Raw genomic sequence first — 288,358 nt, 5'->3', positions numbered from 1 at the left:
AATTGTTGGTAAATATGAATTCTTAATGTCTGACATCAGGGTTCTTTTATACCTCTATTTGGAAATGTGTATTAAAGAACTACACCACTAATAAATAACTTGATGCAGTACCCAGCAGGATGTTAGAATAATGTAGATTGAATTGATTAAGTAGAAAACAGAGTGGTTTATGAATTATAAGTAGAGCTCGGTCATAACTGAACTGCTGGTTTGTCTTGCCACATGCAACCCACAAACAAAGGAATGACCAGGAAGACAATAAATATTCTTGAAGTCAGTTCAGACCCCCAACAGCAGTGTGTTTCTCCACTCCACTGGAAGCATTGCTGGATGCATATGTACTGGATTTGTTAGATCTAGATTACTGTCTTTGGGCTGTATTCTTGGCTAGTGCAAGTCAGGTTTATTCCCTCTTCACTCTCCTCAAGGTCCATGGACATACCTTCTTATGCATTACTCTTTCTCTTTTTTTCTCATATTGTGACCTTTTTTCCAAGTTAGTAAAAGATTTGCCAGTATTTCTAGCAAAGTAGTGACTGCTTGAGTCACACTGGAGTATTGCTTGTTTCATCTCTAAAATGAATTGTTAAGAATGTTCTGGAAGATAAGAGGAAGGCAATGCTTGAGTTGCATTCTTGAAAAGTAGCAAGTGGCAAACAGCAAAGGACAAATTTAAGACAACTTAATGGGATGGTGGCAGCATGTGGAGATCTAAAACCAACGAAGTGTTGACTTTGATGTTTTGGAATGCAAAGAGAAATATCCAATAATGAAACCAGAGCAAAGGTGATCTATATCTCCCAACCAATAGTCAGCACTCACCTCTTATTGATCATCTCTGCTTGAGAGACTAAGGTGACCCATTTTTCTTCCCAGTAGTGATACAACATCTGATGCATCAGATACATGCAGTACTGACATATTTGTGGAGAACTATTTGTTACTTTTCAAAGTGTAATTATTGTAACATAATGGTTTGTTAAAACAATGTTGATTTACAGCCTCTGCCAGTTAGTTCAGTAATGCTCATACCTTTAACCATTGATTATAGAATTAATTTAGTCCAGATTATAGTCATTATTCTTCAAGTAAGAAATTAATTTTCAGAGACAACTGAAACAGTATGGAAAAAATAATATGTCTATTAAGGAATATTTTCTAATAGCACGAAATTTAAGTACTTTTTGGTAGTCTTCAAAGACATTTGTCATGTGGCAAATGAATGATAACCTTTTACTGAAATGATCTTACCACTTTTTAATTGGACTTACTCAAAAAACAGGTTGTAGAAAACACATCCAAATGAACAGCTCAGTCTTGGCACAACACACAAAATAGACCATGTGACCTAAAAGAACTTTGCTGAAATTACAGTTTAATTTGCCAATATTTTGCTTTTCAATTAATGAGAAAATCCAACAGTTCCTATTGCAGAAGCAATTTCAGCATATATTGCATTGCCATTTGCCTGCAGTTAACTACTTGCTAAAAAATAGTTCTTTTTCATATTTGCCTAAGCTAGAGAGCTTGAGGTCTTTACAAAGGCTTTCACAGGCCTTTGTAAAATATATTTTTTTGGAGTGGCTGATAAATGTGATAAAGTAGATTTTTGTTTTCTCTACTTCTTTTTTCCTCCTCCCAACTTTACAAATCTGAAGAAACTGAAGCCAGTCCTTAAACAAAGAAATGGAAGAAAGGAGTGAAGCAATTCAAACAGGAAACAGATTACCGAGCCAGACTTAAAAGATCAGATTTGTTTGTAAGGAAATCTGAAACTGGGGAAGGATTTGAGAGGAGGAGTGATGCTAATGAACATACTTGGATTGGTTTTGTAAAACACTAGAACAGAAAAACTTGTGAAGAAAAAATTGGGGCATAGCTGATGTCTTCTATCCCCAAATATCATTTGGTCCAGATTCTGTAGAGCACTTTGTTGGTGATGCTGTCAATGTCTTTCCTAGAGTCATGACATTGAATTCTATGGATAGAGGCTGAGTTTAGGAGCTTTTGGATAGGATTGCTCTTGAAATGTGGTCGCTGGCCCAGATTTTGCTGGCATACCTGGCTAGCAGTGTTGGTTCCATACTCCCATCTGTACTCTTGCAGTACACGTGTGCATCCTGTACAAATGGCCAACTAAGCAGAGTCAGTGTCAGGGAACGGAATGGGAGCTTCAGACAAAGTTTTTGGCTAAAAGATTGTAGAGGTGTAATTAAGCCTTTTTATGGCTTTGTCCTTCAGGATAAATGATGCCATTCAATATGAATAAACTGAGTGCTTTATTTAATTGTTAATGATTTGGTACGAAAGAAGAGAATAAAGGTAAAATTGCAAAACGGTAAAAAGCAAAAGGACAGAACATCAAAAGAACAAAAGGCTGCAATCAGAATTATTAACTACACAATAAAACTAATATAGAGCACTTTTTACTTATTCAGTATTATGAGAGCTAGCTTATCAAGTAGAGATTGATGTTGCTCACCCATACCAATGACTGTGGGCAAATCTCTTTGATCAGCCTGGAGAGTTAGCCTTGAGGGGTGTCCCCACCTAAGGAAAGGATCATCCCATACCTTAGGGAAGAATACAAGAAATCCCCACGGTGAAAAAGTGTGACTGGTCTTTTACAGTATAAAGCGATTGACTGTTAGTCATACACATCTTTAGATTATGTGTTGTCATGCCTGCTCAGCAAAATATGTTTTATTGCTGGAAGAGCTGTCACCATGTCTTTGGTTTCTTCTGCTTGACACTTCTGACTCTCTCATTCTGACTTCCATCTCAGTGCCTGCACATCCCTGCTGCTGTTTGCCTCAGTCCAGAAGTACCTTTCTTGGAATTGTGATGTTGTGATTTGTGATAGTTTGTTCAGGTTGGTCTCAGGACTCTTCAACACCAAACCAGCAGGCCCTCCTTGCTCAATCCATTACTATTAAATTGTAATTAATGATCATTTTTATTATGTTCCTGGACAACTCAGCAGCTAAACTACATGCAGCTAAAGAGGCTAAGCTGATATTTAAAATTGAGCTGTACTGTCTTCAGTCCAAATTGTGTGTTCTGGATGTTTAATGGTGCTCTGCAGCCATTTAGACTTGCTTTTTAGTGTCTTCCAGCTGCCAAAATGACTTGTGCTGCCTGTAGCTGTGGGGCAGTGAAAAAATGTGTGTGTTCCTGCCCCAGTGGAGGCCACTGTACCCACCTTAAATCCATCAATAGCTCTGGCAGTTTGTGTGGCACAAGTGACTGGAAATGGACTGTCCCTTCCGGCACACTTTTACAGTAAGAAAGCAGCAATGTCTTCTCAAGGTTACATTGTCTTACAGATGGTGACATTTTCAGTCACAGTGGGATTCTTCCTGGCCAGCTGTAATTTCTTCCTTCTAATCTTCAAAATGTTTTTACTGGGTGTTGGGATTTCCCAGGCCAGGTTGGAGGGGCTTTGAACAATCTGGTCTAGTGGAAGGTGTCCCTGCCCAAGGCATGAACAATATGATCTTTAAGGACTCTTTCAACCCAAACCATTCTATGACTTCATAAAGGAAAGTGAAGTGTATGCATCTCAAGGATTTATGTTTCTCTTCTAGATTGTTTGCTTGTAGGTCACTCTGAACTCTTTGTTTTCTCCAAAATAATCTTGGTCAAAGGTAATAAAGTTCATATTGTAACTTTAAATCCACATTTTAAAAAAATTAATTTTATACCTCCTTTCTGTGTGGGTTGATGCACCTTTTTTTACTTTGCTGAATGTTGTCTTTTGAATTCTGATCTCCTACCTCACAGTATCACTACATACAAATCATCACATTTCCAGATGCATCACAAATATTGGTTTATCATCTCCTTGCCTTTATGATATTGGAAAATATTTTTTATTTCATTCACTCTGATTCTCTGTTGAGGCTAGATTGTTTTCAGTACTTCTGAGAGGGAAAAAAGCAAATAGTTTTTTAGGAGTGTAGAACATGAAGAGGAGCAAGTCTGGAAAAAATAGTTGTACTTTCATTGGTGCTACATCCACTCTGGTGGAGCTGCATCAAAGGAATTGTAAATATGAGTCATTTCCCTCTGTCCTTCAAAGAAAGAGTCCAGATGGCCTGTCAGACTGCTGGAACTTCCAGCCTCCCAGAAATGACTTCTCCAGCACCTGAAGCAGGAGAAAGGGCTCACTGGATCCTGCTGGCATCTTGTCTACATTGCTTTGCATGTAAAAGTGCCAAGACCAAGGTGTCTGAGACTGACTTTCTTTGCACCATGTACCCTGATATCACTATTTTAGGCTTTGTGACTTGATTGAGAGAGGGAGAAAATACAGGATTTTTTTAGCTTTGCAGCTTGCTAGAGATAGGGACAAAATATAGTGTTGAAGGCAACTTTTAAGAGTTGCACGTTTGGCAGATACACTATGCATTTTTTTATTTTTCCTTTTTGAAGTGCCCATAAGTAGGTGGATGCTTGGAAAATAGGACAGCATGATGAGAATGGCTGTTAATATTCAACATGCTTTATATGCAATAGCTTTGCATATATTTGTTTTTTAAAAATTACTTTTTTGGCCTTCTATTTTGTAGAACTCTTGTGGTGTATTACCATAATCAGTCTTCCTTAAGTCCAGCTTGGAAACCCCTTATTGTTAAAAAATATCCTTCCATTTCGATAAACTTATTTTTCTCACATTATCTGCCCCTCTGTGTACTCTATGGGTAAATTAGCACTTATCCAAGAAGTGGCCTGATCATTTTAAAAAGCCCAGCAGAAGAGAGGGAGAGATGCTCAGTGAGTAATGCTTTTGCACCGTTAGCCTCTTGTAGCAAAGAGAACCCAGTGGAACCTGGCATTTTTGAGAGCTATAAAGCTCTGGGTAGCACTGTTCCATTTTGGAGGGTACATAGTAACATCTTACACTTTTTACTGGAAAATAAAAGCAAGATAATTTTCTGTCTGAATATATAATGTATGAATGACTGCTTTTGAGACACTGGTACATAAATTATAGATAGCCTTTCAGATTCTGCACTATGTATTATTAATTAAAAACTGAAGATCTTCATCTACACCCTGATATCTAGGCCACTGGAGAACATATTTTAGTGTTGAGAACTACAAAACCTGGGCAGATTGCAATAAATTGCTACCATTTTGTTGTTTATGGGTAGCATTTTGGTACACAAAATGGCCAGAACATTCTGCTATTAGAGTGGATAGGAGGTGTTCTGCTTTATGAAGAGGAGGCATGAACAAGAACTAAGGTGATGTTTTATTTTCCTTTGTACACACAAAAATAATATGCAGAAGCATTTGTCTCATGCTTATCCTAAATTATGTGATTTCCCACAAGACACAGTTTGTGCTAGGAAATCTGTCTTTCTGTCTTTCACTCTGTCTTCCCATCCCCTCTCCTTGCAATAGTTTTTAATGTTGTTTGATGGGTGTTGTAGTTGCCTGCTAGAGTCATTTTGAATAGCAGGTTTGGAGGGAAACTGATGAAGATGCTCCAAGTTGCCAGATATTCTTAATAGCTAAGCTTCTAAAATAAAATCAAAGAGATAGATAACAAAGCACATAATCACAGCAAGCCATAGTTAGCATCAATTCCTTTTAAATTAAACTGGAAACAGCCTATCATAGACTGGTGAGATGTTGGCTAGTGATGGTAGACCTACACTGAAGAGTGAACATGGAGAATGTCCATTGTTTGTTTCTTGTAATCTAAGCATGTGCTAGAGCCTTGAATTTGAACAAATACCCTTTCTTGTGTGAAGCAAAATTGAATAAAAGCTAATACCTGGCATATGTCTGCAGTCACAAATTTAACAGCAATCAGAATATGTCTGCCCAATTCTGTACTTTATTTTTTAACTAGTTTTACATGGAGAACTGCAGATGGTTTTGTGTTTGTTTACATTCTGTGAATCAGTTGTAACTGCTGCTGTAAATACATGTTCATGTAGCTCTTCATTTTTACTGACAGAATGCTTCATGCTGGGACTGTTGCACAGCTGGGCTATAAATCTCATGCAAAAGTCAGGCAATACAAATGAAGATAAATGCAAGATACAAAACCCAGACTAAAAAAAGAGCTTCATTCATCCTATAGCTTATGCACTGGGAACAGAGAAATCATTCTCTGAGGAACAGACCACCTTTAGAACCTGAACAGATCTGAGGTGTTGTCTCACAGGCCAGATCTTGTCATAGCTTCCTTAAGCAAAATTTCCAAAGATCTGGGGGAATTATCACAGCAAGACTCAACTTCCCGATGTGCATACATGATAAGGTAGAATAAAAATTGATGTCTAATTATTACTCATCTCAGGCAGTAAGAGTAACAACCATTTATTTTCTTTTAGTGATAAGAAGGTAAAATAGGTGCCATCTGCTGATGAACCAAACAATTTTTCCCCCACTGAATACTCCTGTGCTTGGAAGTAGCTGCCTTATTAGTGCCTTCCTTAAATGCAAACAGCTTGTTTATGAATCAGAGCCCAGCTACCAATGAGCCCTCATGTTGAATGAGTTATTTTCCAATGAATAATCTCCCTGCATTTCATTGTGGGCTAAATTAAAATGGAAGGAAGGAGTTGAGGAAGAAATCTTGTGTGACTCTCTTGGACTATAGTGGCATAGCTGCTGGGATTTATAGGTTTCTTAGCTTCATTTTCCTCAGAGAAGGAGCTGATTCAGCAGTGTCTGTTGTGGTTTATGCTGATGGCAGGCTGCCCTTGCAGTCAGCACAATCAGAGCAGTGTGATCACCTCGTAATGCTGCTTGGATGGACTTTTAGCTTTGACCCACAACCGACCCACATTTGGTTGCTTTGCAGTGGTTGACAACAGGGGTACCCCAACCAGGCAAAGCTTGCAGGATTTCCAGAGCTTCCAAAGATGAAGCACAATAGTTGTCTCCATCCCTCACTACTCTGCTCTCCTCTGCCTTCTTTACTCCTTCTTATTTGCTGCCTCCTTCTGACACCTTTTAGAGAAACTGGGAGGTCGCGGCTGTCAGTGTTGGCCTAGCCGGAGCATGGCAGGGCGTTGCTGCATGCAGGGTGAGAGCAAGCCCTGGTGCACCAGGGCATGAGTGTATGAGCTCAGGCAAGAGGGCAGGGGCTACGTCAGAGTGAAAATGGATGTGTCACTGTAGGGCAGAGGAAACATCTGAGGTTTTTCTGTTTCCAGGTTCTGGGAAGCCCATGTTGCCAGAAGCTATCCTTGTCATACCCTGTGAGTAACCCTCAGAGGCACAGTGATTCAGAGTTACCCCTCTGAGTCATAGGTCAGCAAAGTGACTTTCATTAAATCTCATGCAGCTTCTAGCTAGAGTGGCATCAAGGTCAAAAATTATGCAGATCTGAAAAGTCATGGAAACACATCAGAAGTTATAGTACTTAGAAATAAAAACTTTGGAAATGGTGTTGAATCTGGGATACTGAACTTAAGGACAAGACTTTAGATCTAGACAATGGATGGTATTGGTCACTTTTATTTCAAAATTCTGATTCCAACTACTGCCAGGGACAATGTTCTGGACTGGATGTACAAAAGTCAAATACAGGCTTATGATACCTTTCCTTCCTGCTTTTCTGTGCTTTAGAGGACAACAGACATTCATTCTTCTCCCTTATCAGTAATCCATCACACCTTATTTTATCATGGTCCTACATGCAGGGGTATATGCATGTATAATCTTTTAGTGGAGCCATATTTCTCACCCACCCATCCTACAAGCAGTTTATGCTGTTTTCTGTCATATGCACAGTTATATGGTGCATATGCAAGTACAAAATCAAAGGATTCAGGCAATGCTGAGTTTCCTGTCATGTTCCCTTGCTCCAGAATAAATTGTGCTGGTCTTTCTGTTAGCATGGAGCAGTTTTGTGGGCCTTGCCTTTTAAATAGACTCGTTTTTTGGAAATAACTATTGTGGCAGCAGGATGCTGAGTGGTGTGTAGGCTGTGTGAAAGTGGCTCAGGGATGTGAAACTCCAGCATCATGGCTCGTGGGGATTACTGAACACCAAGCAAGTAATGCAATAAAAGCTACACAATGAAAACAGTCAGTTGCTGACATTTATGATAGAGAAAAATAACAATTGTTCCTTTGAGCCCTTTCACCCATTATGTTGGGGCAGAATGTGGAAGATGAGACATAATGCTCAGCAACTGTATGCAATACGGTGTATTTGAAATCCTCAAAGCCAGGATTTTATCACCAGAATTAGAATTATGGTGCACACTGAGGAGCCATTTAGTCATATGGTTTTTGGCTATGGTTGTGGCCAGTGCTATTTTAAGAGAAAGAATAGTAGTTATTGTTGAGGTAGACAGCGGAGGTGGAAGCTATGATGCAACGTCTTTTTCCATGTGTTTGACTAAAGCAACTAGAAATGAAAGATTTAGCTTAAAAAGCCAGGCAGTAGTGAACCTTAAAACAGTGGCATACTTGTATTCCAGACAGCTGTTCTTTCTGGAACTTTGCTTTATTGATCATTCTATTTCTATACTTTCTCTTTTCTCTACTTTTGAAACCTATGTAGTTAACCAAGTCCACTGACAACATATACATATTCATATAGAAGGATGAAAAATTAAATTTCATAGTATACAAATGTATGTTTATGTATGTGTGTATAAAAAAGGGGTTATCCACATACATGTATACATATACATATATTTATTTGTATATACTTCTTTAAAACATTTTTGAAACAATTGTGTAGGATAAATGGTGTTTGTAGAATAATAGTTTTAGTGGCAGCCATTTATTATGCTTTAATTGCTATGCTGATTATGAATAATTTGGTGCATTTCTTGCCATCTAAACTCATGTCACACCACACGTCTTACCTATTTTGTATCTGAACCACTCATGATTGGACAATACCTGGAAAGTGTTGTAGATCCATGTAAGAGATTTTTTTCCTCCTATATCTTTGATTAAATAAAATCAGGGCTTAAAACTGAAATACATTATGGGTGCTTTTGTGTTTGAATTGAGCCCTTCTAAGTAGCTTTATGTACTTATTTTGTTTCTCATAAATTGTCAACACCATATACATAGATTTATATATATCTGTGGGTACTGCATAGATGTGCTGTACATTTATGCACACAGGATGTTTGGTTACACATAATGATTTTGTGTGCCTTTTCTGTTTATCCTCTAAAAACTGAAGAGGAAAATAAGCTTGGGTGAGGCAGTTAGAATTATGGATATGGTAGACAATTATGTTTAAGTAGAGACCTAAAAATGAGAAAATATGAATGCTATAAATATTGGCCATATTTTTAAATGAATAGACACATCACTCCTTCCCACATCCAAAGCTGTTACTTTATATTTGGAAAGAAAAGTGATACCTTTATGAAGCACACCATGCATCTCCTTTGCTGAGTTACCTCCTTGCTCAATGAAGACCATATTCTGCCCCCTTTCCATTTCAGTTCAACTGTAGGGAAAATCCTTTCTCTTTTAAGCACAGCAGACAGTTCCCATTATGAGTATGTTGTAATAGGTCCCAGCAGGTGTTTCTATCAACAAAACATTTCATCTCAGACAGACATTCTTGTATAAATATTAAAAAATACATGCAAATAAAATTTGATATCAAAACATACCAGCACCCTGAAATACTTAGGTCACAAGTGGTGTGAAATGTTTAAACTTGAAAGCTCTCTCAAACTTTGAGAGTTCCAAACTCCAACCTGAGTCCAGAGCCACCAATACAATTTGTAATGTGAAACTAGTGCAAGTCTTAGGAGATAATCTGATCATTTAAACAGTGCAGGAAACAAAATTTTTAAATTCAGGCTCCAAGGTTTCAAGAGTTTAAATTAACCTATTGCCATTTTTTTCCTGTTTGCAAATTTCTGCTCTTTATTTAAAAGGGTTGATGGCTGTAGCAAAGCAGGTGGTTACAGAGCATCACTTACATTGTGTTAGGTGGGGCACAGTGACACAACATTTCAGTGTCTTAGTGCAAGGAAGAGAACAGAAGGACCCTGTAAAACACACTAAATGTGTAAAGAAGCATCATCTGGGTGAAGAGATATGAATGTCTCACTGTAGTGGCCATGATGTCTGATCTCAAACACACAGGCTTGTGTTCACATGGCTTGGGGCCCTTAAAATACCTCCTTTACTGCCTTCAAAGTTATTTTATTGCTTGGATTAGGAGAGTAAGAACCAAATATACCACTCACTTGTCTGAGTCAAATCTTGATCTGAGCAATATAAGGTCTTCCAGTGCAGCAACTAAAATGCTCAGCAAAAAGCATTCTTTGTTTTCTGTAAAGTTTTTTAGTAACGTGGCCTCTTGAAATGTCCAACAGAAAAGTCAGATGAAAAAAATACAAGAAATCATTTGTGTGTGGTTTGCCACCCCTTGGAGGTTCCAAATCCTGGATTGCTTAGGGTAAAACATGTCAGTACAGCACCACCACCTCCAACAATGAAAAATGGAAATCATCAGAAAATCAAACAGGTGCAGAGGGAGCCCACACCTTGTGCCTGGCCCAGAAGAATCCCAGAAACTTAAAGTACACAAGATCTGTTTGAGTCTTTTTAATTCCTTTCTTCCCCAGTCCTGGATGCTCTTAGAAGTAAATCAGAACTGCACCATGCAAAAGCTTTGGTTTCTTGAGAAGTGAAAACTATGATTCTCCTGGACTTAATGGACTGCAATATTTGATCCATAAGAAAAATTTATTGAATACTAATAATATTTTCCAGTAATGCAACAAATTGGCAATGTTGCAGAAGCAATTAAACTCAGGCTGTTCTAGACATGGCAGAAGGGATGTTCTGTGGTCAAGATGAGACATTATTGGACCTTTTTTTTTTAATTGAAGTTTCTTAGCTCTTATTCTGCCAATCTTTGATGTTGTAGCTGGTGGGAAATGGAAGAAATATGCTTGAAATTGTAGTTTCCCAACAGATTGAAACTTTTAATTTGAAAAATGCCCCAATCATAATGAGTATTTCTTCAGAGGGGGAGAAGCCTTTTAACTTTTAACAGCTTGTAGCAATTTTTCCAATTATCTGAAGCATTTATAGCGTAGGAGGACATTGGGAAAGATACATAAAGGTCATGAAGATTTATAAAACAGAGTAAGCAAACACTTTTTATGGCAGCCTAGGAGTAGCTGGAGTAAAGAGTGAGTGAAGACACTTGACTGTAGGATAGCTCTTTTGTTCCCACTAGCTGTCAGACTCAAGACATTTATCTTTTGACTTTTTCCATACATCCAACAGTTACTGGTTTGAGAAGAACCAGTAGCCTGGATGTGGGCTTCTAATGAGCTCAGCTGGTCTCTGGCATGCAGGGAGGGAATACATGGCCGTCTATTTATACTGCTCTGTCACAGTCAATAAGAGTGGTTGTATTGGCTGTCAAGTCACAATTCAGGAAGGCTGCAGCCTCTCATCAGACGTTAGTGGCCACCAGTAGTTTCACAGATAGATGTTGTGTAATAGGTTGAATTCAAGAGAATTAAATTGCAGATATCTCACATACACATTGTCCTTTCTATTTCCTCTTTTACCACTGCACATGGTTTCCGGTCAGGGACTTTCTGCAGCCGTCATTTCCCTCCCATCCTTCATCTCTTGCTCCCTTTCGTCACTTCCCTTTTGATGTTTCTGCACTCCTGTGTTCTGCAGGAAAATACACAGTTACCATCATAACAACCATCAATACTATTAGAGAGATGTTTCTTTGATCTTTTTCCAATAAACTCATCACAGGAAATTTCTAATTTGTTCTGAAAGAGCACTCCATAAATCTTACCACTTTCATGAACATCAACCTGGCATTTCACAGGGCTGCTTGAAAAGAAATTACTGAATGCATTTAGAATCCTATGACTGTAAATGCAAGGTATCCAAAGGACAAATCTTCTTCAAAAAGGCATCCACTGATCAGTGGATGGTGAAAGTTGCTAATGTATTATTAAGCTGTGTTCAGTATTTTTAGAATAATTAAAAGTATTTTTTCATTCATAAAGACATTTTTGAAGCAATATCAAATATTTGGAGAATTACAAGTACCGAGTCCATCGCCTTATTATTTATTCATTTTACCCGTACTGTGCCGATAAAAAGTGAGAGAATTCCTTTTTTGAAGTCTCTTTCAGTGTAGACAGATAGGCCCTACACAGGCAGAACAGAAAGATAAATGGGATGGAATTAATACCATAAATTATCATTTTCCTGTTTTACTAATTTTATATACAGTTGAAATAGTTATTACTAATTTTATATACAGTTGAAATAGTTATTACTAATTTTATATACAGTTGAAATAGTTGTTTATGGTCCCCTTTTCTACATGATTACTGCAACCTTTTTCACTGTCTTCATTCACTTTGAACAGCTTCCTATCTTTTCCACATTGAAGCAGCAAAATAATGCCCCATGAAGGCCGGATTCTATGTAAAAGGTTTTAATGGAACCTGGGAAGACTTCAGTAGTCATCTTCAGGATCCACAGGAACAACCGAGCCGGTTTTCCTTTTGTCACTCTCCCTGTGCCTGAGCAGTTTGTGAAGTCGTGCAGGCTCCCTCTGGTGGCCCGCGGCCACTGGCCAGACGAGAAAGAGCGTCTGCGGGAGGGAGGTAGAACGTAGGAATTTGATAGAGGGGGTAGTTCCTAGATTTGGCTTTTTATTTGTGGGGGCTACCGCTGAAAATCTAAATTTATATAAGCATTTAAATACAAAAATATTACATATAATTAAACACAAATAAAATAAATATAAATTTGTGGTGATAGTCAGTCTCTAAGACTCCTATTTTCACTTAAAAATATTTTGGTATCTTAGTTGTAACCCAGCAAACCAAGCATGGTTACTTCTTTCCAAAGATTGCAAGACCAATGAAGTTCATTTTAGCAGTTTTTATCATCAGGTACTCACTTTCCATTCTGAAAAGGAAACAACTGTCTTGCTGCTGATTCACATTTCCATTGCTGGTGCTGTCCACATTTCTTTTACATTTGCTATTACGCTTAGCGGAGCTGGAGAGTTTAGTGAGTTTAGTCATTTAGATTCCATATCAGCACATTTGAGTGTCTGTCCTTTCCTTTGAATGGCAGCTGTGTGGACCACACACAACCCTTTTTCTTCTTTCCTGCTTGGGTAGATTGTGAGTGGGATCCAGGCTGAGTCCTCACTTGTTCACAGTTTGCAGTACAGATAAGACACGATTTATAAATCAGGTCATGGCAATATTAACCAGAGTAAAGCTCTCAGGGCATCTTGAATGCTTTCATTCCTACAGGACATTTTTCTAACATTTTGTTCTTTGCATCTTGTCTTATGTAAGTTTTAACAGCAGAGTTCAAAGTCGGAATCTAAATTATGAACCACCTCTTTTTTGTGTTTTTAGGCTAATTCAGTGCCTATAAACATCAGTGGTCTTCATCAAAAGTATAACATAATAACATAACATATATAACAGAATCTTATATAACATAATCAGAACAGAAAAGATGAAAGATCACCTCCATTCATATTTTCAGAACTACAGAATATCTTATTATTTTTCCTACAGTGATTTATTTTCACTCTTTGTATGTAATAGTGTAAAATGTTTCAGACCCTCTGCCACGCTGGGTAATATCAACAGATATTTTGTTAATTACTATAAATGCTGTATTGGCAATTGTAACAGAAAGGAAATTCAGTCTTAAGATCAAGAAGTACATGTTATTCCAAAATATATGTCAGGAGTCCAAGGTCCAAAAGAAGCAATTTAACCTAGTGAAAGGTATTTTGTAGTCGGGTTTTTATTGCTAATTTTTTAATTTCCCTAAAAATAATGATGTTAGTCCAGTGTCCTACTAAGCATAGACAGGTGTTGCCTTTCCTGTAGCCAGCCCAGCCAGTGGAACAAGTCTGCAGCAGTGCACTCCTGGGAGAGGATGCTCATCCTGCTGTGGGGGGAATGAGGGGAACAGACTCAAGGGCATGATGGAACTGTTGGGAGACTCCTGCACTCAGGCACTGAAGACTGCACTCAGGCACTGCACTGGCTGCAGCTCTTTCAGAGCAGCACAAAGTGTATGACTTTTGCCCTTATTCACTGGAATTCACCCCAGTGGTTGCCTACCACCCAGGATCAGCAGCCCTGAGCCTGCAAGTTGGCACAGCACTGCATGGAGTGACTGCACTTCTGTGAGTGTGACAACACAGCTACCTTTGCCATTATAACCATCATTTCCTCCTGTCTCTGTCATCTAGAAAAGCAAGAGCAAAAACACCAGACAAATACAAAACACCAAACAAATACAAAACCAAAGCAAGCAGCAATTGCCTCTTTTCACAATTATCTAGTACAGGGCATCCACTGTTAATTGGTTATTTTGTGTCACAAGTGATCTGAAAGCACATTTTACTTTGGTGTGCACTGGTACAACTCCAGAGAGTTCATTGGTGAAATGACACCAAAATTCTGATTGTGGTGAATCCATCAGGTATGAATTGACCATAAACCAGACTGAACAGTCCTGAGGGTTTCATGAAACATTCTTTAGAAGAAATTCTAAGGGAGAAAATAACAAAACTGAAAGAGTATATATGATATTTTGAGTCACTACATGCTGCAGCTGTGTTTCTGTAATGTGTCTAAGTGAGAATTTGGCTTTGCTCCTAAACCCTATTTTTAATGAACCACAAAGAATCATAAAAACAGACCTAGAACTATAGTGTTTTTCAAATTCTTGACTCAAGGATGGGAAATAACTCTGATGTACAAGGAATGAGTTCTTAACATTGCCAAGTTTTTAGTGTATGTTAGCTGAGAAATTTTGTTTTCCAAACATGCTAGAAGATCTGTGGTTGGTTCCTGGAATATTTTGGAAAAACGAATCCATAAAACCAGTAAGGCCCAGAGTGTCCAGGTGTGTTTAAAATAAAGGAGAATATTTTCTCTCCTCCTTTCCTTAAAACAAAGGAGACAGCAGCTCCATGTGGCAAAGGATCATCTCCTGTAACATCCATCAACATGTTTCTATACCCACATGATATCTGATCTGCATGTCAAAATAATGCAGATGATTTTCAGCAATTTCAGCAGCTTCTGGATAGATCCCAAATTTCCTGAGTGAAACTTACTTTTTCACAATAATAGAGTTCTCCTGGCATTTAAAAGCCTGTTGGGATAAGTAAAATCTAATATATTTACTTCTATATTCAAAACATTTAAAGAAACTGAGAGTGATCTCCAGAAAACCAGGAGCCAGGGTTCACCTGAGCTTCTGTTTGTAACTCCTAGGTTTATAAAAATCTCATCTCATAAAGTAATGAGCTGGTTTGCCACAACCTATAGGATCTGAATATGGTCTACAGATTTTATCAATTCACAAGGGAACATTTCCAATATGTCTGAAAGTCTCTTCCACATGCTAGTAGAGGAAGAGAGATTTCTGTGAAGGACTATATCTAATTCATACTTTTATGAGATTTTATGAGAGTGAATGCTATCAGTTCCAGCTCTGCTAGGTGCAGTAACCTAATTTACTACACTTGCAACACAAATCAAATTCAAATCAGAGTCCAGGTAGAGAGGGCATATCTTCTTTGATAATCTAATATAAAGGTAATTCTCAGTGGAGATTTAAAAAAAAACCTGTATGTAATTTATACAGAAGGAAAACTCTTATCTATACTATGTTGAAACCTTTCTTAAGAAAACACACCCTATGTGTGGCTGTAGTTTTTCATTCTGTGAACAGAGATGTATAAAGAAGAAAGCAGGGGAAGTCACATCAAAACTGCCAGGAACAGCAGGAGGACTGAGACAATTTTGAAGCTGGTTTCATACACTCATTTCTTTTTTAATTGCTTTGATCTTTTGAAAAGTCCACGTTATGCACTGCAAATCTGGAAAACAGAAAGTACCCTCACTACTGCACACATTTGTCAGCTATAGTAGAGCTGAAATGGATAAGCACTTTTGGGGGATGTGTGTGTGTGTGTGTGTGTATGTGTGTGTGTGTGTGTCTGTGTGTGCGTACTTTATTGACAGAAGAGCATGAAAAAATGAAGGTAAATGTACTTTTATTAGAAAGTTAGATTTTTGTGGTTTATGCTGCATTATGAAAAAATTATCTTCCTGACTGTGATGTTGTGTTTGGTTAGGAATGTGGGTTTTTTTATGGGATAGAAGAACAGGGATGAGAAGGGGATATAAATGCTATGGTGTGCTGCTCCAGTAGTATTTTCCCAGCAGCATAGCAGCACCAGTTGGTTGCTGTAACTGGCACGGGGAGAAGCATTTCTGATTCCTGCATGGCCTCTGGAGTGGCATGGGAAAGAGAATTCTTGGTTAAGCAGGAGGCTGAGGGTATTTCTGAGACTTTCTCTGTGGCAGCTCCAGACTTACATCCAAAAATAACTGCTGTCAGAGTGTTTTACTGCTTGTTTGCTCTGCCCTCTACTATATCCTCCACTGCATTAACATTGTATGACAGGAAGGAAAAGGTGCCGCAGAACAGGTAGATCACTGTTTATGAAAGGGAAAGGAGGGGCAGACATGCATTCTAGTCCTTCTACCCAGAATTCTGTATTGTTTCATAAGGTTTAATAAGAAAACTGCAGAATGGGGTATTTGGGTGGGTTCTGCGCTTGTAACTGCTGCAGGATTGTGTTTGTTCCATATTCTCTTTCTCTTGCTGCATTTTGAAGATGAGAGGCCCTGCAGAAAGCAGTCAGCTATCAATAGTTTAGTGATCAGCTCACTCTTAGGAGAGGGGGGCATCTGACAAGCTTTCCAGGTGTTCAAGAATGTAGGAGACCACCACCAAATTTCCAACACACAATGGGACCAAAGTGAGAAGGAAGGCTGAAAAAATATATACAAAGTATTTTATGAATTATGTGCCTTAGGAGTGTATTCTTTTAAGCAATGCACCTGCAGTAATGCTAATTAAAGACAAAAATTTGAGCAGAAATAAAAGGCAGATAACACTTTGCCAGGACTTGTCATGGCAGTCTTATAGTGCACAACTTACAGAAATGAATAATTACTATAAAAAATATTTTTCTGCACTGCACAGGTCTGAAGGCATTCTTGCATCACCTGAAAAAGCATTGCTTTCTAATGCCAAGCACTGACTGAAAGAATATATCCATTCAACATACTTTTAGGTCATTGTAGGGACCTATAAATCACAGCTGACAGGTCATGTGGAATTCTTGCTGGAATCACAACCTTTCCACTTCATATAAATCCTCCAACCACATGGTTCCTGGCCAAAGTCAGAGCACACATGAGCCAGGCTTAACAAGCAAGAGTTATGAGGGATCCTATTTCTTTCTTTAGGGAATAAATGAATAAGCCAAGAAAACAACTCAGCAGGTCGCAGGAGAGCAGATCCTGGAGGAGTTACCACCTGTCAGCAGATATATTGGCTCACAGTTAGAAGTTGTAGTGTATGTGCAGGATCAGCATTTGGTAAGTTAGCCAGGAGACCACCTCATTCTCTGTCAGCAATTGGATCACTGAATTAGCACAAGTAATTTATCAAGAGTACTTTGAGAAAACACTTAGAGGAGCTTTAAATCAGGAGAGAAAAAAGAAAAAAACAAGGTAAAATGGAGGTGTTGTGTATCTTTTAGGCAAGGTGCTTAAGGGGTGTTACCCTGCAAGGGGTATTCTATGGAGCATGCTCACCTTGCAGGCCAAATAAATTGCACAGAGAATTATCCCGCAGGGAGCAGATAGTTTCCTCCAGAGAAAAAATGAGAAAGTAAGGACAAAGCAGAGTTTCTGAAGTGGTATGAAACAGTTCTCTAATGAGGAAATAAAACCAAAGATCTGATACTTCATGTTATTGTATGAATCTTTAGGACTGCTCACAGCTTATGCAATAGACAGCAACATGAGCTAGCAAGAAAAAGAAGCCCTCTTGTAAAAGGATGCCTTCCTGGATATGCTCAACCACCTCATGAATCTGGGAGCACTATGATGAAATATTGCCAGCTAGTAATGCTGAGGCCTCCTGTGTGCAAAGAAGGGGCTTGTAAGCGTGGGTATCTAAGTGTTGTCTTGCAGTGACAGCTTTTTCTTATCTCTTCTCCATGGGCTCATGCTGGGAATGTTCTAGAGAAAGGAATGAGATGCTTTATTGGCTCAAGTTTTTGGAATGCTTTAGAGATTTTTGCTGAGGAATCCAAGCCCTGGCAAGGAGTTCTGTGTCAGCTGTGCTGAGGAGGTGATGATGCAAACTGGAATGTGGATTTTACAGAAGGTTGGGGAGAGGTACCATTTTTCTGATAGATGAAGTATGAAAGAGGACCACCCCTGCCCCACAGAGTCATGGAATGGAGGTCTTTATTCCTCATGGCTGTCATGAAGGTGTTCCTACAAGTTTCTCAAAAACATAAATGAAGAACAGCCTCTGAGATAGGCAGAAACATTGTGAAAGGTCTAGGTTATAGGAGAATAATCACATTCATTCAGTATAGTTCTTTGGTCAGAATTAGTGGTTACAGTTCCAGGTTTGTGCAGATAATTAAGACCTCAGCCTAGCTAGGTCTTGGTTGCCTTGTCTTCTTGCTCTGTTTGGCAAAATGAAATTTGCAAGATTAATTTGCCTCAAACATGCTAAATGTGCTTTGTTTTTTGCACAGCTGGGCAGTTCCTGAATGGCTGAAGGCACTGAGCCCTCACTGCAGCACACACAAAATGTGAAGAGACAGCTGGGTAGCAGGCAGCCCATTAGGCCTTGTTGCTGTGTTCTCTCCATGCACTGCAGTCATCCTACCTAAAAACCTTTGATCATGTTAGAGGGACCAGCATGCAGTGCACAATTTCATTTTGGATAGAACAGAAAGCAATCGTTCCTTGTATTTAACTTTAAATATCTTGGTTAATGTTTCACAAAAAGGAGTAAGACTATTAAGTAAGACTAAATTGAACTAGGAAGGACTTTTTTTTTATGTGTGTGTTCTTTTATTAAAGGAGAACAATTAAAAAGCATCCTTTCTGCAAACTGACTGGTAAAATTACATTGTAATTTACATTCATTATTAGGTTCATGCCAACTGATATCGTAACAAACCTCATAAGGTAGTCCTTTTGGAATTGTGTCACTGTTTTAATTACCAAACTCATAATGCACTTTGGTCATTTGTGTCTGTATTATATATCAGGAAAAACAGGCTTCATCTGAAGTTGCATAACTGATGATTGTTATCTACAGTGATTTGTAGTGAAAACAACTAGTGGGCAGCTCCAGTCTGTTATTACTGTAAATCTAATTACTTCAGCTTGCACTTCTCTTGTTCTTGATCTCTATATTTAGGATGAAGTTTTGGTATCCCTTTTTTTCCAGTATAATTTCCAAAATATACTGGAAAAATGGAATTTTCCTTTGGGGCAGGGCATGAAATGATAATCCCACTGTTTATAATAACAAAGAAGTAATGGTGTTAAACCTAACAGAGAAATTCATGCACATTTAAGCTGAGAAATAATTGCAGTTTGCAAAAATCAGGACAACAATTCTTAAGCATGTTTTTAAAAGTCTTCATTCCCTGCTAGATGGTTATAAATACTTCCTATTCTGATGTTGGGATGTTTTCTGACAGAAGTTGCTTAAAATCTGCAATATTAGAAAGAATTAGGAAGAGCTGTGGGTTTCAACAAGTTAGTAACAGCAGCTGTTGTAAATAAATACAGTAGTGCTTATGTAGTGTTAAAGAGTAAGAAATAAGTTGAAATATATACCTCAATTCTATTATAATACAAAGATAAAAGTTAAATTTATGGGAAGATACAGTTAAGCTCATAAAGTAAGGAGATCTGTGATCCTGCAGTGTATTCACTGAAGCTGAACAGTGTTGCAGACAAAAGCATTTGGAAGTTTCCAGAGGTATGATAGCTTCTTGCAGGCTTGAACCTGACCTATTTTGTTCACTGCAATTTAAAACACTAGAGATTGCAGAGGGTAGAGGAAAGGTTAGTGTTTTTTAAATGATAACATTCCAGAGTTGCTGAGACCAGCAGTATAAAGAAAACCTTTAAGACAGGGCCTATTGGGCTGTAAGAAGTTTTTTAGGGAGATTATTTCCAATTTTGTCTGTCAGATTGTTTCTGGTACTTCTACTTTCCTCACTCAGCTCACCAGTTCTTACAGGTACACAGACCTTTCTGGTGTAATAGTTAAAAATAAACTCCACACCTTGCCCTTCCTGAAGAAACTTGCATGGATGTGTGAACACATGGCATTAGTCTGTGTATGTTTGCTTTATGTCTGTGTTCAAAAGTAAGTGTGGGGATGAAATGGCAGACAGAAAATAGGCATATCAACCAGTGCAACCTGTGAGGAAAAAGCAGTTTCCTTGGAGGTGTAAGACAAGGAAACTAACGTTAATGCTATGAATGCTCCCAGGCAAAGTGATCATGGGTTTTTTGTTTGTTTGCTTATTTTATTGGACTGAAAGAGTTATTGACATACTGAATACAGAGAGTAGATGTTTTCCTCAGCAACTATGCCTCCAGAAAAAGGTTTTGGCTTGTTCTCTTGCTTGTTTTACAGCATAAAATCAAATTATATCACTGGTAGAAAGTAGACACCGAGCCTAGTGATCTCCAGCGGAGATCCTGTTGGCGATGGCAGCTGTGGTGGTTCTGGAGGCCAAACCAAAAACCCTGTTGGAGGCACAGCCCAGGTTGGTGCAATCTGATTGTCTAAGCCAAAGAGTTTGATCTGGGAGGTGCAATTTTCCATTTCCTTTAAACCTCAAAGAACACAACCCTTGGTGCTCAAAATGGCCCAGTGTTGCCTACCAAGAACCATGATCAGGGTTTAAGGGAAAGGAAATACAAGGCCTAATGCATTACTATTCCCATAGCAGTGTAAGTCAGTGTTGTTTTGTAATTAAGGAAAACTGTCTTACAGTAGCACTGTGACACAATCTGGGAGTAACTTTTGGAATACTTTAGGAATCCTAAAGTATTTGCATTTCAAGTTATGTATTTGGGTAAAGTGAAATATTAAATATTCATCCAAAAAGAGAGAGAATTTGGAATTATTTAAATAAGGGATTTATTACCTACTCTTAGTTTTTATTCATCTCAGCTACTGATTTAATAGCTCAGGCAGAATTCTCGAACTTTGAAGATTTAGTGAATTTATGGATTAAAATATTAAACTAGAATGAAACAATCTACACAGTCTCTAATTGCAAATTTTCTGAGGGCAGCCTATTGCAAACAGATTGGAGGTCTCTTGTGCTGCTTCACTCTTCAGGTGAGAGGCTGTGTTTTCAAAGTTTATGACTATGGATACACTTGATTGGTAGGGAGCCATTAGTAATAGTAAATAAAACCATTTTCTATCTGCTAAGCTAGCTCTTCCAAACACAGTACCAATCAATATACTTTTAATTCCTAGGCTGGGGCATTGATTATATGATTGTACTATCACAGCATTAAACTATGAAACCTCAATGACTCATGCCACATCCAGAAGATGGATTATTTATCAATAAGCAGATTCCCTGGCATGTTGATTTGGCTTTCTGGTTTCCTGTGTGCTCAAAGACAATAAAAATGAAAAGCTTAGTATTGGTCTTTAAGAAAAACCACCACCAAACCCAACAACAATAGCAAATCAACACCCCAAAACCTGCCCAGAGTGTTCCAAGCTGCCACAACACGAAGAGAATAGAAACCCATTGATGGAATGAAGTGGGAGTGTGTGGCTCAGGGTGTTTTCTGAAAAAGATATGACAGCCTTCTATAATATTTGGCCATTAAATATTTTGTAACAACCTTTTGTTGTTGTAAGAACAGGTTGTAAAGAAAAGAGAGGAAAAAGAATTCTTCTGGAGAACATTCTAGTTCAGCCACATTTTCATCACTGAAAAAGGAAAGAACACCTATGTGGTCCACCTAATTTGATATAAATCAAACAAATCTAGTTTGCCACCACAGAAAACCAGTTCAAAAACCTCAAGTTTAGGTAATTCATCTGTGTGCAGATATGAAACCAAGGCATCTTGTGCCATTTTGTATGTTTGGATGGATGCCCGTTATGTCACAAACCCTTCGAGGGTTCTGTACTTTTCTTGATTGACAGCTAGAGGCTAGAGGGGAAGAATGGATATCCAAACACATCTAATGTGTATCTTTATATTGATCCTTAAATCTTGCTCTAGTGTTTGGGAAACTTGACTTAATCAACCAAATAGATGAACACAAAACCTCTTTCCTTCTAGTACATACAAACAAAAAGCACCTGGGAAGTACTGGACCTCTGTGGGAAATGCACTCTGCTCCGCTTCCTTTGGAAAACACTTTCTTCTCTGCATAATCAAGAAGACATTAGGGCAGAAAGAAATAGTGGGATTAAATTCACTGGTATCCAGTGGTATTAGATGTATTCTATCAGTCAATGAAGTCAGAGTTGTCCTCTTTAAATATCAAGATACAGTTAATCCCTTGTCATAGTGTCCCTCGTGTCAAAGCAAATCAAAAGCTTTTGACAGGACAGAGGTCTAATTTCAAAACGTAAGCCTGTACCAAGGAGTAAAATACCTGGTAAAAGTGACATCTATTAATTTGTATTTAATTATCGCTTTTATTTGTTGCTTAATTGCCACTTTTTTTGAATAGGCAGGTCTGTCTCTTGAAAACCTTTACAGTATAGGTTTAATTGTATTAAGGAAATTGTATTATATTTTCTCTTCCCCCCCCCACCCCTTTCCATTAAGTACACATAATGTGTCATCCTTTGCACTTGCTGTTTTTGTTTGTCATAGACTCAGTATGATTATTGACATTTTAAGGCTCTGAATCTCAAACCATGGCTTTTGTTACTTGTGTAGGGCAGTTAATATCTAGATTTTGAGTTCTGTTGTTGATGTTTTAACAGGGTTAGTCATGTATGCATGACTGAATCCATCTCCCATCAGGTTAAATGCAACTAATATCACATCAAAGAACTGATTAACATCCCTAGTAGGGGGAAATTGTAGAATTCAGCTCTTTAATAGAACAACACTGGAATACACTGAAATTCAAGATAATCCCTTTCAATGAGTTACATTTTAACAGATCTTTTTCTCTAAATCAGTGCATGAGTTCATTATAAGAGCTGCATATTTACTTGTCCCTTTTAAAAAGACTAATTTTAACAATGTGTGTATTTATGCTTCACTGGCCTACTAAACATGATTATGTTGCAGTTCAGTGACTTTTAGATGTGCATTACTCTAAGACGCTTAATGGTAGAATTTGTTCAGTGAACTCTCAGTCCTTTATAAAACTTGGATATACATCCTGATAACTGCCCTAATATCTGCCTTACATCACACAGATCAAGGAAAGGTTGAACACTGCCGCCTGAAAGGGGTATTGTGTGCACCCATGGTGTTCTGCAGGAATGACTGAGAGAAATTAATACATCTGTAGGTAATGTCTGTGGCCCAATATATGATGGAATAGCCATTTTTTTGTTTGTGATGATGCCCTAATCTTTCTATGTCCTCTGCTAGCTGCCAGTTCCTGTAGTCTAAGAAGAGCTGTAAGGTGCGCTGTTGTGTATGCCTTATATAGATACCATATCTACAGCTGACATTCTGTCTAAATTGCTTCTGGAAGGATCTCGGGGGCCATGTTAACACCTTCAACATCCCTGAAAATGCTTAGGAGAGCACGAGTAACTAAAGAGAAAAACCATTCTTGGGGTAATTTTAGTTAATCATCTGTAGAGATGAGAAGGAGCCAGGCTTGAAAACATCCTCTGTCACTTCCTATTGTTCTTAGTATAGACTTAATTTTTAATGTTCTCATTGACCTGACAGGAAGATTGTGGAAATATTCTGCCCCAAAAGAAGTCCAGTCTTCTCCACCAGTTTATGTGTGACTTCAGAGAGTAGGGGAAAGACAGTTCCTGTATTTTTCTCATTCTTTCTTACATTTTTTCATTACCTCACTTCATGGACTTTTTTACTGGACTGCTTTAATGTGTGTAACATATACAGTCTAATTTGAAATTTCAAGGTTCAGCTGCAGTTCCAAGAGTTAGCTATAACTTCTAGTATTCAAGATATAAAATAGGGTTTATTTTTTGTGACTAGCCCAAGCCATGCTGATGGTAGAACTTAGTATATTTACAATTAAGTAGATACTGAGAAGAAGTGGAAGACTAAATAGCCAAGGTTTTCAATGGTCCCTTGGAATTTCTGCAAAGAGGGGAAGACTCCTTCTTCCTTGTAGTATAATCATTTTCAGCCTAACCTGTTCTTCCTCTCAAATTTTCTAATGGTGTTGTGCAGAGCTGACATGTCAAGCCCTAAGAATTTAGCCTTGTTGTTCCTCATCTTTATCAACATCTCAGTGTCTATCTTATCTCATACAGTCTTTTCTATTTTCTTCCCCATCTTGAAGAAGATGAAGATATGATAATGGGTTCCTTCCTTTACATTCTGAATTTATTTTTTCAGTCATCTTACAGGATAGACAGTCTAAGAGTGAAACCAAAAAGAAAAGGAAGGCAAAGTTTCTTTGAGCTGTTTATCAAACTTAGTTGTCCATAATGATAACAAAGTAAAGCAGGCGTTAAATTTAAGTGAAAGTCTAAGAGTAAGTTGATAAAATCATGAAATAGTAAATGTATTTAAGCATCAAAACCTTAAGGAACAAGCACAATTACTTGTTTACTATTTATTCACAAAGTGCATGCAGATAACTTCCCTTACAATTTTTACATCTGTGAAAATGTCATTATTTTCTTGTAATAGATTTAGAACTAGAGAAAGGATCTAATAGTAATAATTTAACTATTTACCTTCTGTAGTACTTTCCAAAATTCTGCTTGGTTTCTTCCCTGAACTTAAAATATTTTTCATGTCTTTTAGCTCACTCAGTATCTCTATTCCTACGCTTTCCTGAAACATCTTTTTCTTTTTTCAAATTTAGAAAAAGAACTGGAGTTTTAGGGACATATAGATATATTTACCTGGGTATCAATCCTGGGTCCCATTTTTTAAATAAGGGATTTATTGCCTATTCTTAGTTTTTATTCATCTCAGCTACTGATTTAATAGCTCAGGCAGAATTCCTGAGCTATTCCTTGTTCATCGGTTCTTTTGTCTTTAGTTTGGTACAGTTTCTTCCACAATTTTTAGTAAAACTGGATGTTTGATATGATCACCAGGACCTTGGGAGTTCTCTCCCTTCTTTTTTCTGAAAGATTTAGAGGGAGGAATAATGAATCAAATCTAGGGCTTACAGTTCAGAAGCAAAGCTGTGCAGTAGCATAAGCCTGATCCCTGGTAACAGCTAGCAGGCTTGAAGGGCTGCAGGTACACAGGCAGTCAGGAGCAGTCAGGTACAGCCAGGCTCTTTCCAGAGGTCTGTGGCTCTGCAGAGTTGTAAGTGAAGACTCTGTCTCCTTCCTGTTTCTCCTCTCTGCCCTCTACAGTGGTTAATTGCCCACTGCTCATAGGACTGGCACTGAAAGCTGAAGCACTGTTTCAGTGTTAGGTTTATGACTTGTTTGGTTTTCACAGGGGTGTGATAACCTGTACAGAGGTTGTTTCCTGGGTGTTTGGTTTTTTTTTTTCCTCTGACAATCAGTAGAGGTCTGAAGGAACATGTTGTTGAATCTTGCATTACTTCTGCACATCAGGAAGCGAAATGCAGTTGGGGACCCCATGACTGTGTTGCATGAAGCATGCAAGTGACCCCCTTGCAGGTTTCAGAACAGTTGTAAAAAATACAGACACATACTCCTCATCCATTTTCTTATCCACAGACCAACTCAGAAAACAGTCTTCTTCAGAGAACAGCAACTGGTCTAGTCAAGTCAAGAGATCACCTCTTGGGAATTTAGGATAAAAGATTCTCTTTGTTTAGATTCTTTGGCAACATGTGAACATAAACTTCCTCAATACACAAATTAAAAGTTATTGGAATAAATGGCTTCTAGTTGAGGTAACATTTCTTAAGATATTTAGAGGGGAAATGAAAGCATAAATTAGTCATATTGCCAGTAAAGTTATTCCCTGTCACAGCCTTTCCATTTCTCCTCTAAACCACTAATGAACACTCTAGCTGTAGAAAAAGCACAAACATTGTGCTCCCTAGTTTGTACTTTTGGCAATTCATAATATGTCAGTGTCTGCACTGTCAAATTCTGCTTCAGATCAGTTGGCCACAGATCTGGCACTAAGACAAATATGTTTAAATTGCCCACAGTCCAAAGAAGTGGAGAAGTCTCATCAGGCTTAGGCATGAATACGGCCTTTCTTCTGTCAGGTGTTTTGAAATTAGAAGTTTTCACTAAAATTACTGGTATAATCCCTGCTACAAATAGTCTCTGTTTCCTCTCTGTACTGGTGAGGTGCTACTCCCAGTGTATAAACAAACGGTGATTCATTAGCACAATGACCCAGAACAACAGATGACCTTGCATTTGAATAGGTTATTCTTTTGCTTCAGTTACAGCAATGAATCATTTCCCTCTTGTGCTCCTCTTTCCCTTCTACTTGAGTGCATTTCTTATTATTCAGAATTCTCATCTTGAAAGATGGTTTGTCCCTGGAGGTCGAGAGGGGAAAGACCCTCACTCGCACAAAGCGCAGAGGAACACAACTCTGCTGAGCCGTCAGGAAGCCTCCTGGTTTATCAGGCAGTTCTCTGGTTATCAGTGCTTATCTTTGCTGCTTTACATTGGACCATACTTTCCTCTCAACTGTTTGTGTCCTCCTGACACAAGGTATGTTTCACGAGTGAAAGCATAAATTGTCCACCAAAATTCTTTTTTCTTCTGGGGAGAGCTCATTGAGTTTTGGAGACTGTGTGAATGTAAATTAAACATCAAGATTGTTCATTGGAAAATCCATTAACGTGAATGTCTTTTGTCAGTATTTAGAAAGCAGTTAGCATGTTTCAGTTTTCTTGTTCTCCACCCTACTTGAACACATGGAAGCCTTGTTCTCAATTTGCTATCCCCACAAGCCCTTATTTTTCTTAAAATACCTCAATATGTAGATTTCCTGAAGGACTTCCAGAAAATGGTACTTAGTAGTATCTGGATAATTTTTCTGGAACATTTTTGCTTAGGTAAATGTTAAAAACATAATCTCACATTTATATAGTAATTTGGCACCTGGCCATTTGTCCCTGTTTCATATCAGTGGTAAACAGCTGAGTTGGCTGACTTTTAAATACAAAAAGATCCTGTTCTAGCTGAAGCTGTTAATGAAAAGACTACTGAAAAGTCTGTTGGTGAAAGTTGGCAATTGCAACAATCCTGTTCCTAGAAATACAATGGCTGATATTTACAATGGCTTGGTAGGGCTGAGCACTCCCTTTGCCAAGGGGATATAAGCCATGTGCCAACCAGATAAGCAGTTTCTGAAGCATGGGTTTACACACCTGGACTGTTTAAATGATGCTCAGGCTTGAGGTGAGAAGAGCAGAGAATCACTGACATTCTTCAAATGCCTAGTGACTTGCTGCAAAAGAAGGACAATATTTCACAGTCCATGATGGATAAGACAAAAGGCTTCGGTTTTAGTGAGCAAGGATGAGACATCAGGAGAAAAAGCATCTTCCTAAACATTTTCCTAAACATAAGGATGAATTAATCATAGGAACCCAAGGGTACATGAAGCCCTTGGGACCTGATGAAGTACTAAGCCCTCATACTAGAGAAGTTGTTTCAATCTGGTGAAGTTCCCACCAACTGAAGAAGGGGAAACATAACCCTCATTTTGAATAAGGCAAAAACAAAAGGCCTGGGGAGCCACAGCCAGTCAGTCTCACCTGGGGCCTAGAAAGATCAGGGAGCAAATCCTTCTGGAATCTGTCCTAAGATACATGGAAGATAAGGAGGTGGTTGGTGACAGCCAGCATGGTTTCATTAATGGCAAATCAAAGTAGTACCTCAGAGGCAAAGAGCTTTCCTTACTTTCCATATACAAGTTGCAAGCTGCAATAGAAATGGGCAGAAAAAAAGTTGTCATCTCTGCTTCTGCCAAGGAATTCCTTCAAGTTCTTCACTGAGCCTCATTAATATTTTTTCATTTCTTTTTATTTCACATTGATTATTCTGATACTGCAATTACAAGTCTGTAGACCCTGAGAAGAATGAATTGCATCTGAAATTAAATACATGACTGTCATATTTTAATTTCTGGTAATTAGAATTATAATGATTTGTTGTAACTGTGGGTATCTATCTATAAAAATTGTATTTACTGTCTAAAACACAAATATTAAAAGGAAAAATGTAGTTTCTTGTCTACATTTCATAAATGAGGCACAGGTTATGGATTTATGTTGTACATATTGAAAACATTTTCAAAAGTACAAGGATATAATTCTAAGCAGTTTAAACATGTGGCTACATAAATCTGTTAAATTCTTCTGAGTAAAGGTTAGGTGACACCATTTTTTATTTTCAAATCTCATGTGCAGCCATTCCAAGAAAAAGAGTGTATTTAAATCAATTGCAGGATTAATCTGAAGAGAAGTCCATTAAGAATCTGAGAAGAACAGACTAAACAAATGCTACTTTGACTGCCAGCATCCGGTAGCATTGACTGCCAGCATCAAACTCTCTTTGCAAATTTTTTGTCATCACTTAGAGGTTTCTATGGTCATATGGAGAGCCTCTAGGCAGCTGCAGATCCTGACACGTGACAAGGAGTTAGACCAGTGGGTGGACTCAGTCACAGGAATTTTTTTTTCTGGTGATATATATAGTGTCCTAAAGCATCACAGCTTAGAGTCAACAGATCCTTAAGAGAGACAAATTTGAAGGGGTTCAGGTAAACAGACAAGAAAGCAGACACTATGTCCAAACAACATCTCAGAATGATCAATAACAGCCAACCTATGACCCTGCTTTTCATTTGTCTATTTTTCTTATAAAGAGAGATTAATGGAAGAAGTTACTGACTGGACTGAAAGTATTGATACCCCTCTATTTTTTCTGTAAGGTCATATGTATCTGACGGAAGCAAAAATTAATTTAAAGTTAAGTATTAGAAAAGTTCTGAAGATGAAGCTAGGAAAATCATTGAGGAATATAATGTGAAATTATAAAAAGAACACAGAAATATCCCAAATTCTGCTTTGACTTGCCCCCCAGAAAAGCCAAATTGTTTAGTGAAACATGCATGGCAGGTTTGCCCTAGAAGTAAAGTTTGTTTCAATTCAGAAAAACATGTTTAAAATATTATTTAAGCATTCAAGAAAAAATGGGGAATTGTTCTGATGGGTTTTTTCCTTTTTTCTTAAGCAGGCATTTTGTTCTGTGTAGCAAAGGAATAGTGCCTTCAAAAGAGAAACATGCTCTAACAAGCAGAGTCCATTTAAAAATTAACTTGAGTCATATCTGCAGTTTTAGTAGGGTCCTGATTTAAAGTAATTTGACACTTGCCATATTTCAAGATCAAATATAAATATGAAATGGTATGAGATGCAAAAGAAGATTGTCCAGATATGTGTCAGCCAGATCTGCTACATTTTGGAGGTTTCACAGTGCTCACCCAACTCCTGCTTACAGATAAGGAACATTTGACATGCGTATTCCTTAAAGTCAACTTTTTCAATATTGAAACAATATTGCTAAAATATTGGTTTTCAAATGTTCTGCACTTCCTCCAACTTCTGTGACCCACTCCATCAGTTACCAAACACATGTTTTTATCCCTTTTGTACTTCCACTTTCACTGGTCCTTTTTGTAGATTAAATATTCACCAAGGAACCTGACTCCCATCAGATGAGGAGTTCATTACTTGCAGGCTAGTAAATTAGGCAAACAGTAATGAGCAGAGTAGGCAAACTCCAAATGCTGATCATGGTACAGGTAGATTGAAAAAGTTCAGGAGATGTGCTGGTAGATGACAAGTGGGGACGTTGCTGGGTTAGAAAAAGAGCATGGCTAAGCAATGGACAGCAGATCCATCCTCTTACCATTCTCCTATGATGGAATGCAAGACACTACAGCTCAGAAGAGGTTCATGTGGAGTATTTGGTCATAGAGAGTGTTTCTGGCTCTACCAAAACTCTAGGAAGTTAATGCCTGAAGATTATTCTGCATACCAAGTGTTAATGTAAGAACATGAAATGCATGGGGGGGAAAAAAGCACATTATCGTGACAAAAGAATTGGAAAAATCTGACATAGGTAAATATAGAATCAGTGCTGCAGTGGAATAATAGGTGACATTCTAGGATGATGAACAGCTACTTGGGCTGCTGCTTAAGCTCAGAAAAATGAGAAGAAACTTGCACTGTGTTTGTCACATTCAAGAGGAGATCAAAGTATATGCTTGGATGTAATCCAATCAGCAATAAAATCATTATGGTTCTTTTTCTTGCAAATCCAGTCATGATGTCGATCATACAGATTAACACTCCTACGACAGCAGATGACAAAGATGCAGTTGATGAATTCTATCAACAGCTTGAAGAGACATTAATTAAAAATGAAGCAATGCTATCACCCTTGCAACTGGGGACCTAACTGTGGAAGTTTGGCTGTCAGATGCTTGGCTTGCCAAAAGAAGTAATGGAAAATGACTATTCATCTTTGTTTACTGAATGAAAGGGGCATCTGTTTGAACTTTTTTGCCTGCATGTTAATTCCTTCTTCATTTAACACCTAAGCTGAAGGTCCAAGATACTTGTATAGATGGTAATGGCACAATGAGTAAGAGCCAAGCAATACTGAAGGATCAATTGCAACAAAGAGCACCCTGAGTCAGAGGAGCAGTTCTTGGCTTCTAGAATGTCAAAACATGGATTTTCAGCAGCCCATTGCTTCTTGTCCAGACACAGAAAAATCTATGTGATGTCTGTCCAAAAGAGGTTGGTTGCATTGGCATGAAGGAGCAGTCAGTTAACCCAAATGGGCTATGAAATAAAACTGCCAAGAACAAGCTACCAGTAAACACATCCTGGTAAGTCAGGGCTGCGCTCTGAACATCTGTGAACAGCAGCAAGCAACCATTTCATAAGACAGCATGTGAATAGTAACATATGCTGCCCAGACTTTATCAAAGTGTATAGAGGATTATCTCTGAGACAAGCTCTGAAAAAATTTGCAAACTAAAAAGGAACGTCATGTCCCACTCCCTGCCACCCCCTGCCCCGTCCCAGTCCAGGAAACAAGTTAGATGTGCTGATGAGATAACAAGGCAAGCTCCAGTCCTAGGTAATCAGCAGCAAATGCTGGAATTACTGAAACCCACGAGTCGAAACCACATTAAGGACATTAATGTGGGAGGGAAGGAAATATTTCTATACTGACCAGAGAGAGGATGCAAGCAAATCTTACCCAGTGATTACCTTCAGAAGAAATAGATTAGGTTCAGTTATCTGGAAACTGTTACACCCAACCACAAAGGTGTTCAAAAGGAAGTGGAGGCAGAATTCCAATTCAGCTGTATCTTCTCACAGAAAAAAAGCATGAGAAATCTTAGAAACACTTATTAAAGTACAAGTTTCAACTGGTGAATATAGGAATGGCTGAGGGAACTGGGATCATTTAGCCTCAAGAAAAGGAGGCTTGGGGGGATCACATTGCTCTGTACAACAACCTAAAAGGAGGTTTTGGCCATGTAGGGTCAATCTCTTCTGCTGTGTCTCAAGTGAAAGGATGAAACAGTCTCATTGTGCCAGAGGAGGTTCAGATTGGATACTAGAAAAATTTTTCCACTGAAAGAGTGGTTAGGCATTGGAATAAGTTTCCTAAGGAGGTGGTGGAGCCACCATCCTTGAAAGTGTTACGAGATGTGTGGATGTCGCACTTGGGGATGTAGGTTAAGGGTGATTATATGGGTGCTGGGTTGATGGTTGGGCAAATGATCTTGAAGCTCTCTTCCAAAAAAGCTTATTTTTAAGTCCAAGACAGTGAAGGAAAGAAAGCAGATAAAAGCTTATTCTTCACCTAATTTTCTTCCCATTGTCCATGGATCAATACTTTGATAGCTTAGCCTGTGTTCCAGGTCTATCTTCTAAAACATCAGCTAAAGCACTGCCACAAGCAGTGTCTGCATATAATTTATATAGATCTTCTTCCAAGTTACTTAAGTTGGTACTAGAAGGAAGTATTAATGTCATCAGGTGCAGTTTCCACCTTTTGGCAACTGTCCTCCCTGAGATCAGGTTTAGTTATGTGCTACACGACTCTAATGGAGTAGTACTAGGATGCAAACAGTAGTTGGCCTTAACATGGATAAATCTTATGTACTTTTAGATCTCTGAAATCCAGTTATTCTGTTCTTTTTACCTCACTGCTTTCACAGCCTTTTTTTGTTGTCCACTTGTATTTTTCTGAGCCATGCCTACAGCAATTTAAAAACCCCCAAACAACCCAACCAACTAGTTTTAAAAAACCCCCTAGTTTTGCTTTTGGTGGAAAATCTAGGATTGAAATATAGTACATCTCTGTGCTCTGCTGCTCTTATATCCAAACTTTGAGTTACAGTCACACAGTTTATCATGCTCATTACTTTTTTTTTTTTGTGTCTACTACTATGTATTTAATTTCTTTCTTAATTTCTTAATTTTAATACTGTACATAAGTTCACAAAGATATCTGAACTCACAGATTCAATAGGATAAACTGGCTCTTGTAGTACTTTTTACCCTGCTCAGACTCCCCCTCAAAGTAAAACCCCCCAAACCATCTATTCTATTCATCTATCAACTTCTGAGTCCTTCAATATCTTCATCCATCATTTCTTTTATGCATTTAATTTTGCTCTTTCTCTTCTTTTGGTGCAGAGAGAGATCAAATTAAACTGAGCAGTATGTAGTCAAGGCAGTATTGGACTTGGTTCTACATGTTTCAGTTGCAGCTGATCCCATATTCACAGAGTCACAGAATTTTTACACAGAATAGTTGAAAGGGAGCCACAAGGATCATCAAATCCAACCAACTCTTGAGTGAATAACCCATATGGGGATGGAACCCGTCACCTTGGCACTATTAGCACCCTGCTCTAACCAACTGAGCCCATCTCAGGGCTGATGTTTATTGCTTATGATTCAATTTAGATAATTTTTTTTTTAAATCAAACTGTTTTCATACTGTGAGAAAGAAATCTGGAGATGGGAATTCTCCCTTCCAGTCCTTGTTTTCTACATCCTAAATTGCAGGTTTCATGCACATATTTACAGAATTAGTCGAGGAAGGCTTCATGGTCTCCAGAATGTAATGCAGGACATTAATTCTCTGCCCTTTCCTCTCCCATTTATGATTTTTCAGTCTTTGAAATACAATGCAGCAGTCATGTTGATGCTGTTCAGACTCCTCTCTTGTGTATTTTATAGGTGAAAAAACTACCAACAACTGCTTTTTCTGGATTTATTCCTGAAAAATTAAAACAGCACAATACCACAAATGGGAAAAAAAGACAATGTTTGATGAGCAGATCAAATGCACAAAATGATAACTTGGGATTTTTCCAAAGGACATTTTCCTTTACCCAGACATGCTTTTTCTCCTTGTTGCTGTCATGATTGATTAGTGAAGCACCAAACAATCCATGTAATTATTCACCAACTGCAGACCATCTGGAGTTAGGAATTTGCAGTCTCTTTCTAGAAATGTATCTGCACTGGGTTTGCTGCACGCTTTTGAGCCTCTTTTGAGCCTCGTACTTAATCACTACATGTGGGAGGTGTTAACTAGGGAATTGCCTTTCCAGTCGAACTACATTATCATTTATATTGTGCTGTAAATGTCTGTAATATTTAAGATGCTGTTCAAAGGGTTAGAAGTGCAACACATATAACAGATTATACCCCAAAGAGCATGAAGTTGAAGTGCACAAGTGGATCCCATAAAATAAAAGGCGAATGATGAGGGAACAGTGGCTGTGAGAGAGGTAAAGGAACAGATGTCAGAAATTTTTTTGGAGGAGGAGGTGGGTGAGGAGGAGGGAAGCTGTTCCCATGTGAAAGATGATCTAAAATGGGGAGTGGGCGAAGGAAATGATTTGGAGTTTCTTACAAGTGTGTCTACTGTCCTATCAAGAAGTGTTTGCGCTTTTGAAAGGATAGCTAAATTTGACAGGAAAAAAACCCTTTTAAACATTCTAGCGTAAAAAGAAATGTAAACTATTGCCCATTGCATGGTTTAGACATCCTATGCATTACAAAAGTAGCTAGCATCAAAATAATGCATGTCTCACAACCAGAAACTTGTAAACTCAACCTGAGCTTTGTCTCTCATCTTTCAGAGACCAGGCAAAACAGCAGAGCCTTAAGAAGGACCTGAAGGTCAACAGCTTGGACAGCGAGGTAAATATTCTGGCTTTGTGGAGATGAGGCAGGAAGGAGGGAGGCCTGCTCCTTCACTGGGAACAGCACAGTGGACACCAGACTCTGGCCATTTACAGCTAAACCAGGGACTGCCCACGTTTTTCACTGTGGTGCTTCACATATGCCCAGTCATGACTGGGAATGACACACCTTAGTGATATTGTCTTTTTGGCTGAGGGTTTAGAAACAGCTCTATCATTAGTGTTGAAGTTACAAATATATGTTCGGAAGGAATCATTAAATGTGAAAAGACATCTACATCTGGGATAATGTCTCCTGGCTGAGGAAACATCCACCCTGCTTTATGCACTAATATGCTTCTTCAGAGCTGGTTTCTGCAGCTCTTATGACACATATAGTGAGGCTATTGTCTGTATGCTCTGACGTATTTTGTCAGTATTTTGGTACAATATCTGTTCCTCCTTCCAAGACACAACAGCTTCCTTTTACAAAGAGGGGATATGGATAGATTTGTTACATACACAGTTTGCTTCCAAAGGCATGCCACAATGCCAGCATATGGGCTGCATTTCTTTATGCTAGTAAATGTTAAAAAGCCATGCCCTGGGCTCTGGCAGATCTTATAACTATATAACTAAGGTCTGCTCCTGGTATAATCTGTCCTTGCTACTTACAGAAAATGGACCTTGTCCTAGTGCTGAGCCAGGCTGTGTAATTGTCTAGGGAAGCACTAATTCCTGTGGACCAAATTCAAACCAGTCAGCATGCTAACCATTCAACAGTAGAAACAGTAATGTGCTGAAATTCATTCCCTCTTTAGACACTTGGTCCGCTGATGCAGGCATAACAATAGCAAAAATCTAATTCAGAATCATTTTTAGGCAGCAGACAATGACCATGAACACCCCTGGCTTTTTCCTGTCTTCTTACAAACCATACCTGAAGAACAGGAGTCACCAAGTAGGCTGGAATACTTCACCTCCTCTTGGGATGTCAGGTACTACCCATATTTTGCCCCACTGATTGTGTCTGGTTCTCTCATTCATTCACTGTGACACGCTTTAATCTTAAATAATTTGCCAACCCTTCCCTGCTCAGAGCATCTGGAATTTCTTCTCAACAATTTCCATCCCATATCAAATGAATTAAAAATAGTCATTACTATTAGTCTAAGATCCCTGTGGAATCAGTCTTGATGCTGGGCCACAGTTAATGAGCAGATTTTTGTAACTAGTTGCATATGGCAAAAGAAGGGGCAGGAAAATTAGGTGAGGAATGATTCTTTCTACTAATCCTGTCATTAAGAAAAGGTGAGAACCAGTAAATATCACCTAAGTTGTCATATAAGCCTTAGCAATGTTTTACATTCTATCACACTTATTCTGTCTCTCTGAGCAGGCAGCTGCTAGACTTAACTACAGTAAGATAATGTCAGAAAACAGAAGCAAAATATTTTGATCTGGGGACTGCAGAGCTGTGGGTGGTGTTAACTGGGGCCTCCATGTAGATCAGAGACAAACCAGGAAGAACTTCTAGAAGAGTGAGAAGATAAACTATGCCATTACCAAATTAATGTGCTACTCTTGCTTAAGTCAATGGAAGGTTCATCATAGTCTCTAGTGGAGTCAGAATTTCCTCCCCAGTGCTTAAAACTCTACCAAGTTACCAGAAAAAGGCACAAAAAAATTACTTGCTGTTCATTTTTGGAGACTATATACATACATACATACATACTTACATATATATATATATATATATATATATATATATATATGTATATATGTAGTTGGTGAACTCCACTTAGCCATATCCCAGCTCCATGTTGGGGAAGACTCAACATGCTTTAAGTTTTCCACTCCTTGGTGCCTTGATTTCTACTAGGTGGGAATCTTGGCATATGTAATGGATAGAAATCCTGGTCTGTCTTAGCTTGCCTCTAGTCTGGATGATCACAGGATACCTGAGAACATTATGGCACATATCCAGACATCTCTTCAGATACAGCCCAAGAAAAAAGTCTCTGTCTTCAAAATGAAAGATGTAGGTACCAACAGATGGACAAGTCTATTTACTCCCAGTCAAAGTTCGGTCTTTTTACCTGGAGATACTGCTGTTTCATTAAATAATGCTCATTGTCTTGGATGTCACAAGAATATATTCACTCAACACAGCAGGAAAAGGCTTTAACCAGGCCAAAGGGTGAACAGTAGAATGATCTGCATTAGAAGGACAGTCAGAATAATTTGGTATTACCTTGTCTGATTTAGCCTATTCTTCCTATGTAATTCATGTTACTTTTTTGTTTAATTAACACGGGTCCAGCATGAAAAGAAAAGAGGAGAAAGAGAAGGATAAACAGAGTCTTTGCATTGGCCTGTCAGGTGAGTCCCACCTCTGTTACACCTCCAGGATGTTTCATCCCTAATACATATAAAAGTCCCATATGCCAAGGAAAGAGACCACTGTGGGGGCCCTGTCTGGACTGTGCCTCTGCCAAATTGTAAAAAAAGGGATTTTATAACCAGCTCTACCAAAACCTTTGTTTTAGAGGAAAACTTCACCACAAGCAAGTTGGGTAGTGAAGTGAAAATGCCTTTGTGTTTTTCAGAAGCACCCTTCTGGAAGCACAGCCTTTACAGCAAATCCTGTAACTTGGTGTTACTCATTCCTAAAGGAGAATTTTTCTTCACAGCACTCAGGAGTGTCTTCAGGAAGAAGGGAGAGTTTCTGACCTGACTTGTAGTCAGTAATAATGTGCAGTTCTGAATTGCACCTTTTGTGTACCCAGTGAGTGACATATTCACTTTGTCACCTTGGCAAGCTGTGAAAAAGCTGCAGGGCCACTGGCATTTTGTCTGTCCAGTCTCTTGGAGGAGTCTGTAGTTTTCTGTGCCGTGCTGATCCAGACACATCAGAGATGATTTTATGAGTAAGGAACAGGGAAGGTAAGCAAAGATTTTTTAAATTGGGTTGTTTTCCTGCTTCCATCTAAACTAAGACTAGCTATCAAATTAATTCATAAACATCATCAGCCACTGACAGTTATTTGCTGCTTCCAGATTAAACAGAATTCAGACCAGTGATCAAGAGGCGATGGGTTTCTCACTCATTAACAAGCCTGTGAGCCATCAGTTTCCCAAGAGCACCAGGTTTTATAGGAATGTCAAGAAGTACGCAGTAGTCATGGTGTAGTGTATGCTTGAATATTAATGAACTTTCTAGCTTAAACATACTTGATTTACTGTAATTAGACAGCAGAAGACTTCTTAAAGATGCATTCCTAAAGCAAGTTAAACACTGTTTCTGTTACATGTCATTCTTCTAAGACAGCATCTGAAATAGGTATCTGAAGTGTAGCATTTGAACAGTGTTTCATTTACCCCAGACTTCACTGTAGCAGCCTTTCCTGAATTTAATAAGGCTGCATTAGAATGAGCAGTGCCCAGAGAAACCTGAGTCAATGAAAAGCAATTTAATTCACTGTATGGAGAGGCACATGGTGTCTCTCTCTCCCCCTGCCCCCAAAGTAGATTAAATGAAAAGCTTTCTTATGCATTGAATGAATGCTTTCAGGATTGTGTATCATACTCTGATCTCTATAAAATCTTGTCTAAATGTGTATATTTGGGTCACTGTGTATTTCTTCAAAGAAGAGAGGTGAGCAGAACATAAATGAATACACTGCTCTAACCATACAGAAAAGCCACTATTTAATTCACTGATATTTAATAAAAATAAAAGGAACAAAATAGCTGAAACACAAGTAGTACAAACAGGATGGCTGTGATAATCTATGTGTATGTGCTTTTATTCTTTGCAGTTCAGTACCACATTCACTGCCAGTCATACAGGGCATGCACTAGGAAATCATGCCACTATTACACCGAGTTGTGCTTTTTGGTGACATGGCACAGTAAAATATCCTGGGCTAGTGTGAATACATGAGGCATACTATTTACCATGACAGTAGTACTGTCTCTGCCGACTGTACATTATTTGAGACCATGAAGGCCTGTACCTCACCATTCAGGCACAGCACGAGTTGGTGTTCTTAGCAGAGGCCACCAACAGAACCATTCTTCTGCAGGTTCTGTTCACCAACTGAACCATCCTTCTACAACCCAAGCTGTGGGTTTGTAAAAGTGTTTTCATCTTCTTTGAGAAGATCATCTTCTACAAATACTCAGAAAATGCATTAGGTTGTAAGTTGTGCTTTTATTTCATGTTGGTATTTGATCTCATCTTTCCTGTCTATTTCATATATTCTGGTTTTCATGGTAAGGTTTCTGCTACCAGTTTGCATCTTCTTGAGGTGTAGATATTACATTCAAATGCCTGAGTGTGGTGGTCAGCCTTTGTTATTATCTGATTTGGACTGTACGTGTTAACATGTAAATGCAAAACTGAAGTACACAGGATGCAGCCATAAGTGCTTTAGTTCTGGCCTAGAGGGCATCTGTACTTCATCTTTTGCACCAAGGCAACAGTTTAGCTTCAGGCTTAACTCATGAAGTTACTGTACATGCTAATAGGAGATCAAACTTCTTGAGAAAAATCAAACTATGTCACCATGTGATTAGTTTTTAAGAATGAATTATTACAAGAATTGCAAAGCTAAACATAATCTCTGTAACACTAAATTTACTTCTGTTCCTAAGTTCATATTTGAGAGAAATTTGTTCATATTTGATAAGTTCATATTTGAGAAATTAAAAACCAACAAGCTTAACTTCTCTAACAGTAGAAAAAAAAAGTTAGGGGGAAAGTGAGATTTATTCAAACAAATGTCCATACTTTTCTTATAAGTAGATTTAGAGGGACAATATATCACATCTGTATTCAGTGTTTGTTCATCAGAAACTACCTCACAATTCAGAGTACATAATTCCAGGTATTCTTAACATCTGTACCTACTATAAACAACTAATGTATGGTTTAATGATACCTTCTGCTCTTTGAAATTGTTATGGATCAAGTTTGACCAGCCATTTTGGAAGATATAAAAGGTTTGTGCATTAGATATGGCTGCCCTTATTCTCCAATCTGCTGTGAAATTCATGGATAGAAAATGAAAACAAGATTGGCTATGTGCTGGGAATAGGTAAATGATTTAAATAAGAAATAATGGGCTGGAATATTGCACTGTGTATGTGCAATGAAAATGATAGCAGTACTTATCTGTGGAAAGAACTCCCAGCAGCTATTTACTGATTAAATTGGTTTGTGAGTCAGTCAGAACTTTTATTGCTAGTGTGCCATACAACTACAGTGCTTGCAAATCTCTATAATTTTTTGTTTGTTTATTTTGTTTGTGAAGATGAGCTTCCAAACCAGTCCTGTGTATGCTGTGCAGGACTTGAGCAATGTTTGGGCAATGTGTGGGCAGCCCTTAGGGGAGGCTGAGTACTGGGCAGGGCACAAGAGTGCTGGTGCTCTGTAGTGGTGGTTGTGTGGGGCTGGTTGCTGTGGCATGTGGAAGGAGCCACATCCTTTTGCAACAAGAAAACTGCAGGCAATGTGCTGGGGGGAACCCTGAGCTCCTGCTTCCTTTTGCATACTTCTGCTTGCATATTTCATTGGAAAAGTATCTTTGTGACTTATGTTTTTCACATGTTGTTTCAGGTAGAGCTAAAGTAAAGACAGCAGGTAGAATATTATAGTATATATGTGCATACATACACACACATATATAATATTTTCTTTTATACACTCTGTACTGAACTACTGTTATCTAGAACTAGAATTCAGTTTAATGGCTCCCATCCTCTCTTGCTTAGCCTCATGTCTTCTGTGATGAAAGAGAAAATTCTTTCAGAGACAAGAAGCATTCACATCCATAAACATTTGGGATGACTTTCAGGAGAGCCAATTCTTACCCTGGCTTTCTAGACAGCCAAAAAAAAAAAAAATATCACCAGAAAGACAACTCAGTGTCATCCCTGTCATTCCTTTTGTACCTTTTTTCCCCATCCAGTTTTATATAAGAGACCTAAGTAGAACTTTGTAGGAGCAGGTAGACAAATATAATAAAAGATTATAGCACAGAGACAACAGGGACAGATGATGGAAAGTGTTCATTCTCCCTTTTGTCTTTGTGAGATAATCCCTAACAGTACCCAAATACTAAGAAAGTTCCCAAATACTAAGAAAGGGAAGTACTAAGAAAGTTCAACAGCAAAAGGGAGGCAGTCAACTTCTGAAAACAAACTTGAAATTTATGATTATGTTGAACCAGCATCTTAATGTACATATGCACCCACTACCAGATTACTTTTGAAATAATCATCCCTCTCAGCCTGGCCTCTTCAGTAGAATTTAAACCCTGAATAATTCACCCCTCCTCCGGATCAGAATCTGTACTAAAGTTTTCATAATGATATTTATATGAGAACATATATGAGCAGATCCACTGCTCTCATCACCTGGGATCTCCCATGCAGAACCTTCTTCAACCAATTCAGCTTCCAAAAATATTTTGCATCTCAGTATCAGAAGCCTATCCTTATCTGATTTGTACTCCCTTCTGATCAAAGAGCAGTTCTAGGAGAGATATTGATTGAAGATTTTTTACACCAGATTCTCTCTCCATTCTATTACATACAACTCTGTGAACCTGTGCAATACAGGTGCAAAAAATTTTTTTCAGATGAGGCTGTCCTTCCAGCCTCTCCTTCTTGGAATGCAGTTTAAGCCTCACCTTTCATAAGTACTCCATGAAGTCCCAGACACTCTTAGTGTGCAGTGATAAACAGAAAGTCTCCCACTTGCCCTGAAATGAATTCAAGATTCTTAGGTTTGATTCTTCTAAAAATTTTCATAGTCACTGAGTCCTACACCATTTTAACAGGAAGCCAGAGTATAATTTGTGATGCCCCTTAGTCCTTGACAAAACATGACTACAGCAGAGATCATCAAACATTTGCCTGTGTTTTCTTCTGGTTTACCCACAGTAACTAGATTAGAGGAATTTGTCTCCCTTGTTAGATCTATCTCTCTAACAAAATCTCTTCTTGCAGATACAAACTCTCTGAGGATCTTAAGCAATGACTCAATTAACCTTCCTCTGAAACATTTGTTGGTAGCATTTACAATTAACCTACCACATCTAAATTAGGATTTCTCTTCATCCTATTATACTTTTGACTTTTAATGAGTCAAAAGTTGCTCTCTTAAGATAATTTTATGGATTCTATCATTCTAATAAAACACTAGAGTATCTATTTTTTCTCTTTGGTGTAAACAGATATTTCCCCTAGCTCTTAGCACAAATCCTTTGCTAAAGAAGGTAATGCTTAAAATCCAGTAGAAAAATAAGAGCATAGCTTCAAATAGGAGACATGAAAATGAGTACCAGAAGAAAGCTTATTACTGAAATAATAATAAAAACAAGGTCCTCCTTGAGAAGCCAAAGTTTCTTAGATTATCTTCTGTTGACTAGGCTTATTTGGGGAGTTTTTGCTTGCTTACTCTGTCTTGATTCCCAGACTGGACAATTTGTGTATGTTATATAGAATGTATTTATACCTCATTTTTAAAATGAAGGGAAATGATCTTCCTTGTTTAATTCTTTATGTATATATTCTTCATAATATGTGATAAGATGCCTTAGATTTTTTTGTGGGGGTTAGATTTTTTCTGTGGGGGTTGTTGGGGTTTTTTTCCTCCCAAAATTAAAATTCCTCATGATACTAAGCAAGAGTCCTATTTTTATCATCATTGTCTGGTTCAGAATTGGACCAGGTCTGAGAAGTCCTGCTTAATGATGAAAAGAGTGTTGAATTTTGGACATGAAAGTTTTAGTAATTTCAGTTGCTACTGATTTGTATGCAGGGAAAAGACTACTAGAGAAATGAAAATTTGACATTTATCTCCTCATATAAATGGAATGATTTATTCTTTAAATCAAACTAACCTACTTTGGTTCTTTTGAAAGCCTTTCTTCATTCTTTTTCAGCATCTGATTAGGTACATTTTTCTTTAGCAAAGAATTTTATGTTCAGTGATTTCAAGTTTACTCAGTCCTGACCTTAGAAAATTATTTGTGCCTAGAAAGTTATTATTTCGTAAAATAAAGGTTGGCTGCCAGTAGAAACCATGGATAAATCTTAACAGATGGCAGTACAAGCTGCAATTTTATGAAATTCCTGCACAGGAGTGTACATACAACTTATTATGCATAGTTTTTGGGATCTGTGCAATTGAGTATGAATATATAATGTGTGGGATTCATTTTGTGTAGAAAGAAGAGCTTGTGTGGACTGACATGGTGACACAATTGCATGTGGTTTTCACATGTGCCTGAACTTTGTAAAAAATTCCATGAAGCCTGCAAGGCAATCCAAGGAGTATAAGTGTACAGTGTTTCCTGCCATGGCCCTGTGATGTATTTCTGAGATGGTTCATGTGCCCATACTCATGAGCTGAGCCTGTTTCAAAGGTCATTTATACTGAGATAAGTGTACAGGTGTATAGAAACATCTGTAGAAAATTTGGCCAAAAAAAGAGCAAGGAAAGAGAAATAGGTAATTTTGTACTGAGGTATTTGTTCTTTTTAAGGAATTTGACTTGTTCTGTTCTGCTAGGGCTCTGTTGCGTTTTGTGTCCCCAAGACAAAGTTCAAGTAGTATAAAATTACTTTATGTTCCCTCTGATAAAATTCTTTTACAAGAGCTCTGCTACTTGATTCATTGCCAAGAACCTCTTCTACCAGGTATTGTGGCAGCTGGACCAGAAGGACCGTGTCTCGCTCACTTTATATCCTTGGAAAATAATTTCTGTCTGGCTAGGGAGAGAGCTGGATGTGACTTGCCATGATAAAATAGAATCAATCTTGAACTCCAGAGGAAGCTTGAGTAGATTTTCAGAAGCTTAGGTGGATCCAATCAGCACATCCAAGTGTGTAAAACTTTTTTGTTTGGTGAAATATGAGGGAACACTCAATACAGAAAAACAGATATTAGCTGAAAATAGCATTAACATTTTAATGTATACTGAGGACAAAAGGTTTAAAGTGTTTAAACAATCTCTCCACAAACTAAATAGTTGCTAGCTAGCATAAAAGAGTTAATTACAGCTCACTTTCCAGTAAGTAAGAACTTTCTAATACCTGCAGGTGTCCAGTAGATTCTTTTATATCAGCTAGCCGTAAGGGGTAACATGATCCTCCACTATATGCTTTTGAGTGGAAGTAGACACATTTTGTAAGGTAATAGAGAAGATTAATAACTACATTATTATTGAAAAGAAAATGAACACCACACTGAAATGTCTTTCAACTCTTTGGAATTTCAAACTGGGCTCCAGCAGGGCTCTAATCTGCCTTTTAGCTTAAACTGAAACACTCAAATTGGAGCTGCTTTGTATGTTTGGATCACTGCTATACAGCTGAGCTTCAGCCCCATCCTGTTGGAATTCCCCATGCCCTGTTGGTCTCTGCCTGCTGTATCCTCATTGTTGGATATGGCAATCAACCTTGGCAGCTCTCAGTAAAAGCCAGCTACCAGCTGTTTCCTGTGACAGAATGAAGCCAGTGCTCACTGCTGCTGCTTTCTTTAGGGCTTTAATGCCTTTTATCGAGAGTTTTCTTTTTATTAAGAAGGCTACTATGGCAGTGCGCATACAAAATTCAAATCGCTTTAAGTAAGGAACAGACTTCCGATGCTCAGTGTCTTGGTGTCAAAATGAGGACAGCAATGGCAAGTGCATTCAAAAGCTATTCTGAGGTAATGCTTTTGCTGTTCTGCTTGTGAGCCCATTAAATCATTTGCAGAGGACTGCATTCCCTCTGCTGTATCTTCACACTTTTGGAGAAAGAAGGGCTTGAGTGAAAAACCTTTTTCCTCCTCTGTTACACATCTTATGCTGAGATACTTCTTTCTCTTGTAGGCGTTTCTGACCACAAGAAAAGCTTCTTTACTTTTCAGATGTCCAACGTCCTTAGAAAATGGGTAAATAGCACCAACCAAAATACTGCCAGTACATTTTGTTTTGAAGATATATTCAGATACAGCATTGCTAAATTGGACTATAAACTCACTTTGAGAACCTTCTATCAATAAATGGCTTGATGCAATAATCATGGAACTAAAAGCTATAAAAAGTAATTTTATCAGTCATTAAGCAGTTCTATGAAGGCATCACATAGCAAAAACCTCAGCAATGCTAGGATAGCCATCCTACATAACCGTGCAGAAATTACTAAATTTCTCCTTTATGAAAAGTGCAAACTGAAAGACAAAACCAGAGGTGCTCTTCTACTTCAGGGACCTGCTGTTCTTCTGCTTTCTCTTTTTGACAATGATGATGATACTGTTAATTATCTTGTCTCATATGTAAAGTATATACTGAAATACAGATGCTTCCAGAAGCACTTCTTAAAATTTGGGATTTTATTTAATTACTGAGACAGACTTAGACATGCTAATGCTGTATGCATACATACAGCCATTGGAAAACATTTCAATAAAAATGGGACCTATGATCAATACCCCAGGTATGTTGTCTTTATTGACCTAAATAAATAATGTGAAAAATCTTCAGACAGCTCTACTGCAATGCTCCCTTTTCTTAAATATTGGAACATCATCTAAAGGCGGGAAACCAGTGGGTTACCAGAACCTGACTCACAGAAGGCATGTAAACAAAAAGTCATACAAAGGTCTAGTTGATTCTTTAGAGTAAATATAACATTCTGTAGATTACAGCATTTTTATAAGCTGTCACAGAGATTCCAGCTCATCTTCCCTCCAAAACACTTCTCTTCAGCTCCTTCCTCAAAAACTACCAGCCATGGAGAATTCACTACAGCCCTTGACAATTTGTTCCAGTGCTTAGCTATCATCACCTGCAGAAAGACAACTTTATTCCCCATCTAGACCAGTGCATCTGCCCCTTTTCTGCAGTTACATTTGTGTCTACTAATCCAAATGGCCTTTTACTCCTCATGTTATTACTCACAGAAAGAGGTTAAATTGCTTCTTAACCTTTTCCACTGTAAGCTAAATAGACCAAGCTTTTAGTTCTTCACTGATGCAGGACATTTTGTAATACTTTAAGAATTCTCATGGCTCTTCTCTAAATTTTTTTGCATCATTTGCATTATCCTCCTTAAATTGTCAGTATCACAAGTGGAGATAGTCAGCCCGTAACTGCAGCAGGAATGCTAAATGAAGGAGTTATACAGCTTTCTGCTCCTACTACGTTCTCCTCATTGTACACCCATTATGTTGCACATATTGATGTTTTTTGACAAAGGGAAGTTAGAAATCTATCTATCCTGAAAGCTCTCAGTGAGCCTGAACCATTGCTACTCAGTGCTAGGTGCTTTGCACATAAAATGAGGGAGGGAATCACAGGCTTTTGCAAATGAAAGCCAGCCACCAACACAGAAGAACCAAGTTTGGACATGTTTTAAAGAAACAGTTGTTTTAGGGTCTGATGATTCATCTTTTCCTATTAAAAAGCCTGATGACAAATACACATTAGGTGCCCAAGGATATGGTCTCAACATCAAGCAATGAATTGCAATAATGTGAAAGGTCGATCTTGGAAGCAGACAGTGAGGAACACATGCTGGAGCTTTGTTCATCCCACCACAGAGGGGGCAGCTGACCAGGTGTGCCAGAGGTGAACATTCCATGGGCCTCCCGTGCAGGGATCATGCTGCTGGATGCATCGTGTGGCTGTGGGGGGGGGGCCTTTCAGTCCCAGCTGAGTGTCTGTCTCTCAAGGTTTTGAGTCACACATCCATTCCTCCACATGCATCTCATATGCACAAGCTTGCAGGGCAGTAATGCTGATGCAAAGTCAATAGCTGTTAACAGGTAAACCTGGCACACACTTAGAGCCAAGGATAACAAAGCCATACTGTGCACCACTGTGTTCTGCTGGTTTGCCTTGGAGACGGGCTGTGCGATTACCCCCGCCTACCCGTCCGTTTCAAATAGCGCTCATGCTTTGAGAATTCAGAGTTTTGGAAACATTCTCGGAGCTGGAGCACAGCCTGTGGTTTGAAAGGAGGCAGTGGGAAAGTAAACAAAGATGGAATAAAGTAGATTTTTGGTTCAGTTGGCTGGTTTATTTTTGTTTGTTGGTTGATTCACCATTTTTTTGGAGCCCTTTTTGCCTTAGTTGCTTTTTTACACCTCCTACAATGTGGCATCTTCACTAACATAAGATAAATTGTGAAGTATAACACAGCAAAATTATGAGGCATGTGACATCAGACAAGACATATAAATGAAAAACACTGAAATTACTCATTTTGTAGTGCATACACACATATGTCATCAAGGGATATATGAGTGTATGTTTATGTATGTGGTTTTAAACAAGTTCCAGAATCTTAATTTTAACTTTGCTTCTGTTGTTTTCTGTAGAGGCATTCTAGCTTTGGTAATATTTGTGAAATGTTAACCTTGTGTTATCTGGGAAGTACCCACAAAATTAATCTGATGCATCTAGAGTATAAGTAGAAAGTACTCCACTGCACTTAAACTAGGCTAGGGTGATGGTCTAAGAAAAAGAGTCCAAAAATACCATGGAGACATATTAGGACATCTAATCCCTGCAGCAAAATGACTAACACTAAGTTTGGAGCCTTAGGCTGAAATGAAAATCAAGAGAACAGGTTGAGTTTCCTAAATGGATAATATTCAGGAGTTGAAATTAATTCAAATAAATGGATCGGGTGGGAAATAATTAAAAAGATAAAGAGATATAGATCATAATCATAGAGGGTTGTGGCTGTATAAGCAATTTTAAATTTCTCTTTCTCTTTCTAATAGTAAGAGAGGCAATGGGTGAAGCTGGTAAGAGAATTTCTGGAATGAAGCCCTTTGGAGAAGAAGAGAGATGCAAAAATGGTTCTTTAGTCTTTATCACAGAAACTGGCAAAAATTCTGGGAAAATGTCATTGTAAATAACCTGAAAGCTCCAGAGTAAGTTGTATTTCCCATGGACTTAGGGATTTTAGAATTTCATTTCATCCTTTCATAAGGATAAAAACCATAAGCATTTTGGTTTCTAGTTTCCATATGATAACATTCTCACCACATCCAAGAGATTTAAATATTGAGTTTACTCTTGACTTTTGCAAAGATGGTCTTTGAGTAAATATTTTAAAAAGCCAGTGTAGCTGTTGTTTTTCAATAAATGAGAGAAATGATGATATGATAGAGGCACATGCAGACTGAGGAAGCATGAGGAGCAACCACCCTCCTTTTCTATGTTCAATTTGTCATTCTGATACCAGATGTCTTTTAAGAAAGATGTTCATTGACAATGAATCTCATTCTCCCTTTCCACATCCACAGCAATACCAGTGTGCTTACATTTTTCTTCTTGCACATGTGAGCTGAATGTGCCTGGATGAGCATTTCTGAGCTAGTGTATAGTCTTTGTGACCTCTTGCTATAAATAAAGCTAGGCTTTTAAATTCTACATTGGGAAGGAAACCTGAGTATAATTTTAGGAGAAGTTCATCAGGTGACTTTTGCCTGCACAAAGCAGAAGAAGGCTCTGCAAAGGTCATTGTGGGGAAAAGCCAAAGCAGGTACTGCTGCTGCTGCAGAAATCTTGAGGTGATTCTTGTGCATTGAATTCAATCTGTCATGGAAGCTCACCCCACTCCCTCTCTGTGGAGGAGGGCTCCTCTAACTTTCTTGCCATGTGGAAATTATGCTGGGTTTACCATTGAGGACTCTGCAGTCAGCCTTTTAAAGAAGTCTGAGCAAAATGCACACAGTGGGAGTAATGATCAGGAGACTGGGAACAAAATTCCAGAAACTCGCTCCAGGTATTAATTTGTTTTGGCTTTTTAGAACATGTTAGAAAATGAGCAAACTTCCACAGAAAACTGTCTGCAGACATAAAACCCATTAACACTGCTAATGTGCGTGCCTTATTGACAGCCTCTGCAAGAGGGTCTGATGGCAAACTTTCAGTCTTAGTCTTCCACATGGATCTTCCACAGATGTTGTCTGTGCAGCTGGTGTTGTGCTCACCAGACAATGTTATTCTCCAGTACAAACCAACCTCTTCTAAAATCTCTATGTTTAGCTCTAAAAATTACATGGAATTAAATACAACCCAATTCCAGCACTATACAAAGTATATGTCCTTAGAGATATAACCCAAACTGCTACATGTGTACATGAAGTTTAGTTTTAATTGAGTTCAAGGAAGTTGATATGGTCTTGTTTGTTATGGTATTTTAGTAAAGAAATGCAAAATGTTTATTTAACTTTAGGCAGCTCTGAAACTTGCCTACTGTAACCCATAATCCTCTGATATTTATAGATGAATGCTTTTAGCCCAGACACCATGAATGCAACAGATTCTACATAGCCTTCTGTGGTTTCCTAGCATAAAAATAATCTAGGACTAAACAAACAGTAGGGGAAAAAAATAAAACCCAAAACCACAGAACAGAACTATTTCTACAACTTGAAGAATTGCGTCATGTTGTTAAAAAAAGTTCATGGTTTCATTTTTGTCATATGGAACTTTTCTTAGCATGGATCATCTAACACTACTAGAACTAATGTGCCATCTTGCCTGTATGGTATCAAAATACTCCAGAGTAGCTAAGTACAGCTGCTTCTCACAGAGAATCACAAAAAACCCCAAGTGAGTCCTTTATCCAGCTTACATTTTAAAAAGGCTGGACTTGCTCACTTGAATAACAAGAATAATATCTAGCAAAATAGGATAAAAATTCAGGAAAACATTCTCACTGCCAATAGTGCCAAAAATCTGGAGGTGCCATCAATAACTCTGTCATCACTGAAATTTATCAACAACTCAAAATATGAAAACAGATATATATTTCTATTCATTAGTCTTCAATGCCCTGTTATGAGTTTTCCCTTTCTTATTTCTTCTTCCCCTATCCCCCCTCCTTGTCTCTCCCCTTTCCCTGGTTTGCAGCTCTCAGAAATGATCCAGTCATCATAACACACACCTTTTTTTTAATTTTCTTTCCCCAAAGCCTTCATTTCACCTACAAGTCTGTTGCATCTGTGTAGCTGTATAATTAACTGGAAGTCTCATTTTTTATTTATGAAAATGAAGTCGTGTTTCTGCTCCTTATGGCTGCGAAAAAAATATAAACCTCAAAGGTTTTAGGTCCAAAACAAATATTAAAAAACCAAAGTTCAAGAATTGTCATGTTTTTAAGCCAACCTTTGTATGTTGGACACCTTTTACTTATGTTTGCAATGTTCATATTTAGAGGTACTGCAATCAGAAAAATTAAACATTGTCAGAGGAGCAAATCTATGAGTGAATGTTAAAAAATAATGGAATGCAGGATTATATCAGTGCTGTGACATGGAAAGGTTTCTTTCTCTCCCCATAAGTTTCTATTTGAAAATCCCCATCCTCTGGTGGTGGTGGTGGGGGGGTGCTGGGGGGAACCCCAGAAAAACCAAAACAAAACCAAAAACCTGAAAACAAAAATCACAGGTTTGGAAACAGAAGGCTCTCTATGCAGAAATAAAAAAAAAAAAAAAAAAAAAAAAGAGGTTTCTAATCTAATTAAACTCTATTTTTGTACATTTAAAAGCAACTGAAGATGTAGATCAGTAGTACATACTAATACAGAAGAAAATACAGTAAAGAAATGCTCCAAAGAGGGAGTGGAAAGTTTTCCATTGAAAATAGAGAGTATAAACAATTTTATCAAATCTGTTGAACTGAGAATTTGTTCTATTACTGTCTCATCACAGCCGATCTACATATCACAACATCCATCTATAAATAACCTCACTTATACTGCTATTGTGTATTGTCTATTTATGTTGAAATTTCCCTAGAATAGTCACACAGTTTTTCTGCTTCATTGTTCAAATAATGCATGGCTTAATCTTTCAGTAACATTCAGAGGAAGCACACTTTTTCAGTACAAAATTGGCTTAATGCACCTCTTACAAGCATAGAAGAAAAATCTGCTTACAGACTTCAGGCCTATCATACAAAATACAATGAAACCTTTTGGCTTCAATGAAAATAGGAATGCAGTTTTAAATTAGGCATAAAGGTGATTATAAGAAATCTCCTACATAGTATGATCCAGTGTTTTTATGGGCATGTTTTCATGACAGACAGCAAAGGTCTGTAACATGCATCCCAAAGAACTGTAAGGTACTTCACAAGCTACTAAAATTCAAAAACCTAATGAAATGTACTTGCCCCATCAATACAAGAGGCAGTGAGTGCCCATGCACAGGCACAACCCTTATTCCAAGACTTACAATGGTGTGCACAATGTCAAAAAGCTTTAATTTTGATTTCCCTGGCAGAATTATTTTTTTCTCATAATTAACCAACTGGATGTTTTAAAGTGTAGCCTGATTTGTTCTGGCACAGAACCAGATTCAGCAGAGATTTGATTGAAAAATTACTCCCCTAGCTACCTATCTGGATTACAACACTGTAAGCCATCAGAAAAATATGGATCAATACTACACTCAAGTCTATTCTGATGCCCAGCCTGATGATGCAATGCATTGATTGAGCAGAAAACATTGATAAAATGAAGCAAGTAGTTCAAATCTTCAAATAAAATTTCCAATGTTTTTCTTCTCATCAGTCTCAACAACTCACTTTTTTGTGTATTCTCTGGAAAAGTGTCACATTCTTCTAAGTATTTACGTCCTAAACCTATTGTGAAAAAATGCAGTGGGGCTCTGTTCCCTGGAGCTCTTTGCTGAGCTCTTCCTATCCATAACAAGTTTTTACACAGAAAACATTAGAAACCCAGGTAAAATACTTCCAGTATTCATATTTTGAGAATGCCTGACTGAAAATGTACCACTTTAAGTCTGATCTGCAGAACCGAAGTTCCATTCTTGTCAGGTCAACATTTGGTTTACTAATTATTGTTTTCAACAAAATGTTCACATCAAGGTCTTAAAATGGTTTTAGGAAGTAGAACAGGAATTCCAGTGTACTCTGGAATACTGGCAAGGCATGAAAACACCATTAATACTGCTCTTAGGTTTATGCAATGCAGAAACTTAAATTCCAAAGAATATAAAAATAAATCGTTTGTTTCTTATGAAATTACTTGTTAACAAAGCAGAGAAAAATGTAATTTTTTATGTAACTTTTTCTCAGCTGATCATGTAATCTGAGTCTATAGCATTGCAAGAAATTGCCCCAAAAGATTTAAAATTTTTTATAAGACAAGGAAAAGAACAAAAATGAGAATATGCATTGCTATTCAATGCCTTTATTTGTGTATCTTCCAAGAAAAAAAAGAAAATAATTATTCACAATTTGGACAGGTCAATGGCAAGATCCAACTCAGTATCTGTCAAAGACACTGAAAGGACCACATCCTTTCAGTTCTGCTAGCACTGCCTGTCTTTGGCTGTGTTGGAGCAGGGCAGCTTCCATGACGCACCTTGCAGTCCTGCCTCTGTCACCAAGCTCCTTTCAGCTCCTGCCTGCCAACTGTGCTAGGTTTGCTCTGCAGGGAGTCAGGGTGCAAAGGGCTGGGAAGAGGGTGTGAGTCTCAACATGCACTCTTTGCCCTTGTGCACCTGGAGGCCAGGAAATACTTTGGTTCCAATAGGAGAGAGGGAGATTTTAGTCTGTTTATACAAAGGATGACATTTTTGGGACACGGTAGCATCAAATTAGAAAGAACAGGGAAGCAGAGATGTTAAGAATCAGGGACTGAGTGAAGTTCCAGAATGTAATTAAGAAATTATGACAATTATTATCTCCTATTACTGAGAAGTTATAATGGCCTGAAGACAAAGACTTTAAAAGTGTTCATGTACAGCTTTTCTTGCTGTGATGGTGCTTTTGCTGCATAGATCTTGCTGGCTCTAGTAGGAGTTAGGCAACTCTAGGGTGTGGAGCTCTTTGGAGCAGTATTTTACAATCTCTCTTAGAAACATATATGGAAACATAAACTACAATTGCTTTAGTTATATAAATTTAGTGTTAAAATTTAGCAGTCATCCTTCTCCCAAATGCAATGACTGACTGCTATTTGATGCCTGCAGAACATGAGAGAGACCAGTGCACTCAGATGCTTTGCAAGACAAATTCCTTGATCACAGATTCTTCTGTAATTACTGCCCTGCTGTAAAATGGGATTGTGCACAGCTGGCTCACACAGGAATCACACACAATCTTCTTTGACTTTTCTAGGCCTTGATGAAAAGGAAGACACATCTTGCTACAGTTGCCATATCTAAAGGATTAATGAGGTTATTTAGGGAGTGTTATGGAAGTAATGATTTATCTGGAAGATAGCATAGAAGTATGTTATTTTACAAGGAGCAGAGTAGGGCAGAAGCCTGGCTTGCATTTACAAACATTATCTCTATTCTGTTGAAAATTTTCTTTCAGTTGGAAATATATTGATGTGACAGGGGGAAAAGGGGAAAACTAACCTCATTAACAGTTATGGCATGGTTGCCTTTATTATGAAAAAGAGGTGACTAAGGGAGGTATGACACAGGCCTGTAAAATGATAGATAGTTCAGAGAAAGCATGTAGGCAGTGATTACTCACTATTTCTTACAGTATAAGGGTTCATCAACGCTCACGCTATGACGTGACTTCAAAATAAACAAAAAGGAGGGAGTTGTGCAGGCCACAGTGTTAATCCATGCAGCCTGATAATCCATGGTGTTATGAAGACAAAGAACTGAGAATGCCAAAGTAAGAACTTGAATTTCTGTGTGAGACAGGTCAGTCAGTGGCTATTAAAAGGTTTTTCCAGGTGCAGTTTTCAGCTTGGGAAGGTGGTTAGGAATATGGTTAGGAAGGTGGTTGAATATTTAAAAGAATTGCTGTTTGTCTCACATGTCTTCCCTAGCTAAGTGCTAATGGCCACTGGCAAAGAGTGAATAGTGGAGCAGCCTTTATATCCCTTTTTCCTGAACTTTGTGGTTTTCCATAATGTAAGCTGTTCATAACATTTGAAACCTGTTAATTTTTCATGGCATTTTCTTGGCTTTTACCATTTGATGGGACTCTTATTCATGCCAGCACCTGGATTCTCATTTCGCCTCCACACTGGCATTTGTGAGGAGCTGGAGGGACTGTCCTCTTTCCTTAAGCAACAGTCAGATACTTGCAGTTCTAAAGGAAGTTTTCTCATAAATTGAGACCTGTGTGAGCAACCCTGACTCAGATTTCAAATGCTCCCCTAAATTAGGATTAAATACCAGTTTTTCTGTGGACACCATGATAATTAAAGTTGTACTATAAACTGGAGTAGTTTTGTCATCACGTCTAATCCGGGAAGAACTTCAGAATTCCTTCCTGTGATGGCAAACCACTAGGAATGGATACATTTTCTAGTGCTGCAACAATGTTGCTAGAGTGGATGCAATATATTTCCCCCCAGTTTTAAGGTCAAGTCCATTTGCTGCTCAGCAAACTCTTTAAAAATGAACAGAAGTAGGTATTTAATGAGTTGGCAGTAGGTAGTGGTAGGTAGTGGGCTCTAGAATGAGCAATGGTAGAAACTGAAGGGAAACATTTTTTTTCATTTTTAGGGCTTCTGCTTCCTGCTCCTTAATTTAGGTACAGAAAATTAAATGCTAACCAACTATAAAAATGTATGCTACAAGCTAAATGTTGGGTGCTGGATGTACAGTAGATATTTAGGTAATTACTTCCTGGAAGGTCAATTTTTAGTAAGCGTACATGCTTAAATGTGGAAGTTAATTCCTCAGCATTGTACATTTTAATGACCTTCCTTGAAACTCCAAAAGCAGCTCTGGACAACTTTATTAGGTACGCATTCCCCCAGCTTCAAGATTTAACATGGACCCAGAAAATTATGAATATATGAATGTATGTATTGATGTATATAAATTTTTCATGGCCATTAAGAATTAAATGGATACAAGTGACTATAACTCATTTGATGCCCAATTTATATATCCTGTATATAAAGGGGTTTTTTGTATACAAGGTTTTTTTACTGCATTTATGTCACCCTTGTTTTTCTTCAAGCTTAGGCTTATATTTCTTGATTTCAACAGCACGCCAATGAACAGACCAGAGTGGAATTCTATCTGACACTGTGTCTGAGAGTCTGAAGAAACATTATACTAGAAATCCATGGGAGAAAATCAATGCTGTGATTGGTAACTATACACTATAGATTAATTAAGGCCAGAGGTGAAGGATTAAGCCCAGCACAATTCTTTATTTGGTTTGATTGCAAACACAGTTGTAAGCAAACTTCTCTAAGACTGTGCAAAGTTGAAGGTCATGTTGCACAGCACTGACAAATCTTTTTGTCCACCAGAATTTCAGAGCAGTCTCTCTATGTAACAAGGTACTGTGATGCTGTAGCTGTGTGAATAAACCACCAGTGCACCCTGTGCTGCTCTGATGTGGAACAGCATGCCATTTGTTTGGTGATTTTCTCCAGATTGGCAATTACATTTTAGATTTATAAATCCCTAGATTTATATCATGGTAAATCATTGTTATCAGGGCACAGATTCCCTACGAGGGAACCTTTCCCTGCTGGACTGAGAATTCTACATTATTACTTGTCTGAATGGCTTCTTGTGGTAACTAGAACAGTGCTAAGTAAGTAGTACCAAAAGTGACAGAAGGATTGATTTGGTTCTTCCTCAGACTGTAATTAACATAATCCCTCCTGCACCCTGCAGAGAGTGTCCGGCTGTCACCTCATTGCTCAGATGTGGCAAAATTTCCAGCATTTAACCCAATGATCAGTAATATTTTTAATTAATGCAGCAAAATTTTGAGGTTAGAAGCTTGTTTTTTTAAAAATTAAAGCCAAAAAAGAGTTGAAGTCTTCTCCCAACTTCAATCCATTTGAAGCAATGCTCAGTTGGCAGAGTGGCCAGAGTCACCAGAGTTAGGGAAATCACATATGGTGCGAGCATGAATGTTCTGATAAAGCAAATAAAATCCCAGCTGCAAACACATGGCAAACCCTTCATTACTGACCTGATCATCTTCATTTCATGGAAAACACTAACTGCTACAAATCTAGTTAATGATTGTTGTGGCTGATTAAAGTGCACAAAGTCATCTATTGTTATCCAATGCAATTAGGAGTAGCTCTGGTGATGTAACGTTTTCAATGTCTCATTGAAAATGAAACATCTCAAAGCAAGGGCTGTTCTCTGATGCTTAAAATGCACCTTTCCAGAACTATGTTCTTTGCTGTTTTTGATAATAATGAAACAAAGGTCTTCGATTTAAAGAACCTTATCAGCACATCCCTGTGCAATTTTAGTGCATTGCTCATCCTCCATATAATGTAGAAGCACTTCTATCTTTACACATCCCACACCTACTATAACTCCAAAATATCCTCCAGTTTACAGAGCTTCTGTAGCAATTACTCTCTGCATAGTCTTTTCCAGGTCAACCAGTTCTTTTAAATTAATTAATTAGATCTGTTTTGGTTAAACAATTATTCATGACCTAGTCTTAATTTCCCCTGATTGTTTTCCATTAATTGTAATGCTTACCCAGGTAGTCCCACTAAAAAACTATGGTTTGCTTGGGAATCCCTCACCTTCACTGTGCTCTTATTTTTGTTACCAGTGCTAGTCACCTCAATTATCATGGGACGGTTTTTATTTTCTGATTATGAAGTTGACATTTTTTTATGCAAGGCTTTCACAAATGAGCACTGCTGTGAGAGATGGGGATATAATTATGTTGCTGAAACTATGGGAGGTTAATGGGGACAAGCATTTAATTAGCAACTAAAAGTAGTTTGAATACTTTAAACTAAGAAATTTTTGCATGGTTTATTCCAAATGAAATATGTTCTTTTGTTTAAAGTGTATTATTGAATTGAGGATTAGACTTGTGCTTTTATGGGGAGGTTGGGATTGTTAGTCGTGCCTGTGACACATTCAGGCATCACAGCATTACTGTGTTGCTCAGTGATGTCTCAGGACAACACAGTACTGAACAAATTGTACCTGCAGCACAGAAGGTGCCAGAAACCACTGTCAGCTAAACTGAGTGCATAAAACCAGAAATTCTTGAATATATGGGAAAGGAACAGCATAAATAAAATGTTATTTCCTAGGAGAGAAAGTAGAATATATCAAACAGACTTTGAGTGAGAACGAAACAATCATACCGTGGAGTCTCCCAGGAAAAGAAAGGGAATTTAGCTTCCCAAGATTGTTCCAGTTGCTGTTAAACTCTTATTACAGCACATAGTTTTACCCAGCTCTCTTCACAAGTAAATCAGCATTGTAGCTTCTTGGAATCCAGTCTGTCTGGTCTAGAAATACCTGTCTCTGGTGCTCTGCCTTTTTTAATAGGACATTGTGCTTGGCAGTCATCATTTACAATAGCTCACTGGGGACCAAGCATCATTAACACCACCCTGCAGTTTGATTCCCAGAGCTTGTGTCTGTCGGTTCAGTTCCAGAGACTTTGCTGTCACTTTTGCAGTTTTGTCAGGTGTGGCTCCAGAAGTCTCTCCACCTCTCTGCCCCTTTGCCTTTCCAGTCTCCAGTTAATAAGGAGCCTCTGGACTTAAGAATTAACTTTGCCATGCCCCATTAAACACAGTTATTTTATCAGTCTTGTAGTGTTTCTACTGAGTCTGTTTGCAGATGATGCATAAAGATCTCTTCAGATACTTGCTGATTGTGTCCCAGTAGCTTTTGCTCGTTTAAGTCTTAATAGTAAAATCCATCTTGGCCATGCAAATACTGCAGGGCAGCTCAGGACTGCATCAGGACTGTGGGGCTGCAGAGCCTGTGCCCAGCTAGGGTAGGGAGCACAGCTTTCTCCTGGGTCTGTCCCCTGCCACAGAAACCCTGGCAGGTGTGCCCCTGGCTATCTCTGTTTAAGGCATAAAGGGCATATGCTGTTCCTAATAGAATGAGGAGCTTTTTTATGTTAAGAAAAACACAGATTTTGCAACATTAGGGACTTGTTGAAAGTGTGAGGAAGAGCCATAATTTGCACATTCATCCACATAAATCTGCAAACATTTTCTACCTGCATGTACAATAATGGATACAGTAAAATTAAAGCTATTTAATGGCTTCTTCTGTAAGGTACCATCTGCTTCGTTGCAGTATTTAACATTCAGGACTCTATTTATAAACAGGAAGAGGTGTAGACTTCAAAGCTGGATTTGCACATCCCAGCACTATGGCCACCTCACAATCTATATATATATATTAAACATGATACAGATCTACAGACCAAGCCTTGTATGTTTAGCTGAAGGAACAGAATGTGAAAGTGAAGGCTTATACACCCTCCTCCCCAAGCTTAAACTGGAAGCAATCAGTGGGCGATAATTCTTCTTATCATCCTATTTTCATTAAATAGTCACCAGCATGTGAACAGAAATTGGAGAAACAGAAATTGCATAACTGCTTTGCTGTGATATGGATGTATTTATAAAAAGACACCACAAAAGAATTCCTATTTTATTGATCCAACAGTTCAGCTTTATTCTTGCCACTAAAAATTGTTCTTTACTGGTCAAAATTTAAAATCAGTTGTCCAGGACATGTTTGCACGTATGGTATTGGATTTTATCCATTTTCTGCCTAAACCAAATAGTTGAAAGAGTGAAGGAACAGCCCAGAGAGATTTGTGGCTATCTCTGGATAACCATGAAGCAAAGCAAGCCAAGGTTTGCCTGTTTTCTACATGAAGGCAAGAGAGGAGGCTAATATTTATCAGCTGAGTAGATCTGGGGTTGTGTTATGTCTTTGTATTTTAATGATACAATTTTTCTGTGAAAAAAGGACCTTTAAAGAACACAGTCATGGTGTTTGCATCCCTACTTCATGAAACAGCCTGTCAGGCATGTCAACATATTCACTGAAATTATTAACAATTTCTTTAATTTTTTTCGTAAAAATGATTTCTCAGAATCTCCCTTTTTCTAGAATAGCTTTGAATTGGGAAACACAGCTATGAATTTTTGTTTCAGATATGACCCAGGGAAAAATGAGTAACTTATACAGGTTTACAAAAACGTTGAATTCTTTATAAGTATGCTCTCATGGTTGCCAGGAGTATCAACTGCTAGCAGCAGTTTTGGTTTCAACTTCTTTAGTTAGACAGAACTCCTGGGTCACTGAAAGAGTGGTAAGCGTTGGAACAGGCTCCTCAGGGAAGTTGTGGATTTACCATCCCTGGAAGTGTTCAAAAAATGAGTAAATATGGCACTTTGCAATATGGTTTAGTGGTCATGGTGGTAGTCAGGCAAAGGTAGGATTTGATAATCTTGAAGGTCTTTTCCAACCTTAATGACTCTGTGATTAATTTAAAAAAATGTAAGCTGTCTTTTATTATAAATTCAAATGGGTTGCAGATGTGAAAAATCCCACTTTTTTGATACACCCACAAATAAACTTAAGACGAAATCTAAGTACAAACAAATGCAATACTTTTTGTGATAGAGAATAGGAAAGCAAAACTGCCTGAATTGTAAATGTATTTATTTTCAGAACTTATGTTTGACATTCTTGGCTGAAAATGAGAAGTAATTTTGACATTCACGTTGAAAAGGTACATTTGCTTCCTGCCATGGTTGGCTTACACTGCCGTCAACGTGAACTGCATTTTCCCTCAGGAGGCAAGGGACAGTGCAGACCTTCTGCTACAAAACTCCCTCTCAGCAGACCCATGAATCTGGGCCTTTATGTAGATTTGGGGAAGGAAATTATGTAGAACTGCTTTGTTAAAATATTATATTTTGACGTGTCTCTCATCAAAAACATCACATGGATATTTAATCAAAAGTTTGAAGGGGAAGGAGGAGGTGACAATAAACTTACTTGTGTATATGTTTGCTTTGAATGCCTTTGGATTGCAAACCAGAGAAGAACAAATCTGTATTCCTAGGAGTTCAAATGTTAAGTAATGATGAATTTAATTGTTTAGATTATATAATCTCTTCACACTGTGTATATTCTGTCTGTCCCAACTGAATCATGATATTTGACCAGTAAAACATTGATCTGTAAAAGTGATTTCCTTTGAAATAAGCTACTAATCTCCAAGACAATTGTGGCATGATTAAAAACTATTAAACTGTTGCTAAATGCAAAGAAAATTCCTACCAAGCTAGGAAAATAGAAATACCTGAAACACTTCAGACTTACTTCCCTTACATTTGACAGCACAGGTTATTTATTTATCTGCTATTTTATATACCAGAATTGTGTGTGTGCATATGTTTATAGGTATGTACTAATCTGTTTATAAAGAATGAAAGTTATTTTTTTGCCACTGAGATGAACTTAAAAATGAGATCCTGTTAAGTGACTCATAGGTCTTATGCTGCAAGGTTTGGAATGCACAGAAGAGATGGGGAGTGTCTCCAAGTCCCTCCCATTAAATCAGTGGGATCAATAAATCAATAATAATAAATAAATCAATAAATTAAATTTATTGTCTTGGAATCTGCTCAGGTTGTTGCAGATCCTACTAGGAAAGACATTAACATATATTCAATTCCACAGGTGTACTAAGTCTGTAGACACACTGGCTGAGGAATAAACCTTTCCACAGGTTTGGGGGTTCCTATGTCTGGTAATAGACATCAGTGAGCCAAGGTAGGTGGTTGATTGGATTATTACAAGTAATTTCTGAAGGAGATTTGAGTCTGATGAGTAAGAAGTGGGTACAGAAGCATTTTCTGGAAAACATTCTGCATACTATACAGAACATGGGGGGAGGGTTAGAAATGCACTTTTACTGGAAAAAAAAAATAAAAATCACAAAGAAATGTTAATTGCATTCAGATAAGGCATTTGGCCAAGGGATGAGCAAGATTCATTGCAACTGAACAACTGTAAATGCAGAGCTGATGGAAAGATTGCTCTTTCCTGTCAAATATTTAGATGATTGGTTTCAACAGTGGAAGCTACATTCAGGGTCAGTCTCTTTATCTGGGTACAAAAGAGAATATTTTAAAATACTTCAAAGCCAAATATATTCAGAGTTATAATATTAAAAGCATGGGAAGTACATAATCAACTCAAGTTTTAGAGAACAAATAAATTTCAAATAACTAAATTTTGGGAGGAATTTTTTTCTGGAGATATATCTCAGAAATTTACCATTGTGTAATTTTTTTGTCTGTATTAATAGCAAAATTCTAGATTAGACAAACAACAATATGTCTTGATTACTCAAATGGCTCAAAGCTTTGGAGTAGATGGCATGCCTTAATTTTTTTAAGTACTTGAGAGTCTAAGACTCTAGTGAAATTCTCTAAACTACTGGAACATCCAGTGAATAAAAAATGGTCAAAAATAAAGGGATTGTTTTCTGCAATGTTACGCTTCTGGGATACCTAACACAAGATTGAAAGCTGATGCAAATTACAAAATTACTACAAATTGTCCACAATTCCTGCTAAAGCTTATGAATTATTTTTTGGTCATGGTCCTGTTGTATTTAGATCTAAGCCTAAATCATCCACATGCAAGCATGTATCATGAATCATTTTGCATGATTCAGCTCCTTTCAAATGCTGGATGAAATCCTTTCCCCTTTCAGGAAAAACCTCTGACATCAGTAGGCAAGGAATTCACCCACCTCATTAGTGCAGAATTGCTACTGAATGTGTAAATTCTAATTAAAAAAAAAAAAAGCAACTGAGTTAATTTTACCATGAAGAGCACTTCATTCATCTCAGCTGCAACAGGCATATACATGCAGGCATAAGTGTCACACACTGGTACATGAGATATATGAGAAAAGTTTTGTCCGATTTGTTTTTATACCCAGTCTTTTCAAACTGGTTCTTGATCATGAGGCAGATATTACAAAAGTTGTATGGTTGTTTATAATGATCAACTCAGTTCCACAATGATGACACTTCAAGCATCTATATACAGAAAGCATGTATAATTTCTCTCCATCATCACTTCTCCTTGCATCCATAGCTATCTTTTTTTCAAGTTTTAGCACCTGGATAGCTGGTAGTAATTTGAAATGAAGACTAAAAAGAAAGACTCCCATGTACAAATAGATGTTGAGTAAAAATCTAAATGTCAAACACAGGTGGAACAATGATAATTCTGGCCATCTAAAATTTCTTGTTTTAAAATGAAATCACTTACTAATTCAGTCTGACATTATAGGCCAAATTTTGCCTTTCTTATTTATCCTATATATGTGGAATGTGAAGATTGAGCAGCAATGAATGGAGAAAGGATAAATCATAGGTGAGATATTGTGCAGTCTTTGTCTTAAAGAGATGGTTATGGGCCTTCTGTAGAATAACATGGATTTATGAGCCCTCAGTTGTTGTATTTCTAAACTTAATCATTTATTTAGTGACTATATTCCTAAATACCCAATTAGAATATTTAAGAACCATATTAATTGATAAAAATGTGTCCTTGGGACATTATTTGCTTTACGTTGCAATACGTCCAGGTCCTGCTCATGGTTTGTTTCATCTCTTGACTGTCACTGTCCTGGGAGGGGACTGTAGCAGGCTCACATTTGCTCTCTACAACTCCCTGACAGGAGGCTGTAGCCAGGTGGGGGTCAGCATCTTCTCCCAGGCAACCTGTGACAGGATGAGAGGAAGTGGCCTCAAGCTGCACTAAGGGAGGTTCAGGTTGGACATCAGGAATAAATTTTTTCACTGAAAGGGTGCTCAGGCATTGGAACAGGCTGTCTGGGGAAGTGGTGGAGTCACCATTCCTGAAAGTGCTGAAGACAGTTGGACATGGAACTTAGTTCCCTGGTTCAGTTGGGATGGTGGTGTTGGTCAAAGGTTGGGCTCCATGATTTTGGATGTATTTCCCAACCTTAATAGTTCTATGATTAGTTTTTAGTGTGATAGCTGCACACTCTTTGATTTACAATGGTGAATCTCCTTTGAAACCTCCTGATCATTAAATTTATAAAACCATCTGATCCTGACAATTATTTTTGCAAACACTGGCCCTCAAAGCCAGTCAGCCTCCTCTGTCCTGCCCTTTCTGGCTGCCAAGTCCCCATTTTTTACTAAATGTTGACAAAACACTGGTGCTACTGAGTGTCTGTTTAATTTTTGACTGATTTTCCTGCTTCATGAGATCACTGGCAACTGCTAGAACACATTCTTGCTTTTCCAAACTTTGTGTTTATTTCCCTGAAGATCTTGCCATCTGCTGTGCTCAGCTGCCCAAATAAGTAAAATTTTCCATGTCTTGTAATTTTTTCCTGAAAATATTGTCTGTTCTCTCAATATTTCCAGTTTTCATCAGGTTCTTTATGATCAGTTCACCTCTAAATAACATGTATCACAACAGGCTGTGTTACCAAAACCAGGAATATTGGTTTTGGCAGCAAGACAGTGGTTACTGAAGCAACATTCAGTATGTGGCATTCCAGATATTATCTAGAGGTCAGCCAATAGAACTGTGGACAAGAGATTCATATATGATGCTGTTCATGTGTGTATATTTCTTTGGCCTTACTTAGCATTTACACCTCATTTATTTCAACTTGCTTACTGTTGCCAACCCTGAGTTCTCAAAATCATGAAATTGGCTTGAAAATTATAATGCTTTAAGCAGTAATACATTTAGAAGTTCTTAACCCAGAGTGCTTGCACTTTCAAGCATGCTTCTATAGCCAGCAGGAAATGTGCTTTCTTGGGGGGAGGGCAGAAGTGACAGGAGATATTCACACAAAATATTGTGACCCCCTCTGAGCTGAGAAAACACAAAGTATCTCACTTTTGAGAACTCCATGCTGGCTGAGTGGCTGAGTTACTCATGATTTATACCACCCTAAGTAAATCAGAATACTGCATAAATGTGTAACAAAACAATGCATTTCACCTGTTTGAACTTATATGATCACTGCCCCTTCCTACTGGTTCCATATTATTTTACTTTAAGAATCAGGTGAGCAAAAGCTTTTGGAGATGGAAAGGTGCAAATACATAGAGAGCTGAGGCAGTGAAGACATCTGTGCTGCCTGCCAGACTGGTTAGTTCTCATGTTAATCTGTTCATGCCCATCATCTCTATTGCTTAATGACATAACAAGATTAGTCTGAGCATACCTTGGGTCAGCCTGAGCCACACTTTAAGTCTTTGCACTATCAAAATGGGAATTGGCTTTGACTGAGTGAAAGTACTGTGTTCTTTTGCCTTGCTATGTGTTCAGAAATAGAAGTGTGGCAAGGCGAGGCAAGAGAAACGAACAACAAGCAAACAAACACTCCAAATCTTGCATACCTTACAGTCAATTCTTTGAAAACTAGAACTGGGACACAGAGCAGAGATTTCTTGTGAATTTTAACTCTAAAACTATTTTGTCTATAGCTTCACCAAGCAAGCTTTTCACATTCTTATACCCAGGTCCTGATGTTTTTTTCTCTCTTCAGTGATTAGTGGGATGAGAGTGGGAGGTTAAGGGAAAGAGCAGTATGAAGAATGAATGAGTGTTGCTCCGTGTGGATCCTGGGGACTCCCATAAAATCTAAAAAAAAAAAGGTGGAGGAGGATGTGGCTGGCTGCTGAAATGCTCTGTGGGCTCCATCCTGTCTGTGGCCATGGCAGAACTTGCACACCTTTTGGCTGGTGTGTGTGTGTGTGTGTGTGTGTGTGTGTGTGTGCTGGGTGCTGAGCAGCGTGTGCAGCTCATACAGAGGCTGTGCCTTACCACTGCACCCTCCTGTCCATGTGCACATGCTGAGCATGCCTGCTTTGGGAATCAACTGCTTTATACAAATGGAAAGCTCATGTGAATCAGCACAATGTTACAAGGATGAACTTTCCCATGTGAAGGCTTTTCCTCCAAGACAATCTTGAATTTTCATCCTACAGTGCTATTTCTCCAGCTCTGTGAAAGTTTTCTGAAATGTCTTTATATCACTTTGTGTAGCTCAGCAGAGTGCAAAATAACCTCTTGGTGTTTGCTTTAGTTCTGTCATATTCTGTTTACAAATTCAAAAGGACCTAACATAAATAGCTGTCAACACTTACATATTACTGTGATTCACTGACTTCACTACAAGAATTTTCGTATAGCAGCAGAAAGAGCATCAATATAAAAATCTTGTCTTGAAAGCCACTGCAGTTGTTCATCTCTCTTTCAGTGAGTGTGTGCACAGTGAATCTAATTATGCTACTTGAGATATAATTACACAGCTGCCAGAACAGGACATCAGAATGGTACCTCAGCAGTAGTGTGTGGGCCTGAACAACTGAGAGTGAAGGGCTTTCTTTTTCCTGAACTGCTACTATACATATTGTTTTGATCATCTAGATTTAAAAACTCATATAAATGGGGGACAAGAGAGTAAAAAACAAAAAGGAAATCTGTAAAACCAAAGTATGTATGTATCTTCTTCCCCTTTTTTTATTGATAGGTCAATAATTCCTAAAATTCTGCTGAATTTTTTTGGTGGGGGGATCAGTTCTGACCAAATCCTACCCTGCAGTTTTCAGGATGGAGGAGTTACGCTTTAAGGAAAGACGGTTTGGAGTCTGTTGTTTGTTACAGCTATTTAATATCTAACCATAGACTAGGAAATCTTGCAGCACTGATTGCTAGCTGCCTATCTGTGGTCCTGTGGCCTATGACATCTCAAACCTCTCATGTGGAAAGACATCAGCAGGCAGCAAACATTGCAGACTGGGATTTAAATCATGTCTGCTGTGCCGTGGGAAGGGAGAAGCAGAGAGACTTGCTGAGCTGCTCTTACATAACCATGCAGTGGACAAATATGCATCTGGCATGTATTACATTTTGAAAAAGCACTGAGCTCCAGGCTTCTCAATTCTCAAAATCAAAAATGTAGAAACACTAGAGCAGAGTTTGTATTGCAAAATGATGAACAGCTATCTCACTGTTACAGGAGGACTGTGCAGCGCGGACTGTGGTATCCCCAGCTAGTTCTGTTTAGTCTTACTGTCTGGAAATGCAATTCTGGGGACCTCAGTTTGACATCTCACCTAAGAGGTCTGGTTTCTCAGAGATCACCATGGTACCTTCCTTCAGTGGCAGCCCAGGGCACTCTGAATTGCACAAGGACTATTCCTGGCAGTAAAAATATACTGGGAGACATATTTAGCTCTTGTGGAAGATTGTGGAGCTTCACTGAAATAAATGGACTAATTGAGGAGTAAGGTAAAACCACTGGCTTTAATGGCTTGAATGTTTCCTTCCTTTTTTTTCCTCCTGATAAAATTGTAAACAAGGTGCAATTTAGGGCAAAGTTCTGACTAAAATATTCCATCTAGACAGTCTGATTGGCGAAATTCATCTGACGAATGACAATAATCAAATGAATAGCTGGATAAAGTTAAGCAAAGTCATGATGGACTGTGACCAATAACTTGTATAGTACCGCTAGAAAGATGTCCTAAGTGTCAGTGCCATGAAGCAGCTGAGAAAGAGACTTTGTCACTGAGCTTCTAAGAAAAAGTCCTGTGCTTTCATGCATGGCATCTTTTACTTGCCTACAGATATTCAGTGCAGAGTATTTAGAAAAAAAGACTCGCATAGTCAGCAGGCTGAATTGATAAATTTGCTGGCATAAAATGCCATAAAGAACTTTCTGAATTAATTGGAGGTGGCAGGGCATTCAGCATTCAAATATATGATTCCTAGGATTGAGAAGCTGCCATGGATTCTAGCTCTTTGGATAAAAGCCAAACTTTTATGCAAACCAACAAGGCATGAGCTGTACAAACTGCTTCACTGCATTCCTGCTGCCTGGTCTTGGTGACCAGTGCTCCAAGGGAAAGCTCCATCAGTGGGGGTTGAATAAAGTGGAGTTTTTCTCTTTACACTCTGGGACAAGGATTTTGCTTTGCAGGGCACTAAGACTGATAGAACTGTAATTATACTCAGGTTTACTGTGGATGATGCAAATTAAACTATGACGACACATTGGTGTCTCAGAAGAAATGCAGACTATGGTGCTTGAGAGTCTCAACAGCTTGGTGTGGGTGAATGCAGGGTTAAGCAGTGCTTTTCTGAGCTGATACCCTTTCATTCTCTAGCTGTAGCTGGTCACTGTGTTATTTTTACTGGAATACAGTTCTTCATTTTCAGGCTATTAAAAAGAAGTGATTTTAAAAAATGAATACATAAACAAAAATGTGCAAATGCAGGATTCACATTTAATTGGAATTTTGGTTTGGTTGCACTTGAAGCCACACTTTCTTCCTTTTGCATACCTTCTGTCCTACAGTATGACTAGTGCAACCATAGACAGCTAACTCTGAATTTGAATGCCTGACCTTCTCAGCAAAAGTGAATTCATAAATTGTGTGCATTACCAGTATTTTTGCAAATTGGGTATTACACTTGGATGTATTCCTGAGTGTATTTCCTATTCACCAAAGCGCTTGGGACCATCTAGTCCAACCTTCTTCACAGCAGGGCCAATTTCTACGCTGAGTTCAGTGTCTTGCGACTGAAGCAGACAGCATCTTTTTATAGACACCCTGACGTGATTTAAAAGCTCCAAATGTCCCAGCATATTCCAGGGCAAGAAGTCCCACTGGTTAATTACTCATAGTGTTAAAAATGTGTGTCTTGTTTCCAGAGTGAATTTTGCTGAGTTCAGCTTCCAAGATCTGCATCTTTGAATGTGAAATGTGAAACTTCTTGTTGTTTATTTCTGATATAGCTTGTCTGCACAAGGAAAGGAAATTATTCTCTGCAATTGGCAAGTAGGATGGACAGAAAGGTATTAGTATTCTTTCTTCTCCTTCCTCCATTTGGAAAATCAGCATACTCTTAGGAGAAATTTAATGTTATGTTTTTAGCATTACTTCATACAAGTTTTCCTATATGGTCTTCCTAGAATGGGAATATTGTATATGAATGATATGCAGAATATGAAGAACTGAGGTGAAAGGCCAGTGTCTGCTCCTAGTATGTTTCTTCTGCTTCTAGCAGTTTCTTCTTCCTCAGTTTTGTGCTAGTATTTATTTCATTGGCCTCCCTGATTAACTTCATCCATTGTTTCTGGATTGTCTCACCACCACCAGTCTTCTGATTATTGCCAAGGCTTAGTAGTTTCTGGAGTGATATTATACAGCTTGTCTGGGAAATCTCAATGCAGATAGAAGCTGGCTGCTATGTGTGTTACTGTTGGCAGTGACTATATATTTAGAGCAGTATTAGCAATTTTTTAAAATAGGAAAAACCCAGATTTACTAAGCTCATCTCTGTGAGTGACATAGTCAGAATTTACCCTAATTTATTTTGGCAGACTGTTCAAAGACAGTGATCAGAGAAAGCTTGAGGACATTCAAGTACATGCTCTGATTGGGAGAAATTGGTGACCACTTAAAATAATGGAGTTTAAAATTAAGAATCACCAGAATACTTTGGAAGGCACTTCTGGACATTATGAGGGTATATGTTGGAAGTCTCTGAAATGGTTCCTTCCTGGGAAAGAATCACTGGAAAATGTCACAGTAATGTCTTCATCATCCCTCCCTATCACTGCCCACTATGACTACAACAAAGCTAAGAAGATGGGGGAGGAAACAAGAAGAGGGAGGAGGGAAGGGAAGGCAGGAACAGCAGCTTTAATGCAAAGGTTCTTCTAGAATAATGTGTATGGTAACTGCAAGGTGCAATCTACATCCTTAAAGGAAAGCATGCTGTTGTAAAAATTTTCTGAAACACTGTTCAAAGCACTTCCAAAATGAAGAAGGAGGGGGAATTAAAAAACACAAACTAAAAAGAGAGAAAAGAAGGGAAAACAAAAGAAGAAGATTCTGAGGACACAAAAATGGAAGGAGATGAACCAATCATTCCCCACTGCATATTCTCCATCTGAGCCCATGAATATGCAAGTGAATATCTGAACAAACATTATCACTGACACAGATTTCCTTCCACAGCATATTTGTGTTGCCATGCATATGAATAATTGCATTAGTAAGGCAGAAGGTCTGGTTCCCATATTTTACATGCACCTATATTTTATCTGTGGCTATGCTTTGCACTCTAATTATCTGGTGTTGGAAGCATCCATTTGTCTTCTTTCTTCCCAGTGAACACTTTTTTTTCCCAGCTGACCCAATGACTGAAAAAAATTGGCACAAGAATAGAAAGTGACAGCTCAAGCTAAGTCTGGACAGGAAGGAGGCACAAGGAAAGCATTTTAGTGAAGAGACAGAGTTCAGGTCATCTGCCATCTGCTAGACCTCATTTAATTGTATATCTGCATAGCAGCAATCATTTTCCTCTGTCTCATTTCCCTTCCCTTTCTCTTCCTGTATGTTCCATGACTAAAATAGGTAGATTCAGAGATGAAATGACATGACACTCTTTTCCAGCTGGGGGGAACATGGCACAAGCACATGGTTCCAGCACTCTCTGTGACTTTTGTGTTTGGCACCAGTCATGGTGCCAGGGCTGCTCCCAACCACTAAGTATCCAGGGACCAATGTATTGTAGCAGCATCCAGATCCTTCACTGGTGCAGTTGTCATCAGCCCTATCTCAGCTGATATATTTAAGTGGAAAACTTCTGAGAATCTGGCAGAGCATGCATGTCCTGGGCTACTCAATTTTGCAATCTCACCAATCCCACTTTGAGGTCAGGATAAGCACTTGTCAATTTTTTAACTCAGAGCAGACCCATTTTTGCAGATATTCGACTAATTCACTGCTGAGCAGAAGGTCAGCACTGTAGTACTTAAATGTCATTTATGCCTTATCTGAAGATTTTAATGGGACTTATTTGGTATATAATCTTGGCCTGGCCTTGGCACAAGGGTTATTTTCACCCGAAATGAACTACTGAGGAGCTGACAACATCCTTTGGAAGACAACCAGCAAGAAGTCATTACTCTTGGGATAGCTGTGAACTCCAGGAGAGTTAGAGAAATATTTCCTTCTTAGGCAGAAAGCAGTGTCATATAAAGGAACGAATGCAAGTGCTGGGTTTATTGGCAATGTTAAGATAGCAAGAGTAACTGAAAAATGTTTGCTTCCACTCAATAAGAAACATCCTAATGGTTTTGAAGAGTGTTAATGTCTGCTCCTTGCCTTAAGTTTAAATTATTTTCACAAACTGTTAAAGTCAAGATTAGGAAATTGTCCCATCCTATAGAGCACATCTATTTACAGAATGGATGTGTTCTGTACCAATAAGAATTACAGAATCATTTAGGTTGTAAAAGACCTTTAAGGTCATCAAATCCAGCTGATAACCCAGAACCACCAAGACCATCACTAAACCACTAATCCCTAATGCCCCATTTACAAGTCTTCTAAATTCCTCCAGGGATGGTAATTCCACCACTTCTCTGGACAGCTTGTTCCAATGTTTGACAGCCCCAGCTCTTCACCTTGTTGATCCTCATTGAACTGGCCTCAGCCATTGAGCCAACCTGTCCTGATCCCTCTGCAGAGGCTTCCTACCTCCAGCAGATCCACATTCCCACCATCATTAAGCTCTAGACCATCCAAGCACTCTCTCACATACATGGCTACCCCACCACCTCTCCTTCTTGCCTGTCCCTACACCCACTGCACTATCCATTACAACACTCCAGCTGTGTGAGCCAACCCACACTGTTGCCATGATGGCAACTTGTGTCATACTTTTCCTGCTGCACCTCGGTTTCCAGCTCCTCCTTTTGCTTGTCTATGCCACATACACTGGTGTAGATGCACTTCAGCTGAGCTATTGATCCTGCCACCTTTTTAGGGGTGAAGCCTTAATTCCTGATCATTCCCAGGCACTTCCATTGTTTCTAACACATCAGTAACACATCACGTCTAACACATCACGTCTCTGCTGCTAAGGATATTTTAAAAGGAAAATTTATTATCCGAGTATTTTAAAATGGTGTTCTCCAGTCCTGTGCATTCAATTGTCACCATCTAGAGCCAAAACAGCCTCTGGGTACCACTTTCTAGCAATTTGGAGATAAAAACTTATGCTTCTCTTGCTGTGCTAAATGCCATTTTTTGAGTAAGCGCAGAGCACTGAAACTTTTTTTTAAGAAGTGAGGGAAGAGGAGGAAAGATTAAAGGGGCTCATGTACTTCTTACATAAAATTGGAGGAGATGATGAAAAGAAATTTGATCAAAATATGATTGAAAGGATGTTCTGTGGCATGCCTTAGGCTGATATTTTTTCGATGACATAGCTGCAAGGGGGAGAAGGGGAGAGATTGGTTGTCAATATTTCTGGGTTTTTTTTCATGAGATTAATACCTAGTCTTGCAAGCTGCCATGCAGGCAAGCCTTGTGGGACTAGCAGGGCACTGCTAGAGTGAAAGAGTTCCTTTTCCTTTGCTGCAGTTGGTTAAGACAGCAGCACTGAACTTGCATCCCTGGTTGAGAAGGTTTGTAGTCAATTAGAAACCCAGTTTCCCTTAATTTAGGGCTGCTCTGCATCACCCTGGGAATATAAAATGTATTTTAAGTGAGTGTAAGTGTAACTTATAACCATTAAAAACCAGCTTTGCATTGTACAGCAGTTTAAAGCCTCAGGGATAGTGAGAATCTGATTTCCAATGCTTAAATTATGGTCAGTCTGAAAATTAAATTAAGATTTTTATGTTTTGTAGTGCTACCGCTAAGCCAACCTAAGTTATTTACATCTAATTCATTATTATAGTTATATTAATTAGAGCTCCTTAAACTGTATGGTAATCTCTAGCTTTCAGTATTTTGCTTTGAAAATATTTGGGAATTTTACAAACAAACATTCAGAGATCAGATTGTTCTGTCCTTTTTTATCCATTCTCAAGTTCTTCAGAAAAGACATGGCACAGGAGGTCAGTTTGAAAAACACTTTCTAGTCTGTTGTTCCTTTTCATATTCACTATGCTTCTTTAAATAACACATCACAAGACACTTTACATTCTGAGAGTTTTGGCAACTAAATCAAAGTTTTCAGTGTTTGTTCCTTGAGTATCACTTATTGTGATGAATTATCTCACTCTTAGCACCAGTTATGGTGTGCTGCCACCCAGCCTTCAGCTGGCACTGATGGCACTTGAATAAATAAATTACTCCAGGATGTGTTCCATGCATGTTACTTTAAAGTGGCAGGGATTTAATCTGTACTGTTTTCAGGCCATAAAGGTAGCAAAACTAAATAATAAATCATGGCATCTCTATGAAAGCAAATAAGGCTTACTCTTGCAAAAGTAATTACACACATTCCTCTTTGTTCTTGTGTCTCTGTCATCAGTATTACTCCTGAAAAAGGAGGCAGAAAACCATCCTGGGTATTAAACACCCTGGGTATCATGTCTTACTTCAGGATCTGTTCAGCTGCTTCTGTCACTAGTAGTTTTCAATAACACACCAGAGGTAAATCAGATATATATATATATATATAGATACTTATAATACAAAATGAATATATATCTTGTTATTTTGCTGTTCCCATTTCCTTCAAATATTGTTCATTTCTCTCAACAGGCATTGGTCTGTCATGATGTTTTTAATGCAAGACCATCTTTAAAATGCAGTGAGCATTCCTTCTATTCCTTTCTTATATTCTTATATTTTCTGGAATATTTTAATATTCACTGGGATAACATCTTAAAGCCCCTTGCAAAATCTGTATTCTGTAGACTCCCATTAAAACCGGTGCCTAATTAACAACCAAAGCCGGCAGGATGAACTCCCTGGGAGCAAATGACTAATTCTTGATAGCAGGACTGTGTTTTTAAGCTGTTGCCAACATCTCGAGAACAGTTCGATGCTGGAAGCTGCTCCCAAGGGTCCTTTCTTTCAGTTTCACAACGAATTGGCAGAGGCAGAGGCTCGGGGACGGGCACACCAGTAGGGGGAGATGAGGGGATGTCTTTCCACTTCTGGGAACCTGGGCACTGTTGCCTGCCTTCAGACACATCTTTTTGGTTTTTTCTACAGTAACACATTTTCACTGCACAAACTTGCAGTGCTTAATTAAAGCAATAATTTTAAACACATTTAGACAAATCAGTGCAGTGTTCTGATGGATACATAAACTGAGTGAGACCTGCTGCTTGCACCAGTAAATTTATAGGGACATGCTACTCCTGCAGATCAAGTTTTAAGTCAATGAATGTTTAACCACACTGTTGGGTTTTGCCTGGGCTACTGGCCCTGCAGCTGGATGCAATAGGGCAACTGGGACTGTGGCCCAGCTGTGCAGGAGCTAAAGCTTGGCTAAGTTCCTCTAATAGCAGATGTGTCAGGCAACTCCACCAGTTGTTCTTGGCAGCCTGCAGTGCCATTTGGCTGTAGTTTTGCTTCTGACTCTTTTGCCTTTCATTCTTGTTTGCTTAGTCTTGATTCCTGGTTCCTGCTTCCTTTGTGTTATGCTCCTGTTCCTCACCTTGTCCCAGTCCTGACTTGACTTAGAATAGGGACTCTGGTTTTCAAACACCTGGCTCTGTGACTTTCTGACTATGCTTTTCAATTTGAGATGATTCTTTCCATCTCTGGTGTTTTGATTTGTTCTTGAGCTGGCTTCACTCCTATCCAAACTCAATTCTTATCTGGTCTTCACCTTTGGGCTTAGTGGGGTTGTCTGATGAAAGTACGTGCCTCCTAGGAAATCTGAAACTGCAATGGAGGAAACTTGTGTCAGGCTGCTTCTCAGCAGTATTGGAATGGAGACAGATATGGAAGTCCTTTGCATGATTTCTCTTGAGTCTGCATGCTGTGAGGGATTACAGGCATGACTTGTGGATCAGTTTTACACCAGGGGCTTAATCTGAATGCAAATATTAATTTGCAGCTTTAGATGACCACAGTTATGCTTCTGTTATATTGAAACCTGTTGTAAGCAGGCCAGTTTTGGCATGGGGTAAACAATTTCCAGGCCTCAAGGTTATTTTCTCTCACTTGTGTTCTTCTCTTTCATGATTTGTTGACTTTTCAAATGTCACTCAAGCTCTGAATACTGCTCATGGCACCAGTTGTTACTGTTTTCCATGTTGATTCAGCATCTTGGAATTTGTAGCTAACCTTTCTCTGTTCTGTATTCCAGATGCCATTGCTTGCATTTTATTGCAACACAATTCATTTTGGTATCATCCGTTCCATGGCTCTCTATAGAATTATCTATTTAGCTTTGCTTTCTCAACCAGGCACAGTATCATTAACAGTGCATATAAATTCTTCTAAAAACTTCAGGACAAAATCCAGAACCTGCATAATTAGCCAAGCCAAAAGCTCAACAGATGAATGCTGGGAAAAACATGCAAAGCTCCAGAGAGACTGGTGATCAACAGGTGAAGTGCCCACAGTGGATCCATGAAGACCATGTGTGAAGAAAGGAGAGGATACATTTAGTGATGGGTTATGTGCCTGTCTTTTGCCATCTGAACTTTCCATCTCCTTGCCGACATAACCAGAAAGCATTTCAATGATACAAAGAATTTACTTGCTACAGGCCCTTTATCTGTCTTCTTTTGTACTGAGGTAGAACAAGAGGAGGAAAACTCTTGTCCAAAAAATCTTCAGACAGTGCTCCTTGATGGAGATCTAAATTGCTATGTGGTCCTTTGTGTAGGCTCTCTACCACTGGGGTGAATTTCCTCTCTTGAGGATATGATGGAACCAAATGACATGTGGAGTGCTGATAAATGATATTGCATATCCAAGGCTAGTATATGACAATTGGTATCAAATTTATTTTAGTTAAATGCAGATGAATCTAGTTCTTTTGAAAGTTTTAGGTGCTTGTTGTCACTGTTGTGACTGTGAGCTGTAACACAACGTTGAGTTCACTACTGAGCATCTCCTCAAGACACAGTATCAACATAGACTGGTATGAAGTGGTTTTAATCTTGTAGACAGTGCTGCTTTAGAGGCTATGGCCTAGGAAATAGACGTAGATACAAAGATGTTGGGAATCTCCAGTAATTTTTATATTGAAGGGAAGTAAAGCAAAAGAATTGCACATCTCTCTTGAAAGAAAAATCAAGAAAATCATTATTTAAGGCAGCACCAATATCCAGACTAACCTTGTCGCACATATTTTCCATTCAGCCATCACAGTATTTAAGGGCCCTTGTTAATTCCCCTTTACTTCCAAGATATTGTCAAACTTACATTTATTACATGTGAAGCCAGAACTTCCAGAGGCTAATAATAATGCAGAAAGGACAGACTCCTGTAGCTAGAACAGTCTTTCTCTAATAATAATAATGATCAAAATTTTAAATACTATCTCTTGCAATCAATACTTTAAAACAGTATCTTAATTGGTTGAGTCAGTGGGCAAAAGTATTGCTACATGTCTATAAAATAATCCTCACCTTGTTGCTGAAGTAGAGTCAAGACAACTTGACTGCTAGTTTTTCATAGGATCTATGATACAGTTTGAAATCCCTCAGTCTGTGTGTCTTTATGAAAGTCCGGCTTAAAATTACTGTCATCTTATTGTATGGGCATTTATTCCTCCTTCCACTTCAGCTGGATGCTGCTACTTTTCAGAGCTGCTGTGTGCTTAAAAGAATTGTCATGTCTCAGCTAAAATGGAACAGAATTATTCATCTGAGGCAAAGAGGTGGGTACTAACTTACTCCAGACTTGGAAAAAATCTCTCCCCCAGATCTCACAGAGCTTGTCCTCAAAATCAGTAATCAGGAGTGACTGCTCTTTGGAAGATCAGAGTTTCCAATCTATCATGCTGGGCTTTTATTCTACTAGGGGATGAAATGACTAACAATGCTACTAGGGATTACTGATGCAAGAGGTCAAATGTGTTAGAATTTTCCCAGAATCCACTGACTGTGTTCACTCAAAGATGTGATCTTCATATTCTCCTCTGCTGTTAAATGAGAAAAAGGAATCTAATAGGACTCAGATCCCATGAAAAAGAAATCCTTCTGTGACCAAGGAGTGTGAGGAAAACCTGAAGGACCACCTGTGTGGATGGATTTGAAGGACAGATTTAAGTCATAAGGAATGCCTATATAACCTTTACTACTAACACAAATCTGAAACAGGGTATCTCTAGTTTGCTACTATTATCAGAGAACAAAGACAATGTTTGGGGATTTCTCTCTCTTCCTTTCCCTCCATCACAGCAAGGATAAGGATAAGGATTTCCTTTTGCTACAGAAACAAGTTATGAGGCTAAAATTTCACCACACTTTGACAGAGTAGTTATGAGGTCTTACACCTGTGATCTGAATCTTGGCTGTATCGTACCTTGCAGAAGTGGCATGATTCGTGGTATTTGGCTGTGGTACTGACCTTTGTCTTATGAAAGCTCATCTGAATGCTCCTAAAGAAGACATGACCTGAAATGGGGATTCTGCCTTGGCGAGGAAGACTGAACACATTCAACAGATGAATAATCAAGACCCTCCACAAGATAAAATGAAAGAGCTTTGTGTAGCCTGGATGTTATCTTATAATTGAAAACCAGAAGGGAAGGAAAACTGTTAAAAAGGAAGAACTCCTATATAGTGACTCATGCAAACTGCCTGCAGTCCCAGAAGAACGGATCCAAACTGGTCCTCCACACCTCATGAAGCTGGGGCCCACGACATGTAGGCAATACTGGCCATACTGCATTCCTCACATGCTGCCTCTCCTTCCGTGTCTGAGCACCAAGTGCCGCTGGGCAGTGTTTCCCGGCAGTGGGGATGAAGATGTAGGGGTTTTTCTGTCCAGATTCTTCTGTGCCCTTCATGCTTCATGAAGTATGCCTACCATATGGGGAGATGTCTGCTTACTTGTCATGGGCTTCAGGATTTTTCTGGGCATATATAAAACACCCTGGCTTGAGCCTTAGCTCTGTTTCACATTCTCATGTTACTGCTGCAATAGGAATCTCAGATGGCAACTTTATTACCCAGCTAGTCTGTGCTCCTGGGACAAGAGGATGGTCACAGCACATGGAGCTCACCACAGTTATTGGAACAAGCTGAGAACTCATGCTGTTCTACTAAATGTCACTCACATACAATGTCTTCCCATGCTCAGAGAAAATACCACAAGGACAGCCAACAAAATGTCCCCTAAAAATGTCAGGCAAATCAAAGCAGGGAGTATGTGTCACAACTGCCATCTTATATCCTTGGTGGCTTTCTAAAGCTATAGTATCTGCTAAGCAAGCAACTTGTGCACCACCCCAGAGGGAAGTGAAAAGCCAGGTTAGGTGTTTGTTGATTCTTGGCTCATCTACACAGAAATTATTCAACAACAATTCTGTGAACATCTCTCTCCAGAACAGGTATGCCCTATTTTCCTCTTTAATTAAAACTCACGGTGTTAAACTAAACCGGAACAGCCCAGCCTTATTCTGGAAATTAGTCATGAAATTAGTCAGAAATAGCTCCTCCTGAACAACATGTATAAACAAGCCCATAACAATATTTATGTTGTCTGGAATGGTGGAGGACACCTTCACAGATGTAAAGTACTTTCCAATCCTCTAAGAAACATGAAGCAAGAGTTGTTGTCTTTCTTCCAGCTGGGGGCGGCGAACACTTCTCACCCATGTTTGGCCATTCCGCCTGTCCTCGCAGGCCCATTTGAGGGGACAGTGATGCCCCAGCATTGAGGCCGAACTCTGCAGGCTGCGCCAGCCCATGCCCGACGTTGGCGTGTGCCAGATGCGCTGGGCAAGACACACAGCTGGGGGCGATGGATGTATTTTTCCTTTATCCGAGGGGATGGATCAGCAACCCCCCGGCTCAAGGATGCTATTTAAGAAGATGTCCCTTTCCCCCAGGCCATCCCCGGCTGCTCGCGTGCCGGTACCTGCGTGTCACCTTTCCGGGGACGCCGCACCTCGGGGCGGGCACCCCGCGGGGCAGGCACTTGGAGCGCTCCGCGCCCGTCCGCACTCGCACGGGCCGGCCGGACACGCAGGCGCGGCCAACCGGGCGCGGTTCCCGGCGCGCAGCCGCCACCCCCGCGAGCGGCAGGTAGTAGGCTCCTTCCCGCGGCCACACGCAGGCCGGGCCGTGCCGGTCCGTACCGGGCCGTGCTGTGCCGTGCCGGGCCGTGCGGTGCGGTGCCGTGCGGACGCTCGGCGGGGGATGCGCGGTCCCGGCGGGCGGGCGCACCTGGGCGGCGCGGCGCGCGCGGGGTGGGGCGGGGCCCTGGCAGTGAGTGGCAGCGCGGCGCGGGCCAATGGCGGCGCCCGGGAGCGGGAGCCGGGCGGGCGGGGCCGGGCGGCGCGCGGGGGCTGCGCGGCGGAGCGTGTGCAGCGGCGCGCGGGGCCGCGGCCGGTGTCGGTGCGAGGCGGGGAGAGACCCTGCGGGGGGCGGCGGGGAAGACACGGATCCGGATCCCGATCCCGTGCGGCGGCGGCGGCCGTGGTGGTGGTGGTGGTGGCGGCGGCGGCGGGAGGAGCCGGAGCGGCGCGCCGTGGAGGAAGGAAGCGCAGGGCTGGCCGCTGCGTGTGCAACCTGGCTGTTCCTGCTGCCCGCGTCCACTCGCGGCTTTTCCTGCCGGCGCTGCCTGACAGCCGCCCGCCGCGGGTGTTGTCGCCGGGGTCTTTGGCGGGGGGGGGAAGAGCGAGCCGTCCTGCACAGCCCGGAGGCGTGATTGAAAGCGAGCAATAATTAACTGGAGGAGGAAGAGGAGGACGGGGGTGGAGGAAAACGAAGGAGGAAGGCACCGCGCGGCAGAGCCCAGCCGAGCCAGCGAGCGGCGGCGGGACGCGGCAACTTCGGCCGCAGCGGAGGAGCCGGAGCCGTGACCGCAGCGGCCGCCGCCGCCTCAGCCCGCGCCTGCCCTGCTCGAGGGGGGAGAGCCTCGCTGCCTCCCCGGCCGCCGGACATGTCGGAGCATAAGGCCGTTGATCCCAAGTTATCGACGACGGACAGGGTGGTGAAAGGTGGGTGCTGCGCCCCCGCCGCCCTTTCGGCCGGGTCCTCCCGCCGGGCCCCCTGCAGGGGTCGCGTCCGTCCCCCTTTCCCCGCCAGCCCCGGGCAGGTACCGCGGGGCTGCCGGCGGCGCGGCAGCTGGGAGGGGTGGGCTCGGCCCGGGGGCTTGCGCCGGGCCCCAGTGGAGGGTTTGCGGCTTCCCTCTCCTGCCTGCCCGGCGCTACATTGCAGCATTTCCCCCCCTTCCTCCCCCCGCCGCCTCCCCCCCTCCGCCTTGAAGGCGCTGCACAGGGCTGGCGTGAGAGAGAGGGGGAGCCCCAGCTTCCTCCCCCGCCCCGGTGCCTGGGGGAGAGGAGGGCAGGGCTCGGCTCCCTCCCCCAGCCCGCCCGCTCCTCTGGGCATCCCCCATTCCTCCTTCTCCACCGGACCGCGCTCCCCGGAGCCCCCCACCCTTCCCCCTCCCCGCAGGCTGCGCTGCCGCCGCTTGTCACTGCCGTTCTGCTCCCCGCATGCAGCAAGGATGCCTGGAAGCCTCCCCGCGCCAGCAGTCGGGGCTGCGCTCCCACACCGAGCGCCGCTGCTGGGGACCGGTTGCGCCGCTCGGCTCCCCCGTGCCCCGCTCCCGCAGGGCCGCCCCCGCGGCACCCGCGGCGGGGATGCCGGGCGAGGGGGAGCGGGCCGCGGGCGTTGTGGGAGGCGGCGAAGGCTGTTTCCTCCTCCTCCGCCTTCTCCTCCTCCTTCTCCTCCTCTTCTCTCCTCTCCTCCTCCTCCATCGCCGTTTCTTGCTGACGGCCCGGCCTGCTAGGATGTGAAGTTATCCGGCGGGCGTACCGTGTCCGTGCTCCCGCGTGTGCGTGCAGATTGCCGTGAGGGTGCTCGGCACAAACACGTATGGGCTCCATGATCTTTTCTCTTTTTCGCGTGTGCTGCCAGCCTCGGCCGTGTAAACAAATGAGAGTTTGGGTTGACGACACGTTGTGCCCCGCAGTACAGACCAAGGTTTTATTTACTGGGTTGATGCTGATGTAAAATGCACATGTGCGTTTCTCGGTGTGTAGGAAGTGCACGTGTATTTAGTGGTCTGGGGTTTTTGTTTGTTTGTTTTTTGTTTGTTTCTTTCCTTCCGCACTGGGCACACAGCCAAGTGTTCCCAGCTCTAGTGTATTTCACTCAGGTTATAACGCGTATGCTACGGTGGACAGCACACATCCTAGGTGCAGCTTGCATGTGTCCAGATCCTGGGAAGCTGGAAATGGCCTTGAAATACGTACACTTCTGTATTTACATGAGTGTATGCCAGAATGAAAGACTCAGTGTAAATATTATTTGGGAAGATGTGTTATTTGTGGTTTTGTGTTTATATTTATCTTGCCCATCTTATGCCTTTTCCCCTCTTACTTCATTTTATGCCCCTCCAAAGGAAAGTGTAGGTATAGATATTGTAAGAAACATAATTGCAAGAACTTTAAGAAAATCACTAGTAAATTCACATTTAACTTGTAATATTGGGAATGTTTACAATTTAAGTTTCGGTCTGTTATATCACCCTAAGGGTAGGCTTTAAAGCCTGCGTTTAGCTGATACTTGTCTCATGTAGAAACAACAAATGGCTATCCTGTTAGGAGATTATGGGGTATCTTTTTTTTTTTTTTTTTTTTTAATTTCCTTAACCTGCGTGGTCCTAGTACATGACCAAACGTCCTGATCTTTGCTGTGGTCAGCTTCCTTTGGTTTAAGACAATGTTTGTAATGAATAGGAATTATTTCAGTATTTACAAAACCTTTAGTGCTTTCAGCTCATCTAAATGTGTTTTGTCAGCAATTGCTCTTTATATTTTTCCCACGTCTAAATGTCTCAAACATCTAAAACGACTATTTCTAAGAAAACTTAGCAGTGTGTTTAGTTAAATACTTTTATAATGCAGCTCAGAGATAAATCAGCTTGGTTAAACTGAGTTCAAGTCTTGAACAAAAACAGCATAGATGCTGCTTGGGTGTCCATTGCCCCTGCTGTTTGTCTTGTAATGTCAGTGTTTCAGTGTAGAAGTGAAGATCTGCTTAACTGGTTCAGGCCTCTATTAAATATTGAAATCCTTTTAAGGTCTTAAAATAGCATCTAAAGAGTGTAGTACACAGCCAAGTGATTGTTCATGGGATTAATCTTTGCTGCATCATAGGCACTTCACACAGCCTTCATATGGACATTAAGGAAATCAAGAAACTGGTGGTAATAAAGAAAAGATCACTTGGTTGTTTCTGTCATATAGGACGTGATTTGTATCATCTTGAGATGAACAACTGAAATGGGCTTGCAATGTTAAATTAATGCAGAATAATTAAATTAAAAGTTACATTGTGAGTACCTATATAAGTAGTTGAAGTCTTGTTATTTTAGAGAGAAAAAACGGATATTCTAACACTGGTAAGGTGTAACCTGAGAAAGCAAGTTAGTTAAGTTCTTCTAAGTTAGAATATCATATATAAATCTTCTTTAAAGGAAATGCCTTTAACATGCATGTAGTCTCTGGATTAAATTTTCCATTTGCTTGCCTGTGTGGGATTTTTTTGGTTTGATTTTGTTATGTTTTGTTGATTTTTTTTTTTTTTTTTTTAAGTCCTGTTGATTGCTGGTGTGTGAGAGGAGATGTTTCCTACTAACAGTGACTCTGAGCTGGCTGGTGAAAAATCCTGGCTTGGCACTGTTACGTAACAGTGGGACGGGCTTGGGGGGATTACAGTTCCAGCAGCTTTGTGCAAATTGCTTGTGGCTGAGAGCTGCTTCTTCAGGGGGTTGCTGAGGGTTTGATTTTGTTTTTTGCTTCTAGTGCTTAAAAAGCTCGAATATAGGGAGAAGTGGAGTATTTCCATAGGCGAGGATTTAATCTCATACTTATTTTTCTTTGCTTTTTGAATTGTCTGAGCTGTACTTGAACTGATTTGACTCAAAAATAAAACATGCTTTTGGGATGAGGGGAGAAAGGCTTGGGAGTCCCTAATGTTTTTAACATCTTGGCCTTCTGGCTTTGTTATGCATATCTTACGCTGTCATATGATGAGGAGTGTAAAGATGAAATTCAGGTTTGTGTGTAATGGTAAGTTTCCAGAAGCAAATTAACTGCAGTTAAAATTGACAAAACTGTTTTGTTGAGCTAAAAAAAACCGTATAATTAATCCAGAGAACCCAGCTATGGTTTGAGGGGTACTTTCATTTTACTCTGCTGCTCTCCTGAAGATGCTGTGTATGTTGTGATGCAAATTACACAGTTCATCTTTAGTCTGGATTTTGCCATGCTGTAGAGGAGCAACACTTTGGTCTGTTGACTGCAAATACAATAAACTGTATATTCAGGTGCATTCAGAAGTTCCTGGGATCAAGGCTCAGGAACAACATACCGTTGCAGGGGGTGCTGACTTGTTGTGCTTATTATTAATTGAAATTCCTTGCCTTTTTGTTAGTGGTACGGTGCAGCTTTCACTTGAACAGAGCTGTGTCAAAAGTTACTGTCTTTCTTCAGGACTGAGGAAGCTATTCCTTATCCATGCTGCTTCTAACTCCTGAGACTTGCCAGCCAGAGTGTGGGCTTGGTTGTTTTTGTGAAGGTAGTAATACCTGTCCAGGAAAAATTGGACTGAGGATAGTAGCTCATTTCACATGGCTCAGCTGCCTGATGTCAACACTACTGACATTAGCAAGATTTGAACCCCACCCATGGGGAAGGAAAAGCCATGTATCATGTTGCTTGACCTCCTCAATGTGTTTGGTGTTGCGCTAGTGCCTCTGAGGAATACTGCCCTAAAGCAGAGTGAGTAATCCTGAGTAAAAACTTTGAAAGTCAGCTGGAGTAGTCGAACAAAAAAAAAGGTGAAGTCAGTATTTCTTGGAAATCTTGCAGTTCGTTAGGTTCACTAATTGTTTAGATTTTTTTCTGGGCAGGTCAGATGGTTGTACGCTTTTGTGTGGGTTTTTTTGTTTGGTGGTTTTTTATTGGAAGTGGAGTTTTAATGAAGTAATTTTGTCTCAGCTGTTTAGAAGGGCTGTAGCCACAGCCTGTGAATCCTTGGTGTTGTCCTTTCCTCTTGTGCGTTGCATGGGGAGGTGTATGTGGTTATATTAGCAATTGACAACACACAATAAAACCAGACACTGCTGTCTCTGAATTTCAAACTGTGTCATTGTTAACACTCTCCTAAAGTGCAGGCTGACAGTTGTTTGTAATATAATATGAACACCAGCTCAGGATCGATATCTCACCATCGGTGTTAATTTCAGATTTGTGAGAGGTAAAATTGCTGTCAATGGAAACTCTAAACTTCATTGGTAATTTCCATTAGTCCAGGGACACTTGTGTGTATTCACCAAAGGCTTGTGCTTCAGGCTGGAATCCAGCACTGGTGAATTGCAGAAGCTTGCTTCTGTCTCCCTGTGAATTGAGTTCAATTTTTCCAGCATAGATGTGTCCTGCAAGTGCTTCAGTGGTTTTTGAGCGATTGTGTTGACCTGAATGTCTGTAATGTTAGTGGATTTGGTATATATTTTGGTGTAAATTTGAGTATTGCTTGTTTATGGCAAGGACCATGATTACTTAAATAGTTCCAACTGATACGGTAAAGGATGATATGCCTTGCTTTTGAGGATGCTGAAGATCGTGTCTGATTCTCATGAAGAAGGAATTGCTTTGTAGCTGTTCAGGTTGGCATAAGAAAGCTGACTTTACTTTTAATGAATTTATTGTTTTAGTACTTGGGAATATACTGCCTCTCCTTAGGAAGACTGTATCAGGGTTCAAGGTGTACTATTAACTAGAGAATCCACCCACAGCTATGCCATAAAGGTGGCTCTGGAACAGCTGGGACTGATTCTCCTCCTGTCCACTATTACCTTCATTTGAAGGAGCAGGTGTACATCCACCTCAGTTTTAGTAACTCCATAGTTGCAAATCTCCTGGTACCTTTATGAAACAAGTTGTGTGAGAGGCACCTAGGAGCAAAAAACAGTTGAATATACTTGGAGAGATATAATGGTTGTTTAGGAAAGAAAACAGGTCGTGGTTTTTTATGTATGTAACTGATTTGTTCTTACCTCATGTCAAAACTAAGTTTATACTTGTAAGACCAATAGGTTTTATCAACTGGATGACACTTAGGTGTTGCAGTCTTTGTATGTTTGACATTGTGCAGACCTATGTGTGTGTGTGCTATGTGTGTAACGCTAGTGAGGGATTATGAGTGTGGTGCTGAGAAACTGAAACAAAACCAAAGTACAGTCTTTGATGACTATGTGTAATAAAGCTGGTGATTTGTTTTGATTTATGAAGTCACTGAGCCTCTTAGTCATTAAGATCATTTTGTAAATAAGCCCTTTGGTGAAACAAGTCTTTTGCTGTATAGGCATAGGGGAGAATTGTGCACTTGCTGAAGGGTGCCTTTCTTACAGAGTTACTCCTGCACTGCATAGGTGGGAGGCTTTTCTCATGCTCTGTATGATGAGAGTGACTTGCTGAGTGTGCTGAGTCGTAGGACTGATATGAAGTGAGGCACAAAATTGCCTTGTTTGTGTGTTAAAAACCTTTTGTATGCTTCTGAATTCCACATTGGCTGAAGCTGCCTTCTGCTGCCTGCTCTTTTTGACTGAGCCTCGGTAGGGAGCTGGTGCTTTTAATACTACTGTTTGTAATCTTGAAAGAGGAGTACCTACTGGATGATATCACCATTTAACTTAATTGGAAAATATGAGCCAGTTGAGGTCATTTTCTATAGGGGGATGTAGAAGAGAACAGTTGTTTTCTCTCTGTTATCCATACCCAAATTGAATGGTATTTACTTCCATCACATGTATCCCATTTAGAGATGATAGTTGTTGAGTGGATATGCTTGCATTTCAGTGCAGGTTGTGGCAGGAAGATCACATGCAAAATATATTTACCTTGTTTATATAACTTGAGATTTTAAATTATCTTTTTTGTAATTCTAGGCTTCTAGAACTCAGCACAGTGTTTTCTGTCTGGTATTTCTAAAGGGATTTTCTATCAAAAGTAATTTTGGGTAATGTCAATAAATAAGTACCTGTAGCCTGGATACTGCCAACTCTTCTTCCCTGTTTTTTTTTTTTTTTCAGTTTCTTATGTTTTGCTGAGTGGCTCCTACTTACAGTACAAAAGCAGGACTATAAGTTAAATTTGGTACTCCATTTAAGTGTGAATATTAACTTATTTTAGGCTTCTAAGTGATGTTGAAGTAGTTTATAGTGGGGATTAGTTTCTTCTTCATAGCTTCAAGGAATGTGGAAAAAAGTACTTCCTTAAAAGTATTTTAAGATGGGGAGATACTGCTTAACACTTACTGTAAGCCTGCCATAAAAGAAGCCACAAGTTTCTGAAGTAAAAGCCACTTCAAATCACCTTCATGAAAAGGTACCTTCTTATATTCTTTTGTATGTGGTTTCATGAATCAAATATAGGCTGTGATTTCACAATCGTTCTTCAGCTGAACACTCAAATAATTTCCTTTTCTGATAATCAGTCATTTACCTTGACTTCCCCCATAAAAGATCATTTTATGTCTACTCAGTAATGGTGGAAAGTATCACCCCAGTTTTGAAAACCATTATAGTGCATGTGCAGCCTAAGTGTGCACGTTCATCTAAGTGTGTGGCTCACATAGTGGTCTGCCACTTGGGTTGTAGATTGAGGTGTGTAATTGCTGGAGGTGCTACTCCAGGTACATACTTAATAGTTTCCCATAACTGCTGCATGAAGGAAGAGACCAGAGATCATAAGTAGAAAACTGGGAAGACAATAATTGCTATTATGATGGTAAATCATTCTTTTAAAGGTAAAAATCTGAACTAATTCCCACCCTATTTACTCTTCCCCCAGAAAGCTGCCACTGTTGCAATAACACCTCCAGAGTTAGTACCTCCTTGACAGTCATCTATGTGTGTTTTAATCTCTATTTATAAGAGAGCTTAGGCATCATAATGTTGATACATTCATTAGGACTGCTGTATGAGGAGAACATGATTGTCTTATTTAAGATTGATTTAGGATGCCAGCATCATCTCCAGCTAATTGTCACCTAACACCATTGGTGTTTGGAGCTGGAGAGGAAAAGAAGCAGAGTGGAAAGACATCACACATTTAAAAACGTTGATTTTAATTAGAAGTTAGTTCTTGTGTGTCTTGGGGTGCTTGTGTCTAAGGCGTAGATAGCATCCTTTAGGGTGTATTTAACCAGTTTTCAAAAACATTTAATTTGAAAACTGACTATCAATCAAACTTCTTTCTACTTGTAATTAAAAGCTGTGCTGAACTTCTGTTGCAGCTCCTTTTACTTGTCAGCAAGTTGGGTTTTTAATGCTTTCCCCCTCTCATGTTTCAAAATGCCCTTTTCCTGTCTATTCCTGTCCTGCATTTCTAAAAACTCTTCTTTCCTCATTGCTCTTATGCTTATTTGATTATTGTTAAATAGGATGAGCAGCCTAAGTGCTGCTTGGTAGATTTGAGTGATTTGGGTGCATGTATTGAATGGAAGAGGTTCATGGAACACTGTCGTTCCTTTTGGTGCATCTGTAGGTGCCTGGGGAAGCCTGTGAGAACAGGGGAAGTATATTCTACCTCTTCTCAGACTTCTGTTGTAACTCTGCAGCCAGCTGCTGACTGTAGCTTTCTTTTCAGTGAATAGCTCCACTGTCAGTGTGCTGCTCAAGCTCTACCCAGCTTGTCACAGAAGGATGTCTCTATTCTGCAGCTCAGCTGCTGCTTGCAGGTTTCTTGCAATCTATGTTGAACACTCATAGTGTGACTGTTAGTTTCAACTTGTGTGGTTTGCAAAGCCAGCATGAACAGAGTGTTCTCAGTTAACTTGGAAGAGAGGTGGTATGGGTCCTCCTGCTCTGGTGCTTTTATAATCAGACATGGAAGTTAGTTAGCAATGAAGGGTAAGACTTGGTGAAGTTAGTAATACTTGAGAAGAATCCTGAGGTTCACCACAGATGAGTAAATTATAAAACCCCCACCTTAAACTTTAGGATTAGAAGGTGCAGAACCTAATCTGTATGGAGACTGTAGGAAACATTTGTGGAAAAGAAAGGGAAAAACCATGCTAAAAAGGGTTGTATAAAATCTATGAGAAAAGCAGCAGCAATTTTTTCATCTGTGAGAAAGGCATATGTGGGTTAATAAAATCAAGCTTTCAAAATAAAAAGTGCTGTAATGTGATGGAACGTGTACTGATGGAGACAGATATTGGTATTACAGTATTCCATCCCATATTCTTTTTCTCCATCCCGTAGTTTAAAAGCATTCAGCTTAGGCATTTTATTGCATCAGATTGCTGTTGGCCAAAATACTTTGAATTATCTTGACTTTTGCACAATACAGAGCTGAATGAAAAAAACCCCCAAAATTGCTATGGAGCAAATTCTGCTACAATGTTTGTCTAATATTTCCTAATTGTGCAGACTTGATCTTTTTGTACAATGTTGCTATAAGAAAGGAAGTGCACTTTGAACTTCTGATTGAAATGGTGAAAATAACATGTGTTAATAATGGCTTATGCAGATGTGATGCTGCAGAGAGTCTTATAACAGTCACTCTGGGCATTGTTCAATAGGCTTAATTACTAGAATTCAGACTATCCAAAACTAGAGTTTTGGCCTCATGCAGTGTGTGATTAGATTATTTTTTTTTTTAATTTAGACTTTTGTCTTTGAAGGTAGGGTTTACACTTCTACTTTTTAATTATTTTTTTTTAATTTGCTGTTAGTGACAGATATGTAACAGATAGGTGTGGCTGCATAAAGTTTCAAGGTTGTTTGTGTTTTGAAGTAACCATCATTTGGAAAGAAATTCTTTGCAATCTAGATAGATGTCCCAAAGTGAGGAAGAGAGGCTCAGCTTCTAACTTATCTGTTGCTAAGTTTGGCTATAAGTACATGTTTAGCAATTATTTCTTCCTTTGGATCAGGAAGTTTCATTGTCATAGGATTTTTGTTGCAGCAGTGTTTGTTACTTGTTACAGAGTCCCCAGCCGCTGCCACAAGAATGGGTCAAAGCAGTGTATGTCTAGGTCATCATCTTTCCAAAGTATTTGGAATTTCTCTGCCAATGTTTTTGTCTTAAAGTCGAGAAAGTGGTAAAATTACTTTTAATTTTCTTCATGAATTATTGATTTTCTTGGTAACTATAGTGAAGATAAAAAGCACTGCAGGATTATGATTTCTTTCTCATCTGTAGCTCTATATGGATGGTTTTGGAGGGCACATTGCTAGAGAGGAACCTATATTCTCTTATTTTCTTGAGAAATTAATGAAATTACTAGAAGTAGTATGTTTCAAGTTCTGTGGAGATTTTTTGTGGGAACACATGCTTTCCTCTAGCTTTTTCTCCATATGTCAAGGAGTAATGCTCCATTGGAGAGAGCTGTGTCTGAAAATTCTTTCTGCATCTTTATATGTGTGTGTATATATATATATATATATATATATATATGAATTTTTCTATTTTAACCTTTTCTCTTTGCATTTGTGTACTTAAATCTTTATGAAAAGGTCTGATTTCGTTCATGTATAGTTCAGTTAACAAAGCAATTAAAAGCTTCTAGATGGTGATGCCTACCCTGTTCTTGACTCCAGAGAAAAGATGTTTCATCATCATCTTTGAACGTGAGACTTCTTTTAGTCAGCACACCTCTTTTCGAAAAAACAAAAAACAAACAAAAAAACCCCCCACTAAACAAAACAAACAAACAAAAAAACCCCCAAAAACAAACAAAAAAAAAAACCCACCCCAAAAAACAACACAAAACCCCCCCAACCAAACACAAATCAAACCAGGATGTATTAGTTGAATTATCTTTTTATTAGTGGAAAAGACAATTTTGATAATTTAATACCTGTTATTTACCATGATTTTGTAAGTAATTTAACATAATTGACAATTTGAATAAAGAACCATTCATACAAAATCCCTTCCTGCCCCCCAAAACACTTAAAACCAACCCATGAACAGAAATTAAAAAATGAAATCAAACAGGATTTAAATGATTTCTTAGTCTTTTTTCCATGATGCTTGCCAAGTTTCAGTTTGATGTAGATTACAATGGTCATACTGTGTTACAATCTTTAAAAAAGTGCAACTGGTCATTAGCTGCAATGACATGAACAGCTGTAGTATTTTATGACAACAGCTGGGAACAATCTAGTTCTCTTCAATAACTTTCTTTTGTTGTTTCTTTCATGCCATTTTAAAAATGAGAATGTAAGATTACTGTATTTGTTCTCTATTTTACACCAGGGATTTCTTCATAGGCAGTGGTGGCAATTACGTATCAAAATACGGCATTGCTGTTTGTGACTTGGAACATTTCCCTCTGCAGGACCTGTTTCATAACCCGCTGAAATCTGTGGGAGTTGGAGTCTTTCATTAACTTGGGTAAACTGTGAATCAAGTTGTCATCCTAGGATTTCTTATTTTGGCCTTCCTTTTTCAGTGCATGGTTTCTCTTTGGTTTAAACTACTTTGTTCTATTTGATCTTTTACAGCATTAGCACTTACTTAAAGAGTGAGCTAAGTGCCTTTCTACTTTGCAATGCTCATTTACCAAGTGAGGATGAACTTGTCTGTTTGTAGGTGGCTGGTTTGCCAAGAAAGTTTGCATCACTGTTACTCTCTCTTTAGAAGTGTAGTCTAAAATATTTTCTGTGTACGTGCATATGGTTGTTCTTTATTGTTGGAAAAACAAGCAGAAGACTATGCATATATGTTCTTTCTGTGTCCCTTTACAAAGAAGTTTTCTTTAGTTATGAACACATTTGGGTCACCTTAAATAAAATCTGTTTAACTTATTTTTCAGCTCTAAGAGTGTAACTCTTAAAATCACACGGGTAGTACCAAAGATGTACATAGCCGACAGGTAGGGGAGTGTTATTTACTTCCCTGAGAAACCTGCTGTTGTGTGCCACACAAGTGGTGGTGTCTGTGATTACTAGAGAGGAGCCTAATGGCATAACATTGGGACCACAGATGGAGAGTTTGGGAGGAAGAAATGAAGAGCACAGTGGGCAAGGGGGTGTGTGTTCAGTGCAGTGAAGTGTTACTAAGGGAATTTGTAACTAAGGTAGTTTAGAAATCCAGAGAGAGCTGTTGTGGTACTGCATTGCCTCATGAGCTCTCTTGGCTCAGGTGAGTATCCTGGAGGTGCCTGTGGAGCAGGGCAGGAAGCTGAGTGGTAGCTTCTGGGGAGCTTGACTCTCAACAAGCAGAGAACTGGCAAAGGCAGTTGGTGAAGTTTTTAGTTAGTCATATACTCTGTGTGTATACCCCTAAGGTTGGTTTAGATTATCAGAGAATGAACTTGCTGCATATTTAAAAAAAAAGTTCACTGAGATAAAGTGCTTATAGTTTTTGTTAAGGATAACAACTTTTAATCTGTAGTTATGTTATCAGTAAGAAGGATGGGAAAATGACTTTGGGGGGCTGTGTTTGGAGCATCCTGAGATAACGTTACTTTTGATAGTTGGAGGAAAGAAGTGAACTCAAAAAAAATCCCATACTTGTACTACAAAAGGGGAAGAACCTGCACTCATTTCAGTTGAGAGATCAGTTTTAGCTTCTGGCCTGTTGACTACCTCATCAGGTATGGTTTGATTTGGTTTTTTGGTTTTTTTCCCCCCCTGCTTTATCACTTAATCTTCTGCTTTCCACTTCACTGGAGAAGTAGTGTATCCTTAATTTTTATGAATTACGTGTCAAAGTACCTTTCTCAGTCACTCTCAATGAAAAAGCACAAGCTCTGACAGCTTCACAGAAGCCCAGAATAGTTAAGGCTGGGAGGGACCTCTGGAGATATCTGGGCCAGTCCCAGCTCTCTCAGCCTTTCATCACAGGAGAGATGCCTTGGTCCCATAAGTCATAGTCTTTGTGGCACTTTGCTGGGCTCTTGGTAGTTGGTCCATATCTCACAATTTGTGGGACACGTGAAAGTACATGGAAGTTAATTTATGCATATAGAGAGCTTGTACATTAGGGAATAGCATACTTTAATCCTTTTAACAAGGTTCTGCTCCTTCCCTGGAGCTCTTACTCTCAGGTGACACTTACCTCACATGTAAATACTGTTTGTTTACCACAGAGAAGATGAGGGATATTGCTGTCATTAACAGAAGTTTTAAATGCCTGTGAATTTTCTGTACACTTAACCTCACATCTTGTATCCTATTGTAACAGGCAATATTTTGCTGTAGGTTATTTGTATAACCATGCCTAATCTCATAAGTACTGCTCATCAGCAAGATATCTTGTTGGTTATAATCCAGTTGTTCTGGCTTCTGAAAGTGTGTTAGACTCTTTGCCTTCACCCCTGCATTTATGGAGACAGAGGTTTTTATGGGTTGTCTAAGAGTTTGCCAAGAGCCTTCAGGGCTGCATAAAGACAATTGTTGCCAGCAGGTTGATAGAGGTGAATCCTCTGCTCAGCACTGGTGAGGCCATACCTGAAGTGCTGGATTCAGTTCTGGTCTTCCCAGTATGAGAAAAACATGGACATACTTGAACAAGTTCAGTGCTGGTGCACAGAGATGGCCCTGGGACTGGGGAAATCTGAGAGAGCTGGGGCCACTGAGTGTGGAGAACACAGGGCTCAGAGGGGCCTTATCTGGCTACATGAAAGCTCCTTGTAGGAAATGGAGAAGGGGCAGCCAAGCACTTTTCAGCAGTGCCCAGTGACAGGGCAAGAGGTAATGGGCACTAATTGGCAGCTCTCACAGTAAGTAACTTTCTGCTTTTCAAGCACTAGCACAGGTTGCTCAGAGGTTGTGGAGTTCCATCCTTGGAGTCATTCAAAAGCCATCTTGATGGGGCCCTGTGCAGCTGGCTCTAGCTGGCCCTGCTTGAGGACAGGTGTTGGTTGGAGCAGCTGACCAACAGAGTTCCCTTTTCAACCTCAACCCTTCTGTGATCACCTTTTACTCAACTCTCTTAAGTGAATAATTAAAACACTTGATCAATTCAGAGACCTTTCAACCGAACGTGAAATAGAAAATTCTCCCTTAATAATGCAAAGTTATGTTTGCAAATGAGCTGTTCTACAGGAAGAATGCTTTGTGGGATTGAGGGTCCACCATGTAAATAATTATCTTGGCATAGCAGCAAGATATGTTGCATTGGGAAGACATATACATATATATTTATGAGTTAATGCATCCATATGTAGCTAGTAGTGTTGATGGCAAAATATTTGCACAGATCACTCTTGAGAATTTTCAAAATGTCCTGAGCATGTGCGGCTCTGGAGTTTGGTGTAGTTTGGAAGTAGGACAGATAGTATGACTCCTGTACTTTGCTTTGGACAACTGTAAGAAAAAGGGAAAGAAAGCTTTTATATAAATCTTCCTTAGTTACTGCCAGTGCTTCTAATTTGACTATCAGAAAGGTCCATTTTCTAATTACTGGAAGGAAGTAGTTATCTTTCACTAGTCCTTGGTTCATCTGATTTTTTCATAGTGGCATGACAATTGAAATTGAGAGGGTTGGCAATTGTCTTTCACTGCTGACACTCTCTGGCATATTTTTTCTTTGCTGCTTTCTCATGTTTATTTGTTTCCTTATGAGGGTGAATTTTGCCCTTTAAACCTGACTAAGTTGCCCTTTGAACTGAATCTTTTGTGTGTCAATCTAAAATCAAACCTGAGATAAGGGAACCTCTTGATGTGGGTAACAGAAAAATGAAAATAAGCACCTGGAAAAGTTCAGAGTATGACAGAATTATGCTGATTGTTTCAGAAAAGTTAGTAGAGCAACCATACTAGAGGTTTTGAGCAAGTTCTGTAGGTGGCATAACCTTCATGGATAAGTAATCTGGATAATGGAGGTAATATTTTGTTTTGGAAGTGTGGCTTCCAGAGTTGCTCAGTTGACTTCATACATTTGAGGAAAAAGATAGGTAGTGTAATTTAAAGCATCAATTGTCTTGTTGTAGTATAAATCATTACATGAATGAAAATCTAGGGCAAACATACATCCCCATGAAAGAAGTTCTGAAATATTCTGTGTTGTAGGAAGCTGGGAAAGCAACAGGCTGAATTTATTACTGGTTCAGTATACAACAACGATCAGAAAGGATGCTGCTTGAAGTCAGGGAAAACTCACAAGAGGAGTTTGAATTACCTTTTGTTTTCTGCTTCAGCAGCTTACACATTTAAGTAATTCAAAGAAAAGAGGAGTATTAACCTTCAGTAGTGAGAACTGCTGAGTATGATAAATGACTCAGAGAGGATAGTTAGTTATTTATTCATGTTTGTGTATCTGCAGTGCTGTAGAAGTGTCTGTCAAAGGTCTAATTTCTCTTCAAAGAAACCACCAGAAAAATGGTCCATATAGGCAATGTGTTTGTACACAGTAGGACTGCAATATCCTACAAACATCTTCCTGAGATCAGCAGGTGCTCCTGAACTGTACTGTAGAACTGGAAATAGAGAAATCCTGGGTGTTTGTGATTGGATTGTAAATAGAAGGCATGGTGCTAGTTAGTTTCTGACCGAGTAGCATCCCCTGCTTGTGTAAGTGTGCCTGTTTCTGGTTCAGTGGCACCGCAGCTGGAGAGGAGTATGTGAACCAGAACCATTCTGTAAGGGAAAGGTGAGTGTTAAAAACTTTTTTCTTGAAACCCCACCAATTTCCTCTGTAGCATTTAACTTCCCATTCAGATAGGGAAGTAGCTGTGGGTAGTTGTGTCACTAGGCAGGTGCTGCAGAGGCAAAAGCATTAATACTTTGTGCTATGTACTGAAAAGATTCTGAAGCTTTAGAAGACTTTTTGTCTGTTTTCAGGCCTGTAAGAGCATTAGGTAACAGGTACTAACTCTAATTCCTGAGTTAACTGAAATGAATGCCTTTTGCTTATTAAAGAAAAAAAAATAGCCAAACCTAAGATATACAAACCCTTCTCCCCAAATCAACAAACATCTTAGAAAAAATATGCATCTGTATGTGCATAATTATTCAAAAAATTATGCATATGTATGCATTTTTCTTCTTTCCCTTTATAAGCAAATTTGGAGTCTCCATTAAAAAAAAAGTATGCTTTCCTGCATTGATGGTCTAACTGCTATAAAGCCTGTGTTAATATGGACTGTTTAATGTCATGCCTTTTTCCTGTACCAAGAAAATGGTGATGACTGGAATGCATGTCATCAACTTCTGTAATCAGGGTACTTGAAATATTTACAATACCGTGATTACAGTAAAGCTTCTTATGTACACATACACACACACTGTAGCTGCCTTATATATTTTGGCCTTTCAAGTTTACATCCTCATTTGTCTGCTAATCTTATGTGGGGTTTGTTTTTTTATCTGAGGTTCTTGGCAAAAATGAATAAAATATGAACTTCTTTATCTGCTATGTGAGGTTCGCCATATGGACACTTACAAAATATCCTAGTGAAATGAACCAGGAGGAAAGAGCAAAGTTTGAAGATTTTCACAGGCCAAAACCAAACACTCTGAAATCTACTGAAACTACCAAATTCTGTTTTAGGGGCTTGTCTGTCAAGAGTCTAAAACCTTTTCCTGGATCCGGTGAATGGAATTGAGCAGCAGGAAATCCTGGAACAGATTTGCTGGAAAGGCCTCTGTTTGGAAGAACAGAAATTCCTGTAGATGTGAGATGCAGAGGAGTTTCAGGACAAGACCCGTTAGTCTGATCTGTTTTGTTTCTGTTGTGTGCAAGGGCTGTGACCATTTGGTGCCGTGCTTGGCTAAAAAAGCCAATTCTTTGTAGACACTACTCCTATCTTGTTTCAGATCCCGATGGTCAGTCCAGTGGGAAATAATAAGGTATCCCAGAATAATTTCAACTGTAGTATTTCTGTCTGATGGGCAAAGTTCATAGAAAGCCTTCTAAAGCTTGACTACAGACTCATTTAATTGAATCCATATTCTAAACTGGGCATACCTGGATTGAGTCCAGGGCATGAAACTGGAGAGGACTGGGTGGCACTAATAGCTGGTGTTCTCCTGTAACTGGATTGCCAGGCATCTGTTGCTGGAGGCATTAGAGAATGTGCCCACTCAGTGGTAGTCAAAGAAACTTCGATTACTCCTTGCTGGGGGTCTTGTAGAATCTTTTATGCTGGTGCCTGGAGGTCTAAAATGAGGCTGTTGTAGTGGTTTTGCTTTCCTGGCATGAGGGCAATAGCCACAGCAAAAGGATATGGATTTTTCCTTTATAGCTAGACTGAAATTGTGGAATAAAGTCCTCCTTTTCCCTGCTGGGATGAAGGGTGATCCTAGATCTTATGCTCTGCACACCTGTGTAAAACATTTATGTTTGACTTTTCCTTTTCTCATGCAGTCTATAGTCTGCTTAAACCTGGATGGTTTCATGTAACTTGTACCAAAAGTGAAGTGCCCTTTTTTTTCCCTTTTTTTTTTTTCTTTTTTTTTTTTTTTTTTGTTTAATTCAGTTCATGTTCTTTGCTAAAGAGGATAATGTAAGAACAAGAAGTAAAAACAAATACTGTTAGAAAATCATGCCCTCATGTGTTGATGTGTGGCTGTGTAGTTTTTTGTCTTCCTTGAGAACTGAGGGTTTCTCTTTCATGCCTGGCTGACTGATGTGCCCTGCCCTGTTGGGCTGTGCAGTCTGTCTTCCCTAACAGGCTGTAACAGGTTTTTTAAATCTCTTTTTGAGAATTTCCGATTTTGCTGGCTTTTTTTTTTTTCTTTTTAGGTGTACAGTCCCCTCCCCTAAAGGTTACCTTTTGTATGCTGATGTACATAAACTACCTCAAGGTTTTCCTAAAGAATAGTGGAAGCAGGCCCACTAGTTCTCCCAGGAGAAAAGTGCAGTGAGGTCAGTGGTATTCCTTTTACTTCCCTTTTGGTTTTTTTCACTCCTGTGCCTTGTAAAACAGCCAGGAAGATTTGTCACAAATCATGTTTCTTTCTTCTTGTGCAGAATATAATCCAATGTTGACTTTTATTTTCCTTACAATAAGTCTTCTGAAATCCCAGCAGCAGAGTCACAAATGCCATTTTATTCTTCTTATTTGGAATCTAGTACCCCAATTTGTTACAGCAATATTGCTCTCAGAATAGTGCCACTTGTTATTACCTGTCTGGTGAAGGCATTGGATTTGGCATGCATATATGTGTGCTCTCCTTGTACAGTTTTGTTTTTTTCTTAACTTAGAGTATATGTATTCCCTGCCACCTCCCCTCAGGTGTAGGAAATAGGATCTCTACAAACTAGTATTCTGGAACAAAAGCAAGGTTTAATCTTCAAATGAATTTTTTCTGTAAAGCCTTGACTCCAAATATAGTCAGTTGTTGTGTTTTCAGTAGCAAATCTCTTCATCTTCTCTGGAGGAGTCACAGCTTCCCTTTTTTGTCTCTTTTTAAACTGCAATTCCTATTACCATTTATTAACTTTACTTGAATTGTTATGGATGGAAAGTAGTGGAGCTACCTGCAGAATAATATTAAAAGTTTACAGTGAGAAAAGTTTAAGAACCTGTTGCTTTTGCAGCACCTTTTGGTTTTGATTCGTCTTCTCTCTGCTATAACTTCACTGAAATGCAGAGTCCCTGGCACTAGGAAGTGTGTGAAAGGCCAAAATGTCTCATTCAGACAGTGACTCAGATGTGCAGTCACTTAACTCTCCAAAGGCTTTGTTGTATCTTAGAACCAAAAGTACACTGCTTTGGTATATCCTCAGACCTGGAGGATGTTCATGGGCACTCAGCCAAGTACAGATTATCCCAACCCTTGAAAACCACTTGGATCCCAGTACAGTTGGCAGTAATTTGTTTTTATATAGTAGTGATTAATTAAGACAAATACTCTCTGAAAAGCTTCTTAAAATTTTAGAAAGAAGAGGTTTTATTTTCTTTAATACATACCTTCCTAAGGCAAAGTGATTATTCTTTAAGATCTGAATCTTCTGTGGTGATTTTTCTCCCCCAAGAAAATATATGTGGAATTAATAGAAGAGCTGTATATAGAGAATAAATTGCTTGCAACTTCTCAGAGAAAGTGTTAAAAATTGAAAGCATCCTAAGTTTACAGCATTAGGGAGAACTACTGAGAAATAATTGTTCATGTTTTTACCTTGATCACATAGCAACAATTAAAATGGTTTTGCATTTCAAGTAGAAGTTGACATTTCTATTCATAAAGGCTTATGACTTGTGCATTTAATGAAAAGAAGGACCAAGATTTGTCCTGTCTGTTTGCAGAACACCTTGTTCTGTGAGTTACAGATGATGGCTTTCAGAGGGAGTGGTGATGGTGTCTGGAGAGGAGACCCTGTGCTCCTTCATCTTTCCTTCCACTTTTATCCCTTGCCTCTTCCTGTTCTCCCCCCACTTTTTTTGTTTTACTGAACTGTGTCAATTTGTGACATGATCCCAAGGACAGTGAAAACAAAGTGCGTTGAAAGGTTGGTGTTCTTTGAGATCTGGTGCCAGAAAGCTTTTGGAAAAATACCCAATTCTAGCAAGTACAGAAAATCAGATTAAACATTATGTGACAGACTACCTCCATTTTGGTCACTGCAAAAGAGGAGCAAATGATTTTCTTATAGCACTTTTCTAGCTGCGGTGCGCTGTCAGGAGAATTATCCTTGTGGGATTATTTGCATACAGAAGTAAAAAAGGTTGTGTAGGTCTAAGTTGGAATTCCTTTTATATATATATATATATATGTCACTTTTAAATTATTATTGCTTTTTTACAAAAAACAATTTTCCATCTAAATTCAATTAGCTGAAAAGAAGCTGAAGGGGATATTTGTGGGTGTTTATGAAACTTTTTCAGTATTTCATACTGGAGCAGTATTCCTAAGCCTCCCTATACTGGACTGGACTGGACATGAGCAGAAATGGACCAGTCTGTTTAATCTTGTCCAATAGAGTACTTGCTTCAGCTGTACAGGACTGTTTTACTTTTAATTCAACTAATGTAAGAGCCAGGGAAGGCTGTCAGGTGGTTGCCCTTCTGCAAGAGGCAGTGGTTTGGCTGCTGAGCGTGCAGAGCAGTTGCTAGGATGGGTGCTTTAGCACAGCCTCCATGGCTTACCTGGATTTTGTGCAAGAAAACCTCTCTGGGGAAGAGTGACAAGCTTATGCTTGAGTTTGTGCCTGAGCCAGCCAACTGAAGTGACAAGTGCAGCCATTTCTCTCTTTCCCCCTCTCCCTTTTAAAATTTTTTTAATTTTAATTTGCTGATGCAGGTTTGCGGTATCACTGAGGAACCAGCGACTCCACACATTGGCTGTGGTTCACTCTGTACCAGCAGCCAGTCCTTTCTAAATGTATCACATAAGCAAAACAGTTTATAGAGGGCTGAGTAAATTCACTTAAAGACTGGTAAATACCGTTTGCCTTATCTCTGTTAACCTAAACAGTTTATGTAAATGGCTGCTGGTAATTGATCTTCACTAAGTTCTATGAAAAGAAAGTATTTAGTCTTAGATTAGTTCAAGAGGGCAAAGGAGTTTACTTGTCTGTGATGGTAATTTCTCAAATAAATCACAAAATCATATATGGGTGGTCTTGAGAAAAGCAAATTAAATGTAGTAGGAATCTTAAATTCAAAGACCAAGTTTTCTCTTTTAGTTTTTCTGTTCTTAAAAGGTTAGTTATTTTTTCCAGAATGATGTAATGTTGGTGTTTTACAGAAGTTATTACCAGTACCTGAAAAACTTGTATGCACTCAGAATGATTAGAAGAGGAATTAGTGTAGTGCTTTTGTAAACATCTGCAAGAGGCTGGAGTTTGATACTTTGTTGTTTTGTAGAAGTGGAGTTGGACTAAAAAGCTTTTTCCTGCTGATATCTCATCTTCTGTTCCGTGGTCAGCTGAAAGATAATTAAGAGGCATAGTATCCTGTCTGTAAGGGAGGTACAACCCTTGAAATTTTCTTGCAAAGCCTAGAAGATTACCTGTTTTCTCAGAGTCTTGCCTAAAGCCAAGTCCAAAATGCTGATTTAGTAACTTAATGATGTATTTTTGGTACTGGTGCCAGGTCTCATTCGTCTTACAGTGTTTTGCTGATTAATATAAAAATTGCAGTTCTTTTTAAACTTTGTCATCCTCTTGCTTTAACTTGGTGATATAAAGTACTTGGAACGTCTCCGACATCTGTTTTCTTTTGATCTGTGAAATGCTTTTTGTTTTATAATTTATAAAAAAAGTATGTGTTAAATTAATTTTACTTCCACCTATCCTTCTGGGGGGGATGGAGGGTGACTGTCCAGGTTTTCCTAACTACTGAATACCAGTAACCTCTGCTTGCCAAGGGTGTCTTGATTGTTGTTCCCTTCCATGTGAAAGCAGGACTTTCTGCTCATGGCCTGGTTCCTTCTGTAGTCTCCCACCTTCCAGACAGAGCAGCTTCAGCATTTCTGGTGCTATTGCCATGATTCCTGTAACATAATACAGGTCAGGAGACTCTCACCTCGTGTTAGGAAGGACCTGTGATCCTCTGCATGGTGTAGGATTAAGAGCCTCTATGCCACTTCAATATGTTTTTCTTTCTGTAGAAGGAGGAAAGAGAGAAGCTGAAGGTCTTCTACCTTTTTGCTTCCCAATGTGAGGCTCATTAGCTAATTGCTAAAACTTAGGATGATTTCATTTGTGATGCAAGGCACAAGTCTAACTGCTTAATCTACTAAATAACTAACTGGAATAACTAACTAAAGCCACTATTAAATATATATTATAAAATGAAAAATCATAAGACCATTTTCTACAGCATTTGATAGCACATCTGAAAATTGTAAAGTACAGGTATGGATGTGCTTGTCCCTTTTTGTTGACTTGTGTATATTTGAGAAACTAAAGTAACTTCTTTAAAAAGGTTTAATTGGGTTGAGCATTTCAGCTTTTTAAATGACTACGTGCAATAATTTATGAACCATTATACTTTCCAAAGATGAAGTTGACATTTCTATTCATAAAGGCTTATGACTTGTGCATTTAATGAAAAGAAGGACCAAGATTTGTCCTGTCTGTTTGCAGAAGTCATGTGCATTTTTTTAAAATCAACAAAGGAGGAAGTAGAATTGCTATATTGTCTTGTAAATAGAATAATCTGTACATTTTGGTTTCATACAGAAATCTTTTCCTATACTGGAAACTCCTGAATGGATGCAGAGCTGCCCTTACCCTGGAACATTTGTCCATGTGTAGGAACATTTCCTCGTAAATCCCATTACCAGTGTTGCAGCAGAACTTTGTTCTAGCTGTGTTCAGAGCATAGGCTCTTGTGACTTTAAAATCTAATCCTTACTGTTTATGAGTGCAACACTGAGAATGAGGCCTCTGTAAATAGATCCAAATCCATATCTGTGTGTGGGAACATGTGAGGTTTTATGGTGGTTTTTTAATCCGATATCTTGAGACAAGCAGCTGCCTCTAACATCACTCAAAAGGCTGCAAAATTGAATTAATCAGACACGCTTCTTTGGCTGATACTTGGAAACTAATAGCAACCCTGTCACTGTCCGTGGTCAGCTGAATTTCACCCAGCTGGAAATCCCAGTGATGTTCTCTGTTCATAGTGGAGAAAGCTGAGCCACTGGCCAGACCTTTGCCTGTTGACTTTCTGCAGTGATTTCCACCTCCCCTGGGGAAGTCTCCTGTTCACTGAGGGGGGAATTATTTGGGCTCTGTGTTTGTAGGAATCGTCTGTAATCCTGGACATACTTAGTAGTTAGAGCATGGAAGATTATAGACCTGGGCTTCCAGGTTGATCTTTTTTGTGTCCATCTTTCTTTCTTGGGACAAAATAATCCAGGCTGAACAGAAGTTACATTTGGCCTGATGATCTGTGTCTCATTAGGATCGTCTTTTTTTTTTTTTTTTAAATACAGAATGTGCATGTCATTGATATGTTGGAAATACACCAAGGGAACTCCAAAGCAGAAGAACCAAAAATGAAACTAGCTAATCACAAAAGACCAATGATGTTTTCTGCTGGGATAATGATGCTGGGGAAACTTCTCATAGTCCCTGCAGATGAGTCAGCAGTGCTCTGCCAGCCAGGAGGGCCACCCATGTGCTGGGGTGCATCAGGTGCAGCATTGCTGGCCAGGCCAGGGAGGGGATTGTCCCACTTTGCTGTGCACTGGGGTGGCCTCACCTCAAGTCCTGGGGGCAGTTTTGGGCACCACAATATACGAAAGACATTAAGGTGTTAGAGAGCATCCATAGGAGGATAAAGAGGCTGGTGAATGTCTGGAGGGGAAACCTTACGAGGAGCAGCTGAGGTCACTTGGTTTTGTTCAGCCTGGAGGAGGCTGAGGGGAGACCTCATTGCTGTCTTGAGCATTCTCACAAGGGAAAGCAGAGAGGCAGGTACTGATCTCTTCACTCTTGTGACCAGTGGCCAAGGAGCCTCTTGCTGGATATTTTGTTGAGGATATTCAGCTACCTGACCTGTTGAACGTTTTGTCTGTCAGCCTTTCAGATTAATGCAGATGCTAACATGCTCTCAGAGGAGTTTTGGATATTATTAGTTGCACATTTGTGAAAACCTTCTCCTTGAAAATTTTTTACTGCGTGTGTTTAACAACTTGGGTGTCAAGTCCTGGCTCTCCCTCAAGCCTGAGGGAGCCTTGGCATGGAAGCATGTAACAAATGAAAAACTTGGCTTGATCTAAAAAATGGGGTTTCATTTCTTTACAGATGGCTATCTTGCTGCTTACTCTGTATAAATGTTATCTCTCACCTTAAAAGTAAAATAAATAAAATCTGAATAATTAATGCAATTAGTGATTGACAAGAAGCAGCAGCACTCTTGGAATTTTTGTGATTGCTGAGATGTCTGCTTGTTGACAGTTAAAATGGAGTTTGTAGAAACTGAGAATAGAAAATTTATTTAAACTCTAAGCATGCTTTTGTTAGATTTTTTTTTTTCTTCTTTTTTTGGACTTCCAGACCCTGTTAAACAGAAGCATAATGATATGAAATAGAAACCATTGAAAAGGAAGACCAGTGTTCATGTGTTTCCTGTTTTATCATTACTTTGTGTTTAACTTGTCAGTGGCGAGATTCACATGACCTAAAGCATCCTTTTGAAGCAAATTTGCCAGCTTGTATGACTGTGCTTATTTGTTCTGCATTTTGAAGAACTCCCTAATGGGTACATGAAAAGGCTTACTTTCATTATGATATGTGATATTGTGAATTATCAAATACTGCTTTATTTTACCTCACTGAAAGGAAATGAAGTATGGATGACCTTAATTTAGTTAGTTAGTAGTAGGTGATCCTTGTACTTTTCAGTATTTAACTTAGAGAAAAAACATGTATGATTGAAGTGTGAGAAATGTGCATTTCTCTTTTTGTATGAATAAATAAGGATTAAATTGCTCCCCTAAGGAGCAGGGTTTAGTTGATACATGTGGGCCTCCTTTTAGAATGTAACAGATACATTGCTGTTCTCCCTTGGTCAGTCTTGCATGAAACAGGAAAAAGAAATGCAAAGCTTTTGCTTTTCTTCAAACTACAAAATTACAACACTGTATAAAAACTGTTAAAAACACTGAAGTGACTTATAAATTAGGTTTTCAAGTTTGGAGACTTCTTTGGGCAGTTTCCAAAACTGCAGAGAAGGTGTAGTGGTAAGGTGGAAGAATGAGGAGATGAATTGTGCCTGGGGTCACCCAAAGTGGTGGGATCAAGGTAGTTTCCCAGATCCATGTATGTGTTTCAGTTACACCAGGACTCCATCTCGGGATGAGAAATTGTGGCTAGTGTATTTTTCCCTCTGCCAGGCTCTCCTCTGTTGTGTTTTCCCACAAGAGGAAGCTTGTGCATGATGTCTGGCAGGGTGCCTGGGTGCTGGGCAGCCTTGCCCTGGCCAGAGCTGCTGGATCCTGGGTGGGCTGCAGAAGGCACCTGCAGCTGGGCTCCTCACAAGCTCTCCTGATTCAAGCTCTCCTGATTCAAGAAGAGTTGCTTAAGTGTGTTTCATGTATGAAATTCAGGATGTGAGGGAATTCACAGATTGGGTTTTGAGCTATGAGAAGGGGTATTATTCATTATCTTCTTGTTTTAAACCCAGAAGCAAATCTAAGGGTTGTAGTGTCAAGAAGTGGTGCCAATAATGGGCATTGGAAGGAGGAACTGAGCATTTGTGTGCCAGACGCAGCAACAGGAAGATAAGCATAGCTCCTGAAAAGCCTGGCACTTCTCCTGCTGAAGGGATCTGTATAGTGTTACAGTTGACTGCTGATGCTACAGAATTTTGATAGATTAAACTGTAGTTTGTTTATATGGGTTTTTCTCCAAGGTTCTGTGATTTAAATTGAAGATGTAGGTCTTTAATTAAATAGAATTATTTTGATCTCTGTTGACAAAGCCGAGGCTTGCATAGCTTTCTGGCTGCAGAATAGTTGCTCTTTTGGGACTTAAACAGTAAGAGGCTTTTTTTGTGTACCTCTGCAAACATGAAATAGTTCCTCAGCCAAGAGAATTGTCTTGTAATCTACATAGGTGTGTTTCTGCTTTATTTAAAGCACATGGATCATTTTGTATACTTTTATTATCTGTGTCTTTTGTGTGCTTGGGGAGGGTGGGTGGTTTTTGTTTTTTTCCTGCTTAGGGGAGCACATAGTTTTGGAATCGTTGTCTTACATCTGAAAACTTGGTAAGGGATCTCCAGCTTGTGTAGCTAGATTCATTCCTTAAACAGTGATTTCTTTTTTGAGGTATTTTTTTGGCTCCTCCTTAATTCCATACTTTTGGCAATGATAATGTTCTTTAAGACAGTAAATAGGTATATGGTTGTAAAAATAGGCCCTGTTCAAACTCTGGGCACCAAAATAAATGTTAGCATTTAAAACTCCAGCTACAGGATAGAGGAGAGGAAAGAAGCATTTACAGAAATGAGATGACATTAATTTGGTTAAAGCAGATGCCAGAGAAATTATTTCTTTTGAATGCCTGGATGATGCCAAGCAATGCTTCAGTCCACTGAGAAATCAGTCTGAAACGTTGAGCTAGGCTCAGTTGTTTGCTCAGACTATTAAGTTAATTCCTGCAGGAGGCTGGCTTAAGTTGTTTACTAGTCGATATTCTCAGTATTCATCATCCATTTATCGCTGTCAAAGAGGATAATTTGAGTATTTTTGGAAGATGAAGCGGGAAGGGATTATAAACAGTTAGGAGAACAGATTTAGAATTTCATATGATGAATTGGAAAAATGGTTTGAAATCAATGAGGTGAAATTTAATAAAGACAACTGTAAAGTGTTATGCTTAGGAGAAATCAAATGTACAGATATAAATGGGCTAGGCAGCATGCTGGCCAGGAAGGATCCAGGAATCACAGTGGCTTTGCAAACTGAACTTGTAAGGGGTGGTGTGCATTACACTGAGATTTCATTAGGGCTGTGTAAGTGATGAAACATGTCAGATAAATGGCAGAGGAGATAATTATTCTTCTGTGCTCAGCACTGTGCTTTTAGCCTCTGTTTTAGACTTATAATTAAAGGAGGATGTGGGAGATAAAGGCACAGGGTCTCAATGGCACCAAAAAGGCTTGGCCACAAGGTTTGAAAAACTCAGCCTACAGGGAATATGTAAAGGCTTTGAGGTTTTTTAGCCTAGAAAACAAAAAGGTTTGAGAATGTCTGAATCTAACATGATTTAAAAAGATGGTATAAGAAAGATACAGATCAACTCTTCTGTATTCTTCATTTCTACTGAAGCTAAAACAAATTATTTTACCTTGCTTTGGTGGAGCTTTAGATTAACAAGATTGAAATTTTCCAATTACAAATATCTTTCACAGTCTGAAAAAAAAATAGTCCAGAGACTTACAAGAGCTGGATGAAACACTGATGCCATTGCAAAGATGCACAAATAAAAGCTGCCCTAAGAAGGGAATCCTCTTTGTCCCCTAGCCATGGTGTACAGTATGGAAATGGATGTCATAGCTGGACTCTGAAAGCAACAGAGCAGCAAGTTAACCCTGCTGAGAGCCTGTCAGCTCAGCCTTAGAGCTACACTGATGTAGCCAGGGATATCTGCTGCTGTAGCTGCTTGCAATGCTTCTGCAGAGAAATTACGCTGTGCGTGGTAGAGATGGTCTAAAGATGGCAGAGTGTGCAGGGGCTGGTATTAGTCAGGATTTCTCAGCTTTTTCTAGTCCTTATCTAATTTTTACTATTGAAAATTCTTGGCTTATTATAGTATGTGGTTCTTGGAGTGGGAAGGTTCTTCGTGTCTCACTTGTTCTCTGCAGCATTTCAAGGGTGAGTTACACCTCTCAAGTTGGGAAGAGCAGGCTGGGATGATTGCCAGGGGCTGTCACTAGCCGGCTCAGAAGCAGGTAAACTAACAAAGCAGGCTGTAGTGTACACATCTGAGGCAGCACAGGGTTAGCTGCTCAGCTGGGTGCATTTGCCTGTGCTACAAGAGTTATATTGGTTCTGGTACCTGAGCCTAATGCACTGAGAAGTGGCCTGGGAGTCTCTGCAGCAGTCACCTACCTGACTCCTGGGCTTGTTCCCCAGCCCTGTGGTACAGGGAAAGGCAGTCTTTCCTCTGCCCTATATTTGGCAGGACTACTCATTTTGAGCCAGCCTGACAATGTTAACTACTGTGTTTGGAGTGTTAGGTTGTAGCTAGAGTCAGAATGTTTTTTCCTGTCCTTTTTTCCTGATCTATCCAACTGCACAGAGCACTGGACCTGGATAAATGGTTTACTTGCCTTTTGATGTGACTTGTAGTAGGTGCTGCTAGCACTGATGAGTGAGATATTCTACAGATCCTAGTGACTTTTTGCCTTTTAAATATGATATTTTGAAATGGATATCTTGACACTTGCACAAAAATGGAGGAATGAGACATTTTTGAGGAAAAGGAAATTAATAGTTCTTATAGAAGGTATGGAGCTTCTAGTTTGAGGCATGCTTGAGATTGGCTTTTGAGCTCAGTGAAGTTGCTTTTGATTTAGGTGCTATTGAAAATGAGAAGAATGCTTATTTTGGTAAATTGAGAGGGGAAGATTATTATGAGCCTTCTGTGAAATTAATTTATTCTTGGGGGGAAGGAAGTGCGTAAAAGTAAAATTATGTTTATACTCAATCATTATACTCTGATCATGTAATTTGCAGGAGCTAAAATTTTAAAACTCTAATGTTTGTGTAATTTTGTCACTTTGTAAGTGATTGCCCTAGTGCTACAAACATGAAATTTCTACTTCTGTTATTTTATTTTTGTCAAATGAAAGCATACAAACCCAAAACATTGACTTTCAACATTGAGGCCATTTGCCATTTCATTCTCAGGGAAGTCAGATCAAAATGTCAGGTGTGGAAGGGATATGTTAGTTCTAGATAATTTACAGGAGATTATTTTTTTTTTTTAGCACAGCATAATTTCCATGCTGTTGCTGCTAATTCCTAACTCAGTTGCTTTTTGTGGAGAAAGGAGCATTTACTTTGGAAAACCTTGTTCATTTGGCAGCTGGACCTGGTGGTATTCAGACTGCATGACTTGAGGCATGAAATGAAGACTAGTCTTAATGCCCACATTTTCTCTTTATTGGGGTGTCTGTATCTCAGCTTCAGATCTGGGATACAACACTTGATGTACCTACGTCTTGTCTTCAGTGTATTCCAGGATTTCAGTGAAATTCCATTTCATTGCTCAGAGTAAAATTAATAATGTAAAGATTTTCCCAGGTAGGCTTAGATCTGTTTTGTGGCAGTCATTGAGATGCAGATTAAACGATGGCAGCCCTCTCCTAATGAGCTCTTTCAGTGCACTTTGTCAGCAGAGAGGCTGGTTTCACTTGAACTGACGCCTTCATTTAGCACCTTGCATTAGCCTAGTCTGTTTTAATTTCATTTCCTGCCTTGACAGAATACCTACAGAAGTTTCTCATGCAGTTTTTCTCCAGTGAAAATAGCTTTGTTAATTAGCTAACATCACTGTGAGGGTTCCCTTTGCTTCTGGTCACTTTTTTTTTCTTCACTGTGTGAAAGTATTAGCTTCACTGTTTGCCATAGTATAGTAATGTTTTTTCAGAAAAACTCAAATATTTAGACAGCTGTTTCCTTTAGTCAGTACATCACTGAAGAGGATATTTTTACTACCCTGACACTGTTCTCTTAAGCTAACTCATTAATTCATTTGGCTTGTTTTGCCAGTTCTTTGCTAAGACAATTAGTTTATGGTAGTCTGCTCTCTTACTTCTTTCTGACACTTTCTGCTCTCACAAGGTGCAGCAGGTATTTTGTCAAGGAATTGGGCAGGTATAATATCAAATGGTGTCAGAGATGAACTTGACTTCCCTGAAAACCTGAAGTAATAATTTTCAGTGTTGTAAATTCAGGCTTCAATAACATTTTATATGCATCTGACATAGGCTTGTTTCACTAAAATGAGACCACTTTTCTCTTGCCAGCCTAGGCAGAGCTCTGCATGGGTTTCTGCACACCAGCACTTGTGAAAATCCCCCTAAACCACTCTGAACACTTCTCACCTTAGGTGAAAGGCATGTGTTACTTATCATCTGATAGGCTTGTATGTACCAGCAGTGCCTGCCACTTTTGCAGGATGTAAATATACTACTTAAATGTCATATGCTGTGATACACTGATTTTTAAACTAATGCTTGAGACACTCTGTTGTCAGTGTATATCTTTGTATGTCTTGGAGTCTTACAAATATGAGCCCCTGCATGGTAGAAATTTGCTGAAATTCTTTGTGAATGGGGTTTACTTTCAGTCCCTCTTTGAATATTATGTACTTAACAACCATTTGTAATCACCAGAACAGTTGCATAGGAGGGCTTTTAAAACTGTAATTCTATATAGTTCTCTGCAGAATATCTTCCAGGCTTTCTGAATGACTAAAACTTGATGTATTTTGAGAGAAATTTTCCCATTTTTGCAGTTCTATAGAACTTTTGAAATACTCTTTAAGACATGCAGAGGTAGTGTTTGAAATTTATGCCATGCTGGGAAAACAGTACAGCACTCGCCTAAATGAGGCTTTTCAGTCTACAGCTTTGTGTTTCAAGGTTGTGGAACATGGAGTGATTTTTCTCAGAGTGCAATATCCCTGTTTGTTAGAGGTGGTTCTGAATAGCAGATTTGTATGCCAGAAGTACATTTATGTGAATATAATCTTGTGTGCATTCATATTGCTTCTATTTCTGGGATCATTTTAGCAACAGTGGCAAATTTAGATGATGGATTTTGTAGAGATATCACATGGCAAAGGTGTTCTCTCAAAGGTTCTTTTCTTTTCATAAGATTTTTAAAGATTGATATTCAGAGGTGAAGAGCAGTATCTTTTAAAATGTCGGTTTGTTGGTTTTGGGTTTTTTTTTTTTTTTTTTTTGGTCTTCGTCATTTCTTGTTTTCCTCAGAATTCCCTAGCTAACCTTGTTTTCACCAGATAACTATTTATAGACAGTATCTCTGTTACTGGGAAGGCTGAGCTGGCAGGGCTTGAGGGGGATTCCAGGAGGTGACATCATCTCATCTGCACAGCAGTCTCCTGCTGGCATGGCAAGAAGGGAAAACCCCATTACTACAGATGAGATGAGAGAGCTTGTAAAATGCCTTATAGAGTATATCTGCAAAGATGTAGTATCTTACCTGCTTCTTACTGCCTGAAGAAATAATGTCTCAAAACTCTTGTTGCAGGCTTGGTCTTGAATTTTTAAACTGTCCACCCACTCTTTTCTGTCCTGAAGACTCTTTTGTATTTCTTTTCAAGTGGAACTTAAAAGCTTTTCGAAGTAAACAGAAGAGAGAAGATATTTTAATTTCCTTGTTTTCCAAGTGGATGGCACTTGAGAAGTTTCATTCTGACAATAAATGTGCATTCAGTTGCAAGTATGGCAGAGGGGGGGATATATATTTTATTGGTACTCTTGGATACTCAGCATCTCTCCTTTTGCATATCCAATGATTAGGCAGTATCATTCGGGGAAGTGAGTTGTACATGAAGCCCATATGTAGCTGTTTGCCACCTTTATTTTTTTTATATGAGGAAGAAAAAGGCTTTCTATAAGAGGAAAAGGGAAATCAACATTTTTTTTCCTATTCATGGTATGTAATAAAATATTTTGGAAATTAACATATTTTTCCTTTCATGGTATGTAAAACATTTGCCCTGTTTTGCAGATAAGGATTTGGAGTGGAAAATCCATGGACATTTTATTTTTTCAAAGAATGATTCTATCCCCTTAAATGGTATGGGATACAAATTCCTGCATTTGATGTTTGCCTTTGTTGCAGCCCTGAGCCCAGGTAGCAGAGCTGAGCAGTGAGACAGTGGCCACTCAGCAAAAGCAGCACTCGGGCACCCCAGAATGATTTTTGATTTGCAGCGTGGCAGGGCTGGAGCAGCAGCTGGGGAGTTACTGAACTTTACCAGCTGTATCCTCAGTTCACTTGCCTGAGTGTCAGAACTCTTAAATTCCAACCCATCTTCCTGTTTGTTGTCCCACAGTGGTCCAGCAATCTCAAGTTTAGCGCTTGCTCTAGAGAGACTGGTTATGATAAATTGGGTTTGGGATAAAACTGTAGCTGAAACATGGAAACAAGAAGTTGTTTTTTTTTTATTTTTTTAATAATATACCTACAGTGATCTGTGCATTTCAGAAATGCAGGTGAGAAAAAAGTAGTTTGGGAGAGGTGCTTTTAAAAAAAAAAACAACTATTCATTGTTCTGATTGGTGTTATAACATTTATTGTTGCTGGCAGGATCAGAAGAGTGTAGATATTTATCAAATGGAGAAGTATTTAGGCAGTTGCTTGAAATAGCAAGTATGACTTCCCTCCCCAGTTAGGTTCTGTTTTGAGGCACAAAGTGATCTAGAGGAAAAAAAAAGTTTTCTGTTAGGATGTGTTTTCAAAGTTGAAAATACTGGGTGTATTAGTTTTTGTGTGCTTTGAAATGATGCATGCTTGTATCTCGATTCTCGTGCAAAGCAGATGGCTGGAGGTGCGTAGGGGGAGAGGTGGTCAGCGCTGCACCTGGAGCACGCCTCCAGCTGCTGTCAAAACCAAGGGGGGAAGAAAGCAGATTTCTTGGCTGAAAAATACACAGGGGTTTTCTAAAGGCAAAAAGATTTCAGTCTCAGCTGTCGAAAACTGATCCTGAGATAGGACTGATAATATACTCTTGTGTGAGAAGCTTGAACCCCGGCGCAGGTGACAGCTGACCTACTTAGTGCAGCCGTGTGGCGAACCAGTGGCCAGCCCTGGTGCCGACAGGGACACAGAGCCGCCCCGTGGGGACCCTGCCCTGGCTCTCTGCCCTGCAAGAAATCATCTGTCTCCAGTGTAATTAGTGGCGGTGTTTAAACCAGCACGCTGGCAACAGTTCGGGGCTTTTAATAAAAGCCTGTACCCAAGGGAGGAGAGATAAAAGGGACACGGTTTGCAAAATGCCTGTGTGGTTTAAGCTTGGGTGAAAGAAAGGTGTCTGCTGACTGAAAGGTGGTAGAATCTGCTGTGTAGATTATACCACTTAACACAGTGATTTGCCTATCCTGTAAAAAAAAATATTTAAAAAATGTTAGAATAAAACAGCCTCCGTTTTAAACTCTTCAAAATAAGATTTACTTGTGTAAGATAAAGTCTGTATTCAGGCTCTTTAAGTTCCAATCATGATTACCTCTTGTCTCTTAACTTGCTAATTGCTTCAATGAATGTATTAATTCCTGTCAATATTACCAGAGCTCTATCGCTCTTGGACTCTAATTTACTTGTTTTCAGAATTGCAGGGGGAGGGAGAAGGACCAAGTAAGCACATCAGTAGGAGTTTCATTTATTGCTACTTGTATGCTGGTTTTTCAAGTCAAGTGAAATTGTAAATGTGTTGCATGCCTTTCACTCTCTCTGGCAGCCATCCCGAGGAGGGAAAACAATTAATTCCTCTTCATCTCACTGGGCCATGATGTGTGCTTGAAGCTGAGTGGATTCTTCAGCCAGTCATACTGTGCAGTGCAGTCCTTTGCTCTGTGAGGAAGCTGATGTTTTTATGAACCTTAAAGGGAATAATGGGCCATGTACAGTGCAGCTTCTTAGAATTTTTTATTAGGCTTTTATCCTATATCTTCAAGAAGAAGTAAAGGATGGAAGAGAGAAGAGACAAATGTAACTGCCCAAAGCACAGCTTTTACTGGTGTGAGGGCCAGCATTCCCCTGCTGGGACCTGAAAATGTGTGGAAACCAGGTAATTATTCTTTCTGACAAAACACAGGTGTCTCCTTATACATCTGTGTCTCTTTTAAAAATAGACTCTTAATGTATATGTTCTGTTAGATCTGGAATATTTATTTGTTAAAAAAACTTATGCTAGTGGCCCTTTTGTCCTTGATGACAATTTCTTGGAGTCAAAATTTTGTGGGTTTGACCAACATGAAAACAATGTAAGGCAGAAGACAGACTTTTGTCAGTTGGGAGAGGAAAAGCAAGAGGGCCAAGTATTTTCACCATGCTTTAAAGGCAGCTCTTTGTTGTAGCTGCTTTGGTTAATGAAAGCATAGTGTCATGTAAAGCAGCTCATGTTGGTGTTGAGATGGAAGCTGCTGGTCTGGACTCTGGAATTCATGGTACAACATGACTGTTCAAAGGGTAGATGCCAGGTAGTTTGGGAATAATATGTAGGAGGACTTAAAGTTTCCACTTATTGAAGCAATGGTATTTTGTTGTTGTTGATATGGTTTGGGTTTTTCTGTGTATTTTGTTTTCTGGTTGCTTGGTTTCTTTGAGTGAAGTTAAAAACGAGAATAAAAACAGATCTAAGGGTCACTTCACCTTTAGAATTAAGGTCCCACTTTCAGTGACTTATCAGTTTCGGTGTGAAAGTTCGTACTTTTCTTTTAATTTAAAACAAACCTCTCCATGTTGTATCAAGATATCAGGTTCTGATTTTGTGGAAGTCACCCAGAAGCTGCCATTTTTTCCCATGGAAGCTGAATACCATGTGTAAAATCCAGTGTATATATCTGTGGTGGAATCCTGAAATGACCAAGGCTGTCACACTCTCATCATTCACATCTCCAATACCCCAGTTCACAGTGACATTATGTAGTGAGGTCTCTGCAGCTCTGAATTCAGTGTTTGCCTTCTCCAAATTCCTTGTACACGGTGCAGCATTGAAAACCTGTTAGCTGTCAAATTGTTATATCTTGAAATAATTTTTCAACCTCCTTCCCATCTATTTCTTGGAAAAGCAAGAGGTATTTTTTCTGCAGAGCTATTGGTTTTGATTATGAAGTTGTATAATGTGAACACATTTAACAGTACTAAGCAAGCTTTTAGCTATTGTTACTAATGTATCATCTTCAATCTGAAATGCAGTAGTTAACTCCTGATGTATTTGTAGAGTTGAAATTTTTTTGTGTGAGTCAAGCCTACTTTTAGCCAAATAGCTGTATTTGAAGCCATGTAGTCGATATCAAGGACTGGCTTCCAGTTTTCCGCATCCTGTAATATTACATTAACCTTTCAGTTTGTGCTGGAGGTTGAAAAACCTGCATAGAATTACTGATAATTGTTAACCCACACACTTTGGACCATCAGGAGTGGCCTTACCACTTTACAGTGAGTTATCTTACTGCACTTCTGTGTATATTACTGAAAATAAGCGAACTTGTATAAACATTGCTCTCATAAATAATTTTTTAAAGCCTTCTAATTGCAACTAAGTTACCTCTATTTAAGAATTATCACAGAATCATAAAATGATTTAAGTTGGAAGGGACCTTAAAGATCATCTTGTTTCAACCCTTGTGCTGTGGGCAGGGACACCTTCCATTAGACTACATTGCTCAAAGGCCCATCCAATCTGGCCTTGAACACTGCCAGGGATGGGGCATTCACAGCTTTTCTGGGCAGCCTGTGACAGCATCTTAAAGAGCAGAGCAATAAAAAATACTTTTGAAGAGTTTTCTCTGGTTGGGCAAAACTGAACTTTGGAGTGCAGGCAGAATAAGACTGGGGGCATCTCTAACAGTACTAGTGCATGTAGCCCTTCAGACACCAGCTTTTGAGAGTGTTGAGACACTTGAGTTTATTGACAAAACAATTACGGGGAATAATGTTAGAACTTCAGAACAACTGTTTTGTATTTGAGGACTTGGAAATATAACACTCTACACCTACATTATTGAAAGTGGAAAAAAGCAAAACTGCTTTCTAGAATTTTTTCAAAGCACGGGGTTTCATTTCCTCGATGAGCAAGTGCTGGTTTTTCCCAAGTGTGTAATAGGAGTAGGGATGTCGGAGAGCAGCGCTGCTGCTGCCGTTTGCAACAGCATCCTTGGAAAACCTGCACAGCTGCACTGCCAGCTGCTAAAAATTGGCAAGGTGGGGAGAGAGGATATTCCTTACCTTGACAGGGACACAAACACTGTCTAACAGTGCCACCCAGTGATGTCTGCCATAACAGCACGGCAGAGCGAGGCGCTCCGTGTGCCCCTGGTGGGGGGGCCGGGGGTCCGAGCCCCACGGACCCGCAGCGCTCGGCCACACACCGTCACCTCTGCCCACGCTCAAGCGACCTTCTGGGCTGCGTGTTTGGAGTGAGGGGCAAGACACATCTCCTTCCAGCTTGAGAGAGGCATCTTGCCTAAGTGCAAACGAATGGGGTGAAGTGCTGGGCCGCAGGAGAGCTGCTTTGTGGGGTGTACAAAGTGTGTTTGGTTTAGCACGCCTCGTTCACGCGCGGCGGTGTTAAATGCACAGCGCAGTTCTGTCGCTGCGAGTGCCGTGGGAGCTCAGTGTAGCTCTTTGGCCTGTTTCTAGTCTCTGTGTACTAAAAACACTGGTGGGGAACAGCAAAATACAGAAAGTTGTAAATGAACTTTGAAGTGCCGAGTCCAGGGCTGGAATTAGGCAGAATTGTAATTTTCAGCCTCTGGAAGGCATGTGGAGAGGTGGGGAAGGGGCTAAGCTCTGTACAGGCGGGCTTAGCATTTTAAAGCTGTAACTGCAGCAAACATATTTTCAGGAGGGTAGTACAGACAAATCAAACTTCTCACAATCAAGCCATTTGTATTCAAAACTGTAAGGAGAGATATTGCATAAACATCCCCCCCTCGTCTGTTTAAAAGAAAAAAACCTCACTTAATAGTGTGGTAGGAGTCTGAAACAAAAAATAATGGCTTTTATTATTATTCAGCACTTCTTTAATATCAAGCCAGATGGAGTCAATAAAAGCTACTTCAAGGCCACAGAAGATGATCTGCCTTTTATGGCATACGCTTTTTAATTGTATCTGGCCTCAAAACATTCTGGAAAAAAATTGAAGCGTTCTGATGATGATAATGACTTACTATTTTGTATTCTTTAAATGTGAAATTATTGTGTTATTGCATCAAATTTAAAGGGCTTAAATGCATTTTGAAATCACAAGTAGTAGGGGGTTGAATGTTTGTACATCATACATCCTAGAAATAATTTGAGGAAAAGTGGCATAAAGCAGTTATTTACCTTTTTTTCTGAAGTCGGCAATGAAGGTGCCACCTCATTTTTTTTTAATATGAAATGTGCAGGATGGTAAAAATATTTGTAAAAATATTTCTCCAGCTGGAATGAAAAAAGATACAAGTGATCTCTTGATAATGTGTGTTTTTTTCAGAATAGTCTTTTACAGGATCAAATACTTGGAATTTACTTGGTCTCACTGTCTGAGTGCTGGTGTTTGGCTTTCTTTTGGCATTTGTTATAATATTTTCTATCACTAAAGTTAACCAAATTTTTCCCCCTTGGTTTCTTAATGTCACATTTGCAGTAACATGCTGTGCATGTACCAGGACATGAATGTGTGGGTGTTATGATCTGTATTCATTCTTTCCTCAGATAATTGTTAGCACTGTTTAAGTATTTGCTTTCCTAGCTTAGATTTGCTTGTTCCTGTTGAGTTTGAAAAAAGTAGACTGATGCCATCTGTTAGTTTCAGACTTCTGTGTAGTTTGACCTTTGTAATCCTTGTCATATGTAGCACAGAGCTGCCCTTGCTGGAAAATATTTCACAAGAGAGGCCCCTTCTTCTCCTTATCCATTTAAAAACAAACCTGGATGATCTCATTATTTTGTGGAGTTTTGTTGTTATTGTATGTTTTTTGAAAACTTTTCCTACAAGAAGAGATTTGATCAGTGTATAGGCTTCAAAACTGTGTCTGCTTCCTGTTTGTGGCTGCATGCAGACCATCATTTTGGTTTGCCTTTTCTTTTAGTCCATGGAACTGTGCAGAATATGAGAATATACAGGAAGCTTGTTCAGTTCATTCTGCAGACATATGCTTTATTTTCCTTTCTTAAACTGGTAAACCATTATTCTTCTAACCCTTAACCCAAAACATAGAAAATATTTTATTATAACTCTGTGTGCAGTGTTTCTAGTGAAAAGGGAAGGGAAAAAAAGGAACTAAAGGGGAACTAGAGGAAATACGTGAATTGTAAACACAGAAATGCTAAATTCTGAGCAATTTTCATTTTCTCTCTTGCCATTTTATTAAGGAACTCACCTCAGTTTTACTGAAAAGTTCATCAACATTTCAGATCAGAAAGTGATCTCTCAAATCACTGTGATGCAGTTTCAAGAATATGCCACTGTTAAAAATTTAGTTAGAATTAATTCAGGTATTTATAGTGATGATTCATTGCTAAGAAAAGGAAAACAATAGAAAAGTCTAGCAAAAGAAAAGTCTTAAGATGTCTGCATTTTCTAACAGGATGTATTAGGGAACTTGAAATGCTTCCACATGGGGAAAAATCTACTGCCATAAATAGTCTTTAAATACTTAATATTGGTGTTTCCTAAACCCAAGGTGTTGAGTGTGCTTCAAGCTGTTGTATGACTTAGTGATAAAAAACTACAAAACAAAGCAGAAAACCCACAGCCCCAACCCTAAATTAGCTACTCTCAGAGAAACACAGCAGTATGTTTTCTATGCAGTGCAAAGCTTTTTATCCTCCCATTATAAATAGTAGAACATTGGACTTCGGTTTTGTTTATTAAGATTTTTAAGCTCACATCTGTTGAAATGTTCTTTTTTTTCATAGTTAAGTGTGACAAAATGTATAGTGGTGGAAGATGTTCCAAAATGTTAGACTTAAATACAAGTTGGAAGCAATCAGTTTTATAAACAAATACCTGCTGGCCTTAAGATCATTAGTTCTCCCTGCATCTGTGTGTTAAATTGCAGAAATAACACATGTGATAAAATGAAAGTAGGAATAATTGTCCTCTTACATCTGATGAGTTTTCTGAAGTGGCAGTACCTAACACATAGCAGGATTTCATAATGGAAACAGTAGAAAGAGTATATCTGAGGGTAATAAATTATAAATAGGAAAAAGAAAAGACAGTGGTTAGAAATATTTTTCTGGGTTTTTGAGCTAGAAGAAACTTACTGGCTCAAAAAGCAATTGTCTCACTCAACAAAATGGATTCTTTTATAGAAAGCACTCTAAGGAAAGACACAGGGGGGCTAATATTATAGAAACCACATTGTAAAACTATCTATAGTTTATTCATACTTTTATACCTAATATAAGAATTCTTCTTTCGGTAAAACTGTACGTGAACAGTCTTCAGCCTTATATTTAGTAGAGAGATTACTGTACACTGGTACTTTCCTAAATATTTATTAGCTTTTGGATAAGAAAGTTTTATACATATAAATACATAAAGTCATTGCATATGTATCCACACTATGAAATTATTAAAATTACATATAGGAAATACTTATAAAATTAAAGGTAGTGACTATCAAGTAAAGCTGTTAGAGTGACAGCTGCCTAAGGATTGCTTGTGCTGGGCAGTATTGCTGCAGCCAGACTGTATCTGTAAGTGTTGATTTCCAAAGAAATTCCTGCCTCTAAATCTGGAGCCTTTGTCCTCTCCTTTCTGTTGTAGCAGTGCTGCCTTTAAATTTATTTTAAAAAAACATTTAAATAGCTTGGGTTGGAAGGAATATTGAAGATCATCTGGTTCCAACTCCCCAGCTGGGGGCACCTTCAACTACACCAGGTTGCTCAAAGCCTTGTCCAGCCTGGCCTTGACCACCTCCAGGGATGGGACATCCACAACTTCCCTGAGTTACCTGTTCTGTGTCTTGCCAGCTTTACAGCTTGTGGCTGTTGGGGCTCTTCTCTGTGTTTCTGCATTTGTAAATCCTTGGTTGATAATGAACAAGCCGGTGCTAGTCCTCTGGGAAGCTGCTTATGTGAGCTCTGGGCTTGTTTGCAAAATCAGAGCGCTGTATGCATGACACCAGGGATGAAATTAACAGAGCAGTTAATGGCAGCTGATGGGGAGTCTGGAGGGATTGTTTTAAAATTGCAGAAAGGAGAAACTATAAGACTGGGAAGGACCTTTCCTGGAGCACTGAATCCACTCATCTTTCACTCTAGCATTCTTGCAGCCCTCTCCAAAAATGGTTCAAGCTCCACTTTAACACTGTTGAGATTTATTTCTCAGTCTACCTGGATTCAAAGACTGTGTGAGACCTCTTTAGTGCTCATGTCTGGCAAGCTTCTTACTGATGACCCAATTAATACCCATTTGTAATCTGGTCACCACTGTCCACCCGGATATTCCTGTATTTATCTCCAGCCCATATTTCTTCCCCTCCTGTTGCCTCTTGTAGGGACAACAGAGCCATCTTCTCCCTATCTTCCCCCCACCTTCTTTTTTGCCTAGCTGAAGGAGGCAAACTCTTTTAGCTTCCCATAAAACAGACCCAGGGTTGCTGCTATCATTGTCACAGCCCTGCTCTGCGCCTGCTAGGTATGAGTTTATTTCTTGATTGCAGGTCACCAGGGCTGTGGATGGTGTTCCCACTGACTGCTCACCTCAGCCTTCCCAATATTATATCATAAATGTGCCTCATAAAAGTTGGACTTGATCTTGGAGGTCTGTCCTCTTCTGTTCCAGGGTTGTACACATTAAATAATTTGTGCTGTTTACTACCTGTCTTTCCTCTCTCTTAAATGTATTTAGAAACTGAATGGCTGAATGACTGTAGCTAACTTAATGAGGAATAACATGATGATGAGTGTCTGGAACCAACAAATGTTTTGAAATTAGAAAGTTTAAGAAATAGAAATATAAAACTTTGACTAATTAAATGAATAATTTTACTGAATTCTGTAAAGAAGAAAGCAGATAACCCTCGAACCTCTCTTGATAAATTGATATCAGTGACAAGAATAATCTTAAAAGTTACTGCCTGATAGTTTAAATTCAGCTGTGCAAAACAGCTGAAATCATGCCCTGTCAGGAGAATGTTTTGAGTGATGCAATCAGCATTTCCTTTTTTAACCTCAGTATTTCTGTAATATATCATTGATATTAACTTCAGGAAATCTTCTACAGAGACAGCATGAGCTAAATAGACTGCAGTGGAAACACAGCTTAAAAAAGTTGTCTTAGATGTGATACGCCGCCAAGTCTCTAAGTGCAGTAACCAACTTGAGGGGAATGTCCAACTGATTTTTACTGGGATAGAATTAATTTTCTTCAGAGTAACTGATAAGAAGCTGGTTTTGGGATTTGTGCTGGAAACTGTTGATAAAACAGGGATGTTTACATTACTGCTGAGCAGCACTTGCCCAGAGTCTAAAGACCTTTGCTGTGCCTCATCCCACCCCACCAGCAAGGCTGGGGGTGCACAGATAGTGGGACACAGCTGGGATAGGTGACCCAAGGAATATCCCACATCAAATGGCATCTTGCTTGGCTGTGCAGTGGAGGAAGAAGGAGGAAGGGGCAGACATTTGTAGTGATGGTGTTTGCATTCCCAAGTCAGCCTTAGGTGTGATAGAGCCATGCTTTCCTGCAAGAGGCTGAATAGCTGCCTGCCTGTGGGAATGGTAAATGAATTCCCTGTTTTGCTTTGCTTGTGTGCATGGCTTTTGCTTTAGCTATTAAGTTCCTCTTGTCTTAATCTCAGTTTTCTCACTATACTCTTCTGATTCTCTCCCCTATCCTGACATGGGGGGACTGAGTAAGCCCCAGCTGTGTGGGGCAACTTCTTACAGAGAGATATTTTAAAAGTTGGGGAGAATTTAATGGTGGCATTTAGAAGCTAAATATTTTGTTTCAACTTTTCTTAGTTGAAACAAAAGGGTATTTAACCCAAATCAAGCTCCATAAAGTCCTATTTGCCCTGTTTCCTGCGTAACAGTCTCATAGGAGGTGGGCTTCAGTGAAGTGCTGGTGAACCAAAGTTTGATTGCTGCCATGTGCTTGCACAACCAGTTCTGAAAATTTTACTGCTGCAAAAATGAGGGGGAAAAAGCAAGGAGGCTGATGTTTGACATTTAATTAAAAAAAAAATTATTTGCAATCTACAGAAGTAGTCTGTTTCTAGTATAATCTCTCTTCAGTAATTATCTCTCAATCCATCACCAGCTTCTGATTTTTGGGGAGAGGACAGAGTTTGCCATTTTTTTAGCTCATGTTCCTGCTCTGTCCCCCAACATTGTTCAAGCTGGCTCCCCATCTTTGAGTCTCTTCCATACCCCTGCACCCTGGCAGTTGTGGTGTTTCCATGGCTCACTCTCCAGCTGGCTGAGGAGCGCTGAGCAGCAGGCAGGGGCAGCTGGCAGCCGGCGTCCCAGGGAGCTCAGCTCCACCAGCGCTGCTCTCTCTCCCTGGCAGCCAGCCACAGTGAGCTGCTGTGCAGCAGCCTGGTGAGCTTTTGGACTTGGCACAGCTCAGCTGCAGGCTCAGGTAGCAGTGGAAACAGCGCAGAGCTTTCTGACCCATTCTGAAACACCAAGCTCAGGTTACTGCTCTTAAGAATTGAGCAGGAACCTTTGCTTGATACACCTGAGCCAGCATCTTGGGGGGGACTTGTTGCACCCTTTCCAGTTTTGTATCTTTTTGTTGTTCTTTCCCAGCTCCGTCAGACAAGTTCAGTAAGTGAGGGGGGCAGCTGAGGTAAGGCTGTAGAGAAGAGGGGCTGGGAGCCCTGAGGAGGGAGGGTGGTATTCTGACAGGAGCTGGTTCCTGCAGAAGCACCGTAGGAGATGTAGAATGGATAACAGGAAGGTAGCCTGCTATCAATGTAGTAAAGTAAGGGATCCACCAGTGTCACCGACATGTTTTATGAAAAATCCTTTCCTTAGGATTTTTCCCCTCCTGAGAAACTGAGAGGCCTCAGGAACAAACTGTAAACAATTCTTATCTGCTGCTGTGGAATGCAACAGGGGAATCTGTGATTGGCCTCATCAGGCTGTTTCCAATTAAGAGCCAATGACAGTTCACCTGTCCGGCCGGTCTTGGTCTGAGAGAAGACCTTTGTTATTCATTCCTATTCTATTCTTAGCTTAGCTGCTAGTGAAATCCTTTCTTCTATTCTTTTAGTATAGTTTTAATATATTATCTATCATATAATAATAAATCAAGCTTCTGATACATGGAGTCAACTTTCTCGTCTCTTCCCTCATACTGGAACCCCTGTGAACAAGACCACACACCAGGATCGTCTTATTCCTCATTCACCCTTAATTAAATATTACTTGCTTCAATATGTATGTAATAAAAGGTAAAAGATGTTACAAGCTGACTTAATTTTTTTCCTCTGTCTAATGTTTTCTGTAGCCCTTTCTACAAGAGTCTTTCGGTTATAATTTATGTTTCTTACTAATAGACTTTTTCCTGAATAGGGCTTTATATAGCCTCCTGTGATTGTGGCATTCTAAAAAAGCTGACATGATTTTAATATCTTTTTTTTAATTAAAATAGAAGATATGCAGGTATTTTATGAGTGCAATTTGTGTTGCCCTTGTGGTATTGCAGATTTATGATTCTGTTGGAGTGAGTGGGAACAACCTACCCAAGTTATTTATTTACAGTCATGCCAGGAAAGAAGATGGCTCTTTGCTTCAAAAGTATCGGTCCCTCTTTTTAATCTTTAATTAACTCTGAATTTGACTAGATCTGCAAATAGCAGATGGTGAAGTGTTGCCAAATTGCTGCTCATCATCTGCTTCTCACATACATAATTTGTAAGAATGTAAGTATAAAGGAAATATATGAAAAGTCCTCAGCACAGTGTTCCCCAGTAGCAGGAAATTGCATTTGTTTTTCTTTTGGCATTCAAGTTTAACAATGAGCAAGAGATTAAATAAAGCATTTGCATAAAAGAAGACTTTCATAATAGATTTTTGAGAAACAAGTAAATGGGACAGCTACTTGAGAACTTTGCATTGTGCTAAACCAAATGAATAGATTAACTTTAACTTCATGATGTTCAAATGAAATGGAGAGTTGCCTACATGTGAAGTATTTTGCTTGTTTCAAGTGCTGATAATTGATGCCTTTAGTTACTTGCACTGGTGCTTCTGAACTCTGACTGGGCTGTAGTAATTGAACACAAAAAGGGGAAGAAGGGCTCATTAAGTGCAAGAACTCCTATGGGAGGCAGGGGTGACTCTAATCTTACCTAGTAGAAACACACAAGATTTCTTGTCGGCTCTGAGGAAAGCTGGAAATGCAGACTGTTGTATTGACAGCCTGTATAAAAACTCTCCCTTGTTGCCCAATATCTGTTGTTACCTTTAAAGGAAAAAAATAACAACACAGGTTTGAAAGTAAAGCTGAAATACTGAGAAAACTTGCTGCTTGTCTAGTCATGCATCTCCTGATTTAAAAATATTTCATATGCAAGGCTAGTTTTGTTTTGTTATGTTTTCAAGGCATTAGCCTGTAAATTGTACAGTTCTCAGCTTTAACACTACACTTGGTATAATTCAAATGTAGGGTTACATCAGCAGGTCTTTTTAAAGCAGTGGTTGAAGGCTAAGTGTAGGCATGACTGTACTGCTCCTACAGTTCTTCACCATCCTCTTTCTGAGGGGTCATTTAGAGTCCCACAGCTGGGAGGTGTCTATGTGAAAATCCATGAGGAGGGGTAGAAAGCTGCTTCTGCCCTCTTAGAATTTATTTTGATGTAGAGGCTTTCTATACCAGAGCAAAAAATCAGCTCAGTTTTTTAACCTAGGAGCAAAGCCTTACATCGCTCAGCATTTAGCAAATGCATGATGGAGCAAGACATGCCTGTAACAAAAAAAAGCAACAGACTTTAAAGGAAGGCGTAGAGAGAAAAAGAGTAGTTTTTTGGGGTTTTTTAATCCATTATCTGTACCTTTGGACAATATTTTATTCGTGGTTTTTTTTATGGCTTCTTAACTTTTCAATTCTGTTCTAATTAAGTTTGTATTTAGCGTATGCCTATTACCTCGAGAGGATATTTATCATACTGCCAGGGTCTTATACTTACTTTTGCTGTCTGGTAGAAGATGTGGAAAACTACATCTTGAGTATATGGGTTGAAAATGAGGGCATTAATTTTGCCTTCCTCACAAATCAGTCTGTCATATCATTTGCAAAAATCTGTTTTCAAAAGAGCTAGTTACTCTGAGCGGTGTTCTAAAGCCTTGGGAGGGGAGAAGGGATTCCTGAAAGGGAAAAAGTAAAATATATTTTGCTGAGTGTGGTTCAGGAGGTTGGTTAACTTGAATCGGATTAAACCTCAGAGCTCAGATGGTGTCAGTTGTGCTGGTGGGAGGCTGGTGGAAATTGACACTTTCTTCAGCTTGTAGGCATTGTGCATGTGGGTAGTGTGGTTGCCATCTTCAAAAGAAATTCACAGAAAGATCCATAGATAGGAGGAAAAAAGGCTTCTCATTTCTCCTTATTGTCATGCAAGTGTTCAAACCAAATGGATGGACAGCCCAGCTTTTGCAGTTAGAGTTGTACATGTACTGCTGTCACATTGTATATAGCCAGAGGATGGACTGTGACGGGTGGGGTTTTGTGTTTCTTTGGTTTGCTCTGCTGACTCAGATCTTTCAACTGGCTTGACTGTGGGAAATGTATAATGGTAGTAGCTCCTTGGCTGAGAGGAGAGGTGATTTTATGGGGGATGTGTAGAGACCAGGGTCTGGATTCATTTTACTTTTTGTCTCTACCTTAGTTAATTGCCTTCATCTCCTGTGAGCTGTGGAGAGCAACACGCTCATGGGGAGCAAATTTAACCTATTTAAGATTCATACTGTGGAAAGAGCTCACTTGTGCTGTCAAAATTCTGGTAGAGGGAGTCTAAAGATACTGGGTTAGTCATGCACATTTGTTGGCAGTTGTATGTTAGGAATGAGATTTGCCTGGATGGTCTTGCAGTTGAAGTCTCTGCTCCGGAACATGTTTCACTTTAGGACCAGTGTTTCAGCGTTTATTACGTCAATGGAAAATTCAAAAAGACTTGAAAAGATCTTTAACATAGTTCTGTCTGTCACGGCCACCCAGATGGTTTTGTGATCTGGGTTATGGTTTTCTTGGGTTCTCACACAAAATGCAGAGTAGGCAAAGAAAGAGTGTATGGCCAAGTGGTGAAATTTGTTTGCTGTCATGCAGCAGCTTCATCTGCAGCTTCATGCAGAGTCAGAAATGTTTAGAGCATATGACAGCCAGTCCTCTGACTGAACAAACTTCTAGGTTCATCCAACAAAGCATAAAGAAACAGACTGGTCTAGCTTTGATGTTCGGTATATTAGGTCATCTCTGAACATGGCAATATGGCCTAACTATAATTTCATATCTGTGTCCAGCAGAGCTAGATGAGTTCATTTTTCATCCTAGTTTTAGTATACTGAATATAAAGAGGCCTTTAATAAAATAAGGGAGGTCCAACATTTTGAGAAAAATCCCTGAGTGCATCCCCCTACTCCTATTTTCTATGTGAAAGAGCTCAGACCAAACCCTTACTTCCTCTGCATTTTACTTGGAAATGAACATATCTTGTATGTTCATCTCAGTCTCAGCTGCTTTCTCCTGAGTGCTGTGAAAAGATGGTTATGCTGCTTATGCTAATCTGTAGATTAGATGCATAATTTCCTGTATTTTGTCTCCAAACACAGAAAACAGACAGCTTTTGCTACTGTTAGACATAAACCCAAACTGGAAACCTGCATTTGCGAGAAAGTGATGGGCACAGCAACAAGCTAAACGGATTTACAGTGACGAAAGCATGTTGAAACCAGTGTACAACTGTAATTTTAAAAACCTGACATTTAATTTCTGCTTTGTAAATCCCTGGCCTTAATGGGGGATAACAAGAGATTTAACGGATAGGAAGACATCTTGCTGGTAGATTCAGGCATAGTTGGGGTTTGGGCTAAAACCTCATTTTCTGTTAGCTTGCCTTTTATCCTAGTCCCAAAAAATCTGACAAGAAAAAAGAAAAGTGTTGAAAAACTATGACTGGAATGAGCACTATGTTAGATGAAATATTTTTGTTTGTGCCTTTGAGTTGTTGCGTGATCTAAACCTAATTTTCAAATGCTAATATTTGCAAGAACTGTTGGTGGAAGTGGGTTGTCTTAATCCCTTGTGTGTGGGAATGTTAAAAAAGTACATGAGAGTGGAAGGGAACCCTTGGCAAAATCAAACCCTCGAGTCAGGGTACAGAAGGTAGCAAACATTTCTGTCTGAACAGCAGAATTGCGTAAAGACCTGAAGATTATCCACTTTTTCTCTTTATCCCTTGGCTGGAAACCAACGACTCTGACTCCAGTAGAGTCTGACAGTGGCAGGAGAGGATGGGTAGTGGTAGGTTATTGCTTTTCCTATTACCTTTTAAATTTACCATTGTGTGTCTGTAACCCCGCTGGGTTGCAAAGTGGCTTTATCTTGGCAACTGCTTTGTTTGCTGTAAAGCAGATAAAAAGCTGTGTAATCTATGCAGTTGGCACTTGCAGGAGATTTTGAAAGTAGATGCGAAGTAGCTGCCAGGGGTCCCCCAGACAGCTTGTTCTTCCCTTCCCTGGCTGCAGCGTTGGGAGGGGCAGGTGAGCACACCATTCCTCATTCCTCTCAGTATTGATTTCTGATGGTGGCCAAGCGAAGGGCATGTGCAGGGATTTGTTTTATTGATTGTTAATGAGGGACAGTAATGCCAGTGCTCAAAGAAATTAAGTTTCTCCTGGCTTCTTGCAGCTGACTGTTCAGTTTAAAGAGAATTTTATAGTATATGGGTAGTAATATTAAATATGATTGGGAAGGCCAGTGATGGTGGTCACTGAAGAACAAGGATTTTGGAGGGACTGACTGTGTAAAGGCTAAGTATTCAAGTGATAAAAGCTATTCTGTCTTGTGTATGCATCTTTGTCTCCCAGTTTTGTGATTACTAGTCAACAGTGTTGAAGAGGGAGGTTTTGGAAGACCACATTTTACTCTCTTGATAATTCCTAGGAAGTGGGGCAGTAGTGAATACAGCTCTATGAAATGGTCTGATACATCTTTTCCTTCTCACTGTAACTGACTGCAAGGTTATGTTAAAACAGAGAATGAGAAATACTGACTGGCCTCTTTCTTCTGGAGGCAGCAGTATCACACCTGAAACCTGTCATTACCTAATTTTAATTTCCAAGAACATGCTAGTTCATTTTTTATTTCAGAAATAATACTCCCCTCACTTCATTCTTCGGTAGGTATATTTAAATTCAAGTATCTCTCTCTTTGAATTGATTCCTCCCTCAGTCATGCTGATTGTGCCCTGTGTAGTTGGGCTTTTGATACCAGTCTAGGGCTTTTGGTCCCCTTGGAATGAGAGCATGGTAAAGAGAGGTTGTAGAGTCTCCATCCTTAGAGTTGCTCAGCACCCATCTGTCCTTAGCTTCAGAACTTTACCCACCTGTGAGACTCTGAAGATATAAATGATGAATAAGGCAAGATCAATGAAAATGTTAGAGACTAAGGTTCAAATTAGAGTAGTATAGGTTTCTGCTTTAGGTTAGGTTGTTTAGTCACATTTATCAATTAATGCTGTTGTGCAAGCTTTTCTGCAGTCACTTTGTTTGGAGTTATAGAAGAGACTGGAGTACAGGCTGCTGCCTCTTCTAGTTTTCTTTGCTCCTGTTGGACTTCCTTGTGTCTTCCACTGCAGTCTCCCTTAGCTGATGTTCCCTCACTACTGGGCTGAAGTGATGGATTGGTGTTGCTAGGGCTGTCTCAATGCATGTGCAAGCAAACAGTCATCACTGGGTGACTGTCAGAAGCCTTATACTTTGGGTGAACAGGGAGAGAACTGTGCAGACACTGCACCTCTGACAGGCTGGGATCTGGATGCCCTGTGCTGCCTGTGTTCTTTGTACCGTGTGCTTGCAGTTCTCAGATTTCTTCTCCTTTCCTCTCAGTACTGATGTGCTGAAAATATTCTGCCTATGAGGATGCATTGCCAGTGAAAGGCTGCAAAAGTGTGATGTGTGAAGAGATTTTTAATGATACCGTGATGATAAGTACGTTTCAGTGGGTTGAAAAATCATTAAAGTAAGGATTTTGGCAGCCAACTGTTTTATGCAGGCCTCTGAAATGCTTCTGAGTATGACTCTGAAATGCAATTAGTTAAATGAAAAAAGGGCACACAGTGGTGTAGGACCACTTCTGTCTTTTGTAATTAAGGAGGGGGGGGAAGGGAAAGATAAGTTACCTGAGTGAAGAAGTTAGACAAAACCAATGTAGAGTTCAGAGTTAGAAGAGAAAAAACAATCTTCCTCAAAGCCGTTTTTGAATTTCTAATTGAGGTCTTGCACTGTCTCTCTTGCATTCTAGTCCAAACAGCAATGTCTGTTAAAATCTGAAAAGATGAAACTGGAAAACCACTAAGAAAATCACAGAAAGAAGAGATTTTTTCTTAGGAAATAATTTATTAACTTGGAACTCAGTGATTGCTCGTATTTGTCTGTGATTTCTGTCCCATATTACCATTATCTTCCTCTTTAAATATTTCAGAAAATCTCTGCTAATTAATTATGCTAAATGGCTACAGTGATTTTATGGGGGAGATGGTATTATGGACCTTAATCTCTAACAGTACAGGGAGATGGTGTTATGAATAGAGATTAATTTCATGTTTTGGTCTTCAAAACAGTTTCTAGCCATGAGACATGGTAAGCTGTAGTGAGTTGGACCTCAGCCCGCCTATGCTGGCCCCTCATGTTTTCTTCTGAAATGTTTGTGTAGTGTGAAAAGATGACAAGAACTGTTGTGGTTCTTCACTGTACAGGAGAATAATCACTCCCTTGATTTCCCCCTCACACCCCTGACTTACGCAGATACTTAACAAGGTATTTACTTATTTACTTATGTGCTCAAAATTTGCCTTTTCTCAGTTCATCTGAGACCTGTTTTCCTCCTGGCTTGGCTGCTATAGCATGTAATATGCACCTTTTGCTGTTGGGCTTCAGGTAAACCTTTTACTGCTCTGCAGATTGTCACTTCCCATATTGTTTGTACAGTTAGACCCAGCTTTTAGTTTCTACCTGCTCTTTACTGTCTTAAAAGTTATCAGTTGCTGAAGCTGGTGGGCATGGAGGTTAATCCATTAATATCTTTAACTAGGGTGTTGTATGAAACCAAGATACGCTGACTGGAAGTCTTATTCCTGAATTTGGTGGCTGTTAATTTCATCTTCCATCTGTTAGGTCTTGGGCATGAATCTAAGCTTTGGCTTAGATGAGAAATTCCTCCTGTATTTATCTTCAGTAACTGAATTACAGGGCTCTTACTGTCTCCTTACTAGGCATAAGGTGCTAAGTTAGATTTCTTTACAAGTGTAAGCACTCAACTGTTTCACTACTTTTCCTCTCTCCTCTTACCTACTACCTTACTTAAATGTGTGAAGTCTCCCCAGGTCTGCATTCTGTATTCCGTGAACTTGTGTTAGCTCTTGACAATAAATCCCTGTGCTTCAGCGGTCATCAGGACAGGAGGCCCACCAGATTGTTAGTTCATCTTGCAGTGAAGCTGCTGTAGCAGGTTGACTTGAAATTCTTTAAAATGGGATGTTAGCAAAAGCCAAAATGGGTGTTGTAAACATGGAAAAAGCTTTTTGTGTACTGAAATGACATTTAAACGAGCTTACTCTGGTTTTCTAAGTAGCATGGTGCAGTACTTATGCTGAAGTTGGAGTTCCCTATTTTACATTCCCTTTGAGCCAAGTCCCTGATAATATATCAAACTGTCATTCTTAATGGACTCAAGAGCAATAAAATAAGGACAAAGTGTGACGTGTTGTAACAGTGTGAAACTGGAATCAGGTCTGTTACTGCAAGAGTCATAATGGCACATAGCTCATTCTTGCACACAGGCTGCATCATTTCAGGATAATGATCTCTGCCACGAGACAAAGTGTTTCTGAGAGAGACTGCCAAAAATGACGAGTATGAGTAAGACAGTGGGGTGTTTTTCCCCTGCAGAAAAGCACTGTGTTCTGTAGCCCGAAATGTCAAATTAAACAGTAACTTTCAAGTATAAATAAATTTTGAAATACGCAGTATCAACTGTGGAAAGCTGGAAACGTTGTAATAACTGGAAAAAATGAGATTTCTACTCCCTGTTGTGTTGGCTGTATAAATGATTTGGAAGAGCAGGTGAACAGTGAGGTAATGAAGTACCAATTTATTCAGGATAGTTAAAAGCCAGCTCTAAAGAATTGCACAACACTCTTACAGTCCTGCTTAACTAAGCCACAACATTGGAAATGAAGTTTGATGTAGATAAATGTGAGTGCGCCCATGGGAGTGGAAAACTTGAGAAAATTACAGCTCTGCCATGCTAAGTTTGGACCTTGCTCTTGTCCCTTTTATTTCCAGGATCATCTTCCCATGGGTGACTCTGGGAAGGCAGGAGCCTGATGCTCAGTAGGCCTAAGTAGTGCCCAGCAGATGGAGTGGCTGATGTCACTAGGGGAAGGACAAAGGACAAGTCCCAAGACATGGCTGTGCAGTGTGTGCCTGCAGCTGGTGTGTTTGGAGCAGCTCTGGATTACCAAACAGCATAGTTAAACTAAAAGACTGTTCTGAATGCTGGGGTAAACCATGAGGAAAATGGGAGAATTCAAAACATTAATCTGGGAGAAATCTATTGATTAGAAAGTTCCTCAACTCCAGATTTTTCTATTCCTCTGTTTTTAAAAGTAGGAATTAATCCTAATCTACCAAAAAGCTTGGCTGTATTATGATGATGATTCTTGTTTATATAAAAGTAATGAGATATTAGATGTTTGTTTTGAAATGTTAGAATACAAAAAACATACCCCCCTCAAAAAAAATCCAAACAAACCTCATCCAAACCCCAGCTATTCTCATACCATGAGAGCTATAAAGTCCTGCAGGCTGACATGCAATATTACAAGTATTTGTTCATAAGAATAAAAGTATTCCAATTGCAATCCTTATATTAAGGGGGAACAAATAATTGAAAACTTTCTTGGTGGAGCCTGTGAGGGCAAATGTTGCCTGGCTCTGTGGCAAACCTTGAAGGGCTGAGCTAATGCAATCTACCAGATGTTGGGGTTATTTTCAATTCTGTAAATGAGTAAGCCTTTCCTTGGGCCCAAGCCTTCACGAAAAGGAATTAAGGGAAGGAAAGAAACATAAATAGTAAAAAGGCAAAGGCAGGCAATAAAGCCTCCTCTTTAAATGTTAACCTTGTCTGTGCATCATGGATAAATTTATCTTTATAGACCTCCTCAGTATTTGTTTGGAAATAGTGTGTTACTGCTTCAGGAGAGGTTATTTGTTGTTTCTGGATGTGGTTTTAGTCTGTCCTTTTCTATTATTAATTGATTGTACCAGCCTGTTATTCAGAGAAACATGCACATCCCTGTTCTGTCCTTGCCTCATAGATGCATTTACTCTGTGCTTGTGTTTTGCTATTAGGGTTTTCCAAATATAAGCTTCTGAACACTGGAAGGTGAAGCCAAGACTGTCTTTGAAATGCTGTATTTGAAATGTCATTTCTCAGGTAACCAGGTAGAGTTAAATGATGCAAATGGCAGACTTCAGAGTGATGGAAAAATAAAATGGAATGCAGTGTGGTTTTAGGTTCATTTTGAGTTCCAGAGGAGAGGGTTTTAAGCTGTTTCCATTAACATATGTATATCTGAGTATATATATTGCTTTCTGACAGTTATTATTTTCCCTGTGGCAAGATTTTTGCAATAAATAAATCTTCAGTGTGCTTCTGACTTGGAAAATGTAAGAACTTTTTTAGCTAAGTGAATTGTTAAGTATTTCATGCAATGCAGTTCTTCCACACCCATTGAAAAGTGATTATTTAGTCCTTGCTTATAGACCTGGTTCCTTGCACAGAGAAGCAGCCTTTCTATGCTAAAATGTCTACAAGTTACAACTAACTCATTTTGAGGTTGCTGTATTTAAGTGTTGCTGGAGTTGTGATTTCACAATGTTCATCTCATTATTGAGTCTGAAATTCCAAAGAGAAGAGCAAATTGGGAAGCAGTCCAACGTGCATCCGAAAAATTTCAGGGTGAAGCTTGAGGTAAGAGGGACTGCTATGGAAACTAGATCAGTTCTTTTTTGCAGGATCTCTGCCAAGGCCCTTCATTTGTAGAGGAAGGCATAATATGTTTTATCTATGTTGTCTCAATATAAAAAAATCACAGTCCCTCATATGGAAAAGATGGATATGCAATATTTTCTTTCCATTCTCTGGGACGTTGTGAACCTCAGAAAACCCATTCATCATCCCCTGCCTTGCATTTTCTGTGAGGAATAGTGTTTTCTTCTTGCTTGCTGGATTAGCCCAAACAATTTTTACTTTTTTTTTTCCTCTTGAAAACATAGCTTCATACATAACTTCTAGCCAGGAAACATTCTGGGATTCCATTTGGAAGGTTTTAAGCTTGGGATGGATGGGGAATAGACAAACAAGTTAACTCACTTGACATCTGCTGCTAAAGTTGATGTACATAAATGTGTCAAAATTATTTTGGCTGCCTGCAGAAGAGAGAAATACTATCATAAATTCAGTAGTGTTTTGTTTGTCCTGTCAGCCAGAGTTGCTGATTCAACTGGTGGTTGCTGGTTAAGAGTGTGAATTTGGATTAATGAATTTCCTGTGTATCTGCCCCTGACTATAAGCAGGGTAGATTCTGACAGTGATATCACCAACATACAAAGTATGAACATAGGACTTGAGTAATTCAGAAAGCACTTTTTTGTAAGACTGGGATTCTAGTAAGTAGGTGGGTTTTTTTCCCCCAAAGGAGTTAAATCAGAAGCAAATAAGTTTGATTGTAAAGCTTTAAATGTAGAACTTATCCTTCCGAGTCTGCATATTCATTTAGTATTTACATATTCATTTTAGTATTTAAGTATCTTTAAATTATTATGGCAGGAGCATGGGTTTTAAGATCTTCAGATAATGAAAAAAGACTGGATATCTGTGTACTGTGTTTTTTTAATGTATCCCACAGAACACAACCATTAAATAAGTTTGAGTAACACTTTTAATTAGTTTGTGGTAACAATTTTAAGCCTTTGTGCAGTCGATTCTCTTGGTTTTGAGATGTTTGCCACAGGCTTTCAGAAAGATTAGACCTGTACCAGATAATATCAGGCAGGGCTCTTGAGATGATGCAGAGTTTGCCAAAGCACATGTCTGATGGTACCTCAGGTAGAAAATAGTAAGAATGCAAGAGCAAGGATAAATATTACTAAAAATTAATGTGTTTAACTTTTAAGGTTTAATTAGGACATGCTATGCTGAACTAGCATGAGGAAGTTTGAAAAGTCTAACCTCATGTGCATCTAGGGCAGCAGGGGGATAGATCTTCTAAACCCACATTTCTCCTTTATAGATGATGTTGCAATTAAACCAGCAATCTTTGAAGTTATTGTTAGTCTAATCTTTAAACCAGGAGAAATGTGGAAGTTGTTCTGTGGCAACATGATGGACAGTGATAAAACTTGAGAAACTGGAGTTAGAGCTGTCTGACTTGCTTGATTCTGGCTAAGGCATGGATTCTTGGGTGCTTTGGGAAATTCCCAGCGGCAGTCTTAGACTTTACTTTGTTAATACACATTCAAGAAATTAAGCACAAAGGATTTTGTTTCTTGTGTGATAAATCCTACTTAGTACACATTAGTATCTTTATGTTCTTTATGTTAAGATTAATATTATCTTAGAAAAGCCTTTGTGTCATACGAATATAATATATAATGCATTTGTACTTCTTTTCACTTACATGCAGAATTTTCTATTCCTTATCAAGTTGCAGAGCAATTTGAGACTGCTTGATTCTGTAGAAAATGATTCAGTTGAAGTGCACTTAATTTAATCTCCTCTGTTTCCTTGAGTATTTGATAAAAGATAATTGAAAATGCTTCAACTTGTGCTCAGAAAGTTGTAGTTAAATCAGACTTTGGTTTGCTCTTTTTTCCTGCACCCTCTTAAAGGTCAGTGGATCTTATTTGTAATCTGAATTATGCAGGAAAGTAAGCCATTTATGGACTCAATTCAGAACTGATGGTGCACTCAGGTAAATGTGCATCTAAAATGTATTTGTTGCATTAATCTCTGTCTTACAGTGTGAACACTGAATTGGTAATACAAGGAAGGTATTGCTGGCTGCCAGGTGGTTAATAATTGATTCAATATCTGATGAATTCTTGATTTTCCTAACAAGTGTCTTTTAATTCATTTGTAGAAGTAACTCAGAGAGGTTGGGAAGAGCACATGAAAAGTTGGGATTAGTTTTGCTGCAAATTCAATAGACAGTAGTTTGCTGGGAGGCAAACTGGTGCTGGTTCTGACTTCACAGTTATCATCCCAGTCATTATCATCCTCTTAGCAGCAGAAAGAGTGAAAAAGGTAAAAACTCTTGCATTACTTGCATGTCTACAATTTTTTTTGTTTTTCCTCGGGGCTTCTTTAGTGACTAATTCAGTGTAGGTTGTTCAGTGTTTTTTCCCCAGAAGACAACACTAGAAATATTAACCTACCTTCAACAGAGCAAATTTCTTCCCTTTTGTTCGTTGCTATTTTTGTTAGGATGTAGTCTCACCCTTGTCTAATAAAATGGTGATAATTTTATTAAAGACTGTTCTTTAAAGCCATTCGAGAAAACAGAACAGTCAAAGATGAACAAAGTTTGAAGGAGCTAGATAGGGGAAAGAAAAAACTTTAAAATAAATAATGAGTGTAATTAAATGCATCATTTTGTAGTTTAAATGAAATCTCTTTTTTTTTGGCAGTTGAGGTGAAATATATTCTTCCCCCACACAGGAGAAAAAAAAAAGCCCAAAACAACAACAGCAAAACCATCCCACCAACAGCTTTTTTTTCACAGACTCCAACAGATTAGGTGGCCACCAGTGGGTGGTAAGTGGAATGCATGGAACTAGTTATACTTGGTGGGCTGGCTGGGTTTTGGGTAGTAATGTGGTAGTAAACACACACACACCCAGGTCACAGCAGTTTATTGCATTGCAATAAAAAGACGTAAATCAGATTTCAGTTTTCAGAAGATACACAATAGTACATTTTCAAAACCAAATTTGATGAAAATCACTTAGGCCTTTGCAGCTCCCATTGAGATCCTCTGTGATAGGTGACAGGAATCAGTCCTGTTAAGTCAGTCTGCTGCAATGCAGTATAAGCATTGTGAAATATACAACTTTATTTTATAGTAATTTTGATGGTTTAGTATGTGGGGAAAGGAGGAAGCCGAGTCAGAGATGCAGATTTTGCAAAGTTTTTAGATGAATATTACTAGAAAAGTGTGAAGTTAATGGCAAAAGAAAGGCTTTGCTCTGTATTAGAACTAGAACCTGATTAATGGGCTGGGGACATTTTGGTCTCTTAAAGTTGTTTTTGTTCTCACATCTTCTGCATAGTCTGCAAAGAGCTAGTTTTAACAAGTATAGAAAAATAGTTTTGTGTATCTGGTCATAACAAGCTTTAGGGAAAAATACTATTTTTGAGTGCAGAGGAGATTATTGATATCTGTTGACTAATTATAAATTTATTTATCCTTAAGGTTTTTTTGTACTAGAATACCTAATCTTTTTTGTGATGTTCATACAATAGATTAATAATGCAACTCTTCAGCTGCATTTACAAGGAAGTACTGTAGGCCATTCTGGAAAGCTGCAGCTAAGTCAGGAAAGGCAGGCATTTCACTCTACTTACTATTTGTTTTGTCACAAATATTAAAAAAGCTATTAAAACGTGTGAAAGCAAGTTGAAATATTGCTTTGGCTCTCCAGTGGTATTCCTGAGGAGCAATTAGCAGAATAGGAGGGCTGGGAACTGCCACCATCTCAAAATTTATTCTGTGCTGGAAATCTTATTCAAACACTAGATTATTAAGTTGGAAACAAAAGCATTCTGTCCTTTTTTGATTGTGTTTTGAAGACCTTCATAACAGGGCAAATATTTTATACCTGATAACCAATTAGTCCTTAGGGTGGGGAGGAGGCAGGCATCTGTCCCTCAGAGGGCCCTTGCCTGCAATGTCTGCCTGGGTTTAATTTGTTTGTAAGCAATTTTTTGTGGAATTCGGAGGGCTTTTGCAAGACCCATCTTCTCCCTCAAGTTCTCCTCTATAAAATGCTATAAAAGATAGCATTTCAGTACTTCAAGCTTGGAGCTGGCCACTGGCTGCCCATAAAACACAGAGATTCCTGTGTTCTCCTCTCAGAGCAATATTACTTTGGGAGATAATGGCTGTGCTGGAGATAACTGTGAACAGAGGCAAGGCTGGTGTAGTGATTTGGGTCCAGGTGAATGTAGCCTGTACTGAGGAGCTTCTTCTGGTATACACTTGGGGTATAATGCATTATATAGGAAGATTCTGAGGATCCAAATTGTCTGGGGTACTCACAACCCTGAGATGCGTTTCTTTTTAGCTATTCCCTCAAAAACATCTCATGTGGAATAGATGTTTCTGGTGGTTGTGTGCCTTTGGGGGTTTGTGCTTGTATTTGTATTGATCAGGAATTAGTATAGTTTAGAAGCCTTGCAGCCATTCAGTGTTTGCTAAATATGATTCTTGAGGCTTTTGGGAGCATGTGGATTAGTGTCCATTGCCTTTTGAATTCAGATGGAATTTTGTGTGAAGTGAGACTTTTAAGACACATACCACCCAAACTTCTACAAAGCTAGCTCAGTTTCTTAGGGCAGCAGTGTCAGAAGTGACCAGTTGTTCACATCAATGCAGTGTAACGTTACCTGTCAGCAAACCTGGAAAAACATTTTAACTTCTTCAGCTGTGTGCAATGTGGATTGTTTTTGTGTGAAAAGGAAATACAGGTCAGTGTATCCTTTGGTGCTTCTTCTTAGTTCTGTATAGCTTTAAGAGATAAAGTCTGTAATCTGTAGACTTTTCACTTGTGTGCATGCAAAGACAGGCTGGTGAGTATTTAAGTTCATTTCAATTTCTGTAATCATAATTCACTCCTTTATTATTAAACATGTAAGAGTGTGTAACAAGGCCATCAGCAGTCTGTCTTGATACCACCATGGTGTGTATTATTTCCTTGATAGATTGTCTGTTAAACACAAAACATATCAGAGAGTTTTGTTTAGAATAATTGTGTGTAGATGAGTGTTACAAATACTTCATGTCTGTGTGCTGTCTCTGTCCTCCACACCAGTACTAATGCTTTTGCTGCAAATGGGGCAGGGTAACAAGTTAGGAATCACTTCAGGAAGTGTAATCACTGTAATTTTTGCAATTATTTTTAATGATGCAGAGCTGAATGTATTTGAAAAAAAACCCTCCACAAAAAAACCTCTTGATATGGGAAATGTGTAAGGCCCATTGCTCAGTTTGGGATACCTCTGCAGATTGTAAAGGCTCTTCCTTTTGTTATGCTGGTCCCCAGAGTAACTGTTGCCTTGGTCACAACATATGAGACAAAAAGAAGTGGTACTGGCTGTGCAAATTGCCACGTACCTTTCAGCTCACTAAGGCATAGATTCTGACTCTGTCTTCCACAAGCTGAGCTTACAACCCAGTGAGGCCCTGCCAGGGGTTTTAAATGTGTGCTGCATTAGAAATTTGCCTTTAAAACAGAATGCAAGAGAAGACAGTTTCAAACCCCTAAATATTCCTAAATTTTGGATGCCTTTGGAATTATCCATCTTTGCATTGATATTGTTACTCCACTTGATTTGGAGGCCAGCAGTATCAGAGGTCTTGGAGATGGTTTTGTGTAGAAGCCTCTGAGAAGTAATTTTATTGATCCTTGTTTCCTTAGGCTTTATTCAAATTGTTACATGAAACTGCAGAAGAGTTGAGCAAACAGGAGAAAGTCTTGTGTGTGTGGGGCTACAAATCTGTTTTGGGTAGTGTTGTGCACCTGAAATATTTTTTCTTTCCCACTGCTTGTTTAGACTAAAAAGTGTTCTGTTCCCTGAGCATCTCTGACCTTCCTGCAGCCTCTCTGGTAACAGTGGGACATCTGCATGAAGCAAGAACAGTGAATTCTCTGTCCCTGTACTCCATCATTTGGTTCATGAAATGTGCCTTTCATCTGCAGGTCTTTATTAGATGCTTAGTGCAAGCCCATTGCTCAGCATGAGAAGTGACCGTGCTCTTGGAAAGGGGCTGCTTTGATTTGCAAGTAGCAGGAACTACATCTTTGAGTCTATTTGAAGGAAACAACCCCATGTTCCACTTAAGTCAGATCTGTTTTCCTTGGGTCAGGATGATGCACTGAAATGAAGCAATGCATCTAACAAAACAGAACAGTGCAGCACTCTGAGTGAGAAAAGCCAAGCGGCACATCACGGATTGTAGATGCCAGATGGCTTTTTGTGCTAGGCTGTGATTACAGCATGTTTCTCCAGGTCCTGCTTTCCTTATTATAATAATATATAATAATGGAGTAGGTCAGCTATATTAGATCAGTAATGTTGATGTAGTGATATATGACGCAGGTGAAGTTCTGTTTCTTGCTAAGCTAATTTAATAAAAAATTCTGATGCACCTTACAGGTAAGCTCATCTCTTGATAATGCAGTGAGTTAATGGACTTGAGAGATTAAGAAGCAGTGAAACGTGTAGGCTGTGTCTTGTAATTTGCAATCCATTAGTGAATGGACCTAGTTAGATATTTCCATGATAAATACCATCTGAGACTTCTCCTCTGGCTCATGGTCCTTACTTTCATGTATATGCAGAAATATGAGAAACTTGAGTTATTTTTTAGAGCACTTGAATCCTGTTTTCTGTTTTTTCTTTTTATGGTTCTTTATGTGAAAAATATCTTAATTTTATTTGTCCAAATATTCATTATTAATACTAATCTCTATTGATATTAATACTGCCATATTGCAGCAAAAACCTTCACAGTTGTCCCTCTGTTCTTGTCCCCCTTAATCTTGTAGCCATACTTTCATCTCAGGCTAGAAAAAACTTGAATTCAAGGAGGGGTAAAGGTTCTTACCTCTGCGAAGTTGCACTAATACTCTGTTACTTCTTCCTGGAGGAAAAAAGAGTGTCCTCAGATTGTCTCTAAAAGTTAACTGCTTAGTGTAAAGGAAGAATTTGGATTCCTTAGGACCAGAAAAAAAATATTTGTGCAGTAGGGGAATGGTGACATCAAAATTCCTGCCCCCGCAACAGATGAGGCCATTTTTACTGGTTCTAGGGAACCAGTGAATGTCAAATGTGGAAGTGGCCTTGGTAGCCAAAGGCATGAGTTTAGTTTCCCTGATGCCTGCACCGCTGCCTAGGCTGCAGCATCACATTTCCTTTCTTGCTGTCTGATCCATGGCTTTTGAATCATCTGTAGAAAAATATTTTGGTCTTGGTCAAGGTTGGGGAAGATGATATTTTGACCTAAGGTCTCTCAGCCAGCACTTCACTGGATAAGTGGCTGATTGAAATTTCTTTTGATCTTGGTTTGAAATAATAGTGACCTGTTCTGCATTAAAGGATTTGAGACCCAAGATGTGACCGAAAGTGCCTGATGCCACCTCACCATTAGCAAATGAGAGAGTCCCATTTTCCTGGTCTCTCCCTGGTAACTGTGCTCCTTCTGTGACTTTTTTTTTTATTATTTTTGTGGGGGGGGAGGTGTGCTGGGAGTCCTGTTGTGCTGTGCTGGTCTCATAGAGGCGTCACACAGAGTCACCATGACCAGCCCACGACGGTGCATGACAGACCTGAGCACCCCAGTGCTGAGCTCTTTCTGTGTGTTCTGTATGTTTGGTTACTGGCAAAAAAATTAATTGCTTTTACACAACAGATCTGGGAATAAAGCACAGGTGTCTGGTTCTCTCACTGCTTCATTAAGCTGTTTTTTTTAAACTCCAATGTTCTGCTTAAGAACAGGATGTTTCAGAGAGTAGGAGCAAAATGGTAAATTTAGACAGATTTATTTTTATCTAACATTTTTTAAGCAGCAATTGAGATTTGAGGGAAGATAGGTTTACAAAAGCTATAAAAGCATCTATAATAAATAAAAGGAGGATTTGAGTTAAATATCCCTTTAGATACAGGACTGGAAGCTTTTAGTGAGAGGTTTGAAACTATTGCTGCTATGTGTACTGAGAAAAAAAAAATGAAAAAGAGTTTTAAAAAAGTGCCTATCAAACCACATAATGTTCCAATCAACAAAAACTTGCTTTTTAGAAATGTTATTTTTTTTTCTTACAAATTCTGCTTGTGTTACTTTTAAAATCAATACAACTTTTTCCACAAGTGCAGGTTAGTTGATGGAAATAAATGTGCTTTGATGATGAGTCCAAGGCAGAAGTTCCGTGCGGATGTTCCGTGATACAAGTGCTGGTAGAGGCAAGCCATGAAAACCAAACAAAAATACCAGGGCTGATTCACTGCCACGTTGCTTGAGATTAATGTCAGTGTCACTGGGTTTGGTTTGGTAGGTTTTATTTAGACTCTGTGAGCAGGCTGAACCCAGTTTCAAAGCTCAGTGTGATCTGTTAATGCTGGATTAGAAAGGGTATTTGTTTATTGGCATTACAGCATAGCACAGTGGTGAATGTGGTCCATAATCTTTAGTATTGATCTATATGAACTCTAATAACATCACAGGGAAATTAGTCCTTTGAGCATGTTGGAAGAAGAGCAAGTTGTATATGAAACTATTTCTAAGAGTCCCATGGAAGAGTTTGAATTCTTTTCATCAGGAGAGAAAGGCACCATTGCTTACAGGGCCTGTGGAGGGCTGAGTTTGCCTTCTGCTTGTGCCCCTTCTGTGAACCAGAGGGTTGAATTCCCCTGTTAAATGTTCTAGTTTGAGCTGGGGTATTAGTTTGGAGTGGTAAGCTGTATCTCTATCAGGCAACAAGAAACAAATTGTACTAAGCCTTTGCTGAGTTCCAGGAGAAACCAACCATTTCAACTCAGTGAGTACAATGAAGACTGAGATGGGGCTGTTCATTTAAAATATGGCTCTGTGTAACATGAAGTGTGTGTCCCTAAATCTGAATGTAGACAAAGCCAAACCGTGCTGTGAGAACTAGTTGGTATCTAGACATTAAACTGCATGGGGGAAAAAAAATTATTAGTACCTCTTTATGTTGCTGTTTCTCCAGGTGTATGACCTGACCCCTAAATAAGAAGGGGCTGTTACTGGATCAATAATACATGTAACCTAGTACAAATTAGTTTCATTATATAATCAGGTGCAGATTTTTTTAATGTGTGTGTGTTTCCTGTCTATTGATTATGGCTGATCAAACAGAATTCAGTTTCAGTGGAATTCTGAATTGTTTTTCACACTAGTATGTGCAGAGCTTGGCCAGTTCCTTGTACACCTTAAACCAGCCTGAGTCAGTATAGATTCACTCATCCAGAAGTATGCTGATTTAAAACTTCTGTCAAGGGCTAGAATGCTACTAAATAAGCAAAACTCTTTGGGATTAAAAAAACAAATCCCAAAATTCAAACAAAACCTGAAACAAACAAAACACCCACACATCAACTGCTTTTTCCAACTTCTTAAGGTCAATTTGGTTCCAGCTGCACTTGGTCCTTACACATACTTATATGTGTAGGGCTTATTCCTTAGACTTGTCTGACTGATTTATGAGGTGCTGGTGTATATCTGCTACTTACTTCATGCCTCATGATCAGCAAAATAATAAACTAGGTTAACCTTTACAGATCAGCATATCTTTTTGATTTAGTTCATAGGGCATGGTTCAGACATTAACGTTTTAAATGTTTTTCCCATCCTGATATTTATTGACTTAGGTAAGGTGTTTGCGTTTTTTATTTGTTTCCCCAAAACTTAGCTTTTTTAAAAATTTTCAAATAAAATAAAACTTACATGATTCGAAGATGCTACTTGCAAGTCCTTTGGTCAACATGGCAGTAAAGTACCTTGATCTGTTAGCATCCCTACCCCCTTGTCTTTGTCCTTTGTCCTTAGGCTGCACAGATAGTTATCAATTGCTGGGTGCTAAGTAGCCTTAAATTTGAAATGTGAGATGTATTTTTTGAACAATTACTTAGTAGTGCTAGTAGGAATCTTCATTTCCTCTGCCCAGTGAACTTTCCTGTAGGAGCCAGAGATGTGCTGGTGTTTCTTGTTCCAGGAATCAATCTCAGCAAGCTGACATTTAAGCAGAGCAGGCATTTGAGGAGTGTTAGGAAACAGAATTATTCCAAATAAAGACTGCCTTACTTGCACTTACTCATCTCTCCTTTTAGGAGTGAGGGGCCAAGCTGGATGGAGCTCTGAGCAACCTGGTTTAGTGGAAGGTGTCCCTGCCCATGGCAGAGGGGTTGGAACTTGATGCTGTTTAAGGTCCTTTCCAAACCAAACCATTCTAGGAGTCTATGACTTCTTTTAACAAATTTGTCTGACAAGTGCCAGGCTGTGTACTGTGGTCAGTTGTTGGCAGGTAAATCTTGGTTGTATTTAAACCTTGCCCTGATAGAGCAGCTTTGGAAAGGAAGTGGTGTTTTCTTTCTGCCCTTTTGCATGTCACTAGAAACTTTTGAGTCGGTCCTCAAAGCCAGGCTTATTTCTGACGAAATTTGGTAAAGGTACCTCATTATGCTCAGGAGGTTGGAGAGGGAATTCTGTTTTGTAGGTGAGGATTTATTTGCAGTCCCTCTTTTAGCTACCTTTGCTATATAAGAGACTGAAATTTGGTAGTGTCAACTGACTGAAATTGAACCAAAAAACAGAAGAAAATGGTGCCATAAATTTGTATTGATACCTGAAGGTTTTCCAGGTCCTAGAATTGATTTTTTGGGTTTTTTTTCCCCTGTAGATTGAAATAATTTCAAGTGCAATCTCTTCCTAATTGGCTTCAGTTAGGGACAATAGTGAAAATTTACCACAGAAAATAAATTATCCATCACTCAAGTGTTTTGGGGGATGGAGGACTGTGCCTCATTCCTTATCTGAGTCTTGGAAGACCTTTGGTATTTTCCATTGTTACAGGGTTCTTTTTCCCCTGACTATTTTCTTCAAATGAATTGTTCTCATAAAGGAATTTAAACTCTGGGTAATTATTGTTCTCTGATCCAAAAGCTAATAAAAACAAATCTTGACAGTATTCAGTTCAAGGCCTATGGAAAAACTTGGGTGTAACAAAGTCGAAAAACAAATTTTTCTGATGAGGCCAGGAAGCTACGATCACATTTTCCAGTTTTTACTGTATGTGTTGGTCCTAACTGGGAATGTTTCCTGTAGAACTGAATTTTTCCTCTTCACTTTATTTTGTAGTTGCTTTTTTATCCATGAACTGTGGACAAGAGTGGATCGTAAATGTCAAAGATACTTGCATATGATCTCAAACACAAGGAAAGAACACTCTTTTGCAATATTTTATAGGGATGTGTGTTGTTTTGTGCTCTTTGACTGATTGGATTTGTTTGTTTGTTTATTACAATAGCTGGCCAGAAGATACTCTGGGAATGCTGCCAGTGTATAACCACGTACACTACAATTTGATATTTCATACAGACCCATTTCTTTGAATTAGGAGGCTTTTCTTTCTTGCAATTTTTGTAAGTGTACCTCTTTCCCTTCCAATTTCCAGCCTGTACCCTCCTCCAAGGTTCTCAGGGCTCCTATGCTCTCTGATGTGTCTGTTGCCTGTAAATGTTCTGATGTATTTTTTTCTCTGACTTTTTCTGAAAAACTGAAACCAGTTTTATTGCTAATTGCTTGATAATGATTAAAAATTAGATTAGTTTTGTTACAGAGTTGTTACATTTATCTGTGTTGCTGATATCAATGCTACAATTTATTACAAAAGTGTTCAGAGTGGTTGAGATGGGTCCATGTCAATCAACTCACCAGTCAAGGGTCAAACCACCGAGGGAATCTTGTGTGTTTATCCAGGCCTTGGTGGTTTTTATAACTATTCTTCATTTGAGCCCAGAGTAAGAATAATGGGCCACTGCTCTAACCTCTTGGAAGAACCTCTTTGTGTAAATTCTTCTTCAGGGTTTTAAAGCTTCCTGAGGTGAATATAAAGAAAATCAAATCCTAAAACAGACAGTGTTGTTTTTAATGGATTTTTTAAAGTGACTGAAGGTGACTTATAGTGGTTCTTTCCAAGTATAATTTGACCTGAGTTTATGAGGAGATTGGTGATGCTCTTTTAAAGAATTGAAGAAAAGCATTGCTATATACTTTTCTTATTGTTAGGTACTGTGTATTCTGGAGGAGGCCAGTGATGCCATAGCAATTCCCAAAGTGGTGGCAAGTGGTAGTACTCTAGCCTTTCATCCCCTAAGAACAGGGCATCCACCCTGGCATCCACCCAGGGGCAACCCATCATACTTCAGCTTGGTAATTAGACAGAAATGACAGGATTTCATCCTCCTTCTGTTGGTCCAAGGTAATGTGGCTTTTATTGTGCTTCCTTTCTGCTGTGCCACTTGTGCTAAAAGATCCCTGTATGTTCATTAAAATGGCAGAGGTGGTTGAGAGATCACCCTGTCAAAAGCTGCTCCATATGGTTGAGATGTACTGACATAGCTCGTGGCACAGTGTGCAAATAAGTCGCAGCTCTGCGGCTGGTCAGAGGCATTGCCCTCCTGTGAAGTAACAGGGGGTGAGACTTCATCCTTCCCTTTTGAGTCTGAGGCTCAAGTCCTGTAAAGGTGTTGTGCTTCCTGAGCTATCATGGAGTTATGCTGCATGAGGACTGATGGTAGTGTGCTGGGATGGGTTGTCTTAGAGTGGGACATTTCACTGGAGGAGTGAAGCCTACTGATGAGAACGCCACAGCCTTAGAGTCTGGAAACAACCTGGCAGTGTGCATGGTTGACACAGCTCTTCCTTTTACTGACACTGTCCTGTCACAGCTTTTGTCCAAAGTTAGGCACGCTTCTCTGAGGCAGCTCTGTCTTTGCTGTTATGTTTCCCAGCTATGACTGAAGTGTCAGAATATATTAAAAATAGTCATCGGAACTGGCGTATTTGATGAAGCATCTTTTGTTACTTTTTAAAATTTTTAGAGTTTGAGCTTTTGTTCATCAAAAAATAATGCTATCATGGCTCATCTCAATCTTGTGAGAAGCAGTTTCTTTGCCAACCTGTAGTACCTTCTGTTTTTTCTAGGCCACAGGTGTTATTGCCTCATGTCAATGGCCTGTTTTCTGTGTTGTCAGCTGCGGTATCGGTGAAAGGCGCTCCTCTTGCTTTTCTCTCTACATTTGGGATATGTGGGCTTTGTTGAGGTATGACTCTCTTGCCTGCTCCCAATTTGGTTCACATACAGGTGCTGTAACTCAAAGGTGTCTTCATGTAACATTCTTTTTGATGGACTCTTTCTTTCTGTTTGCAGTATTGACGGGCTTGCCTAGTGAAAACCTCAGCTTCCTGTGAAGCAAAGTGCTTTGCTCATGAGTGATGTTAATTTAGTTATGTCTTTTAGCAAATAGGGTTGTGAGCTCTTCTGATTACGCTGCAAGAACTTGTTGGCAATGAAGAAAAATTCATGCTAAATTTCTATAGGAATCCTCATAGCTGCTTCTTATTTTATACTGTAGATTTATTTTCCAGATTCTAATTTCCAACACTTTCACCATCTGGTGAGCAGATTTAGTAAAAACAGTCCTCAAATACGTCATGTCTTAAAATAGCAGGTGAAAGCTTGATCTTTTAGAGAGAGATTGCCAATTCCAGTGCCTACTCTAATGACAGTAGCTAATGTAAAATGAAACCTGATAGTTTTTGTTAGAAAACATCAGAACATGTGTTCCTCTTTTAGCTCCACTGAGATGGTTTTGGTTTGGCTCTTTTGCTGTCATATAAATAGTTGGGTTTTTTTTTAATCAGGTATAGACATATTTCCTTGCCAAGTACACAAAAAACTAATAAGAACTTGCATATGGTTTGCATGCTATAGTACAAAATTTTATATTGAAAAGAAATTTTGTCTTCTGAATAACTCAACTTTCTGTATGGTACTCCTAAAAATATACCTGCTAAGGAAGTAATATGCAGGTTAAAAAAGAGATATCAGTGATTCAGTGTGTTGGAATGGTTGAATCTGTCTCCAGAAAACTTGGGTATGGAGATGAAAGCATTATCCATGTGGTGCCTGAGGAAATCTGTTGAGAGGGGATGTTTGTCACATGAAAATTCCATGTCTTGCATGGCTGAGCATCTTTGGCAGTTCCCTTTCCTTTTTCCACTGCTTTGGTGAGCCCTGCACTGCCTGGGGGTTTCACTCTGTTCCCCTTTAGCAGCCGTGGATGCTGGTGACTCATCTTCTTGTGTCAGTCTGTCACCTGAATTAAGTAGTGTTCTTGAAAAAAAAAAAGTCATCTTTCCTTCCCCTTAGGTTCATAGAAACCATGTAAAGCAGAAGTTCATAGGCAACTGTACAGGAATTAGGTAATGTTAAATTCATGTCTTTGGGTTGAAAAGTTGATCTTGAGCTGCGTCTTTGTGTGTCTTTCAGCTGCTGTGTTGCTGCATAGGTTTTGTCAGACCCAAATGGTGCAGAAATGCAGAACTCTGATTAAATAGTAAAAATTCCAGTATGGGTGTTATTGGTCAGCAAGAATGCTCAAGGTTATGCTGTATGTTCAAACAGATTATAAAATGGGTGTAGGTTTTCCAAGTCAGATTGCAAAACCTGTTAGTTAACTATTAAAAATGTTCCTGTCTTTAAACAATACAGTTTTGTTTTGGAGGCATTTCGGAGATGATTTTTATCATAGTTTTAGGAAAGTTTTATGCATACTGAGTCTGAAGGTTATGGAAGAAGTAGATGTAGAAAACCCAAAGCTGCAGAGTGACCTTTTAACTTTTTTTGCACCTGTGGCATAATGTCAAGTGTGTTTAATAACTTGTGCTGTAGGCATGGCTGTAGTGCAAATGTTTCTCAAAATGGAGAATTGCAAATTGCTGTCAGACAAATGTGGTGCATTGGGTTGTTGAGATGTTATTGGTGTGTTTTCCTTACAAGAAAAAAAGCAAACCTATATTTGTCATAAAAGTACGGTATGCTATAGCTATGTACAGCCATGCAGCATAAGTTGCATAAAATTACAGGACAAGCATTACAGGGGGAGATAATTTGGGAACTTGAACATTGATGAAAGAGTTTTTCTTATGGGCAGCCTCCTCTGAGAGTATTAATTTAGTGTACAGCTTCATTTTAAAATGAATAATATATAAACAAAATAATGCTTGCTTTGCCACATGCTTCTATTTTATTTATGCGTGCACACATGGGCCACTCTAATTAAGCAGAGCTCTTTATGATTTATTTATTTGTTCCAGAGTGGCTGCTTAATATTTGAGAGAAACAGTAACGATGTCTGACCTTTGCAGTGGCTGTTAGCGATGAGATGGGTTTTGTAGGAGCCTGCAAGAACAGTAAAAGAACTGGTTGATCTTTTCCTCCATATGCTGGAACATGCTCAAGAGACCTGAAAGCCCAAGTGGAAAAATCCCCATTAGTAAATGGTTAAAGAGAATTTTCTTGTGCTTTTGAATCTCAGGAGAATGTTACGGACAGGCTGAGGTCAAGGGTTTTAAAGTTTGTTTCTTTGCATTTGGTTGTGGCCTATGTTTAATGACCAAACCACCAGGGTAGTATTTCACTTGGCAAATAGTTGTTTGTTTGTTTTTTATGCCAATATAAAGAAAGTAATGTAGATGAGATGGACACCAGTCCGGGTTTTAAGTTTTACAGAGTATGATTAGGCATGCATGAGTCTTGTGTGGTGGTCTTGTAGTGAGATTTGTCACTAAACTTCTAAAAATATGTCTTATATGTAGATGCACATTTTATTGCCCCTCCCCTGTTCATGGCCTTTGCTCAATAGATTTCTGCCTGTTTTTGCAAAAACGTCCCCTGGGCCTGTGCCATGGTGAGGAGCTCAATGTTGGCAGCTCAGTACCCCACTCTTTCCTCTTCCTGCTTTTCCCTGGTGGCCTCCTCTCCCAGTTCTGTGCTCTTCCTCATTGTGTATTCTGTGCACAATTGGTGTGTGATGAGATTCTAGGGTTTATTTCTGATAAGAGTCAAATTTATTGCATTTGTTATTATTTACTTATATATGCTAATATGATAGGTTTAAAAAAGCAGAAAAAGAAAAAAGGAATGGAGAAACAGGTGGATACCTATGTATTCAGATGGTAACATCGGTCTCTATAAAGCAATGGAAGTTAAATGTTTGTTGTATTTATAAAAGGATTTTGGTTGATACAGGCATTTGTGGGTGTTATTAGTAAAAATGATGTTTAATGGACTTCTGCATGAATGTGACCATTTCTTACATTGTTCTTCTGTGGAAGTTCTGTGTATGTGTACATTCAAAGTTAATATTCTCATAATGGAAGATGCAATTTGTGGTCTATTCAGTCACTCATGGTTTTGCTAATTAATCATGAATCATCTGCTGTTGAAACAGTATCTTTTTTTCTTTAATTAGGTACGGGTACATCTTTGTTAGAGCTCTGCCTGCAGAACTCTTACAGTCATGCAGCATATGTAATTTTCTCTATATCAGTAGGCTTTATGTCATAGCTTCTGTTTGCTATTGTCATTGCATCTTGTGTTTTGCTCTGTCTTGATAAATGTAAAAATCTCCTTTCAGCATACAAGCACATATGGTAGTTACCTCTAAGTACTGGTGCACTGCATAGGTTTGTGTGTTATCATGCCTTTGAGGAGGAGCAGTGGCCATTATCTTGCTAAGGAATGCAAGCTAATGGTATGTGCTTATTCCAGCCAAAGTGATTGCAGATATCTACCAACTTTTCCCCTTCCTCCTTTCTCCGTGCTGGAAGTGTAGGATCATTAGGACTAGTTAGTCTTATGGAGTTTTGTTTTTGTAGAAAGAGGATCGAGGCTTAGAGAACTGCTCAGCTATCACTTACTTTCTGTTTTTTAGAAAAGATTATTCTTTTTCTGTGTTGCATAATAAATTGTTTATTTCATAAATTTTCACTTTTGCCCTGTGTTTAAGTCTGAGAGCAGTCAGACTTCAGTGTATTTCAGACACATTCATAAGTCCCCACTAGATTATTTCAGTGGATGGACTGCTGAAGCAGCAAAAAGGGATGAAAACAAGATTGAGGTGGGGGAAAAGGCATTTTCTGAAGCTGTTTGTGTCAAAAATATCAGTGGAAAATAACTGTGTAAAGCATAATTTTTTATTTTCTGCTCTCTTACTTCTGGTAGTGGAAGAGAAGAGTGTTGGGTTTGAACTTGAAATAATGAGTGTGAGTTACAGGTTTTTGCAGTCCACTGCTGGTGAAATTAGAAGAAAACTGAAGCTTATGGATATATTGATCTGCTGTGTTAGGGTCTCATGTCTTGTGATGGGGTGTAGCTGCCAGTAGGACATTCCACAGGGGACAAGACCCTTTGGCAGGGACAGGGTTGCACTGCAGCCGGCTGAAACCAGCCCTGTGGCCACCTCCTGTTCCTGCTTGGAGCTCTGTAACTACCTGACCCTCTTGCATCTCTGGCAGGGATCAGAATAATTACCCTATGGCTGGTGAGGTGGGCGCTGCCTGATGCCACTCTGACTGACCTGGGAGGGAAAGGGGGTTAAGCTGGGATAATGTTCCAGCCTCATCCTGGCAACTGACAGTGTCACCTCCGAGCCTTCTTGCTCCAGCTGGCCCCAGGAGAGCAGGAACATACAAGTTTATGTCTCTGACCTTACTTGAGGACAGTATGCAGGTTGCTGCCATGTTGCCAGGACAAGCTTCCTATTTATCCATTTATTTCCAACTTTGGTCTGATGCATCCTCTGCCCTGTCCGTGCTGCAATGATCCCTTCAGCACTGATGGGTTTCAGATGTATCCTGTGCAGCAAGCTATTACTTACACAGGGAAAACCTCTTGCATCCCTCTACCCAAAGTCATTAGAGAGAGCTCTGTCTTGGTTTTAGAATTTTAATTGGAGTGCAATGTCCACGGACAGATATTAAATACTGCGCTTGTTTGTGCATTTTATGCCGTTAATGAAAGGGATGTCAGTGTTCTCTGTTTCTACCAGAGCAGTTTAAACTCTGTTCCCTCTTTTCCCTGGTATTCCCATGCCTTTTTGGAGATTTACTTGAATGTATCTACCTGTAATAATGGCCTAAATACTCCTCTCAATTTTTTATAAGCATGAATTATTTCTTGCATGTGTTTATAATATGTCTTGTAGAATACATGCACTTTAATGGTATCTTTGGGAGTCTGTGTACAATTTAAACCACATATTGTAAGAGGCACTTGAAAATCTTTGCTAACATTGTTCTGCAGCAAAGATGTGTTTTGAATGTGTCAGTAATAGAAGCTTTTCTGTAAAGAATGACTTTTTTTTTTTTTTTTTGTTTTTTTCATCTAGCTGTCCCATTTCCTCCAAGTCACCGTCTCACAGCTAAGGAAGTGTTTGATAATGATGGAAAACCTCGTGTGGATATCTTAAAGGCACACCTTATGAAAGAAGGGAGACTGGAAGAGAGCGTCGCTTTGAGAATAATAACAGAGGGAGCTTCAATTCTCCGCCAGGAAAAGAATTTGCTGGACATAGATGCACCTGTCACAGGTTAGTGTGGAGTTATGGGGATAGAGAGGAATGGGTGCTGGCTGGGACATGTTTGGTAATGCATTAGTGTGTGGCTTCCTAAGGCACTGAAAGGCAGCTTGAAAATCAGTTGTTCTCGCCAGTACTTGATTCACTCTTTGTCTGCTGCCACTGGGTAATGGAGGCCATCCAGCAGCTTGTAATTTAAAGGAAAGGATTTCATCTGCTGAGACCTGTCTGTTTCTAAGGCAGGAAATGTTTTTAGTCTTTAGGAGAAAATTAGAACTACTTTCTGAAACGTGAAATGTTACCTGGCCTTTTGCACCAGCTATAATTCCGTAATTGAATAGATGTTATTTGTCATAGTAGGATTGTTCAGACATACAGACAGCATTGGGCTCTGGATGGCCTGAAGTTCAACAAGGCCAAGTGTAAGAACCTGTACATGGCTTGGGGCAATCCCAAGCACCAATAATGGCTGGGCAGAAAATGAACTGAGAGCAGAGGTGATGAGCAGGACTTAAAAATGTTGGTGGATGAGAAGCTCAGCATGTCTTGGCAATGTGCACTTGCGGCCCAGAAAGCCAGCTGTGTCCAGGGCTGAATCAAAAGCAGCATGGGCAGCAGAGCAAGGGAAGGGATTCTCTTCCAGCCCCTCTGCACTGGTGAGGAAACCCCACCTGGACTGCTGCACCCAGGTCTGGGGCTCCTGACATAAGGAGCCCATGAACCTGTTGCAGCAAGTCTAGAGGAGGTCCACTAAGATGCTCAGGGTGCTGGAGCACCTCTCCTCTGCAGAGAGGCTGAGAGGTCTGGGGCTCTTCAGCCTGGAGAAGAAAAGGCCTTAGCAAGACCATATAGCACCTTCCAGTAGTACCTGAAGGGGGCCTACAAGAAAGTGAAAGAGGGAATTCTTACAGAAGCATGCAGTGACAAGGCAAGGGGGAATGTCCTCAAACTGATAGATGGTGGGTTTAGATGAGCTATTAGGGAGAAATTCTTTACTGTGAGGATAGTGAGGCACAAGCCCAGAGAAGTTGTGGATGCTCCATCCCTGGAAGCATTCAAAGCCAGGCTGGATGGGGCTTTGAGCAACATGGTCCAGTGGGACTTACCCAGCCCATGATGGAGGGGTTGGAACTAGATGATATTTAAGGTCTCTTCCAACCCAGACCATTCTGTGATTCTGTGAGGGAATTATGGTGTCAAATTTAGTGGAAATTTAAATTAGATGTTAAGGAAAATAAGAAGTGCAGAAAAAAATTAGCAGTTTGTGTTGCCTGGGGGATTAATGAATTGTGCTGGTTGCAGAGCCCATCCTGCCCTTGACTATCAAACACTACCACACTACCACCCACTCATTAATCCTCAGGAAATGCTTTATTTTTGAATTTCCTTCTCTAATTGTCTCCTGCCTCTGCCTGCATTCTGAATGTATGAATGCATTTGCTTGCTCTAATGTGTGTCCTCCCATATTTTGTTGTTGCTACTAGATATGAATGCATTTTTGACAACTAATTGATCTGTGGCATAGAAAGTTAGCTAGGGGAAGAAAGATACCTAATTCCAGCCAGTTTAAACTGTGAAGCCAAGTTATAAAACCTGGTTTAAGAAGTCAGGTCCCTTCATCACTTTTGCTTCTCAAGAGCCCTGATAAAGGTACTAGAAAAAGTCATTTACTGCAGAGGAAGGGTAACCAGTTTTATTAGCAATATTGGTAGCAAAAACTGCATAGAAATAATAAAACCTTCATTTTCATGAAACCTTCTCTGAAACTGAGTGTAGTGTCTGGACTAGAATGATGCACAATTTATTAAAGCTTGTAATTTTCAAAATGACATCCAACTAGAGGATTGTAGCTTGACCTGGAGAGGTAATGTGTATCATTTTTTATGTAATAATTAGCTTGTCATGCTGCTGTACAGTTCTGATGGAAAAGATGTCAATCATGTTGCAGCTCATGGATGAATAAAGAAAACAGAATGAATAAAAGGACCCTTAGTTGACTGAAAATAAAGTTCTGCAGATAAATTTTTTTTTGACACTTCAGAATAAATCAAAGAAGTTGTAGAGGTGCAGTACCCTTGTCCGTAACTGAGTGTCAGACACACAGAAAATCCTACCTCTTTATGGATTTTTTTGGAATCATTTTACTTTTTTTTTTTTTTTTAATCCATTGAGAGATGTAAACTGTAGGAGGACAGCTCTGGTGTGTTGTGTCCCAGCTGATCTCTATAAGCCTATGTTTAATGTTCTTTCTCTCTCTCTCTCTTTAATTTTTCTCTTCAAAGTTTTTCTTAAATGCATTTGAAGGTGTTGGAATTGTTCTGAATTATATTTTGGGGATTAATCTCCTGAAGTTTACCCCATTGTATAATGCTGGTATAATATAAGTCTTTGATTCTTTTTTCAGTTAAGCCTACACCTTGCTTTGTTCCTGCCTTTGAAATTATTCTCATGCAGTGATTGTGATACTGCAGCATTCTTCAGGATGGCTGGTAGCTACTCTGTTTTAAGCCAGCATAGGAAAGCTGAGCTCCCCATGGGTGTTAGCAGGGTAGCTGAGAAAGTGCTAATCTTCTGTGTGAACAAACATGAAAGCTGTAGGTATGAAAGTGATCATCAAAAGAAGGAAGAACTTAAATTGTGAGGGGGAGGTTAAGAAAGCTTGTGAGGCATGGTTGTTGTGGGCCTGACAATTTTCTTTGTATGAGTAGTATGACAGCAGGTGACTGGATAAAGAGAATATCAATTGACTGATGATGTAGTGGAAGTGCCAGGTATACAGGCAGTAAGGAAATAGCTATGCAGTAGAGGAAAGCTTTTTTCAGACATTGGGAAGAACAAACAAAACCACTGATAGCATGGATAAGAAAATAAATTTTAGGATTCAATACAAGAGAAGCAATGTTTTTGAAGAATGACAGTCATAAACCACTAATACGCCCCCCCCCCCCCAAATATGGGATTCTTTGTGGGAGAGGCATTCATCTTTTAGAAATATATTCCTGTCTTTGGCTTCTAAGATGGTGATCATCAAAAAGAAGAAGAATTGAAGAGTGTAACTATAGAAGTAATAGCATTGTGTATTATTAGAATGATATACTTGATAAGTGTTAAAGAATATGAAAAGTTCTTTCTTAAAGCCTTGTGCAACCATCCAGAGATTTGAAATTTCACTTTTATTTTAAGGGGTGATAAAATTGTCCTCAGAAGAAGTATCAGAGTTCTGTTTATAAGTCATGTGCAATGAAGTGGGTACATACAAGGCTTGAATTTGAGTGAGGAAATGATAATTGGGTGTGAGTCATGCAAAGAGCCTTAATGTGACATGCACAATAAGTTATTTTGCAATTGTGTATAAAACTTACTTTGTATCTGTGGTTAGCTGGAACCATCAATGTGATTGCCATTTGAATGAATACATTTTATTTTCAAATTTGGCAAGGTTATAAGCCTTTTGAAGTACTGCTGGTGAACCCGTTTGTGAGCGTAGCTCAAATTGTCATGGTTTGCTCCACGTATGCACTGCAGGTCTGGCTTACAGACACAGAGAGCTGTTCCTGCAGTTACACTGGGCTGCTGCTCACTGGTAGGGGTGTGAACTGAGCCTGAAATGAGAAACTCCAAGTGCCCTCCTGTCAGGACTTTTCTTGCATCTGGGAAGTCAAGAGGCAATGTTGTCTTGACTGACTTTATCTGTAACCTCTTCACTTGAAATGCAGACTTCATTTGAAGCTTGTGTGTTTAATGAGGTTGGTCTACCACTAGACTACAGGTGTTCAGTGGACAGATGTCTTTATGGCAGCCTTAGGATTTCCAGTCCTGTATTATGTTCATAACGGTATAATGACACATGGAGAAATTGGCTCATTTTTAATGTTTGGGTGTTTTGGTTTTTTTTCTAGAAGGCTAAGGAACTATATCTCTGAGTCACTCTGATGGCAATATTTACTGAAGTCACACTCCAAAGTACACTTGGGATTGCCAGATTGATGATTGACTAGGTAGCCTTATTGCAGAGGTTCATTACTATACCGAGTGATTTTGGGCGAGTGATATACACTGCCCTTCCTTTGCACGATGACTGACTGCATGGTTTGATGGGCTCTCCCAAATCTGAAATGTGCTGCTTGGTTACTGACCATTCTTAACTGCATGCCAAGCATGTGTCCCTTTGACTTCAGTGCATGGGTGACTTTCTCTTTATGCTTCAATGTATACCTCCTTAAATGACATACATAACTACAGGATAGACCTAGAACTGTAAAATGATATATTTATCTAATATCATTGCACATCTTTGCTTGTACTTTTTAGATTATTTTCCGTGAGGATATTGTTAGATTTACAGATAGTGAATGAAAATAGCATGATACCTCTTGCACATATGACTGGACAAGTGAATAAGCTTGTAAGATATGTATTGGTGCTTTAAGTCTTTTTTCCCCTGTTGATATTACTGTTGAATTACTTTTTAAAGTAATTTATCATGTGCTCTTTTTTCTTGTTACACTTGATATATCTCATTTTTTGTGCTCAGTGTGCAGTCTTTTGGCTAGTTCTGCCCATCAGTACTAAAGTGTCCTCCAGTAAATTAAGAACACTAAAACCTAAGTCATATACATCTTTACAAAACTGTGCTTTTTAGTCTGTGTACTGAAATATAATGTATGAGTATTACTGAGGCAGCTGTCTGTGTACAGATGTTCTCCACTCTGTGTGGCTGTGTCCGTGACAGTGGTTTCTGGCTTGGTGGCTGTAGCCAGGCTATGCACAGGCACAGGGCCCAGCATCTGTTACTCCTTCACTTAGAAAACAATTGAAAATAGGTAAAACCAGCATATACTTTCATTCTAAACATGTTTAATTGAGGAAGTTCTGACACTGTGTTAGCCTGTGTGCAAAGCTTTCTGAACTGCCAGGTACATGCAGCTTGGTAGATAAAGAGAGGAGAGCATTGGGGAAGACAGACTGAAAGTTATTCTCGTAGTGTAGAAAGTGTCTCAGTCTCTGCAGAACTCCTTGGCCATATTTTCCTCTCCTAGTCCTGTTTTTTGCAGTTCCAATGTTTATGGCTGTGGTAGGTGCAAGGAAACCACTGCAGTTTGCAGAGCCTTCCTTGCTACTCCCTTTGCATCACATAATGTAAGGTAGGGTGTTTGTATCCTGTAGGTTTGGAAGTACTAACCTTGTGCATGCTAAGGGGGCACACACACTTGCACTGTTATTGCAAGTTATTATCTTTGGGTGAAAAATTCCATTGGCTTGGTCGATGCCACAGCATTATGGAGATCCAACTTAAATACTTGAGTTGCTTGTGATGTTTGTGTCTTTGTGAACTCACAGAGGTTTTGTAATTCAAAATCTAAATTGATGAGGGAAGGAAAAGATTGTAGGCATTTATGGACAAGCCTGTGTGGGAACAGCTGGGACAGCTTGGGTGACCTTTGGGAACTTTTGTGCATTACAGGTCCATAAAAACTAGAGGGAAAGCCCTTTCCTGTCAGCATGTGCCTTTGTGATCTGTGAGGCTTCCAGATATTCTCTGGATACATTATTCAGTGGAATGGCAGGGTGTCCTGGACCTGAATTTTTCTTCATGTACCACATATATTTTTCCTTTGCCCAGTTGCTCTCATTTGGTAGCATGAAATAATGTTAGTAGGTTGCTAGTGCTGTGCAAGCTAAAATTTTGTAGACAGAAAGAATTTCTACCTGAAGTGAGCAATGTTAAGATGAGCTAATAGAAGTATTTATGCCCGCATTGTAGTAAATTTGAATTTAGTATGTATGTGAATGATCTGATCCAATCTGAGAGTCAAACTAAACCAGTTCTTTTTGAATTTTACCTTTGAAGCAGTTCAAGATAAAATTTCAGCATGGAAAATAAGCAAGGTTGCTTATTAGAGACCTACAAATGCTGTTAGATCTATCCATATTTGCACAGCAGAGTTTGTTTGAAATTAACAGTTCCATAAAAGTAATTATAGTTAAAATTTCTGTATTTCACACTTAGGGTTAAACCCCATGTACTGTGATCACTGTTTAAGAACTAAAATTTTTACATATGTGCCATGAAAAAAAAAAATCACATACACGATCCAATTGTAAAGTGTTATAAGGCTGGTGTCTTCAGACACACAAGTATTAAAGCTTAATTGCTGGTTTGAAGCCTAGATACCTGCAACTTTTGAGGATAAGAATTGGACTTTTCCCTTCTTTGCCATAGGACATTCAGTACAGTTATCTTGAAAAAGCGTTTTTAATTTTGTTTGTGGCACTAAGAGTGAGGGTGTGGGTCTGCCCTCAGAACAGGACAGGTTACAGTACAACTCTTTTTTCTGTATCTTGGAAATGCATGAGAGTTCCAAATGCTCCTGGTATAACTATATCAGTTTGAGTTGCTGTGTTACCAGTAACACCTGAGACCTGGACACATTTCTGCAAATTAGTCTCACCCTCAGATTTAGTAGCCTGCAGTTAATTCTCCTTCATCATAGGAAAGTTAACTTTGCCTGGAGTGAGGTAATGTCTGAAGTGAATTTTTGCTTGTTTCTTTCTTAATATCCATTCACAATCTCATTTGCATAGATGAGATTTCAGCAGAGCAGGTTGGAACTGGGAAGTGGAGGAAAGGGAAGGTATTAATAGCACCACTACTCTTGTATCCATTTTGAAAACAAATGATAACCCAGTTGTTTTTACATATTTTTATAATACAAGAGCAGATAGAAGAAGAAAGCAGAAGCAGCAAGAAGAAAGCAGATATGCTTTCTCAAATTAATTAGACTTTGTGAAATGAGTGCCATGATTTTTTAAAATGTGTTAGATATCCTCTTTTCTCAATGTAGCATAAACACAGTTTGCTGTTGCACAATTATTTTCCATTACGTTATCACTGTTGAATGCCATTAAACTACAGAAAACCTGCATTTAAACTTATGTTTAAAGTAATTTACCATATAAACATACTGTTGAACAGCTAAAGTGAACTTGATTGGATCCTTTATTTGGGTTGCTGATTAAAACTGACACAACTCCAGCTATTTTGCATGCTTTGAGAACTCATAATGCATCAAATCACTTGTGGCTTAAAATCTGATTCTTCTGTAAGAAGGTGAAGATGTAAGGCTGTATATAATCAGATTTTTTTAATCTGGTTCTTCCCAAAGTGCTTCTGCTGGTTCCAGATATAGATTGAAATGTGTGTGCTTGCATCCCTGGTAGAACAAAGCAATTGTGTCTTGTAGCTTAATTGAACTGCTTCAGCCATTAGCATCTGACATTTTGGCAGAGCTGATGTTTTCTAGTAGCAGCTGCTTAAATCTATCATTATTGCCAAGACAGTGGATACTACTGATGGTATTCTTTACAACTACCTCAGTTGTTCTTATAAATGATCTATCTATGGTTCACTTTATTTGGTGCAAAAACTGTAGTCAAATAAACGAAACTGAAATTGTGGAATCTGAGATTCCCTTCAGATACAGAGCTTAATTTGATGCTGTGAAATGGAAGATCAAATATATTTTGGGCTTCAAGTCAGCACAGAAATTGCATTGATTAAAAAAATAACCACCAGCAAAAATACAAAAACAACTGCTTGCAAACACCTAAGCCTTCAGGACTTTGTTCTTGCCATCTTTTATTTAGTGTGTGGGTGGTTCATCATGTAAATACTGACAGCACAGTATAGCACATTAACATTTCTTCTAGGACTATTCCAAGCAGACAGAGTACATCATAGCAGTGCTATTTATTTTAGATTCTCAAATATTTTTTCTGAAACTTGTAAATCAGGGTTTTTACTTGCTTTGCAGTTTTGTAGCCAGTGGCACAGCTTGAGTTAGACCTGGGTCTTTGACACTTGAGTTCTTTTTTGAAAATAACCATGATGCTTATACTGTGTAATCCTCATTAAGAAGAGTGAACCTTTGTTCTTGCCTTTTGTGTTCTCTTAGCTTTGCCCAGTTACTCCTCCTTTTGATTCTCACCTCGGTTAATTTAACTCAGTCTTAGGTCGTAGTCTATGTTAGTAAGGGATGTGGGAATGCAGTGGGATCACTGCTGAAATCCCAGCCACCCATGTTCCTCCTTCCATCCATTTTGAAGGGAGGAGCTACTGAAATGAGTAAGAACTAGAAGGAGGCAGAGGGAAATTCCAGCCTATGTTTGCCTTCCCCCTTGGAAAATAAAATATTTACCAGTCGCAGGTGAACAAAACAGAGTTCCCCATTTTGTTTGAATGTGAAATAATTATAGGGTTATGATTTATATATGTGTGAGGCTGAAAGGGGGATTGATTTGGTCTTAATCACACTGTACCTGCAACAGCTGTAGATCGGCTGCAGTACAGAAATCAAGAAAAGGAGTCAGAGGAGTGTGAGGGGGTGGACTAATAGCAAGTCAGTGACAAACAGCATTTTATGTTAGCTGATTGTTGCCATTGGAGGTACCACTGTGTTCATCTGATTTGGGAATCGCTGTGCAGAGGTGTGCCTCTGTTGTTCAGAGTCTGGTTGTGCATTTGGAGCTAACACCAGCTGTCTCTTGCCTTCATCTGTGCCCTATTTTTGTGTGTCTAACCTTTCACCAAAACCTGCTGAGAAGCACTGGCAAGTGCAAAGGAGATAACTAATAGGTTCCTTCTTAAAGAGATACTATAAACATACCTGTCATCACTTAGAGCATAAATCAGAGAACATTAGAAGTTGGAAATGATACTTATAGAAGGACATTATTCTGGGGTGGGTGGTTCTTCTACTTCTTCCTGCCTTTACATGCTTTTGCATTAGCATTTTAATTATTGTAAGAAATACTACCAGAGCTGAGACAGATGCTTTCTTTATTTGGTTTTCTGTATTTATCTAGAGAAAACATTTATAGAATAGTTTCCAGGTGTATATAATATCCTCTGAAGATACTGCCTTTTTAAATGAAAAAGAAAGCTGCTGTAGTTCAAAACATTTAAATTTGTTTTTTAAAAATAATATTTTAAAATGTTCTTTACAGTCTGAAAAAATCCATGATCTCCAAATAAGTGTACCAGTTAGGAAGATCAGTTTGGCTGAACAGGAACGCCTTTTCAATCTGCAGTTGATTTCAGAAAGTCTTGGGAAGCGTCACAGGGGATTCTGGCAGTAATGTGCATGATTTCTACTGGTAGTGTGTCAAGCCATAACATTTTCTTTTGATGTGGGGGTCATTATGTGCATCTTGTAAGGCATTAAAACATTAAATGGTGAGTTTCACATTATTCCTTGGTGTTCTCTCTGCATTGACTGTGTTTGTTCCTGCTTCTCTCTTCTCAGCTTTAGGCATCTAAATCTGGTTGAAATTCATGTATAGATACGCTTGGGGTGCTGATTTCTTCCAGATAAAATGTTTTTGATAAATGAAGAGGATCTTATTTTTCATCCACTAAAGAAGATTCAGCATTGATTGAATTTTCAAGAGGAGTCTATGTCCTATGACATTTTGTCTTTCCCTTTCTTTATTGCATACTGAACTTAGCTGTTGTGTTGATCCTGTGGATAGTTTGGCTTAAGTCAATGTTGTTCCTTCCTGTGAGATTTTTATAGATCCAGCTATGTCATCTTTAAAGCAGGCAACCCAAGGGCGAATGGCAAAGGACTAAGCTCCAGTTTCAGAACCTTTGTGAGAGTCAAAACCAGCCATGGTGCTCAGCACAAGGGAAGGTGCTGTGGAGAATCCTTCTTGCTCATTAAGTGTCCCAGCATTGCTGCTTTCAGATGGTACTTCTGAGAGTTGCCATGTTGAATTTTTGACAGTCATTCTTACACCTCTTCTCACTTCTAATTTACTTCTGAAAAAAAATTTACCTTTACAAATGGAAAGCACTACAAAAGTATTGCTTCAGTCAGAATAGGTTGAATTTAGATGTCAAAATGAATGGCTTGTGAGAGTTCATTACAAGAGCTTATACATACAAACAAAAAAAATTCTTCTGAATAATCAAGGAGATAAAATTCAGTGAACTTCCAGATTTATTTTATGCTAACCTGTATTAAGAGCACTTAGGTGTATCATTTAAAAAAAACCTGAAGAAAACAACCCAGCACATTCCAGTTCATTTTTCATGCATGTTTTCCATTGTATTTGGTGCCCCCTGCACATACAGGTCCAGAGCTTAGTGTGGCAACGGGGTTGGGGACATTGCTGGTGGCCATAGAGATGAATCCTGTGGCTTCAGCTGTTGACAAAGTGGCAGAGCACTTTCATTTGCTTTCTGCTTGGCTTGATTCCTGTCACAGGCAATAGTTGGAGTTGTCTAAAGCAATAAATTATGAAAGCTAATGTAGCTTCTTTGTTCCACTTCATTTCCTTTGGTACTCATCAGACTTTAATAGGGGGAAAAAAACTAGTCTCAGTGCAGGGTACACAACTGAAAGTGTAGAGAGGATGACCTAAGAGCTGTTTGTGACATCAGCCTGCATACATAAATCTAGGTTATATTTTTTTTCCCAAACAATCTAAAAAACTCCTGTTGAAAGGGTAAAACTCCATTGAAGAGAAAATATTTCAATTCTAGACAAATAAGAAAATATTTGTCTCTAAAAGGCAGTTAATTTGCAGTGCCTGTGGCAGGAAATAACCAAAAATTGTAATTGAAAGGTGAAGAGTATGGTAAGAGTGTTGAGGTAAGACTTGGTTGGTCTCTAAGTACAATAAAGCAAGCATTGTTAGAGATTTGGGTGTGGTTTGTGTGCTACATTTGTTACTGTAATGATTGATAGCAGCAGATTAGGGATAGGCTTGTAGTCTACAGTTTCTTGTAGAATTACTTGGAGTTAGGGGTGCTTTTTTGTTAGTCTATTTCCCTTAGCAGACATCTTAATGAAAACAAGACATTCTCATTATAGGGAAAAAACTAAAATTTTCAAATACATGTAGAGGTTAGTTACGGCCAAAACCACCTCTAAACAGGGGACCAGTATCAGATGTTATAAAATCCTGTGTAAATCAGTAGTCCCTCTTTGAAAATCCAGTGCGTTGCCCCGAGATTTTATTGTAAAATCAGAGGCACATCATTAAGGAGATGTGGAGAGAAGACATCAGACGTGGTGCAGAAGACTGCTATGGCTCCCAGAATCCTTGTTGTGGGAGCAAATGTATCCTCAATATAATGATGATTTTAGCAATGAAAAAGTGGCTTTCAGATCATTGACGCCAATCTAGGTCTTCACTAGTGCTTCTGCTTTTTCTAGTCTAGAAGATTGAGGCTTCAGAATATCAAGGCTCTTCTCAAATGCAGGATCTCCTCTTGAAAGCATGATCTTAAGATGTAGCTGGTTGAAGATGCCATCTGGTGGCATGTGTTTGGTGTATCTGGCTGCTCCCTGATGTACCTGCCATCAAGGCCATATATTCTTAATATGCACGAGAGGAAGAGTAAGCACAGTGATAAGGCCAGAACACAGAGGTCTCCAGCTGTTGCTAGGGGAACAGGCTGGAAGATGACCACAACTGTGGGAGAGCAGGTAAGGATAAGCAATTAATGCAAGTCAGCCTTTTACTTTGGAGTCTCATTTTCTAAATAAGCATTTGGGAAGAATTTCAGGTTATCTTACTTGGGGTGGCAGTGAAGAATAAACTGGATTTCTGTTGGGTTGAGGCAGCAATGAACTGATGAAGATCTGAAGCCTTTGCTTGCTGCAGATTTTTATGGTAGAAGGAAATGTGTTTCAACTGCATAAACAAAGCTTGGGTGTGTGTGGGTGTGTGTGTCTGTGTTCTAAATCTCAAGGTCTGTATATTCTTTTATCTTTAAGAATATCTGGAATATGAATATCACCCTTCCTAGTTCTTCAGTGAAGCTTTTTGCTTTGAGGAGAGTTTTTCAGGTCTAGCAGTAATTGAATGGGTAAAGGTTAAAACTTTATAGCAGTAGCAGTTATTCACTGTGCTGTTGAAGCTAAGTTACTCAGTTTAGGTAGTTTAAACAAAATCAAGGCATTAGTCTGCCAAAAGACATCTATCTTCTCATAACATTTGCAGGTTCTTTGGCATTTAATTTATCACACTTTTTCCCTAGGCACCAGTGACCTACTCTCCAGACTGCAGCTTTTTTCAGCATAGGTTTCATTCAGTAATGAAGACAATGCTATTTTTGTTTTGTTTTTCCCACATTAAGCCCGTTTCTTAAAATAATTTAGGTTGACCAGTATCTTTGAAAAATCACATTGTGCTGCCTCTTGTACAAAACAGGGCCAGATTCAAAGGTAGATGAGAGTAAATTCTGCCACTTCTTCTCTTAATTAATCCATCTCCTTCTTTCCGACTTATATTCGTCCTTCCCTCCTAACATGTTGTTTCTGAACAGACCTCCTACCAGTCCAGCTGTGTTCTGAGGGAGGTTAACTCCTCACAAAAGCAATCATATTCTTCAAGCATCATGACTGTCCCTCATGACTATGCTTCTTACTGTCTGTGCCTGTTTTATCAATTATCCATATTGTCTGTTTTGCTCCAAGATCCCCAGTGACTCATCTGAGCTCAGACGGTTTCATTCTAAGCCTCTGAACCATTTCTTTGATTCTTCATAGAAGAAGGACCATATGCAGCTCCTTTTATTTTTTGTTCTTTTCTGTTGGTGATTTTGTATTCAAAAAATCTGGCCTTGGAAGAGTAGTTGTCTGAGCACTGAGATGTCTCTTCTCCCAAGACCCAGTCCTTTCATGCTTCGTGGGAAAGGCGGTGCTAACGTTGAAGCTGTCCCAAAAGCTCTTGCTCTGCAATGTGCGACTGATGATTCTTCCCCGTTACCAGAGTGTACGGAGGAGAGCCTGGTGTTCAGAGGCTGTTCTGGGTGCCAGCAGCTGTTTCATCTGCACCTTCCTTGAGTACCTACCCTCTGTCTGCCTTTGGACTCACAGACCATTGCTGATGCAAGCACGACTTTGAAGAAAGAGTAATAATGTGTTCAGCTGATGTGTCCCTGTCCCAACTGAATCTATCTCAGGGATAGATATTATTTAAAATATTTATTCTGTGTCTTCAGGAAGACCTAGGCATTGCATCTGTCTTGCAAAAGATCTGACTGGTTCCTTAATTCCATCCTACTGTGGCAGAAATCTCGTAAAACTTTTGGAAGTGAAGTATTTGGTTCAATTCCTGTTAGTATATTGGGATATGGGGGTATAAAAAAAGGACTTCCCCAAAGTATCTTATTCACAGAAAAGCATGTAGAAAGGTATTTCAGTAGGAAGAGTATGTTTTTAGTTGCAGCAATTGAATTCATATTGACAAGAATTTTATGGTAAATGCAGATGCAAATGGTTAGAATTTTTTATTTGGTGTCTGTTATGCTGCATTTTACATCTTTTCTTGTGAACTAGAAGCATTTTCCAGTAAACAAGTGTTTATATCCAGAGTGTCTATCATATGTGATCTCAAAACACAGTTGCTACAGCTGATAAATGTGTTCTGTGGGTGCTGTATCAGTTGAGGCTCTGCTGTATTTGCATGCATAGGGGGCATAGTGTAATTAACCACACTAAACTGAATAACATACAGCCTCCCCATTGTTTTTCTTTATGGATGTAATTAGATGCTGAGAGAACTATAGCAGGAAATAGGAACAGTTTCCTCCTGCCACCCCTCAAACAGGTTTTGAGTTCCAGTTAAAATAAATTACATTTTCAACCAGAAGAGATTACTGACATGATATCTATGTAATTTATAAACAGGCACAGAAAGCCTGTTGTAGAAGTAAATGTTAAAAAGGAGAAAGAAAAGGAGAATAATTCAGAAAACCTAACCAATGGGAATTAAAAAGCTGATTCTTTGAATTGCTCTCTTTGAATTGTTAGTTTTCACTGAGAAATCTACCAGAGGTTGAGTAATGGGGCTTGAAAGACTCATCACAAAATTTTGGGTCTTAGAGATTTATATAGTTAAACTATATGATGTGCTTTGACACTTTGATGAAAGAGCAAATTTCATAGTTTTATGGTTTTTTTTAAAAAAAACTTATGAGACTTCTTACAGAAGAATTACTTTCTGCCCAACTTCTTCAAATTTTGATCCATCAGATATTCCTAGTGTGCATTCCTCACTGCTGTGACAACAGAACTTATAAAACAAACAGAACAAAACTCTTAATTATGATGCAATTAGGTGGAAGGATAGGATTTTTTAATCATCATTTTTGCTGAAATCTCATGTGTTTTATGTCAAAATAAAACAGTTGCTTGGTTTTTAAAGAATCAGTAAGAAATGACAAGAAAAACCACATAGTGAAAATCGTGATAAAGGAAAACCCTAGTCTTTTCAGCTATGAAATTGTTTTAAAACTGAGGCTATATTTTCATTCTTAATAAACTATGTAAGGGAAACCAGCAATTCACTTACTAAATGTTGTCTAGTACATGAGCCTTTTATCCTTTCTCTGAGGCTAAAAGGATGGGTAAGGTGGTCCAAGAAAGATTATTTGAGAAATGAGGAATTTCTAATTTTCTATTATCATCATACAATTCCAGTGACTTGGAAATCTTTTGATAGACATTATGATAAAGAACAGCTGTCTTTTTAGCTTAATCATGCAGAAAAGGTTAATACAATCACAGGAAAAAATGTTGTTTCCTCTCCTTTCCTTAATTATTCTGACTGTTTAGGAAGGCTTAAATATAATTGTGAAAAAATAATTAGTATATTAATAACAATGTTTTCCACATGTGAAAAGTCTTTATTTCCATGGCTCCTTTATCTGGGTCTCCATGTTACCTGCTGTGTACATTATGTCAATGCATTAATCAAACTGAGGAGAATGTGGTGTGGGGAAGAGTCTTGGATCAAGTGTATTATTAAATACCATGCAGGTGTATATTTTTCAGCAGTTTCTTATTCTGCAGATGCAGTCAAGCTGTGCAAGTGTGTCTAGTGGAGGAGGATTTTGATAATGCTAATCTTGATGGTCTTTTACTGTTATCCCTCCATGCTTTCTTATCCATTGCATAAATTCACTTTTGATGCACTTTGTGCAATGCATTTTTGAGTCCAAATTCAGTAGCCTTTGATACTTTTTGCAGGAGAGAGAACTCTGTCCTCCAAAACATGATGTGATCTACAGCCTGTCAAGTACAGTAATTCGATGGTTATGGCTAGTAGACTTGATTTTTCATATAGAAAAGCAAAAAAAAAAAAAAAAAAAACCAAAACAAAACCAAACTTCAGTTTTTGGGTAGAAAAAGCAGAGAGAGAAAGTAGCTGATCAGTACATGCTTGTTAGATTGGGGTTTGGAGCAACCTCACCTTTCTGTGAGTTTTCAGAATGGCTTATTTTGTGATGTTTAAAGATAATAATGAGTTTTGGACTGAAAATATGAGCTATCAAATTTGGAAGATTTGATAGCAGTTCATGTCTCTGCAATTGTGTGGTAAACTTTTAAGTTAAAGCATCGCAATGACAATTCAATTGGAAAATTAACGGCGCAATGTGGAAAATAGCTCATTCTCCTCCCACTTCTTCCCCATCCTTTCATCTAGCAGAGTAGTCTAATTCCTGGCAATCTTCTTATTTTCTCTGCAATTTTCCAGTGTCCTTGATAATATCGGAAAAAGTACAAGTCTTAATTGCTTCCTTTTTTGAGATGTATGAAGAGATTGCTCTTCATACTTTTTTGTGTGTTACATGCTGATGCTTTTTTGGGGTTTAAAGTTAAAATGCTGAGACGTTTTTGTAAAACTGGCTGTAGTAGTAAATTCAGCTCATTACATAAGGAGTTTAGGGCATGTTCTTGTACTGTCACTGCTGTTAGTTTGCCAGCCACATAACTGCAAATATCTTTTTTGGTCTGATGCAATCACTGAGTTATTATAATACCATTATAAATATTGTTGGTTGAAAAGAGCAAACTAAGACCTGCAGAAGATGTTTCCTCAGCTGAGCAGAACCAGGCATGTAGATCCCCCATTTTCCTTTCACCTGCTGAAATGGTGAGCCAGTGTGCGTGACCCTTTCCTCTAGCATGGCTGTTGACCTCTTAAGTGGCATTTGTGGCCATCTGGGCTAGCTGGGCTGTTCTGTGGCAGCAGCCTGAACTGCCCACTGTCTCTCCTGGACCCCTGGGCTGGGGGGCTCCCCTGGACCCACTCTTCCAGCTTGCTAAGCCCACTGAAGTCTAAATTGGCAGTAGTCCTGTAATTCAGTGTAGTAATTCAGTGTACTAAACCAGCCTGGCTTTTTGCTGGTATAGTATGCTTAAGCAGTTCATTTCACTCAAGGATGTCTGAGACCAGGAGCTGGAGTAAGGGAAACTGCAGTGGCCAGGAGTATGATGGGCTGCTGCTGCTGCTGCTGCAGACCCATAGGCTGAAATGACATTTTCTTATTAGGGAAGTTGAAGGTATTCTGTCATTTTTTTGAAATAAAGTATTTTTCTCAGTGCTTGAGAAAGAATACCTGGTAATCAATATCAGTACCTGGTAAAGTAAAATGTATGGTCTAAGAATGTTCAATACACTTTGGCTGTGCATGTAATGCTTTTAAAATTTTCCTATGTTATGATAGAGAAATTATAGAAGTAATGTATCATTTCTTGAAAATAAATTAGCTATCATCCTTAAATTGCTACTAAATGGAAAATCTGCTGATGTTTTTTGAATATTTGCAGAATAATAGTAAACTCAATATTTGAGTCATCCTGTGTGGAATGAAGTGTGATGCTTTTGTCATCAAGAAATTCAGTACAGCATGATGCTACTTCACTGTGATTTCTCTCTGGGAAATATACCAAAATTGTACTTGTGAAATCTGTTCAAAACATGAAATGATTGAATATGATTTCATGAGAATAATTCTCTGTGGAACCAGTATAAGGGAGGAACTGTTCACTTCAGGGCTCAAAGAAAATCACATTGGGGTGTGTGTATGAAATGCACAGGATACAAAGCTTACACACTTGGAGCTGGCTTTCAGGCCCTTGTCTGTATACATGCACACTTACTGCACTCTATCATGGTGAACCATCAGACAGGGTATCCATTTGGCACTTGGAAGTTATTTTAAATGGATCTGTTAGAAGGGGTCCAGGGGAGGCCATGAAGATGCTCAGAGTGCTGGAGCACCTCTCCTAGGAGCACACAGGCTGGGAGAGCTGGGGCTCTTCAGCCTGGAGAAGAGAAGGCTCTGGGGAGACCTTACAGCACCTTCCAGTACCTAAAGGGAGCTTATAAAAAGGAAGGAGAAGGAGATGTTATATATTATATTGGCATGTTGGGACAATGAACAAGGATTTAAAAACTGAAAGAGGGCAGGTTTAGATATTAGGAAGAAATTCTTTGCTCAGATGATGGTGAGGACATACACCAGTTTGCCCAGAGAAGTTGTGAATGTCCCATCTAGTGGGGGCTGTCCCTCCCCATGGTAGGGAGACTGGAACCACGTGATTCTTAAGGTCTCTTCCAACTTTAGCCATTCTGTGAGTTTGTGATTCTGTATTTGTGAGGTTTATAGAAAATAAGGTAATGTTTTTCTTCAGAAGAAACAGCATTGCATGTGCCAGTGCTCGGAATTATGGTGGGGATTGCAATTGTGTTTGTTACTTGTATACTAAATACTAGCTGATTATTTATTGGACGCATCTCTTGATTGAGGCATGTCCATATTTTGCTGCAGTTTTTTCCAGCATTTTGAATAGCATCCTTGCAAAAGTCTTTTTGTGATACTCCAAGGAGTATCAATTTAAAAAATAATTTTTGGTGTCTTAGCATCCATTTACTCCCTTTTCTCCTTTTCAAAGATTATGAAGACTTTTTGTCTCTGGTGATAAAGGTTATGTTTGCTCTAGGTTGTATCATCTTTATCATAGAATTAGGGAATTGTTACCTCTAAGATCATGGAGGTAACCCATGATCTTAGAGGTTCAAGCAGTAACCCAGCAATACTGTGTTCTAATGCTAAACCATGTCTTCAAGTGCCACATCCACAGGTTTTTGAACATTTCAAGGGATGGTGATTTCACAAACCTGGCAACCTATTCTAATGCTTGACCACCCTTTCAGTGAAGAAATGTTTCCTAATATCTAATCTAAACCTCTCCTGGCACAACCTGCTTTCAGACATTCATAGAGAGGGACAAGGTCTCCTCTGAGCCTCCTTTTCTCCAGGTTAAACCATCTCAGCTCCCCCAGCTGCTTCTCATCAGATTTACTCTCTAGACCATTCACCAGCTCTGTTGCCTTCCTCTGGATACACTCCAGCACCTCAATGTCTTTCTTGTAGGTTCAGCCCCAAAACTGAACACAGTATTTGAGGGGTGGCCTCCCCTATGCCAAGAACAGGGGATGATCCCTTCCCTAGCCCTGCTGGCCACACTATTGCTCATACAGGTCAGGATGCCCTTAACTTGCCAGCTAACCTCATCCTCAAGGAATGCAAACATGTATTTAACTTGTATTCAGTTCTGGTGGGAAGCCTTATGCTGTATTTCTGATCTAGGCTGTGGAGACTTGAAGTCATTTTTTTTTATGTTGCCTCCTCCTCTCTCTGTCATCTTCTTTTGCAGAATCTTAAGCAGTTTTTGTGGCATTCTCAGCCTTCCTGGTACAGGCACTCAGCATTGTCTGTTTCTATTTCATGTCTGGGTGAAGACTGTTTAAATACCTAGACTGAGAACTACTTAAGTCTGTTTAAATTTGTTTATTAAATCCCATTTTCTTTCACCAGAACCTCTTGCTGACAGTATGGGGAGGGGGAAGAAACTTCTCTTTCTGGGGAGAACTTGATGCACATTCTCTCAGGTGCTCTCTTAGGTTAGAAAACAGTGTCTCTCAGACAGGTAAATCTAAATCATTCTGAAATATCTCTCTTAAACATCATGCAACACGTTTTTGGAGCAATCTGTGTTGGACTAAGTCATCTCATGTTGAAACCAGAACAGCACCTTTGCCTGGTCAAAAGCCCCATGCAAATTCTCATCCAGCTGTCTTCCTCCACATCTCCCTCCTGCTTCACCTTTCAGAGCTTAAAGCAACCAACCTTCTGGTCACTCATCTCTGCTTCCTCAGTGCCTCTGGACTTGGGTCTTCCCACTGTTCTCTTTGATCTCCCTGGAGCTCCCTTCCTCTCTTGGTCACTTCCTCTCCTCAAAAATATAGTGCAATCCATGCAAGTTTTCACTTTATCTCAGCTACCCCTTAAATGCTTTGTCTAAGGACTGATATATAGATAATGGAGAACTTCCTCTGAAAGTTTTTTAGATTTGTGAAACTGAGTTGCAGATTTTTGATACCAGTGTGCCAGATCTTTATCAGCTGTTTTGGTCCATATGTGAGGTTTAAAACATCAGAGGCCCCATAGAGAAGGTGAGGATCTTTTATGTATTAATCTCAGTAGTGTAAAATTTAGGAGCAAGGCAGTAACTTGTGCCCTGCCTCAGAAGGTCAGATCTGCCCTTTAAAGTCTGGAAAATGTCTTTGGGGGCAAGGTGCTCCAAAGACAAATGGAGACACCCTTTCCCTGGATGTAGGCAGGTGCCTTGTGAAGCCTCAAGGCACACAACACCTCTCAGCCGCTGGAGAAAAGTTCCAGTCCCTAACTATGGTAGCAGCTAATTATATCTGCAGCAATGCAAATGCATTTTTTACTTTTTATTTTAATAGATTTTATGAAGGTTCATTATAAGCAGAGTTGAAAGGACTTGCACTTTAAAAAGAAAAGAAATCTCTTTTTAGTTCTGCCTTTAATCCAGGTCACTTCAATAGGCTCAGTAAATCTCATAGAGCTTCCTTAGTACCTGTTGAATATTCATCTGCATGAAAGTAACACAAAGTTTCAGTTTAACAGCCTGTTTGAATTGACTCCCAGGGTGTGAGGAAATGGAGGATGCATTTCTGAATCTCAAGTATGTTTGTTAAAAAATTTTAGTAAATTCTTTAGAAAGATGTAACATTAAAAAAAAAAAAGAAAAAGAACCTGGCAAAATCATAGTGTAAAGATGTAAAGGAGACTGCCTGTCTCTTCCCTCCAGGAAAATGGAGCCTGCTTTAGACATCTCTGAATTAGGGATGATTAGATAATTAAACTTTGTGAGTTTGGGGGGGGGGGGTTTAAGTTCAATTAAAATACTTCTTTTTACAAAGGAGCTTAAATTTACTACAGTTTTCATCTCAGACTTTTTTTACAACTCATGCAGTTTTGGAATTAAACAGGTAAACTGCATTAGCTCCTCACTGGACTTTTGAAGCTTTTAGGCCTTTTTTTGCATCTTATGTCCCATAGTCTGGATTAAGGTTTTCTGCACTAGTAGTAGCACTGGAGCAAATGATGGAATAATGCTAGGTAGTGATTTTAGACACTACATCCAGGATAGACTTCAGTAACAGATGTGACACCACAGAATCACCTAGTATCATATCTCATTTAAAAGGATGTTTAATGTCTTTTCTCCTCTGGAATTAGAAGTCAAAAGGCCTTTTTTCCCTCTTGGAAATTGGGCTTTTGTGCTCTCTTCTTCCATCTGAGGAAGAATAAACTTCTACTTCATTTAGTGAGGTTGATTTTTCAGGTAAGAATGACAGCAAGTGCTGTTTTCTGTGCTTCTCAAAGGAAACATAAAGCTTGGCCCCCTGCTTAATGGATGGCTGCTGTTAGTCCTGAGCAATGAGTTTTGCTGTAGTTAATATTTCATAACTAGGCAGAGTGTTTGCTGGAGAGTTTTCATGGAGTGGGCTCTGGTTTTGGGAGCAGCTGAAGGGCTCAGTACCCATGTGAACTCTGACAGAGGGAGCACTAATCACTCTGTGTCATTGCTGATGTTTGCAGAGCTTTCAGCTGTGCTTTTCTTTGCTTATTAACATTTTATTCCAAGTATTTTTCCATCAAACATCTTTTAGGTGTCTCCTAATTTTGTAATAGCATACACACTAATAAACTTGAAGTAAGTGTTGTTTAAGTTATTTCTGCCCCAAGGTACAGGATAGCAGTACAACTGTCCTGCTTGGTGTTTCTAGAAATCAGAGAAAGCTATACTGAGTTCTCTTAATTCTTTTATTCCACAAGGTGGCTGTGGTATGTAGCAGGAAGTATCACAGAGACCTTAGTCTTTGGTTCCTACATTAGTAGCAACTTTTTCTGGAATGTAATGTGCCTTTTCCAGTCCCTATTTTGTTTGTTAGCTCTATATATACTGCCTGGGCAGACTGATAGTTCTTGGCAGTTGTTTGCTGTTCTTAGTAGAAGCAGCCACTAATTTTTTTGCTTTGCCACAGTGTCCTCTGTGGAAGCGACTGCTTGTATTGGTTCCTAACAGTTTTGGATGGCTGTATTATTGAACATCTTTCCTGTAATGGTGTTTTTGTCCCTGGATTGTCTCTCAAAGGGGAAGAAAAGAGTTATTTCTTATAGGCTGAGTTAAGTCTGTGGTAGCCGTGAGTTCCAGAGGTTGTAGGGGGAGCAGTGGCTGAACACTGTAGTGGTTGTGTCAGTGACACTGCATATTAATGCAGCCATTTCTGGGGAAGGGCAGAAATATGGGTGCATAGTAATCACTGGGAAAATTAATGTTTGATTAATAAACTAACTGGAAGTTCTCTAAGGAAAGCTAAAAAAAGAAAAAACATTATTTTGTGAGTTGACCTCAGAAGAGCATGTCAACCTGTTAATTCCTTAGCCTAAACATATCTGGTGATCCTGCTCTTTGACGTTGCTATTCCCCTTCTTTAATGTTGGGGTCAAGCACAGTCAGAGGCTGCAAATGCCATTTTATACTGTTCAGAGCAGATGAATCCTCAGTGGTATTTAACCTCTAGTTTTTATTAAGTGTCCTCTAGTATGTGTGTGTCTCTCCCCCTCCCACTTGTTCTGTTCATTTAGGCTGCTTTTTCTTACCAGCAGAGATGAGTAAGAGCTAAAGACTGACCCAGTTCAGATACTGTGATGGAAATGAAAAGGAACATGTACCTCTGGGAACAGCAGGACATGTTTTTGCTTTAGCATGGCTAGATTTGTTGCTCCAGTCTTTGTGCTGAAGACTTAAAAACCCTCATATGCTAAAAAAATTGAAAATTATGTGGTAATTTGTATTCTCTTGAAGCATGTGGAGGTTTGAGGCTTTATTCTTTGAAAAGGTATGTTAATTTGGTGCTTGTCAGGTTATGTGAGGAGCTGGCCCACATGTAGTACTGTGTGAAGGCAATGGGATATGGATGAAATATGTAGTTTGCTTATTTACTATGCAAAGGAACACAATGTCAAACAAACAATACAAATTACAATGGTAGCATTCCAGAAAACAGAAGATTTTCAGGGTTAAAAAGGTAAATTGGAATGGATTATGAGCTCCCAGGACACAATATCCCAGCAAATGGTAGGATATGAAGACTGAGTTAATTTCCTTGTACTCTGTTTTTTAATTCCACCCCGAGGATTTGTGTATAATGATGTGTGCAGTGGGCTGTCTGTAGCCAAAGGCATTTAGAAAGTAGTCTGCCTAGGTCTTTGTCTCATTCTACTGACATGGATAAGGATTTACAAGGGACAGAATCAGACAGATGTTAAAAGGTTTTGAAAAGTTCCCCATTCATACATACTGACAAAATTATTGAGGCACTTCCCAGCTTAGAGCATAGTTTTTATATGCAATTTATGCTTCTTAACTGAAAAAAAAGAGCCTTTTTAATTCCTTCTGTTTAAAACATTTTTTGTTTTATTTGTTCAGACTTCCCTATTGACTATACCTTAGGAATTCTGAATTAATTTAGAGCATTCATACGTATATTTTCTATCTGCTCCAATGAAAACCTAATGGTGCTGGTGTGAAAAGATCCAGCAATTTTCTGCATAAGTTTAAAGCACTGTAGCAAAATATAGTAAATTGAATCAAAATAAAATAACCAAGAACTCCTTCATTACTAAACACTGTAGTAACAAGAGAGTGTATATGAAATGTCTTAAAAACAGAGAGTGTATTTGTTGTATGGGTGCATCCTAAATGAATGGAAGTACTGTGCAGAAGTACTTTTTTCTTTTTTTTCTTACCTCTCTTTTTTTTTTTTTTTCATAAGTTTTTAATGAAGTTGCTTCCACTCAGGTGGTCAGCATCTAAAACCTGTAGACCAGATGGCTCTCCCCAGGAGAGTGAAATGCAGAATTGCAGAGTGCAATCTAATGGTGCCAGACCATGCAGGACAATCTGGTGCCTGAGCTTGCCTTAAAACTAGAACAGAAATAACCCAGAATTAACAGATGAAAAATGGTCACAGGCCAGACTGGGGCAGAACGTAATTTATTGGATTATTTCTTGGGGAACACAAAACAATTATTGAATAGCAGTAGGTGAGAATGAATTTAAAATATATAATTGTGCTTGAGACTAATTTGCTGCTTTTACCTATTGAGTTGCTAAACATTACAGTGGGGTAGGACAACTGCTTTTGAAATCCATGTCCCCTATTCTGTGATAAACTCATAAATATGTGATTTGCATAGCATCAGCAAATAGATGTAGAAGGAGTACCTCTGTTCCTGCTCTTAGAGCAATCCCTGTAAATCTTGTGGGTTTTGCTTTCTTCTCTTCCCTGAAGGCAGAATCCAGTCATTTTCTGTAGTCACATGTTCATTTATGTGAGGGATTTCTTTCCTGCTGTTTCTGTTGTAATCTAAACTGCCAAATTTCCTGAAAATGCCATAACTGTGCCTTGTATCAAAATGGTGGTTGTTTCTTTCTCAGGGTGGGAGCATTTTTTCTTTAGCCTTTGAGGAAATTTCCTTTCTCTTTAGGAGACATGCAAGTATAACTTGAAAGCCTCTGCATAAGAAATTCAGGCTTGCTTGCATAAGCTGCTGCTTTCATCTCCTTTGGCACATCTGCATCGTGCTTTCCCTCAGGGGGCTTACTGGTCCTGTCTGAGAGGAGGGATGGGTTTGTATCTCAGACAATAGCCTACAAAAGTAGGCAAGCTTTAATTTAATATTTCCATGGCAAGTAGTAGGTTTGGTGGAAGTGTGGCAGCAGATGGACACTTAACTAGGAGTGATAGCAAGAAGGAATGTTTCTTGCACCATCCCTAGCTGGAGAGAATTTCTTGATGAAAATTGAGATTAATGGTTATTCTATCCTAAAATTTAAGATGAGTGGGGTGGTTTTCATTTTGAATTAATTCTCTATTGGCAACAATAAAATTGCGGTGTATAACAGAGTGCTTTCATCTATGCAGTTGCCCTTTTCAAACAGCTGATGGTGGAAAGAAATATAATTAATCTATAAGCATGTGTTACCCTCTACTTAAGGCATTTTTTAATATTTTGCTTTTATGTTTACTTTTGCTTATATGTATGTGAGACTGTTAGAAAGAAATCTGGGTTATTGTCTTGTTTAGAATAAGATTTTTTTTCATTTTCCTGTATTGAAACATTTGAGAGAGCAGGTACCAATATTTATTTTCTTCCAGGATTGAACTTAGGGCCTTCTGTGCAATCCATTGGTGGGATACATGGGATTCTTGTCAAAGCCTTGCTGGTGGTGGCCTGTTTATCTGGCTGTAGGTGACTCTGGCAAAGGCAGGTGGTTGTGGGGCTAAATGCAATGTTGAAACACAAGCATCTCCCTTGGGGGCTTTTGGTGTGTGCTCTGGAGCGGATGATTGGTTTCTCCTTTTGAGCAGACCTTTAACTTCTGCACTGGGTCTCCATGGTGCCCAGCCTCTGGCTGCCTGGAAAGGGGAGATTGGGGTGATGAGTGGGCTTCGTTTTGTCTATATATCCACTGCAGAGGAAGATTGTTTCTGGGTCTTTGTTTGTGTGTCACTGTGTCAGCGAGATAGCCAAAATGGGGGTGAGGCAACAGGGGTTACTGACCCTGATGTGAGGAGTACACACTGCTGACACAGAGCAGTGAATTCGGAGAAGGAGGTTCCTGATGGTCACATAACATATCACAAAATCGCTTCTAAGAATCACATTTGGTCATGTATTTAGTACCACCTGTATTTACTGTAATACTGAATTATTTTAATCTCTGTCGTCGGAGGGTTTGTTATTGTAAATTATTATTTAATAAAAGAAGTAGTGAGCCATGCTAATCAGCTTGTAGTAGCATTATGCTAAGCTCTCTGCAGTCATCTAGTAAAAGACAATTTCTGCTTCACAAATCAGTCTCTTCCACTAAGTCCTCTCCCCTCTGTTGCTGTAGGCTGGGGGCAAGGAGGTCCTTTTTGGTGCTAAGTAATGGAGATAAGAGTTTGAGCTAAACAGCATTTGGATGAAAACACTTGTTTTACTACATTACCTGTTACATTTTGGTGCAGTTACCAACATTATTCTCACACTAAATTAAAATACAGCACTACACCATCTAGTAAGAGCAAAATTGTCTGTCCCAGCTGAAACCAGGACAAATAGTTATGCAATTTTTTCAGGTTTAGCTATGAGACTGTAGTAATCTCTGATGCTGCCCATGTCACAGAAGAGGAGACTGCTTTGGGATGATTATGTGAAAGAGGAGGATAAATCTGCTGTACTTTAAAGCCAACAAAAAGACATATCTAGCATATATGTAACAGTTCAATTTCATGTTTTCTAGAAAATCTAGTTTAAGCACCTTTGCCATGATGTTTTCAAACTTTTGATTTTAAAATATTTCCACTGTCTCAATCAGATTTTAAATCTAGAGTTTCAATACAGGCAGTATCATGAAAATGATGTCAAGATTATAGTATATGGTCCTTATGACCATTTTGGTTCTACAGAGGTCTAAGGCAACTTTTGCAAGCTTGGCTGGTACAGCTGGTACTGCCACTGAAGGTCGAAGAACTGTATATGGAGATTATAGAGATCTTTAAAATGGAATTAAAAGGAGAAATTAGTTCCAGCTCTTTATCCCTAGACACCTACCACAGTAGGAAGCTACTGGAATGACTGACAGTGCATAATTAAGTCTCACAGTTTTAATGTGCATCTTCAAGCAAACTTTTTTTTTCAAGAGGCCATTACTAAAGATGATGATTTTTACTTGCATCCAGATACATTACATTTCTGCAGGGTAATTGAGCATCTGCAAACAAGATTGAGAGGAATCAAGGAATTTTAAAGAAAGGTACTATTGTGGAAACTAACAATGATCTGTCTCAACAAAATGCATGTATATGAAAGTGACCTGAGGGATTTCTAAATGTGATGGAAAAAGATGAATTTGCTCTTCTCAGAATATTGTTTTACATCACTCTCATCCTAATTGCTACTGCACACTGTGTTATTGCATTTGGATATGTACACCAAATATTTATGACTAGTCCCTTGGAACTGAAACAATTAAACATGCTGTTCTTGGAAAAATATCTAAGAACCAGACAAACACTTGATTGGTCTTTGCTAGCACATTCTTTGAGGAGCACAACTTAGATCCTAGGTGTGTAGCTGAGGTTGCAGGGGCTGCCCTAAAATGTCCGTAGCACATTGCTAGGGCAGGATGCCCATTACCTGGCACAGAAATAGGTGAGGGGTTTTTGAGAGACAGGCGTAGTACCTACTGAAAACAGCAGCTGAAATCATAGAGTCATAAAATGGTTTGGGTCAGAAAGGACCTTAAAGATCATGAGCAGGGGCACATTCCACTAGACTGTGTGACTAATGCACCAGCAGAAGAATCCCTTGTCCATGACTTCATCTGCATGGAAGAGCCAGTATGCCTGTCTGTACATCCACCAGCCAGGTCTGGCCAAACAATGGAATTTAAAATAGCATTTTAATGCTCTACTGTTAGATATGGGAAATGTTTGGGGTCTTGGCAAGAATATGGCAATGTCTTTGTACTAAATAGTATGGAGCCAATGAATCTTAAAAGTTTTTGTATTTCAGTACAAGCTTCTTCCTAGAGGGGTTAAACTGCTTCTAAGCTGTGAGCTCAGTGATGCAGGTGGGTGGCCCATGCTGCTTATTGCTGAAGAGAGATTGTGCTGTGGGGTGCTTTTCATGCAGACTGAGGGTGAAGATAGAGTTTGAAATTCAGTGCCTGGATGTCAACATTAAGAAAAACAAACCAGCTTGTAATTCCTCTCTTGAGTCACTATAGAGGTGCCTGATTCAGAATATGTAGCTGCTGCTTTTGTCAAAAAGGTAACAGATCATTGCTGGTGAACAGTATTCTTCCTTGCCAGGGGAAGTACTTGGATGCTGTGCCAAGTTTGCCCTGTTTCTGTGTGGTGGCTGTGTGATGCCAGACAGCTGATGTGCTGCTAGGAAATCACAAAATCATAGAATATGCTGAGTTGGAAAGGACCTTCAAAGATCATCAAGTCCAGCTTCTCTCCCTGGACAGGACCATTCCCAAGCGTCACACCAATGCCTGAGAGCATCGTCCGATTGCTTATTGAACTCTGTCAGGTTGGTGCTGTGCCCACTGCCCTGGGGAGTCTGTTCCAGGGCCTAAATGCCCTCTGGGGGAAAAACCTTTTTCTAATATCCAGCCTAAACTGCCCCTGACATAATTTCAGGCCTGGCTGGAGATGCTGTTCCTGCTGCACCCCAGGATATGGTTGACCTTCTTGGCTGTCAAGATGCTGCTGATTCATAGTCAGCTTTCAGTTAAGCAGGACCCTCAGGTCCCTTTCCACAGCACTGGTTTCCAGCATCTCATTCCCCAGTCTGTACATCCAGGGTTGCCCTATCCCAGTGCAGAGTCCAGGACTTTCCCTGGTTGAACTTCATATGAACTTGACCAGCAGCTTTGGCAGTAATGCAAGCAGCAATGTCTCTTGTCTGAGGTTGCACCAAACAGAAATAAGGTCAGAAGGGTCAACCAGCTGTTGAGAGTTGTAGTCATCTTCTGGGCAAAGCCTCTCGCCTGTGGTAAGTGCTGATTGGCAGAAGCAGAGTATGTGTCAAACCTGGGATGATCTAGAACATATGGGTTACAAACATTTGGGATGACAAGGCACTCTTCTGTGCAGATAGGAAAAGAAGCTCCAGGACTTTGCAGAAGTGTGCAATTAGGAAATCACCTTGCAGGGTGTTTAGAAGAAGGATCTGCCTTTTGCTGTCCATCTGGACTTTTGCCCTCTGAACTTTGGTCATCCTAATGAACCATGATGCAGGCCTTTGTGTAGGAGCTTTGCCCTACTGTTAAGAGAGTGCTGTCAGTACATCTTTGAAACCTTGCTGGTCTTCAAGGTACAGGTAATAATTTTGCATGTCCTTGAGGTAAAGCAAGCTGTTAATATTTTCTGGGAGCAGGTATCTGGCAGGCAGATAATAAAGAGGAGCTCCTTTATTCTGTGTCATTGTAGCTGCTGTGATTCACTGGAATTAGTAGGTGCTGCAAAATTTTTTCTGAGACTTGCTTTGATATCTATTCTTACTACTTTTTCCTGTATGTATGGTACTCAGTGCATAGTACCACAGCTAGTAAAGCTTTTTATTGAACTAAAGCTGTGTTGGCAGTACCATGCTGTTTCCAAAGACAAAGGGACTGATGGTCAGTAGTTAGAAGGCTTGTGGCTGCCAGTCATTGTGCATCTGAGATGTCACAGCTGTACTATGTTTCTAGAACAAATGGGAGGAGGGGAGATGGAGAGGCAAAATTTTAGGCATTTCTAAGGTATTTAGGGCATCCTGCTCTCATGTTGCTGCAGAATGGCTGAGGTTGGAAAGGACCTCTGAAGATTACTTGGGCCAGCCCTCTGACTGATTTAGGCTTGCTCTGTGTAGATGTTTTTTAATGGTAACTTAAGGAGATGAACCACCTTTGTGTCTTGGGAATAGCTGTGTGAACTACAGTTTCTTCCCTACAGTTTCAGAACTGATACGATGCTATGTCTTTACAGACCTTTTCTTATGTTATGACCTTGTTTAGGCATGTGTTGAACAGAGCAGCAATTCTGCACTGATGACTGTATTGTCTGCTTTCACTGAATGCTGTTGTGTCATCTCATTTTTCTGTTGTTGTTTGGACACAGGTGGCGCCTTAATTAAGGACAGGATGCTGAGGACAACATTGATCACAGATTGCAGAGTTAAGGAGAAAAGGTGTTGGGAGTTTGGCCATCAGGGTGGTCTGTTACAAAGCTGGCTGCAGCATTCTTGCCAAGTACTAAATGATTACCCTCGCAGCATGTAACAGGGAGGTAGCAAAGACGTTGATCAGAGTGAAGAGGTAAGCCAGGCAGGAAAAGTGAGCAGGCCTAGTGGCTGATACATTACATTTTGCAAAATTATCTTGTTCATACTTTCCATAAGCAGGTGCAGCTGCTGGTCTCTGTACAGGTGTTGGAGATGGGAAACAGCTTTAAAGAAGCACAACAGCAACAGAAAAAGTTGCTAAGTCACATCCTTCAAAGCTGGAGCTTAGTACTGGGCATAACAATTCAATCCAGGAGAGTATCACAGGATACCATAACTTAGGGTGAAGATACTCCCATTGTAATACTGCAGCCAGTTTTTTCTAGGCCTGCATGAGAGCTTTGGTGTAGACTGAGCCTCTAGGAAGTCAAGTCATGACTGAGGTCACCAGACTTGTGGCTCTCACCAAAACTCTGCGAACCTTGAAATGCTAAAAGGAGGTGCCCTCAGCTCTGTTGAAGGAAGTGCCACTTTCCAGAAGGCTTAGAGCTTCATCAGGAGGCAAATTGTATATAATATTTTCATTAATTATCTTGGCATAAGAGAGTGGGCATGTGCTAATAAATTCTGCTGAGGACACTCTGTGGGAGGTACTGTCAAACAGAGGACTGGAAATGAGGGAAGAACTGGAATGTATTAAAGGTTGCAGTAGTAAAAATGGGATGAAGTCCTTAGTTTTACTCACGAAGCTGGCTGTTTCTGTTGTTAGCATCCTGCTCATCATCTTGTCTGTGGAGGAGAAAGTCCTGGCTTTCACAATTAATGGCAGAATGGCTCTAAGTGTGAAAAAGATAAATTTTGTCTTGTCCGAGAAGACATTTCTAATAAATACAGGCATGTGTTGTGCTGATTTTCCATGTGTGGTTAGAAGCCCTGGTTAATTTTTTCTGCAATAATGGACCCAATTCTGATTGTATTCAAGTTGAAATTCAACAGAAATAAGTATAAACAAAGTGCAAGGATGAAGAATGCAGAAGCAATAGAACAGTGGAAAACTGTTCATAGAACACATAATAGAACACATGGAAAAGGTTGAGGAGAAAAATCCAGAGGAACAATGGCTTATTTTTTTTTAAAAACCAGTGGCTTATTTTCTTTAAAAACCAGTGGTACAAAAATAGGTGGTTGCCTGTTAATAATGATAAAAGGTCAGCTTGGAATTGGAAGAAACGTTCCCTATCTGTGATGAGAGGCACAGGTGACTGAACTGTTCTCAGTGCATGCATATCTTCCCATAGTGCGATATCACTGGAAAGTCTTTAGTCTTTAGTTAGCCATCTGAGGGCTTCAGAAAGCAACATTAGGGTAGAAGTAGCCACATGGGTTTTTTGGTGTTAATTAACACAGGAGCCAGAATTGTTGGTGATTTCTTTTGAGATTTTATATTGCAATATCAAGATGGAACTGTAGGCAGATTCTGAAAAAAAAATTTAAAAAGCCTCCTTAAAGTATCTCTGAAGTAGCTTTAGAGTATAGTGAGAAAAGGGCCTGTTGAAGAACAACAAATCTTGAAAGTAAATTTGCTCCAGTATATTGAAAATTTAGAAGCACAAGTCTGTTCTTTTGAAGTATTCCAGTTGTAGGTGCTGGTGGGAGTTGGTGCTTCTGCCTGATTTACAGGGTTTCACTGGAGATGGAGCAGAATTAAGATGAAAAACAGAAGGGTCCAAGAGCTATCAATTTTATATATTTAGTAGGATTTCGTTTTCAAAATTGGTGGCATACTTTGGAGATTGAACTTGTATTGTATGGAAAACTGTAGTTTAAGCCATTGGAGGTATGTTAAAAGATTAGGTTGGTTGCTTTATTTTTATTTACTCTTGTCTCTGATGGCTATACATATCCAGTGAAGGAACAGTAGTACCTTGTCAGCGGAAAATGAGAGGAGCCTGACTATCGTTTAAGTCACTGATATTTGGTCCTGCAACATGACTCAGTGGGCCAGGTAACTGAAGTGGACACTCTGCAAATTGAGCACATGGGTAGTAGTGCTGGCAGCCAAACCTCTATCCCATCACTTAAGAATATTGAGCATGCTGGGAAGAGGAGGCTGGGCTTGGGGAGGAATAGGAGACCCTATTGGGAATGTCCATCTGTTCTTCATGCTGATGAGGTTACATGCCTGTGATTTCTTGGCTGGAGAAACTTGACTTAATAAATAAATCTTAAAAAAGCTTCTGTGACTAATAACAACAATTTGTGCCAGAAAAGGATGCTATCAATTTGGGAGTTAAAAAAAAGGAAGATGAGATATCTTCACTGTGGATCATTCAACAACCAATTGAAATTATTTTTTTCCCCATGAAGGTATTTTAACACTTTGGGATCTTATTCAAACTGATAATTGCGTGTTTTCAGTATGCTAGTACACATGTTCTCACAGGTGCTGTTCCCATGTGGGAAAAGCAGTGCTATTAACCCAGCCTCCCGCTGGGATTATAAACCTTGCTATTATCTGTTGGGGGAATGAATTGCAAGGAGCTTATTTGAAGGAGATATTTCTGCTAGTGAATTGTGCTCTTGTATCACTATGAGTCAGAAAGATGCAAAATTGTCAAAAGGTGGAAAGGTAGTCAGCTTTTTACAACCCATGAAGTAAATTACAATTCTGGTATATAATTTGTTAAGTCAGTTCAGCAAGGGAAATATAGAGGATGAATTCAAGTATGAGATTGCTTTCTATTAAGTAACAGTGATTATGAGTAATTAAGAGTAGTAAGAAGATGGATACTGGTATTTTTGAAGCATTTTTATTAGTTTTATGAGGTTTTCAAAGGCATTGCACTTTTCTAGGCTCTGTCTTTAAAGTTATTTTCTTCTCTTATGACTGTCAGTGTCATAAAGTCATGGACACTTTCTTTACAATAATAGTATGGAAGAAGAAATGTTTTCTGTGGTACTTAGATTTTTTTTTTTATCCTTTACAGTAGCCTGCCTAGTCCTCTATTAGGAGTCATTAGGCAACATGTTGTCTTTTGTGATTTTTTTTGAATCTCTAGTTTTTGTTTTGGAAAGCCAACATAACCTACCAAGTCCTCTTTATGAGTCCAAGCAGAAGTTATTACCGGAAGATGTGAGTTAAGTCTTTGAAATGAAAAAGATATTGTTGAAATTACTTTACACTTCTAGGGATATATGGTTAGGAAATATCATCAGGCGAGAAACAGGTCTTTTTATTTAAAGCTCTTGGTTTTTTTTCTTTAATGTAGGAATTTAGGTTAGTATATAATAATTTGTGTTCTGTTGTGTTTTGGCTTGATCCTGATAATGGAGAAATGTCAGTATCTGTTGCATCTGGTGACTTAATCATTTTCTTTCCTGAGGAAGTACACGAGGAGTATTCTTGAAGAATAAACTCTGCTGCAGCATACCATATAGTTATTGTACTTCTATGTAAGTGCAATGAAATGAACGCCTCCAGTAACATGTGGAGGCATTTAATTATCAGAACCATTTGTTATTATTATTTGATTTGCTGTTAAGGAAAGTAGCAAGGAAAAAAAGCCAAAACCCTCCTGGGAAACCAAAAGCTTTTTAGATGTGTTTTGTGGTTGATGTTTCATGCTTGTTAACTCCAGAGTTTGGTTTCAAAGCCCTTTTAATAGAAATGCTAATGGGATTCTTCTCCATCTTAGAGTGTGCGATAAGAGATTTTTTTGAGGGATGGCAACATAAGCTGCACTGAGCAGCATACCATTCAGTAACGCTGTCCAGATTCTACAGAGCTGGTGTTACTGAGATAGTATTTCATAAGACTGGGGGGAATGATTCCTCTCTAGTCATTGCTTATTTGCTTGTTTGGGGCTTGTCAGTTTGCTGGCAGTCTGCTTACTTTGTGTGTGTTTTCTACTAGCGAGCGTATGGGTAGGCAAAACCAAACCATCCCCACCACCACCCACTGGAGTTAGGTGCCTCCCTCAGTGTGCACTTCTCACCTGTGAGTGAAAGCTCCCACTTGGAAACCTTTTTCTTCCTACCTGCAGTTGAAATGATCTGCTGCAGGGAAACCAAGAGTCATTGGCCAAAGAGGTTAGCATGGACACCTGCACTGGTTTGGTTGCAGAGTTTGGAGCTTCAGGTGGGCTAATTTACACTGCTTGTGGGGGGAGATTCCCTATTTCTGCTGGCCAGCTGCTGTTAATCTCTAATACAGCTTTGATCCATTCATTTATTAGAGCTTCTGAGAGGCACTGACAGAACAAAGAAGATTGGAGCAGGAGGAGCATGTTACCTCCTGTGAACTCTCCATTTAGTTGCACAGTCTCTTGGTCTGTTTTCAGCTTGTGACAGCTCATCTTGGTTAGTACTTAGTTCTGTGTGAATTATGCTGCTGATGATGTTAGATCTTTACTTTATGAAAGTAAAGTTTTACCGTATGAGTCTTTGATTTCCTTTATTTCAAATCTGTAAGATGATGTTCCTTCCAGTATCTCAGATCCTTCTGGGGGTTTGTCATACCCACTGTAATTGTTACTAGTCTAAGCTAAATAATAATGCTGTTCTAAAGTTAATGTGCTACGCAGTAGATTGTATTTTGAGCTGTGGACTTCAGCTTTCTGAGGAAAAGTTGACTCTAGGCTTGGAGTGAGTGGATTTTTTTTGCTTCCTTTTGCTGTCACCCTGCCAAAGGTAAACCCTTGAGATGAACAGCTGAGGTGAAGGAAATGATCTAATGACACTTGTTGGTAATACTCAGGATGTTTTCATTAATTCTTGTTCATGCCAAGGCGTCTTGCAAAAGGATTTTGTTTAGATTTAGTAATTTCTGGTTACACTGTTTATTTTCAACTTGAAATGCTGTAAATCCTTTTCTAGTGATGTGTCTGTCTGATGCATTCCCATGCAGTATTAGCATGCCCTCTCTAAGCCTAATACAGCAGGAACTGCTTCCCCCGGAGGTGCAGAGAAGCAGAATTAGGTTTGAATGGGAAAATCAAATAAAGCTGAATTGAGAGGAAAAGAATTTGCATGGGTTTCTGAAGTGAGGACTAGAGTGTATTGTATTTGTAGGCTGTACACCTGCTCAATTTAGTGGCTGGTGGAACTGGGGCTCCTCAGTGTAGCCCGGTACCTTACCCCTGCATTATATGGACTCTGCCCTTCACAGTCCTTAAAAATGAATCTGAAGTGCAGCCAGCAGATAGTGTCTTACTTTATTGCAGAGTAGCCCCCTAATGTTTGACAGCCATTTTGCATTGTGAGTACTATGCATTGATTAACTAACAGCCCAAAGTCCTTCTGAAGAAGTATTTTTATTTTTTAACAAGAAAAAAGGAGATGTAGATAATTGTGGAAAGGAATACCACCTGCTGTATCACATGTTTTCCAGCAGTTCCTGAGTCTGCTGGCTATCCATTCTGGTCCTTGCTCAGCCCAGCAGCACAAGGCAGGATGACCTGGCTGCACACCGGTCATTGCAGTGCCACCATGAGCATGTCACCTGTGGTGCTGCAGTGTGAGTCCAGTGCAGGAGGGGATGCTGCCTTCATGGTGAGGAGGCCTTGATGCTGACTCTTTCACAGATGCTTGATTTATACCAAATCAGAGTCTGAGCTGATGCAGCTTTTCCTGATAGATAAAGTGTAAGAATTACAGGACTTAAAGGCTTGGAGAGTGTATTAAACTTCAATGCTGCAGCCTCATCTGCTATTTTTCACCCTTTTTTTTTCTGATGGTTTTCACTGAAAACAGCAACATACTTCTCTTTTTGTTTTTGCTTTCTGTTGAAATAAGTATCTGCCTAATAATACAGCAGCAGTGAGGGAGAATTTTTTTGTCTGGGATGCAAAATCTGTATGTCACTCACGTACATGGGTAGCACTAGACTGGCGATTACAGAGGACCCATTTTCTGTAAAAAATGCCTTAAACTAAGCATGAAACTTGATTCTGACTTTGAACATACACTGGTTTTGTTTACACATTCCTTTCAGAATGGCAGATTTTTTCTGGCTTACATGGTTTAAAAATAAAATGGTGTATTTTAATATTTAAAAAATAATTTTAAAAGTAAAAACGGGTAGATTATTTGATGACATCTGTTGTCTCAAAATTCTATTCAGGAATTTTTTTTTTTTTTCACATCTATACTTCATTTATTCTTGGCCTTTCAGTTAGGTGTGTACTTGTTCCACCACTGAGACTAGGAATCAATTCTGTATGTCACAGGTTTTGATGCAGTCCCAGTGTCAGAACAAGCAGGGGCCTGGAAAACTGCTCCCTTCCTTCTCTCCCACTGTAGCTTTGCTGTCTTTGTCCTGACTTACTGAAAAATAAAGTGAAATGAAGCACAAGGGCAAGAGCAAAGCTGAAGTAGGAAATCACAGTTGTAAAGGATGTATTCAGAACAATTTTAACACTGTGCCTGTACTTTATTTCAAAAATTTATAGATATATTTGCATGATCAGATTTTTTTCCTTATTGTTGCTCTTTAGGTAATTTCTTGCAAAGTCTTAATTTGGCACACTGAACCCCTCACTGTCACCATACCTAAACAATCAGGCAAGAAAAGACAGCTAAACTGTTATTAAATCAATATATTTTTCCTCTGTTTGTATTTAGGCACCCTTTTTATTCTATAATGATTACCTCACCAGGTAGCAGAAACAAATGTTTTTGCTTGGGTTATTTAATATTTTGCTCAGCATACACATGCTCTTTGAAGAAAAATACAGCCTTTTTTGTTTCCTTCTGAATGCAGAAAATTACCATTCTTTTTTGTAGAATGATCACTTTATTTACGAAGGGAGTTTGAAGAACAGGTAGAGTGACTTCTTGCAGCTTAGAAATTATTCATGTTACACCTTGTGCTTTCCTCTTCTCTTGACACTCCATTTCTGTGGTTTGAGAAACGTATCCATCAGCAATTTCAAAATGTGAATTTTCCATTTCTAGAATTTCAGTGAATTAATATATTTTAAAACCAACATACACTCTTAATATTAAATAGCTTTCTGTTTTTACAACTACTAACAAAATGACTTTATGCTGGTTAGCAGCTCAAAAACTGCATCAGCCAATAATACTAGAGTACTGTAGATAAGAATTACAGAAGCTAAAGTGAAGGTACAAGGAATGGAAATGGCCTTTTAAGTTACCACATAAACTCTTTTACTGTTGCCATTTACAACAGAGCAGTATCTCCTGATAGTCCAGCACCAAAGTAGCAAAAGAGGTAGGTGCTGATTCTTCTATTAAATTTTTTATCTGACAGAAAAGCCAGGTTTTGCAGCCTACCACTTGCTTGCATTGTCGCTAATTGAGTTTTAAATGCTGCACTCTGTTTCCTGCTGTAATGATGATTTATATCTTTCTAGTTAATGAGCTTAGATAACTAGAGCATCCATGTTCAAGGGCTGCCGTGAGAACCCCAGCAGTGCTGCAGTCCACTGAAAAATTACCTTAAATGATAGTTCTTTATCCTTTTCCTTAAAAAGGAACTCCACAGAATACTGTTCTTGTAGGTCATAAATAAAAATCTTTGTTAAAGATGGAACCTCAATACTGAAAAGCATTTTGGCTAGTGTCCTGGTTTAGGGCCAATTTGGGAGAGAATCCCCAAAAAGGGCTTCTCCAGAAAACAAACCCACACGACCCCTCCCCCCAACCAGTTCGGGAACAGTTCCTCGGAGAGAAGTGGAAAGAACCTGTTTATTTGGCAGGCACAGCACCCCCCAGCACACACAATGAACAATACTGGATGACACCACTCTTTCACTGCTCTGAAAAAGATGACAAATTCAGAAAAGTCTCTCCTGGGGGTGGTCGCTGTTATCAGTCCCTCCAGCGCTGGGGCAGCTGCTCGGTGATTCCAAATCGGTGTTTCCAAATCCCAATCCAGAGCTAGTCAGGTGTGAAATAATCCTTCAAATCATGATTATGAATGATCTACAGGAAGATGACAGCGTTAGTCCAGTTCTTAATGACACTATGTTGTAATGCCTTTCCAAGGGTGTGAGACTTTTAGCATTTCACAATGCCAATCATTCTCTGTGCCCGAAAGGACAGTGTAATTAAAGCAAAGCAAGACAATGATATTTGCTAACTGTGAGTACCAAACCCACAAAGAAAACAAGCAATGTTTATTTAGATTTTTTTTTCTCTTTTGCAAGTATTTCTGGAGGTGTTTCTTTCTGAGACACTAGTATGTAAATGAGATCTATGTGACAGGGAGTACAAGGAATATTAAGAATCACTGCTCCAATGCAAAACACATCTGATCCTTACTGTTATCCATGCTATTTCTGATAAATTGCTTCAGTTTAAATAGCATTGAATAGATTTTTTGTGATTTTGTTGTTGTTGTTTGTTCTTGGATTTTTTATTTGTTTGTTTTGTTGGTTTGGGATTTTTTTATCAGAGATATGAATACCTGGAGTAGAACTTTGTTGTACCAATTTAAAAAGGAAAAAAAGGAGAGAACTGCTTTCTGGACATGCAGGATTTGTGCCTGGTGAAGAAAGCTTGCTAGGCTGCAGAAGTCTGATGTGGCTTTGTTCTTTCAGTTCCCTTATTGCTGCTGTTTGTTTCTAAAAGTAGATCAATGAGAGAGGCTCAAGGAAAGTCCTGACTACTTTCCTTCTGAAGCTTAGGACATTGCTCCTTGCTTCCTGGAAATTGTTCCTTGCTCAGCTTGGAAGGGACATCTCAGAAGATTCCAGAATTGAAGGAGGATCTTCCAGACCCTGCCCAGATCCTGGGATCCCTTGTAGCCACGTACTTTGTCAGTCCTCAATGGAAGAGTTGAACTCTTGTGCACTGCTGATGGAAGTAATGTTGTCCATGGCAAGTTTCTAATCCTCCATCTTCTAAGAATAATTGTCAAAACATTTCCAGAGTTTCAGGTCTTTTCTGTGTGGTCCAGTTTCACTGAGCCTTTAATCAAAGCTGGAAAATTAAAAAATTAACAAAATTATCAAATATGACTTTTTCCATTTTTTACATTCTTAAAATAGTCTTTTAGACTTTTATAATTCTTAAACAAAGGATTAACATATATATGTCTGTCCTTTGGTGGAAAACCCCAAGTATTTCCTAGCTGTATGTGCATCCTTATGAGGTAAGGGAATTAGTTGTTGGATTTTTAATGTTTTTTTTTTTTATTTTAGAATTGTCTGTTCTCAGAGACAGCATGAAAAAGGACAAAAATAGGTTGAAAGCCTGTTCTTTTCTACTTGTGTCATTTCATAGCACCTTCATCAGCTCTACTTCCTGTGATGCATAGATATCCCTGCTTTGCTTGGTCACCAAAAATACATAGGCACAATTATCTTTTTTTTGTGCATGATGATCTTCTAAGACCTGATTGCCTTACTCGTGTGTTTTCTGAAGATAAGGTCCTGTCTGCACTGACTCATATTTTTTTGTCACAATGATATGTCTTCCATTTTTATAAAAAGCTTCTGGTGATTTTGCTGCTTCTTTTCTCTTTGGTCACATGCTTTTCAGCTTTCTAGCAGTCTATTTATAGTAGACAGACTGTTGAAGGACTTTATTGAATTTTCTTTACCAAGTTCAGTAGTAAATATTTCAATTTGAAATATAGATACACAAAAATATTGTATGAAATTTTCAGTGAATATGTAGGTTATAAAACTTCTGTAGTACCTTAAAACATTCAGATACAATAAATACAGGTTTATTATCCAAGAGGGTTTTTTTTAATATTTTATTACTTAGCCAGATACAAGAGGCTAAAGAGAGACTGCCAAGCAATATCTACAGTTGCAGTGAAGCACAGGCAAGCCCTAACAAACATATGAATACATTAGAATTTTATTCTTTTTATGTGCCTGAAAGGTTTCTCCCTCTAGGTCACTTCAAATAACCAGGTTATTGCAGTCCAAAATAGAAGCAAGCAGCCTGGAAAGTCCATGAAGTGCAAATAGCATATTTTTTTTCTTAGTACCCATTTTTCACTTGACAGTATCAAATCCACAAAAGAATTGTTTCCCTAAAATTGTTGGACTGTTGAGAGCCAAATTTGACCCATCAGTTGTCCAAAACCATTACAAGGGAGAAGCAGCAGCAGCGATTGGTGTTTCATAAAGGGCTGTGTAACGAGGGCAAAGGAATTTGTTTCATTAAATCAAAGCAGCATATTCTTGGGAATAAAGCCTCATGCCTGTTTGTAAGCAAGGAATAGAATGGCTAGAACTACGCATAAAAATAATGGAAATGTCATCAATGTAGAAGATACCAGGGTCACTATTCTTCTCCTGTAAAAAAGACAGTTCAGCTACTCATTACAGAAAGCAAAGGGAATTAGACATCAATAAAAAAAAGGAATGAACAAGAAATTGGAGTGGACCCAGTCCTTGTAGCAATGGACTATTGAATTACAAGTTATGATTTCTTTCAAGGTGCTGGAGTCCAAACTTTCTCTCTGACAATATGTGGATGGTAGTAAGCAACGGTGTAAAATTTAAGCATCTGTAAGTATCAATGGACCTCTACAGCCTTATAAATCCAGGCTAGATGCAGACATGGTTGCTGAAAAACACAATGGCATCTTGTGTGTTGGCTGTTTTCCTAACCAATGGCAGCAATTTTGTTGCAAGAAGATTAGTGACACTGCTGAGTTTACTGCATTTGCCTTGACTCTGTGGGGAAGTTCATTCTCTTCATTTGGTGTTTGGGTTTTGAGTGGGTGGTTTTTTATAATAGTAATTTTTATTTTAGTGAATGTTCAGCTTCCTATGGTGTTTCACCTTTTTGGTTGATGATTTCATTGTTCCAGTGAAGGACTCTGGTCAGAGAGACTCCTGGATTTGCCTTGATCAGGGTCAGTGGTTTTGAGCACTTCCTTGGGTTCTTGCTTGAATTCTACTTTGAACAGAAGCACATACTGCAGAGATCAGCTTGTCACCAGCCCTCATGGGATGGAACCTCACAGCCTTTAAGAGGTGGTGAAAAGTGGCATTTCTCTCTGAAATTTAGTGGTGATGAAGAATCACAAACAATTTAATAACACGCTAGATTAAGAATTTCAAGTAAAAATGGTACTGTGAGCATTTCCTACTGATGGCTTTTGTCACATCATCTTTCACCAGGAATATTTTCATGGTCCTTGTTTTTTACAGCTGGGAGCTGAATTTAAAGCTGCAGGAAATGCATGCTAGAGAGAGATGAGGAAGAGAAATGCAGCTCTTCTAATATCATGAAAAGGATTTTTTCTTTTTTCAGGACAAAAGTAAACTAATCTATGGCTGGTTTGGGGGTTAGTACTGTAGTATATTATAGTTGGAAAGAACATTTTGTGTTATGATTTAAACTGATAATGTATTGGATCTCAGCCAAAAGCAGATAGTGTTCTTTCTGAAAAGTGAGTCATTCTAAGGAGCAAGAGAGTTAAAGAGGAAAGTTCTTCTGAAATAAGGGTTTAACATCTTCAATCTGAAGCATAGTGTGAGCATAGTGTTGTGTTAAAAAATCACCAATACCCAACTGGCATGGAATGGGAGCAAAGAAATGCTTATCTCTTACTGTCCCATTCAAGCATTATTTTGCTGTGTGCTCTGATGGGATTGTGTTCCATATAATTGTATGATCTGTTTGACTGGGGTTCATTCAAGCAGAAGAGTCCTTTATCCTGCAAGTGCAAAGGGTAAGGTGTGGAGATCCTTGGATGGAGATACTGAATTCATGTACACTTAATTCACTTATCAAATGTCAGTGAAATCTTTTGACTGATAGGCAGGATATTAAACACTTACTTATCTCCCCTTGGAATGTCTGGTCTGTAATCATTAAAATGTATTTACTAACTCTACATTAGGAGTCTGAAAGGATGTCATATTTGAGGTTACTGGTAGACTACAGACCAGAAGAGTGCCATAAATGCCAATTCAGTGTTACAGATTTTTTTCTTAGGTTTTTTTCACCTGATATTCTCTCTGCAAGCTGGTGGCCTTTTCTTCCCACCTCTGTTTCTGAATAGCAGTGCTCTCTTACCTCTCAGGACAACTTAAGGCATGTGATGTGGTTGGTAGTTGTCTGCTAAAATAATACTTCTTTCCTGTCATACCCCTCTAATGACTTTTTGGGTATTTTCCCCTCTCTAGCCAAACATTAGGGAAACAATTCTGAATATAGTGTGAGGGACTGGTTAGCTTGCTTGAGGAGCACAGAGCAAGAGCTAGCCCAAATCTGCCTGACTGACACCCCTAAGTGCTGCCCTTAGTCATTTTTAACTTGCTTGCACTCTGCCTAATAACAAGGTTATACAAAGCAACACAATTAAGGCTATTCAGTTCATCAGCATGACTTCTTTGTGTTTATTTTCATAATGATCATTAAGTGATGGCAGTTTGTTTCTAGACTTAGGTATTCTTAAAGGTTCCTTCAAACCCCAACCATTCTGTGATCCATGTTGATTTAGGATCAGCATATGGATTTAGCCATCTACTCAAGATCATGTTTAAGTTTGTTTTCATCAAGGGGAAATTAGTGTGGTCAACTCCTTGCACTAGCTCTCCTAACTAATTATCCTGTGAGCTTTTACCAGGACAAAAAATTACTTTGGAGAGCTTTCTCTTGAAAGCATTTTCCTCAGAGCTTAAGCATTTTTCACCAGAATTAGATTTGCATAAGACATTGGTTATGTAATTTAAATTCTATAATTTCAAAAAGTCATTTTCTGTGTCTTAAACTAGAATTGGGGAGTCTTGCACATTACTTGCTTTCCTTTACCTTATTCCCATATACTATCACATGAACACCCATAGTACAGAAAGGCTGGGTTACTGTGATGGCTCAAGCCCACTAAGATGGGTGCAAAACCTGACATTAAAAGTTCAGTAGGTCTTTGCTGCAGGTTCTTTTCATTGATGGCTCTGAATATAGCCCAAATGCTGCACTTCACTAAATTTCTTTGAGCTAATTGCTGGCTCTTCCAACTCAGGAGGCATATGAGTATCTATAGTGATGCTGATGGTTGCTAATTAAGAGCACAAGAATTTGAGAAATCTTATTTTCATTTTCCTTTCTGTTTCTGGGATGTACAGAGTGCTACAGATACAAAGGTAACAAATTGATGCAGTTTGTTTTTTTTTTTTTTTTTTTTGTGGACAAGTGTTTGTTTTCCACTGAGAAGACAAATTGTTGCACTGAAGGAAGGAGGATGCTCTTTGTAATACTGTTGCTTCTTATTCTTGATGAAACACTTAGTTGGGGGGGCTAAAACATCAAGTAGGGCTGTGATGGCACCCAATGAGGAAACTGTGACAGCAAATGTTATCCCCAGGTAAAAATGGAGAACCTGTATTACCAGCCAACATGACGGCTTTGTGGTTGGGTTTTTGGGTACTAGGCATTCATTTACTGAAGCTTGGCATGCTAATACTGCTACCTGTAAAATCTTGTACGTTGTTGGGTGCTTGGAAGGTGATTGGATTGCAGTCTGTGATGGCAATACTGCTCTAATATTTTTTAGTTAGAAGAGCAAACTATACTATCCATCATGGCCCTGTAAACAACCAAGGCTTTCCTTGGGCTTTATGTAACTCTCACTGGATCCATGTAATACTAGGGCCTGTGTTTTAGCTTTACTGGGGTTGGGATTAGTGCTGCTGAGAGAAATACTGATTGTAGAGAAACCTGTTCCTAAGAGTTGTATTAAATCATCAGCAAAAGAAATTATCCTGTTATTTCAGATTCTCCTCTTCAAAAATCCTTTTCTCGTTTTGCCTTGTTTCACCTTCCCTAAATTTCATCTGAAACATTGTGTTTAAAGCCAGGCTGTGCCTGCTTCTTCTGCACTATCCTCCTTCCTGCTTGAAAGGGCTGTCTGCTCCTGGTGCATTGAATTGGATGCAGCAATATAAGCATGCATTGCTCCCTCTCAGGCTATTGCTGCTGACTGAACCTGTGACCTTATAAACTGTTAAAATTCCTTGGGCCTTTGTTTTTCACATCTGTAAAACTGGGGATAAGAGAATTTTCCTACTGCTAAAAATAACCTTGCTCTCAGGATATGAGCTGGAAATCCTGACCCAAACACCAATGAAACACTTTCCTCACAAGTAATCCTCCTGATGGGGTTATTTGTGGAATATGCATTGCTCCCTGATTTTAAGACTGCATTAACAGGAGATAATGACAGTATATTTGCTTTTATATTTGCTAAGGAGGATCCTCAGGGGCAGGGCTGACCTTGGGAGGATGGCAGGGGAAGAGCTGGTTGTTTCTTTGGTGGATATGGGAATGAATGCTGATTTAGTCCTTTCACGTTTTGTTTCTCCCTTTGTGACCTCATTCAGCATCTTGTAGATGTGATGAAAGCACCTAGCTATGTTGATCTTGGAAAAAAAGATCTGTAAAATAGGTACTAGATCACCATCCCCTTTCTACTACCACTCTGTTAAGTCACATTGATCTGGATTTTAAAATTTTCATTTGGTACCTCAGTGCCAGCAAGTGATACCAACTTACTCTTCTGAAAAATTCAGCTGGGGTAGGGGCATGGAGTGAAGGGCTTTTCCTCTGCCAGTGTGGGCTTTACAGCTCTTGGTTGAGCCTGTTTCCTGAGACTTGTTTCTGGTATTTCCTGTATACACAAAGGCACTCCTCTGCCTGCTAAGCTTATGTACCTGGTTTTTAGTTTGTTTTGAGACACTGCAAATAATATTGTGACATGAAAATTAATATGTAGAGCTATTTTTAAAATCGTTGTGCTGAAGACATTTTTCTAGGCTTAACATTGTGAAGGGTTTCTGCTGCATGGGTTAGGGTTTGGGGGTTTTTTTGCTTTCTCCTTCAGAGAATTTTAATGACTGTTGTCCTGAAGGTCTTTTCTGATGTGATGTTTTCCCGTCTCTACTCTTTTTCACTCTGCCTCTTCAAATCAAGTGTCATTAATTTGTTCTAGCCTTCAGGGGATGGTGGGAGAAAACTAACTCCTATTAGAAGGAGTGAGCGTGGGTGATCTTTACAGACACTGGAGTTGCAAGTGTTGGCAGAGCAGAACACAGTATAGTGTCCTCATGTGTTGCACAGAAAACAGATTTTCCCAAGATGCTCCTTGCCTTTTTTTTCCCCTATGCAAAGAAGGAATGTTATCAGTCAAATAACATTGGCAAATATGGCCTTGATGCTTCCTTTGTGGTTTCCTTCACTGTACCTGTTTGGTCAATGGTTTCTGGATTTATCTCTGGTTAACCAGGCCTCTTTATGAAAATATGTAATTGAAGTTTTTTGTTAATGCCAGTTCGCTCTGGTAGTATAAACTCATCAATTTGCATGCAGTGATTGAAGGGAAAAGATAGATGAAAGCCTATTATAATCATGTTAGATAACCAGATATGAATATGAATGAGATCATGCTTCTTTTGGAAATAGAGCTGTGTTGTTCAATAGACTTAGTATAACAAACATTTATATTAAAGCTCATTATGTTGAGTCTTGTACTTGTTTTCTTTGGAAGAGTTACTTAGTGAGCTGTCTACATGATTCTGACCTTAATTTCAGTAAGTAATGAAATCTGCAAGTTCTTTAAACAGCTCACAAACAGGAACAGAATTGCATGGCAATGAAACAATGCATGTAACTTAACCACAGACTTTGTGTCTTGAGTTGCCCTTTCGTGAGCAGATGCAAATAAAAATTTCTGGAGTTACTTCTTTTATTTTGTACTTCTTCCTTGTTGTTCTCCAGAAAATAAAGAAGAAAATTGCTCTTTCTTTAGTGATTAGGAAAAAAAAAAGGGACTGAAACTGTGGCGTTCTGAACATTTCATATTGCTATGGCAATATATAATATTACTCTGACAAACTTCATTGAAGCTGTAAGGTTGTAATCGAAGACATGTGACCCTTATATGTAACTTTGTTATTAAATTTTGAGGAAAATCAGAGCCTTCTGGTTAATAGTTGAACCCTTCAAAAACAGTGCAGCGGTTGTTCTCGAAGCACATGAGAATTTCATGCATATAGCTCTTGCTGAGAATTTCATGCATATAGCTCTTGCAGTTCTTTTCCCTCATGTTTATGAGTTTTCTGAGGAAGCCCAGTCTTTGACAACTGAGCTGCAGAAGCTCGTTTAGTTGATTTTGCTTTGCCTTTGTCTGCCCACTCCTTCCCACTTGGCTTCTTCACTTAGCCTTTTGTAACTTTTAATTCCTTCAAACTCTTTGCCTGGAGGAATGTTTAGGGCATACTTCTCATTGGACTTGCAGCCTCTTTACCATCCATCTGTACAAGTGACCAGCCACAATTCTGCTCAGACACGTGCAGGTTTACGTGATGCCATTGTTTCTTTGTCAGTAAGGCTTTGTAAGTACCAGGTGTCTTTGCAAAGCAGTAAACTCTTGGAAGCACGTGCTCACTAATGGAATGGTAAGTGGCTAAATGCTTCCAAAACATTGTACAAAGCAACCTCCTTTGGGATTTGCAGTCTGCATCCTACAATGTAACTCAATAGGGTGTTTTCCTCCCTTAGGTATTTTAGTATTGTGTGCTGCTTTGCTCAAGCACAGTCTCTTGGAACTCAGTGCAAAAACATCTCCAGCTCAGTGAATGTAAAGAACAAGTGATCAAGTGGTGGATATTATTCCCTACACAGTGGTTTAAAAGATATCTTTGCTAGATTGTTGTTAATTGTCATACATGTATGAGTTCACAAATGTTGCTTGTGGAGCTGGTGAGAGAGTGTTGCCTGCTCCTAATACCTATGGCATTTGAAGATGAGAATATAATCTTGTGATACATGGAATGAAAATTTACTTGAAACAGTAACTATATTTTACTAACAGCCTATTATACTACACCAATTAAGTATGAACGTGATAAATGAGAAAATAAGTGTGGCATATCCAAACTTTTGCAGATAGAAAAATTTTTAAATGACAGTGTTTAACGTAGTGTGAATATAAATTTTGTTCTTTATGTCCATGTGGAGTGGGAAACCATATAGAATAATCTTTGGACTGAGTTTGTACCTAGTGAAGAGCCTTTAGTTATCTGAAGGAGGGTATGTGAAGAGCATTCACAGACTTTTTATTTGTGCCAATAGACATTGCACTCTAAATCACTGTTATACCACTCTGTCATCTATAAATAAACTGGCAAATGCACTGCTCAGCTTCAAATTTCCTTCACTGCTAGTACCACTTGAAATCAGTGGTACCTGTTTCGATATTGCTTGTTCTTTGACGTAAATCAAAGAAAAATCCTCACAGTGAAGCCATCAGAAACATAATTTAATTTGTATTAGGATGACAAAAACATTTCTCCTGTGTCTCACCATGTCCAATTTCTATTTTTATAATAGAATGGTATTTTATAGACAGCTAAATTGGAAAAAATCTGCTGCTATGGGTAAAGGTTGTGTAGTGGATCAAAATACCCATCATAACAAGTAGAAATAGCTGCTGAGAAACATGATTTCTCAGGAATTGCAAGGGCAATCCTGTGAACTTGAATCTTGTGAAGGGGCCCATGTCTTCCTTGAAAACTTCCTCAGCAGATATAGATTTCTAAGGAGGCCACAAACAACTCATGTTTCTCAAATTTTCTGATTGTACCAGCAATTACTTTTTTGGAGATTGAGATAGTAGTTTCGGAAAACTTAAAAATTTCTTTACATTTAAAATATTTCTAGTGTGTTATGCAGTTCTGGAACTTGCTGCCCTGAGAGTTTAGGTAGGATGTTGACAGGCTCAAATAGACAAATTCTTAAGCAACAAATTTGATGCCTGAACTGACCCTGGAAATAGTGAATAGAAAAAGTTTTGTTGTTCTCAGCTGGCAATTTTAGAATACAAAGGAAATTGAAGAGCACTGGGTAAATTAAGTAGTTCTGTCTTCTTCAGGGAGAAGAATTTGCTGTTAGATTCGTTTGTTATTATAAATTAATGAGTGTACAAAGGACGTGACTTGATGGCACTTCTGTGAAATCATTGATATTGGATAGTATGTGAATTCCTCCTCTGGATTTTTTTTTAATATGAACACAGCTGCTTTTAATGTTAATCCTGCACACGTAGAAGCCATGCTTTACGTTCCCTATGTTCATAGTTAAAATCCATAAGTACATTGATCCTGGAGATGGTCATTAAAAATTGAATTTCCTGCGTTACTGTGCTGGGGATTTTTTGATAATTAGTGATGATACAATGTTGATACATCTTTGCATGTGTTGTTTAATAGTCAGAGCTCCAGTACTAAAAGAGGGCCTGCACAGGTGTAACAAAACAGGGTGTGTCTGGCAAAATTTACAGGAACAACAGATTCAATGCTAATACTTGTAAGAGAGTAAACCTGAGTATATAATAACTAGTGTGCTTTCAGTTTTTTTTTTTCTTGTAACAAGAAGGACGAGGGTAGTGGACTCAGCAGTGTGGCGTGGATATGGAACCTCTCCTGTGGGCTCTTGGTGGGACAGCACTGCAAGTTCTTTCTTAGTGATATGGAGCTGCAACATGACATGGAGATTATGCTAGAATTATTGGCTGGTGGATGTTTCTGCCTTTTTGAATGGAAATATAGTGCGGAATCTCTTGTGCCCCCACCTAATGAAGGATAAAGCACTGATTCAACTGCCTGAGAAATCTTCCAGATCTGAAGTTCATAGGAATTTAGAGTTGGAAAAGAAAGGTGACAGAACTATAGCTTTGGAAGCAGTTGCAGTTCTTTTCAAATGATAATTGAGCATAGTAGTGTATGCTTGCAAAATTGCCCCTTTAATTCATTGGTAAATCAAGCTGTTTATCAGAATATGAGTGTATGGGTCTTACATTACAAGGACATTTCAAGCCTATACATGCAAACCTGGAAAGTGTAAAGTCTGTAAACTATTCCATCCTGTTCCAGGCAAAATACTAATTGAAATAACTGTATGTAGCATTGTCATTTCCCAGTAGGAACTCTGAGATTTGGCCATAATAAATTAAACCTCAATGCTAACTCTTTGAGCATCTTCCTCTCTCTGCTTTTACCTGCTGAGTTTAAGCTTCTCTTTTGGAACCTACTTTAATTGACAAGGTTAGTTTTGAGTGCTGGGCTTTAAAACTTTCCATCTTTGGGGGGGGGGGGGTTTGTTTTGTTTTTCCTGGATACATTTCAGCATCTATTGCTAAGTATAAAAGAAGTAGGCTGCTCTGTGCAAAGTGCCTAGAATATCTATCAAGTACCCATTTTCGAGACCAATTCAGACTTTTGCAACTTGTGGGATTGCAGAGCTTTGCACTTTTTATTTCTGTCCTGTACACTTATTTGCACACTGCTTTTCTGACTTGTGATAAATTCAGGGACATGCATGTCCTTGCAAAAAGCTTTCTAACCTTTCTGGTTTCTCTGTAATGGGCCCTGTGTATTTACGTGTTCACACATCTGCATATCCCAAAAAAAAAAGGTCTATTTTCTTTGTGCTTTAAGTGAAACAAAAAAAGTTAAATCCTTTTAAAAATTGGTAAATCTTGTTCAACTTCAGGTTTTTGCAGTTGGAGCAAATGGGGGCGGGCGATAATTGGTAGAGCTGTACAGTTATGTAACTAAAAGCTTTTCTGCTGCAAGTTAGGAGAGCAGATTGCCTGGCCATCAAATTGTGACACGTGTTTTTAATCTTCCCACAGTGTCCATGCAGAGGAGTACAGTCAAGAAATGTGCATTGGTTTGGTAGATTAATGTGTTCAAATAAAGATGTTACCAAAAAATTTCCTTTGGGGTACAAACATTTTTTTAGAGAAACAGTGATGGTGTCATACCACTTGGGGATTTAAATAGTATTTATTTGGCATAATTAATGGCAGATATTATTCTTAGGTTGAAATTGTAATTGCTGTTGGCTTTTAGTATGAAAGTTGTCATCTAAAACTCACACTGGGGGATCAACTGGTAAAAAGATTATACAGTATATCACAGTGGTGATAAGATAAAATATGCTATTTTCTGGGAAAAAATATCATGCTACTATCACAGAAGAATGGTCAGCTAGCCTGGAATCATGAATTGTCAGCAATTTCACATAAATATTCATGCAAGCAGTGACTGAGATATCAGTGGGTTTTTTCTGTACCCAGAAAGGTGGGTGGTTGGTTTGGTTTGGATGGGGGTTCTTTCTGGCTTTTGTATTTAGTTTTTCTTGATGCAATGACACTATATGGATCTTAGTGTATACATTCAGGGAAAAGTGATACAAGCATAAAACTATAATGTGAACTTGACTGAGATGAAAGACAGCATGTGAACACTTTGCACTGGGAGTGTGTTGGATTTGGTGTTGCAGCTGTTGTATATAGTCCTTTTGTATCTATATGGAGTTGTGACTTCAGCTTCTCCAAGGCATGTTGACAAATGTGAGGTTTGCTTATCTGCAGTGGAACAAAGGCATTATCTGAAAGAGAGCATCTAAATTTTAGTTAAGGTGGGCTGCTGCTGCATGTTAAGGCCTATCTTGGACCCTTTGTTTTCTTCAGTTACTTGAAAATCACCCATAGAGTGTGAAAATCAAATTGTTTTTATTTTTTTTGGGGGGGTGGGGGGGGAAGAGGGTTTTAGGTCCAGTTTAAACAGTACCAGTCAGGGCTATTAACATCACCTTGGTTAAGAATCATTGCCATAAAAGCTCCAGGCTTGACCTTAAATGGGATGTGTGTTGGGGAAGTTATCTTTTGAGTAGAAGAAACAAAGCAGGTTTTGACACTGCATTCTTAGGCATCCATGGGGTTCTCCAAAAGCATTGCCTGCCTTCTTGCAGATGCTAGAAATCCCCCACCAGGGAGTTTGAAGTTTCACAAGAGAGCAGAGCCAAACTCTTCCCCTGAAGGCACAGACTCTTAAACTGTTTAACTAGTGAATGATGCACAAAATTGTCATAACACATCTTTGGATTGTGTGTACCTAAGATGATTTTTGCATGGTGAATCTAAATATTGCTCCTCTTCTGTTCTAGTTTGTGGAGACATCCATGGTCAGTTCTTTGACTTGATGAAACTGTTTGAAGTGGGAGGTTCTCCTGCCAACACGCGGTACCTCTTCCTGGGGGACTACGTGGACAGAGGGTACTTCAGCATTGAAGTAAGTTTCCAATTTCTGGGTTTGGGTGCAAAATTGCTTGCAGCATGTTTTTTATATTTACCATCATGTCTTAACTAGCTCAGGAATACTGAGGCTCTTCACAAATACCATGTTAATGTTGCTGGTGGTGTTCTTATAAAGGTTGCTTGGAATCCAGCCAAATCCCACTATATCTGTGCTGGAAAGCTGACACAGAATGGTGCTAACTAGTGGCCATCTAAATATTGCACAGAAGGCAGCATGCTCTGCAGCTTGCAAAAGCTAAATAGCCTGAGTAGATGTGAGCTATTAAAAAAGAGACATAATAGAAAAAACTTCACCTGTGACCCATAGTTTAGTTTGACTTTTAGGCTTATTTGATCTGAGTTTCCTGGATGTGGAATTTTAGGAGAATGGAAGGACTAGATGAGAGGTAAATGGGACAAAAAGCCAGCACGCAGCATGCTGTGCTGGAGAGAATGAGTTCTGTTTAAATATGGCATGCAGGAGTGCATGATCTCTGGCTTTTATGCAGCACTTGAATCCACAGAGAAGTGATGCACAAGTGCCCTGTTGGTGGTGCTGAGACCTGGTGTGGTCTCTCCAGGTGAGGCCATAGAGTGTGGAGGTCAAATGGCCTCTTTAGCTGGCTTGTGAAAGAAGCTGTGTCCTATCCAACCTGCCAGCTTTGACTAGAAGTGAGTCAAATGCCAAGCCGAAATTCTCTGTTCCAGTGCTTGTATAGCAAACTAGATGTTTTCTTCTATCCTGTGTTATTGCTTGATTTTACAAACTGACAAGATGAAGTGCACAACTACTGAATAAAACCTGATGTGGATTTTTTTGTCTAGGTTATAGCTGATCTAATCATTGAACAGTCAGTCAGAAATCCTTGCTGAACTCTTGATCTTTTCTGTGAAAAGGTCTGACTTGAAGTCCCTGAGTCAGGGCAGAATGCCCATTACCTATTGGAAGCAATATAGATCCTATGATACATGTCTGTGTGTCTGTGACCAAATTAGATGGCATCATGTGAGAGCACACCCGCTGCTGTTTCATTCTACATCCCACATTGAAGTACACTGTTGCCATATTGGTATACAAGCATATAAGGCCAAGCAGCTGAGTTATGTGTTTGGCAAACAGATCAGTGTATTATCTTGCCAGTGTAATGTTTAAAGTAAGAAGTTTCTGAAAAATTAGATTAGATAAAACTACTTTTGCTTTTTTATTTCATTTTAAAACTTCATTTCACGTGAGCTGGTAATCACTGCTGTGGGTTGTCATGCTGGATTGCTTGGGGAGGGTTGGGAAGGAGGAGCAGGAAGAGCTTCACAGATTTAAACCATTGTGCAGCTCTGTCTTGAACTACCATTTTTGAGTTGTGCTAACCTCATTCATGTCTCCTGCAGTCTTTGATTGAGACAAGATGTGTCTGGAAGAGGAAAGTTTTGTATTCACATCTATATACGTAGGCTTTTAATAAAAGAAATAGAACAGCTTTCAAGTGCTTCTCTGACAGTTTACCAAAATCTGTTCCAAAATCTATTACCAATTAAAGAAGTAGCAAGCCATATGAAACAAAGAAAACAGACTATGTATAGGCAATAATCCCCTTAAAATCTCTCATTTAGCAATCTGTGCATACATACTTAGCAAATTGTGTTCTGAATGCAGTTTTTCCATTCAGGAACATTGCTTTTTCACTGGAAGCAGTATTAGCTTCCACCAGTGCCAGGGAAATATCTCAGCTGTCACTTATATTATTTCTTGTAGGTTAGGTTCTCAAATCACTACTTTTTTTTTTTGGTCACATAACTGATTTTCCCCACCTGTCACCTTGATTAAAGATTATCTTTGAAAGGAAAGCAAGTTTCTGTTTCATAAGTGTATTTAGATGTAGAGTTGTGCATTCAGGCATGAACTCAGCACAATAAATAGTGACAAGGAAAAGAAAATTGTGAAGAATGCAACTTGGCATTTAGAGGGAGAAGATATTTCTGGTGGAGAAGGGGACCTAAGTACATAGATCAGGCACCAACTCTTGTCAGTACTTTGTGCTGGGGAAGTCATGCTGGTAAACAGCCCTAGCCTCAGTCTGGCCTCAGCTACCATGCCAATCACATAGTGACCTTTCTTCCATCCATCTGCTGGCTTCCCTTTCTGCTGTGGAGACAGGAGAGTATGGCAGTTCTGGGGTCTTTCCAAAAGAATTAAGTGGCTGGTCTAAGGTACTAATCATGAGTAATACAAGCTTTAAAAACATTCCCCTTGATTGCTGTGTGATCTCTAGTGTAAAAGTGACACCATTGAGCTTAGACCGAGCTGAGTTCTGATAGTGGGCGAGATAATCCTTCTCTGTGGGCTGCAAAGCATTTGGGATTCTTCTGGCTGAAAGGTACTACATAATGCAAGCTATTATCATTAAGAACAGAGAAAGAAATTGCATAAGTAGGTGGAAGGCATTTGATAATTCAGAGGGAAAAAGAGAAAAGTATTTGTATAAGGCACTCAGCAGAAATGTCGGTCCTTGCTCTCTAGAGCTTTTGATCCAAGGGCTCAGTTCTTCATGTGCATGCTCCGTTTTTACTGCTGTTAGCTTCACTGAGTGAAGGGGGTGTGTGTTTTGTGGTTTTACATTAGCTCTAAGCAATGAGTCAAAGGATGAGAGACTGATAAAGAAGTTCCAACAGGTAAAGTTCAAAAATGTCAAGTTGTAAGTAGAATGAGACAAGGTTTCTTGGCACAGACAGAATCTTTATTCCATATCTGCGTTCTCTTTTCCATTTGACCTTTTGTTAGAACCTGGGCATTTCTTCACTTAAAATAACAAATTTCTGCAGTTTAATACAGTGCATTTGTTTATCAGTTATACATGGCTGTATAACTGCTAACATTTCCCTCTTGTGCTTGTGCACTGTTCCAGGGGTTTGACTCCAGAGTAGAAGAAACCCCTTAGTCTTCACTTTCAAATAAGTTTTGTGGTCACGGAGAGTCAAAACCCAAATGATCAAAACAGAGGGCTATTTTTAAATGTAAAGAATAGTTAGAGCCTAAGTGGTTCTGCAGGAATAGGTTGTAAGGGAGAATGACTAATCTCTCTACCTAAGTCTGAAAAGTCTTTTTTGAAAAGCAGACAAGTGCTGTGCAGTATAGGGAGGAGTGTACGTATAGGCTATTTTTCATCACAGTCTTAGGAAAATTACAGAGTAAGAACCAACTACAGTGCACTAATAATAATAATAATAATATGTAAACCAACTGTTGGAGTTATTTTCTTGCTCATTCCATATAACAGCATGCCTTCTTAGATGTCACTTGACCATCGTAAGGTATGTAGTGATCATTTTTGGCAGAGGAAAGAGTTAAAAGATGGAGAATTGAAACAATGTTCAGAACTAACAAAAGTGGAGTTATGTTTTAAGGTTCAGAACATGCATACATTTTCCTTCCTGAATGCACAGACTGACATTGCAGAAGGTGAAATTGGTGTTGTGGTATTTCCAGCAATAGCAAAGTGAGGTGTTTGGCATGAGTCTGGAATTTGACCACTGGACCTTATGCCAAAAAGCATCTGGCACTTGAGATCCTTCTGAACTCAGTGAACTGTTGGAAATTAAATAGGGTCTCCCAAGAAAAGAATTACACATAAATAAATTTATGTTAGTAAACAGTGGGTGAAGTTAACGCTGTTGACATTGTGTGTTTATTATCTCTCAAGTCTCTGTGAACTTTTGAGGACTTCATTGGAAGAATAAACACCTTTCAACATTGTCTTTACTGTAGTGTATTAATGTTTTCCAGTAAAGAGCTTGTTTTAAAATAATTTGGGCTGATCAGGAATACTTCACCAGTGAAGTCAATAGCTTTTTTTCAGTTCTCTTAAAGCAAGGAAAATCCTAGGACTTTAATTATCCTGAATTTCCTTGCTGTTTTCTTCTGTAGACCAGTAGCAAATACCTTTCTTCATAGCAACAATTTGCATGGTGTGAGATCTCATTTTTGTACGGCATTGCTCCTCAAAGCTGTGAAAATTCAGTAACTCAGCAAATTGACATTATTTTTGTATGTATTAGATTCCCAGACTGGAACATCTAAACAAGTAAGAAAAAAAAAGATTTACAACAGGGAAGCAGTATTATGAAATACTTAAAGACTTTAAGCCCAGATTTTCAAAAGGGCAATTTATCATAAATATTTTGTTTTCAGTAAGAATTATGTGCAAAGCACTGGTAGGAAAAAAAATCAAAACCAGAATGTTTGCTCATGATTTGTTGTTTGGACATAAGGTTTTTTGTATGTAAAAATGACTGTAAGTTGAAAAGCCATGAAAATCATTGCCCTCGTATTTGCTCTTTAGTTTGCATGGAAAAAAATCTTCTAATTAGTTCCTATTTACTATTACAACATTCCTTCACTGAACTACTGAAAAGAAAAGGGAGAAAATTAAAGGAATCATCTGAACAAAATAAACCTTTGATATAGTGGTGCTGAAAATAGCACAAAATGTGAATAGTGGGCTTATGTTGCTTGAATAGTGGCAGAGAAATAGAACTTTCTAGGCTGTATTGATTCTCTGTTATCTTCTGTCTGGTTCTCATGAGTACTTAAAAGGAAGCAGAGAAAAAAAAATACGATAAGCAAATATAGAGCAATCAACCTGTAAACAAGTACCTAATGCCAAAAAGTCAAAAATACCATCTCTCCTTATTTTCCTTGCTTTCCAGATCTGGACAATATTTTAAATATGGAGTGTGCGCTTTAATCTTGAGAGCTTTCGGAAAATTAAAAACTTAACTAGGGCAATGTAAACCACTTTAAAAAAATAGCTGTTATATCTAATCATGGATCATGCTTTTCTAACCATGTTTTGGCAGGATTAGAAGCTCTAAGGTAACTCGGCTAGGACTTTAAAATCTGGAGCTTTCCTTGCATGGAAGGAAATGAGGGTGTCACGTTAGACTTCTTGTCTCCCAACATTTACATCAAATTTTTGCAAGTGTCAGTAAGTTTGAAGTGGAATGTTCTGGAAATTCTTGGAGCAATGGAGGAGTTATCATCAAAGAGAGAGAATTGCTCTGGTGGTGTGGACAAGTTCAGGTTTCTTGGCCCATGGGAGTGAAACCCTCAAACCCAAGTCTGCTGGAGTTTACACAGAGACAGAAAACTTTCTCCACCCACACCCTTTGGTTGTTTTGGGCCACCACAGATGATTTCTGTGACCTGACACCATAATTCCGTGCTGGATTACATTAGCATCATTTCTCTGGCATTCTGGCATCTCTTCTTGCTTCCTGCAGTGGCAATAGCGCCAGGGAGGTGGAAGAATTGGCATGAGCTGGGAGGTCTCCCATGTGTTTCCAAGAGGGAGAATTAGTTTTACAATTCCTCGAGTATACTGCCTGTATTTTTGCTGTTTTTCTCTGTCTGTACACCCTCTGAGTAGAAGAGCTGAAATTACAGAGAAAGGACTGGCAGAGCATTCAGATGTTTACATGTAATAAATTCAAGGCAACAGGTAGTAGTATTAAAGTCCTGCTGCTGTGTGATTATCTATGGATAGTGTGAGTACAGCCATTAAAATATTGAATCCCTTCATCTTTTCCTCTTTTCCTTCTAAACTGACTGAGTAGCAAACAAGGGATCTGAAATCTACATGTTGAGATGATTAAATTTGCTATTCAGCTGTTTTTCAAGACACTCTGAATTGTATACCTCACACTATAATGTAGAGGCATTGCATTGACAGCAATGCTGTTGTGGTTCTAATCTGAAACCATAGAGTACATTGTGAATTTGCAATCTATTGATTATTAAGCTAAATTAAAGGATTTTTTTCCCCAGTAGAACAAAGAGGAGTGTTAGGAAGTAATTGTAAATGAAAGAGGGGTTTTTTGACACCTTGTACAGCATTTTAGCAGTTCATGGTTATATAAGCAAGGAAAGGCTGGAGGAAGAACCATTCATACAGTTTTTCTAGCTTTCTAGTTTTTGAGAGGACATTATGGTCTGTACAGTGTCCCTGCTGGCCATGGGCTCATCTCATGGGATGAGTGCATCTTATTTCCATCAACTTTCTTGGAGCTGTGAGTTCATTTTCAAAACAAATATTTTTAATTGGGTGATTTAGAGAGGTCTGAGCAGATCTTAGCCTCTCCCAGTGTTTTTTTTTTCTCTTTAAAAACATGTCTAGAAGAAATGTCATCTCAAATAGAAATCTTTAGGAAAGAGAAAAGCCATTGTAAAAGCTTTGTAGTAACTTTATTTAATGTAAGATCTTTGTGGATCTTTTCACCCCAGTTTTATGTAGGGAACAATGCTAAGTGAAAAATGAACAATCTCTCATGAAAAAATTGTGTAATTCTGGAAGCTGAGGTATTTCCTGAAGTGTGAGTTAAATTGTTCTGAGGCAAATTTTCCTTAAGCCAGGAAATGCGGGTCTTCCGGTGGAATTGTTTCCAGGGGAGGTTTCTGGCTAACCTTGCAGGTGGAGAGTGTGCACTTCCTTCTAGGGATGCACAGCAAATGCTGGGTGTGAGAGCTGGGGCTGCTGGGGGCAGCCTGACACGGCTGGCCAGGGAGGTGCCACTCAGCAAGGAGTGTAGAACTCTGACAGAATATACCCACACGAGTTTCAGCCAGTCCAGGCTGAAGTGCAGAGAAGTGTTTGAGTGTAGCATGGGAAGAATGAAGTTAATCAGTTGAAAATAAATGCTTTGCACAGATGACTTTTACTTTTTCTGCTAGTTTTTTGTGATGGAGGGGAATGTAAATTGTTCTGTCATTAATTATGAATTCTAATTTTCTTTCTTCTTCTGATTCACAGTGTGTGCTGTACTTGTGGGCCTTGAAAATCCTTTACCCCAAAACACTGTTTTTACTTCGTGGGAACCATGAATGTAGACATTTAACAGAGTATTTCACATTTAAGCAAGAATGTAAGTCTATCTTACCTTTCTCCTCTTAACTCCTTTTTAGCAACCTTATTTGTTATTTTGCAGATATTTGATACTGGTTCACTATTAGTAAATTTTCATGTACTTTTCATGTTAAATGCCATTAATTTTAAATGGTAATCCCTGTTCCCTGAGGGGGCAGTCACCTCCCAGTTGTGTGGAATGGAAGGGCTTAGATCCCCCAGATCTGAGTGTGGGAGAATCCTGGGGTTGCTCTGGGTCCATCTGAGCCGGGATGCTCTCGGTAAGCCAGTACTGCTGCTGATGCTCCTGGCAGCAGCCTGGCAGGCAAAACCTGCCAGCACACCAGCCCTGGCACCTCTGACAGGTTCCTGACTGCTAGTCAAGGAGGACCTTGTCTCACTGGGTCTCATCTCATGGAACAGGAGAAAAATGCAAGAAATTTTTATTTTCTTTTTCCTTTAGGTGTAGCATTTTCACATTTGCCCTGTGTGGAGGCTTAAACTTTTCAATATGCTCTTTTGATATGAATTCCTTTCTGTGTTGCAAGAAATGATGCAGTGACATATATAAAAGCTTATTAGATGTAGACCTTTACCTGCACAATGAAGGGTTTTTTTCCCTGTGACACTGTGAGATGAAACTATTGCCATAAGTCTGTGTTTTCTCTTTACACTGGGGATAAAGGAAATGTTAATTGGCTTGAAGGCTTCATGGTTTACTGAGTTTAATATGCATATTGGTAAATTAACATTTCAGCTTCATTATTCCACCTCGTTCATTTCATAATGGCATTTCTGTAGATAATTAATTATAAGGGACTGGGCTAAAGTTCTGACTATTTCACAGAGAGTATATTGAGTGAAAATGACAGTAACCATTCAGCAGATGTTTGCTCTACAGATTTCATACTGAGTAGAAATGGTAGACTGTAATGGTATATTCAGTCATTTATTTACATTTTTTTAGAAAAAAATATGAACATTTTTTATTAATTTCACATCAGAACAGGAATAATTTTTCAGCAGTGGATTCCTGAAGATATTTTTGTATTAAGCAAAAGTTTGGGTACATTCCTCAATACCAAAGAGAAGAAGTTTGAGATATTAAGCATAATCCTTTTTCCTCTTAAATACTGATGGGAGATACTAAGCGTAATCCTTTTCCCTCTTAAATACTGATGGCACTTTCTGTTACCATCTCAATTTTTAAAAGGTAAAATCAAATATTCAGAACGTGTATATGATGCCTGCATGGATGCCTTCGACTGCCTTCCCTTGGCTGCTCTGATGAACCAACAATTCCTGTGCGTACATGGTGGCTTGTCTCCCGAGATCAACACCTTAGATGACATCAGAAAAGTAAGTCTTGGAGGTATTACCTGTTTGCACAATGTGAGCCCCCTCTGACAACTCCTTGTGCCTTGTTAAGTGCTTTCTTGGAGAAGATGGAAAAGATCTCTGGAAGAACCTCACAATATACAAAGATGTAACAAAAAAGGTCATATGATTGCAATGAATATAGTTGATATTTTCTTAAATAGTCAAGAGCTTAATTCTCAATAGGTCCCACCATATTCTGAATAGTTCTGCATTTGAGTGCCCAGCAGATGGTCTAATTGAGGCTTAATAAGTTCATGCTTGTTGTACCCTTATGTTCTGAAAAGTTTCTCAGAAATCTCATGGAAGTTCAGAGAACAATATCAGACAGCTTTTTCACATAATCCAGTGTTATTGCATGTTATCAAGGATTAATTTTTTATTCACATGTTTTGTAGAAGAGATCTCAGTCGATATTTCTAGGAAGGGCTATTTAAACCATTCATTCTTAGTGTTCCCAGAAAAAAAAGCCTTCTTGTTTGCTGTTTGACACTTGGCAAACATGGATATGTGTTTCTGGGCTTTCAGGTTAGTGAAGGGTAATTTATATTCTGAGGTTAATTTGTAGACTACTAAGAAACAAATATAGTTAAAAAAAACCAAACAATTGAGCCAGTAATTACATGTTTTGGTTTAAAAGCAATTAGCTTAAGATATTAACTGCACTTTAAAAAAAATACTGAATGCAAAGTTTTGTTTCTGAGGTAAAGGTTCACTATCTCAGTAAACAAAAATCCTCTGCATAAAAATTAGCTGGCTCTGCAACAGCATAATGGCAGAGTAAAGTTGTTTAGCTCTCAGATTCTAGATTAGGTTCATTAACACCTTCCCTTCCCCCTGCCCAACCCAGCAGGTTTATTTATCTTTGGCAATCAGCAGAAATTAGGTTTGCATATTTATGAATTTTTGTTTAAATGAATTGTAATTACATAAGCATTAATTGGAGAGGGCTGAAATAAGAGGTGTAGATATGCTGTGAATACGTCAAGATGAGAACACAAAGGTAAAATTGTAGAGGTCTCTTTCTAAAACTTTAGGTTGAAAATTTACAACACCCATTTGTTCTCTTTGAATTTTGTGTTTTTGTTAAGGGGAGAAGGTATTTACTAGCTACTGAATATTTTACTTGATCTTTCTGGTCAAAATAGAGAAAATTTTGGACTATGAGCATTGTTCATACACCATCTTAACAGGGCTGTTGTTATATGAAAGAATTCTTGAGATAATACATGATGCTATTATGTTAAAGAGTTCTTGTAGGAGAATACTGGTTTTTAAATTTTTTTATTTTGCTATACTTCATCTTATTTGTGGTATGATTCTATGTAATTTGAAGTTTTAAATACCCATAGGAAGACCAAAAAGAAAAGTTTTTAACTTTCTAATTAGGGTTGAGATTACAGGAGCAACAGGAATGTTACACCAACATGCTGTAATGCAGAGATATTGTCTTGATATTTAGATACATTTTTTGTGAAAATGTACATAAATCTAAATGGGAACTTGCTTTGAAATAACTACTGTATTTTCTTGGGGTGCCCCACTTACATAAATGTAATGTTTTAAGGTTTGAAAAATCATGAAGTACAGAAATATTATATTCTCCCTTGTCCACTGGAATGCTTGCAAAAACCAGTAGAAAGGCAAAAAAAGAGTGAACAAAAATTCATGTAGAATGGGAATCCACTGTATCTCTTAATTTTCACTAAGATCTGTTCCTTTTATCCCTGTCAATGTTTGCAAGGATTGCTTTGCTGTTACTCAAACTCCATTGCTTTAAAGCTGAAGAACAGATTGCTATGAGTCTCTTGTTTGTCTGCTCATGGAATGAAAAATAGTAATTTTGCTTCATTGTTTCTGTGATACATAGTTGAAAGAAGTTAGTATTTCTTTGTCTCCTATTTTTCTTAGTTAGATCGATTCAAGGAACCACCTGCATATGGACCTATGTGTGACATCCTGTGGTCAGACCCATTGGAGGACTTTGGAAATGAGAAGACTCAGGAACACTTCACTCACAACACAGTCAGGGGGTGCTCGTACTTCTACAGGTGATTATTACTACTTTAATAGATTTCTGTTGGTGAACTGCTTCTGGTTTTGCAGTATAAGTGTTTGCTTGAACCTTGTGGCACTACTTAGGTAATTAGGCCTTTTTATCTGCAGGCTAGCCTTGTTTTCAGAAAAATTCTTGCTTGCTTTATTTGAATCTCTTCTGTTATGCCACTCTGGGAAAACTCTAAATCACTTAATTTTATTCAGCAAAGCCTGTGTATTTTGCCCCTGTTCTTGTAAGATAGAGAATGCATGCATCACTTTTAAAAAGGGGTATGTAACTGCCTTTCTAGTTTGAAAATTGAAACTTAATTTCTAATGAAAGATGCCAGCACTGAAAAACTGATTACCTATTGTTCTGCAGGGTAAATAAAAATTGTGATTTCCCCCACAGAGGTACTTTTTTTTTCTCTCAGTTTGATCAAACTTTTTTTGTTTGTTTGTTTGGAAGCAGTTCTTCTTAAGAAATTCAGTATTTGAAGAGCATTTGTTAAATGGGACTTAGCAATACCTGAAATGCAGAAAAGTGCCTGTAACATTCCTGCAGAAACATGTATGTACCATCCCCTGGCAGTCTGGGGATTTTAATGAATTTGGGTGCTTTTTTTTATTGTGGTAGTTAAGAATAACATACAAGGACACCAGAGCAGCAAAACTAGAAGGGGAGGAGGTTAAATGGCAAAATGAGCAGTGTATTCAGTGAAATATTAATTTAAAATCCATTTTTGTTCAGAAGAAATGTGAAGATGTTATTGAAATGTTAAGAGGTTGTTGAACATTTGAAGTGAAGCAGTTCTGCCTCAGCCCATGCTAGTTACACACAAATCTAAGTTTTCTCAGCAAACTCAGATGAAGGGAGGAATCCAGCTCTTTCTCTTGCCGTAGAAAATCCCACCTTGACCACTGTAGCTGTGTAGTAACATGTCAAAAGTAATTCAAGGGCTTCCACCAACAACCAGGTGACAGAGCCGCTGGAATCAACCTCCTTGTTGGCAACATTATCAGGAAGGTGGCAGATGGTTTGATGTTCAGAAATGAGATTTCTGGCTCCCTTCTCAGAGCCCTGTTGCTGCAGCATGGGGCCAGTGAAGAGCAGAGCAGTTGGCTCTGCAGCCTGGGCTCCCACCTCCGGTGGGCAACTCCGGCAGCCGCGCTCAGGTCCGTGACATCTGGGAGGTGCTCCATGGATGTGTTTGGGCTCATCATGGAAGGGATGGCACACTGCTGCAAACAATTGATCACTGCAGAAATGGGCTATGACTGAGGAGTAAAATCATTGCTTATCCTCTCAGCAGCAGCAGCAAATGCTGGAGTGTACCTGTGACTCGCAGGTACTGCACACACAGAGTAATGGTGATTTCCACTCGTGAATAGCCTGGAAGACATGGCTTATGCTTAAATACAGAGCTGTTTATATACTGGGAAAAGTTCTAGATTTTAGGTTGGGGTTTTTTTCAGAGGTCTACTCCATAGAGTTGCCATAAAATTTCTTTAATATATATACCAGTTTCCTCCAGAAAATGTATCAGACCTAGTCTGTGTCCTGACATGTATTCAGAAAAGTGCATTTTCAGGAGACAGGAACTATCCAGAAGACAGCTAATTATCAGGTCATGTGAGGGACATATAACTGCTTGATGATTCAGTCAAAAGGCTAGCTTGGAATCACATTATCTGAGTTTATATAAGAGCAAGCATTCCTTTTCAAAGAAGTACCTAGTTGCCCTGGAAGATTACTAATTGCTCACCTAATGGTAATACCTGGTATAAAAGGTATCCATCAGTGTGGAATGTCTAATTTTCCTTGCCTTTTCTACTTACTTCCTGAATAAAGGAACAAATTTCCCTGAATAGGCACCTTGGCTTGTAAAGGAAGGACGGAATTACTCAGTCCTCCTTCAAGAATGCCTCTTAGTAGAATGACTGTGTTTATTCTTCACTGCATAAAATTTCTTAAGTTTCTTCTGTCATTTCCAAAATGGGAAGTTAAAAGATAGCAATGAGAATTTTGAATGAAGGTGAGGAAGATTTCAGTCATGCCTGTGAATCAGTGGAAGGATTTCTAGCTGATTAAGGTCTCCTAATAAATTGCAGGAAATATCTGTAATAAATAATTTTTTTATTAGAGATGTTCTTTATAATGACAAGTTGCAAGTTACTTTGCTCTGACTTAAAGTTATTTCCTAATACAAAGATGCTGTGAGGAAAATAACAGTAATGTGGCTTTCTAACTGTGCATGCACCATGTTACCTGGACCTTCCATCTCAGAAGTGCATGAAATCCTCTGCATTCAGCCAAAACCCATTTGTGAAATGTTGGGCATTTCTATGAGAAAGTGTAAAGACTGTAGCTTACAGTGGTCTGACAAGCAGCTTCTCTCTGTATTTCTTACATGATCACTCTCATACAGCCTATTGAATTTCAAACTGATCCAGTATTTCTTCAAGAAATGTCCCTTTATGTAAGAGTTCTTGAAACTGCTTTGGTTAGGTGTAAAATGTCAGATCTTGAAACCAGAGGCATAACCTGTCATTTAGTGATGTAAAGAATAGTCTGATTTTTCGGAAGTGCTCAGAGTCAACACTTAGAGCACACCTTTAGCATCTAGCAGCCTTTTGTACTGTGGATTGTCAAAGCCAGCGTGAAATGTTAACTGTGGAATATAAGGAATTAATGAAATATGTTAAAGTTTCTGTACCCTAAAGAGAGCAAAAAGTGCTAGGGATGGGATTTCATTTTCCCTTTCGGAAGTTTAAAATTGTATGTCCTTTGTAGTCATGGTCATGCTCGATGCAATTTTGTGAAAAAGTAGAAATCATTAATGAAATGCTGGTTGTTTAAATTGTTCTTTTATTATGAGTTAAGCTTTTCTTTCATCCATACCCAAAATAATGTTGTGTTCAGTGTATATTATAAACAAGAGGGAATTAATTTGTCCCAGAGTGATATTAGACCCACAGGCACACAATTTTTCAGCTGATCCAGCCAGTAAAGAAGTTTTCCTGTTTACCAGATTATCTAGTTCTTGCCTTGAATTTTTCTAGCAAATATTTATTTGCACTTTGCAATTTGTACTGATCTTGCCAATGACTCTTTGCACTTCTTTCATAAGCAAGTGGTGCAGTAGCTCTCAGGCAATTTTGTAAGAAACAGGTTGGACACCAGGAAGAACTCCTTCACTGAAGGGGTGGTCAGGCATTGGAATGACTGCCCAGGGAGATGCTGGAGTCACTTTCCCTGGAGGTGTTCAAGAAACCCTTTCCAGCCTTGGATAGCAATGAAATGGTCCAACCTTGCAGATACTCTGGGGTAGAGTTATAATTTTGGCCCTACAAGCACGTGATTTCATTGGTGCACTTGACATGCAAGTTAAGTTTGTCAGTATGCAAAGATTAAAGAAATATCTGCTGAAAGCTTTTGAAGACTGTAGATGTTTCAGCTCAGGGTGGGAGGCACAGTTGTATCATTTTTTTTTTTTTAATTGCATTTTAAACAGATTCTTTGGCCCACTTTTCTACTCTTCTTTCTCCCAGACCAGAAGCTTTTTGCTGCCCTCACATTGTCTGCCCAGATGTTCTGGTAGAATTGCTTGTGTGCTCCATCAGGCCTGGGAAAGCATCCAGTTTTGAAAGAACGACTCTGCAGAAAAAGACGTGTTTATTTGTTCTAATGCAGTTCCCTGTTCCACTTCCCAGTGCAGCTCTGCAGACAGCACAGCTAAGAGCAAGGAAAAGCTGGTGGAAAGGGATGTTCTGAGAGTTCCTTAGGACACAGCAACAAAGCATTTGCCTTTGGAGACTCAAGTGCAAGGCCAATGGATTTTGCAGGAAACCTATTTTATATGTGCATGTAATGTTACAGAAGCTCTTTGGACTAAAATTGAATGTTCTCTTTTGAAAGAAGTGCTTGTGCCTCTCTTTTAATGGCATGATGAGGGACATGAAAAAAACTATGTTAATTCCATCTGTTTTTTCCAGTTGTTGGTGGAAAAACAATTTGAAGACATTTGCCGTTTGTGTTCATGTTAGCAAAGTATTGCTTCTCTTTTAAAACTGCAGAAGTAATCAGATATCATGCAAAAGAGACCTCAGAACTAGAAAACTATGCATGAGGCATGTTAGTGAAAGAAGATGCCCAAGTAGGGAATATCACAGTCCCATAGTCCATGGGGAATAGCATCTCTCTAGCTAAGCAGAGGGGTGTTTTGATTTCTCTGTGAGTCACCGCTCCTCTGTGATTCAGCGTGACACATGAAGGCAGGAGGCTGGGTCGCTCTGGAAAAGCCTGTTGCGTGGGGATTTCTGTTTGTTTGTTTTCCCTCTTGGCCAACTGCTTTATTTCTGGCTCATCTGAGTTACAGTCTGGGCTCTGCAAAGCAGGGCAAGGAGGAGAGTGTTTCTGGAAGGGTAGCGCTCTGAAAAACTAGTAGGGAGTTTGATTGCAAGTCAGTCATTTTAATGAAAAATATTTGAAAAAAGATTTCCAAGCAGAAGTCATTTCTGTAAAATTTTGTTTCTGATGATTTCTGCCATAATGTCTGTTTTATTGGATCTTTGTGAGACTTTTTATTTTTACCAGCTTTTTAGGACATGCATTTCTGTGTTACGGAATATTGTTTAATCTAAAGTGAACATACTAAGGAAATGCTGGATAGCATATGTAATAGCTGCACATGTTGCAGAGTTTGCTACTCCCCAGCCTCTGCTTCAACAAGAAGCTCAAGAAAAATGCCTGCAAGCAGCTTTGCCTTTTTCAAAATAAAATATCCTGGTAGACTGCTCATGGGTTGTGGTGGTTTGGGTAATAGGGCAGCTGGTACATTGAAGGTCCCATGGTATTCACTTGTAAGAAAAGAAGGCAGGCAGATTCTTTTTTTGTAAATTTGCATGGAGCACTGTGTGATACCTCTGCCTTTGTACGTGTGTGCCTTGTAGAATCAGCCAAATTCTGCTAGCAGAACTCTTATTTTCCACAAATTTATGAAGAACAAGATAATTAAGCAATAAAAAACCCCACCACTTTTGTACTTGAAATGGAAAGAAGAACCTATCATATCTATTTAGGAGCATTTTTTACCACTTCATTATGTCTTCTTTAAAAGTAGTACTTAACACTGGATGAAAAGAATAGTATGGAAGAAAAAAAATGTAATAGCCTAGGCATTTTGAGCAGCTGCACTGATAATGAACATAATCAACTGTCTATCAGATTTTCGTGATAGACCCCAGTTTTCAGAAATTAATGTAAAAATTTCCAAATAAAATGTACCATAAGTCTGCATTTAGTCACAATTAATTATGAAAAGAAATGTATGCAAATCAGTTCTCATTTGCCAGTGGTTTGAATGGCAGCCTGTCAGCATTTGAGATCATTGCAGTTGCCAAAATGTTACCCCACGTAATTTGGGAATTGCAATGGTTTTATAATGGCAATCTTTTTAGACAATTCCAAATACCAGACCTGCATCTGAGAATACATGCTAGGTGGCTCAAGTCCAGAAACAGCAATGCAGCACTCCACTGGGTTTGTAGCTGAAATGTTATTTGCAGCTAGAAGCTTCAAAATACTCAGGAAGGTTTGGAAGCAAGTAGTATCATTTCTCTTGGATAATCTAAAGGAAGATGATGTATTAGACTGGGGGAGGGGGATAGGTAAGTTTTCTTCTTTTTCATGCATGAAATAAGAAACTGATGGGGCTGTTAACTGATGGGGCTGATTGCAAGTGGGCTCTTAAGGTGAAACCCTGAAACCATGCCTGGGACAGCAGTTTTTTGTATAATGTATAGTTGAGTGTTTTGGGTTTTTTTTATCTTGCTCAGTATGTTTAGCACAGATGAATACAGTGAACACATTTTTGGGGTTTCAAAAGTCACAGGATTTTAAGCTGCCAAGGGGAAAGATAATTTGTTTATCAAGGAGATAAGGTTTAGGAATATAAACATCCCCAGTTTGAAGATTGATTTGCCTTTCTTTTTTTCTATCTCTTTCCCTCCACTTAACCACCTTATTTTCTGGTGTCCACAAACAGCCACTGCATACAGTAGCCAGTGGGTGAATTTCTCTGTTACAAGCAACTGCTGCATTACATTTTGCTTTTTTAGAATACATTAAATCTTAGATGAATAAAAGAAAGTACCTTTTTTCTGACAAGCCATTGGCTGATTGTTATGTAATGAATTGCAGTTTCTAGCATTCCTTTCCAAGCAGTCATAGAGTGGGATTTAAAAAGACACTGCTGGTGATGTTGTCTCTACTGAAATCTGCCTGCAGAGCAGGCGCTAATTTCATGAATGATGCACGTTTTATGATACATTTTTTGAAAGCTAGAGCTCTTTGTGCTGCTTCTGATAATGCCATAACAGGTGCTATTACTTTTTTCTTTCTAACAGTTACCCTGCTGTATGTGAATTCCTACAGCACAATAACTTGTTATCCATACTCCGAGCTCATGAAGCCCAGGATGCTGGGTAAGTATGTGTGGAGAGGGGGCAATAATAATAGTAATAATAATTATGGATAATGGCTTACCATTCCCAAACAGAGCACAAAAAGGAAGAGCAGCTGAGTGGGAATGAACTGGGATATATAAGTTGCAACAGCTCTCACTTTTTACTAATGCTACAAAAATACACACTGGCATTACAATGTCTTTCACATTATTATTAGTGAGTTACAAAATTTAATGAATCCTCATAGATGCCACTTACCTAACCTTAGTGATTTTAACTGATATAAAATGACCAAAATTTTTTTGATGCCAAACAATGTCAGACATGGAAAGAAAAACAAATTCATTTCAGAAAAAGGTTTGCAAATGTGCCAGAGTATTTTGACACACTGATTGCCATGATGCCAGAGAAGTGATTTGGCTCACAAAGGCCAGAACTGCCATCTTTTAGGACTTTCTAAGCTACCTGGAACTTTTGGGCCTACTGGTTTTACATTTCATTAAAAAAATTAAAATTGTGAAACTCTACAGGCACATAAATTTTTCTGCAAGAGTATAATTAATGAATTCAAGAAGTCTAAGTCATTGAATGCAAAAGCAGTCGAGGTCAAGCATCAGGTAGTGTTGATGGTTCCCTATGAAACTATTGTCATTATAAAGGTAGAATTTTTTATGCTGCTTTAAAAAATTATTTTTAAAATTCCTGTTATTTGAAGTGTACCTTACTTGTGAGATATTATTATTGTTATTATTGTGTTTGTTTGGAGGTAAAAACTTTAGCCAACTTGAACAGCAATAAAAGATAAACTAATGGCATTGTAGGACTAAGGTCAATATTCACTATGCATATTAAAAGCTATTCTGAATGTTTGAATTGTCATGACTTCCATATGGTAATGCAATTAAAAGCAAGCTATTACTATGCCAGAAATACCTCTCATGGAATACTCAAGGGTAATAAGATTTCATTTTCTTGTATTGCTTTCCAGTAAAGGGTGAAAATTAAAATTTTGTGGAAGAGATTGCATTTAAACTATTCAACAGTTTTAGTGCAACTTTTGTGGATGTTTGCTAAATTCTTAGGTTTCTTGTAGCTGAGGACTAGAGAGAAGTGTTTGGTGTACTTGTGTCTAAGTACTGTTTGGTTGCTTTCTTTCCAATTACTTGCAAGTTTAGTGCTTGATTAATTATTTGTTGGCCCAATAAGCCTTGCATTTTTCATGAGGCAGTAAGGTTAGGTAATGAAAACACACAGACATTAATAAACTGGCTGATAGAGTGAATAAGATCAGACACAGCACTGAAAGTATCAGGTGCCCTATTTCCCCTTCCCTTCTCACCCCTTCCATGTCCTCTGGCCTTGCCATGGCTTCCATGCCTGGAGAAGGCAGGCAGCAGGGGGCCCATGGGGGACACCCACTCCCCTTCTGAAGGCAGCACCCTTCCAAGGCCCCTGCTGGAGCTTGCTTCACCCACAGTCCCCTAGAGGGAAAGGCTGGCAATGTCCTGGGCACTGAGCAAATTCACAACAAATCCCACCTCTGGCTCACTGAATTTCAGACAGAGACACAACTTTCCAGCCTGGATCCCTGGTCATGTCACATGGTTATTATGAGAAAGTCTGCAGGAAATACTTCTTTGCAGTGGCTTTTAAATAGCTCATGTGGGTGTTTTTCAGTCTAGGCATGTGTTAACAGCCAGAGCCCTGATGTGCTAGGCATTTTTTGCACTTTATGTGGTCAGTGACAAATACACATTCAACACTGGGCAGTAATTAGTAATTATCTTCTCTTTCTTCTTAGATACCGTATGTACAGGAAAAGCCAAACAACAGGCTTCCCTTCGCTAATCACAATTTTTTCAGCACCAAACTATCTAGATGTATACAATAACAAAGGTAAGAATTGAATTCCTGTTCATGTCCAGTAGACTGTACTTCTGTGCACTCGAATATGTTGGTGTCTTTTCATTCCTGTATTTATCTGTTCATGCCCATTTTCTTCCTCTTTTATTAGTTCATGCCCATTCCACTTATTATATAATGCAACCCTAATTAAATTTGTTACAGGCAGATGTATGCCTCTGAAGATAACTGTGTATTTTAATATGCCTTAGGATATTCCTGTATTTTGACTGCAAGTTATTAAGTAAATGTTACACGGGAAGCAAAACTTAAAACAACTCTATTAATGAAGAAGTATATTAGAAAATGCTCTGGGTGAGATGTTTAGAGCCTAGTGTTCCTTGTAATTAATGATCTGTTCCTTGCTTCTTTCCAATAAAATTATTGGAGTTTGTATGTGCAAACTGTCTAGCCAATTAAACAGGTCATGAGTGGATAAAGCATGGGATGGATATCTGAGTTCCTTTACATTTTGGGGTTTTTAATTCTTGACCACTGAAATGTAGAAAATTAAATATAAATAGCCAAAAAAAAACCTAGAAAGGTTACTACAAAAATAAGAGTCACTGGTCACTGTATAAAAGCTCCACTGAATACAAATCTTTGCAGCTTCTCTGAATTTATTCATTTATTGCATTCCTGGAAATCTCTAATGAACTGGAAAAAAGAATCATGTTTCTAAAAGTTTTCTAATATACCTGTCCTCCTATATCTTGAAATAAGCAGTATGGTTTACTTTCTCCTAGTCCTCATAATGATAAAATTATTTATGTTTCTCTGTGAACAAAGTAAAATAATTCTTTCTCAATTATATTCTTGAAAGTTGCTCCCTTGCAAAGAGATCAGTTTCTCTTGCAAAGGGCTGTTTTTAATCTGGATGCTTGTTTGCAGAGGAAGCAAGCAATACTTCTTTTCAAACTTGAAAAGAAAGCTTTCTTCAGGCATCGTTTTATGTTATAAAATTTATAATCTAAAAGCTTTTATGCCATAAACTATGTAAGGGAAGGAAGCACTTCACTGCTAGATAATTGGGTTCGTACACCTCAGATTTCTCAATATGCCTGTTAACTTGGGGAAAATTAATATGTTATTCTGTAAAACCATGCAAGCAGAACTGTCAGTAGCTGCTTTTGTAAAAGTTAATGATGTAGGGGCTCTGCTAGCAACCCATAAGTGCAGGATGAAGTAAGGAATGTGTTCATTTTCTTGGTAGGATCATTGCTATTGGTGGAAAAGTGTGTTTACTCTCCTGGTTGGCTGCTTTGGGTCAAAGGCTGAGAGATCACAAGTCTGTACAAGGAAGGTGGTAGAAAGTGTTCACCTTTTGTTTCTTAGGCATGGAAGCAGTTCTGTGGAATGAAGGCAATGGGTGAATTGTGTGAAACCTTGTCTTGAAAGCAAATGTTAAAAGGAAAGCAATGATTCACAATGTTCAAAACCTTGATTTTGAAACCACAGAGTTTGGGTGGTAAAGAGAAGTGCCTCTCTATTATCTTCATTTCTAAAGAGAGGGTCATTTCCCTTGTTCCAGTTTGCTCCACTGTGGCAGGCAGGTCTTACATGTGGTGGAAAGCCTATTTTGATGGAAAGCTGTACACCATTTGCTGAGGGGTTATCTGTGGCCACAGCTGGAGCTGGTGTGCACTGCCAGCAATACCTGCTCAGAGTGAGCTCAGGCAAATCAGCACTGATGCCACATCAGTACCTGTGTGCCACTCCTTAATATATAACTTCTTGTAAATTCAGAGGCTGACCTTTAGCAGCTTTGTAATGGATCTCCATTGAGATTGTCTGCCTCCTTTCTCTCATTAGAAGTTTTGAGGCATTATTTCATGTGACTGATTGCATTGGCTCTTGGCATTTAAAGTACATCATGCATAGTTTATCATGCTGCATTGCTCATTCATCTTTATCTGGATAGTCTCTGGGTGCTTGCCTCCCTCTTCAAGGAAAAAACCCACTATCATGTAGAGTGAGTCCAAAACATGGCTACTTGTTGGCTTCCTTGGTTTGCAGCAAATAAATTTACTGAGAGCACAGTTTCTGACTGATTTCAGGAGAAAAAGGAAGGTATTTTCATCCAGAGGTGTTGTCAGGGCAGCTGCTCTAGCTGACTCATCATGCACTGGTGCAGAACCTGATTGATTTTTACAGGTCATCTACAGGTTTGGTTACTGTCAGTCCTTGGAGAAGGAGTTATTCTCCTACTAGTTAGCACCTTCCTTGTCTAGTATGCATTCTCAATGTTCCTCTGGTTGTCAGCCAACAGTCACCCTGAATAAATTCCTGAGAGGCTTCAGCTCCCACTGACATTAAATGGGTCATTTTTAAATGCAGTATTGTTTAGGATAAATAAATTTTTTTAAAAGCTGCAAGAGGCTAAGAATGCTCATTTTCTCCCCCAGGTTGATAGTTCTCATACCCATTAAAGCAGATGTAGTTTCTTGAGCTTCTTCAAAGCACTTCAGGAGTAGACCTGTTCGCCACCTTTACCCAGGGGCTCCTTCAGTCCCTGCTGGAAGCAGCCATGGGATCAGATCTGGGATCAGATATGTCCTCAAAGAGCAGTAGGGAGGCAAGGATATCAGTGCAAAAGAAGGTTTGACCGAGGTGGCTGAGGATAAGCTACCCAAACAAGCCCGTGTTCAGCAAATCTGCTGTTAGTAGTGCTGCCATGGAGCCTCTGCATGGGCTGCCTCACAGTGCTGACCCACCATGGGAGCCTCTTCTGGCTGTGCTGGCTTCTGGCACCCAAGGGAGGTTCCTGTATCCCTTTGGTGGCTGTGTGTGTCACTCCTGCACACGTGGCTGTGGCTCCTGTCACAGCCCCAGGCCACGCACACAGCTTCAGGTGCCAGGGGGAGGTTTTGCAGTTAGGAGGCTCCTGTCAGGGCTTCCCTCTGTGGTTAAGTGAGACACAGAGAGAGGCTTTCAGGGGGTGTGATTCAGAGACTCAGAAACTGCCTCAGTATTGAGAGCCTTGTGTCCTCCTTTTTCCATTATTATCCTACGCCATTACTGTTACTAATTCCTTCCTTATTCATTATAATGGAAAGCATTGGCAAAGGGAAGGAATTTTTATATGGTTTTTGGCATCTTCTGAGCCACTGTTCAGTATCTTCATAGCTTTCTCAAACATTTCTGCTTTCATTTATTTTATTAAAAGGCATAAAGATACTCAAAGATTGTTATTAGTACTCGTTACAAGAAATACCAGTGCATTGGTGGTTCTTCTAAGACTGCTGCTTCTGGAGAGAAAGCTTATGCAAGAAGATAAATGTTAATTGGATTGTGGTAGTTACCAGTGACTTCAGGGCCTCAGAGATCATCTGTGCTGATCAAGAAACTCTGAGAAAGTTGTGTAAGTACAGATTTGCCCTGGCCTCCAGGGTGCCTATAACTAGGAGAAATTCTCAATAGCAGCAGAATAAGAGGATGCCAAAAATTACCTTGTGATATGATATGGCCTTGGATTGTGTCTCAACTTTCATTCCTGCATTCAGTATTTCCTAATGCCTTAATTAGGGCTTGCTGTAATGCTGTTTATGTACACCCCCCAAAAAATAAATTTAAAAAAAAAATCAAGTGAAAGAATCTACAGAAGTTCTGTAGAGACAGAAAAGTTACTTGTAAAACGCTGGTAATACTGGCATTTTTGTGTGGCTGTCACTTCAGTAAGTGTGTGCTTTTTGGCTGAGTGAGCAATTTTACTTGCTGTTTAAATACAGACTATTATCTTTTGAACACTTTTAAAAGATTAGGTTTTGTAGTGGAGAGAGAACCACCAGAGAATCCAAAGTTATCGAAAAAATCCCCAGCATGAAGTTTCTTCCAACTTACATGCTTTGTTTCCAAAAGGAAAAGCAGGAAAAGAAAGTCAGTATGCAGGGGAGTTTGGGATAGTAGAAAAGTGAAAACCACCTCTAAGTCTGTGTGCCTGTTAATGTGTCATAAGTTAAATGGCAGTGAAGTGTGTACCAAGTAACAGCATCAAGTGTACCATGAAGAAGTGTACCTGATCCAGATGGATCTAACAGGAAAATTATTTTCACCCAGAAAAAGACAGAGTAGTATCCATGGAAGACAAGGATGATCTGTGAGAAATATTAGCACTTTGAGGGGAAGAAGAGAGATGTAACCTCTGTTTGCCCTATCAGTTTTCTTTAATGCCTTATCTCTGCTGCTGCGAAGAGTTCTTGTCACGGAAACAAAAGCTTTTAAAGAAGAGTTGTCAGGGTATCTAGGCCATCTCATTGCTGATGCAGAGAAGTTTGCCAAAAGTGATTTTTGCAGTCTGTTGATTAAATCTTGAATGTTACTTGGCTGTTTCTTTGCAAGATGCAGTTGCACATGTAAAATAAAAATCTTTAAAATTGCATAAGGAAAGACATTTCCACCTACAATTATTTTCACTTCTGTACTGGATTATTTAGACCATTGCCTTGTATAGTAAATAATTTTTGTCCTTTGATAATATTTAAACTCATTTTACTAACCCTTATCCCTGACCTGACTTGGGCAGAAAATGCTGTGGTTACTTAGCAACTCTTCTTGAGAAGGCATTGTTCCCAGTTGCACAGTTAATGCTTAAGTTATTTTGGCATTAAATCAGAAATTTAAATTCTTTCTTAGGTGTGAAGAATTTGAGGGACTTTTCACTGATTCATTTTCTAAATGCAGGATGAGTTTTCTGAAAGAAAATTACAAGAAAATACATTAAATTGTTTGCTTAAAATATTTTTAGGTTGTTGTTCTAAAAATATTCTGGGCTAGCATTTCTACCAAGCTCATTATTTTTTTCCTCTGATTGTATTTTTCTGATGGAAATGTTGTTAATTAATTTACCCTGAAAATGATTTGGCAGATCATGGAGCAGGATATGTCATGTCTTTGAGAAATTCTGAGCTATCTGTCACACAGTTTAATGTTGTTCACATGGCTTCAGGCTTTAACCTACCTCCAAATATATAATCTTTTAAAGCCCCATTTGAGATGCCAGAGGGTCTGAGACCTCCATTCAGATCTGACAGGTGTGACACAGTTGTTCCAGGCTCATCTTTAACCAAGGAAACCAAGGAGGTGCAGCACTAGCCCTAGAAGGGCTTTCTCCAGTTGTAGCCAAAGGAAGGAGGTTTCTTACCTGCACAGTTTTCAACACCCATATTCCCAGCCTTAGGGTAGCTGTGTTAAATGCTTCAAGCTAAGCAGTTCAAATGCCCTTTGCCTGCTGCATTAGTGTTCATTTCACTCTGATGTGATTTCAGCATATCTCAGTTTACTAGCATTGGAAAGAAGTGTAGTGTTATTTGGGCTACCTGCACTTCTTCACTTTACAAAATATTAGCTTTTAAAACTTATTTACAACAGCAAGTATCAAAATTAGGTTAAAATGTGTGGGTCTGTTAAGAATAATAAAAAGATTCTTATTCTGGTTGGTGATTATACGTGATAATGGTTGATGGCTTGGTCTGCTAGCCATCTGTCTGAGTATGTGTTTGGAAAGAAAAGTATTGAGGTTGCAGCCTGGAATAATAAGCAAATGTTGGATAGAGTCAGGTTTTCCTCTCTTACAAGTTTCATAGTGAAAGGATCCCATCCCACTTGTCTCCTCCATCAGCGTCTGCGTGTAACCTTCAAAAGCTGTGTACTCTTTCAGGGCTGCTGGTTCTCCTGCAGCTTCTTAGGCATCAAGCTAATGTGGACTAAGGAATGAAGCAGGTGAAATCCCCAATCCTTCCTGAGCCAACAGAGAGGGAAAAGAAAGCTATGACCAAAAGAAACCACAGAGGCAGATAAGCTCAGGGAAACTCCTGCTGTTATCTGAGAAGCATTTTCTACTTGATCCAGGCAAAGTTTTCCTCTTCTGACTACTAACTATTAATCAGAACTGTACATTCATAGCAAGAGCTGATTTGCATGTTAAATATCATCTTCATTATTCACCTAATAAAAATATTTTGTGTGTATTGTGCTTGTAAATGGCAGTTTTTAATTTAAAATGCCAAAAAGTATTTGTGATACTGGTAACTACCCTATTTTATTTTATTGTTTTAAGAGAAGAGTTATTTTAGAATGCTTCTCTCTTATTACTCTGCTTTATTGTGTAAAGTTATTTTGGAGTAATTTGTTGAGGAGACGTACAGGTCATTTACAGGGGAGAAATTTTCAAAATACTATTATTGGATTTATTTTGTAAGTTATTCAGGTATATAAGTTAGTAAGGTGTTGTGAGGATATTTTTGTTACAGTAATCTTAAATTATCTTCCTTTCAAAGGAAACAACCCAACTAAAGCCATTTTTATTTAATTTTATGTTTTGCAGCTGTTTTGCAAAGGGTTCAGGCTTTTTCAGAGGCCAGTTTTAAAAGTTCCCTGTAAAAATTATTTCTTTATTCAAATTTCACAGAATTTAGAAGTAGATTTAATAGATAAATTGAAGAAGTAGTGGGAAGGGGAACTACCTCAGCTCACTAAGATGATGAATTTGAAGTTTTAGTCCATCTAAATGAATCTTTACAACCACAAAGTGGTCCTTTTTGTGTGGTTTTGACTCTTTTTTTCTGTAAAGCCGCCAACAATTTATTTTATTATGCAATTGTGTGACAGTAATAGAAGAAGGAATTTCGATCTGCTGTGTGTGATTTCAGCCAAAATCTGTTGGAAATATTCAGAGCATTGACACTAGTTTTCTCATTTTTGTTAACAGCAGTATTAAGCCATTTTTTTTCTTCTACTGAGCAGCAGATCGGCTGCCAGTCAGACTGGGATGGACAAGAGTCAAGTGTGGTTTATTGAAAATGGAGGGTGTCTGCTTGGCAAAAGTTCACATCATTGCTGTTTTCTGTGTCTGTCAGGGAGTATGTTTCAGAAACTCCCAGGTCACTCTGGATTCTGTCATTGTCCACAAAATGGAATACATTTAACATCCTATTAAATATTTGTGAAGCAACAGCCTAGTGCATAAAAAAAGGTTTCCTCTCTGATTGACACACAGTCAGAGAAGTAATCAGAATAGAGAAATAATCAGAAGGAATTGTTCAGCCCGTTCAGCCAACACTGCATTTCCCACAATGCTGTCTCACCTTGCAGTTGTGCAACTTTATTGCTGGCTATTAAGTGATAGCCAGTCCCTGGAATTACATTTCTCCCTGGGGAGATGGAAATGGGAAGGCTGGAGGAAAAGGGAAAGCATAGAATGACACACCTTATGTTGACTGTTTTTGTTGTTTGTGTTGATTATATATCCAGCATGCAGTCTCCTGTAACTGCATTGTTTGGAGAATTTCATGTCTTTAAGTCACTTTGGTGAAATCTCAAAATTACCTTTTTGGATTACCATTTCAGATATGAGCCTGAAGTCCATTAACAGAAGTTAACACTGAACTTGGTGCAGCACTTTAAAAAGTGGGAATGGCATAAATATCTATATTTCTGCCTGTGAACAAACGTAGTCTGTGTGTTTGTATGTTGATAAGAATGATGAGAATGTTAATTGGTGCAAGGCAAATTGTATTAGTATTGATTCATATTATAGGGAGCATATTTTTGCGTGCCTAGAGTTTGCATAATGTGAGAAGCAAGTGTCATCTCAGTTACAATACTGTGAATGAAATATGTTGAAAATGTCCATCAGAAGAGCTGTGTTCAGACTCTGAGTCATAAATGCTTTTTTCTGTTATCTCCAAAGCATGGTTGTGAGGAGCTCAGATAACTGTGTGAAGTGAGGGGCTCTGAATACTCTGCTTCATTCCTCACTGGTGGCAGATCCCAGAGCTCACGTTCCTGACTACTCAGACATACTAATTCACTTACCAGCCCATCTAAGTGGCAGGGAAAGCTGTTGACACTGCTTTCAGATTGAAAACGCCTTTCCACTTCAGTGAGGCTTTATCCCACTATAACTAGCATTCAGGTGGTGCCACTGGATCAAGTGGGTGGAAGCTGGTGAGCAGCTCTGTGGGCTGTGCATGCTGTCCACATTCCTGGTCTGGTAGCCAGTTACACACATGGCTGATGTCTCTTCTGTTTCTTTTCTTTCTTCCCTCTAGCTGCAGTATTGAAATATGAGAACAATGTTATGAATATCAGGCAGTTCAACTGCTCCCCTCATCCGTACTGGCTTCCAAACTTCATGGATGTGTTTACCTGGTCCTTGCCATTTGTTGGTGAGAAAGGTATGTATGTAAATCAGTTCTGTTCATAAAGACTGCAAAAGGCTTTCTTAGTCACTGTACATGTGGCCTCATTTATTTTAAAGGACAAGAATAATTTGAAGACAGTCGTCTTGTTTTTGAAGACAAAGTTGTAGAAATGGGGCTCAGAGGAGCAAGCAATTACCAGTGGTTAATCACACTTCTCATATTTTTTATCATTTCCACTCTTTCCAGCTGGTGATGCCTTTATCTTTCTGCTGCAGAAATAGATTTTATGGCATTGCAGGCCAGAGGTGCATTCACTAAACAAAATTCTGATTTGTTTTTCTGTTATAAGCTCTTAAACATCCCCTTGGATATCACTTACTGCTGAATGGATGTCTCAGCAGACTTCACTACATGGGGTTGCATCTTTACTCACATTACCTTTATGGGTGGGTTGCTTTTTCATCTGCAAACACAGAGCTGGTGATATTAAGAGCCAGTCTGACTAACTGTTCTTGGAAAGAGTGGAGAGATGCCAGTAGGAAGAAAAACTTGTTCCTCAGCCCCTTTTCTGCACAGGACATGTGGTGCCTCGTCGCTGGCAAGAAGAGTCTAAAGAACACAAATGATATTTTATTGAAACCTGATGCTCTTGATGTTGCCTAAATGCAGCTTCATGCTGTGAATGGCAAGCACACAAAAGGCATGAAAACACTTTGGTCTAGCACATTAAATTAATGCAAAATACAAACTGCCTAAACCCCAAGTCATTTATTCAGTGCCCGAGATGAAGCTTGCTTTGATCCATCCATTATAGAGTATTGCTGCAACAGCAATTATTGCCAGAAAACTCTAATAAACTCTTAAAAGCTGCTTGGAATAAGAGTTCTCTCTTAATAGGCAACTGGAAATACAGCCAGCTGTGTCTCATACCTGCAGTCATGACTAGCTTTGTTTTGAGCTACTCTTTTGTTTGAGAAAGCTGTTGGTGAGACACCTGAGGTCTCTGTGGACAAAGCAGATAGACAATGAAACAGGGATTACCAAAGAATAGGCAGCTGCTTGCACTAATGGAGACATGACATAATCCTCACTGAGGTGTGTGCAGGCTCTTGTGAAGCAGATAAAACGCCTTCATTTTCTTTGGCTGTAAACTCAGCCAGGCTGTTTTTAGGTTGGGCGTGTTCTCCACACACATTGCAGTCCTGTAAGATGTTCTGTAAGGTCACTTTGCAGGGGCTTCCCATCAGCAGCCTGCTCAGGTGGGGCTGCAGGATGCATGGCCAGAATTGTTGAGGTTCTGCCACCATGGTGTTCCTCATTCTTCTTACGTCTTGGCGGTTTTTTTCTCCCTCCTTCATTTCTTCCAGTGGTCACACTTACCAATTTCTTGGAAATTTGAGAGCCCAAAGAAGTGAAATCAGTATTTTCCTTTCTATGCAAAGCAATATTCAAGGATGTAAGAGCTGGTGTTCTACACAACTTGATATTTATTTCCTTTGTTTTTAATATAGATTTTTTCCCTCAAAGGCCAACTAAGGTAGGAAGCTGTTAGCTTCACTAGTTGTTTTTAATGTGGAAAGTCTTTCCACTAATACGGTCAGAGGAAAATATTAAATCCTTCACTAAAGTAGGAAAAAATCTAGCTTTGTCCCACCCTTCTAATTTTCCAAGCCTTCATAGCAGTTACAGAAGAGGGTTTTAATAACTACTTGACTAAAAAAATTAAAGTTTCAACCTGTGTAGCTAGTAGAAGGGTAGACAAGCCTGGTAACACTTTTAATATTGCTTACTACATTTAGCTGTAGTGAAGTTTTTCTTAATCTGCTAATTGCTTCACATTTTATGTCTTAACTTTGGCCTTTTTGTTCTCTAAGTTGCATTTTCTTGGTGTTGGTTTTAGCTGGGGTTGGTTTTTTTTCACAGTTCTTAGTCTGTATGCTCTCTGGTTAGTGTCTCACAGTTGTTTCTCTGGGAAGAGATGAGACCAGGGTAGAGACAGTCTGTGGCTGACCCTTTCGTGCCCAGGTTGCCAAGTATGCAAGTTGAATATGGCCTAAGTTCTTCAATAGTGATGTATCTGTTGAATATAGAATAGTTCCACCTCTAAGGAATGTACTGGTCTATTTTTTGTTGTCCCTTGAATTCAAGGGACTCCAAGGACATCTTACAAAGGTTAATGTTTTGTTGAACTTGAAGTAGTGCCCAAAACCTGGATAAATAAAAAAATACTCTATGATCCCTCTTGTGGTACCTTTTTCTACTGGAATGTTGTTCCCATTTGCTGGGCAGGGAAATCAAATCCTGATGCAGTTCAGGAGCAACAGGAGAGGGGTCATTTTGTTATCCAAGTTGAGTGAAAAGCAGAAAATGTGTTGAGGGGGAGAAAAGAAATGTTGCCTACATCACTGACCATTGCAAAAAGAGAGATCATGAGCAGATTTTTTTAAAGTCTATTTGTTGTGTTCGTTGTATTTGGAAAAATATTTGTGAAAACTTGGGCTTCTTATTAGCTACACAGGACACTTTCAGCTTCTGATACTACAGGTCCTGTTGTTTAAAAGTGGGTGCCATTATTGCACTGAATTTTTTATTCACACTACTACAGCTGGAGTTGGCTCTCTGACAGACCAGGGAAGCTTTATATCAACATTTTGCATTTGTTTTCCATTTTAGTGACAGAGATGCTGGTAAACGTGCTGAATATCTGCTCAGATGATGAACTGGGAACAGAGGAAGATGGATTTGATGGTAAGAGCCTGTAGCCTTGGTTGAGATTTTTTGCCTTGGAATTACTGTAAAAGTTTATTTACTAACCGTGAAATAATTTTTCTGAGTCCCAGTTGAGTTCTGTGCCACTGAAAGCAGCTGTTGTGCTAGACTCCAATGGATTTGCTTCCATTATGCTTCAGAAAAAAATTAATGACTCTGCCCTGTTCTAAACCATTTCTTTATCTCATCCTTCTGGTTAAAAACCTGCATTTCCCACCACTAAATCTGGGTTACGTTGACATGAAGGGGTCAGATGATTTCATGCAAAAGATCACAGGTATTCTAGTGAGTTCATTTTGTTAGTGAAATGTGCTTCCTGCAAAGCTCCTTCCCAAAATGTCAGTACTGTGACTTTGGAGGACTTTTACTTGAGGTATTTCTTTAGTCACTTCTTCTGATGCACTTGAGTGTCTAGAAGGCTTTCAAGAGCAATAGAATCATTAAAAATAAGCATGTGAACACAGATAGAAAATGTTTTAACCTGGCATTTCTGCCAAGAGAGAAATGGTCAGTTCTGTTATCCTTTGGGTTGAAGTTCATATGATGATTAGTTGCCCTGTACATGTTGGTTTGATTGTAAATGGTACTTTGTATCTTAAGACTTGTAGATTCTTAAAAGTCAGTTTATTTTCTTAGGCATAATTTTCTGTTAGGCTCTGTAAGAATAAATAGCAGCTGTCTAAAATGTCCCTTCTCAATTGAGAAAAGCTGAAAAAAATCCTGTGTATCCCTGACATTCTTACTCTGAATGCTCTCAGTGTTTTAAAAAAGTCTATGAAAAGTAATCATAGATCATCTGTCTAACAAAATTAATATATGAAAAGGACAGAAATACTAAGAAATAATTTTAAAAAATAAGAACCTGGAAAAATCTAACACTAGTGAATATTCTCAGGATGTTTTTAGGCAGAGTGAATGAACTAGAAGAATGGAGAACTTTTAAGTAAGAGAAATATTTAATGAAGTTGTAATTAATAATTAAGATTCTCTTTCAAAGTATTTATTTTTAATCTTTGGAACAGGGAGCTAGATCACAGGTTTTGCAAAATGTTTCCTTTGTGATGGAGAAGACTGGTATAGATGATAGTATTCTTTGATTTTATTCTGAAAAACCAGATGGAATTCCCTGTTCTGCATCAGCCACAGAGTGTGGACATGAACAATTATCTTGCAGGACTTGGGACAAAGACTGAATTATTGAAACTGGTAATCAGTGAAGAGAAGAAAACCCCTGTTTGAACATTGTGCCCATTTTTTTTCCTCATGAAATTTAAATAAGTCACTACTGTGTAATTAAAGTAGCGTGTGAAATTTTGTGGAGGCATACGATGAGTAAAAACTGTGTCAAGTTAAATACAGTAGCAACAAACCATGTGCTTAAAATCCTTGGCTTAAGAAAGCTCTTAAGCACAGGCTGAAATCCCACTGATTGCAATGCCAAAGCAAAGACTTGATGGGAAAGATTTCTAAATTAATTCAGCCTTGGCCTAATAATTCCTTTTAAAGTTGTACTGTAAGCTTCCACTGGACATAGACAGGACAATGCCTGTACTCTTGTTCTAAAACTTTGGGGTGTCATCATTCCCATCCCCAAGTTACAGTTCAGGAGCATGTTTTCAAAAGCAGGATCAGGAACAGGGAGGTGTTTGGGGTCTGGAGCAGCAGCCCTCTCCAGCTGTAGGAGGTCTCTGTATTTACTGTGCTTTTTCGGAGAGGTGAGTGAACCCCCATCCCACCTCCCTGGGAGTTTTGCCATGGCACTGCTCCACACTTGGAGTTTGCAGCATTGCAGGTGTCTGAGCAGGGAGACAGGCTGGAATCCTCTGGGCTTGCATGTGTGTGTGCTGTGTAACAGTTCTAACAGCAATAAAGTGTGCAGCTGAGGAATAACTGAACCATTCCTGCTGCTGTGCCACTAATACAGTTACCTAAATCTGCTCTCAGGTTTTCTGTATGAATGATTTCTCTGTGTAAAACATTATGGTAAGGAAGATACTAGAAATGTAGTTGTCTTTAGCATGTGTAGCTAAAAACCAGAGCTGGCATATGTTCATGTCTGCTTTCCCAGGTAATCAGTCCCCTTGGAGCTGTAAAATGGGCTCTGTGGCCCTGGTGCTGCAGCCTGCTGTGGGCTCACACTTTCACCTACAGCCCATTGGATATGTTAGGCTCATGGGGATCATACATATGGAAGAGACTGAAGGATTCTGACTTAGAAGTAAATTTGAGGTTGATTTAAATTTAAATAGAAGCTAATATCTGTAATGATTTCTTTGTGGGTCCCGATTTCTTATCTGTACAGCCAACCAAAATTCTCTTTCTCTCAAGCTGACTTCCCTCTTTTTTTTCTTTTTTTTTTTTTTTTTAAAGCCTTGCCTTTTGGGGATGAGAAGTACAAGATGTGTTTCATTTGTCTTCTCACTGAAACAGACCAGAATGATTACCACCTTAATCAAAACTGTTTCTGTAAGGACTGTCTGCTGACAGTCTTGTAGTGGCTCAATATTTCCACTGTTCTTCCTCAGTAATTTCTGTCCAGCTTCCTTGGAGGACTAGTCCTGTTTACCAGCTGATATTTTTTTAGCAGTATTTCCCATAGTAGGAAATGCCTGATATCTGCAACAGCAGATGCATTTTGTTTTATGGAATGATTCTTAAAAATCATTGCTATTTTTAGATCATCAATAGTTTTCAGGGCTCGCTGCTGATTTCCTTTCTCTCCTTGCAGTTTGAACATGCCCTGACCTGGGTTCCCACATGTAGTGAGAATGGTCCATCACTATGGTTTGCACTGATCATTCGTTACCTTCTTTTACATTTTCTTGCCTTCTGTCTTCCCCTCTCATTCCTTCCTTCAAAACAAAGCCCCATCAGTATTGCCTGACTTCACTGCATGGTGTTCTTGTGAGCCCTTTTTTATTTATTATTATTTTTAGTTCTGAGTCATGTATGTTGCATCTAGCCATGAGCAGGATGCTCAACAGCATGTGTTCCTTTTTTTTTTTCCCTGCCCCCTCACTGTTTTTTCCCCCCTGAGGAAACACATCATGGGGATCTGATCAATTTGTGGTAGGCAGTTTCTGTGTAAGCTTACTGTGAAAAAAGCCTAAATATCGTAATGCCCTTTATCCCATATGTCCCTGCTGGCCTGTATTGGCCTTTGGGTTTCACTCACTTTAAAAATGAGAGAACATGATAGGTCAAGTTTCCCTATCTCTGATAGTTTCCTCTTGCTGTACTTTCTCTCTCCTGTTTGCTGTGGTGGTTACAATATAATCTGATCCAGAAAAAAATGTCTTGGGCAAATGTTAGTTCATGTGCTGTATGTTTGTGCATCAAACATATCACTTAGCAACAGGAGCTGCAAATACCTCTACCTAGCAAGCATACAGTCAGAGTTCTGTTTTGTTTTAATTAACAACATTTCTGGCCTCATGCATTTGATTGAATAAACTAAACTGCTAATTAAAAGGATACAATAATGCAATAAACAATTTGACACAAATGCACTGCTTGATTTGTATGCATCCTTACCATGATTTGGCATGAAGACACTCCTAAATTATCTACAATTTTTTTTGTATTGCCTTCAACAATGTAGCTCTCAGCCTTCTCACAGAAAAGCCACTGTCAGAGCCATTAGCTACAGCATTTATTCCTTTGTTGGAAAACAGCTTCCCAATACAGTGCTGTAGTTCCAGCCTAAAGAGAATTCCCAAGTCAAACATCTCCTGCCAATCATAACCTGGTTCTGCTGTGAGCAGTAGTATGTGACATTTGCCACATCTCAGTACAGTAAACTGTGCCTGGAGCCAGCTCAGCAGCAACTAACAGAGACTGATAGAGCAAAAGCAAGGGTCGTGTCCTTAGGTCTGTTACTTACCAATACCTTGATACAGACCTTCGTGGTTCTGCCTGATGAGAGTGTCTTAGCTTGCCAATGAGTAGATTTTTAGCTGGGAGAGAAACTGAGGGGTTTTCCCCGTGGTTTGCAATTGTTCTTCCTCCAAACCAGCAAGGCTGGGCTGCAGTGCATACTTAATTTCTGTGAATTGGTGACAGAGTGGCATTTTAATGTGATCTTTGTATCTGCCCTGTGATTTGGTCAGATGTGGTTGTTTCCACCCCAAAGCGTTTTCCTGTGAGCCACATTACAGCACATCTGTTGCTCTGCCTCTGGACCAGCCTAGCAGCATGCACTGGATGCCCAGTGTCCCCAGAGCATGTGCCCTGGTGCAGTTGTGTCTGGGCACCAAGAGCAGCCCTTGTCTTGCCCTCAAAGAGCTGATTTTAAAATGCAGTCCCTTGCCCGGTGGTGGCATTTGAATTTGCTGTCTGAGAGCTGCTGGATCAGTTGGACAAAGGCAGGAGTGCAGGGGTGGCACAGATGCTCTAGGAGAGGCAGACATGGCTGTGACAGTAAGCTGCTCTGTGAGAGAACTGGAGCAATTCGTTTGACCCTTTTAACAAAAGAGGCATCATCAGGCAGGCGCACCCCATATGGCCAAGGTGGGGCTGGTTTTGAGCAGTGATTAGCCTTTCAAAGCAGCAGCAATAATGTAGGAGAAAGTCTGTGTTGGAGAGGTGGTGACACCGCTGCTGGTCTCCTGCCTGCATGTTGATTCCCTGCAAAACCTACTAACAAGGCTTTAAGCTGAAAAGGTTTCTTTTTTTTCTTTTTCCCCTCTCATTTTCAATCTGTTTCTTTCCTTTTGGATGTTCTCTGCTTAATTTGTTTCTTTTCTGTTTTTCAGACTTTTCTTAAACATTACACTTCCGTTGATGTTGTCAAATGTTTTGTATTATTTTTTATTTTCATTCTACAAACATCACTGATCTTTTTCTTTTCCCCTCTTTGGAATTCATAAGAAGACCCCATTTATGCACAGAAGAAAGGTATTCAATAAGTTGGAAGGCTCAAGTTTTATTAATTTTCCTAATGCTTAACTACACAATATATATTAGGATACCAGTGAGAGATTTGGGGTTGACTTTTTTACTCAGCACTGTTTTAAATCTGTTCAATCCTACATCTCAGAGTATTGTCAGCATTTACAGTCTTTTTATTCCTTGTTGTGCTTCTTAATCTGAACATTTAGATTACCTTTTATATTAATCCTGCATATCCAGCTTGCAGATTCTGTGTTTTCATACCAATGCAAAATTCAATAGAACTTGTTAAATCACTGAAGTAGGATTCAAAGCTTTTATATTACCCCCTAAATAATTTTTGCACTTCAACTTTAAATTTTTTTTAAGTTCCTTAATTCAAGAAGGGTTTGTTTACATATTGGAATATCTTTTCAAGATATTTTCGAGCCTAAATGAGTCTATGGTTCTAAGAAAGGAAGGTAGAACCTTAAGAGGATATCAGGTAATGTTTGCAAGGGCTAAAATTAACTCTTTTGCCTATAGCCAGTTCTCAGGTTTTGACCCATTTACTTTCACATAGGTGTGTGATTAAGTATAGCCCAAGTAATTAATCAGGATTTGCAGTAATAGTGAATTTCAAAATATTAAACTAGACACACTTGGAATGTGAGTCTAAGATTTATGTATAAGCAGTTAAGAAATCCACATACTGTGAGGTTAGTGATACTCAGTCAAAACTAACAGAGCTATACTACATTGTGAATATCAAGTGCATTTGTTAATAAAGCCAGAGAGGATAAATATAATTATTAGTAATATTTACTAAACATATGTAATTTTCACAGATTTGTTACATTAGGAAATTCAGTGGAGACCAAACTCTCTTAAGTATATATTTTTAGTAACCTTTATGTGTGTCAATGAGATACAAAACACTCCCTTTGAGCCTGTTGTGTTTTATGATTAAGGAAGGGTTTTTTTCTATTCTTATTTTGTATTTAAGTGTAGGACATTATATATCACTTCAGTCATAAATTACAGCTCCAGTTTTCAGTTCTCAAATATTCTAGACTGTAGTCTTAGTTGCTGTTCAACTTTTTGAATATCCTAAGATACACCAGAACAGTGTGGACTTGTAATAAGCAAGCAGGGATTGTGATGCTTAGGGGCAAGAAAGGAAGAAAAAACATACTCAAGTGTTTTTGGAATAGAAAAGGCTGAAAACCATGTCTTGTCTGTCTTGAGAGTACAGTTCTGTGAGATCATAGTGCTGAGGCAGGAAGGTACCACCTTCTGTTCCTGGAAAACCCAGCTGAATCAGTGCTGTTTTATTAAAACTTCTCTTTAAGCTGTTTAAAGTATATTAGATTAATTCAGTTACAGCTGAATTACAGCTGTTTCTCCCACTCTTTATTGTCTAGAATTAGACATTTATGCCCAAGTGCTCATATCTCTTTTTGTCTTTATATGTTTTAATATTTGCTCTATATTTTTATCTTTATGTGTGGGAGATTTGAAAGCCATCATTCTGAGTATCTTTTAAGGAGAAAGCTAACTTTATTCCACCCAAAACCTGGACAGTATCCTGGTTTATCATAGCAGGTCCCACATTTTCCAGTACACCATCACCTTTCCTGTTTTGATAGATAAACACACAGATACCATTCCCCTTAATCTGTGGGCTATCCCTAAAAAAGTCCATTGAGTTCCTGAATTCCATGACCTTGAGCTCCTGTCAGAAGAGTTTTTCAGGGCAGGAGAGATGGTGTGTGGTGTTGTGAGGTGTTGGATTGTTGCATGTTGAAGCCAGTTCTGATTCCATTGCCACTTGTCCAGTTTCATCCAAGCATATTCTTCACTAATGTTGTCCTCCTCATTTTTTGCCCCTTTCTGCTGATTTAGCTTCCCTGATGGCCTCTAAAAAATGGATCAATTTGTTAGGATTTGAAAAAAGAAATTTTTATTTTTGCCCTTGAATTCTGGAGTAACAGAGAAGGAAGCATTGCTGTGATGTGTAGTGGTGTCTGAACAGGCAGGAATTGTCAGGCAGCATCCACACAAGTCAAGGTCAGCTGAGCTTCAGAAACCTTTAGGAGAAATCTTCATGATATATGTGTTGAGTTAATTCATGAAGCTACTTTTCTGAGTATAACAGAACATTTTCTTGGGGACGTGGAGGATCCTTTGTAATAAGTCCTCTTTGCTTTTTCCATTCAGGTGGTTCTCTCTTGCACATACAGATTTTGATGATACCCAAGTAACAAGTACACCTCAAACTCAGCCAAACTGTAGTCTGTGTTGCACTATACCTTTTTTTTAAGGCAGAGTTTTGTGTGAGTTCACAAATTTCAAAGCAATTGTAATTTTGAGCAGTCCATTAGCAGTGATCAGAAGGAAGTTGCTCTGTGGAACTCTCTCTGCCACTGCCAGCCCACACAACCCCTACCATCTCAAGGCTGTTTCCAGGACTCTGCCCTTAGGTTTTATTATCTTTAAATAATTTTTAATTAGGAATGAGAAAAAGTGTTTTCAGTTTTGATTGCAAATGTGGCTTAGTTTGGCAAACTGTAGCATTAATGTGATGTTTCTTGTATTTAGTGTTGAGAGTATTTAGTAATGAATTGTTTACAAATCCCTATAACAGTTTTTAATATCTTTTCCACAGGTGCAACAGCTGCTGCTCGAAAGGAGGTTATAAGGAACAAGATACGAGCAATAGGAAAAATGGCTAGAGTTTTCTCAGTGTTAAGGTAAGGCTTCATGCTGGGTTAGTTTTTTTTTTAGTGTTGAATGTTATCTTTGAATGCTTACTTAGAGCACTCAACTGTTAATCAAACAGCAAATTTGCTATTTTAGGATACCACCCAACTGAGTTCTACGGCAGCCTTTTAGAGATTGTTTTATTCATACAATGGTGCTATTTATTTTGGCTCTGAATAGTCTTTCTCGGGGCTTTTGCTGAATATAAAACAGACAAACAAAAGACATCAGCAAAAAAATTCCAATCACCATTTTTAAAACCTTTTAGTGACCAGGTGTACTAATTAACTTCTAGCTCCTGTGAGGCAAGCGTTCACTGTGGGGAGAGGGTTCATTATACATCACCTTTCATTAAAAAAGAAGTCAGCTGTCACACTTTGTCACCCACAGATGTTGCCACAGCCACCAGTAATGATGACTACAGATGAAAGAGTTAGGGTCATTTACCTAGAAATGTAGGAAATGGTTGTGCAGGCAACAGCAGCTTGTTCCTTTGGGCTGCACTCCCCCAAACCCATGAACATGAGTAACTAATTGCTACCCAATGTTTAGAACTCTCCATTTGATGTCTCTGAGCAGAAGAGAAAACATGCTGTACTGTGCTGAAGTCTAAATATAGAAAATACAGTTCTCCCTCCCTTTCAGTGAGCGATTTTTTCCTCAGGAAGCTGTGTGTTGGTCTGCTGGAGTCAGTTGATGGGATTATGCTTAGTGAAAAATCATGGGAGTTCTAAAACATTTACTGTTATCATTTCATGATGAATAAATAAAATTGTTACTTGAAGAATCTACTATTTAGTTTCAGTGGAAACTGTCCAGCTTGCTTGCTTTGAATGCAGCATGCTAGCAGTGGGCAGGTTCTCTGTAGGGCTTTGCATGGGCACAGCAGCTCACCCACGCCTTGCAGATTGCAGCAGCAGAGCTTTAAATAGCAAACTGAGACGGAGGGCTTTGTACCTGGGGATCCCAAAGTATTGCAACTGACTTACTGGTGATGCATGAGCTACTTCAAAGTGGTGCCCATAAAAAAAACCAAGCAGGTTGGCATCATGCCTTTTCCCTAAACAAGATCGGGGAGCAATCAAATGTTTCCACCTGCTTCTCTGTACCAAGTCTGGCAGAGAGCCTGGAGGTGGCTGCTGCCACCTTCATAGAACAGCACAACTATTTACCTCTAATGATAGTTGAGCAAACAGTTTGGGAAACTTGGCTTTCTCGCATAACCTTGAACCCAGCTTCTGGATTGACTGTAGTCTGTTGGGAATTACCTTTTAAAATATAGGATTAGTTCACAAGAGTTTTGAACTTTATTAGCAGAAGGATTTGAAGTTGGATGGTCAGCTGATATATTTGGAGTTTTACAACTTACAAATAAACAGGTACCTGCAATGCATGGTTTTGGTGACAAGTCTTCCAGGGGGATGAGTGACATTTCATCCCAGCCACCACTGGGATACCTGTTCTCTTTTATTCTGAGAAAGGCTGATTTTCCTCAGCTAGGCAGTAAAAATTTCACAAGGTAATCCTGCAAATACTGTTCCTGTAGAAAAGCCTGGGATATTTTTTCTGTCTTGCCAGCATAATCCACGTAACACCCAAGTGTCAGGTAATTGTGTGTACCCTAGGAAGAAATCAGCAGCGCCACCATCTATCATCTCTCTATATACCAGCCTGCTCTGGAAAACTTTGAAGTTCCTGTTCAAGTCATTGTGTTATATGAAGTTTATTTCACTAATTCTTGAAATATTTCTGAATGATTACCACCTAATCTGACCATCCGCAAAGAACTTGGTCATCCCTTCTTTGGGCTGGAGTGGTTCCTTTCCTCAAGAATGTAACTTGAATGTAAAGCTGAAATAATTTCAGCCATTTTAGTGGAAAAAAATAGGTATCAAAATACTGTTGTATTGAGTTTCAAATGTTATAAATGAGCTTTGATGAAAATAGATATTGTAGAAATATTGGCTTTAGTTAAATGGAAGACTTCGTGATTCCTTGTCATTGACTCTCTTTGACTTTGTTTCTCAAGTCTGACTTTTCTTTTGGTGTATTTAGACTGGAGAGAGGTAAATAAAATACTTCATCAGTCTATTATCTTTTTTTAAAATAGAAATAAATGACATAAATAGAAATGAAGGAACACTGAAAGCTAATATTTGTGACACATCTTTCTTGTGCAGATTCAGTTTAAAGATAATAAAAATATAGTTTGTAAACTTAACCCGTGAGGGTAAAGCTAAAAGTACCATTGCAGTTTAATTAAATTATAAAACAAGGAAATATAGGTAATGTGCTGAATAATTGAGAGAAAGCAAAAGCTTTGCTTTGTAACTGTTGATGATAAAAATACTGTGTTAATTCTAAGAATGTTTTGCTCTTGCATTAGTTGTAATTGCTTGGGAAACTTGCAAACAAAATGGTCACAATTTGATTTTTACTATTACATAATGAAAAGTGAGTGCAAGCAGAATTATTTTCAACTAGAAATAGAACTTGAAGAGTATATGTAGTAGGTAAACAAGACTTGTTTCAAATACATGAGTCATTCAGGGCATGTAGGTCCAAAGAAAATTGTAAGTAGTAGAATTGCTGAGAGACAGTTTTTATAGACAAAACCACATTATCCTCAAGTGAATGTGGAACTAAATTCTATCTTTGTGTTTGCTTCCTCCAGCTTAATGTCATTATATACTTCAAAGTAAAGCACTTCAAGATAGGTTTCTCTTAAGGAATTGGGGTCAATTTTGCTGCTGAGAAAGTATGTCATCACAGGCAGCATTACAGTCCTTGCAGAAAGCTTTACTTAAAGGCTTCTCTCGATAGAGCTGTTGTATTCCTCTAGCCATATATGTAAAAACTCCATATATTTGGAGACCAGCAAAGCATATTTCCGTTTCCTGAACCAATTTTGTTTAATCTGTATTATTTTTAGCATACGAAACTATTAAGGACAATACTAGCAAGGATGGAAGTGCTTATTAATTTTAATGAGCTTTTAGCTGCCTTTCTTTAAGTGGCTGCTGATCATCAATAAATAATACACCTGCCTGCTAGTGCAGACAAGAGCAAACTTACAGTTTCAGTTGATCTTGGACCACACAGTGTAAAATGCCCATATGCATTGTTGGCAATACCTAGTCCTTCTCCTGCCAGATTTGAGTTGACAGATGTATTGTTCCATAGGCACAGGTTATAGTGTTAACTGCAGTAGGAGTTGTATATGGTGTGATGCAAAGGTTAACCATGTACACAGCAGTGAAGGAGTGTTGATGTTATCACCAAATTCAGTCTATCTTGGCAAGGAGATTGGAGATGACAAAATCATTGTAGTGCATGTGTAGCTTAAGATGTCTAAAACATATCCTCTGTTTTTAAGAAAGACATTTCCTTACTTATTATTTTTCATTTCTTTTTAACCTTTGCAGAGAAGAGAGTGAGAGTGTGCTGACACTGAAAGGTTTGACTCCAACAGGAATGCTGCCCAGTGGTGTGCTCTCTGGAGGAAAACAAACACTGCAAAGCGGTAAGCCTGTTTGCCTGTGTGTCTTGTCCTGTTTACAAAAAACAATTGGTTTTCAACTGCAGAACCTAAGAAAAGTTATCACAGCTGTCTCAGAAAAAAAAAGGACAGGAAAAAACCAAGCAGTTGGTTGTGCTGGAGCATTTGTGAGCAGTTCATGTGAGGCCACATCTCAAGACTTACTACTTGCCGTCAATTTTTAGAGAAAAGAGGGGAGGGGGGAGCCCCTGAAAAACAACTGTTCAGAATGGTAGCTCAGGATTGTATGTGAAGTGCACTCTTTCCACAGTTCGGAGCATCTTTTGGGTTTTTTTTAAAGAGCAGCCTTTGATACATGGAGTACTGAAGGTTCGGCTTAGCTAATGGCACTCAAACTCTTATTTTATCTGATTTGTTCTTCCTCATAGAGAGCCACCAGTGGAAAATAGGTCTAGAATTAGATTTTCTCTCCTAGAAATTCTAGGCAACAACATGAGAACAATTCCACTCTGATTTAAGCCCCAGTGAAGGGAGGCTCTTACAAACTCAGTGTTTGCCTTGTACACAAACACAATACAGATTGTCAGTTTTATACCAAGTGCTTTTTGTTACAGGAAATTGGTAAGTCTATGGTAGGGCTGCCTTTGTTTCCTTATGGAATAAGGAGTGCAAAGTGTTTAATTTATTACTGGAAGCTCTCCTTTTTTTTTCCTGTGTGTACTGCTGTAGAGTATATTGCAGGCACACGTAAAGCTCTGTCGTTTATTGAGGTTCTATTGGCAGTAGATGTAAGAAATAGAAATGCCTTATAACCTTGACACAGTCTCAGCCTCTTGTTTTCCTGTTTCCTTCCTGGAGCATTCTTTCTCTGTATTTTTCCCTTTACTGTCTCTTTTATCTAGAAGATTCAGGTATATGGTGGTAAACCTCCTTCTCCACTTTATTCCCTTCTCTTTTTTCTTGTTGATGACTTGTGTGTGATGGACATAGTAACGTTCTGCTTTGGAAATGCTGCAATATGATTTCACAGGAGGCCTTTCTTAATGGGTTTGTGGTCTTCACCTAGGCTTTTCTCCACATAGTTCCTTTACATTTGTCAGAAAATTTGGTCCAAGGAAACTGCTGTTGTTGCCCTGGCAAAATATTAGGAATAGAAATAAATTTGAGAAAATAGCCAAATGTTCTTGTTACAATGGCTAAAAGGAAAATCTCCTCATACTGCAGTATTCTGGCTCAGTAAAACATTACTATACACAAGCTTCTGCATTAGTTAACACATAGTACCCCATTCACCAAATACTCTGAAGTTCATATAGTTTCTGTTAAGCACACATATTGCCATATGTATTAACAGAAAGTATGAGTAGTATGTTCTGTTGTGGAAGTATACATTTTAGTCCTCATTTTTTTCTAATGTGTCAGTGCTGGTTTGGATCTGGTTATTCATTCTAATACTTCATCCTAGTTATCATGTTTCTTTTTCTTTTAAGTTTGCGTTGGTTTTGTTCCTTGTTTTCTGGCCCTCTCTCTTGCTCTGCTGCTTGAGAGGCATAGGCTTACCTTGGTGCATGAGGGTTAAATCCTCTCACTTCCCCATGCAGCAAGATAACAGTGTAGATATTTTAGAATATCTCTTAATCCATATTTGACATCCTATCTTTAAAAAAAAAAGTTTGGGTTTTACGTAGGGGAAAACAGGACAAAAAAGAAGAAACAACTTCCTAAAAACTTGATTTCTTGAACTATTCTCTAAACCAGAGAAATTCTTGAATATCAAAATTTATTTTAAAGCAATTGCTATATTGGATTGCATTTATTGATTTGCATCAGCTTCTAAATCTCTGACTGTAAAATAAAATGCAAACCAAAGCTGATGAGTAAAACTCAAATGAAAGTAAATGTTTAAGAACCATTAATGGTTTCATAACAGTGGTAACATGGTATTCATAACATTGCAGCAATCTCCCAGTTACAAGCTCTGCTCTCTCTGACCAGGCTTTGCAACTTTGGAGGTCCAACAGTCAATCTTACATCTACATCCATTGATTTAAATGAAATATTTGCAAAATGTTGTTTTTCAGAGACTGGGTTGACAAAAATAAAGTTTACAGATGGAGCAGACTGGACAAAGTTGCAAGCAAAGGCAAAGCTTTCTGAGGATCCCATGCTGTGGCGATGTTTCTTTTAGTCAGGAGAGAGGAAAAAAATAATTCTGTTAAGTTGTATATGGAATTCCTTTGCCTTGTTCTGGCATCAGTACTTTTCAGGCTGATGTTGTAAGTTGTATGAATTTTGTGCGATGGCTTTATGCCATTTTTTGTTCTCTTTTGACAGGGCAAGTCAGACTGCTCTTACTGAGAGCTGGGACAGTTATATAATGACCTTTTCAGGTCAGATGTGCAGTATGGAAGACATTTACATTTTGTAGTTCTTTCGAGTCAAAAGAAAACTTCTTAAATGTGTCTTTAAAAACTTTTAGTTTGTGAAACTTCTGCTTTAAAACAAACTCTAGCTTAATTCAATCTGCAGATTACTGTTTTTGTCTAAACATTTCTCTGTGTGTCTGTTTTGCCAAAATCCAGCACTTACAGTAACATTAGTGTTGTAGCTCCTTTGCTATTCACTGACTTGTTCTTAGAGTTTAAATCCTCTGCTCATTTTTTCTCATTCATTTTGCTACCCCTTTCTTCTCTTCAGCTACTGTTGAGGCTATTGAGGCTGATGAAGGTAAATTGGCCAGTCCCCTTTCTGTTGGTGCCACAACAGATAAGGGCTCTGCTGGGTGTATTCATTTTGCTGTAGCTTGTACAGATTGTGTGGGTGTTGGGCTAACAATTGTGGCTCGGTATTAACCAAAATGTAATTGCTTTAAAGGGGAAAGTGTTGTTTTTGGTTTTTCTTTCTGTTGCTGCTGTTGAGGTTTTTCTCTTTCTGTAAGTTACAAACACGTTGGAATTGCTGTGTGTTGAACTAAGCACTGACTAATGCCACAGGAGGAGATCAGGGAACTCGGATTTCACGGGACATTACTTGGCAGCAGCTCGTAAATGCTTTGTGACACATAGCTCAAAAGCTGTGCGCTGGAGGCTGGCTCAGACTATCCTCAGCAAATTCTGGTCAAAGAAAACACATAGCTTTTTATATAGTCTCTCTTTTTGTTGTTGTTTCTTTTCCACTTTTTCTTTATTTATGCTTCAGTTTCTTTCCTTTCTTTTAGGTCACTAATAAAAAAAATTTATTGGTCTTTTGTTATAGCAGAGCATGTTTCTGTTTCCCTTTAAAAGTAAAACAACATGAGACATTTGTCTGCAAGATGTCTGCTTCTTTTGGTAGTGGCAGTTTACACACTGGATATTTACATTAGAGCAACCATCAACACAGGCACTGTTTTAGCTGCATATAAACTGACTGGCTGCCTTAGAAGATTTCTGAACGCTCAGTATTGAAAACTGGTGTTTTGTTGACAGACCTCTAATTTAACCCTTAACAATTTTTAACACTTGAGGTAAAACCTAAGTAACCATGTATTGCAAGGTAGATGTACAATATTTGTTCAGTATTATAAAGTTTTGGAAGAAGATTTTTCAGAATTCCCCTTTAAAACAAAATTCTTCAGTTGTATTTTGTTCTTGCCCCTCTCAAATTTTCTGTGGGTATTTTTTTTTAGCTAATTAAAAAAAATAAATCTGGTGATTGTTGCCCTTCGGGAAGACGTGCCCTTTCGGCCAGTTGAATTTGTTTTTGAATTTTGTAAAGCAGTGAATAAAATTACAGAACAAACAAGTAAGAGAAAATACAACTGCTTTCTAAATAGCAGTGAGTAAGCTGCTATTTATGTTGGAATTATCTATTCCTATCAGCAATCTCTAATCTGCAGTGTGCATTCTTGTTGACAGTTTGGCTGTTTTCTGTGATTTTCTGTGACTATGTGTTGTGTTTTAGTAGACTCTCAGTGTAACCTGCTAATACTCGTTGTCTGACCAGCAACTACAGCAGAGCACCTTCCTTAGTGTTACAGACAATGATGTGTCTACTGGAAATACAATCCCTTAACGTGCCCCTGTGCCAGCAACACGCACCCCTCGAGTTCATTCTTGATTTGCCATCCTTGCTAGTTAGACACCGTCACCATAGTCACAACTACTGCTCCACACAGGTGAAGCTTCTGATGGAGGAGAAGTTTCACCAGTTGTCCTTCAAAGCCCAAAAACACCAACTGGGCTGTGCTGCTGGCAAGCTCCAGGACATGCAACTGCTTCAGCTTCAATGCAGCTATCCATTAAACTATTGCTTTAAGGGATTGGCATGGGTGCTTGTTAGACATCTTCATTTTGTGGTAGAAGGTAAATAAAAACAAAAAAAGCCAACCCAAAAGGCAAACCTTAAGAAAACTCACTGTACAACCTGCTCTGTTTTCACTGCTCTGTCCCTGCTCACTTGACTAGTCACCATTATGTTGTTGTTTCTCTGAGTTGGAGTATAATACATGTTAAAAACTATGCACTTCACAAAGTTCCAATGAAACATTTGTGAAACTGGCTAAAGAACTAAATCCTGAGGCAAACAGGATCTATCATTTTTCACAGGAAAGGTTGGCACAACCAGAAAAATGCCTTTTCTTGCTCCCCACTACAAGGAGTGGTAGCTTGGTACCAGGGATGTTCTGGGGTTTTGGATGTGTTAGGCTTTTTTTTTTTTAACAGAAGTTGCCAGCTTGTCCAGAATCAGGACTGCACATAGGAAGGAGAGTATCTGGGGGAAAGGAGAAGAGAAAAGGGGAGAAGGACTACTGAATTGGATCCCTGAAACTCCCCTACCATTTTCTCCCCAGGGAGTTTGCAGTTTCCTGGTACTAAAGCACCATTTCTGCTCTATGGCATGTTATGATAGAGGCCTAGCAGAAATTCCAGTTCTGGAAGTGCAGTGCATTGATTTGGAACAGATAAGAGAAAAAACACACAGAAGGCTGATCTACGGGGCTGTGACCTGCTGTTTGCCTACAGTGCTTTTTTTCTCTTTTGCTTTAAATCAAAAGATCTGCAACACTTCAATTAGAGAGAGAATAAAATAAAAATCACAGTCTGTGAATACATTCCTCAGCCTGTGGCTTCCTTCTGAGGTTGGTATGGCCTCACCAGTGTCGCTGCTAAAAGGCAGATCATAAATCCTCAGTTGGAACTTTGGTCCTGTGTCAGTGCATTTCCTAAGCTAAACTGTATAGCTGCTCCAAAATGACAATATCCCTCATGCGTGTTGCACAGTGCTCCTGCCATTTGACTCAAGTTGCTTTCTAGAAGTGCAGGGTTGTATCAGGGAGGAGAATTGCCCCAGGCAATCAACAAGCAGCTCACCTGTGCTGAGAACAGAAGGCAACTTGTTGTAGGGTCACCCCAGATCTTCCCTAGCTTTGATGTATATCCCACAAAGTGGCCTCACCACGTCGTCACCATCTGGAAGTAGCCAGCACTTTTTTGCATGATCTTTGAAAGTCAGGTGGGAGTTTTGCCTGGTGGAAAAGCGCTAGGGCAAGGCACGGTGTCCGTAAGGCTGTAAGTGATGACAGCAAATGCCAACTCACCAGCTCACGGCTGTGCCCTCAGCGTGGTTCCCAAGTGCAAACTGTAGTTTCATGTCACCATCTTGGTGTTCTAAGCTGAACCCCAGTGGACAACAAAATACTGGAAGTTGATCACGTTGAAAACAATAGTTGTGTTGGAAGGGGTGGTGGTGGTGAGCCCCCAGCTCTTTCTGAGTGTGGTAAGGAGTTGGTGGTGGTGTCAGATCTTCTCGTTTCTGCCTTCTCAAAGAAGGACTCCCGCACTTGTTGCTAAACTGGGGAAAAAGCTGCTGAGAGTTTTAACTTGCTAATTTTATTTTTCAATAATCCTTTATTTAGCTATCAAAGGATTTTCACCCCAGCATAAGATCACTAGCTTCGAAGAGGCCAAAGGCTTAGATCGAATTAATGAGCGAATGCCTCCGCGCAGAGACGTGCCATCCGATGCCAACCTTAACTCCATCAACAAGGCAATCTCCACAGAGACTAATGGCACGGACAGCAACGGCAGTAATAGCAGCAATATCCAGTGACCACTGTCCGGGAGGGGGGTTGAGCTGCAGGGCGCCATGGGGTTGCTGCACGTCAGCGCTGGGATGTTCTTGCCTCTGATAATAGCTTATTTGCTCTGGGGGCCAGGTGTTGGATTCAGTTTACAAAAATCATCAACAAAGAGATCGTCAACTTTAATTTGGTGGGAGGGCGGGTGGGGGAGACACACCTCCTTTGGATATGCCTTTAAATGCTTGTAGAAAAATGAAAGCTCATGCTGGTATATATTGCAAAGTTAGGGGAATGAACGTGTTTTCCTACTACATTGGGAACGTCTAGCTATGTTACTGAAAGGCCTTTTATTATGTTACTGGACATGAAAACTTTGTTTAATTTCTTACTAACTATTGTACGTTTACAGTTGCAGCACTCAACATCTACAACATCGAAACATTTTTAACAAAATGTACAAACTAAATAAGGACTATTTATTGATAATGTTTTGCTACTCTTGTCAGACAATGGCTATGAAATAAATTAGGCACTCTTTAAAAATATAGAGAAAAAAAGAAAAAAAAAAAGTTGGAAATTTGTTTAAAATGCCAAAAAAAAAGAGAGAGAGAGAGAGTGAGAGAGAGAGAGCGAGAGCGACAGTTTAATTTTGTACAGATTATGCTTACCTCAGGTTTCTTTAGTGTGCTTCAATGCCCTTCTTTAAATATAACACTTACCTTACTAATTTGGCAGCAATTATCTTTTTCTTTGTTAAAAAAAAAAACTGGAATAATAACATTTATCTTTTTTTGCTGTTTATATTTAGGGGGGTTTGGTTTGGGAGGTTTTCTGGGGTTTTTTTGGTAAAACAAGTCTTGGTTGTGGCTTGCTAAATTTAAATATTTATGAGTGGTGCATTTTTAAGTATAGTGAACAAGACACCATATTAAGTGCAGTGAAAAGCATCTATATTCTGTAAAAATCTGCCTATGCATGTTTTTTAAGAAAAAATGGCTGTATAGGCCTGTATGGGACTGTAATGCGCTTAGTGGTCTGACTTATACTGGAAATGTATGTATACTGGCGTACTTTATATTCTCTAAAAAGAAAATGCTTAATGCCTTTGAAATTTTGTAATCAAAAAAAGCTTTGAAAAATCTAAGGGGGGAGAGTATTCTTAAAGTTTTTAACATAAGCTTGTCAGTGCACATATAGATGGGTAGCATGTTTAGCAAACCTTGTGAAATTTAAATAAGTTTGTAGTTACATGTGAAATTCTAAATGCATGATAACTGTTAATGTCATAATGGTTTAGTCATTTTGTTCTGTTTTGTCATGTGCCACAAAATGTGTAATTTTTTCACTTTTTTCCCTTTGTATATCAGTTACGGGTTTCAACTGGTTCATTCTAAAAAAGAAAAGGAAACAAAACAAACAGTCCATTGATATTTTTTAACAATTGTATAAGTGCCCAAGTAATTCACTACAGCCTACAGCCTTGCCTTTGTAATTTGACTTCGAAATGTTGGCAATCAAAGCATGCACTTGTAACAATGAAAGAAGCATTTTATATTACTACTCAATAAAAATGTGCATGAACTTAAGCATCCTGCCCTTTCTTGCTGTCTCAGTGGCAGACACTCTTCTGTCTCAGTGGCAGAAGAGTGCAGGCACCACAGGCGTGTGCTTCTTGCTCTCTTTTGCTGCGGACAGGAGAGGACCGCTGGTGTAAGAGCTGAGTGACTTGTTTCAAGATTCAAGGTCAGTTCTTTACAAAGAGAAATAAACCCGTGTGTTACCCAGCTGTTCTAGGCTACTGACTTCTGTCAGTGCTTCAGTCCTGCAGACTTCCCCCAAGGTCTGGTTAGAACGTTGGGTTTTCACTAAAATGAGTAGGATGTAACCCACAATAGAGTGCGCAAGAAAAAAAACCCTCTGTGTGTTTTCCCCTTATCTGGAGTGTTTGAAAAGGTCAACGAGTATCGTTTACAATGATTACAATTTTATTTCAAATGCTCTCTCTTTTAGTCAGAGAAGAACTGTCAAAGCTCTGCCTTCTCATTTTCTCCCTAACTGTGCTCAGCATCCTTCCCAAGTCCATCATCCTGCAAACAGCTGACAGATGATGCCAAATGGTGCAGTGATGTGGGTATTGCCTTAGCCCTCCTTTCAGGTACCATTATTAAATATAGGCTCAGTGCCTGCTTTCCGATGTGTTTTTCCCACTTTGGCTCTTGCTAATTTTGCCAAAATATGACAGGTGGCAAAAATAAAGAGGTTTCATAATATCTGAGACTATTTCAGCTGTAACTTCTCATTTCAGATTGTGTAGAGGTGCAGCACAGACGCATAGAGTCTGTGTGTTCATCTGCCGTGTGGAGCTGTTTGTCCCTCTGGTTCAGGGGCACGCTGTGTGCAGAAGGGGATGGTGACACTTGGCGTGACCACTTGGCTTTCCTGCTGAGCCCTGTGTGCTCGCTGAGCAGCGCAGGTCACCTGAGGTAAGTCCTGCTCTGGAGACGCCCTGTGCCGCAGGCGGCAGCGCTGCTGGGCAGCACGCTCTGCTGTCTGCCTGCATTTCACTCGGGCCCTGGCAGTCCCACCAGCCAGCCCGACACTACAGAAGGGGGGTTCTGCTCAGCAGTGACTCTGCTTAGGCTCTCAGTTGGTAGATTTAACCCAAATCAGCAGTGGGGCTGGAAATGTCTGTTGTAGTTGGTGACAAGTTTCTTAGATAAGCAAGTCAGCCCAGGATGAGTGATCCACTAGGGAATGTACAAAATGTCTGGTCACAAAGGAGATTTTGGAACTTTTTGCATCTCAGAAGAATGAAAAGTGTCTGGAGCATGCAAAACAGCATTGTCCTGTGTATCCAGGTAGGATGGCCTGGCTCCTTCCTGAAGCAAGCCCTGCTGTCCTACTGAGGGGCAGTTTCTGGATGGCTCCAAGGGATAGTCTAAGCTACACTCAAACGTTCCTGGAAGGACCAAAAACAATTTCCAAAGCTTGTCTCGTTTCAGGGCATCCAGTCTCTTCCAGCTTTCCTTCTTTTTTCCTAATGCAGAAGAAACTGTGGATGAATTTGAAGAAGAACCCTGCTGCCACTGAAGGCAGGATTCTTGGATTTTGGATTCTGTGGCCTCCTCAGTGACGTGTCATGCACTGGAGTGCGTCTCCCAGTGCAGATTTCTTCCTTCTTACTGAGTACCCCACCTTAATGCCAAAACCATCATTGGTGCCTACTTGAGAGATTTACTGTGTTCTTTACCCACCTGACTCTTGCTGTGTAAGGTAGTGTTTGATACAGTGTCTTATATTTTATGCGCAATCATAATTTTGCTTTTCAACAGCTATTAAGCATGAAGTGCATTAGCTCTTAGTGTATATTTTTTGCAGAAGACAACATTCAATTTTTTTCTGGATTTTCCTCCCAAACTGCAGTAGATTTAACCCTACTTAAGCTTGTGCCAGTGTTGCCAACTGTTGGGCATTTTCCTCTTCTGAAGTCTCTAGACGAGTCCTGACCTCTCTCCTCCCTAGCTTAAGTTTTTAGTGAAGTGGCATTCAGAACGTAAAATAATGAAAATTTGGGGGCATTTTCTGGAATTTACAATTTTAGTCCTTAGAAATCAGTTTCCCTTCTTTTTTCAAGATACTGTTGCTCAGATTAGTCAGATTGATGCGTCTTCCCACTTCTTTGACTAAGAGAGAGATGTGAGAATCAGCTATTCCAAATGTTAAACAACCACAAGCAGCAAAACAACTATTTGAAAAATAGTTTTCAGTTTGCTTTCTTAGTTGCTTTTGGAATTATGTTTAATGCCCTTAAAAGCGGCCATTTTGGGCATGCAAAAGGATGAGCTTGCTTGGTCTTCAATGATTTGGAAAAAATATATCTACATTCACATTTTCATATGTAAATGTTCAGGCTTGTAGGCACTTTCCTGGCAGTAAAAAGAGATGAGCTGATGGAGGTAGAGATAGGGGTTGTGGTTTTGTGTCTTGCTGAGCTGATGTTGCAGTATCAGGCCTACTAAACTTCATAAAATAAAAAGTTTTGTGAGGCCCTGATTTTTTTTAAATTTTTTTTTTAAATAACTCAAGAGCAGTTTCAGTTTGACATGTGACACCAGGTTTCATCAGGCTGGCAGACAGCTGTGTGCTCTGGGCAGTATTCTGCAGTATTCTGCCAATGATTGCAAAGGCAAGGGCTGCCTTGGCTCTGTCATCCCTGTCAGAAGCTTGTTTTAGGTAAAGTAACTTGGCAAAGATTGTGCTAAAGGACTGATTTAGGCCCTGGTGGGAAGCCTGCAGGCATGGTGACAGACATGACAGTGTCTGCTCCTTTGTGCAGCCCCACTGGTGGCCATCACTAGTTGCTCTGGGATTCCCCATGCCCCCCCTTCCCTTTTGGGCGAAGCCTGGCATGGTTGTCTGCTGGAAGTTTGGGTCTGGACACCCAGTTAGGCAATTCTTAGAGCAGCAGGACTTGAGCAAGAAGTGGTTGTTTCACATTTTAGCTTTTGCATTCCTGAGGCAGTTGATGGCGATGACCATGCTGTGATTGAGCAAGCCCATTGCTCTCAACATTTGGCTATTTAAGAATGTCCTTTGCTTTAAATGAGCAGTTGAATACTGTGACCTGGGCTGATTTCCCAGTGTTCTATGCCAGAGGAGACTGGCATAGATCATAACCTCTGGTATGTTACAGCATTGAGAGTCGCTGAGGCCAGCAGGCACTGCTGAGATCGGCTCACACAGGATCAGCTGGAGCAGGTTGACTGGGGCCATGTACAGTCAGGTCTTGAGTATCTGCAAGGATGAAGACTCTGCAACCTCTCTGGGCAAGCTGTGCCAGTGCCTGAGAGCTCTTAGAGTACAGAAGGCTTTTTACATTTAAAAATTTGCTGTATTTCAGTTTGTGTCCAATGGCTTTTGTCCTGTTGCCAGGCCTCACCAAGAAGAGCTTGGCTCTTTCATTTTACTCCCCCCATCAAGTACTTATACACCTTTTCTCCAGGCAGAACAGTCCCAGCTCTCTCCATCTCTTCAGGTCTTCCAGTCCCTTAATCACCTTTGTGGTCCTTTGTTGAAGTCACTCCATTCAGTCCATGTCTGTCTTGTGCTGGGGAGCCCAGACCTGGATACGGCTCTCCAGGTGTGTCCCACCAATGCAGAGTGAGGGGGGAAAGACTTGACCTGGTTGCCTGTATGTGCCATTAAATTTCCACAATATATGCCTGTAATTTAAGACAAGTGAAGACATTTCTGGAATTTTAAGTTGAAGAGATGAGAGCCATACCTCAGAAGGTGGAAGAAGCAGAAGGACATTGCAAGTGCAGAGCTGAGATAGACTAAGGTTCAGATCTAAGAAGGTAAGAGCAAATGAATGCCTTGCCAGACTGAGAGTACAGTGGAAGACTGGATCAGTAGTTGTTTTCCAGTTTTGGTAATAAACTTGATTGCCAGATTGTCCAGATAAGTATCAATTGCAAGAGGGAGGACTTTCTTCACTCTTTGTCCACTCCTGTGCTTTGTCCACACCTACTGCTGATCCTTCAGAAGGTGAAGTAGTCATGAAAAAAATCTCACCAAATTTTTATAGAGGGAATTTTTACTTCCTGCATTCAGCAAGCAAGTGGCTGAAGCCCTGAAGCATGTGATGTGTATAAAGTCATTATCATGGTGCAGATCTGCACGTTATCTGGACATCACATAAATTAGGGATCTTGCGGCTCCCTGGGGAGGGAGAACTAACCTTCTGACAAGGTTGCCTGAGGAGGAGGTGATTTGTTTATCTGTCACTTGGTTGTTTATTGTTTTCAGTACATATTTAATAAGCTTTGTACTCAGACTGCATTTCTCTGAGGAGAAAGAGCACTCTGAAGGGAACATGGGTCTGACATTCTGGCTGAGCTTAAATAAAGCTTCAGAGCTGATGGACTGAGAAGGCCCTGCAGCCATGGACCAGAGTGCCAGAGAAAGGAAAGGAATGAGTAGTGGAACTGGGAGGAGAGATTGGGTTATTTATTTCATTCTCTTTTCAAGGTAGCCAGGAGAAGAGACAGTGGTAGCAGTGCTACACCGCGAGTCTGAGATGATGAGGGAAAGAAGCTGTACCAAGCTCCCAGGGCTCTGAGAAGGCCATGACAGGAACTAGGCTGATAAAATTCCCCTTAGATGAGATGTGCACTTGAGAATTATAGTGGAGTTAGGTGCTGACCTGAAGGCAGTCGTGTAGAAAAGGAAAGCAGGCAATGGCATGGGAAGTAAAGTTTTGGAGGGCAGACTTGTGATATGGAACGAGCTGGGATTCAGAGCCCTGGCAGAGGAAGAAGCACAGATTGTGGAATAGAGTGATACATTTATTACATGCTGAAGAGTTGAATCAGTTCAGCCTTAGTGCAAGGATGGTGTTACTAAGGAGTTTGGACCTTGTACAAGGGAGTTGCCATGAAGTCAGCTGGGATGACTGGCTAAAGCCTGTGCTCACTGCAGGATAAGAAGGCAGGAATTATGAAGACCTTAAATCTCAACTAGCCTTGTAAGGTAGGGATTGCAACTAACCATGTCAGAGAAAAATAAAAAGCTAGCAAGAAATGGAAAAATGATCTGTTAGCCAAGTAAGCTGGACATGACTGGTAAAGTCTTGGAATACAGTGAAAACCAGCCTGAGTCCAGCTAAGTTATCTTTGCTGATCGTTGTTGAAAAGCAGCAGAAAACTTTTCCAGACACTTGAATAGAAAAAGCAAGGTTAAATTAATGGGAAATGATGCAATGAGGATAAGGGAGAGTTCTAAAGTATTGGCTAAAGGACTGTGGAAGGAAAGCCAAGAATGAGATTTAGGGTATGGAAACAAGGACTACAGGAGTCAAGACAGAAGCCAGTTAAGAGTTGACAGCACTTATTCCAGGAAATGGCAAAAGTTACTTTCCTAGTCACAATAAAAAATACCACACTTGCTTCCTCGTCAAATTAGCAATGTTCTTTAACAGCTCTCTGAATGGGTGGTGTGTTTTGAAAATACACTTGGAGAATATATAAGTACAGAAATTTATATAAATCAGGAGGAACCACAGGCTGATTGGTCTGAGCATAATCATATGCAAGGATTTAAATCTTGAAGGAGCTACTGACCACAATGTGTGTGAGGGGCTGTCTGCTGCAGCACTGTGGGGCAAACAGACACAAATGATGAATGTTAGGAACACGTACATGAAATCTGAAGCAGAAAGGAGCCAGATGGAGGGAAGATCACAACTGTCAATGTTGGAGAGGAAGTTAGAGATACTAAAAAGGTTCCTCAGATGTAGGAGATAGAAATTTATCCAAGCAAGAAATGCCTGTGGCATTGTAAGTTTGTTTCATGTTTACTTTTTTGCATCTGCCTCTGTCCACTTTCCTAGGTGAGACTAGGTGAGACTTTTCCTAGGTTTCTACTTTCCTAGGGAGACTAGGATTACTGAGGGGTATCTGGATATCCTAGCAGGGATCGCTGCTAGAGAGAACTTCTTCCACATGTTTCTCTTCCTGTTCCTTATTTCCTTCCCCTCTTGTCCCTTTTTCTTTTCTCTCCCTTGTTCTTTTGCTTTATCACAGCCACCACTTTCTCCCTGGTTCCTTTTCCCAGATCCTCTGGGGCACTGATGCTGCCTGCATGCTGGGCTCAAGCTTTTTGTGCCTTAGGAATAGGTGGTGTTAGGAAAACACTGTTTGTGGGGAAAGAGTGACTGGAAGGGGAAGAAGATAATTTTTCTCTTAGCAGATGGGGAAATAATATTGGCAGTGAGCTATAGACACTGTGAAAAGTGCTGATGTTGCTGCAGAAGTAGGTTGGCATCAATAGGTGCTAGTACTGGTCCTTGCTGAGGAGCTGCTGGGGAAAACACGCAGAGGGATCAGCTCTGGGTAAGAGGAGAAAAGGGGCTTCTGGCCTCTTCTGCCTCTGTGTGGCTATTTTATTTATAGTGGAGAAAAAAAAGTAATGGTTTTGCCTTCACTCCCAGCAAAGTTTGTCTTGGCCCTTTCACCCCTGCAGCTTTTTCTTGTAAGGAGTGATTCATGCGTGTGCCTGCATATGGAAATTGATTTGCAAGACTTGCCAAACAACGCACCTCCTAAAAGCACAGCTGGGTGCTGACACCGCAGTGTTTCCCTCAGTCCAGAAAGTTACATCCAGAAATAACCTTCCATCTCTCACAGCTCCGTGACTCACACAGGCTTTGGGGGGGGTGCAGGGATTCCCGTCCCTGAAAGCCCCGCTGCTGCTCCTGCTGCTGCTGCCAGGGGCTCAGGGAGAGCTCGCTGCCAGGGAAGCAGCTCCTGGCAGAGCCTGCACCAGGAGATGCCATCCAGCCCACCAAGTCAGAGCAAATTGCTTCTGTGGGGACCAAGAGCTTTACACCCAAAGGGGTGTAAGAGCAGGCATGCCCCAGCCCAGGCTCCCTGGGGATGTTGTCTGCAGCTTCCCAGTGGGGAATGAGGGGAACAATGTGTCAGGACTTGTGGTCCTGATTCACCCAGCTTCCCAGCCACAGTTCCCACTGTGGCTCGGCTGGCAGCTCCTAAATGACATGTTTTCTGTTAAAACCACTAGAGCCATCATGTGGCTTGTCTGGAACTCAAGGGGTTCATCTTGGGAACGAGCACCTCTGGGGTGGTCTTCTCTAATAACAGAGAATATGTGCTGTGACATTTCCTGCCATCTCATTCCAACCTACCCCCCCCCCTCCCGTGGCAGGGGTCATTGGAACTACTGAGTTCCCTTCCAACCCAGGCCACTCTATGATTGTACAATCTATAGTGATTATTCTATTAAGGTATAGCTAGCCAGTGAAATAAAGATATTCATGCACTAGTTACAGAATGTACAGTTGCATACAGTTTGCTCCCATGCCTTCTGAGAGCAGGAAGATTTAAGTAAAACTCTCTATAGAAATACTTTACTTTCTCCACTTCCTGTGGATTGTGCTTTTATTATTGTTTTTTAACACATATAACCCAAGTTCACCTTTGTATGTAGAATGTCAGAATTACTCCTAGCTTCTCACAGATTCATCAGGAGTGTGAAGGTAGCATCAGCACAGGCTCTGCCTCCAAGAAATTACATACTAGGTGTGTGTGTGTGTGTGTGTGTGTATATATGTATTTTAGCTAGCACGGGTGTTTTGGAGAGAGAATATGATCTTTTTTCAGCATTTAGATTGTCTCAGTATCACACAGTTATCAAGAGACAAGATGTAAAAGTGGGATATTGCCATGTCTGCCTTTCCCCCCCTCCTTGCTGTGTCCCCATGTGTAATCTGGCCCTTCCTCTGGGTTTCCTTGCTGCCCTCTCCTAGGAAATCTGAGGGCATTTCTAGTCCCTCTCTGGGAAAGCTGAAGCGCAGACATGACCCAGTGATGGCTTAAAGCCTCTCAGCCTGTGTGCCAATTGCACCAGCCCCAAGAGCACCTGCAGCCCATCCCCACAGCACTAGGTCCATGGGGACTGGGGCTGGGACCTTAACTGCAGCTTTCCAAGGCAGAATTTCTCAGGAATCAGAGCACAGCCCAGAAAACAGCACTTTGGAGCTGAAAAGTGTATGTGTGGGTAACATCATTGTTACTTTTCCTGCTGTTGCTGGCCTGGCAGCCTTGCCTGCACTTACCTGCACTTCCTTCAGGTGAAGCAGGAGGCCAGAGATGATCCCATGGGGTGAGGATGGGCTGCAGAGGAGCCAGAGCCAGCAGCCACGTCAGGAACTCAGCTGCTCAGAGCACACTGCAGGTGTCTGCACAAAACCTGAGCCTGTGGGAGCTCGGGGACTGCCCAGTCAGTCCCTGGGATTCACATCAGGATGAAGAGAGCACATGTGTTATGGCAAAAGTATTCTGTGCAGTTCAGCAAACTTTGCCAAAGTGTTCCCAGGAGAAGAGAGGGATACAGTGCAGAGCAGCAGGACAAAGGGATATCTGGGCTACTTAGAGCTGGAAGGGAGTTTTGGGTAATATTGTTAATGGTGTAATGCTTTTTTAGTGAGGCTTGTGGAGGAATATCTTTGTATCTAATGGAATAACTGTCATTATTTCCTAGCTCTGAAATATTTCCAGTCTCCTGAAGTATCAAATGTATTGCAGAGGTCTCAGGGATTGCCTATTTGCAAGGGCAGTGAAAGGCCAAGGCTCAGGGAATGGAAGGAAATAAGAGAGGAATGACTGAAAATATGATTTTAATAGCAGAAAATGCATTTCTTCCAAAACTCTTATTTTTCTTTTTATAAAAAAGATTAATTAAGGATAAAAATCCCTGAAAATTACATCATTTGGAAGAGATCAGCTGGGAATGAAGCTTTAGCAAAATTGTCAAAAGACTAAATGCATCATTTATCTCTGCAATACAGCTGAGATGCAACAAAAAATGCATTCTGCTGAGCACTGAAAATTAAATTAAGTCATGCTTGTGTGAGCATTTGTACATCACTGGATTAAAACCCTGAGGTCTTGTGATTGGCTTGGGTACTTTGTGATGTCTGTTGTAGGATGGGCTTGCCTGGTTACAAGCAGGCTGCTGTTCCATCAGTGGATCACATCCATAGAGGCTGCTGGGAACTGAGGGATGCAATGCCTTGGAAATCACCGTCCCTGGAAGGGTTCAAAAGCCGTGTGGATGTGGCACTTAGGGATGTGGTTTAGGGGTGAACACGGTGCTGCAGGATTCGCAGTTAGACTCAATGATCTTAGAGCTCTTTTCCAACTTAATAATTCCTGCTGATCACCCAGACTTCCAGGCCTTTGGTGAGGACCTTGTCCTCCTCAAAAGCTCCACCATCCCTGGTGGTGGCTGCCTGATGTCTTCCACAGCCTTCTCCTGGAGCTGCTGTTTCAGAGTGTAGCTCTGAACAACAAAGGCTTGCAAGTTACATCCTTCAAGGGGGTCCTTATGGAACCTTCCCTGTACTGAATTGCACCTCCTGGGAAAAAAAAGAGCTGTAATTCCTTTCTCCTTTTCCTTTTTTCGTAACAGGCAATTCACTAGAACATCCAGCAGAAACACTCAGAAAGGCCAGACTCTGTGTGCACCGCCTTGCCCGGGGGGCAGCAGCCCCGTCCCGGTCCCGGTCCCGGTGGGAGCTGGCGCTGCCATCACCCCCTGCCGTGCGAGCGAGGTCGGAGCATCCGCGCCTCTGCATCCCTACATTTAAGCGAAACCGGTTGCCATGGTGACAGTGGGGCTTACTAAATATGGCCTCTGATGCCCAAAATCTCGTGGGTGGCAGCAGCTGAGGTGTGTGCAGGGTCCCTGCCGACGGCAGAAACCTGCTGGTGTGGCTCACGGCAGGGGAAGGCATTTGCTCTGGTGAGTGGACGAGGCTCTGCTGGTGGTGTTAATTATGGGTTGCTGATTTTTTATCTTCCACAGCACCTCGGTGCTCCCCAGATCACACAGACTGGCTCGGGGACCCTGTGCTGGTGCTGATAAGAGGCTGCAGTAGATTTATCTGACAAGTGCAGGGGGGACTTGCATCCTTTTCCCTGCTCAGAGCGATGTAGCCATTCCCGGCTTCTCTGTACAGGGCTGCATGGAGGGAGGGCCAGATTACACCTGATACAATTAGCACTCTTCTAATTATATGCAGCAGCCCCAGACACTCTCTTGGGTTTACTGTACGAGTCTAGTAAGACTCAGGCATGGGAGTATTACAGGCTGGGGAAAACTGTGTTTGCCAGACCTTTTCCTGCAGCTTTCATTGAGAGCTGTGGTGTGAGGTGCAGCAATGTGTGTGAGGCTGGAGGGCTGGCTGGCTGTGTGTGTGTCCCTCCAGCTCTGCTCAGCAGTGTCCCACTGAGGAGAGGTAGGAGGTTCACACGCTGGCGGTCCCCACGATGCCCGTCCCTCCCAGGCACGGGGGTGGCGTTTGCTCGCAGGAGGTGGGAGCTTTCCTGTGCTATCTGCACAGCTCTCACACTCAGCTGGGGGTTGTTGGAGCAGCAGGACGTGAGTCCACAGTGCTCCCGGCTCCCTGTGACAGCCTGAGCAGCTTCTGGGCTCCTCTCCCAACAGATTTTAGTGCCAGGCTCCCCTCAGTGAGGGGTAGGATATGGGGGTCCAGCCCCCACTGAGGAAAAGCTCTGCTCAGGTTTTGGAGCCAGCAAGGCAGCCCAGCAGGAGCCACACATTCCTCTCTGCAAGCTGTGGGAGATGCCCATGGGATGAGATGGAGCTGGAGGGATACAGGGAAGTGGACAAGGTGAGGATCCCCCTGTGCCTCGCAGCATGCGAAGGAGAAGGGAATCAGAGGTTACAGTTCCTGCTTGAGCTGTCTCCTAGAGCTTCCCAGATTCCTGGAACAGCCAAAGCCTTTGTAAGGCAGATTTCCTGAAAAATTACAAATAGCTCATTCTTGAGGTATGAGGCACTGGGAGAAAAAGGGCAAGGAGTGAGAAATATGATGCTGCAAAACTTCCAGAAGCCATTGCAGCTGATACATAACAAACCTAGCAAGAAGCAAAGGCACAGAGGGAGGGAAGAAGCTTGTGAGCTAGCCCTGCAATAAACAGCTTCTTGCAAGAAAAGCAGAGAGAGGAAAAGGGGGCCAGGCATACCAGTTTTGCAGATGAAAAACACACGTGCATAAAGAGAGGTCAGCAACAGGAATTCCTGAGATGCTGGAAAGGCCATCGGGCACATCCACCCTCAACAGGTGCCCCAGCACCTGTGGGCAGGTGGCTTCTCTGCTGGGTCTGGTCTCCAGGTTGGTCCAAGGCACTTGGCCAAGTGTGGGGCACATGGGGCTGGGGCTGAGCTGTGGCTGGTGGCATCCAAGGGGGCAGAGAAGAATTTGGTGGGAACCAGAGGGGGAGCCTGAAGGATGGAAATCACACATCACCCTCATTTCCATTTCACAATGGAGGCGAGGAGGTGTCTTTTGGAGGTTGGAGGTGGTTTCACTTTTTAAATAGTGAGTGAAATGTGAAAAAATTGTTCCTGGTCCTACACCCTCAGAATGATTTATGTTGGTATTTAATCCCGCTTGTGTTTCCCTACCCACCACGTTCTGGTTTTTCTCTGCACTTTTGGGAAAGCAGTGGGAAAGCAGCATGCTGCTAATTGCAGCCCAGGGCTGTTTGGACACAGAGAGAGAGGCAGAGAGAAATAAATAAATAAATGAAAAGTCCCATCACCATAATCCATGAATATAGGTGCCATTCTTTGCAAAGCCCACAGCTGTATTCCAGGGAGATGGCAAATTACTGGCAGCAGTTTGTCAGTCTGGCTGGCTCAGGGTTGGACTGGTGGCAACATTTGGTCTCCATCATTTGCACTGCTGAGACAAGATAAAATGTGTTGGTGTCAGGGTCTTGTCTAGGGACACCTGCATGGCCAGGGTGGTGCATCTGCCCCAGCCCTGCAGTTTTTTGGGGCTGTTGCTGGTTGCAGGGTGGGACAGGTGGCTGCTGGGGGATGCCCAGGGAAGCACCATGTGCTGCACACTGTGTGTGCTGGCAGGGATGTTTGCTTTTATGGCAAGCATATCTCAAGGGCTTATGTTTAAAGTCCCAGGCTGTCCTGCATCCATGTGCTGTTGGACTGCACAGTTGTGTCCTTCATTAAAAACAAATGTGAAGGCACCTGCGCTGCCTCTGGGCAGGGACTCAAGCCTTGATAACAGGAGCATGGGGAGGGAGGGAGCATTGGGGGGCCTGTGCATCCCCAGGATGCTCCTTTTGCTTCCTCCCCACAGACTCCTGCTGTCTTGGCTGGTGGGGCTGGCAAGAGGGAGCTGTCAGTGGGTGCAGGTAGGGGCTGCTGCTGCTGCCTGCATGGTTCCCATTGCCAGCCAATCAATTAATAAATCTTTCTGGCACCTTATCAGATCCACAATTCAGTCAATTTGGGCTCCCTGCGGCAAGTCATCCGTGACTGTTTTTATTCACTTTTCTTTCTGGCTGCAGGTCCCTCAGCAGGCTGCCTCAGGCCAGTGAAAAATCAGGCAAGCTGTTCTCAAAATGGGGGTGATGAGTGTTTCCTGTGCTCAGTGCTCTGCCTTGCAAGTTTGGCTCTGCATCATGTCCTTGAGCCCATCCCCTTGGCATGGTTCAGAGCAGCAGTGCAGTGGCCAGCTGCCAGCAGGGTTCTTCCTCCTTGGGTGGGGTTCTTTTGCTTTGTTTCAGGTTTTGGGGGGGTTTTCAGGGGCTTTTGGTTGCTTTGCACAGGGTCACATTGTCACAAGTGGCATTCCTGAGGCACTTTCCCTGGGACAGCATTCGCTCTCTTCCCTCTATCAGGGAGCACAGCACTCCCAAGAGTTCTGGGGGTAATGGAGCTTCCTCCACACACACCTTCCCGCATGCCTGGTAGTTCTTGCAGAGTTCTTGCAGTCCATTTCTTTGGCAAGGAGCTGTACAAAAGCTCTGCTCCTTAGGGATGTGCAGTGATGCCCATTTCCATTTCCACCTGCATGCCAGCTCTGGAGACAGCCTGGGAGCTGGCACCTGACTGCTCCCAGTGCCTCTGATGTGCCCTGAGACCTGACAGCTCCTAATGAATGAAGGATGAAGAGAGAAATAAAACCCCTCATCCTGCTGTTGAAAACTGAGGTATTTATCTTTTTTTCCATCTTCAGAAGACAGGAAGATTAGATTGTTGCTCCTCCACCAGCCTTTGTCTTTTCAGAGAACAAAGGTGTTGAGGGCGAGAAATGGAAGTCAGTATTTACATTTTTCAATGGGAGAGCAAAGAGTCCAAATCCCTCCAGCCTTTGACATGTACAGTTATTCTTTCCACATCATAAAATCTTGGAGAGCTGAAACTACTAACGCTTATGATCATTAATGTTGCTGCTAATTACTTGTCTTCCATGAGGTATTAAAAATGCACTCAAGGCTCACCACCCTTTTGTAGTGTCTGACACAAAAAATTGCCACTTTTTGCTTTCCAGGCCCTGCTTTTTTTCCCCTGGAGTTGCACTCACCTCAGCTGTGCCACCACAGGACCTGGTCTGAGGAGTTTCCATGTAGTCACAGGCACTGCAAACCCCAACATCTCCTCTCCCCTCTTGTCCTCATTGTCCTATTGATGATCTTCTGGTCCCACAGGTTTCAACATGCAGGACAGACACCACCCACACGTCCAGAAATGTGATCTGAGAATTTCCAAGCTTTTAAATAATCATTGGTTCACCTTCAAAAGCAAATTAATGTGATTTAAGATGAAACAAATTTGCCTTGAAACCAGCAGATTTATACTCTAGGGCATATGAAGAAACTCAGGGAGTCAGTTAACTTGCATGGGAAAAGAAAAAAAAAAACAAAAACCAAAGGGAAAAAACCCTGCTGCTAGCAGTATTAGCTGCCAAAGCCATAATTGTGCAAAGCTGGAAATCCCTTGCTCAGCTGAACCTAGCACATTGGTATAGCATTTTAAGTGAATTAGCTGGCATTGGAAAGCTAACATTTCTTATAAATAATAAACCAAATGTTTTTTTCAAGTCATCCTGACAGTTTTCTTGGAAATCTGAAAATACAATACTTATGTTCACCAGCTGTGTCATCTGGATCAGCATTTCAGTTTTTCAATGGGAATTATAAAAGGTAACATCTGTAAAGCAGCACAGTTCATATAGATTGTGAAATACTGCCTCTAATGCAGAGATACATCAGCGATGAAGTGATAATTTAAAAATCATTATCCCTGTAATTTATTAATATGTTCATATTACATAGTAATTTATGCTGCTATTTTGTCACTTTTCTTGTTGTCGTTTGGCTTTTATTTTTACATATGAATCTTCTGTTAAAATAGACATCTTAATCTTCTGTTAGCATAGGCAGGCTGCTCAGCTGCCTGCCCAAAAGCTGGATCCCTTGTGCATGCTGCAGGTGGGACTCCCTGGTCTGTGCCTTGGGATTATCCCAGTTGCTCCTGCAGGCTTGGGTGCACTCATAAATGTCAAGGTTAGACCAAAAAAGGAGGCAAGGCAGTGTGATCATTGTCTTCACTGAAGGAAAGCTGCTCGGCTGTCTTGTTCTTCCAAGTGTTTTTAGACTGCAAGGAGGGAGGCTGCTTTGCCAGCATGGCCTTTCTTTAGGGAGATTTTCTGCTTCTACCACCCAGGCCCTTGGTACCCTCAGATCTCTTCTGCAGTCACTGGGGTTTTCAAATTTTGCCACACTGGGTAGTGACAAACTGCCCTAAACCCCTTCCCTGTGTGAGACTTACAAACCCAGAGAAGGGCCTCTGTGATGAGCACTGCTGGTGGTTTATTTCCCCTTCTCTGTCTGGTAGAGCTGTTCTCCAGGACATGCCCATCCTGATTAACTCCAAAACCCATCTCTCATGTCTGTGTGTCTCAAACTCAGATAACAGGACTGAAGATGAAGAAGTCCCAGGGTGATATGTAAGTGACTCTGGTTTCCAGAGCCTGGCTGGAAGAACTGGTGAGGTTCAGGCACTGAGATCCCTTTTAAATCTTGAGATGGGAAAATGCCCATGGCAAGGGAGACCCCAGAGCAAAGCACCAGGGTTATCCTGTGCAGGTTGGTGATGATAGCTGTTAGTAACCATGGAAGATCTAAATTTAATTCCAGACCCACGTACATTGTCACCACTCAAATTAGAACAGCTATCCCACGGCGACGTGAGAAATCACAGGGCTTTAAAAATACATGGTAATTAAAACTATTAGAAAAATTAAACATTTTTATACCCTCATTTTCCCAGTTCCCCAGTGGGATTGTGGTACTGGTAATTTAAGATTGGGGGGAGGGAGAGGAGAAGATGTATGAATCTTGGAAAGTTAATTTGGGTCTGAAGTGAAGGAATCCATCCTGTTCTGCAGAAATTATCAGTAACTGCAGCTGAAGGAAGCAGAAACCACTCTATCCCACTTGTCATACAATTGTCCATATGGAAACACTTATTTGAGAAGGAGTAATTGAGAGCCTTAATATGAAAATCATTTCAGATTTGCCTCTGAACCAAAAGGTCTTTCTCCTTCAAGATGAAAGTTTTACATTAAATATTAACAAAAGAACGAAAGCAATTTCTGCTGAGGATTCCTGGTGTGCCTGGGGAGCCATCAGGAAAGTGTTCACAGGGGGTTGCAGTTGTGGGAGGCTGCATGCCCAGGGCAGGGCACTCCCAGCCTCATGGAAGGCTACTGGACCCTGGCAGGGCTGAGACTGCAGCCCCAAAGTCAGCCTGGCTCAAATAATTTGAAAATGAAAAACGAGTTTCCAGAGCACAGAATGAAAGAAAAGCAGTTCCCCTCTTGACAGGCTTGCAGTTAAAACAAAGCATTTTGGGGTTGAGCTCTTTGCTGAAAACCTCTGTGTGCCCATGGTTTTGCAAAGGGTGAGGATTCAGTCTTCTCCCTTCTTCCTCCTTCTCCCACCTTGACAAAGAGGCATTTGTAAATAATTGAAGTCTATAAATTGCCCAAGTCAGTGGCTACCCTTTTAAGATAGATGCACTTTTAAGATAGGTGCACTGATGTAATTTGTACAGTAGTTTGAAGTTCAGGATTTCAGACACCAGGTAAGGTTTTATTTTAGGATGTTTCTGGCTAGAGCAGCCTGGTTTTTGGAGAAAGTTTTTAAAAAGCATATTTCCATCTCTGCCTATTTTTGGGAATGGCTGGATCAAGATTCCGTCCATCTTCCTCTCCACATGCTCTTTGGCTATAAAATTCTCCCTGTGCAAGGGTGTTGCCCTGGTGCTGGAACACTGCCCTGGATGGTCCCAGCACCATCCCACCTTCTCTCTCTGCCCTTAAACTAAGCATTGGAAGAGAGGAGCCCCAAAGAAATGAAGATAAGGACAAAAACTCCAAGCCCACCATCTGCCTAATGGCTGGCACAGAGCCAGGCTTCCGTGCATTTAGAGCAGAGGATCCAAGCGAGTATTTATTTATTGATTGAGAAACGGTGCCGCGTTTCTCCGACTCACTATCGGTTTCCAAATCTGATTTAAATAAACTCTTCCAGTGCATAAATCCAGGCAAAATGTCATTCACCATATGTTTATTACCAAACCTTGGCTCCTGCTTGCATCAAAGTAGTTTTCACACGCAGGCTGTTTGTTACAAAACCTCAGTGAGGCAGGTATAATTAGCACTAGCGCTTGAGGGGGAAAACTGGGGCTCAGAGCAGAGAAAATAATTTCCTTGCTGCTGCAGAGGGAGTCAGCATGGGGATTTGAATTAGAAACAGCCTCTCCTACCTTCCCATTTTCTCCATGCAGATGACGAGATTTGCATCTTTTATTAATTTATAACAATTGGACAAATTTTACCTTGCTCATTTCTTAAAGAAAGAGCTAAGAATGCTTGTAAGGCTAGCTTAGAAATATCCAAAGATATGGACTTCCTACCTGAATGTCCACAACTGCCTCACAAGAAAAAGGTGGGATTGGTTGCTGTATGCCATTTGGCATACAATTAATGCTTATCAAGTGGAACACAAAACACTCTCTGAATACATCATTTAGATGAGTTTTATAAATGATCCACTCTCATAAAGCCAGCATAACTCACACTGATGAAGCCATGCAAAGAGCCTCACAGAAATAAGTAGCTAAAGCAAGATCATTTTGTATGAAACTCCTCCAAACCTTTACATATCACCACTAGGATTATTATCAAGTGCTCAGAGATGCTGGAGTTTCAAATGAAGTTTGTGAGCTGTAAGGAGGCAAAAATTACAGATCTTTTTCCTTTCTTTTCACTTTAATGTTCGTATGCGAGCAAACCGAATTATAGGCTGATTTTTGACATTTTCTTGTCTGCAAAACAGACCTTTGGAAAGATTAAATTCGTGTCCAGGTATCCCCTTTTAGGTAAATTCCTAACAAGTATGAATCCTAACCCTAACTGTCTGGAGGCACTTAAGTTATAAGAAAATGTTATCCTGCTGCACATATTGTAGGTGTCCTTCAGCATGTGCTGAGGGAATTGGAGCTCCTGGTTTGTGGCTTCAGAAGAGGCACCTGTGTGGTGCAATGCCTACCTTGCAATATCCTTTATGTCTTTCAGAGTTCCCGTCGTGTGTTGGCTGCTCCTGTTGAATCTGCCAGGGTGGCTTTTTGGATCATGCTCAGATGGAGGGAAGGTATTGCAGCCCAGGGTTAATTGGTAGCAATTGCAACTGCAGAAGGATGCTGCCTTTGGTGTGAAACATATGATGTACACAATGTCACTCAGGCATTTCCCTGGGTCTTAGTGCAGTATCAAAGTTAAATTAATCTAGTTCCTGTTCCCAAGAAGAACTGGAAGCTGGGATGTTATCAGTACATTTAAGGAATGTTATGCATGATGCTACTGTAATTTGGTTATAGAGCATACTATTTTAAAAGCCCTTATGTTACTATTTCACAAAAGCATTTTTAGTGCATCCAAAGAGCTACTTGTGCCCTTACAGAAAGGACATTACCTGTCTTTTTCCGTCGTTGTGCAAAAAAGAAATAAGACCTAGATAAATTATATTTTCAAAGGGTTTGTTTCCCTCCTTTTGCTTATGCCCTCTGGGGAATTTTCTGCAGTCTAGAAATGAACCTGCTGGTAGGGCTAAAAACCAAACAGCATGTCAGGCCTGCGTGGCAAATGGCTCTGATGCTTTTAGGCTTAGCCCATTGCCAGCACTGGTTTCCACACAGCACCTGCTGGCCTCTGTTATCTTTGCCTTTGGCTGATGCTGCAGTCACACGGGGAAGAGCCCAGAGCCAGCCCATGAAGTGCAGGGTAAACACCCCAAATATTCCAGCAGATGGGAAGGCAGGCATGGAGAGCGGGTTGTGTCTGGGTGTGCAGCTGGGCTCTCCTGGCAGGCAGGCACCGTGCTGGCCAGGCAGGTGGTGCCCTCTGATGCACTTCTGCAGGGGCAGCTGAGGTTATTCATCAACCCCATTTCCTTCTTTCCAGCTCCTTCACTGCTGCTTTGTTTTGTTCTGGGACTTTCTTTCCTTTGAGGTGTTGAAAGCAGCAAAGCTTTCGCTGGTACCTTAGTGCTGCCTCGGGTGAGTGGTTAGCAGGTCAGAAGGAATGAAGGGCAGGGGAAGCACCTGGAGTGCAGCTTGTGCTGTCAGCAAGAGGCAGATAATGGAAGAACAGAGGGAAAGGATCATTAACCACCTTCCTCTGCATCGGGGTGCAGGGAAAGGGCTGCTCCTGCTTCACCCACGCAGCCGCCTCAGCTGAGCTGCCTTGGCATCTTCAGCAGGAGCAGCCTGTGGAGGGCACAGCTCCAGTGGGTTTGCAGGGTGGTTTGTGCCCTCCTGCCCACAGCTGTGGCACAGTACCCATCACCACTGTCCCCATGCACAGCAAGGATTGGAAAGTGGGAAAGAGAGAAAACGCAAAAACCCCAAAATTTTGACAGAGGTATCAGTTTAAATATTGTATCTATTAGAATCACTTTAAAAACCACAGCACAGAAATGAAGCATAGACTAAAACTCTGATCCAATCCAGAAAACAATTATCTCCCCACATCAGCCCACTGGGACTATTACAGAAGATGGGTTGATTTCAGAACGGCACTCTATGGAAATTAGACTTTTATAAAGCCTCAAAGGGAAGGAATCAAAAGACACGGAAAATGTTTTTTAAAAGTGTATCTAGTGATAAGAACTGGAAATTTTGGAGCAAGGCAATTGATTTTTCTTGAGAAATTGGTTATTATTTTGGTAGGGGGAACTGAAATAGAGGGTGAGGCTGCAGTGTGCCTTCCCTTGGATGTCTTTCTTTTCCTGGCTGCTGTCAGCATGGCTGAGATGATGGGTCATCTTCACTTAGTCTTTGGCTGTATTGGTTATTCATCAAGATACAGGGAAGGGGAGGAGTTAAGTAAATCCTACCACCTTAGGACATTTCCCTAAGCAACAGAATTGTTTAGAAAAGGAAAAAAAATAAGCCCATGTTAGATGATGCACTGAAATGCAAATAGGTGTTGACTCAAACGTGTAGGGATGAAATAATAAATTTTACATCAGCAGGGTCAAAAAAAAAAAGGTTTCAAACAAAATAAAACCAGATTTGGGCAGAGGCAGGCTAAAGGCCTTGAAAGTGGTCAGAGAAGGTGCAATGCTCCCCCTTCCCCCACAGGTAAGCTATGCTGGAAAAATGGTAACAAAGGATGAGGAGAAGGCTAAGGTACTCGAGAACTTTTTGCCTCAGTGTTCAATGGCAACCTCTCTTCCCACACCTCTCAAGTGGATGGACAGCAGGATGGGGACTAGGGAGCAAAGCCCCTCCCTCCCATGGTGAGTAAAGATCTGGTTCATGACAGTCTGAGGAACCTGAGTGTCCTTAAGTCTATGGGATCCGATGAGAGGCATCCCAGAGTCCTGAGGAATTGGCTGATGTAGTTGCCAAGTCACTCCATGAAATTTGAAAAGTCATGACAGTCAGGTGAAGCCCCAGGTGACAGGAAAAAGAGGAACATTTTACCCATCTTTAAAAGGGTAGAAAAGAGGAGTCTGGGAACTCCTGGCCTGCCAGCCTCACCTCTGTGTTTGGAGAGATCATGGAACAGATCCTTCTAGAAGGTGTGCTAAAACACATGGAAAACAGGGAGGTGATTTGGGACAGCCAGCACAACTTCACCAAGGGGAAGTCCTGCCTGACCAGCCCCGTGGCCTTCTGTGATGGAGGGACTGCATCAGTGGACAAGGGAAGGGTAACAGATGCCATTTATCTGGACTTCCGTAAAGCCTTTGACAGGATCCCCCCCAACACCCTTCTCTCTAAATTGGAGAGAGGGGGATTTGATGTGTGGATTGTTAGATGGATACAAAAGTGGCTGGGTGGTCACATCCAGAGGGTGGTGGTCAATGGCTCTGAGGGCTCAGTGGATGTCAGAGTCAGGTGTCTGTACTGCCACCAGTGTTCTTAAATGTCTTCACTATTGGCATAGACAGGGGGATTGAGTGCAGCCTCAGCATATCTCCAGATGACACCAGGCTGAGTGGTGCTGCTGACACACCTGAAGGATGGGTCCAGAGGGACCTGGACAAGCTGGAGAAGTGGGCCCATGGAGATCTCATAAGGTTTAACAAGACCAAGTGTGAGATGCTGCAGCTGGGTCAGAGCAAACCCGGGTACCAGCACAGGCTGGGGATGAACAGACCGAGAGCAGCCCTGCTGAGAAGGATGTGGGGTGCTGGTGGATGAGGATGGACAGATCCCAAGAAAGGTGGAGGGGGCCTTTTACAGGAGCCTGTCCTGACAGGACAAGGGCAAATGGATTCTAACTAGAAAAGAGTAGGTTTAGATCAGGCACAAGAGAAAATTCTTTACTGTGAGTGTGGTGGGGCACTGGAAGAGGCTGCCCAGAGAAGCTGTGGATGCCCCATCCCTGGCAGTGCTCAAGCCAGGCTGGATGGAGCTCTGAGCAACCCTGTCTAGTGGAAGGTATCACTGCCCACGGCAAAGGGGTTGGAACTGGATGATCTTTAAGGTCCCTGTCAACCCAAACCATTCTATGAATCTATGAAAATAAGGTTTCACAGCAGCCCTGTAGTAGGCTTATATGAATGGAGAGGATGGCAAACTGAATGGGGTTAATTAGGAAGGTAATTTTGCAGACAATTGCATTATTTGTTTGAAAGGCTGGATACACGCATTTAAGCTTATTTCAGTTGCCATAACAACCCGATACAAGCCTCATATAATCTTTTATCACATTATCTGGGATATGATTGCATTATTTTACAACTTTGGTTGCTAGGAGAGCACAGTACCTTCCTGCATGCTCCAAACAATTCTCACTTTGCAGAGACATCAGCTTCTGGCAGCTGGCCTCTGAGATGGCTTATAGAATCATTAGTGAGGCAAGAAACTGAGTTATCCATGTAGGCGTGATTGCACTGGGAAAACTCTCTGCTAGAGGATGGATGGGATTTTCTCCTGCCACAGGGCTGGCAGGGGAGGCTCTTTTTGAAGAGCTGGGAGCCAAGGAGGCAGAAGTCTGGGGGGCAGCCTGGGAGGGAGCTTCGTTTGAGAGTTAGCTTCAGCTGATGAGCTTCCTGTGCTCTTGTTTTGATGAGTTTGTAATATAGAGAACAAGTTGCATTTCATGCTATCAGTTTCCTTTGATAAAAAGGCCAGTAAATGTGGGGTTATACACATCCCTCCCCAGTTGCTTCTGACATGACAGCAGAAGCCAACTCCCTACCAGCAATGTTTCTCTGCCTCTGATATCTCTGGAGCTCTTGTAGATTCTGGAGTTTTCTACCTTACTGGGTCTGTGTGTGGATGGTGGTTGCAAGAGGTAACATGGAGGTCTGAAATTAATAAAAGCATGAGAAGAACACTGAAATATTTTTAACATTTTTAAAACCCAGGAGTGTTAACAGGAGCATAACTTTTATTTTCTAGTCTTTTTTATTTGTGATTATAGAAGCTCTCTGGGAAGACTTTGTTCTTAAACCACACTTAATAGCCAGAAAGGAAAGAAAATTAGTTGAGGTTTTCTTTTTCCTGTACGATCTCCCTCCATCCTGTGCCTTAAATTGAGATTGCAATTAAAAGGAAACCTCAGCTGCCCAAGAAGCAAACCAGAAATTCACAAGGCGAAATATCAGCCTCATCTTGTTTTCCTTTAGCCTTCTGCTTTGAGGGTCACAGAGTTGGGCAGTACAGGCAGCAGTGTGAAGACAGAGATTTGAGTAACAGCACGCAGGTCTTACAAAGAAAACACGGAAACATCGTGGTCACTGGTCCTTGTGACAGCAGCACCTCCCAGGGATGGGGGAGCAGAGGTTATGGGCATGGACCTGCAGGAAGAAGGGTTGGATGTCCCAGGCCACGGCGTGCTTGACAAAGCTGCCAAACTAACAAGTCTCAGCAGCACGGGACCCTCCTCCCTCTGCAGGGAAATGTCAGCTTTGGCACCTGCAGGGTACCTTGCTGCTTTGGAATGAGAGCACAGCTCTCCAAAGTGTCACCAATGACCCAGTCCCCAATTAACAGCGTGGCTTTGTGGGTTTCTGACACTATTCTTAAAGCTCCTGTGGGCTGCTGCAGCCTACAAGCCAAAGATCATTTCTGCTTTGCCACACTCAAAAGAGAGGAAGGGAAAAAAGCTGGGAAGGGAAAGCTATGGTTTCATTATTCCATGCTAGCAGGATAACAGAATACATTTCCTTTATTACTAAAATGTGTCATTTGAGAAAAGATCCTGCTGTCTGATCAAGCTCTCCATTAGTTATTTTTGCATGTGCATGCACAAATCCAGCAGCTAAGCCTAGAACACTGCTGTATATTGGAAACCAGAAAATGCTGCAGGGTGTTTCTAAAGAATAGCAATTTGGAGGTTGTGGGTGGTTTGTGGGTGTAATCAAAAAGGCTGCATACTGAGGCATCTGAATTAGGCTTCTCTTTAGACTGCTTACAGCCTCTATCAAGATTGTTAAGAACCTCATTCTGCCACTCTTACCCTCACCCAGCAGAATTTTCTCCTGTGAGCAATTTTATTGGTGTACCACCCGTTGTATGAAGGAGCCTAACACAGAAGCTGAGCTCCAGCATGGCTGAACACAAGAGGAAAAGCACTGAGCTTTGCCATACATACCTCTGCTCCCCATATTTCAGCAACTGCTGGCAGCTGAGATCAGCTGGTGAGCAAACCATGGTGCACTGGTGGCACACTGTGACCAGCATCCTGGAGGCTGCAAGGCCACCACAGTCAGCATCAAAACCATGCAGCTGCTTTCTGCTCTCCTGACTTGTGTTAGCCCCTACCCTCCATGCCAGAGCAGTGGCTCAATGTCCTACTGCCCCAGCAGGCTTCCCCCCACTCCCATCCATGGTGATCTGCCACAGCCACCCCCATTTCAAGATCCTCGACAGCTCTTAAATTCCTGGCTGATTTTTTTGTTGTTGTTGTTTTATTGGGCATTCTCTTGGTTGTGTTGGGGAGATGGTTTTGCACAAGTCCCCTTGTCTTACCCCTGAGGATCCTTGTCTTGTCTTGAAGGGACCCAGCGGAATGTCACCCGAGTACCTTGCATCTCGGGGAGCCTCGTGCCCTGTGGGCAGCCAGCCCGCAGACAGGCAGCTGACTGCAGCCTTGCCTAATCTGGTTGATCAGTCAGTGTGGAGGTAAAAAGGGCCAGTGTTCAGTGTGGCTGCAGCTGAAGTTTCTCCTGGCCTTCACCTGCACTAAGAGCACGTTTCCTGGCCTGCGCGCTCCTGCTCCGCGCCAGCGCCGGGGCAGCACGTGAGCCAGCTCAGCCCAAGCGTGAGTGCAAGAGCACGTCTGGCAAGTTCCCCCGGACATTTACAGCCCTGACTTTGCCAATGGAAAGTTAATCATTGGTTTGAAACTGTGCAAAAACGTTAAGGGAAAAAAATCACAAGATCACAGGAAGAACTCAAATGTGTTTCCGAGTATGTCCCTTTCATTTGCCTCCGCGGATCGCAGTTCTAAATACCTTGGGGAGAAATGTGTCTGAGCATTTCAACACCTGGCAAATATTAACTACCTCAGAGCACCACACAAGAGGGTTTGGGGGATGCTGATGCTTGTGGAAATAGTCACTTTCAAATTCTGCCCTTCATTTCAGTATTTTTCTGAACGACCACCACAGGACAAAGTAAAGCCACAAAAGCGCTCACAATATTCAAAGATCCTTCAGTGCTTAACAAATATTACTTCATTAAGGTTTTTGATACCTTTCCAAGGTAATTATGGCATTGTTATCTCTTCCTGCTTTTAGAAATAGAGCAATTAGGTATTCTCAGAGAGTAATGCAGAGTGAAACTCAGTGAAACTGGCTTGTGATGTCCTGATAGTTCTTTGCAGATCCATCCAGCACTCCTGACCTGTGGTGCAGAGGAACCTACCTGTGTCCTCTACCTAAGAAAGGTAAAGTCCCTGCTAGATGAGTTCTTTTTTTGTAAAAAGGGGTTGAGGGGGGAGAGGGAGGAAGTCTGTGTTCAATAAGGCTGAACAATATTTTTTCTGAAATCTACTTTTCCTGCTTAGAAGTGGTATTGACTTGACTGCCCATTGGAAGCAAACAGTAACATGAGCAGTAACTCACGTGTGAGGAAGTTGAACAGGTAGGATTTCTTACAGGTATGCTCTTTCTTATTTCCTAGCACTCATTGCTGTCCTTCCCAGGGAATAGTGGATAGTGGGCTGGATGGACTTCATCAATATGTATCAATTTTAGTGACCTATTTGGTCAAAGGGAATATGAAAACAAATCTGCAAAGTCTTGGAATCTCCCTCTTGGTAGACTGGGGGGACTAGCCCTGTGAACCACACCTGACAATGTATTTCTCCATCAATAAAAAGAAAAGTCTCTTTGCAGCCTCTTTTTTTTTCTGTGCAATGTCTTCTGAAACAGGAGTGATATACAGCTGGGTAAAAATGCATGCGGCAGAAAGAAAAATAAAATTCTGCTCTTTATGCAGAACAAGCAAGGAGGGAATGTGGAAGTGCTTACATGCCTGTTGGTATTTTTTTTTTTGTGAGTTTAGGGTGTTTTTTGGATGTTTTTTAGAGAATATAGTCTGGCCACCCATCGAGAACAAACTTGAGCCCTGGCGGACGGGCGTGTTTGCCTGGCAGCAATGCAGCTGTGTTCTTTAAGGAGCAGCATCCCATAGAAATATAGCCCACAAAGCCAAACAGGCTGGCCTTTTTCCTTCCTCAGACTTGAACCACTTGAGCAAATTGGGGGAGGAAAACTACAGAAAGAAGAAAGTGCATCCAAGACAGGATATTTCACACCTGGATCCACAGGTTGGCAGACATCCCAGACTCTGGGTGCTGCTCCTGCCCACAGGAGTTTTGTAGTCATGTCCCTACCCACTGCTCCCCCAGGTACATGTCCAGTGAGATGTTTGTCAGGGAAACAGCACAGCTGTGGTGGCCTTGACAGCTGTCCCTCCCTCAAGCAACCCATTTTCTCTGCAGCAACGTGCATGGTGGAAGAGTGGCTTCGGCATGTTTGCATTTTAGCTCGCTCGCTTTAGTGATTTAGTATAAATTACCATGATTTCTAGCAAACCTGGATGCTTATAAAGTTAATGAGGCAAGAGAAGAGCACTACAGGTAAATGCCAGGGAGCAACCTGTACTTCTGTCTTTTATGGTTGTATTTTTCACTGTATTCTGAAAGCTCACACTGAGGTACAAACTTCTCCACGCAGTAAAAATTTTAAGACCCTAATAAAAATAAGATTGAATACAATGGCCAAGAACTAGACACTTAAACAACACTTAAATGCACTGAAACCAGGCACCGACTCACAAAAAAAGAGTAATTATCCTCCCTGTACTGCTGTGCTCCTTTCTCTCTGGTGAGTCACACGAGGTGGCATGAGAGCAATCATCTTACTCTCTGGCTGGATTTCATGGCAGCCCTCCTAGACAGAAGGGGGGATTGATTGATTGTTTCAAAGAAACGATTAATGGGAAGCTTGTCCCTGAGAAGGCTTTATTTGCTGCTGAGCATCGGCCACTGTCACTGCTCTAGCCGATGGTGACTGTCCCAGGGCATGGTGAAGGGGCTGGGGGTGGGCACACAGCCCACTGCGTGTGTCCTGAGCCAATGAAAGTGCAGCCAGCTGCAATTTAGAAACTGTATTAACTTGGGTCCCAGCTCCATGCAGTACCTGGTTTGCTGGCCAGCTGTTTTTCAGTACCATGACCAGCTTCCTTAGGCGGTCAGAGGGTTTGTGCCTTAGGGCTCTTGTGCATCTCCACAACAGTTGCTCCTGGGGAACTCCAGTGTCTTTGTGGACTCCTCATTTCTGGTGCTCAGGCACTGATGAAGGCAGATGTCTGCAGTCCCACCTGCCTGTACAGAACACTGGTAAGTACCTGCTGGTACATTCCTTTTGGTAGCAGCCCCCTCCTGCAAGGGAGCAGGCTGGCCAGCACTGACTGCATAACCTACCCTTTCCATAGGTCACAAGCTGTTTTTTCAAGGGAGCTTTTGTCTTGGACCCAAACAGTAAATCAGTAGATTTCCCCTTATCTGTATGAGCAGCACAAAGTGACAATCACGAGTCCAGAAGTAATTTCTCTGACTGACAGATGCCAAAATCTAAGTGGAACAAACGCATGACACCGTCTCATATAAAGTTCCTAAGAAGCAGGCAGCCCAGATATTCTGGCCCTGGGTGTGGCCAGCCAAGAAGGTTCCTCACCCTGGGAAAATATTTTCTGGTTTATAACTTTATCTCTCTTTTTTAAATTTTTTTTTTCCCAGCTGCTGTGGTGCTGGCTGAAGCTGCTGGCCCCCACATGCTGCGACTGCCACCTCCAACATGACAGTGTGGGGATCAGGTAGGTCCTCTTAAACTTCTTTCTGTCCAAAGGAAGTGAGAAAAGAGATGCAGCTGATTGTAACTGAGATATGGTAAGAGGCTGCTTAGGATCTGGGAGGGCTGCAGCATCTGGCAGAGATCAATGAGCTGTTGTAGGAGAGGTCCCAAACCATGTGGATGCCTGAGGTAAAACTCTGGTGGTTTTGGGACTGTGATTTTCAGCCAAGAAATGTGCCTCACCCAAGGCAGCCCTTCATTCCTTTCTTCAGTGTTGACAAAACAACCTCTTGGATCAAGTAATGCTTGGTCTAAAGAAACTTGGTTTGGACAAACCATAGCTGCTGTTTCATTACATCCTCCTAGTGTGACTTGCTAGAGATTTGTGCCTTTTGTTTTATGGTAGGGTGTCAATGTTGCTGTGCAGTCAGTGCACCTAGCTCTGAATTTAATTTGTTCTCATCTCATAATTGCATCCCAGAGGAAATGATGAGTGTACTGTAGACAAACACAAAAGTACAGTTGCTCTTCCAGGTCTGCCATACATTGTGCCAAGAAGATGCCCCTGTGGATGCTCAGTTTCTCCCAGAGCCTAAGCTGTCCCTCTCATCTGATCACAGTTCCCAGTCCCTCTGCTTGAAGACCCCAGACTGTGTTTCTGGCCCAAGCCAGGCAGGTGCTTTAGATTAAAACTAGATAGTTACACTCCACAGGTGTATGAGCTGCTTAAATAGTTTCAGAGGGGTGTTACAGACTTTTTGCTAACACTTGCCTTGGTGCCTGGATTCAGACAGGAGAAGATGTTTGCCAGTGTGGGTGGAGGTCCTTGAATCAGGGCCCTTGGATTTAGATAATGTCTGGAGATATTAATCTCTTCTAGCACATCTGTGTCCAGGTGTCCATCTGAAGCAGAGGACAATTAATTGCTCAGCTAAGGAGGCGTTAATTGCTCTGTTGTTACAGCTACAGCTGATGGGCTGAGGCTGTAAACAAACTGTGCCACAGCACCTTCCACCCTCAAGATGGTTCCTGGTGTCCATGTGGATTGCTGCAGCACAGAAACCTTTGCCATGGCAGAAACTCCACGGAAAGTACAGGTAGGATAGAAGGGGAGAGAGTGAACCTCCAGGCTTGCTGGACTGGCTTTGGCAAGAGGTGTTTGGGCAGCCAGGAGGGGAATGAGCTGCAGGGATGCCTGCTGAGGCTCTGTACCAGTCTAGAGGACATCGCTCATATCCTATTCTTTTTAGTGTTGTGTTCTAAAGGTGCTTCAGGTACTGGAGGCTCTGGGGGCCTCCGTGCTGTTGGAAAGTTGTGCTCTCTTGTGGAGGCATCAGATTTGCTTCTGGGGGACAGCAGCACACAGGGCTTGCTGCTCGTTCAGCCTCACAGCCCCAGCCACCCTCTGGCTGCAAAATAAGCTACAAGTGCTGCCTCTGGCATGTTCCCTTTCCCCTGTGCTGTGTCACAGCGCAGAGCTGTAGCAAGCAGAGTGTATCTGAAGTGTTCACTTTGTCCTAATGGTGCCTTAATCTTGAGCAGGAGGGGAGCAGGGGTGGTGTGCTGACACTGTGTGAGCAGCAGACAGCTCTGTCCTCAATACCTCAAGGTACTCTAAATTAATGCTGATAAAGCTGGCGGCCTCTGTTAATCCTCAAGTAAATGCATGAAAACTGATTAATAAAACAAAGCTTCAAGCTCCAGCGGCTCCTGCATTCAGGTCACCGACCCTATTTTAAGAAACAGGCTTTTGTGCTTGTCCATGGCTCCCATTCCTAGGATGGGAAGGCAGAAGTGATAGCTAGGGCCACATGCTGGTGTCTGGTGTGGTATGGCTACACCTTCTTCCCTGGACAGAAAAGAATTGCCATTACATACTCTTTTTTTTTACTAAATCCTTCTCCTATTCATATAAAATGTTTCCTGATGTTTTGAACTAATGTTCTCATTATTTAGTAGTGACAAAAGAATATATTTTGTTTCCAGGAGAGCAAAAGCCTTATTTTCTAACTGTGTTTATCTCACTTGGAAGTTTATTCTGAATGCAGTGCTATTAAGACTGCATAAATTTAATCCAGGAGTGGTTTATGACATGCTTAAAGTGTATCTCCAATTTGTTTACAGTGGTGAATTGGGCAGGAGGTAAAATGCATATTACTTCTTCTGGACACAGTCTGAGGGCTTAGCTATATCCAATTCAGCCACAGCTAATGAAATATTTCAATCCAAGAAGGCTCTGACTTAGGGAACTGTTCACAGTGGGGGTGACAATGGGAATCTTTCCATTAATGCTTTCAGGGTGTTGGAATTGAGAAGCAGGGGCAGCAGCATCTTGCTGCTACCACCACGGTCTCTTGCCTGCAGAACAGCCAGGAGATAATAAATAGCTGTAGGTTTGCTGTATTTCAAGGCCAGCACATTTGTCACATACCCCTGGAGAGCTAACCTCATGGTGGACTGCTTTGCCGTGATTAAGCTGCAAAGAATTTAGAGATCCCACCAATCTCGGTGCTGGGATTTGCCTTTATCCTTAAAGAGGGCTGTTATTATTATCATCATGTTCTTTGGCAGGACAAATTTGGTCAGAAGATTACAGATTGCCATCCCATCCCAAGCAATCCAGGCTTGTAACCCATCACATGGCTTCCCTCCATCTACCCTTTGGGTCTCACTCAGAGCCAGCTGGAGCTTGCCAGCAGGCATGACACAGGGGACTCTCCAAGGATTAAGCACAGAAATTTGCTGGCCAGAGCTTCTATCAGCTGAAGGCTGAGCCTGCCTTTGTGAGCTGTTGTCTCAGCAGAGATCCCTACTTTTATGAAAGGCAGACATTCCTCCAGGGCATGGGAATTCACAGCCATTTTCTTCAGCCTTTGCAGGGAACTGTATGCTGCAATTTGGATTCTCTGCAAAGCCCTCTGAGTACAAAGCCCTGCACCAGTGGCTAATGTTTGCTCCTGCTGCAGGCTGAAAGGTACATTTGCAAGCAACAGGGGCACAGAAAATATTCATCTCCTAGGCATTTTATAGATGCTGCTTAGCATCCCAGGTTCTGGCTTCCAAGTGCATTCTTTCTTCAGTGCCACATTTGTGACAGAAAATTGGATTTCACTGAAGTATGAGGGGCTTGAAACACTCATTGCTCCTGTCTCACTTGAAAAACAGCTCTCTCAGCCCCTAATATATTAATATCCTTCCCCTGTTATTTCCCCCAAATTCAGCTACAATAGGAATGAAATTCAGTGGAAGTTGCAAGTACCAGATCATCTTTGGCAAGAGGTGCTCCATGATGATTTGTTTCCAAGTTGCATTTAATCAGCATTTTTCAGAGATTCACAGACTGTTTTTTTCCCCTGACCTTCTCTTACCAAAGTAAAATTAAGTTAATTCTAGGACTGTATGGACCTTCTGTGTTTGCTTAGTCTAGTTTTGATAGGGAAGTCTGAGTTAAAATAAAGCTGTGCTGGTCCTGAGCCTGAACCAAGGAAATTGAGAGGCCTGAGAGGTCTGTGCAAGGGAGAGAGCACATCTCCATTCGATGCAGCATAGAGCTCATCCCTTACCATCCCTGGGTCCTGGAGATTTCATTCTGTGCTGCTTTTCATGGGGACCAGCATGCAGTCCCTTGAGGAAGCTGTGGTGCAACTCACATTGCTCTCTTAGAAGTAAAATCTAAATTAAGATGGTGGAGGTGGTGGGTTTCTAGCCGAGGAGAGGAACAAAAAGACTGCCTCCAAGAGGAACATAACCAGCCAGGCTCTGTAGAAGGATTTTAGGACTTGCTAGACATTTCTTTTTTAAACCTAAAAAATCTGAAAAGCAAATTAATAGGCTCTTTGAGTCATTCTGTGAAACCCATAAAAAGCTGTGAAATTTCACTCAACAGCTAAACTTCTGTGTAGATTATTTGGGCTATTTTTCCCCCTTAGAGAGGGGAAAAGCAAGAGCAGGAAATTACCAACTGGGAGGGACCCATGCCAAAAGAGACCCTATGCCAGAACTGAATTTCATTCCTCTCCATCATTTCAGTGGAAATCCTATGAATAGCTTCAGTCCCAGAAGGCTTAAGTAGAGGACCATATGTGATAGAGCAGTTTTGCACTGGACAGCTCTGTGGAAGGGTGAAAATTGTCTTGCACAGCTGACCCTTGGCAGGGAGGGTATAATGGCAAGGACATATGTGTGTGACAAGGCATACATGTGTGCTGCATCCTCTGGGAACAATGGGGCAGTGAAAAAAGGTGCTTTGTGTGGAGGACAGTGAGTGTGGGTTGTCTCTGTTTTGTGCTACTTCAGATCAAATCACCGCTGTATCCTTTTGGCTCTTTTATCAGACCAAAATGTTGAGCACTGTAGGCCATCAATCATTTTACTCACATGCCAAAACTTTTGCTAGAACGAGAAATAACGAGACATACAGACTGCATCCTGGTGAAAGACATCCTTGTGTTTTCCTGGAATACTGGAGCACAAACAGGGACTAGCTCCTGTTCCTATGATGGTTCCTTACGGCCTCCCTGCCTCCATGCCCTTCTTTTCTTTCAGGAAATCCAGCTTAACTGAGGGTCACTCGGGCATCTGCAGGTAGAACTCTCACAGCTGACAAGACTCCCCATTTTGTAATTTTTTTTTCCTTTTCCTGGGCCCTTCCACACTGCAGGGCCAAAGAAATGGCCCTGTTCTTCAGAAATGCATTGTGTGGTTTTTTTATAGTCTAGCACTGACAGAAAGCCTGTGCTCTTCAAAACCTCCCAAGGGGCCTGGATGGGCTATTGCATGGGACATCTGTATTACTCAGGCTCCAAAACATTCCAACCCCACATCCCTACATTTTTTCAGAAAATGCAACTGTCTTCAGAAAAGAAAGAATTCTCTTCTACTGAAGGACAAAGTAATATCTTTTGTGCACATTTGAGAGGACAAATTTCTCCTCTCAGATCAGCATGACAGATTGTATCTCGGGTTGGGAGCAGCTCAGACATATGGGGAACCGGGATGGGGAGCTGGTTTCCGTGCAGTGTGCCTGTAACCCTACAAGGCTGGTGCTAGCATGGCAAGCCAGTAGTCATCCCCTTGAAGTTCAAGCTGAATAAGAATTCAGCAGCTCTAGTCATTATCTGAAACTCTTGAACTGGCAAGGTTATTCTGATATTTCAACCTCCAGACCCCCAAGTTCAATCCCCCAGGATTTCTGATGCTTGTTATGTCCTTTACTGATGGAACACAGCAAACAGACAAAGCCAGGCATTCTGCTGTGTCACAGCAATCCAAGGTGAAACAAGATCTGTTCCATGCCTTTACATAAGTAAAATTTAAATTTAGGTTTAAAAAAATAGCAAGGATTGGAGAATCCTCTGTTCTTTTTCTCTCTCTTTCTCTTCCCATTGCACTCATTATTCTGCATGACATCTGTAGGAGTCCAGCTACTCTCCCAGGGGAACAGCAAATCTTTGCTGTCATGATACAGAAACATAGTATTGGGAGATTCTTTAGGCCAGATGGAACTGGTTCAGTTTTAAATAAGTCTGAGGAATAATGCTGCTCAGTTAACATAGCATAATTTTTGTCCTTTGCCATCAGTATCTTTGTCCCTTTCCATATATCATTATAGCATTTCTGTGCTGTATGGAAAGGCTCCCATTTACACACATTAAAAACATCCTTCAGGTCAAAAAATGTATTGTATTCCACTAGTGTCCTTCAGCTTATTCTAATAAGAAGTATGAAATTCATTAAGATGACATCCTGTGGTGTTCAAGCAGTCAGTGTGAAATGCCACCTGAGCAGAGGTAATGGGGCCCAGTTCACTGACAACCACAGTGGTGGCTGCTGAGAACCTGAGGTTGGAGGATGCTTTGCCCCCAACACCGAGTCCTTCTGGAGGTCCCCTTGTGCTGCACAGGGGTCAGAAAAGAGGCGGGTTTCCATGTTTAGTGGAATAAGAACCTGCAGTTCAGGGCTTGTGCTTTCTGCCCAGTATTTTACCAGAACCTGTAGCAGATTCCTCTTCAGCACCTCCTGTTTCTCTGCCCCTACTGTGCCCCTCTCCCAGGGGTGGGGAAAGAAAATGTTCCAACATTTCAGACACTGAAAACACAGTGTGAAACCACTGATCACTGCTCTGCATCCCACTAAGACAGGGTGGCTAGAGGGTGGTCCCACAGCTTGGTCTCCTGCCTTCCCTGCAAGAAAAATAATGCTTGCTGAGATGCAGCTGAGGGTGGGAATACCTTTCAGCCTTGCATCAAACTCTTTCAAACTTTGGCTTTAATCACTCCTCCAAGAGGCTGAGTAGGAAGTTAAAACAGCTGGAGACACAATTTCAGGCTATTCCTGAAGGTGATTAGTCTTTTGCAGGATTTTTTAAAGGGTATAAATATATGCTGTGAAAATTCAAAAACCTTGCCATGGTGTCTGTTACAGATGGAAAACATTTTTTTTTCCCCCCAAAAGCCCATCTGAGCCTTAAACGAGAGCAAGCATTGTGACATGTTTACATTTCGTGGGGAGGGGGGTGGTGGTGGAGGAAGCACAATCAATGCAAGGGAAGATTGTCTTGGCACTGCTCTCTTCTGCTGGCAAACTCAGCACCTGAAAAGCCCTGGTGCCACTCTTATGCAGGAGCAGAGATGTTTCTATGCTGATGAGCTATGACTTGTGGAGAAACAAGTCCAAGAGAGAAGTCTTCAAATCACCCTGAGTTTGAATCTGGTGTTGAGAAAAACAAAAGCAACCTCAGGTATTTCTGCTAAAAAGGAATGGAAACATAGTTATAGGGAAGGTGGGAGCTGGGGGAGATGAGAGCTATGAAATGCATTTATTTCAATCCTGTGAAGTACCATAGCATATTGAAGCACTTCAGTGAAATACAGGAGAGATGGATTTTGACACAAATGTGTCTTCTAAATCAGCTAGATGCACGTCTCCCTGCCAAGATTATGCATAGGTGAACTTTGAAAAGTGCTAGTCTCATCAAAATGAAAAAAACCAGATCTCTTCTTCCCATCTCCAGACAAGCTAAGCTAAGAAGGAAAATATATCATTAGCTGCAGGAATATGAACTTTGATGAGCATATACGGCTGGATGGACCTCTGGAGATCAGCTACTGATTTTTTTCTTTTTTTCCTGAGAGTCTGAGTAGCTCTACAAGGAAAATGTAATTTTGTGTTACTGAAATAAAATCAATTTCTCATTTCTTCCTACTTCACACAGGCCCTAACTTTACCAGCTACTGTTGCAAAAATAACTGGAGTGTTCATAACTGAGAATTTAAATGGAATATGAGGTGCTATAATCCTTCAGCACACTCAGCTTTTCTTGCACACAGTGCAGGAGTGTTTTCTGGAGTAGAGGCAGAACCTCTCTTCTAACACCACCAGGATCTATTGTGATGCTGTGGATGAAATTATCTCAAACAAACTACGGGGGCCCTACTGGCATCAGGAAAAACTTTCAGCCTCTTATCTTTGCCTCTCCAGTTTTCCAGGTGGGTATTTTCTGTGGAGTTACTACCAAATGTAAGCCACAGCCACACTGGTCTAAATGCTGTTGTGGGGCTTGAGGAGCAGAGAACTGCTTAAGTGGTGTGGAGGAGGCTTAGGGAGGAACTGAGAAAGTGGAGAACAAATCATCAGGAGCTTGAACACCATCTGCAGCTACTCTGGCCTAAGAGGATTGCCACCTAGATGAATACAAACCATGGTCTGTCTTTGTCTTTCTGTATTGTGTTGTGATGCCGGCAAGAGTTGTGTTTGACTGCACTGCCAACACTTTCTTCTACTTTTTGGATGTTTCTGTGGATGAATTATAGTAGAAAGAGATAAACTATGAGCTAGAATATTTTCTTTTAAACTTAAACCTCAGATCAATGAAAGAATACGTTTGAAAATTATGTGAGTAGATGTTGAGTCTGCAAAATACCTTATTTTGCCATGAAAAGGATGAGTAACATTTCCAAATACTTATTTTTGGTTCAAAACTCACAAAACAGTGCTCTGATGTGGTGCAGAGGAAGGTTTGCAAGATGATCTTCTCTGATGTTCACACCTGGAGTGGAGCTGTAAGTAGCTGATGTTTACATGAGCACTCCATCTTCTTGGCTTGCTGTTGCCCACTGGGCATGCTCCAATCTCCAGTGTACACGTTTCCAGCCAAGACTGCACCCTAAGTCTGAAATTTAGGAAGCTTCAGATTTTTTTCCCAAACCTAAAGAAAACCCACATTAGTTGTCAGTACCAATGACCCTGTATTTCCTCAAGACTGTGCCTGGGAGCAATGACCCATCACCCCTGCCTTTGCTGATGCTTGTGGTAAAAAAGAAAAACATTTTTCTGTTGACTTCAGTGAGGCAAGGAGTGGGCCCAGCTTCATTCACACCCACACTCTATGTTTAATTAGAAACTATTTTCTTCTAAGAGCAGGCATTTGAATTTCTTGAGATGTTGCAAAGAGCTTGAAGTAGGAGCTGACGAGAGGTGGGGGTGTTTCACGTGGGAGGAGGCAAATAACTGTTGGAGAAAAAAAAAATAATTAGGGTCTTGGATCAGTGTAGTTTTGTAATGTTCCATAATTAAAGGTTGTTTGCATGTTCTTCATGCAACAGAAGAAGTGTTTTCCATCCCTTTCAGTATAAATTTGACCACTATCTGGCCAAATCTATTTTCTAACCAGAGTTAATGTGGGCTAGGATCACCCTGCATCAGGGAAGGGACCACAGCCATGAGGAACAACCCCCTTGAGCCCAAATTCACTTTTCTTTAGATGTCCTTTCCTAGCCTGCCAGGACATTTTTCCATTGTGTGCCTTCAGTCCTGTCCCAAAGGGTAACAGTTATTTATTAGTGCTGTAAAGAGAAGGTGTGTGCTGGACTAAATTCACAGAGGCTGTGTCCACAGCCTCCTTACTGCTGGACTGTCAGGATTCAGGAAGGAGCCATTAACCGTATGCCTTGTGTGTGCAGTTATATATGGAATCACTGCAGGTTACAGCCCCTGGGTGACAGCTTAATGGCAGTGGTAAAACACAGCTGAAGTCAGAGATTTCACCAGAGTCCTTCTAATTTGTGCCTAAAGACATCCTTGGAAGTTTGCATTTGTAAATACCCTCGTGGCTTGCATGGTGTGCAAAACACGGATCTGGGGATTGAAAGTCGATCTCTGACCATGGGGAGATCATAAAAACCCTCCTTACTACAGCCAACAATATCCAATCCCTACAATGGGAAGGTTGCACCTGAGATGACCTTTGAGACCAAAGCCCTTGAAAGCAGTGAAGGGAGTGAAGCGTCCCCAAGGCTACTCCTTTCCTTGCGAGGTCTAAAGGAGAAATTGCCTTTTGCCTCCCAATGAAACCTTTCAGCCCACTATGTCCATCCCAGCTGGGGGAACACAGGATCAGGAGTGCTGACCAAGTGCAAGCACTGCTCTCAGTTAAAGGTGTGAGTGGGGCTGCTGGGAGTTAACAGCAATTTCAAGCCTTCTTATTAGGCTCTTCAAAGCAGATAAAGACAGGCAGGCATGTGTGTGGAACCATCCCACGGAGACAAGCTGGACTGCCAGCTGATTCTGAAAGCTGGTGATAGGAGTGGCAGGAGGTGCTGGTTTCCTGGTGTTCTGGAGCTGCTCAGAGGTGCTGTCTGATGGCAGTGATGGGGAACCCGGGGGGATGATGATAAGAGGAAGATGTGCAGTGACTCCCTGAAGCACTCCAGTGTTCACTGCTTTATTGGATCCTGGCACAGCCCTTCCTTCTGCTGCTTAATTCATTCTGATTACTTGATAGCTGACTAAAATTGAGTAAAACTGTCACTTACCAGCAGTGAAAATTAAGATGTGCTGTGCTACTTGTGTTTATTTTCCTTTCAGTTTGGAGGATAATGTAGTGCTGAGACACAGGGGGGCTGTGCCTGTACTGCAGCCTCTCCCTTTTGCTCTGGGGGTCCCTTGGCTCCTCTCAGCCGAGCGAGGAGGAGGAAGAGGAGGAGGGACTGGTGGTGCAGCACAAGGAGTTACCCTGTGAGCATCCCTCTTCTGAGGGACAGGGTGCTTAAACAAGCTGCTGCAGGCAATGCACTGTGTGCAGCTCGTAAAGTGGAAAATTACTGCTTCACACTGCAGGGTAGAGGCTACCTTGGAAAAGATGATGGTGTTATTTAGCCTCAGCATGCTGGCTGTGAGGTCTTTTGCAAGAGGAACCAGGGAGTGGGATGTCACTGAGGTTATCAGGGAGGGTTTAAGGAGCATGAGTATTCCAAGGAATGGCAAAAAAAAAAAAAATCTTTATTTTAGGGGCTGTGTAAGGGACTAGGAGCCAGTGCCACCTCACTCTGCAGTTTTCCATCTATTTAACCCTCTTGCACTTGATATTGCTGCTCTGACTATGAAAAATTGTTAATATGTTTCTGGATATTTTAATAACTGAGTAGCCCTTGTTAGGCTCATTGCAGTCCTGTCATCTGCTTGTAAATACTGTCCATTAGGAATTTCACATTGAAATGTAGCTCCTCCACAGTGAAACTTTTACAAAGGAAGAGATTTGGTTTTGTAGAAAGGAAAATGCAAATGAAATTTTTCATTTGCCGTAGGGTTAGCGCTGACTGAAATTTCATGTTTCTGGCATAGAAGCAAAATCTGATTTCAGATTTTTGCCCAGGTGCACTGTAATCACTGATGATTAGTTTGGGACACTCGTTTCTGAGAATCCCTGTTTTTCTGTATCAGTGTCTAAGTGAAATATGTTTGCTACAAATAGTAGCAAACTCACTTTTGGGGAGTGAGTTTAATCTACTCATTTAACCTTTAAATGAGTAGATTTTTTTGGTGCCATTTTCTAACTGAAAACAGGGACCAGGGTACAAGGTCAGGGTACAACTTTGGCTTTCTGACCTGCTCTAGTGTTTTATTGTGGCTTGACTCAGATTTGCTCTTTTCCTCCCAACGACCTATTATATTTTAATTTTTTTAATTATGTTTTTGTGTATTTACTCCTTGAGAAGGAGCCCTATCCCTCCATCATAGGGCTTCTGGCACAAGCATAATTGCAGGTTAAATATGTGATAATATTCTAATAAGGGTTTAATAATTAGGAACCCATTATAGATAGAGGTGGAATTTTATCAAGATACAGTTAAAAATGTCCTGATTTCAAAAAAGCTTTAAGAGAAGTATTAAGTTGATCTGCTAGAATTTTATTTTGGATAATACTAATTTCCAATACCCCACAGCCAAGATCTACAGGCTCTTTTCATTTTGGGGAGCCATATAATAAAGGCTGTAGCAGTGAGTTATATGTCCCCTGTGGTGGCAGGCTGTGATTAAGGGGAGCTGGATTTCCTCCTCACCCAACTGAGAGACCAGAAAAAAAGCCAGACTTCTCACATGGAGCAATCTGATTTCTTGCTGTGCAGCACATTCATGACTAAGTAACCACTCCTGCTGATGCTGCAGTCACAGGGGAAACCCAAAATGAAATCCCAGCCAGCAATCAATGTAGCTAATTTTCTTTTTACTGTTTTTTTCTTCTGGTTTTATTTCTTCCTTTTGTGCAGAGGAAACAAATAATTGGATGCCATGGACAGCAATTTGATCCAAGGGCTATATTTTTTTATTCCCAATAAAGATAACAGTGAATCCGCTCCTTTTTAAAAAATCTTTTATTGAGCTGCTCAGTGGGAAATTCTGAATCCTTCACGCAGTATTAGGGAATTTATTCTAGTGAAAAATTTACCATTTCTGAGGACCAGAAGCATAGCATTAAAAATCACTAAAGCAGTGCTGTTTACTCAAGACAATGAGTGTAGTCAAGTTTTGCCTTCTCCTGCTGATGAGCAAATTCATGCAGAGAAGATTAGGGGCCTGTCTAGGGAGTCTTCAGTGGGGAGCAAAGTCCCATGGGCAACTAATTTCCCAAAAATTATGTTTCTCTCTGAAGATACTAGTAAACAGAGAGAAGTTCCTCATTCTAATGAGGTTTATTTTATTTTGTTACTGATACTGTGAAAACCTTGATTCAAAGGTTCAGTGCCATTCTAGACAAGGGGAAAAGTTCATGAATGCTTCCAAACTGACTCAACATTTGGTTAAGGCCAGCCTGTCAACCAACAACCTGCCAATCTTTGATAGGTCATTATCAAGTGATTCTTAAACTGATTTATAGTCCTGGCTCCTCCAGTGCTTGAAGAACTGGAAAATTCAGAACTCAAAGCTGGCTGCTGAATCTGGCCTGCTGTGTTACTGAACTTTGAGGAAGATGGCAGTGGAGGCTGCATTGCTTATTATTGTCTCACTCGAGGAGTTATGAAGGGGATTTTATAACAAAAGTCAAAATTACAAGTAGGAGTTTAAAATTAGGCATGAAAATGCAAAGATATTATAAAAATGCAAAATTCAAGATAATAACCTGAGTGTAGGTTAGAGAGATTCTTCAGTGTAAAAAATCTGAACATTTAGACTGCTAAGGGTCCTTCAAAATAAAATATCTGGAAAAATAGTGGAAAGAATGAGGATGGGTTAAGAAAGGAGGATGGCAGTAAAGCTCAAAGAAAGGACCATTTAAGCAGCATTTTTTTTTTTAAACAGATAAGGCATAGAAGATTCATGAGAAGAGAATTATTCCCTTTATAAGATTTTTCCAAATTCAGAAAATAGAAATGAACATGAGGCTCACTCCACACAACTAGCAGAGAACAGACTCCAGCCAGCTGTCCCAGCTGAGGAGCACAACAGCGCTGTTTCCAAAAAGGAAATGAGAGAGGAAGTCTGAGGCATTATGGGAACGTTGTATCTGGCAGTTAATTCCTTCAAATATGGCTCAAAAGTTGTTTTCCATAGGACAATATCCCGGGCATGAGAATTGCAAATCTATTTTTATTTAAGAGGCAGTGAACTGGTCTGTTTGTGGGGGTTTGTAAAATCTTCTGTCAGAAGGTAGGTCTGTTGGCAGAACACCAGGATAGTATTCATATAGGATGTGGACAATTAGAAGTGCAAATGGGTGAGTATCCTGTGTCTTGGGTGAATGCCCTTCCAACTGGCAATTGCCACCTCTGTGGTTTGCCTCTCCCCTTCTTGAATGTTAAATAATTTCTAGACTTGAGCAGTGTTGCCAGTGAGTTTCATCTAAACCAATATGTTACTCCAAAAAGGGTCAGTGTTGACTTGCAATAATTTTTTTTGAATGAAACGTTTTTGATAGAAAATTCTCAAACCAGCTCTTATGTCAAATGTCAGTGCCATTCTTTCTCTAAAAGGAAAGCTTTGTGGAAGCAGGACTAAGTTTTTGTTTTACCTATTTCCTCCAAATATGCATTCCCAGAGACAGATCCCTTCAAATGAGAATTTTTATTCTGAGCCATCACAACCTTTATCCTAGATTTTTATGGCTGCCTTGTTTTGGAAACACACAGCAGCTGCTGGTAGTGATACATTAAAATTCAGACTTTGGCACAGCTGAACCCTGAGTTTAAAGTCTGAACCACACTAAGATAAAACTAGGAAATAGAAGTGCTTCAGAACAAACCTCTTGTATTCCTCTGGACACAGAGAAGGCAAAGAAGTGAGAAACCCTGGACCCTCCCCCTGCTGGTACCCTCATGTGCTCTTCACATGCAGCAGCAGGTAAAGAGGATGTTTGCAGAGGAGTCACATGGATCAGGGTTACAGTGGGCAAATTCTCAAATGAGAGTTTGATCAGGGTTTCAAGACACACACCAAAAAAAAAAAAAAAAAAGGAAATAAAAGAAAAGAAGCTTCCTGGTCATCCAGGATTTGTTGGGTCAAATAGAAAATGTGCATTGCAAGACTCAGCCACGTGGAGAGGTCAAGTGAATGTCTCCAGTGGTTCTCCAGTTTTCTCCTCCTCCTCCTTTGATGGCTGGCTTGTCAGCAAACTCACTTGAGCCCAGTGCTTTTCATTTAAAAGCTGACTTTTTGCAATCATCTTGACTTGTAAGGAATGGGATGGGACTTAAGCCTACAGAACTGTAAAAAGTTATTTTCTCCTATGAAATATCCTTTATTCTGGCAGAAAGCCCTTGATCTGCTAGTAAAAGCAAACCTGAGAGTGTTGACTGTACAAATGCCCTGCTTTAGAGAGAGCCTTGGTATGTAAACACTGTCAGTCAGGTCTGTAATGATAGTGAACTACTGAGAGGAGAGGTGGACAAAAGATTTTATTAAAGACTGAAATAAAGATTGTTCTGTGTGGCTATCACAGGTAGAAACCTGAATTATTTTCCCTCTGAGTACTATACCATTAGGTGTCTGACAGAGCACAGGAAGTAGATCTCTACAAAGTACTTTCATGGAAAACCCACCATGACTTTTGGCAGATTTTCATATTTAATATTAAAAAAAATAAGCCAAACAACACATGGCCTAAATATTTGTAATTTAGAGCAAATCTAGACAACAGCCCTAGCAGTTTCACCAATTGAAAGGACAGTGTTTGGCTCATGGGCGCTGCTGAGGGTGCACTCCCAGAAATGAAGGTGCCAGTTATATTTTAGGAACAGCTTGGGCAATCACCAAAGGCCTGTCAATGAATGCTGAAGTTCTGTGGGACAAAACACAATGTTTTAGTCACATATTCTCTTTCTGCTCCATCCTCAGCAATGAATCTGTCCTTAAGAGTAGTGTGTGTGTTTAGCATCCAGTGAATAGGGGTTGATGAGTTTGGGTTTTTAGAATTTGTAATGTGGAGAACAGAAATATAAAGCTTGGTAAATATTAAAAAACTAAAATGTACTGACAAATGTTCAATTGTTTTGAATTATGAAGTGTATCAGTCAGCAGCGTATAGAGCCAGTTGTTTAAACTTACTTTTTACAAGGGGGCAGAAATACAGACTGGAAGAGGAGGAGAATAGATTCAGGAATTTTTAGGTAAGATGAATGTACTCCAGTCAGCAGGGCCTGATGAAATTCACCCCAGAGTACTTAAAGGTGCTGTCTGAAGCAATTGCTGAGCCATTAGTGATTATCTCTAAGAACTCACAGAGGAGAAAGGAGGTCCCTGAAGACAAGAGAAGGGCAAACACAGTGTATTATATTTTAAAGAGAGGGAAAAGGAGGACCCAGGGAATTACAGACCTGTCAATCCAAATGAAGTCCTTGAAAGATTCAGGAACAAATCATTAAACAATCAATCTGAAGTAGCCAGCTGATACAGGAAAACATAGGCTTGTCAAGAACATTTGATGTCAAATCAATCTAATTTCCTTCTTTGTCACAGTAGCATGTCTATGAATAAAGAGGAAGCAGCAAATGCACTGGTGCTTGATTTTTAGTAATGCTTTTTGACATACATGACAGACTAAAGAATATGGTATAGATATAATTACAATGGGGTAGGTGCACAGCCTGTTGAAAAATAGCTCCTCAGCAATAGCTATCACTGGATCACTGTCAGGGAAGATATTTCAGGAAGGTCATTCAGCAGTTT

The 288,358-nt window shown here is 40.0% G+C and overlaps 1 protein-coding gene and 1 long non-coding RNA gene across 3 annotated transcripts; both read left to right on the top strand.

Moving 5' to 3' along the window:
• Nucleotides 1–77,425: 77,425 nt before the first annotated feature.
• PPP3CA (protein phosphatase 3 catalytic subunit alpha) lies at nucleotides 77,426–246,265 on the top strand. Of its 2 annotated transcripts, none has more exons than XM_030239117.2 (13): nucleotides 77,426–78,024; nucleotides 147,628–147,828; nucleotides 197,771–197,895; nucleotides 204,701–204,812; nucleotides 206,007–206,152; nucleotides 208,082–208,221; nucleotides 214,616–214,693; nucleotides 216,477–216,571; nucleotides 224,626–224,751; nucleotides 227,392–227,466; nucleotides 235,025–235,109; nucleotides 238,545–238,642; nucleotides 244,515–246,265. In XM_030239117.2, exons 1-13 carry the CDS (start codon nucleotides 77,967–77,969, stop codon nucleotides 244,706–244,708), a joined length of 1,533 nt encoding a protein of 510 aa, XP_030094977.1. In that variant the 5' UTR covers nucleotides 77,426–77,966; the 3' UTR covers nucleotides 244,709–246,265. The 2 variants fall into 2 exon arrangements, with proteins under 2 accessions (XP_030094977.1, XP_050830165.1); XM_050974208.1 differs by lacking the exon at nucleotides 77,426–78,024 and adding an exon at nucleotides 78,762–78,902.
• A 24,360-nt stretch (nucleotides 246,266–270,625) lies between these two features.
• LOC115485331 (uncharacterized) lies at nucleotides 270,626–280,357 on the top strand. The gene is made up of 4 exons (XR_003946095.2): nucleotides 270,626–270,704; nucleotides 272,866–272,942; nucleotides 273,884–274,017; nucleotides 280,134–280,357. It is a non-coding gene; the product is annotated as an uncharacterized LOC115485331 (long non-coding RNA).
• The last annotated feature ends 8,001 nt before the right edge of the window (nucleotides 280,358–288,358 follow it).

Source organism: Serinus canaria, chromosome 4 (genome assembly GCF_022539315.1).
Source record: "Serinus canaria isolate serCan28SL12 chromosome 4, serCan2020, whole genome shotgun sequence".
NCBI lineage: Eukaryota > Metazoa > Chordata > Aves > Passeriformes > Fringillidae > Serinus > Serinus canaria.
The sequence above is the reverse complement of the archived record's forward strand: the minus strand, read 5'-3'. Positions and strand labels throughout refer to the sequence as shown.

Coding starts and splice junctions, on each gene's coding strand:
- PPP3CA (XM_030239117.2), top strand. CDS start 77,967: ATGTCGGAGCATAAGGCCGTTGATCCCAAGTTATCGACGACGGACAGG. Junction 78,025..147,627: donor GACGGACAGGGTGGTGAAAG/GTGGGTGCTGCG, acceptor TTTTTCATCTAG/CTGTCCCATTTCCTCCAAGT. Junction 197,896..204,700: donor GAGGGTACTTCAGCATTGAA/GTAAGTTTCCAA, acceptor TCTGATTCACAG/TGTGTGCTGTACTTGTGGGC.